A 288,358-nucleotide genomic window follows, 5' to 3' on the forward strand; every position below is an offset into this window, starting at 1 on the left:
TGTAACCAGCGGTGTGCCTCAGGGATCAATGCTGGGTCCACCGATATTTGTCACTTATATTCATGATTTGGATGAGAATATAGGAGGCATGGTTAGTAAGTTTGCAGATGACACCAAGACTGGTGGCATAGTGGACAGTGAAGAAAGTTATTCCGATTGCAACGGGATCTTGATCAATTATACCAGTGGGCTGACAAATGGCAGATGGCGTTTAATTTAGATAAATGCGAAGGGATGCATTTTGGTAGATTAAACCAGGGCAGGACTTAATTAATGATAGGGCACTGGGGAGAATTACAGAACAAAAAGATCTAGGGTTACTTGTTCATAGCTCCTTGAAAGGGAATCACAGGTGGACAGAGTGGTGAAGAAGGCATTCTTACTGTAGAATCAGATAAAAGATTTGGCTTCAGAGCAACTATCTGAAGAAATCCTAACACTAGCTTTCTTTTCTATTACCACTGAGATCCTTGTAGCAAAAATGCCCAATGCTGATAATGAACTTTCAAGCAAGTCCGCAGACCAGAGTACTACACTGGGATCACATCCTTAATTAAGTGAGTGGACAAAACACTGACAAGTGGATTTCAATCTCGGCAAATATGGGCTTATCCACTTTCAAGCTAAAAAAGAATAGAACAGAGCATGTTTAATTAGTGAAAGGTTAGTGACAATGGAGATCTAAAAGAGGTTGTAGGTCCAGGTATTTAGTTCATTAAATGTCATGAATAGGCAGGTACAGAAAACAATCAAAAACGTCTTTGGAATGCTGACCTTTCTATATGCGAGGATTAGAATAGCAGGAGGTAAAAGTTATACTGCAGCCATACAAAGCCCTGATTAGACTACACCTGGAATACTGCCTGCAATTCTGGGCACCACTTCCTGGGAAGGATATATGCGCTTTGGAGAGAGCACAGCATGTAATTACAATGCAAATTACTGTTACAATGAGGCATTGCATAAACTAGGATGATCTTCCTGAGAATTTAGCAGAATAAAGGAAAATTTGATCAAAGTTTATAAGACATTGGAACAGATAAGGTAAATAGAGCGGAACTGTTTCTGTTAGTTGGGAAGTCTAGGACTAGACATCATTGTTTAAAAATTAGAGGCAGACCATTCCGAGTGAAATTAGCGATTGCCAAATCTTGAGCTCACAAAGGAATGTACAAAGGTTTCAGCAGGCAGATGAGTTGAGAATGGGGTAGGGTTGGACAATGTTACTGAGCTCAAAATCGGTGGTCTTACTGGCAGTGAAAATATACGGACAGAAGCTAATCTTGCTGTCAATTCTGGCACTAAGGTTGCAAACAGTCTAGTTTATTTTGGACAATAGCCAGGGTGATTGCACCTGGAACTGGTGGCTAGGGTATTGAGATCAAAGACAATGAGATAAATGTTCTGGTCCTGCCCACCTCAGGAATCATAATGGGTAGGAGGGACAATTTGGCGGACCATTTGAAGTTCATTGACCTCAAATGGAAATTCTGGTCTCTGGGTGGGCGTGAATGGAAAACCACAAAATTATCGAATCCCTACTGTGCAGAAGAGGCCATTCAGCCCATTGAGTCTGCACCGACTACCTGACAAAGTATCTCATCCAGGCCCTCTCCCACATCCTATCCCCTTAACCCCGTACATTTACCATGACTAATTCATCTAACCTACACACCTTTGGACACTAAGGGACAATTTAACACAGCCAATCCACCTAACCCGCACATCTTTGGACTGTGGGAGGAAACCAGAGCCCCTGGAGGAAACCCACACAGACATGGGGAGAATATGCAAGCTCCACACAGACAGTGACCCAAGACCAGAATCGAACCGGGTCCCTGGAACTGTGAGGCAGCAGTGCTATCTACTGTGCCACCACGCCACCCAATGGTTTGATTTTCCCAATATCAAGACGGAGGAAATTTTTGCTCAGCCAGTCTGCCAATTTAGAGCTGGTGAGGAGATCAGGATGGTGCTGATGCTGTCATCAGCGTTAAGGTGGAAAATGACACTATGTTAAATAATAAACATGTTAGACGCGGCAACTGTCCTTTTAAGTTGCTAATGGTAGTGTAGGAAGTATGATACCAGATAAGTTATCTAAAGGTCAGGAATTTACATCCTACCAGGGAAAATCATGCAACTAAATTCATTAAATCTAGCAATTTGTTGGCTAGAACTAAGATAGCAATGACCATGATAGCTACTGATTGCCAACAAAAAAACCTCACCTGCTCCATTCATATCCTTAAGCGAGAATGTCATAGTAACACACAACTCCAGTTCCTCAATCTGTGCTTGACACTTAATGCCCTCTGATACTGAAGAAATCTCAAAAGCGACTGTACAGATCAATCATTTCTCACTAATGTCGACAGCTAGCTCAGGATTCACTCACCTTTGCTTTAAACTTAGGAGATCAGATTACATTCCTTTATCTGCCTTTACACAGTCACTACCCCAGGTATCTTCACAGCATTAGCAAGATGGAGCAACGCCGCACAGCTTTTGGCTGCTAAGATTGTTAAATGCCTCTCATAAGCTATAATGGTCAGGAATCCAGACCTATGTAGTGACATATTCTTGGTAAGGTAGTGGGATGATTATAATGGCAATCCAAAAGTCTTGAGGTCAAATTGCATCATGGCGCATCAAATTGAATTCACAAGAATTCTGAGGTGGCACCAGTTAATGATCATGGCAGTTACTGAGTTTTTGTGAAAAGTTGACGTGGTTCACGAACGTTCTTCAAGAAAGCAAACCTAAAATCCCCTTCATTGCTCTCTGGCCTACGTTTGATCGCAGAATCATGGAATCTCTACAGTGCAGAAAGAGGCCATTCGGCCCATTGAGCCTGCACTGACAACAATCTCACCTATCCCCGTAACCCCACTAACTTACCCTGCCAATCACCCTGCCACTAAGGTGCAATTTAGCATGGCCAATCAACCTAATCTGCATATCTTTGGACTGTAGGAGGAAACCGGAGCACCTGGAATTGAACTCGGGTCCCCGGTGCTGTGAGGCAGCAGTGCTAACCACTATGCCACCGTGCCACCCTGATTCCAAACATCTTATATTATGATTGACTCTTGAGGCCTTGGTAAGTCATTCATGTTCAAGAAGGCAGCCCACCACCACTAATGTGGTGCAACCAGAGGTGGGTGTGTGTGTGTGGGAGAGAGGGGGTGGTGGTGCCCCCCTCTTCAGGCACGCTGTGACCTGTAGAAAGACGATAGCGCACTGCCTGACTGGCCCCGGTGCCCCCAGATCCCACTTGCCTGGCTGTGATGACACCGTCCGCACGTTCTATTCTCTTCTCCAGGGTATGATCCGAGCAGTAATCCCCATCCCCCGCTGGCACTGCCAAGGTTGTTGGGGGCTGATAATCTGGCAGCTTTAGGGGCAGCCCTAATCAGGTACAGCCGTTCTGCTGGAATTGGCTGCTGATGGGAAAACTTGACCCCGAATCTCACAGATCTCTAAAGTGGGGTAAACCCTCCCCACCCCGCACTTTTGACCCTGTCTGTAGAACCCTCACCACAATGAATAAATCAAGCTCACATTATCTGTTGCCTGGGTTTCTCCAATAAAGTTCATTGTGATATTTAATTCAGGTTTCCTGATATATTAATTGAGAAATTTATCATTTGGTATTAAATTTCTCACTGCATTCTTTGTTTTCTCCCCTTATCTTCTAATTATTTCATTCAAAAGAGAATCTGTGGTTTCCAAAATGTGCTAAATATCAGGAGAGGCAATTATCCCACGTCTTACAGCGTTTCTTTAAAGCTGGTTTAAATGAGGGTAGAGCTCCCCTTGGTGCCAGTATAGAAGGCAGCACGGCAGTGGTTAGAATAGGTTTGAGTTGGAAGTTTGCCACCCTGTTAATAAAGGTCCAGCAAGCAGTACCCCAGGCAATGATTGGGTAAATGATTGGCTGGGAAGAAAGAATTTCTCTGAAACCTTCCACAACCCCAGAGCGTTCCAAAGTGCCAATGAGGTGAGCCACCATTGTTGAGTAGGCCAGTGCAAATAGCCAAATTGCAAGTAGGGCGACACGGTGACACATTGGTTTGCAGTGCTGCCTTACAGCGCCAGGGAGCCATGTTCAATTCCCGGCTTGGGTCACTGTCTGTGCAGAATCTCCACATTCTTCCTGCGTCTGTGTGCGTTTCCTCTGGATGCTCCGGTTTCTTCCCACAGTACAAAAGATGTGCTGGTTAGGTGCATTGGCCATGCTAAATTCTCCCTCAGTGTACCCGACCAGACGACGGAGTGTGGTGACTCAGGGGATTTTCACAGTAACTTCATTGCAGTATTAATGTAAGTTTACTTGTGACACTAATAAATAAACTTTAAAAAGCTGTGTTTTTTTTGATTAAATCCATAACCAGGCCAGGCCAGCGCTCGACATCTCAATATGCCTCTCATGTCTTCTAATTGCAAGTCATCAATTCGGCCTTAATCAAACACAATAATGTTTGATGGTTGATGGTTAGAAAATCCATGCTATCCCAGCTACTGAGATAATTTGAGTCCATAGTGTGGTTACTGATTCTTGTATAACCTTGTCTCCACAATCTCAAAGGTTTTGACACACCAGCATAGGACAAGAATCAACATATTCCTTACCACATACACTTCCGCTACGTTTAAGATTTCTGACACTCCCACCCTTCACAGCCTCTAACCGTAATACTTACGTCAAGCACAATGTCATCTATGTACTTAGCCTCTTTCACCATTCTGCAGTAACACAGATGGCGAATTCCTCTTGTACTGATCTCAGTTTTATGGAGTTTAGTTCATTAAGAACATGACCTACATAATAACTAAGATTCTACATTATCACAATGTAGCTTTTCAGCCAAGTTCAGGCTCCAAGTTAATGTGGGCCAGACTCCTGAGTCCAGGTTCAGGTAGCACAGTTCACACTCAGGGATCCTCTATCTGTTTCATTTTACTGGTCTTAACCAAGTTATGTAGTCAGTTAAGGGGAGGATAGATTGTTCCAGCATTTCTTTCCACAGACCAACTGAAGGATGCCAAAAATTGCTCTGGCTGCCAACCAAGGAGATTACTAACCAGCACACCTGGTTGGCTTGGAGAGAGAGAAAGAAAATGTGGAAAGGGAAATGTTGAAAATCTCTCATCTTATATGAATTTAATTGCTTTGTTCTCCTTCTTCTGGCATGCAGCATGGCTAAAAGGCTGAGCAAAAGAGCTTTCTTTCAAGCTGCCCCTGGCTGCTGGGAGATCTCTGACAATGTTCTGAGATGATCCAGAGGAATTATGTGTTCTGCTCTTCCCTGTGTGTGGCCAACGTCCATCAGTTAATGCACCTTGCAGCCCAAAAACAGTTCAGTCAAGTTTGCTAACTAGTTACATGGTGAAGGAAAAGCATGGTTGCTGGCTGCTAGCCCCCAACTGTCATGTTTGATGGCCCAGCACGCTGAAGTTATAATGTGAGCGCCACATACTTTATAAAGAAAAAAAGCAAAGTACTGCAGATGCTGGAATCTGAAACAAAAACAGAAAATGCTGGAAAACCTCAGCAGGTCTGACGGCCTCTATGGAGAGAGAGTAGAGCCAATGTTTCGAGTCTGGGTGGCCTGTCGTCACAGCAGGTTTGTACTGATATAGCACCTGGCACATCCTCAGCACACCCCAAATTGCATCACAGACAGTTGCTTTGGAAGAGTAGCTCCTGTTATAACACAGGCAATCAGGCAGCCAATTTACACGCCACAATTTCCCACACACTGCAAATAAGCAAATGACCTATCATCTGCTTTTGGTCATGGCTGGAGGACAAATATTGGCCAAGACGGTGGGGATAATTCCCCTGCTCTTCCTAATTATATCATGGATCTTTTATGAACAGATTCTCAATTTAACATTTCCTCTGAAGGGGTAGGTCATTATTTGGTGACTGAATCAGAACTTAGTAACATAAGAAGTGACTTCATAGAATTATGCAGCACAGAAGAGGCCCTTCAGCCCATCGAATCTGCACCAACACATTAGAAACACCTGAACTCCCACCTACGCCCAGCACTTGGCCCATAGCCTTGAATGTTATAACGTGCCAGGTGTTCATCCAGGTAACTGTTAAAGGATGTGAAGCAACCCGCCTCCACCATCCTCCCAGCCAGTGCATTCCAGACCGTCACCACCCTCTGGGTAAAAAATCATTTCCCCCACATCCCCTCCTCAACCACCTGCCCCTCACCTTGAACATGTCTCCTCCCATGACTGACCCTTGAACCAAGGGGAACAGCTGCTCCTTATCCACTCTGTCCATGCTGCTCACAATCTTCTAACATCTCAGTCAGGTCACCTCCTCAGTCTTCTCTGCCCCAGCGAAAACAACCCAAGACTATCCAACTTCTTTTCAGAACTTAAATGTTCCACCCCAGGCAGCATCCAGGTGGATCTCCACCTCACCCCCCTCCAGTGCACTTCTCTTCAGTACAATCTGCACAGATTACAGATGAGAACAAAAAGGTTATCTAAGGAATGACAAGAGCCAGCGCAGTTCTATACGTGGCAATATAATTGGTCATTTTAACGGGTTTGTGTTGCAAAACCTGTTCTTTACATTGCCCTGTGATACTACAGCAGCCCCTAGTGGTTGAAGGATCACAATGACTCTGAACTTGTGACAGAGCGATATTAATTTAATAAGGATTTAATTGCTTAGATCTGGCACAACATAGGATTCTAGATTCTTCCAGCAACGTCATGCTGAAACATTAAAGGCACTGAGGGGTGAAGGGGAGAGAAATATTGGGCAGGGGCTCCAGCTGTGGGGTTACCTGGGGTGAATTACGTGCAGCTTTCCCTGAGATCTCCTGCCAAGGTAAAGTTTATTTATTAATGCCACAGGTAGGCTTACATTAACTCTGCAATGAAGTTACTGTGAAAACCCCCTAGTTGCCCACACCCTGGCACCTGTTCGGGTGCACTGAGGGAAAATTTAGCATGACCCAACCAGCACGTCTTTCGGAACACCCGGAGGAAACTGGAACACCCGGAGGAAACCGGAACACCCGGAGGAAACCCACACAGACACGTGGGAGAAAGTGCAGATTCCGCATGGACAGTGACCCAAGCCGGGAATTGAACTCAGGACCCTGGCCCTGTGAGGCAGCAGCGCTAACCACTGTGCTGCCCTAAGGAGCTACTTGTTCAAGAATATAGAGTGTACCATGTAACAGCCCTCATTAACTAAGTGCCAGGTACTTGTTCTCCAATTCAGATTTGCTCTATCAGCTTACCTACTTGACTTTAAGTCAAAACTTTCTCCAATCCAACTTCGAGACAGATGATGCCATTTACTCAGCTCCTGCTTAATAATCTTGCCCCTTTCTCCTGAGTTTGACCTTACCTGGCTGCTAAGTCAGGCCAAACCAAACACTGTGCCCCCAGCTTAATCTATAGCTAAGCTAAAGAAACAGATATCCATTAATCCCTGATACTGCACCTCCACCTCACACAACTCCACCCAACCTCTGACAGAAACCATCATCCATGATTTTGCTACATAAGAACATAAGAAATAGGAGCAGGACCAGAATCTCTGGAGTCCCCTTGGCTGCCAGCAAAATTTGGCCCTAGGAAGATTTGTCCAAAATTTCACCACATGCAGCTCTGGAAGAACAAGGGCGATGGGTTTAACAGTTGATGGACTTGGTTTTCCTTGTCTCAAGAAACATATCATGAAGGGAAGAAAAGACAGCTTAGGGGAGAGGGACCTGGGCTCGATTCCCGGCTTGGGTCCCTGTCTGTGTGGAGTCTGCACTTTCTCCCACGTGTCTGCATGGGTTTCCTCCGGGTGATCCGGTTTCCTCCCACAATCTGAAAGACGTGCTGGTTAAGTGCATTGGCCATGCTAAATTCTCCCTCAGTGTACCTGGACATGTGCCAGAGTGTGGTCACTAGGGAGTTTACACTGCAGTGTTAATGTAAGCCTACTTGTGGCATTAACAAATGAACTTTACCTTGGTGGGAGATCTCAGGGAAAGCTGTGCATAATTCACCCCGGGTAACCCCACAGCTGGAGTTCCTGTTTCTCTCCCCTTCACCCCTCAGTGCATTTAATGTTTCAGTATGACATTGCTGGAAAAATCTGGAATCCTATATTGTACCAGATCTAACTAACTAAATCCTTATTAAATTAATATTGCTCTGTCACAAGCTCAGCACTGCTTGTGGACCAAGAGGAGAAGGTGTATAGCCCCCTCTATCTCCCTGCACCCCGTCCCTGCAAAGATTTATTAATCAGACAATCCCACACGTGGGATTGGAATCCCACCCTGTTCCCTCACAGCAGAGATCAGAACCCTCCCTCCATAACCACGGGATGAGTCCTGGGTAAAGTCAAGCACTGCAATTTCCTGCTCTGTGATCTGCTCCAGAGTGTTCCTTTTAGGAGAAGGGTCTGGTCCATAATGGGTTAATGTGGGAGTGAGCACAGTACCATTCGCAAGGTAATGCAAGAAGGTAAATGAGTTAGTCTAGAGATGGACAGAGATGGGTAAAAACATAGACTGGACTAAGCTCCGTATCTGTACCTTCCTCTCCTCTAAATATGTACAGTCTTTTGTGGGACATGGGCCTTGCATTTGACCAGCATTTATTGCCCATCCCTAGTTGCCCTCGGAGGGCAGTTGAAAGTCATTCACATTGCTGTGTCTCTGGATTCACATGTAGGCCAGATCAGGTAAGGACAGCAGGTTTCCTCCCCTAAATGATATTAGTGAACCAGACGGATTTTTCTGACAATCGACAATGGTTTCATGGTCATCAGTACATTCTTAATTCCAGATATATTTTATTGAATCCAAATTCCACCACCTGCCATGGTGGGATTCGAACTCAGTTCCCGAGAACGTTAGCTAAGTTTCTGGATTAATAGGCTAACGATAATACCACTAGGCCATCGCTGCCCCCCCCACCGCCCCCTCCATGAGATAGTTATGAGTCATTTAGAAAGACTTGGTCTTATATATTCGAGACTATGAAGCCTACTTTGTGGTTTCTGAAGCAGGAATCTTCACTCCCTAGCTGCTCTGTCAACCAGGCTAACTCCTGCAAGAGAAAAGATGAATGGTGTGGACTAAAACTGTAGCGTGTTGGGGGAAACCCAGTTTCACATCCAGATCTGCATCCTTCCCCACACCTCCTGACACCTCCACCTCTGTTAAAATCCACGCTATTGAGAGAACCGGAGATAAAGGCCAAAATCTAACCCCTGTCATGTGAAGCAGCTTATTGACTCGGTAATTGTAAAACCAACCTTGAAAAGCTGTAAAGAGGTGAAAAAGTACTAAATCAAAAAAATACAATTAGTGCCTTTCAAAACCTTGGGAAACACCAACGAACTTTACAACCAATGTACTTTTTGAAGTGTAGTCACTGTTGAAAGGCATCAGTCTATTTCGACACAGCAAGCTCCCATAAACAGCAATAAGATAAATGATGAGATTGACTTACTGATGTTGGTTGAGTAATAAACATCGGCCACAGCATTGGGGAGAACTGTCTTGCTCTTCTTTGAACAGAGCCCTGAGATCCTTTGCATTGACCTGAGAAGGAAGACAGAGCCTTACTTTAATGCATCATTGAAAGACAGCACCTCGTACAGTGCAGCACGTCCTCAGTATTAACCATCCACCAGGATCATCGCAGTAAAGCAAGTGACGGAAGGAGCTAAATTTTAGCTCCCAAAAATGGAGGCGAGTATCATGTACAATTATAATGGCCATGCATGTGGAAAATTGTCATTTCACGAACAACAAAGTTCATGACCCTGATATTTACTTAGAAAAGTCAACAAAACCCCAGGAGTTGTCTCTGAGCCAGGAGCAGGCTTTCACTCGTAAACCCAAAGTCAACATCCCATCCTTGACCGTGCCACACGCCGCGTTTAACACACATTGCAAAATTATTTCAAACTGTTCAAACATGCTTCTGTAGTATCGGATAACAATGTCACTTCTGAGTCAGAAGGTCAGGTAGTCAAGCCCCACTTCAAAGATGTAAGTCCATAGCTTTGGCTGAGGATTCAGTGCGGATGGGGGAGTGCAGCACTGTTGGGAGGTAAACACCTTGTTTCAGATGCCTGCTTTCTGAAGTGGATGTGGAAGGTCCCTTCCATACGCAAGCAGTACGCTATGATGAATAAGTGAGTTATCCCGCTGGACTGGCCAAAGTTTATCCCACAACACAGATCATATGACCTGGTCACTAACTTAATTGCTGGACATAAAAATTTTGCTGTAAGCAAAATGGCTGACCCTCTCAGGAGGATCCTCACAGTCATGAATGAAAAGAATGATGGAATAGACTCGAGTGCTTGAATGGCCAACCTCTGTTCCCAATGTGCCATCTTGGAGATACAGTCTTGCCACACACACATTGGCTGTTGTATGTGCCTGCAAATCGGAAGCATCGGCACTTGGAAGAAAACTTATCAGCCGCAAAGGGTTTTGGGATCCCCTGAGAGAAGGTTCACTCAGACGATCCCCTGTATGGAGGGACTGTCTTATGAGGAAAGGTTAAACAGGTTGGGACTCAGTCATAGAGTTTACAGCATGGAAACAGGCCCTTCCTGTCCATGCCACCCTTTTTTTAAACCCCTAAGCTAATCCCAATTGCCTGCATTTGCCCCATATCCCTCTATACCCATCTTACCCACATAACTGTCGAAATGCTTTTTAAAAGACAAAATTGTACCTGCCTCTACTACTACCTCTGGCAGCTTATTCCAAACACTCACCACACTCTGTGTGAAAAATTGCCCCTCTGCACACTTTTGTATCTCGCTCCTCTCACTTTAAACCTATGCCCTCTAGTTTCAGACTCCCCTATTTTTGGGACATATCTACCTTATCTATTCCGCTCATTATTTTATAGACCTCTATAAGGTCACCCTTCAGCCTCCCATGCTCCAGACAAAAAAGTCCCAGTCTATCCAGCCTCCTCCTCATAATTCAAGCCATCAAGTCCTGGTAGCATCCTAGTAAATCTTTTCTGCACTCTTTCTAGTTTAGTAATACCCTTTCTATATTAGGGTGACCAGAACTGCATACAATATTCCAAGTGTGGCCTTACCAATGTCTTGTACAACTTCAACAAGACGTCCACTCTGTCTACACTCCCCGCGCTTGGAAAAGCAGCCAGCCTAATCAAGAACCCTACGCACTCAGGATATTCTCTCTTCCACCTTCTTCCATCAGGAAAAAGATACAAAAGTCTGAGATCACATACCAACCAATTTTGAGGGGCACGTTTAAAGGAGACGTATGAGACACGCTTTTTACACAGAGGATGGTGGGTGCCTGCAACTCACTACTCGGGGAGGTAGTGGGAGCAGATACGATAGCGACTTTTAAGGGGCATCTTGACAAATACATGAATGGGATGGGAATAGAGGGGTATGGTCCCCGGAAGGGTAAGTGGTTTTAGTTCAGTCAGGCATCACAGTCGGTGCAGGCTTGGAAGGCCAAAGGGCTGTTCCTGTGCTATAATTTTCTTTGTTCTTTAAGAGCAACTTCTTTCCTGCTGCCATCAGATTTTTGAATGGAAGTACCTAATATTAAGTTGATCTTTCTCTACACCCTAGCTGTGACTCTAACACTACATTCTGCACTCTCTCCTTTCCTTCTCTGTGAACGATATGCCTTGTCTGGATAGCACGCAAGAAACAATACTTTTCACTGTAATACATGCAACAATAATAAATCAAATTAAAGGATATGAAAGGTGCTAAAGAAATGCAAGTTCTTTCTTCTAAGTGAAAGAAATGGGGCTATGTTAATGCGTCCAAGGCTCTGAATTATTTAAGCTAATTAAGAGCTAATTAGCACTCTCATTCGTTTTGTTTCAAAGTAACAAGGATGACCCTAGATAACTGATTTTACATCTATGATATTTAATTTCAATATGCAATCCTTGCTTTCATAGTAATTAATAAGTCATGATAATCGATAAAACGTAATAAGTCTTTCTAAATAACAATTGATATTTGAACAATGATCCCAACTGTTGAAAGCCATGACCCACCGCATTACATTACTCAGAGATAAACTTGTTTTTTGTTCCAATTGATGACACATTCAGCAATAATCCCCCATTCCATAGTGCCTACTAACATTCCACGCTTGCAGAATAGGTCTTAACATGCTCAGGAATGCTTGGCACACGTCCTCATGGGAAGGGCCAGGCCAGACCCACAGAGCACATTAGCCCATTCTGGAATGCAATTCCCACAAAAGCACCAATTGGCGGGAATCTGAGTCACGGCTGCACCCTCAAGGTGTGTGTAGGAGGTCAGCGGGTCTGTGCAGAAGCTGTCCATCACTTAGCCCATCAAAAGGAATTTAATTAGCTACCCGTGAGTGAATCAATGTGCAATTAATAATGAATAACCTGGGGGTGGAGCGTGCGGTTTTGATGTTAAGTGGAGGCGTGCTCTTGAGAAAGTGAGTGAAATGGACTGTGACTGCAATCATTTAGTTCCTGAGCGCGGGTTAGGCAATCTTAAGTAATCCAACTTTTAAGATACATGCAACATTTACCATTAGTTTTCAAAGTGCATTTTAAACATGCAGCGCTGCTAATTCTTTTCAATGTATTAAAACTTCTGCTCCCCCACGCTCACGTAGCTGGCTAACTGTTTGCAGGGTCACGGCTAATTTTGTCCTGTCAGTCACAGAACCTGCGTTTAAATGGCACCTTTCATGACCAAAGGGTGTCCCAAAACGTTCCACAGCCAATCAATTGCTTTATGAGCTGGGGCCTCTGTTGCAAAGTAGAAAACATTGCAGCAAAAAGTCCCACAAATTGCAATGTGATCACGACTGGATGATCTGCTTTCTCCTGATAGTGGTTGACAGATGAATATTGGCAAGGACATCAGGGTCTACTTTGAGTATAGGAGTAGGGAAGTCTTCCTGCAACTGTAACAAGGTACTGGTGAGACCACATCTGGAACACTGTGAGCAGTTTTGGTTTTCTTATTTAAGGAAAGGTATTATTTCACTGGAGGCAGTTCAGAGAAGGTTCACCAGGATGACGCCCAGTATGGAGGGATTGTCTTATGCGGAAAGGCTGAACAAGTCACCAGATCGTTGGAATTTCACAGAATGAGAGGTGATCATATTGAAACATATAGAATCCTTAAGGGGCTTGACAGGGTAAATGCTGAGAGGATGCTTCCCCTCATGGGAGAGTCTAGGACCAGAGGGCATAGTCTCAGAATAAAGGTGCACGAATTTAAAACAGAGATGAGGAGGAATTTTTTCTCTCAGAGGGTTGTGGGTCTTTGGAACTCCTTGTCACAGGGAGCTGTGGGGGCAGAGTCCTTGTGTGCTGAGGTAGATAGACCTTAGATCAGTAAGGCAATCTACGGTTATGGAGAAAGGCAGGAAAGTGAACTTGAGGAATGTCAGATCAGCCATGATCCTATTGAATGCTGGAGGGACTTGAGGGGCTGTATGGCCTATTCCTGTTCTGATTTATTAAGGTCTTATAGTCTTCCAGTAATGAGGTTCAATTCTTCTCCTTTGTGGGGAGGGCCTACGTGGGGTAGCTGGGGCTTGTGTTTCTGCATTTCCTCTCCTTCCGTTGATTACAAAGGGTTTGAACCTTGAAGTGTGAAATCTCGGAAACTAAGAATTATTTTTTCTTGAAATTGCTGGCGACAACTTCTAAACAGAGGAGCAACCCTGTGATCAGGTGACTTGTAGCAGCCATTTTAATTTCCTTTGCTCAGCAACAAGGATAATGTTTTTAAATATATACCACCTAGATATAGCACCTGAGGTGAACAGGATCAAGGTTATAGGGAAAAAGCAGGATTGGCTTTTGAATTGGATGATCAGCCATGATCTTGATGAATGGCGGAGCATGCTCAAAGGGCCAAATGGCCTCCTCCTCTTCTATCTTCTATGTTTCTATGTCCCCAGGCTTTGGTTCACAAGCTATCAACGTATGAACAAAGGAATGACACATGCTGCAGACTATTTAGCAAAACTAGCCTAAACATATTGAATGTTGTCTCATTGGCGGAAGAGTGTTTTTTAATAAGCAATGGTGACAAGCACTCCACAGGAAAATTGCAATTCTTTGGTCTGTGACTCAACTGTGTAAAATGACAAGAGGCAAACAGCTCTTGATCTAATTTGCATCTTTGTTATTCAAAACTTCTTCAGCTTTATTACCCATCGCATTTGGGGATAGTTTGGTTTTATCAGTTGATTCCCATTGCCAAGAAAATGGATTCTCTCCAAGGTTTCAATGAAGTAGTGTCTTCAAATTAAAAGACATTTTACGCATACATTACCTCAAATTATTTATTTTATGTTGATTAGCAAAAATAACTGTCAGTCTCACTGCTTTTTTTTTGATGACAATCCTGTATTCAATCGGATATACAATTAAAAACTTACCACAAACTTTGATTGCATCTTTTACTGGATGAGTATCATTGAACCCCTCTTCAGTTGTAACCAGAATTGGAACCTGTCAGAAAATGGTGCTAAAAGAACCCCTTATTGTGTCAGGTTCCTTCTAATTCCAGTAATTCCAAGAAGGGCTTAGAAGGGGCAAGAACCTTTAACCCCACCACTTACACGTCAGCAATGCTATGGGAAGACATGTGATGGAGCGGAGGTCTTTGCACCAAGGCTTCACTCATTCACCAGGGGCTTGCCATAGTAGCAGAGGCAGAAATTGGCATGTCAATTTCAAGTTGAAATGAATACTGGGGATTATTGTCGAAGCGTCCAGATATCTCATTGTTGAAGTAGCACAAAGTGAAAGAGGGCCTGCCGTGGAGATCCAGCTGACCTCGGAGTTAGACAGTTTATAACCAATGATAACAACTCGTCCTGGAACATCTACTGGACAGAGGTCGTGATGAACTGGCTTTCCAGCGTTCAGGTAAGTTAAAGTGTGCGGGCGACATGGTCGCACAGTGGTTGGCACTGCTGCCTCACAACGCCAGGGACCTGGGTTTGATTCCCGGCTTGGATCACTGCCTGAGTGGAGTTTGCACATTCACCCTGTGTCTGCATGAGTTTCCTCCCAGTGCTCCGGTTTCCTCCCACAGTCCAAAAATGTGCAAAGTTCAGTGCATTGGCCATGTTAAATTCTCCCTCAGTGTACCCAAACAGGTGCCAGTGCGTGGCAACTAGGGGATTTTCACAGTAGCTTCATTATAGTGTGAATGCAAGCCTACTTGTGACTAAGAAATAAACTTTAATTTCTTTCTTTCTTACTTACTTGTGACAAGTGAAGCTTACATTAACACTGCAATGAAGTTATTGTGAAATTCCCCTGGCCACCACATTCCAATGCCTGGTCGGATCAATGCACCTAATCAGCACATCGTTCAGATGGTCAAACCTCCTGTAGCCTGTTCAATGGCACCAATCATTGACAATGCACCATATAGGCAGTGTTTACATGCGTGAAGCTCTCGGAAGCTGCAGGCCTCCCAAGACTGTCGGTTGCAGGTTGTTGTTTGAAAGCATGCCTTGCTGCAGTGTAATAAACAAACCAAGTGCCAGTAGGGCTATGTGACTATAGTTATTTCCTTTTGTCTTCATACATTCTGCTCTAAGGTGAAAATATATTTGTAGTTTTTGCTAGTGCTGGATATAGCCCTTTACTTTCAAGTGTCCTCTGCCATTTGAAGGACTAATGACTGCAGCTTTTTTGCCCATACTGGGTGGCACAGTGGCACACTGCTGCCTCACAGCGCCAGGGATGTGGACTCAATTCCTGGCTTGGGTCATTGTCTGTGTGGATTTTGCACATTCTCCCTGGGTGCTCCGGTTTCCTCCCATAGTCCAAAGATGTGCGGGTTAGGTTGATTGGCCACGATGAACTGCCCCTTAGTGTCAGGGGAACTAGTTCGGGTAAATGCATGTGGGGGTGGGGATGGGGCTGGGTGGGATCGTGGTTGGTGCAGACTTGATGGGCTGAATGGCCTCCTTTTGCACTGTAGGGTGCCATGGGACGGCACGGTGACAGAGTGGTTAACACTGCTGCCTCACACCGCCAGGGACCCAGGTTTAATTCCAACTTGGGTCACTGTCTGTACGGAGTCTGCATGTTCTCCCTGTGGCTGCATGGGTTTCCTCTGGGTGCTCCGGTTTCTTCCCACAGTCCAAAAGGTGTGCTGGTTAGGTGCATTGGCCATGCTAAATTCTCCCTCAGTGTACCGGAACAGATGCTGGAGTGTGGCGACTAGGGGATTTTCACAGTAACTTCATTGCAGTGTTAATGTAAGCCTACTTGTGACTAATAAATAAACTTACTTACTTAGGGATTCTATCATTCTATGATACAACAGCATGCCCGATATGTGTTGGGAATTCACTCTTAATTGTAAAGACTGCCCATTGCAGGACATCCAACAAGGGCGATCCACTGGGACATCAGCACTGGACCTTGAAAATTTATCCTCTGATCCTTTGTTTCTGCTGGGGAAGTCCCTGGAGGGGGTTTGGACAGTAACATGCTGGGATCAACTCGAGATTAATTGCTGTCGGTTAGGAAAATTGATTAGTGAAAAATCTGATTTTTCTTTATAAAAATGTTAATTGCCCAGTGACCAGTTTCTACCTGTCCTCCTGTGACTTGCTGTTATGTGCATAACATTTGGCACCATTCTTGGGCATGTTAGGGATGGGCAATAAATGCTGACCCAGCCAACAACACCCACATCCCATGAATGAATAGAAAAATATGTAAGCTCGTTCACACAATGTACACCCGCGCACTTGTACGCTTTGTGTGCATTTGTTAACGAAATAGTAAAACAGAAAGCACAGACCGTGAATGTTTCTTGGCCATTTGCTTCTATGGTTACCAAATAGTGGCAGATGTTTCTTAAGAAAATATGCATATGTGAAGTATAGTTACCTGTGTTGTACACTTACAGGTGAGGGGTCCCGAATAAAATTAGTGCACGTGGCTAAAACAGGATCATGATATCCACATTTGCAGTTAGTCAGCAATTTCTACTCGGCAAAGCTGATCTGGGCTCACACAACAGTGCAAAGATGTGTGTGGATTAAGTTGATTGGCCATAAGTTGCCCCTTAGTGTCAGGGGGATTAGGACTGTAAGTATGTGGGATGAGACCTGGGTGGGATTGTGGTCGGTGCAGGCTCGATGGGCCAAATGGTCTCCTTCAGCACTGTCGATTCTGTGATTCTATCACAGTGCAGTACTGTGGGAGTGCTGCTTTGTTGAAGATGCTATCCTACAAACAAGAAGCAACTCGAGACAAGAACAGAGGATGCCAGAAGAACTCAGCAAGTTTGCCAGCATCTATCAGGAAAGACACAGAGTTAATGTTTTTAGTCATAGACTCTTTGTCAGAGGTGAATAAAGGGAGAATGTAGGAACTGCAACCAAAAGTAGCAACTTGAAGAAGATGGTCTGGTGTCAGAGGGGGAGCAGTTGATTTTCATTGAGGCAATACACGTATGGCATGTTTGAAAAATGGCAGGGGGAGGTTTCAGTTGGGGGACAAAGGTCCAAATCTAAATTTGCCCAGCTCAACGTTGAGTCCCGAGGGCTGTAATGGGCCTAATCGGAAGGTGAGATGCTGCTTCTCCAGTGTGTGTCAGGCTTCCCTGAAGCAGGAGAGCAGTGATGTGGAGATGCACATGTGAACAGAACTCCCACTCACCTGATGAAGGGGCAGCACTCCGACAGCTGGTGGCTTTCGCTACCAAATAAACCTGTTAGACTTTAACCTGGTGTTGTGAGACTTCTTACTGTGTGCACTACAGTAGGCCAAGGTCAGAATGTGGGCACATGGGGGAGGCAATGGTCTAGTGGTATCATTGCTAGGCTATTAATTCAGAAATCCAGCTAATGTCCTGGGGACCTGGGTTCGAATCCCATCGCAGCAGATGGTGGAATTTGAATACAATAAAAATGTCTGAAATTAAGAATCTACTGATGACCATGAAACCATTGTTGATTATCGGAAAATCCCACCTGGTTCACTAATGTCCTTTAGGGAAGGAAATCTGCCATCCTTCCCTGGACTGGCCTCCATGTGACATCTATGGGCAAAAGGCTGCTGTCATTAGTCCTTTAAATGGCAGAAGGGCACTTGAAGGCTATACCAAGAACTACAAATATATTTTAGACTCCAGAGCCACAACAATGTGGTGACTCTCATCTACTCTCCAAGGGCACTAGGGATGGGTAATAAATGCTGGTCAGCCAGCGACGTCCATGTCCCACAAATTAATTTTCAGTAAATGCGATCCTGTCTGCCATCTCAGATGGATTAAAAAAAAAATACCCACACCATTATTTTAGGAAGGGCAGGGAGTTTCCCCGGTAGCCCAGCTGACAACTATTTCTTGAGCACCAATACTAAAGGCGATATGTGGCACAGTGGTTAGCACTGCTGCTTCACAGAGGCAGGGACACAGGTTTGATTCTCGGCTTGGGTTACTGTCTGTGTGGAGTTTGCACATTCTCCTGGTGTCTGCATGGGTTTCCTCCGGGTGCTCCAGTTTCCTCTCACAGTCCAAGGATGTGTGGGTTAGGTAGATTGACCTTGCTAAATCGCCCCTTAGTGTCAGGCGGACTAGCTAGGATAAACGCATGGGGTTATATGGATGGGGCCTGGGTGGGATTGTGGTCAGTATGGACTTGATGGGCCGAATGGCCTCCTTCTGCACAGTAGGATTCTAAGATTGTATGAAAATAGATTACCTGGTCATTGTTCTCATTGCTGCTTGTGGGACCTTGCTAAGTTCAAATCGGTTGCAGATGTTATCTGCATTAGAAGAGCGGCTACACTTTAAAAGTATAGTTTCTTTGGCAGAGAAATGCTGTGAAAGGCATGGTACAAATGCTTTGAGAACAGTAAACACATTTTGCCTTTCAAGCAGCAATGTTTTGGGAACGTGTGGGGTATCTGATTTCTGATACCTGTTCTATAGTCACCAAAGAACTTATTCACAGCCAGCTGCATAGTCGAAAACAAGACCACAAACAAAATAGCTGTTGTGTTAACTCAAAGCAGAATTGACAAGCTGGTATGTTAGAATGGAGATGGCGAATGAAGGACAGTTAAGTAACATTCCTAAATTCCGTCAAACTGCGCAGACATTTATATTGTAGCCTCTTCATGTCACACTTTCCTTATCAATACTTCAGTTTCATGCACTGAATTTTTGGGAACTCTGGGCGAAACATTATGGGCATACATTATTACTTCCATTCTGGGCTACACTTCACTACTGTTTGGCTTAAGCAGCCCACACACCAAGGAAAAGAAGGAAGAAAACAACATCTGTGCTCTTGATTAAGTTTCCCTGAATTGTGGGATTGTGTTTGCGAATGGTTGCCTAAAGGATTATTCCAAATCTTGTGCACACACCTACACAGGGAAAATACATATTTTTTAATTGAGAGATTACTGGCTGAGATGGAGTTTTGAATGGAACGCCATGATTTGATTTGATTTTTTTTGTCATTCTATTAGAGAAGTGTTTTAGTTGGTTTGTTAATAGTTAACTGCTCACAGTTAAATAAATAGTGTTACTTGTTGATTTTACAGAGAGTCTCAGGTAGTTATTTTGATTTAATCACTAAAAGTTGTTGAAGACGAGATCGTACTATTTCTCACACTCACTTTAACAGATTATAAAGTGAGGTACTCCTCCTTGAGTGGGTAGGTGTTCGCTCTCAAAGAAGGGATCAACCTCCCCTTTATAACACTTTCTTTGTACTCTTGTGCCCCTATGTTTAAATGCAGGATCCCATATAATTTATTAACTTCTTTCTCAACTTGCCATGCCATCTTCAGATTTACATATAGGTGCAACCAGCTCCCTCTGCTCTTGCATTTCTCTCAGTTTATGTCACCTGTCCTTGTTCTTCTGACCAAAACTGTATCATTTTGCACTTCTCTACATTAAATTTTATCTCCCGTGTGTGCCCATCCCACCAGAGTCATAGAAGTTTACAGCATGGAAACAGGCCCTTCAGCCCAGCTTGTTCATGCTGCCCTTTTTTTTTTAAACCCTTAAGATAATCCCAATTGCTCCCTCTACTGCGGCTACATTCACAGCTAAGTATCCCCGGAGAGGGAGCCTGAGGTGTCCGCGGGCGCAGTTGGGCACCGCAGGGGATGGGGTGCATTATTAACCCGAATAATCACATTTTAATTTGATGTTTCTTAAGTTTCCTTTGTACTTTGTTTTTGTTTGGGCTGTTCCCCTTCCTTTTGGGGAGCTGCCCTTTTTACTTTTTCCTAATTTAGTTTGAGTTTGCTTACTTGGTTTGACCTTAAAAGAGGGCGCATATCCCTCTATGACCATCGTACCTATGTAACTATCTAAATGCTTTTTAAAAGACAAAATTATACCTGTCTCTACTACTTACTCTGGCAGTTTATTATAGATTCTCACCACCCTGTGTGAAGAAATTGCCCTCTGGACACTTTTGTATCTCTCCCCTCTCACCTTAAACCTATCTCCTCTAGTTTGGGAAAAAATACTGACTATCTAGCTGATTTATGCCCCTCATTATTTTTTAGACCTCTATAAGATCACCTCTCAGCCTCCTATGCTCCAGAGAAAAAAGTTCCAGTCTATTCAGCCTCTCCTTACAACTCAATCCATCAAGTCCCAGTAGCACCCTAGTAAATCTCTTCTGCACTCTTTTTAGTTTAATTCAGGTCATCCTTTCTATAACAGGATGACCAGAATTGCACACAGTATTCCAAGTGTGGCCTTACCAATGTCTTTACAATTTCAACAAGACGTCCCAACTCCAGTATTCAATGTTCTGACAATGAAACCAAGAATGCCAAATGCCTTCTTCACCACTCTATCCACCTAAGACTCCACTTTCAAGGAGCTATGAACATGTATCCTTAGATCTCTTTGTTCTATAACCCTCCCCAGCTCCCTACCATTAACTGAGTAAGAACTGCCCTGGTTCAGTCTACCAAAATGCATCACTTCGCATTTGTCTAAATTAAACTCCATCTGCCTTTATATCCTCCTGAACTCTACCACTATCCTCTTCACAGTTCACAATACTACCAAGTCTTGCATTGAGAGATCCAATGCTTGCTTAGTCCTGTTTACTTCATCTATGCAAAGATTTCATTTTAAGATATTTCTGCCTAATTACATTTAAATGCTAGACTGTAGGGGTTAACTAACGCTGCTAATTTGACCACATTTTCAAACTCAGAAGACATGCTGGGTTAGCTAGAAATTGACTGCATTTCTAAAGAGTAAGCAATGCAAGCAAAATAAGCTTTTGATAATGGCAGCTGCAAGGCTTGTTTCTGCAGGCAGAGACAGCATGTGAAAAACAGTTATAATAACAAGGGTTCAGATATGTTGTGGATTTTTTTCGTGTGTTTGTGCAGTTTGTTTTCAATATCCAGCTGAGTGTGCTCAGTACAGAGGCTGACAGAAAAGGCCAGTCTCTCCAAGTTCACTTTGCTTTTATTTTTGCTCCTGTAATCATTCAATTTTAAGTTCTGCTCAATAAATGAAATTCATTTTAAAAACCGTACCATCGCCTGTTCAGAGGAATGAAGGGACCCAGCATGCATCATCTTCAAATTCTGAAATAGGGTCCTGTACACCCAGGTTTGGTTACAAATATAAATCAGGAGAAACAGTGATCCTTCTGTATGCCATTCTCCTAGTCAGAAGACTTCTGTAATTCGAGTTTTTAATAGAATTGTATTAAATAATTAAACTGTTGCATAATGAAATTCTAGCTATGCCAAAGACTAATGTTTCAAAATACCACATGGTTTAAAATAAAGTGTCTTCTGGCATGAACAGTTTTCACTTAGAAAGCATTGTTTTACTGATGTTTGGGGTTTGACGTGATTAATATGTAGGAAAATAACATATTTAGGAATGATATGCCCAACACATTTTCTTAGAGCTCCCGCACCTCAAACTTTCCCACTGCAACACTGGGAACTAAAAGAACCAACAGTGAGATGAAGTGAAATCTTATTAGGCTGCAAAAGCAGAATCAGTAACATACATGAAAGGAATTGAATGAATACTTGCCTAATTGACCTTGAGAAGGCAGTAGTGAGCTGCATTCATGAACTGCTGCAGTCCCTGAGATGTAGGTACACTCCACAATACTGTTAGGGACGCAGATCCAGAATTTTAGATGGCACAGTGGTTAGCACTGCTGTCTTATAGCCAGGGACCTGGTTTCGATTCCCAGCTTGAGTAACTGTCTGTGCAGAGTCTGCGCGTTCTCCCCACGCCCGTATGGGTTTCTTTCGGTTGCTTCAGTTTCCTCCCACAGTCCAAAGATGTGCAGGTTGGACTGGCTATGCAAAATTGCCCCTTAGTGTCAAGGGGGCTAGCTAGGGTAAATGCATAGGGTTATTGGGCTAACACTGGGTTGGATTGTGATTGGTGCAGGCTCAATGGACCAAATGGCCTCCTCCTGCACTGTAGGATTTTATGATTTATGGTTCAACAACGAAGGGACAGCAACATCTTTCCAATCCAGGATGATGTGTGTCTTGGAGGGAAACATCCAGATGACGTGCCCCCATGCATCTGCTACCCTTGCGTTTCTAGATGGTAAAACTTGGGTTTTGAAAGGCACTGTGTAAGGAGCCTTGGTCTGTTCCTGCAGTGCAAATTGCAGATGGTGTACTCCTCTGCCACGGTGTGCCTGTGGTGGAGGGAGTGAATGTTTGTCCTGGAAGGTGTCGAGCTTCTTGGGTGCTGTTGGAGCGATACTTGAGCAGAAAAACAGAGTGTATTCCAATACACTCTTGACTTGTGTCTTGCAGATGGTGGACAGGTTTTGGATGGTCATGGATGAACTAGTCAGCACAGCATTCCTAGCCTCTGACCTTTACTTGCAGTCACAGTATTTTGTCACAGTAAGTGACTTGTCCAGTTCAGTTTCTGGTGAATGGTAACCTCCAGAATGTTGGCGATGGGGGATTAAAAAAGATGCTATTAAATGTCATGGGGCAATGGGTAAATTATCTCATGTTGGAGATGGTCATTGCCTGGTATGCGTGTGTGTTGTGAACGTGGATATCGCCCAGGTCTTGCTGCATTTGGACATGGACATGTATTGTTCAAGGAGTCACAGATGGTGCTTGATGTTATGTAATCAGTGTAAGCTGTAACAGCATTTTCACAATTCCAGGCCTTCACATGATCAAGCATCATGAACTTCCAAAATTGATCTGGACCCAATAAGCTTGAGTCAAACTCTGTAGCACTAGTGATGGATAGAAAATGATTTATTACCAAGTCATTTTATTTAACAAGACACTGACTTGTTCCAAAATATACAAACAGAAGGTCATATCATATATACTCAGTCTTCTGCCATGCAGAAATACTAAGTGCTGACATTTATCTTCTGTTGGGTTTCATGTTTACGAGTGGGCATTTTGCCCCATTTTAATAAAGGTGCCAAAACTCTTTGAAGCTTATTGGTTCTGTATGATTTCAAAGAATCAACCTACATTCAGTCCAAAAACATAGTAATGGAAAATTGTGCCCGTCTATATAATTTAGCTGCGTGTGGACTTAAAACAGCCCATCTTTAGAAATATTCTGCAAATAACATCTCTCCTGTCTGCATTGACAGATCCCCCCCGCCTCATCATTCACTGGAGACCCAAATGCCTTGGGACAACAAAAAAAAGTGAGCAGTTGACCAATTCTAAAGAAGTTGCAGCTGAAGAGTACTTCACAGCAACCTAAGGTCACCACGTCCAGATTTCCCCCTCACACGAGCAAGGCACTTGAGCACTGTTCAACATTGTCCTGGATTGCCCGAATGAAACTGGGAAATTTTCCACAGGGGAAAGCAAAAGGCACAAATGCACAGGTTCTAACATTTGCTGGCAAAGGTGATCATGAGGTGGAGCTGCCAGCGTTGGACTGGGGTGGGCTCAGTAAGAAGTCTCACACCAGGTTAAAATCCAACAGGTTTATTTGGAATTATGAGCTTTCGGAGCGTTGCTCCTTCACTCACCTAATAAAGGGCCAGCGCTTCAAAAGCTTATGATTACAAATAAACCTGTTAGACTTTAACCTGGTGTTGTGAGGCTTCATTCTGTGCCCACAAGGTGATGCCACTTTTGTAAATCTCACAAAAGTGAGAAAAAAGGCACAAATTAATAATATCCGATGAACAGAATCAATGTCTTTGTGTGAGGGGAAAAGTCATTCTGCTCATAAGAACTTAAATTTCCACAGCTGACTTCCAGTTAAATAAAAACTTCATCAAAAAAAAAAGTATTTTGCACGAAGACATCGGTGAGTTCTGATCTTTTCAAAATTTTGTTTAAAAAACTTTAGTACACCAAAATTATCGTGCTATTTTCTGCTACTTTTCTCCTGCCCAGCTGAATGTTCCTAACTGAGATGTGACAGACTATGTGCAAAACGTGTGCAAACCTTTCCCGACTGGCTTGCTTCTTGCCTTTCCACGACGGGTGGTGTAGTGATGAAAGGTTCGGGATAGTGAAATAAGATTCAGTTGAAAAGCCCGTTCCCTTTCTTCACATTTTTCTTGGTAGTACAGGAGATTTTCTGCGGATTTGAAGAGTTAAACCAACCTGGGAGCTTCCTTTTCATAGACTGACTGCAGCTCTGAAAGAGAACAAAAATATGCAATTGACGCTTGGCCATAAATTCAAATGGTACAGCTTTGATGTTCCAGGATCCAATCTGAATCAAATCTGGACTATAGGCATCAGCATAACATAGCCACCCGCTCAGCGCACCTAAACACATTCTGGGCCTAATCAAGATTTGCTGCAGTTCAATCTAATTATCTTCTATTTACATTATCCACCGTTATGTTCTTTATCAGGCACTTCATCCATTAATTAATTACATTCTCTTTGATCTTTCTCTGCACCCCTTAGTAACACTAAATTCTGCACCTTCTCCTTTCCTTCTCCCCATGTACTCTATGAATGGTATGCTTTGTATCACGTGCAAGAAACAATACTTTTTGCTGTATCCCAATACATGTGACAATAATAAATTAAATCCTTTAGTTATGCCATCTGGAACTCTCACAGTGGAAATGCTTTAGGGATCTTCAAAACTTCCCTGAAGAGATCAAACATCCCCACCAACTCTTGGGAGACCCTGGCTTAGGGCCGATCAGAGTGTCATTCAGGGAGGCACGAAACACATTAAGACTTCATTGGGAACGCACAGGGGTGAAGTCGAGGCGGTAGAGGGAGGCACACAAGCCACCCAGCTGCCCAGTCCTTCTCTGGCAGAGCCCGCAGATCGCACACTGGACATCTCAGAACCCATCGAACCGGAGTGGAAGCAAGTCAGTCTCCGTCCCAAGGGACTGCCTTAGAAGAATATATAACAATCAACTATCAAGGGCCTCTGTGATTCAGAGATGCCAGTTCAGTTCAAAGACAAAAGTACCTTCATGATAGCCGGTGGCAATCAGAAATTATCAAAATTAGAGCCACAGTGCTATCAATTAGGGGACATACTTTAGCAGAGTCGTAAGCTAGTGGCTGGATATATATAGATATAATATATAGTTAAAACTTCAATGCACAGGGTTGATGCTGACAAGTTAATTTTGCAAAATATAGTGCACTGCAAATTTGCAAAATGACCCATACTTTTCACTCAAACTGCCTGGGAAGTACATCTCTGGAGTCCCATGGAGCAAGCTCAATTACTCCATTCTGAGGCTGTGCTACAAGAAATACACACTCAGCACAAGTTTCACGGGTTTAAGAGTTGTGCACAGTCCCTCATCAATCGTCACGATCAGCCCACATTTCCACTCAATTATCGAATTTGCAGGCAGGGCGACTGTGACAGATGTAGCTCACTTCTCATGAAGATGTGCATCTCAAAAAGTATGGACAACAGAAGGAAAGTGGAGGGTTAATACACTGAACAGTCTTCAGTGCAATATTACCTTGAAGGTAGCTGACCTACAAGCATAAACCTATCAACCAGTAATGTTTAATACAGCAAGGAAAGTAAGTGCCTCGTCAGCCAGCTCATCAAGATATACTATCATGCTTCTTCAAAGTAATGTCCTCAATGAATTATTTATTCATACCAGTCTTGCAATTTTAGCACTTTGTGTTTTTTAACCAAATCAGCATCTTGTGCCTTCAGTTTGGAAGTGATAAGTTTTGCGACACATTATTTGTTTTAATACTTCTGCAATTAGCTTATTTGTTGTTCGTATGTTTATTGTGCGTCAAGTTAATGAGCCCCTTGTTGGAAGGTTATGGAAAGGATCGGAGGGTGATTTTCCATGACTGTTCTCACCTAATAGGCGTTGAGGTTTTTCACCTCTCCCAGAAGATTACTCTGGTGGGTGGGGAGTGTTTTCATTGTGGTACAGCGAGCATCAAAACTATACGTGAGAGGCTGGATGACCCTTTCTGTGGCTCAGTGGAGTGTGAGTCAAGAGGTTGTGGGTTAAGGCCCGCCCCAAAGACTTGAGCAGAAAAAGCAGGCTGATGCTTCAGTCATGCACTGTCAGAAGAGCCCACCTTTTGGATGAGACATTAAGTCTGGATTTGCCTCTTGGCTGAACATAAACAAATGTACACAGAAACATACATAGAAACTAGCAGCGTAGATCATTTGGCCCTTCGAGCCTGCTCTGCCATTCATTTTGATCATGGCTGATCTTCAAATTCAATATCCTGCTCCCACCTTTTCCCTATACCCCTTGATCCATTCCGTTCCAAGAGCTATATCTAATTCTTTCTTGAAATCACAACAATATTTTGGCCTCAACTACTTTGTGGTAGTGAATTCCACATGTTCACCACTCCAGTGAAGAAACCTCTGTCTTAAAAATATCCTCAAACTATGTTCTGGACTCCCCCACCATTGGGAACATTCTTTCTGAATCTACCCTGTCTAATCCTGTTAGAATTTCATAAGTTGCTATGAGATCACCTCTCACTCTTCCGAGCTCCAGTGAGTATAATCCTAACCGACTTTCTCCTCGCGTGACAGACCTACCATCCCAGGAATCAGTCTGGTAAACCTTCACTGTACCCACTCTATAGCAAGGACATCCTTCCTCAGATAAGGACACCAAAACTGCACACAATACTCCAGGTGTGGCCTCACCAATGCAATATAACTGCAGTAAAAAGACCCATTTATTCCAACTCTTTGTCTTCTGTCTGTAAACCAGCTTTCGACCTCATGACACTATTTAAAGAGGAGCAGGGAGCCCTCAGTGTCCTGACATTCTTGGTGGCGGGAAGGGGCACACCGTTGCCTGGAACTTCTGGTCCCCTTGCTTGTTAACGGGGCTTCCCACTGATTCCACCCCATGACAGCAGGAAACATGCAGCAGGGGGTGCACCGTCAGTGGGGCCAGACCCCGCTGACATGAAGAGCCTGAAATTCATGCCCATAACATAATTGGGAGCTTTTTTCTTATAAATTAATTACACCTCAGACCAGCAACTTTAAAATTGCAGTAACAAAGTACTATTATCCTTAACCAACACAGAGTATACTGCTGCCTGCCCCTGCAGCATGGACAAGTTGGGCTGAAGGCCCTGTTTCCATGCTGTAGACCTCTATGACTCTTCTCACATATATATCTTTCCCTTTCTCAGAATGCAGAATGACACAATCATATCAGATATGAACAGGGAAGTATAGAATGATTACCTTTTGTTCTAAGTACTTTCCTAATTGTAAGCTGCAAAGTCAAAAGTATTGGATTAACTTTTTTTTAAAATATCAGGTTATTTAACCCAGTGAGGTGTGGATTCACAGAATTCACATTTAGCCCATCGAATCTGCACCGACCACAGTCCCATCCAGTCCCTATCCCCATAACCCTAACTAGTCCCCCTAACATTAAGCGGCAATTTATCATGGCCAATCCACCTAATCCACACATCTCTGGAGTGTGGGAAGAAACCGGAGCACTTGGAGGAAATCCACGCAGACACAGGGAGAATGTGCAAACTCCACACAATGACCCAAGCCAGGAATTGAACCCAGGTCCCTGGTGCTGTGAGGCAGTGCTAACCATGGTGCCCTTGTGCCACCCAATGCATACCTTGGTCAAGGTCATGCTGTAAATGTTGAAGTCATTTACAAGTTAATTGTTGGTGTTGAAAGCTGGAGAATTGTACTTGTCTGCTGGGCAAACAACAGGGAGATTTGATTGCTCAAGTTGCAAACAAGATAAAAAATTAGTTTTTTTTTCCTGTCAAAAAAATTGCTATTTTTTTCCTTCCTAATTCAGTCTCGGGATTCTCATGCCTTACTATGGTATTTTTCTGTCCCCAGGTCGGAAATCCCCCATATTTTAAAAATTACCATCTCTTTAAAAATGATTGCAAGAAACGTGCCAGAGATGTGTCTAAAATCCTTTCAGAATAACCTCAAACCAGGTCCGTACTACAGCCATTTCAAATGGTTTTATCCTTGCTGAAAGGGGTTGAGTACAGAGTCACCTGTGAGTGGGTGATTAATTTGGTCTGTTACATCAGGAATCGGATTTTTCTCTCTGAAGACATTGAATTTGATGGGAGGGTACACAAGAATCAATCTAAAGCCTAGCTACAATTAAGTCCAATCTTGTTTGACCAGGCATTGTTCGAATCAACTTCACTTCTCGACTCACCATTAGGTCTCTTGTCTTCCTTTATGCTACAATGGATGTCAAAGCAGAGATGCCTACATTCTTTACTCTGTGCTACCATATATGAGTCAGTAATAATAATAATCAATTGAGGTTTGTTGCCCACGTAAAGCTTTTCCCTTGTGGATTTCGGCTCAAAAGTTATTGAAGAAACCAGTTTCAGGATATCTTATTTTAGTAACAGATAAAATACAGGCAAATACAATATTTATCTGCCAATTGATTCTTGTTTCTGTACAATTCTATCGATCTGTGATCTGCCAGCACATTGTTCTGTGGAACCTCAGAGAAGTCCAGAGGTGAGCATAGAGAGGCTGAGGAAGAAATCATTACTGGTAGCTCGTATTTATTAATCAATAGGAATGGTTGGCAGTCCAACGGATGCAATAAGTTTGTATGCATCGGATATAATGCAACCATGTAACAGTCCAGTTTTGTAGCATCGCACTATTGTCTTTCACTCTAACCTGCTCCAACATTCAGCAGATCCAGTACTGTTTATCCAAAACCCTTGGGGCACCTGCATTTCAGATCATTTTGGTTTTTGGATACTGCGTTTAACCAATCATTACAATAGCCTGCACCTGGATGAATGTAAACTAAGGTGCATTACTGAATAACAAAGACAGGAACCTGCATTAAGTTTCATACAATCATAGTATAGAATCATAAAATCCTACAAAGGAGGCCATTCAGCCCATCGAGTATGCACCGACCACAATTCCACCCAAGTCCTATCCCCATAACCCCAATGCATTTACCCTAATTACTGCCTCTGACACTAAGGAGCAACTTAACATGGCCAATCCACCGAACCCGCACATCTTTGGACCGTGGGACCACACAAACATGGGGAGAATGTGCAAACTCCACACAGACAGTGACCCAGGCCAGGAATCGAACCCAGGTCCCTGGCATTGAGGCAACAGTGCTCACCACTGTGCCACCCCTTTTTGATATGTTCACCACAAAAGTCGTAAGGTAAACAGTATGGACAAACATCCAGGCTCCCAATGCTGAAGATCAATGAAGTTTAAAAAGTGAGGTTTTCAATTTACGAATAAAGGCTACTGGGCCAGTATAAGATTTCTTCTTCAATCTCCATCTGTTTACCTCTGGAGTTACCTGAGGTTCCATCCTTACTAGTCTCTTTCAGGAAGTCTTTCAGTAAAGTTATCTGTAGGCATGGGATCAGCTGCCATGCAATGCCAACATCCAGCTCAACCTCTTCAGACCAACCACAATAACCACTCTGCTGCCTGATTCTTTGTTCAGGTCATTAACAGGCAACTTAGCAGCAAAATGATGTTACCCCAATCAGCTTCTACAAAAATTCCGGAATTCCTCATTCTACACCTTGGAACGTTATCCACAAATCCTTCAACCAAAAAGACCTGATGCCCATGTGATGAAGATCATGGCTTGTGGGGTTCTACCAGAGTAGCAGTGGTGGCTTGCCGTTGTGCACCTTGTACACTCTGCATGCACTGCAAGCAGTGGCAGAGACGGCATTAATAAAACAGACTTCATCACCCTGAATGGTGCCAAACTATTTGAACGTTGCTGACACCAGTGATCCCTCTAAGCTGTATACATGGCCAGGCACTCGCAAACACAACACAAGCCACTCCGAACTGATGTCCCCCTTAATTTACTACAGAGGCCAGGCATGACAAAATGTTCAGAGCGATCATTGGTTGTTAGCATGCACTAGCTTTAAAATTACTCTGCTAAAAAAAAATTCCCTGACCACAAAGCAAACAATAGCCATCAATCTGGAAATAAAATGATAGCTACGAAGGGCCTTGACGCATTAAAATTTGAAGAACAGTAAAGAACCTACAAGGCAGTTATTCTTATCTTCTTGCTTAATCAAGCATTCCTTTCATAACTTAGAAGCTAAACAACAGTTTGATAGTTTTAATATAGGAGGATATCGCCAACCCTTGCTGCCAAAACAGATTAAAAAACATTACTGTAGGTTTTGGCCAAATTTAGACAATAAATCTAGAGGTAAAAGTAGGAGGATATTCCACAAAGCTGCATTCCAGACAGTGTCACTGGAAGTAGAAACCTATGAGGAGAGTTGAAAAGGTCTGGAGAATATATTTGCTGATCACTTTACCAAGGACTTCTTTTCACTTGAAATAAACTGTTGGGACTTCCCAAAGTCCAGGTTTGACAAACACAATCTACATAGCAACACCTACGTTACGCATCTGATTGTGGTATCTATTGCTCCAAACAAGCACTGACCAAAGTGAAACTGTGGGAGGAATCTCGGTGATTCCAAGCACTTTCATGCCAAAAGATTCTGCACTACAGCCTGCAGATCACGAATCGGACAGCTGAAACTAACAGTACCTCTGCCGTCTTTCTAACCAGAAATTTGGATAGTTTCAAACAATGCATTCACCAGCACATTCATGGTTATGTGACATTTCCCAGTTAGGAACAAGAGGCTGGATACAACATCCCTACCATTCACCTGAAGCAATACATAAGGAAACATGAAACCATCAAGGATCACAATTGGCCTGCAGCTCTTCAACTGGAATGAGCTTTAAACTTACTTTGAGTGACAAGTGCAGATACCGTAGAAGAGAATGAACCTTCACCATGCATGAGGAAGGTAGACTTAACCACAGCAATACTAATCCACAAGTTCCATCACTTGACATTATAAGCCTGCCTCATGAAAGTTTCCCTTTAACTTATCAAGGCCACAACTTCAGACAACAGAAGAACTGGGATTAGAAATCAAAGGATGCAATAATCATGCCATCATTTGAAAACAGTTCAATTCTGGATACAAATTATGATTTTGTGTCCCATCTGTGAAATAGAAGAAGACTGGCTTAGCTTATAGCCAAGGTCAGGAAGAACTGTGTTTAATTGAGCCAGTGCAGGGCAATCACCTATCCCACATGGGCCTTTTGTAACGAGCCCTGCATCAGTGGAAAAAAAGGGAAATGTGTTCAGTCACTGCACCAGTGATTCTCCTGATGGTTCACACTGAGAACGCAGAAACAAGCGCAGATCATCAATGCATGAGCCATGAACTAACATGTCATTTAAAAGCCATTAAAAATTCCCCATTTGTGGCAAATAAAAATAACATTTATCCCCTCTGTGTTTTCCTCTCTCTCCAATGGCAAATTGTATTTTGCTTTTATTCTCCTCCAAGAAATACCTAACACAGTAGTCGCAAATTGGAAAATGTTACAGATGGAGACTGGGAGAACGCCATTTGCTTTATGCAGAATCTCGGTCGTGGGTTTTGAATCACCTGCAGCTCAGAGGAAATTTCAACCAAGCTTTTTCCATCAATTTGTCACAAGCAGAAGGACAACACTCCTCACATGGTTCAATAATTTTTTCCAGACGATGCTATAATTTTCCAAGTTTGTCGCATTATTAATCAAGATTATAATTACATAATATTATAGATGTACAATAATGAGGAATCATATAAACTGTCTTTTCGTGTTCTTTCAATTCTGCAGCTTATTGCCACAAGAGGCCACATGACAAATAGGTGCTATTGTCACATGCTTTCATTCATTAGCAACCTATTCTAACAAATTTGCATGCTGGAAGATCAATTACTACGGGGCACAGGTTGAAGGTGCGAGAGGCAAGGTTTAAAGGAGGTGTACGAGGCAGATTTTTTACACAGGGGGTGATGGGTGCCTGGAATTCATTGCTGGGGGAGGTAGTGGAAGCAGATACTATGGTGACTTTTAAGGGACATCTTGACAAATGCATGAAAAGGATGGGAATAGAGGGATACGATCCCCGGAAGGGTAGGGGGTTTTAGTTAAGTTGGGTAGCATGGGCGGTGCAGGCTTGGAGGACTGAAGGGCCTGTTCCTGCGCTGTAATTTTCCTTGTTCTTTATATCTACATAAAGTAATAGCAGTCCAACGCTGGAGTTCAAAATAATTCCATAAACTGTGCACAGTGGTTAGCACTGCTGCCTCACAGCGCCAGAGACTTGGGTTCAAATCCAGCCTCCACACTGTCCGTATGGAGCTTGCACATTCTCTCCGTGTCTTTGTGGGTTTTGTCCAGGTGCTCCAGTTTCCTCCCACACTCCAAAAATGTGCAGATTAGGTTGACTGGCCATGTTAAATTGCCCGTCAGTGTCCGGGGGGCTAGGAGGGTAAATATACGGAGTTACGGGGACAGGACCTGGGTGGGATTGACCAAATGGTCGTCTTCTGCCCTGTAGATTCCATGATGGTTTGAACACACAACTAAAGGTTCGATAAAGTTGAAAACTGTTTTAAGTACTCTAAATTGTAAGCCTGTTTAGTTATATTTTCCAACTCCATTTCTATTGTTAATCTACGGAGCTTGTTGCGAAAACAAAATGGATAGTTCCAAACAAAATGCCTGCCTGTTACAAAATGCAGGGAATCTGTAGAGATGGATGAATTTCATGAGACTCCCGGTAGCTGCCGCTATATGTACTAACCTTGGACTGACTCCTCAGGAGCTGGCCCTTTTGTCAAAGTGACTGACTGCTCTGTGCCTCTTCCAATCACTCAGTGTCACAGCTGATGGCTTTGGCTGGTGACTGAATGTTGATTAATGTTACCAGCTCCATTGTGGCTGTCACTGGGCCTGCTGAACATTTTGAGGTTCTTGAAATAGTAAAGCGACACTGTGATAAATTATTCCGAAAATGTACTAAACTGGCTTTCTCCAGCTTTTGCATAAATTCAATGCAAATACTGACAGTGGGCTATATAATCCCCTTACATTCATCTCCAATCTGTCATACTAATTTGCTCCGTAGTTTTGGATCATTTCCTGATGGAAATTGATGGAGTTCATACTCATTTTGGTTTTTTTTGCTTCATTCATTCATTCTGCTCGTTAGTATTTGGAGCAACATCATCTACCACGTTACAATGGACACGAATATTTAACTATTGGCAATAGCTAATGCAATGAAGATACCCAATATCACACAATACAGAGTACACAAACTCAGAACGCATGACACTCTGACGAGTTGTGAATTTGAATTCCATGAAACGTGGTCACTTTTGGACAGAAACCAGAAAAAAATGTCTGTGAAACCTGAACTGTGATTAAAAGCCAAAGTGGGTCGCGTGTCATTTCGGGAGAGGAACCATACTACTCACTGCTATTTCTCTCCAGATCTGAAACAACACCTTATATTTATGTAGCACAATTAAATGTAATGAAATGTCCAAAGGTAATTCACAGGACATTTTAAAATAAAGTACGTGTGACACCCACCCACATAAATCTTAATGAAAGGGGTAAGTTTGAAGGAGTGTTCTAAAGGAGCAATGTGAGGAACAGAGGTGAAGAGCTGTCATAGAAATCAGAGATTATCTCTATAATGCAGAGGCAGGCCATTCAGCCCATCGAGTCTGCACCGACTCTCCGACAGAGCATCCCACCCAGTCTCTCTACCCGTAACCCCATGTAGTTATCCCACTAATCCCCCCTAACCTGCACATCTTTGGACACTAAGGGAAAATTTAGCACGGACAATCCACCAAAACCTGCACATTTTTGGACTGTGGGATGGAATTCCAGAGATTGGGGCTGAGACAGCTGAAGGCTCAGCCACCAACAGTACAGCAATTATGATTGGAAATGCACATAAAGGCTAGAATTAGAGAAACACCAATATCTCAGAGGGTTGTGGGGATTGGAGGATATTACAAGGCTATGGAGAGATCTTAAGACAAAGATGAGAGACAAAGACAAAAAGGATGCTGTTTGACTGGAACATATCTTCTGAAGGTTATATGGGGCGACACAGTGGTAACAGTGGTTAGCACAGCTGCCTCACAGTGCTAGGGACCCGGGTTTGAATCCCAGCTTAGGTCACTGAGCGGAGTTTGCACATTCACCCCACGTCTGCGTGGGCTTCCTCCGGTTTCCTCCTACATGTGTTTGGCCATGCTAAATTTTCCCTCAGCTTACCCGATCAGGCACTGGAATGTGGTGACTAGGGGATTTTCACAGTAACTTCATTACAATGTTAATGTAAGCCTACCTGAGACACTAATAAATAAATTTTAAAAGCTCATGATGTCATGAAGCCATTTTAATGTCATTGCCCTCGGATGTAGTGGATTTTGTAGACACAATGGCTGGAAATCTACCAACTCAGCTGGAATCGGAGCAGGCGAGGGTCCATCAACGGAAATCCCTGTTGACCTCGGGCAGGAATTTCCAGTCTCGCCCAAGCAAGGCCATAAAATCCACCCTCTGCTATTGTACGCAGGGTTAAGAACTGCAGTCACAATCAAACAAAAGATTTGTAAACGCGTGGAAGAATTGCATGGGCCTGAATCAAATCAGCACAGCTTAAGACCATAAGACATAGGAGCTAAATTAGGCCACTCGGCCCATCGAGTCTGCTCCGCTTGACCCATAGGTCAGGATTTTATGGCCTTGCTCGAGCGAGAGCAGAAATTCCCGCCCAGGGTCAATGAACGTCTCGGTTGTCAGCCTCTCACTCGCTCCTACTCCGTGGTGGCAAGGCAGTAGAGTTCCGGCGATAAAGTCTCACACAAACGGTCATCAAATAAACTGTGTCACTTTGCCTCACCTCTGCCTGCGAATCATCAAACAAATCATCTACAGATGCATCAATCGACGGCTGGTTCCACGATGCTAAGCTAAGAGAGGATGTGCTTCTGTGACTGCTCTGCTGACTGGAAGATGCTGCTGCAGGTTTTTCTGCATCTGCATCCTGCCCCTGGAGAGAACAAAGTGCAAATCTTTAGTTGGAGCAATTTTTACAATTGTATTCCAACTGTATCTTGTGAAAATAACATTATTTTACAGTCGATTGACCAAGCCATGTATTTCCATGGCTCACTTGAGGGCAATGGTAAGAAACAGAAATTTCCCACCCCAAATATATATTCTATTCATTACAATATTTAAACGAACATTCCGAAACATCTCAAAATGGCCATTACGTAAAGTGTAATAATGTTCAACTTTTTTCCACAGAGCATGATACATGTTGAGGAACCAACCAGTTTTGGTCTCCTTACCTAAGGAAGGATATACTGGTCATAGAGGGAGTGCAACGACATTTCAGCAGTCTTAGACCTGGGATGCCAGGATTGTCCTCCTAGGAGACTGGGCTTGCATTCTCCAGGGTTCGTAAAAATGAGATGCGATCTCATTGAAGTCTACAAAATTCTTACAGGCCTCAACGATAGACGGAGGAAAAATGTTTATCCTGACTGGGGTTTGTGGGGGCGGGGGGGGGGGATCTAGATCAGGGGACACAAGGCTACAGACCAAGTGCCGAAAAATGGGATTAGAATACATAGGTGCTTGATGGTCAGTGCAGGCGTGACGGGCTGAAGGGCCTCCTTCTGTGCTGTAATACTCTATGACTCTAAGAGAATCTCAGGATAAGAGTTGGCCATTTACAGCTGCTATGAGGAGGAATTTCTTCAGTCAGAGGGTGGTGAATCTTTGGAATTCTCTAACCCAGAGTGGTGTGGAGGCTCAGTCACTGAGTCTGATCAAGGCAGAACTGATAGATACCAATGACATTAAGGGATACAGGGCTAGTGCGGAAAATTGACACTGAGGCAGAAGATCAGCCATGTTGAGTTAAATGGAGGAGTGGGCTCGAGGAACAGATTGGCCCACTCTGGCTCCTGTTTCCAAATGAATACAAAACGAGAGGGAAAGAAAGTGAGAGGGAAAGAGAGATAAAGTGGGAGAGAGAGGAGTCAGAAATAAAAAGTGAAAAGGATGAGACAGAAAGAGGAAAGGGCAAAAAGAGCAAGTGAGATAGAGAGAAAAACATATTTTACAATACGCATTTGCCAAAATCCGATCTGATTTACAGATCATTGGGACTCCGTAAATTTTATGAGACTATCCAATCAGTGCATCTTTCATTGCTTCTCTGTGGAAATGTCAATTGTCCACTGGACAATCAGTTACAACAAAAAATTGAATTAATATAACACCTTTAACACAGAAAAACAACCCTGAAATCTTGTCAGAAATAAACAGATTCAGAGAAGAAGGAGATATCTGTACATCCTGATATCCCCTTCATCTCTGAATCTGTTCATTTCTGAGCAACAGCTTGGTCAAGGAGGTGGGCTTTGTGGAGGTGGACAAGCTTAGGTGGGCCACTCTTATAGCATGCTGCCTAACTGGTTGAAGGCACAACCACCAACAGTGAGCCAAGTGGAGACAGAACGCATGAGGGGCCAGAGGGGGTAGGGAGAGGATTGTCGCGTTGAATAAAGGACAGTACAGAGGCATAGTGGTTAGCACTGCTGCCTCACAGCAACAGATTCCCAGGTTTGATTCCAGCCTTGGGTGCCTGTGTGGAATTTGCACATTCCCCCCATGTCTGCGTGGGTTTCCTCCAGGCACTCCAGTTTCCTCCCACATTCCAAAGATTTGGGGGTGGTGGTGGTGGTGTCTGAAGAAGTAGATGTGATAGATTCAACAGTCTAACAAATTCAGTCTGGAGTCCAAATGGAATCACTCAAGCGTTTGCTGCACCATTTAAATAGATTAAAAGACAGCGTCTGCAGTTTAGGAATATTACGCTTGACTTGGATTATTTACCAGAGAGAAATCTCCTGAAAGTCATTCTTTAACTACTTTAAATAAAGGCAAGCGTCAAGTTGTACAAATCATCCATTTTTTTGCTGTTCCGTTGCTATTCTCATACAAACTAATTATTGTGTAAGTAGTGTGTGGGATGGGGTGACACTTTGAAAGGTTATACAAGCATTAAAGAACTGCACGAGGCTGAATCCATTAGCAGAAGCTCATTACTCCCAAAAAAAATAGCTTCAGTGGAACTGACTCACCTGTGTGTGTGAATCATCGAATAAATCTTCTTTGTTTGGCCACTTCTGTGGTGCCAAACTAAGAGAGGGTACACTGGACTGAACGTTTTGACAGCTGCCTTTGTGTTTTCCCTGAAGGGAGGAACGTGAGCAGTTGCAGTTTGAATAAATTCACAAATCTTGGAAACAGTGCTTTAGACAAGAGAGCAAGTTTGCATTAACAAGGGCATTCAAGAAGGTTCATATCTGCAGTGCATAATTCATGTCCTCAGGACGTCCCCAAGAGCAGGGATTACTTTTGAAGTGCAGTTACTGGTATTACGTAGGCAAATGTGGCAATCAATTGACACACAGCAAGCTCTCACAAACATCAGTTGATCCACTTTTGCTGGGGTGAATGGAGAGCATCGTTTCTACATTATGGGCCATAAAATCAATCAGAAAATTTATTTACTGGATCTGAAGCTTCAGATAAGCATCACTGATATGCATCAAAATATATATTCCATCACAGAATCTTTTTACAAAGGTATACTAAGGTATAAATAGTCTTCCTTAAAAATATGTATAATTCTAAGCATTAATTTGTATTGTGTTAGTATTTTTGTGTTAGTGTTTATATTTTGTTACATTGATAAAAATAATAGAATAGAAACCCTACAATGCAGAATGGAGGCCATTTAGCCCATCGAGTCTGCGCTGACTCTCGAACACAGTATTTCACCCAGGCCCTCTCCCCTGCCCTATCCCCATAACCCCTCAATTTACCATGGCTAATCCATCTAACCTACACATCTTGGGACACTAATGAGCAATTTAGCACAGCCAATCCACCTAACCTGCACATCTTTTCAACTGTGGGAGGAAATGGGAGAACCTGGAGGAAACCCACACAGACATGGGGAGAATGTGCAAACTCCACAAAGATATCGGACCCTGGGTCCCTGGCACTATGAAGCAGCAGTGCTAACCACTGTGCCACCCTGATCTTAAAAAAATTCCATCATTAAAACCCAGAACCAATTTGCTAAGGGATTAGATGAAATGCTGTCCTGTCCCTTCTGGGTCTTTGGATGAATCTAGCCCAAACTAAAAGAATGATAAACATTTTCACGCCACTGCTTATTTAACTCCAATGTGACAAGGTGACCACTTTCAATCTTGATAAATTTGTGTACAGAATGGATCATAATGGAAATCACACCATAAAGATGGCAGGGTGTAAAGTGGAAAATGAACACTGGTACAAATCAGGGTGTTTTCTATGGAGATTGGCAATAAGACAAGTTGTTGCGGCAGTTGGAGGAACTGTAAGCTTCCAGATACCCATGCTGTGTCCGGCCTGCAACTGTTTGCTGCTGACTCAAGGGGCCCCAGAAGGAAAGAAACTGTTTTGCTTCCCCTTGCTCACCTTGTCGAGTGCAAGACCAAATATGAAATGTACTAGTCTAGTGTGAGGGGCTGACATAAAATCATCTAATTTATTTGCATATAAATTACAGCAAACGGTGATTTCTCTGCCTCCTACTAATTAAAGAAAACACTTTTGCCTATTTGCTCCCTTATTAAAACCCAAAAATACATAGCAAATTTCCTGGATAAATAAGAAATAGAATTATGGTAAAATAAATCAACCTCTGGGATTCTACTGCCATCTACTGGCACAACATCATACAAACAGGCACTATCCCAAACAAACATAACTCGACACAAAAATCTCAAACGGGAAAACCTAAAATGGAATTGTGTCACAAATAAACAAAGAACAATTGCACTTTATACTGTTAAGAAGCAATTATTATTTCCTAACGGTTACTTCTGCCTGAACATTACTGCTGAGGTTGGGATGGCACAGTGGTTAGTACTGCTGCCTCTCAGCGTCAAGGACCCAGGTTCGATTCCCAGCTTGGGTCACTGTGTGGAGTTTGCACGTTCCCCACATGTCTGTATGGGTTGCCTCCTACGCTCCAAAGATGTGCTGGTTAGGTGTATTGGCCATGCTAAATTGCCACTCAGTGTCAGGGGATTAGTAGGATAAATGCATAGGGTTACAGGACATGGGTGAAACTGTGGTTGGTGCAGACTCGATGGGCTGAATGGCCTCCTTTGCACTGTAAGGATTCTATGGAAATGTTTCTCTGGCTATTGTGGTATTGATAACCAACATCTCAAGCATCCCCACTGACACCTGCAGCCAAACCTCCCCCACCGCAATTGCAGATGTGACCTGGTCAATACAATGATGACCCAATCTTTATAAATTTAGCTTGTTTTTTAATTCATTTGTGGGATATGGATGTCACTGGCTGGCCAGCATTTATTGCCCATCCCTAGATGCCCAAGGGCAGTTGAGAGTCAACCACATTGCAGAGCAGGTTCACGAGGCTGATACCGGAGTTGAGGGGGTTGAGCTGAGGAGGGGCTGAATAGACTGGGCTTGTACTCGTTAGAGTTCAGAAGGATGAGGGGGGATCTTATTGAGACGTATAAGATGATGAAAGGGATGGATAGGGTAGAGGTGGAGAGGTTCTTCCCGCTCAGAAAGGACAGCAGGACTAGAGGGCACAGCCTCAAGATAAGGGGGGAGGGCAGTTTAGAACAGAGTTGAGGAGGAACTTCTTCACTCAAAGGATGGTGAATCTCTGGAATTCTCTGCCCGTTGAAGTGGTTGAGGCTACCTCACTAAATATATTTAAGACGCGGGTAGATAGGTTTTTGGTAGGCAAGGGGATTAAGGGTTATGGGGAGAAAGCGGGAAAGTGGGACTGAGCCACTTCAGATCAGCCATGATCTTGTTGAATGGCGGGGCAGGCTCGAAGGGCTGGATGGCCTACTCCTGCTCCTATTTCTTATGTTCTTATGGTTCTGGAGTCAAATATAGGCCAGACCAGGTAAGAACGGCAGATTTCCTTCCCTGAAGAACATTAGTGAACCAGATGAGTTTTTCCAACAATCAACAACAGTTTTCGTGTTCGTCAGTAGATTCTTAATTCCAGATTTTTTTATTGAATTCAAATTCCACCATCTGCCATGGCGGGATTCGAACCCAAGTTCCCAGAACATCAGCTGAGTTTCTGAATTAATAGTCAGGCGATAATACCACCAAACCATCTCCTCCCCTTCTGCCGGTTTAATTTGTGTTCGTACACTGTGAAACAGTGTTACAATGTAAAATCAGAACGCACTTCATAATTAAGATGCGAAGATTACTATATAGTTTCTTTCAATTAATTCTTGATATCTCGTCAATAATAATGATTATGATGGTTGAGGCATTCCATTCAGTTGAATGAACAAGAAAAAGTAGGGTCGTAAGTAAAATACTCACTGCTGTTTCAATCCATGTTAGCTCTTCATCTTTGAGACAAGGCCCAGTAGTTTTGGCAGCTGGAGATTTTATTTCAGTGCAGCTTTGTGACTGTCCCACGTGCTGACTATCCTTCTGTGTCTCAACAGATTCCAGGTCTACAGGCACAGGGGGAGTTTGGGGCACATTTGTAAGTATGCAGTAATTCAGGAACAACATTAGGAAAAAAAAAGTAGGACTGGTACTTTCGCCTGTTTTAGAATCACAAAACCCCTACAGTGCAGAAGGAGGCCATTCAGCCCATTGAACCTGCACTGACAACAATCCCGACCCTGGCCCTATTCCCGTAATGTCACATATTTACCCTGCTAATCCTCCTGACGCTAAGAAGCAATTTTGCACGGCCGATCAACTTAACCTGCGCATCTTTGGGCTGTGGGAGGAAACCGGAGCACCGGGAGGAAACCCATACAGACACGGGGAGAATGTGCAAACTCCACACAGACAATGATCCAAGCCAGGAATCAAACCCGAGTCCCTGGTGCTGTGAGGCAACAGTGTTAACCACTGTGCCACCATGCTGCCTTTTATTCACTTACTCTTTCTCTAGAATGTATCTAGTCCAAAGAATGGATCACTTACCTTGCCACCCTCACCCCACAAGCTTTTGACAATATCCTTCTTGTTGGCACCTAGATTAGCCCCCGTCCAGTTGTCCTTCATCTCTGTCAAAAAGCTTCCACTCTGCAACACTGTGAGCATCACAGCCGAGGTCAGAATTTGGGGAATTGTGGTCTTAAATTCCAAGCATACCACTCAGCAGCGCCAGTAACACCACTATCAGTGGCAGCACGGTGGCACAGTGGTTAGCACTGCTGCCCCTCAGCGCCAGGGACCTGGGTTCAATTCCCAGTTTGGGTCACCGTCTGTGCGGAGTTTGCACTTTTCTCCCTGTGTCTGCCTGTGTTTCCGCCGGGTGCTCCGGTTTCCTTCCACAGTCCGAAAGATTTGCTGGCTGGGTGCACTGACCAGGCTAAATTCTCCCTCAGTGTACCCAAACAGGCATCGGAGTGCGGCGATTAGGAGATTTTCACAGTAACTTCATTGCAGCTTTCATTACATTTCAGTGTAAATCTATTTGTGACACTAACAAATAAACTTTAATTTGTACTGCACAAATTTGCTTGAGATTTTAAATTTCTGGTTTCTCAGATCTAAAAGTATATTCAAATTAGAGGGATTACATTAAATTTGTTATCAAAGAGGGCTTAAAAATTGCTTTTCATTCAATGCTTGACAGTATGGTGTGGTAAGCTTCCACATGCAGGTCTAATTGGTCAGCGCTTGGCTGCAAAATCATGTTGCCTGTGTGTGTAAATATTTAGAAGTTTGTGTTGGAGTATCCTGTTCAATTTTGGTCACCTTCTTTGAGGAAGGGTGTGATGGTACTGGAAGCGGTTCAGCAGAGGCTCACTAGATTGATTCCAGGTTTGAAGGGGCTGGCATATGAGGAGTGGTAGAGTAGCCCTGGGCTTGTACTCGCTGGAGGACAGAAGAATTTGGGGGGGGGGGGGGATTTGATTGAGGAATGTAAAATACTCAGCAGGATTGATAAAATAAATGTCGACCAAATGTTTCCACTTCTTGAACAGTCTAGGACAAGAGTCATAGTTACAGAGTAAGAGGGGTGAGGGTTCAAGACAGAGGTAAGGAGAAGCTGCTTTTCACAGAGGATTGTGAATCTATGGAACTCACTGCCCCAGATGCAGCATCACAATGGATTCAAGAAAGAGGTAGATAAATATTTGATCAAAAGCAGGATAAAGGACTATGGGGAAAAGGCTGGGAAGTGGAGTTAGGGTGGGATGGAGATCAGCCATGATCAGATAGAATGGCTGAGTGGGCTCAAAGGGATGAACTGTCTATTCTTAATGGCAATTTTCCGATTTCAACAATATTAGTCGTTTCAAGGCAAGAGAGTCATGTTGCAGTAAAACTCGAGACACAGGGTGCAAACAAGGATAATAATGTGGAAATAGTCCAGAGGCCTGGTCTAATAAACGAGAGAACGAGAGTTCAGATGCCACCACAGCTGGTTGAAGATTTGAATTAAGCTCACAAAATGTCGATGGAAATCAAGAGGTTGTATCGGTGAAAGCCACCGCCAAGCTGCCGGATAGTTGGAAAAACCCTCAGGGGTTCACTCCTGTCATTTCGAAATGGAAATGGAAATGGAAATGGATCCTCCTTATTTGGTCAGGCCTACATGTGACTCCAGCCCCACGCTAGCTGCCCTCTGGAGCGTCCGAGCAAACTGTTTAATTTATCAAACTTAGGGCAACGAGATTTATGCAACAAGTGCCAGTCTTGCTAAAGACCACCCACCTCCCATCCCAATGACTTTTAAAAAACACAGGCAGAAAAATATCAAAGCACAGATACATACCCAAGCAGAAGACAAGTAGAGTCATAAGGGGTAGATACAGAGAATCTGAAGAAAATGTGGGGTGGCACAGTGGTTAGCACTGCTGTCTCATAGCACCAGGGACCTGAGTTCAATTCCTGACTTGGGTCACTGTCTGTGTGGAGTTTGCAAGTTCTCCCCGTGTCTGCGAGGGTTTCCTCCGGGTAGTCTGGTTTCCTCCCACATTCCAAAGACATGCGGGTTATGTGCACTGACAATGCTATATTGTCCCTTCGTGCCCCGGGATGCATAGGTTGGAGGGATGAGTGGGGTAAAAATGAGGAGTTATGGGGATAGGACCTAGGTGGGATTGTTATCAGTGGAGATTCGATGGGTTGAATGGCCTCCTTCTGCACTGCTGGGATTCTATGAAAAAGCCAGCCAGACATTATCCAAAAGCAATCTTATTTGATTTTGATTTGATTAATTATTGTCACAATTTTTATTATACAGTGAAAAGTATTGTTTCTATCCGAACAAAGCATACCATTCTTAAGTACATGGGGGAGAAGGAAAGAAGACAGTGCAGAATATAGTGCTACAGTCATAACTAGGATGTAGAGGAAGATCAGCTTAATATAAGGCAGGTCCATTCAAAAGTCTGATGGCAACAGGAAAGAAGCTGTTCTCGAGTCGGTTGGTACGTGATCCCGACGGAAGATGGAAGAGACTATGAACGGGGTGCATGGGTCCTTAATTATGCTGGCTCCTCTGCCAAGGCAGTGGAAAGTGTAGATGGAGTCAACGGATGGGAGGTTGGTTTGCCTGATGGATCATTCACAACCCTTTATAGAAGACACCTCTGGCAGAAAGGGAGGCGTGGAGACAACAATAGACTCCTGTGTGGCACATTTAAGTTATAATTTTCATGCCTGCACTGTAACTTTGTTATGCTCCATCATGCTTTATGGATATGCACTGATTCAGAAAGAACATTTGTTTTTATTCAAGGCATTTACGCGCTCCAATGGTGTGTGTGTGCGCACATTGTAAATTTGCATTCTTCCTGGCCGCTTGTTTCTGGTTCTGAGATGACAGATGGGGAATTTATTTCTCGACATTTGACAACTGCTCAGCAGCTGGGCTTTCAGTGATAATGCCTCGTGAATCATCAACATCAGTCCCACCCAAATCCCCTTCTCACTGCTGCAAGCTTTCGTAGTCAAATAAAAAGACCACTTTTGTTCAGCCTAACATTTTATTCTTCTTAATTTTGAGTCGCTTGCTGCAAAGCATAATTCTCCAATCTTAACTAAAGCAAATTCTAAAGATAACCAGGTATGATTATCCAATTTTCCAGCTCTTGGTCCATAACCTTTGAACATACAGCACTTCAAGAACTTATCCAAGTACTTTTGTTAGGTGTGATCAAGATCCTTTCCTCTAATGAAGTCCCTTATATCTTTACAAAAACCTGGTGGGACTGAGAGCTCACAACTGGAAATCTACAATTTAAAATCTGTGGCACCACGTGAATATTTTTTCTTTATATTTTGTATGCTTTTCATTTCTTTATTCTACAGGTGGCAGCTACTCTCCAATAACTTATCCATGTGTATGGACAAACTGACAACTGGACTGATCATGATGTATACGCACCTGCTATAGACATGACTGGACATTGATGGGAACTTGGAACTGGCAAATATTTTCTCTTCCCTAGTCTGTGGGCTCAATGCCAAGCCCAGTGTCTCCAATTCCACACCAGATGAGATAAGCTAACTTGGCAAGGACTAAGGGTAGAAGCTGAGACTTCTTTCTGGACTCAGTGCCCAAACAAAAACAATACATTCATCAACTGAAGAACACTTTCAATTACTAAGATCTGTATCTATAAGACATGGATAACAAAGGCACTTATATCAGACTCCTATACATTGACTACAGCTCAGCCTTCAACAGCACAGAGGTTACCATTGCAGATGTCAAAGCAGCCTTCTCGAGGGTCAATCCATGGGTTGGCCCGGATGGGGTACCCGGACAAACACTCAAATCCTGCTGGCAGGGGTATTCGCACACGTCTTCAACCTCTCTTTACAACAGTGAGATCCTTATCTGCTTCACGAAAACGACATCATTCCGGTACCAAAGAAAAACCAGGCAGCGTGCCTCAATAGTATCGTCTAGTGGCTCTGACATCCATCATTATGAAGTGCTTTGAAAGGTTAGTCATGCCACAAATCAATTCTGGCCTTCCAGATTGCCTGGATCCACTACAGTTTGTCTACTGCCACAAAAAGTCCACAGCAGACGCCATCTCCCTGGCCCTACACTCAACCCTGGAACACCTAAATAACAAAGACACCTATGTCAGATTCCTATTTATCGACTACAGCTCAGCCTTAAAACACCATTATTCCTACAAAACCCATCTCCAAACTCTGTGGCCTGGGGCTCCCCACTCTGTGACTGGATCCTGAACTTCCTAACTCACAGCCCACAATCAGTAAGGATAGGCAACAACACCTCCTCCATGATCATCCTCAACACCAGTGCCCCACAAGGCTGTATTCTCAGCCCTCTCTACTATACTCCTTGTACACCTATGACTGTGTGGCCAAATTCCTCCCCAATTCAATTTTCAAGTTTGCTAATGACATCACCGCAGTGGGACAGATCTCAAACAATGATGAGAATGTGTACAGGACTGAGATAGAGAATCTGGTGAACTGGTGCGGCGACAATAATCTCTCCTTCAATGTCAACAAAATGAAGGAGATTGTCATCAACTTCAGGAAGCGTAAAGGAGGACATGCCCCTGTCTACATCAATGGGGATGAAGTAGAAAGGGTCGAGAGCTTCAAGTTTTTAAGTGTCTTGATCACCAACAACTCGTCCTGATCCTGCCATGCCAAAACTATAGTTAAGAAAGCCCACCAATGCCTCTATTTTCTCAGAAGACAAAGAAATTTGGTATGTCCACAACAACTCTCGACAACTTTTACAGACACATCATAGAAAGCATTCTTTCTGGCTGTATCACAACTTGATATGGTTCCTGCTCTTTTCAAGACCGCAACCAGCCTCCCATCCATCAACTCTGTCCACACTTCCCGCTGCCTTGGCAAAGCAGCCAGCATAATCAAGGATCCCATGCACTCCGGACATTCTCCCTTCCACCTACTTCCATTGGAAAAAAGGCACAGGAGATCACGTACTAACCGACTCAAGAACAGCTTCTTCCCTGCTGCCATCAGACCTTTGAATGGATCTACGTTAAGTTGATCTTCCTCTACACCCTAGCTATGACTGTAATACTACATTCTGTACCCTCTCCTTTCCTTCTCCTCTATGTACTCTATGGAAAGTATGCTTTGTCTGTATAGCGCACAAGAAAAATACGTTTCACTGTCTGCCGATACATGTGACAATAATAAATCAGTAAGTAGTCTCACAACACCAGGTTCAAGTCCAACAGGTTTACTTGGAATCACGAGCTTTTGAAGTGCTGTTCCTTCAGTAGGTGAGCACCCAGCCCAGTCTAACGCCGGCATCTCCACATCAGCGATAAATCAAATCTTTATGGTTCTATTCCGAAATTTCAAGCAGGGTCTTTCTACTTATTTAGTTGGTCTTGCAGATTGGTTAAAGTAGCATAACATTTCTTAGAAAAAGTTTGAATCATTGAACAAAACTAAATTATTTTCACCTGAGGTAACTGGAGGATTCGGAGCAGTGCCCATGTTCAATTCCTGAACTGGTTGACGAATTCCAACTTGATTAACATCCCGAGAGTAACTGGATTTCAGTGTATCGGCCAGATGGCAGCGAACCACCGAAAGAGCAAGGCTGCTGCAACCTCCAATTCTTGTGTGAAACTAATAGGACGGCGAAGAAAATCACCAGATTATAGCATACAAAATCACCACAGCCATTTTCAAAATCAAATCCATGATATGTTATCAGTAACCTCTCAATAACAACTTACATATTAGTATGTACACATATGCACATTTTATATTTTGTGCACTTGCACATATAACAACATAATCTGATTACGAGATGCACAGTGGCACAGTGGTTAGCACTGCCTCACAGCTCCAGGAACTCGGGTTTGATTCCCGGCTTGGATCACTGTCTGTGTGGAGTTTGCACCTTCTCCCCGTGCCTGCATGGGTTTTCTCCAGGTGCTCCCATTTCTTCTCACGCTCCAAAGATGTGCGGGTTAGGTGGATTGGCCATGCTAAATTGTCCCTTAGTGTCGGAGGACTAGCTTGGGTAAATGCATGGGGTTATGGAGATAGGGATGGGATTGTGGTTGGTGCAGACTCGATAGGCTCAACAGGCCAAAAGGACTCCTCCTGCACTGTATGATTCTATAATACAAATCGTCCTGCTGCAAGGTTTTTTTATTTAAGTATTTCTCACTAGCAAGTACTTCCAATCCTTTCACCTCAAACATATAGTTAACATTTCACTATCAATATTAATATATCATTATACTTCAGCTAACTTTCAAGTACATACAGATTTTGTGACATAGTAGAGTACCAACATGTGAATCCATATAGAGACACAGAAAATGTACAGCAGGGGAAGCAGTCAGTTGGTCCATCATGTTTGTTTTGGCTGCAAAAGTGCTATTCAACTTTCCAGCTCTCAGTCCATAACCTCTGGAGTTACGGCACTCCAAGTGCATATCCAAGCCCTTTTTTCAATGCAATCAACATCTCTGCCTCAACCAGGCAGTGAGTTCCAGACCCCCAGCACCCTTTAGGTGAAAAGTATTTTCTCAACTGTCTTTTAATCCTTCTGCAAACTGCTTTAAATCTATGACTCCTGACTGTTAACCGCTCTGCTAAGGGGAACAGGTACTTCTATCCACTCTATCCGGCCCCCTCACCTCAATTAAATCCATCAGCTTCCTGTGTTCCAAAGAAAGCAATTCCAACTTATCAAATCTTTCCTCTTAGCTAAAGTTTATTCTGCTTCTGGCAACATCTTCAGGTACCTCCTTTGTAGCATCTCTAGTGTGATCACATGCTTCTTGTGATGTGGTGACACCAACACTCTAGCTGTGGGCTTAGGGGTGGCACGGCGACACAGTGGTTAGCACTGCTGCCTCACAGCGCCAGGAACCCAGGATCGATTCCCGGCTTGGATCACTGTGTGTGTGGAGTTTGCATGTTCTCCATGTCTGCATGGGTTTCCCCTGAAAGACATGCTGGTTAGGTATATTAACCCTAACAGGTGCCAGAGTGTGGCAGCTAGGGCAATTCCACAGTAACTTCATTGCAGTGTTAATGTGAGCCTTACTTGTGACTGATAAACTTTAATTAATGTTTTATCCAGTCCCACATAACTTGCTTGCTATTACTCAAATAATAGAGGAAAAGTAACCCATTATGCTTTTTAACCACCTTATCAATCTGTCCTGCAATTTTCAGGATCTGTGGGCATACACCCCCAAGGTCCAGCTGTTCCCCTGCATTTCTCAATAGCCCATCCTTCATTATGTATTCCCTTGCCTTGTTTGCACTTTCCAAATGTATTACTTCTCAGGATTTAATTATTTTTGCCACACAACTGACCAGTCCACCAATACCTTGTTGCTGTTAATAGCTTTCTTACTCAATATCAACCACAATTTTTATATCATTTGCAAACTTCTTACTCAAACACACACTATTAAGAAACTGATGTAAGATGTGCTGCTTAGGGGTGGAGGCTGTTGGAAGCCAAGCAGTTTCGACAAGGGAGCTAAGGATAAAATGACATTTTCAGAATAATTTCTTACCAATGTTGGACGTGCAACATCCGACATGGGATCAAGGGCAGAACTCAATTGGGCCATTGGTTGCTGTACACCACGACTCGAAAGAGAAAACTTGTCCATCTGGTGAAAAGCATAGATTATTGTTTCTGATAGCTATGAACTTGGAATAAATGTGCTTTAAGCGAATTCAGCGAATCTAATTTCCCAAAATTTGTTCATAAATTAATTCTTGAAATAAGTTTGATGAAATTAGATTCAATATGAAAAACTTACTTAAGGCTGATTAGTAATGTTAGATGATGTTTTAATTAAATGAGGTAGTTTTTACTAGCTTAGTCTGATAAGTACCGAAAAGCTACCTTATTGTGAAAAGAGTGGAGTATTAAAAAAAACAGAAAAGTCAGCTTAAAACAGCCACCTGTCGGTCTACCTAACTATGCAATTAGCTGTGATTAGCTGATCTCCACAAGACGCTGCAGTACTGTAATAAAACCTGAAAGTAATGAGTGAGCAAAATAGACATGTCTTTTTGAAACATACCTCCAATTCATTAACTTGGCAGAACTCCTTGATCGTATTCAGGAGGGGAGCCAACACAGCAGATTTAGCATCAGAAACACCATCAATTCTTTTCATATTGTCAGAAGTAGTTGGCCTGTGAGAAGAAGAGGAAATAACCCAGATAGATATTTGTATTTTAACACACAGCTTATGGCAAATCTTATCAACAGGGCAGATATGATAGCAACAGTTCTAAGACATCCAGCCAAAGGTTAGAGCATTAAGTCTGGTGCAGTCATTCCAACATTTCTGAGTAGGACCTCAGTTAGATTTAATTCAGTTAGATCCCTGCAGAACCAGGATCCAGCTTAAATTGCTCGTCACATAAGCCACAAAGGCCTGTGTCAAACATGGCGCTAACTACATTAAAATTTGCCAACTGGTATAAACCAATTTATAAATCAAATTGACAAGTATAGGACAGTAGGACTTCAGTGTACCCTGAAACATATCCCACATACTTTGGCATGAACCCGATTTTTCCCCTCTTGCGTGATCTTACCAGCCGCTGCATCCATCAACTGGCAGGACGAGAAGTTGGATCAACCCAAGGGCTGCAAGGCTAATGGGTGCACTTGGAGCACATCGTATTATTAGATCCATTTGCTAGCCACTCACAATCTCCCCCATCCCATCTCGATTATGCAGTCCATTCACAATCCTCAAGGAAATGTACATCCTGCTCTCTGAGGTGCACTTCAAATAATGGTAGCAATTAAAGCCAAGTGTTGACAAAAAAAAAGTTACAGATGTCAAGTGTAAATGGAGAACTAGCAAAACTAGCCAACACATGAAGTAAAATGCAAGAGAAATATGAAAAGCAGACTGCTTGGGACCCAGGAAACACCATACGGTCATCTTCTTGTAAGGACAAGGCTCCCCAGGCCTGTGATTCAGAGTGGAACCGGTCTAATGTATTAATGATACTTCTGCCTGGCAACAGCCCAGGCTCTTCCCAGCTCCAAAAAACTGAGTGCTGCAAAATGTGGCAGGCATTACATTGGACACGTTGTTAAAGTATATTTATTAATCACAAGTAGGCTTACATTCACACAGCAATGAGAAACCCCTTTGTCGCCACATTCCAGCACCTGTTTGCATACACTGAGGGAGAATTTAGCATGGCCAATGCACCTAACCAGCACACCTTTGGACTGAGAGGGGAAACCAGAGCACCCAGAGGAAACCCACACAGACACAGTGGAGAATGTGCAAACTCCGCACAGACAGTGGCCCAAGCCCGGAATCGAACCCAAGTCCCTGGTGCTGTGAGGCATAATTTTGAAAGATTTAAAACTGGTTTTCGCTATCCAGATGCGACACAACAGGAGACTGAATCAGGATGACCCTCATCCAGACTCAAAACATTGGCTCTATTCTCTCTCCACGGATGCTGCCAGACTTGCTGAGATTTTCCAGCATCCTCTGTTTTTGTTTCAGATTCCAGCATCCGGTGTATTTTGCCTTTACAACAGGGGATTGACGATTCTACTGAATTATTCAATTACTTGGATTGACAGAACTGTTCTAATCCTATGACACTGTTTTACCTCATGTCAGAATTTTCAATGTGCTGTCATGGTTTTTCTTCCTTTTTACTTGGCAGGCCCATTATGCTGTGATTAAGCTTTCAAATCCCACAGATCTCAAGACACCTTAACAGGGGATTTTAAATGGGACTGCAATTATAAATTACCAACTCAAAAACAAACAAGCCCATAAGCATCTGTCACATTTCAGACAGATAAAGTTTCAAATATGTATCACTTGTGTTTAAAAGTCAATGGACTGAAAAGAAAAGGTATTATTAGCCGATTGATGAGTTGCACTCAGTTCTCCAGGCTAGATTCAGTACATTTTGTTTACCTTATCTTGGCAAACTCCAGCAGAATCTTATTTGTAGCCAAAATAGCTGGAGGGACATCCTTCTCAATGGCAATTTTCTGCCTTGCTGTCAACATTTTGCTATATAACTTCCCCTGTTGACAAAATAAGAACACAACATACAGGACACATATAAAATCTGAATGCTTAATACCTTTTTTAAAAACTCTTCATGAGATAGTTAATATCATATTCACAAAGGGCTTATGAAAAGCCAGACAAATTACAATGAAAACCCTGAATAAAAATGTTGGGGGTGGACACTGGAATTAACAACGATCTGCAAGGAATAAAACAAAATGAACCAAAAACAATGGACAAAAGAAGATACCAGGATGGGTGACCAAAACATTATATCAAGTAGCAAGCCACGAAGAGTGGTCAAAGGAGGCGCAGACATTGGGTGGGGTTTTCCGGACAAGCTCACCCCAAAAATAGAGCTTTGCAAGGTCACCCACCCACCCACCCCTCTCCCCGCTACAATTCCCATGACAGGCAGGACAGGAAAACTCCTCCCCCCATAGGGGATTTAAGGACTAAGGCAGCTAAAGACATTATTACGAGTAATCCGCCACAGGAGGAGAGGCAGAGGAATGTACAGTTCAGGGTGAAGGAAGGTTAGAGGATAAAGGATAAGCGAGGAACAGAGGGGTCAAACATAAAGGTAGAAATTTTACATGCGAGGCAGTGCGAAACCAGGAACCTATGTCAGTCAACGTGAGGATGGGATGATGTGCAAGTGGGACCTGATGCAGTAAAGGATAAAGACAGCAATGTTTTGGATGAGTGTACAGACGATGATGGATGAGTGGCCAGCTCTGATACAAGTGTAAGAATAACTAAGCCACACTGCCCAAAGTGAAAATGTATTTCTGCCACAATATTATTTATTTCTACACCTGACATATTATACATTAATGAAGTATGCAAAGCTAGGCTATTTTTAAAGACATTTGTTTGCATCATGACACTGCTGAGGAGAGGGAAGGTCCCGACAAACAAACTTAGGATCTTATACAAATTCTTATCATTTGTCTAAAAAAAACCTGACACTTCAATTAGTGAAGTGATGCTGCAGTAATATGTTATTGTCGCAAGTCCAGCATGTCAACTTTCGTAAACTAAAATGATACACTGTACAAGTGAAAATATACACGGCAAAGTACCCCAGTACAATGGATCAGCACAGCTTTGCACCATATTATCTACAAGAATCTCAGACCTTTATTAAAATTTCTACAAAATTATGAGGTCCGTAGATAGGGTGGATAGTCAGAGGCTTTCTCCCAAGGTGGAAGGGTCAACTACAAGAGGGCCCAGGTTTAAGTTGAGAAGGAGTAAGTGTAGGGGAGGCGTGCGGGGGAAGTTTTTCACACAGGAGTGAAACGGTGGGTGCCCGGAATGCACTGCCAATGGGAGTGGTGGAAGCAGGCACTTTAGCAACGTTCAAGGTGTATCTTGATGGGCAAAGGGATGGGAGATGAACAGAAAGATAGAAACTGTATTGCGTAATAAGTCTTGGGTCTAAATAAGGATTATGAATTGGCACAGGGTTGGTGGGCCAAAAGGGGTTGTTTCTGTGCTGCATTGTTCTTTGTTAAAATGTAGGATTTTAAATTTTTAACTTTTATATGAACATCCACAGAGTATCAATATAAATGGTATATCACATATGTCCAAGGGTTTGGGATTCACTTCAGCCTGGCCAGTTTATATCTGAAAGTTTTCTTCAATGTAAAATCATTGATATTCTTTGCCGATTCCAAAATTGCATTATAGTTAAAATCGACGTGACAGCTGTAAACATAGAAAACACACGTACGGGTTACTGCCCACAGGTGTTTTGCAGATGTTTAGTGATGCAGCTCTTCCCAGGAATGCTCTCCAATGATGCTGGGAGAAAACCGTGTTCAGATTCCAAGTAGGAATTTTGTTTCTTTTTGTGCTGAGGGTTGTTTTCAAGACCTATTCCAAAATCTGAAAGTTCATGAATATGTTCCAAATTTAAAGAATCTCCACAGTTGCAGGTGGCAGCCATTCAGTCCATCAAGTCTGCACCAACCACAATCCCACCCAGGCCCTATCCCCATAACCCAATGCATTTACCCTAGTTAGCCCCCCGACACTAAAGGGCAATTTAGCATGACCAATCCACCTAACCCGCATATCTTTGGACTGTGGGAGGAAACCGGAGCACCCGGAGGAAAACCACGCTAATACGGGAGAACGTGCAAACTCTACAAAGACAGTAACCGAAGCCGAGATTTGAACCCAGGACCCTGGCGCTGAGAGTCAGCAGTGCCAACCACTGTATCAACACGCAGCCCTTATAAAGTGGAAATATTTGTTGTATGCACATGAATGAAAACCTGATTGCCAAAATCGCCACACCAGCTGATAGAAATATAAAGGGATAAATGAATTAAATTGCTTGGCAAAATCATGATTAATTTTGCGGTTTTTCACTGCACTAGCTGGGCAGCAATTACCAGCAAGGGAGTTGGGGAAAAGTCCTCTGAACACACGCCAATGGCTCACTAAAAGGACATAGTCTGCACTGCAGCACTCCTGAGGAACAGACCATAAAATTCAGTCTCGATTATTCATTTAAATTTGGAGTTGGAATTAACATTGCTGAGTCAGATGAGTGAGTGTGACCACGGAGCCAAGCAGGCGGACAATATTAACTACTACTGCATAAGCTGAGAATTTAGACTCTTTTCCAATTGGTTTAATAGTACGTCTGGTAATACCTCTACTGAGGCATAGAAGAACCTCCTGGAAATATCCTCATTACTTCAGATGGTTAACTCCTAAGTTGTTATTGATCCAGAGATCATTTCAATATTTAAGAATAGTTTAGAAGGGTGGTTAAAGGAAAGGAGCATAAAAGGGGTAAATGGACAAGACAGGCATGGGTAATTAAGGCTAAGGGGATAAATACCAACACAGATTGGATGTGCTTTCCATGGTATCCTATATAGAAAGCACTCAGAGATAAATGTACACTTGTTGGAACCTCAAGGCAGAATCTCAATAAGACAAGAATGCAAGAGATTTCTCAACTCTGCATCCCTAGAACAAAAGCACCTGGTAAAATACTACTTCGAGTCATTGCTGAATTTCAAATATGCTTCTTCAAAATTTAGAAAGCTATTCTCCCTGACTTGGGTACCTCGGTTACATTTTGCCCAAATGGAGAATGCCGGAGCCTGCCTTTTATGCAGCCTCAACATCAATGCATTGACATGTCAGACTATGTTGGTGGACATCTATCATGTTAAGTGAAAAAGACTGTTGGGACTATTTGAGCGCACCAATTCTTCAAAATATATTTGATCTATGAACATACAAATTAGGAGTAGGCCACTCAAACCTGCTCCACGATTCAATGGCTGATTTGATTGTAACCCCAATTCTATATTCCCATCTACTCCCAATAACTTTTCACCCTCTTCCTCATCAAGAGTCTATCTAGTTCTGCCTTAAAAATATATAAAGGCTCTGTTTCTATTGCCTTTTGAGGAAGAAAGTTCCAAAGACTCACAACCCTTAGAGAAAAAAATTCTGCTCATCCTCATCTTAAACGGTGACCACTTATTTTTAAACAGTGACCCCCAATTCTAGGTTCTCCCACAAGAGAAAATAAATATCCTTTCCACATCCATCTTGTGATAGAGCCATCAGGATCTTGCATGTTTCAATCAAGTTGCCTCTTACTCTTCCAAACTCCAGCAGATACAAGCCTAGCCTGTCCAAACTTTCCTCACAAGACAGCCCTCCCACTCCAGGTACTAGTCTAGTAAAACTTCTACTAGCTTAATTTTCTGTTCTATATTCTGAGTCAATAAATCGCTGACTCCAGGCTAGGATATGGTTCCTTAAATCTAGCACTTTATCCAACTGGCCATGTTTGACCCTTCAAACATTGAATATTGGTAGAACACCAAAGCCCAGCCCAGCCCAGCTCAGCTCAATTTGACTTCCATGTGATACATGCATTTCTGACTTCCATTTATCACAAAAACACTAAAAACAACTTTAGTAGCAGGTTTTGGTACGGTCCTTCCACTGTGTACAGTTCTGGTCACCCTATTGTAGAAAGGATATTATTAAATTAGAAAGAATGCAGAAGAGATTTCCTAGGATGCTACCAGGACTTGATAGTTTGAGTTATAAGCAGTGGCTGGATAGGCTGGGACCTTTTTTCTCTTGAGCATAGAAGGCTGAGCAGTCTATAAAATAGTGAGGGGCATAGATCAGCTAGATAGTCAATATCTTTTCCTAAAGGTAAGGGAGTCTAAAACTAGATGGCATAGGTTTAAGGTGAGAGGGGACTGATACAAAAGAGTCCAGAGGGGCAACTTTTTCATACACAGATCGGTGAGTGTCTGGAACAAACTGCCAGAGGTAATAGTAGAGGCAGGTATAATTTTGTTTTTTAAAAAGCATTTAGATAATTACATGGGTACAATGGGTATAGAGGGATACAGGCCAAATGCGGGCAATTGGGGCTAGCTTAGGGGTTTAAAAAAAAAGGGGGCACGGACAAGTTGGACCAAAGGGCCTGTTTCCATGCTGTAAACAGTTATGACTCTATGTTTGTGCTTGGCCTCTACCTATGCTTGTCAGACACTGGAAATAGCTAGCACCTCCAGGGATGCTTCTTCACCAGTTTGAGCATTTCAACCCATCGTGTCCACTCCAGCTCTCTGCAAACAATCAGTTCAGTCCCATTCTCACGCTCTAGTCCCTTAGCCTTGAAAGCTCATTTCCCGTAAGTGCCTATCCAATTCATTTTGAAAGCTTTTGGTGTCCCCACTTCCTTTGATTTGATTTATTATTGTCACATGTATTAGTATACAGTGAAAAGCATTGTTTCTTGCAAGTGATAAAGGCAGAGCATGCCATTCATAGGGAAGGAAACAAGAGCGTGCAGAATGTAGTGTTACACTCATATCTAGGGTGTAGAGAAAGATCAACTTAATGCAAGCTGAGTCCATTCAAAAGTCTAATGGCAGTAGAGAAGGAACTGTTTTTGAGTCCATTGGTATGTGATTTCAGACTTTTGTATCTTTTTCCCACCGGAAGAAGGTAGGAGGGAATGTCCGGGGTGCATGGGGTCCTTAATTGTGCTGGCTGCTTTTCCGAGGCAGCGGGAAGTATAGACAGTGTCAATGGGTGGGAGGCTGGTTTGAGTAATGGAATGGGCTTCATTCACGACCCTTTGTAGTTTCCACCACTCTCCTCAGTAGTGAGTTCTAGATCATTACTATGCACAGTGTAAGTTGCATTCAAGCTTTTCACTGAGTTGTCAAGGAAGAACCAAGTGAGGTTTAGATGTTTCCCACCCCTCGTTTCCACCCCCCTCCAAAGTAAACAGACAAGTACAAAGACAAATTATTCCAGTCCTCTGGTAGTCTGAACATCAATTAATGCCATCATGATAATCTATTTCAACCTCAGTAACATTGCCCAAATTTGTTCTTACCCATCTGTGCTAAAACCTCATGCATGCTTTCATTACCTCTAGAAATTATCATTCCAACAAACTTATGGCTGCTCATCACATTTTAACCTCTGTAAACTTGAGGTCATCCAAAACTCAGCTGCCCATATCCCAACTGCGAGGCACCCCTTTAAAGGACAGTAAGCCAGCACTCTTGTAAAGGATATATTGCGCAATATCAGAGGATTATGAAAAATATTATTTGGTGTACTCTGCAGTTATTCTATTGATAGCATGAAAGTAAACAGATGAAAAAATGTCTTGGGGGTTTTCCCCTTATGCCTACAGAAATATCATTACTAGAAAGCACACAGTGGTTTTGAGATGATAAGCAAAAATTAACAATCTGCTAAATTACTCACCTGCATCTCCAATTCCCTGGGCGATATGACTTGTTCGGCGGGAACAAGCTTTACTGGGGAGCCAGGTAAAGGTGGAACAAAAAAGTGGCTGAGGAAAAAAAACATAGCGATGTTACGATTTTGTATTCAAAAAAGGATTTACAAAGCACCTCTCAAATCCACAGGATAGCTCAAAGCACTTTACAGTCAATGAAGTTCCTTCATTGAACAGTGGCAAATGGAATTTAACCATGTAAAGTGTGAGGTGATTTTGGGAGAACTAACAAGGCAAGGGAATACACAACGAACGACAGGACAATAGGAAATGTAGATTCCCTCACACAGTACTTGAGAGAGCACACAAGCCTTATGTGCTGCAATGCTCTCCCATAACACTATCAAGAACATGAGGGTTTAAAAGCACATGCAACAAATATGCTGATGTATCAATGCAAGTTATACTGGCAAGATAAATTTGTATTCACAAACAAAAGAGCAGCACCACAATATTTTTAAAAAAATTGTATTCTTGCTTTTTTTTTTACACTGGAAGTGTAACTCTCATATACACGCTTAAATAATGATAAACCTTCAAAACCAGTGCGCTGTAAGTTAATGCCTGCCACACAGGAGACGTCGTCATGACTTAAGTAACTGCTGATCTGCTTTCGTAGCATAGGATTCTCTTTATGGTTTAAACCTTACAGAAGAGTAGCCCTCGTTGAGCTGGGTCATCACTCTGCAGCATGTTTATAAATCTCACTGTTGTGTACCAACACTTTACGATGCAGTGATTTTCCCATTCATAGCCATCAAATGCTACAGATCCTTCAGCATGTCCACATTATTTTTGGGATTTATTATTCCAAATCCAACTGGAACAGGAGTGTCCTTTAATAAGCTACAAACAAAACTGCCAACAGCCTAACACACAAAGGGCATTCCAACATCTTCATGTGAAAGATTTGTACAGATACGCAAGACCAGATGATACTGCAGTTACATTAGCTTACGGCCAAAATATGAATTAATCAAGTCTGAAATAAGTGGTTTTCCAACATGTCAGTCTATTGAACACAAATTTAAAATTTCTCACTACTGACTCCACTCCCCAAAAGGAGACAACTTGTTTCTTTCGTTAGGAATTCAACTCTTATGGTGTAATGCCTGAACTTTTCCAAAGCTACCAGCTCTGCAATTTGCCAGTTTGTGAATCATGGTAATGGCAAATGGAGTCTTGTCACACATTCCAGGTTATGATTGAATCTTTCCATTCGCAATAAAGTCAGCTGCTCATCTCAAGCCTGCTGGCTAAAATAACAAGGGTCAGACATCCCGCCAATTATAAATGGGTAGAACACCGAGCCTCGTAACTCAACATTACATACTCATTTGAAAAACTAACTAAAAGGTACCTTTTAACTGCAACTGTAGAAATCAGCTTTTCATTCTCTTTTGCCTTCTCGAGTCCAAATCGGTCATGCAGTGATTTTTTCTAAAAATGTAAAAATTGCACAATTGGTCCAGTGGAAAAAAAAGTGGCAAATTAAGGTGGTCAACAATAATGCACACTTTTCAAATTGACCATCCCGTGTCATTGTCCAGAATACAAACTGATGAAGTTTTGAAGTTTATTTATTAGTGTCACAAATAGGCTTATATTAACACAGTAATGAAGTTACTGTGAAATTTCCCCATCGCCATACTCTGGCACCTCTACACGGAAGGAGAATTTAGCATGGCCAATGCACCTAACCAGGAGTGTGGGAGGAAACTGGAGCTCCCAGAGGAAATGCACGCAGACACAGGGAGAACAGGAAGACTCCGCACAGATAGTGACCCAAGCGGGGAATCAAACCGTGCTGTGAGGCAGTAGTGCTAACCACTGTGCCACTGTACAATAAGGAGGGATGGGGAGAGCCAAGCTGAGCAATGAAATGATGAAAATGTTATTTAAATTGGGCTGACTGAGAGATGAACACAGCAGAAATTGAATGAATCTTAACTATGTCAAGAAAACAATAGCCCCCCCCCGCCCTCCCCTAACACCCAATTCAACATTCAGCAACACGTTGATTTTTTAATGCCACCAAATCTGCGTTCAGCTATTCAACTCTGCTCCACAGTCTAGGAGAAAATTCCTGATTTAATTTTGTCTTTATGGGATAAGGAACTCATACACAAAGCATGAAGCTGACTAGCGACAAGTGAAGCAGAAGTGAGAGCAGGTCTCTGATTGAATTGATGAGTGGTGATATAAAAACAATATTCATCATTTTTGATGCCCTGGGCCTTATAACAATTTTAAGCATTCCAGCACAGTGGGTAACACTGCTGCCTCATCGCACTAGGGACACAGGTTGGATTCCAGCTTTGGGTGACTGTTTGCATAGGGTTTGCACGTTTTCCCCCTGTCTGCATGGGTTTCCTCCGGGTTCTCCAGTTTCCTCCCACAGTGCAAAGATATGGATTAGTCATGGTAAAGCACAGGGATAAGGCGGAAGGGCGGGCCTGAGTGGGATGCTCTTTTGGAGAGATAGCGCAGGTGCAATGGGCGGATGGCTTCTTTCTGCGCTGTAGGGATTCTACAATTGGTTTTGACAATTTGCACTGATCAATGTTAGTAACGAACTGTTTCAATGCATTGCTTCTAGTAATGCGCAGCGCTATTTTACCCACTTTTATTTACTTAAGAAATCTAGCCCACACCCCCACATCAACATTTTTGGTCAGTGGATTTCCCATAATAATAATTGAGTATCCTAGTGCATACTATGTTCTAAAAGAAAAACCATTTTCATATTGTTAAAAGAACTTTTTTTCTATATCATGAGTCATATCTCCCAAGGAATATTCACTCGTTCTGTGGAGTGTGCAGGTGACTTATTTAAGTATGCAGCCTGTTGGTAAGTTATTTTTGTATTGCTGTGCGCACATGGTAACTTCTGAGTAATCTTGTAGGGACAGAGAATACTGCTCCTGGAATATGCATCACTGTCTTAGCGATGTAAGTTCTTTATAACCTGAACGCTAGTTTGGTTTTTCAGCACTATTTACTTTTGAATAAACTTAGCAGTTAAAATTTAAAGTTTATTTATTAGTGTCACAAGTAGGATTACACTAACACTGCAATGAAGTTACTGCGAAAATCCCCTAGTCGCTATGCTCCAGCACCTGTTTGGGTACACAGAGAATTTTGCTTTGGCCAGTGCACCTAACCAGCACGTCTTTCAGGCTGTGAGGGGAAACTGAAGTTAAAAAAATTTATAGAGGAATTTCTGCTACAAGATCCTTTTAAGGCCAACAGTTATAAAGATAATCTTTAAAGGTTTTTTTTTGTCTGCTCTGCAGTACCTATAAGAGCAGAAATATTTCTCATCCACGTTTTCCTTGCTTAAAGCACAAACGGATTTGTTGCACAAACAGGATTAACCCACAATTACTGCGTCGCAAGTGTCAATGAATCACAATGCAGAACTGCTGATGCAAATCTGCCCTTCACTGTCTTAACAAAGATTATTAAAAAGGTAAGTAATGAGGTGGCATTGAAGGTCAAAGCACCATCTGGGTGAGGATTCAAACCAAACTAGATTAAGTCTCTTTAACCCCGAAATTAAATTCCTTTGGCACGTCAACATCATTGTTAGTACGACTAGTATAAGCACAGCATAAATAACACATATTTGTAATTCATTTTCATTTTGAGTCAAAAGAGAAATTAGCATGGCAAATGTGAACAATTGAAGTCACACTGGCAGTGATCGACCACAAAATAGTCCACACAATTTAACCTAGTCAATACAACTTCATGATTCCATTAAATTCTAACTGTGATAGGTTGCTTATGTTGCCTAGTTCAAATTACTGAAAAGGTCTAATTCTTTTAAAATATTCCAGGTCTTTAAAAAAAACTGTTGTGTTGCATCTGGTTCACTCTACACCTGGAGTGCTCGAGGTTAATAATTAAATGTTTTAATCTCCACCATGGATACCATTCACTTTGATGAACGCTACTGTAGGAAAATGGGACTTCCTGGCTTAAATTGAATCACAAAATGGTTTGGTTGCTTCATGGAAGTAGAAGGCTTATACCTTCCACCAAAATGAACTGACCTCGTTTACTTTATATTTTGTATGATTGGGTAATATCCCCCAAGCAAGATTCATTCGCAGGTGATTTACTACATATGTAGCCCGTAAATTATTTTTGCATTGCCGTATGCACAGAGTAACCTCTGCGCAATCTACTGGGGACAGAGGATACTGCTCCCGGAACACGCATCACTATCTTTGCAATGTAAGTATATTTTTAAAATTGTACACAAGTTTGGCTTCTAATCACTATTTACTTATGAATAAAGTTAGCCGTTAAAGTTTATTTATTAGTGTCACAAGTAGGCTTACATTAACACTGCAATGGAGTTACTGTGAAAATTCCTTAGTCGCCACACTCTGGCGCTTGCTCGGGGACACAGAGGGAGAATTTAGCATTATCAATGCACCTAACCAGTACGTCTTTCAGATTATTGGAGGAAACCGGAGCACCCGGAGGAAGCCCACGCAGACATGGAGAGAACGTGCAGCCTCTGCACAGACTATGACTCAAGTTGGGAATCAAACCCGGGTTCCTGGTGCTATGAGACAGCAGTGATAACCATTGTGCCATTATGCCACTCCTGTTTGTATACCTCGGACATCTGGTAATTGTTAACATTTCAGGTGTGCAGGTTTCTGCAGACAAAGTTATAAAAAAAGGAAATAAATTGCTGATTCTAAGAGATGAGATCAGTTCTCAAAAGGCACGTTGGTAGATAATCTGAAATAAAATAAGAAAATATTTACCTGAACGGAAAACATCTTTGCAAAGTTTGAAACTGGATGTAATTCTTTGTTGGAATATATTTGCAATGTGTTCAATAAATAACGGAAAACCTGGGTTTACTGTCAATTATCCTCAATAGCGCTGATGAAGTGATCATTTGTTTGTAATTTCGTAAGTAGCTAATAGCTATTGAAATGTAACCTCTACAGGACTAGAAAAAAGCAGAATTAATCTACAGAATGTAAAGATTTGAACCAGCAGGCAGTACGGGGCACAGTGGTTAGCACTGCTGCTTCACAGGGCCAGGGATCCAGGTTTGATTCCCAATTTGAGTCACTATCTGCGCACAGTCTGCATGTTCTCCTTGTGTCTGCGTGATTCCTTCAGGTTTCCTCCCACTGTCTGAAAGACGCACTGGTCAGGCGCATTGGCCGTGCTAAATTCTCCCTCAGTATACCTGAACAGGCGCCAGAGTGTGACGACTTGGGGATTTTCACAGTAACTTCATTGCAGTGTTAATGTAAGCCTACTTGGGACACTAATAAATAAACTAATAAACTTAAACAGATGCAATAACATAAAATGTAAAAATCCCACTGACAAGACTTCAAATAATAACTGTAAACATTCTCAGGTAATGCAAATTCCTAAGACAACTTCAGGTGACTACCTCCCTAGAAGCAAATTCAATGGAAAGTAAATAACAGAGACCTGAAGCTCCAACTGGCTGGCCAACGGGGAGGACTGTTGAGAGGATTTCGAAGGTGAGATTGGAGACTGAACCTGACTGTGAAGAAATAAAGTACATGTAAAACCAAAGATATCTGTGCAATTTAAGAATGAAGTAGGTACTCAAGAAGGTACTGCTAAATGCAATAAGCACACAATACATACGCTTCCGGCGGAACAGATGGACACAGCTCTTCAGTAGCCTGAAGTAAAAGAGTGCGGCAGGACTCAGCATTGGCTTTGTTCAACCATGTTCTTCCCTATGTAAATAAGAATTTTCATGCCATAATTGAACTTAGAACGTAGATTTCAGTTACTGTCTTAATGGGACCCGAAGCATTTGTATGCAGTTGGTTTAATACATTGTTCAAAATCTTTTACAGCAACTTTGAACATAATGGCTTTGCATATTTCATATTAAATTATTCTTCTGCCTCGTCTCCCCTTTGGCATATACTTAGATTTCCATAATTGTACTTGAAAGATATTTCCATGCAACATATACTAAAAACCGTATTCAAAGTTTTTGTGAAAACTGCTTACAGCATTCCCTGAATTACAACAGTGCCTACATTTCAAGAATACATTATTGCCTGTAGAGCACTTTGGGGCATTCCAAGATCATGGAAGTTGCTATATAAATGCAGTTCTTCCATTTTTGTGTTTTGCTCAGCAAAATCTGTGAACTTTAACTTGAAAATGAAAAAGAAATTGTTTTGGGAACATACTTTTGGTATTAAAGAGAAGAGCAGTAATAAAACATACAAAAATGAGCAAATAGTTGATATGGTCAACTTAAAAATTGCTACTGATATCTTAAACTAAACGCTTGCATTTGGAGAAAAAATGGACAGTTCTCTTTGGAAAAGAGAGCAGAGTTCCCTCACGTCATCTACTTGGAGTGGAGAAAAGGGGAAGAGGATTATTCAACACCCAAAGGAGAAGAAATACAAGAGTCCTTTTTGGAAAAAAGTACTTTGATAGAGATTGAGAGCTGAAGTACAGACTTCAGTTGCCAGGAAACTAAATACAAACATTTGCAAGTACAAACGTTGGCTCATCTCTCTAGAATGGACATAGTTAATCAATTTGGCTTCAGCATATGCTGTCAAATCCACGTCTTCCATACAAATCAGCTCTGTGAATTTTACATGACCTCATTCTGAAAGTACTGCAGTTCCCTTTGTCACCACCTAGAACATTATACAGAACGTCTCCAAAGAACTTTTAATAATCCAGCTTCCTTTGCGGTATCCTAGTACAAACGTGAAATAAATCATGCTGACCTTAACAGTCAAAGAGTTTATGACAGCATATTTGTCAAAGCTGGAACTTTCCTTCAGGAAGCCCTCAGTGATGAGCTGCCGACCCAAGGCCTTCCACCAGTTTTGAGGACGGTTCTTTCCACTGCCAAACAGATGGTGACTGCGATGCCTTTCTTGCACACGTTGAGAGTACTGCAAACATAAGGAAAGTATGTTCATTGTTTGACAAAGAAAGTCAAACACTCAATATCCCAATTACTCCTACACACATGGCACATCGCTATCAGGATCTTCAGCTTTCTAAATAGATACACCAAGTACAAAATCAAATGTTCAAGGCTTTGTAAATCACTAGTTGGGCCTCAACTGGAGTACTGTGCCCAATTCTGGGCATCCCAACTTATAAAAGGAAGTCAAAACTTTGGCAACAGCGAAGGTGAGATTTGCGATAATGGAACCAGGGATGAAGGGCCTCAGTTATGTGATGTTAAGGGGAGAATTAATAGATATGTTTAAAAACAATGATGGGTTTTAATAGATTAAAGAGAAACCTCTTCCACTGGCAGGATGCTCGATAACCACAAGGTACATACAACTCGCAAAAGAAACAGAAAGAGTATTAGGAGCTTTTCAAAGCAATGAATTGTGATATGGAATGTACTGTTGAGAAGGGCAGTGCAAGCATTTTCAATAATCACTTTCCAAAAGGAATTGAATACACACTTGAAAAGGAAACAGGGCTTCAGGGAAAGAGCAGCGGAGTGGGACTTTGGATAACTCCGGATCTGAAGCAACAGTGCCACAGATTGGGAAACAAGTTAAAGTTCACTCTCTGGATTTGACATCCAGAAACCAGTTTTTTTATTTTTGCAAGTATTTGATTTTAACGGCAATGGACTTACAGATCCTCGCAAGAATAAAACAGGCACCCCAATGCCAAATTTTTCACCCAGAACACGGACTGCAGAGAGCAACTGGTACGCTTCTTTGCCAAAATCTTGCATCTCATTTTCCAGATCATCTGCAGAAACGCAGCGACCAATTCTGTAGCAGAAAACAAGCAAAATAATAAATTCCTATAGAATGTAATGTAAACCCAGAAAATGTCAACAATGCAATTATTTTGCCTCTGTTTGAGGGAGGGGTTGCTTGATCCCAGCTGCCCTTACATTCATATACGTACTTTGCTAAAAGAAAAAGCACATCTACGTAGCACCTAGCATGTTCTTGAGCTGTCCTAAATACTCCAAACTAATTGATCACTTTTGAAGTGCAGTTACCATTATGCCAAAAAAATGCATCAGTCAACCTAAGGATCAAGCAAGTGTGAAGATGAGTAACTCACTGTTTGGTTTTTGGTGGAGTGAAACGGAGGATGAACACTTGTCAAACCATCAGGAGAAATTCTCACTCTTCTCTGAATGGTGCCTTGAAAGCTCTCAGTACCAGGGTCCACTGTTTGAAGTCTAGTTATGATGTGCTCTAGTTATGATCTGGCTTGTGCTACCAAATAAACCTGTTGGACTTTAACCTGGTGTTGTGAGACTTCTTGCTGTGCTTACGCCAGTCCAACGCCAGCATCTCCACATCATGGCTACCACTGACACCGCAAACTGCCGGCTCCAATTGGAGAGGGGATCTCCAAGAAGAAGTGGCTTGTGCGACCAAATAAACCTGCTGCAGTTTAACCTGGTGTTGTGAGACTTCTTACTGAAATCTAATTCACAGGACCTTTGTTTAAAAATAAGAGGTCGTCCATTTAGTACAGTGATGAGGGGCAATTTTTTTTTCTCTGAGGGTTGAGAATCTTTGGAATGCTCTTCCTCAAAAGGCAGTGGCAGTCCAGTCTTTGAATGTTTTTAAGGCAGATAGATTCTTGGTGAGCAAGGGGGAGGGGGTGAAATGTTATCGGGAGTTAGGGAGGAATGTCAAATCGAGATTGCACTCGAGATCGTCATTGAATGGTAGGGCAGGCTCAAAGGGCTGGGTGCCTATTCCTGCTCTCTCCATTCACCTCAATTAACTTTAGATACATCTAAACTCATGAATCACTGCTCAAAATTCAGACAGACATCAAATATGAAGTTAGAATATCAGATCACAGATCCTTTTTCTAAAAGATACTCCCATTGCTGTACTTTCTGTTTTTACATTGTTTTTGGCACAAGTCTGTAAAGTATGAGTGCAGCAGCTGCTGTATAGCATTATAATAGATTTACTTTGGGGAACGAATTGCACATTGTATTGTATGTTATATATTGCAGCTTAGCTCTTCCCTCATCTCCCAGTTAAATCTTTTCAAAACATTGCAGAAATTGCACATTAACTATAAATGGTCCCTAAGGATCACAAATCACATCAGTGAATATCTTCTTGTTAATATTAGTGATAAAGGAGGGAGTTATTAATAAAAAAAAGAACAAGCATTATTTTTAAACAGATGCATAGAATTTCATAAGCCATTTATCTGCACAAGGGACCCAAAGGATGGATTAAAAACATGACTGCAATGGGAAACATATTTTTTGATCTCAGGGAAGCCTGACAGCTCATAAATCATATTGATTCCCAAAATGACATCTCAATCATTATCGAACTTGTCTGTGATCCCCCAGCTGCATCACTTACCTTAATCTACAATTGTCACAACATCTATCAGTCCCAATGATCCCAAAGGTAGCCTTCCTCAGCTGTTCATCTTCAAAATGGGACAAGATAATACTGTAGGAATGGAAAAACACTTAGCATCAGATGAGCATATTTAGGTTGCGGTTTTGTCTCTAAATGCTAAGATGGCAAGTATTTTTCAATTCAAAGCTGGATATAGGTTATGAAAGGGGAGAAATTGGCTTTCTCAATGTGCAAGAGAGAATGAATGAGTATTATCATGTTCATCAACAAAGCGATTGAAAGAGCCATCAACAGTGCTGTCGAGTGGCATTTAATCAAAAACAACCTGTTCACTGATGCTCAATGTGGCTTCAGTCAGGGCCCCACAGCTCCTGATCTCATTACAGCTCTGGTCCAAAAATGGACAAAAGAGCAGAACTCAAGAAGTGAGGCGAGAATGACCGCCGTTGACATCAAGACTACATTTGACCGAGTGTGGCACTAAGAAGCCCTAACAACATTGGAGTCAATGGGAGTCAGAGGGAAATCTCCCTACTGGGTTGGAGTCATATCTAGCACAAAGGAAGATGGCTGTGGAAGGTGGAGGTCAACCATCTCAGTCCCAGGACATCACGGCAGAAGTTCCTCAGGATATTGTCCTAAGCCCAACAATAAATAAATATATTTTCAATGACCTTCCTTCCATCATAAAGTCAGAAATGGGGATGTTCACTAATGATTGCATATGCTCAGCATTGTTCATGACTCCTCAGATCTAAATCAGCCTGTACCTATATGCAGCAAGACCTGGATAACATTCAGACTTGGCAAGTAATGTTCATGCCACACAAGTGCCAGGCAATGACTATCTCCAACAGTCAATGTCATTACCATCAGTGAATCATCCAATATCAACATCTCGGGATTACCACTGACCAGAAACTCAACTGGACCTGCCATATAACTACTGGGTCAGAGGCTGGGAATCCAGCAGAGAACTCACTGCCTGACTCACCAAGACCTGTCCACCAAGAAAATAGAATTTAAGCAGCATACTAAAGGAGACTGAAGTGGTGATGCAGAGGGGTTTGTGGGGGGAATCCAAAGTTTAGGATCTATATGGCTGGAGATTTGGCTGCTCACAGTGGGATGACAGAACTGGGGAAGCACAGGAACACATTGGAGGATTAAATGGTGAACGATTACATAGCTAGGAAACTTTAAAATAGAGGTGTTAGTGGACTGTAGCCAATGTATGTCAGCAAGCTGAAGGTCAATGGATGAAAAGACCCTGGTGCAAATTAGTGTTTAGGCAGCAAAGTTTTCAATTAGCGTAGGTTTAAGGACAGTTAATTAGAACATTAAACTGGTTAAATTTAGAGATAGCAAAAGCAGGAATAGTAAGCAGCAGACAAACTCAGACAGGAGCAGAATCAATGTTACAGTGGTAAAAATAGGCAGTGTTTGTGGTGACAAAGAGTGGTCAAAAGCTCAACCAAGGGTCAAATAGGAATCAGACTGCGAAAGTCATGTTCAGGCGGAGACTCTGAGCACAGAACTGAATGGGATTAATTATGAGGGAACAGAGTTTGTGGCATGATCAGAAAACAATGGCTTTGGTTTTCAAAATGTTAATTGGCAGAAATTTCAGCTCAACCATTTTGGAAAGGTAGTCTGACAACAAATAGGCAGCAAGACAAACGGTTTTTTTTAAAATCGATTCATGAGACTTGAGTATTGTTGGTTGGCGAGCATTTATTGCTCATTTCTAGCTGCCCAAGGGCAATGGAGGAGAAGGGCTGAAGGGAGATCATGGGGGTGGGGTGTGTGTGTGTGTGTGTGTGTGTGTGTGTGTGTGTGTGTGTGTGTCAGAGGATGAGGAGGAATTGTATTCATTGTATACCAAAGTCACACAGTTGCAGCAGATGTAATTTCTGACTTTGAGTAGGGTTGGTTCAATGCTGCATCAAGGGCAGAAATGAAACTGGGGAGATTCCAGCATGGAGTTGAGGGAAAATTGGGCATGAACAAACAGACACAAACAAAATCGAGATGAATGACCAGTCAGTTGTGGGTGTTGAGAGAAGAATGACTATTGACCAGGAGAATTCCCTGCTTTTCTTCTTAGTTCATCATCTTGACAAAGGATAGCATTTTGAATAATACAGCCACTGCCTTCATTACTACACTGAAGTCGCAGCTTTTATTGTGTTCAAGTCCTGACACGGAACTTAGACTCATGACACTGACTCAGAGATGACAGTGCCATCAACTGAGCCAAGCTGGCACTAACTGGCATGGAAAATGGATAAAACGGTGAATAACCGGAACTAAGTACTTACTTTCTTCTGCACTTCGATGACGTGAGGTACTTCTTTATTTTTTCCATCATCCTAATTTTGTAGGCTCGAAAAGTTGGACTTTTAATCTCACTGAGCAGCCGCCTGAAGAGGAAATAATGACTGCATCAATTACACATTTGCGGCTTTCTCAACAGACACGCATGCTTTTGACCAAATTCTGATAAATTATCTCAGATCCTTCATCCCACTTTGACCCTCTCTGGGCTGCACGCCACTCCCTGAGTGAACTATGCCAGCATGCTAGCAATGCCAACCACTAGATGGTATGCAACTGTGCACGTAATATGACTTACATTCTGAATTTGTCTTCCTCCTTATAGATAGGCTCTTGCAGTTTTTTTGTAAGTTTATTTATTAATATCACAAGTAGGCTTACATTAACATCGTAATGAAGTCACCGTAAAAATCCTCCAGGTTGCTACACTCCGGCACCTGTTCAGGCACACTGAGGGGGAATTTAGCATGATCAATGCACCTAACCAGCACGTCTTTTGGACTGTGGGAGGAAACTGGAACACCCGGAAGAAACCCACGCAGACATAGGGAGAATGTGCAGATTCCACATAGAAAGTGACCCAAGTTGGGAATCAAACCGGGCTCCCTAGCACTGTGAGATAGCAATACTCACCACTGTGCCATCGTGCCGCTCTTGGCCTCGGCTTGATCAATACATCCCAACAGTGCAGATAAGAATGGAAACTTAATCACAGCACATTGCTCCAAAGCACAGTACTTTAGGCTCTAGTATGCTATACTACCTTGCTGTCCACACACACAGGTAAGTTTTTGATCGAACAGAAAGCCTTTTCTGTTCTCTTGTACATAATGCTTCACATATAATGTGCACGGATTTCTAAAAATAACTGTTATGATAGGTTCACATTAGATTTGCATCAGTAAAAATATTAACCTTAATATCTAAAAATCCTTCAAGTTACAGTGCCAAGCAAAATAGACCAGAAGGTCACGACCTCACCAATCTTTATTAAGTTTACTAATCTTAGTTAGTGTAGCAAAGCAAAAAGGGTGGGGGTGATTGAGAGTTCCAAATTTTGATGCTAACCCGTACTGGAGAAGAGTGTGTGGATAGGTGAGGTAAATTTGAATTTAGCTGTGATGCCTTCCAATGTCAAATGACCTCACAATATTCCCTGTCTAGATTCACTGATAATGACCTCATGGTACTAGAAGGTTGCTGGTGCCTTTGGAGTCATACACAGAACAACAGTCAACACCTTCAGAATTACAAGTGACTTATTCTTGCAAGAAAATAACAAAATGTAAAACCATATAATCCTTACAATACAGAAGGAGGCCATTCGGTTCATCGTGTCTGCACCAACTCTTACCGAGGCCTCACCCCACTGACTTATCCCAGTAACCCCTGCACTTCTATCTAATCTATGCATCTTTTGCACACTAAGGAGCAACTTAGCATGGCCAATCCACCTAACCTGCACATCTTTGGGCTTGGGAGGAAACCTGAGCACTCGGAGGAAACCCAAGTAGACATGGGAACAACATGCAAACTCCACACAGCCATCTGAGGCCAGAGTTGAACCCGAGTGCTAACTTCTGTGCCACCATGCCATGTACAAGATTTACGGTTTAAATAACAAATTTAAGAATTGCATCTCAAGTCCTGTTTATAGACATGAATGTTAGCTAATTTTCTACTGGTAAGAATAATGCGATTTTTCAAGTAACAATTTGGAGTAAAGCCTATGTCACAAAATCACATATGACAGAGGTAATAAATGAGAACACCATTCTGAGGCTAGAATTTAAAATGCGCTGCTACAGCAACAAGTGTGAAGAAGGTTTGTGGGCAGGGGGTGGTGAGTGGAGGGGGGAAATATTGATTAGAATTCCATATTGCAACCATTCCATGAGTAAAGAAAGTCAAAGCAAAGTGCTTGGGATTAGAAGCTACTTACTTTTGCTGGGATTCAAGTCCTCAAATAACTTCTTATGCCATGAGAAAAGTGGGAAAGCACAAACTACTTTATACCATTAATAATGGCCTCATTAAGCAAAAATACAATTAAACTAAATATATACCCCTTTAACATGTACAGTGAAGATACCGTTCGGCCAATCGATTGATCCGGATATACAGGAGTGACAGTAAACATCAGTACCTGTTCAACATCATGTCAGCAGGAGACCACAGGACGTGACAAGCACTGGGCAAACCATCTCGTCCAGCCCTCCCAATTTCCTGATAGTATGATTCCATTTCTTTAGGTGCTCCGTAATGAATGACTTTACGAATATCAGGCTTGTTGATCCCCATGCCAAAAGCAATGGTCGCGACCACGCACTGGCAGGAAAAATGGTTGAAAATGTGAACCACTTAATTAGAGCTATGTGTAGCCTATATATAAACTCGTTGCGCAGATTAACTAGAAAATACCACATATTCTAACAATAATGGCCCATACATTGCTGCCCTCAGTGACATTTACATCCAAATTCTGCAGGAACTTGAGGCAAGGACAGATGCAGAAGTTGCTGTCCAAGATGTGTCACTGTCTGGTTCACCATTGAAATGCATCGGATGATGTCAAACTGCCTCATAGGCGTCTGCTAAATTAACACTAAATTAGCACCCTCCATCCACTCCCAGCCTGACAGATAGCCAGTCTGTGAAACTTACTTGGTGTTGGGTGGGAAACCCTATACTGGATAAGTTAATACCGGACCAGCCATTAAATCTGGCAGGGCCTTCAAGAAAAATTTACTTTCAAGGATTTTGTTCTGCCAATCTTCCCTCCTTCCGCCACCTCCCCCCATGCTCTCTGAATCATAATCAGAACAATTTTAACATTAAATGACAAAAGAGATTAGAAAGAGGAAATGCTGGAAATACTCAGGAAGTCAGGTTGCATCCGTACAGAGCAGGAGAGAGAGGAATTAATGTTTCAGTTCACAAACCCAAAACTTTGGGTCAGGTCTTCAGCTGTTTCGAGAAAGGTGAGTCAAGCCATTTCCCCGACTTTGGGATCCCAAATCCACAACTCCTTCCCACTCCCACAGAATTTTTGCCTCTGATGCGCAAGTGGACAAGATTCAGGGCTGTCGTCTCTCTAGGCACATCCGAGGCAGCAAACAGATGACCAGGTGCTGGGGTAGGCTGGTTAGAAAGCCAGGTTTCAGCGTGCCAGGACATCTGTCCTGTACTGTAATGGTTCTTAGGACCCAAAGCCCTCATCCAAACCCTCACCTACACTCTTTATAACCTCATAGCCCCGTGTTCCCTCCATGCCCCCCCCATTCCCATGTCCCTCCGATCTGCCATACTCCCTCACATCCCCTCTATTCCTCCTTTCCCCTCTCACCCCCTGCATGCTTTATTCAGCTCCCAAATGCATCCTCCATACGCAGTTTGTCAGTAACATTAGGTACAGAACAAATGAGTCATAGACGAGTGTTTGAAATTCTCCTGAAACTGATAAGTACAGAGGCTTTGAACTGCACCCAAAGAAGCGTTAGAATAGATAGCCAGCCATTTGTTTTGCCAGATGGCCTCATTATGATGGAAGGCTGGACTCCAAAGATGACTAATGCACTCAGCTCACCAGGGCTCAGCTTACAGACTTTGTTTGAACAACACCTTTATTACCGTGTGATATCCTTTGACATGGTGTTTCAATACATGTGCATTTATTTACACAATATTAAAGGGTGTGGTGTGGATGAAAGCTTTTGACACCGATACTACGAATGGTTATGGTTCAGTCACACCTCTATGAGGTTGTTCGCTGAGCAGTCTTGTTTCGAAGTAGATTCTGAATCCATTCTTTTGTTTATCCTGTCGGTTTTAGGAGAAACTCTGGCCGGGATTCTCCGGCCACGCTCGCCTGGAATCTGAAGATTCCCGCTTGACTTCAGTGGACTGCCCCTTGCCCGCTAGAATTCCAGTAACGGGCAGGATGGGAGGATTCCAACCTCTTTCTCTCTCCATTGATGGAGCCTGGCTTGTTGAGTATTTTAAGCATTTTCTGCTGATATTCTGGAGTTCCAGCTTTGGAGTGTTTTGCTGTTGTAAAGGCAAAGGAAAATTCCTCACAGCACTGAAGCTGCAAAGCATTCGGGGTCAGTATTTAGAGCATCGCTAAAGACTGATCATTAGTGGTGGTACTCCTCCAAGCTTTGGCAAAAAAAATCCTCTTAAAGGAAACACGGAGCATCCACGTAAATGGAATCTTCTCATAACAAGCAGGGAAGTGCTTTAAGAACAAAGACTAGCCAACCATATTGAGATCTTCAGAGTCATAGAATCACAGAACAGAATCATAGAACAAAGAAAATTACAGCACAAGAACAGGCCCTTCGGCCCTCCAATCCTGCACCGACTATGCTGCCCCACTGAACTAAAGCCCCCTACAGTGCAGAATGAGGCCATTCAGCCCATCAAATCTGCACCGACCACAATCCCACCCCAACCCCTATCCCCATAACCCTATTTGTTTACCCTATTAATCCTCTGACACTAGGAGCAACTTAGCAAGGCCAATCAATCTAAACCGCATTTCTTTGGACTATGGGAAGAAACCAGAGCATCCACAGGAAACCCATGCAGACACAGGGAGAACGTGCAAACTCCACAAGGACAGTGACCCAAGCAGGAATTGAACCCAGCTCGCTGGCACTGTGAGGCAGCAGTGCTAACCACTGTGCCGCCGTGCTGTCCGTCATTGAAAGGCAGAATTAATCGCTGGTTTGTATTGTACTAACTGATCTCAGGTACGGTGCAGAGGTAGAATTTACAACTGTTTGTTGGCTCCTATTGGTTTTGAAGAGGATAGGAAACAATCAACTAGAGTTCCTGTCCTGACTGCAAGCCGGTGGTGACCATGTGTCTGTGGATGCTGGTTGGGGTCATTGTTGGACAAGGTTGCAATGGCCTCCACAACTGAACAATCAAACCACATCGATACATGAAGAATGATCACTTGGTGAAAGCAGAAAGCCACTGCTGACGTCGGAAATTGCTACCTTGCAAGGAGTGAAGAGAAAAAAATTGGGGAAAAAAAAAGAGTGGTCTCTGCTGAAACTGCTTTCATTCAGGGTGATGCAGAATATTCAATTCCATGCAAAAAGGTGGAATAGCTGAGAAATTTTTGCTGATGTCAATAAGATGTTGATAGCTTCTGGACAGCACTTTCACTTTGGAAACTCAAGAATAAGCATCAAGTACAGCAAGAAATAAGGCTCTCCAGGCTTCCTCTGACCAGCAATCCCTCTAATTTGCTTCAATGTGCCTTAACCTGATCCTCAGCTCATCATTCGCAACACAATCTTGTTACTTTCAGCAATTCCACTCTTTTTTAATTTAACTTTAGCGCTCAAAAAACAGTAAATGCATAAAGTTAAAGTTTTATTTATTAATAACTAGTAAGGCTTACATTAACACTGCAATGGAGTTACTGTGAAATTCCCCGAGTCACCACACTCCTGTTTGGGTCAATGCACTGAACCAGTGTGTCTTTTGGACTGTGGGAGGAAACCGGAACACCTGGAGGAAACCCACACAGACACGGGGAGAACATGCAAACTCCACACAGGCAGTGACCCAAGCCGGGAATTGAGTATGGCTCCCTGGCGCTGTGAGGCAACAGTGCTAATTACTGTGCCACCCCAAACAGTATATCGTCAAGACTGATAAATTGAAAATATTGACGAATATTCAACTTTGCACTCTCAGTATAATCCAGTGTGACACCAACCCTGATAAATTAAATAGAAAGTGATTAAGTTGCTTCAGACCTGAATTTCATCTCTCATGAACCTATGTTGGATGTCTCTCCTGGCTTTGATGCCCATGCCTGCGTGGTATGTGCCGCAAACAATATTCATCCGTAGCAACTCTGCAGCCACTTGTTCTGTGGCTTTTCTGGAGGGGCAGTAGATTATAGTGGGACCTTCAAACTCAAAGGTGAGCCTACCATTCAAAGCAAAACACACACATTCAGAATGTGAGAAACCATATCGCTTGTGAAATAGAATAGATTGTGCAATTTTCCACATATCTGATCAACTCAAGTCAATACGTACTTGTCTCTTTCAATTAGGAATGGCTTTAAGTCTCGCTGGATGTCTGCAGATTTGCAGCCAACTTCTAAATACAAATTTGGTCGATCAAATGTAGTGCAGACAACTTGAGGATTCTTCAGCATCAGACTCTCAATGATATCACTTCTAATTGAAGGGCTGGCAGTGGCAGTCAAGGCAACAACTGGAGTCTGGTACCAATAAATGACCATGTTAACAGTTTAAAAAAAAAGTTCCATTTAAACAATTAACATTTATTTTCATTCTTCAGATGTGGGTGACCTGGTTCAGACAGCATTCATTGTTAATTCCTTGTGGCCCTAAGTTTCAGAGGTAACCACACAAATTAAAATCCAATTATAAAATGTAACGTTATTCCTTTCAAATTAAAAAGTAATTTGAAATTTACAAATTGTTTTTTAAAAAATCAGCTAAAAACTTTCCTTAATGCACTTCAAACATCCAGTCTACTCTGCTTGTGACTAACAACTCATTGTGCATACAGTAAACACAGTGGAATTGAAATATAAAACTGATAATTTAACACATTTTAAAATTATATTTTTTCACTTACTGATGCTTGATGTACACAAGGCAAGACAAAAAAAGGGAAAGAATGTTTTAATCAGTAAAGTACAGTTGAGAGGGAATTGGTCTACACAGCAACATGAAACAGGTTTGTAGCAAACAGTCAAGTGATTTATTTTCACCACACCTGATCTTCTTTCCAATGAAGTTCACACAAAACTCATTTTCTAGTTTCACTGTCAGCTCCACTTGCTTGCAAGATTAAAAACCTTGTCAATATTTTCCAAGTCAAATGGAAATTTCCAAGTTAAATGGAAAATAAAACCTAGCGCAGCATATGACAGGCTGTCAATCTGCTACAAGGTTTTTTTGTGCTGTAGACATAAGACCAATTTCACCCGGTTGAATCATAGTGAGTGAAGGTGGTAACGTCTTCCCCAATACTGCCTCTGCAAATCTCAATACACACTCACATTCCTGGGTTCTTCCAACCCTAAGACAGTGAGTGGAAGTTTAAATATAAGCTCCTTAATTTCATAAGCATTTCCAAGTCTGGTGTAATGATGTATCAGCTTTGTCAAAATATTAAATTAGTTCTTACTTAATCAATAGTTTGTGTTACTATTTACTTATTATAACTTCTTAAGGGGCAAATGCTTTGATTACTCTTTTGACAAAGGTATTTTATCAGTTCACCTGAGGCAGAAAGCATTTCAAAGCTCCCAGTTTTCTGTATGAGTTTCTGAAATCATGTCCCCACTCAGAAATACAGTGAGCCTCATCCACAGCAATAACGGTGATACCTGCAATAAATCAAAAAGACAAATATTTCAACTCGTGCAATATTTAATTATTGACTCTCACCAGTGGGCAACTCTGTTACTGCTCAAAAGCACAAATTACTTCTGTTTCCACCCTATGATTCTTTCCTGATTGAAAGGACAGATAGATAAATGCTCTCAGACCATTAGTAATTCCACTGTTTGGAGTATCAATGGAAAATTCATGATGTTGGATTTAATTAATCCTCTTTGCATGCCCATGAGGGAGCTTCTCAATGGCTCTCTACAGTAATGTCATCAAAGATCAGCATCTATCTCTTGGAAAACATCATCTGACCCAAAGTTCTAATATTCTGTAGATATTGGAACCTTGATTTGATTTGATTTATTGTCACATGCATTGGTATTCAGTGAAAAGTAGTGTTTCTTGCACGCTATACAGACAAAGCATATCATTCACAGAGAAAAGATGAGGGTGAAGAATGTATCATTACAGTCATAGCTAGGGTGTGGAGAAAGATCAACTTAATGCGAGGTAGGTTCATTCAACAGTCAGATGGCAGCAAGGAAGAAGCTGTTCTTGAGTCAGTTGGTATGCGTCCTCAGAGTTTTGTATCTTTTTCCCGACAGAAGGTGGAGGAAGAGAGTACGTCTGGGGAGCATGGGGTTCTTAATTATGCCGGCTGCTTTTTTGAGGCAGCAGGAAGTGTCAAGTGTCAATGGATGGGAGGCTGGTTTGCGTGATGGACTGGGCTTCGTTCATGACCCTTTGTAGTTTCTTGCGGTCTTGCATACAGCAGGGGCCATACCAAGCTGTGATACAACTAGAAAGAATGCTTTCTATGCTCCATCTGTGAAAGTTGATGAGAGTTTGAGTGGACATACCAAATTTCCTTAGTCTTCTGAGAAAGTAGAGGTGTTGGTGGGCTTTCTTAACTAAAGTGTCAGCATGCACCCAAGTATCACCCTGGATTCCTCATCTATCTGCCCTTAGATATTGGTTAATTTTTTTTTACATTAACTGCATCAAGGAAATCTAAAATTGTGTTGATTTCAATATTTAGTCTTCTTACCCAGTAACTAATGTAGCATACCATCTTTCACATACATAGTCAACACATGCTGCAGAAACAAATGCCACACTGAAAAGAAGCATTTCAGAACACTCAAAGCATTCTCATATCAGTTGCAATGGACAGTCCAAGAATTTTTTGGGAAAAACATACTTTTTGCTCTCAGTATTGACCTTTAGCTTGGTGAAAAGGCAAGCATTTATTTCTAAGCATTGTGAATGAACGAGTGACGACACATCATTGTTGTAAGGGTTAAAACATTGACAATCCAGAGAAGAGTCAGTCAGAAAACAATTACTACAGACTAATATCTCTATTGATAGCCAACAAACACAGTGAAAATTATTCTGAATAAAAATCTGGTGTACAGTCTTGATCATAAAAACCTGTTCTCTGGTTGTCAATATAGAACAAATGCAACCCAACTGATTTTAATGCCCTCACTTGTACCCTCCAGAGATGAACTGATTCTGTTGATCCACCGAATTATCAATGGAGTAATCCTTGACATTTCTAGGATCAGCTGAATATAGACATCCCAAGATCAAAAAGAAGTTGGCGTCTACAACTGAAGCTGATAAGCTACTGAAATAATCCCCCAAAATACCTAAACTGTGAGTCATCATAAACTGGCATCCATTCATGGACATATACTTTGAAAAGGAACATTTTGCAGGACTATGGAGGAAAAATTCGAGAGTCACTAATGGGATATCTGTCTCAAAAAGCCAGTGCACACAATCTCATGATCCCATCACAGCAACTTCACTTGGGTGCAGCACATCATTTTTTTGTCCCCATTCGCTATGGTTGGGTGGTATAGGGCTACCTCTAACACAGTAAAAATCATATATCTGCATGCAATTTCAGCTGCCGTGTTTTTGTCATGCATGTTCCATGAATTATTTGGTCACCATTCGTGGAAAGTTCCAATATAAACTTACAGTTACACATTTGTTATTGGTGAGATTTCATGATGCATGTTTTGAATTGCCCATCGCTCAGCCAGTACTACAGATAGGCCCCTACAATACAGCCAACTCTCTGCTTTCCAAACTGCCATAAGTTTTTCTATCTAACTGTAAATAGTAATAACATACTACCAAAGCACATAAAAATAAGAGCGTGAAGTACAACTTCTAAATGGGAACATTATGTTGGGGCAACCTGGTCCAGTCATTCTCCATTTTGATTTGATTTATTATTGCTACATATATTAGTATGCAGTGAAAAGTTTCTATACAGACTATACAGACAAAGCATACTGTACATAAAGAAGGAAACAAGAGTGTGCAGAATGTAGTGTTGCAGTCGTAGCTAGGGTGTAGAGAAAGATCAGCTTAATGCAAGGAAGGTCCATTCAAAAGTCTGATGGCAGTAGGAAAGAAGCTGTTCTTGAATGGCTTGGTATATGACCTCAGACTTTTGTATACCTTTTGCACATTTGGGATGGCACAGTGGTTAGCACTGCTGTCTCTCAGTTCCAGCAACCTGGGTTCAATTCCTGGCTTGGGTTACTGTCTGTGTGGAGTTTGCACATTCTCCCTGTATCTGCACAGGTTTCCTTTGGGTGCTCCAGTTTCCTCCCACAGTCCTAGGATGTGCAGGCTAGGTGGATTGATTATGCTAAATTGTCACTTAGTGTGAGGGGGATTAGCTAGGGTAAATGCATGGGATAACAGGGATAGAGCCTGGGCGGGATTGTGGTCGTGCAGATTCGATGGGCCGAATGGCCTCCTCCTGTACTGTAGGGATTCTATGATCTTTCCTGATGGAAGGAGAGGAAAGAGATTTTCCTACCCTTTGCCATTTTGTACTAAGCTACTTCTAAAAAGACTGCTTAAGAAAGGCCCCTCAGAAAATACATGAGATCAGCGCATCCAGGATAGACCCCAAACTTAATAATATTGATTTTCCAACCTATACCCCATTTGCTATAACAAAGTGAAAAAAACTGCAAAGATGGACGCCTGAAATTAAAATTTTAGCTTTAACCCCATAATCCACATGGAGGGAGGCATCAGTCACTCATGACGACAGGTCAATAATAACATCTGAAGCTGAGTCATATAACACCTTGAAGAGATTTGATTGAAGTGTCTGAACCGCAGTGCACGCAATGAAACAACCATCAGATCTCTTAAAACCTTGATTTCTTTTCTGTTTTAGTTGTGCATATTGAAAATTCTCAAAAGGAATTAAGCTGCACCTACCCACGCTGTCATCAAGTTTCTTGAGCAACGAAATAGATCCCGAACAGAATTCAGGAGTCATGTAAATAACTTTGAAATGACCCCTATAGATTAAAACAGAACTTGGAGTCATTTTACAACAATCTTTCTCCGCAACATGAAGCTTAAATACAATTACTATTCGCAAAGTATACTTTAATGAATCCATAACGTTTTCTGTAATTCTGTGGAATTATGTTATTTGATTACAAACTGAAGCAATTTTCATCGTGACTAAGTGCTCTCCCATCTTATCCTACATTCTGATGTATGCAGTAAATGGCAGAATCCTTAAGAGTATTGATAGGCAAAGGGACCTGGGTGTATAGGTACATAGGTCACTGAAAGTGGCAATGCGGGTAGAGAAGATAGTCAAGAAGGCATACGGCATACTTGCCTTCATCGGCCAAGGCATTAAGTTTAAAAACTGGCAAGTCATGTTGCAGCTTTATAGAACCTTAGTTAGGCTGCCCTGGAATACAGTGTTCAATTCTGATCGCCACACTATTAGAAGGACATAGAGGCTTTGGAGAGGGCACAGAAAAGATTTATTAGGATGTTGCCTGGTATGGAGGGCATTAGCTATGAGGAGAGATTGGAGGAACTTGGTTTGTTCTCACTGGAGTGACAGAGGTTGAGGGGAGACCTGATAGAAGTCTACAAGATTATGAGAGGCATGGACAGAGTGGATAGTCAGAAGCTTTTTCCCAGGGTGGAAGAGTCAATTACTAAGGGGGCATAGGTTTAAGGTGTGAGGGACAAGGTTTAAAGGAGATGTACAAGGTTGATGTTTTATACAGAGAGTAGTGGGTGCTTGGAACTTGTTGCCTGGGGAGGTAGTGAAAGCAGATACGGTAGTGACTTTTAAGGGGCGTCTTGACAAGTACATGACTAGGATGGAAATAGAGGGATATGGTCCCCGGAAGAGTAAGGGGTTTTAGTTAAGTCGGGCAACATGGTCGGTGCAGGCTTGAAGGGCCAAAGGGCTTGTCCTGTGCTGTAATTTTCATTGTTCTTTGATGTTCTACATTTGATCACAGAATTTTTATAGTGTTACCAGTGAGTGTAAAAATTTGGGGGATAGAGAGGAGAATTTTGCCTTCTGCAGGGAGTTATGATCCAGGATACAATGACTGGAAGGAAAATTCCAGTCGTAACTTTCAAAAGGACTACGGAGATAGCGCCACAGGACCAGGACTAATTGTTCAGTTCTTCCAAGGAGCCAGCAAACGCACGATGGGACAAATGCTGTGCTGTGGGACATAAGGAAACAGGATCGCCTTTCTTGCAAACATTTGTACAAAAGCTCAGTTCACATTCATCTTGGGAGTTTTGGAACAGTGATCTAGCTTGCAAATAATAAAAATAACAACCAAGAAATGCACATGTCATATAAGCCAGAAGCACTTCAAATCACAGCTGCAAACAGTTTTATTTACCCACTACAGGGAGGCGGCCAGTTTTTATGGATAGCAAGCATGTATCAACAACTTTGTATGAATTGACTGAATGCTCTTCCATGTAGTAAATTCAAAACATGTGGCTCATTAGAACAAGTGTGCAACTCCTAATGCCTTTTCTTTCAGAAGGGAGCCTGGTTATTTGATTCATCTCCAGTCCAACCAAAAGGAACTGATGCAGAACAAATTTTAAAGCAACAAGTAACACACATGCACGTCTTTATTTTAAAGGGAAAACAAGCATTTAAAAAGCCCCAAGATTTGCATACTGCATCAGCTTATCATTCCTTTCTTACTGCTATTATTTACTCAGATGTCATATTCACATCACAAATTTACACAATCGAAGGAGCAATTTTTTGAACACTTTAACATCTCCACAAGTTAGATGGCCAATTTACTAAAAGGCTAAACTTGACTGGAATTTCAATTTCTCATCAATGCAGAGTTCTTGTACAGAATTTAATTTTTCCAAAATTAAATAGCTGAAGAATTTCAGGAGATGTTTTAAACCTTTGTTCTAATCTCCACGTATCTTCCAAGGATGAAAAGAAAAACTAGCTCCTGTTTTTTTCTCTCTCAGTTTAATTTCACAAGAAGCACATTAAAATTCACTGGCAGCATACTTACTTTGTCAGTTCATGGGAAAGATTTTTTGACTGCGAGGAACCAAGGAAGCAAGCTGCTACATTGGACATGCTACAAAAGAATATCAGATACGGGGATAGTGAGCCATTTTGTTGCATTAATGCAGTTTATTTAATGGGCTACAATCATCAAGTGGAAGCAATGACTGTAGATGACAAATGCTGACAACTGGTGGAGTTAATGTCTCTGTCATACTACAGTGTTGCCTCTGATGACAAGCCTGTACCTAAACAACTTGATACGGCTCATCAAACAAGACAGTAAACGCTCCCAGAATTAAAATCAACTCCATTTTTCCTTGTGTGTCTGTGAAACATCTGTTTACAAGTTTAAAAACACACTGTAAAACAAGCTGCTTTTCTTGGTGTGTTAGAGCAAAACTGATGGCTACAGCATCTATATACACAATCTGAACTGGTGGCATTTCTAGTCAGGGTGTCTTTTTGGGTACACAAAGCTATTTTGCACTCATGGGCATTGTGCACCATTATCATGCTTTTATATAACACTGTTGAAGTACTAAAGCATCCCAAGACTCTTCAAAGGAATGTGTAGCTGAAGGCACAGCCATCAATGGTGGAGCAATGAAAATTAGGAATGCCGGAATTGGAGGAGCACGGATATCTTCAAGGAGTGAAGAAGGTTAGAGATAGCGAGGGGGCGAGAGATTTGAAAACAATAATAAGACTATCAAAATCAAGGCACTGCCAGACGAGATGCCAACGAAGGTAACAAGCGAAGAGGGAATGGGTGGAGGGGACTTAATGCAAGTTGGCACAGAAGCAGCAGAGTCCTGAAAGAACAAGTCACTTCTATCGTTTTGGAGCATTTCATAGCTAAGTCTGCCCTGTAGCACATAGGAAAATAGAAAACAGCAGCTGGAGGAAGCCATTCAGCCCTTCAAGCCTTCTCCGCCATTCATTATCATCATGGTTGATCACCCAACTCAGTAATCTGTTCCCGCATTCCCTCCATATCTTTTGATCCCCTTCACCTTAAGTGCTATAGCTAACCACTTCTTGAAAACATACAAAATACAAAGAATGAACAGAAAGAAAGCAAACATTATTACATCAATAATAAAGATGCATTTGGGATTTATTGATATCTCTGTTTAAATTAGAAAGAAGCTGCATTGTCTTGCTAGAGTGAATGATGAAGTGAGAATTTGTGGTAATCACTTGCAACAGCATAGCATCTAAGTTATCATACTTCCCAGAGAGCGTGATAGTCTACCGCATTCCTTTCAACAACATGTTTTTGGAGAGCTAACCTTCATAACATCAGTGCTGAAAAGGCAGCTATTTTGAATACTGCTTAAACTGATATTAGATCTTTGAGGCTTGTACTCGTTAGAGTTTAGAAGAATGAGGGGAGATCTCATTGAGACGTATAAGATGATGAATGGGATGGATAGGATAGAGGTGGAGAGACTCTTCCCGCTCAAAAAAGACAGTAGGACTAGGGGGCACAGCCTCAAGATAAAGGGGAGGCGGTTTAGAACGGAGTTGAGGAGGAACTTCTTCACTCAAAGGGTGGTGAATCTCTGGAATTCTCTGCCCGTTGAAGTGGTGGAGGCTGCCTCGCTGAATATTTTTAAGAGGCGGGTTGATGGGTTCTTGATAAGAGAGGGGATTAAGGGTTATGGGGAGAGGGCGGGAAAGTGGAACTGAGCCACAACAGATCAGCCATGATCTTATTGAATGGCGGGGCAGGCTCGAAGGGCTAGATGGCCTACTCCTGCTCCTATTTCTTATGTTCTTATGTTCTTAAAAGGAATAACAGCTCACATTATCCTAGATTTCTCTATTCAGTCCCCCACCTTTCCCCTTTGCAGAACCCCAAAAGATTGATCTAGCTGTAACTCCCTCATCTTATCCATTATCAAACTGTTCTCTGGGTACATGATCCACTTCCATCGATATGCTGACACATATAGCCCAATCTCTGCACCTCTGTAGGACCCATGACAATATCCATGCTGGCAATCTGCATACCTGACATCAAGTCATGGCCCATTCTCAATTTCCTCCTCAACATTGAAGCTACATGAACTGAAGTCATTGCTTTTCAGCCCTGCCAACTGCTCCCTTGCTGTTGGCTACACATCCTTCCCCATCTACTCAGTCAATGAACCAAGTGGGCGTGAAACTTTGGAGTCTAGTTCTGGAGGTTCAAAGCCCAAATTCCATCTGTCACGGATAATACTTACTTTATTCTCTGTCATTGCCTCCTTGCAACATTACCTCGGTCCCTCTGCCACTTAAACGTTTCTCCAGGTTTCGGTTACCTCAAGGCTTAATTATTCTCATTGCCTCCTTGCCAGTCTTCAGCTCTCCACAAACTCTTTCAAAACTTGGCTATGAATTGACTCACACCAGTCCTCACATCCATCTTAACTTGTTTTGGCTCCTTACCCACACTTCAATTCTTTCTCTGAACTCACCCATTCCTTAACTCAAACTTAACTCACTTGAACTTCCCACTCCTCTGATTCTAACCTTTTGTGCATCTCCCTCCCTTTGGCTCACCATTGTAATTATACTTTGAATGGAAGTCAGCTCAGCGACATAAAAGAGGAACGTGGCGTAGGGATGCGGATCCAGAGACGTTGAAGGCAGCTTCACAATTTGAGATGCGGTAAAGACTATCAGAGAATCCCTACAGTGCAGAAGGTGGCCATTTGGCTATCGAGCCTGCACTGACCACAATCCCATCCAGGCCCTATTCCCATAACACCTTCTAATCCCCCTGACACTAGGGTCAATTTAGCATGGCCAATCAACCTAACCCGCACATCTTTAGACTGTGGGAGGAAACCAAAACACCCAGAGGAAACCCACGTAGACACAGGGAGAACATGCAGTCTCTGCACAGCAGTGGCCCGAGGCCGGAATTGAACCCAGGTCCCCAGCACTATGGGTCAGTAGCGCTAACTGCTGTGCCACTGTGCCGCCCAATTATGAACCGAGACTATGAAAGCAAAGAGGTAACAACAAGCCTATATAAAACCTTAACAAGATCTCAGTTACAGCACTGCAAACAGTACTGAACACCGAAAAACGAGAGGAATATTAAGGCTTTCGAGCACTACAGCGAAGATTCACTAGATGCTACCTGATGTGGAGAAATACAAACCGAAAGACAGACTAGAGAAACTGGACTTTCTTCATTAAACAATGTGGATGATGAGATGATGCGTTTAAAATTGAGAGAGATGGAAGCAAAGCTTTCTAGGTGTTGGGAAGTCCAAGTCGTCAGAAGACATGATTAAAGATTTAGGCCAGGTAGCAAGAGAAACTTCTTGACACACAGTTGAGAGGCTGTGCAATTCATTTTCAGGGCTTGTGATTGAGGAAGCAACACTGCCAACAAGTGAAATGAAATTGGATAGCTGGTAGGAGGAAAAGGGGGTATAAAAGGGATATGGGAACGGAATGGATAAATGTATTCAGTCCTAATTTGCTTACATGGACATAAACACAGGCAGACAGTCTGTTAGGTCTGGTTCCCTGTTTCAGCTGCTAAGTATTTACGTGCATAAGTTTTTAGAGCAGAGTTGAAACAACAACCATCTTCATCAGAAATGGGATTGCTCTTCCTGAATGAACATCTGCAAAGTCAAGATAGAAGTTGCTGAATCATACAGGCTGCTATTATAAGAACCATTTGTTGGACCATATCTGCAATATGACATTCATTTTTGGTCCCCTCACATGACATACTAACCTTAGAAGGGCTTCAGGAGAGCTACAAGAATAATTCCTGAATTAAACAGCTTTAGTTACCCAGACAGGCTTACAGAAGTGTATCTAATCACTCTAGAGCAGTGTAGACTTAGAGGTGACCTGATAGAGATTAACAAAATAGTGACAGGGCTGCGTATCGTATGTGGATTGATAGCTTATTCCAGTTTTGACAGATCAGAGTTGGCTAAAGGACACATAAGGGCTGGGTAAGACACTCTTTTGGAGAGTTGGTGCACACTCGGATCAAATGGCCTCCTTCTGCAACGTAGGGATTCAAAGTGCCTGGAACACATCGGGTGTGCGCTGAATCTGCACCGTCTTCAAAGAAAACAGGACCATTTTTTGATGGAGGCAGATTGCATTGTACAATAGGTAAGTGCCTTAGTCCTGGTCTATGTAAATTGTTGAACTAGTTTTTAAAAAGAAAGATTAGGAACATTCCAGAGGATTTTCCCCTTATTTGTCCTGGACGTTTTCTATATTATTTTGCCTTTCCCAGGGGATTACTGCTATGAGGGCTGGATGTGGAAGCAATGATACCTCCAGCCATCAGGAATATGGAGCAGGATTGATGGGCTGACTGGTCTTTTCTTGTCCACTGTTTTTATATGTGGTAATCTCCTTTGTTTGAGCCTCATTTTGTAATGATAGCTGATCTGGACTGAGGCACTACAATGGGGGTGTCAGCAACATGAGCAATTTCACAGTAACTTCATTGCAGTGTTAGTGTAAGGCTTACTTGTGACGAGTAAATAAACTTTTAAAACTTTACTTTGTGTGTGTGGGAGGGTGTGTGTGTGTGTTAAAACTAAGCATAATCAGTGATCTTTGTAGAAATGCACCTATGTGGGTGAAAGCAGGAACAGGCTTGGTAGTGACTTTTCATTTAGTCAAGGAACCTACTAATATTTGTTGTCTCAGAAGAACGAGGCAGATGACAACTGAAGTTATGAAATTTTACTCTGCAAGAAATCCTTCAGTAGAGGAGAAAGGAAAAAAAAACAAAGGAGGGAATATAGTTAAATAAACTTACGTCAGTTGTAAAACTTGGTCTTCCATCAAAGAGATGAGAGGAGAAATCACTACGGCAACCCCTCCTGTATAAATAGCTGGGAACTGGTAGCATAAACTCTTACCATAACCTGTTAAGTGAAAAAAAGGAATTTGTTTTTCAAACTGCACCATGTAAGAAAAGTTGTAAGTGATCCGTATCAAACATTGTACTGAGTTCTTTCTTCCCCTTTAGTTGTTAATTACATTGTGGTGCAGTTCCACAAGAAGAAAGGGGCATTGCGTGTCTTCTCAACTGCCTACATTCATCAACAGTGAAGGCAGGAGCCCTGCCTTGTGGCATTCAACTGCAGGGGGTGGGAGATGGAGGGGGATGGGGGGGAGAGAAGTACATGGGGTAAAATCACAGATGAACTCGATTCTATTCTTGCTCAATGTCTACACAGATGCCCTTTCCAGCATCGATCACTGACTAACACCAAACTGTAGGAATCCACGGTCTTCACTCACTTTATGACAATCTCAAATATTGCTCAGTGGCTCATACCATTTTTAGGGCTGTTAAAATTGAAATAAGTAAATCAGCACTTTAGTTTTAGCATTGCATGTCATGTAAGGAGGGGTAGAGGGAGAAAGCAACTCAAAGAGTTTAATTCTATTCTATTCGTAACTACCAAAGCCTGCCACCACCAGACAATGTAATTAAAAGACTCTTCCCCCTGTATCATGGGTGGCAAGATGGCACAGTGGTCAGCACTGCTGCCTCACAGCGCCAGGGGCCCAGGTTCAATTCCTGGCTTGGGACTCTGTCTGTGGGGAGTTTGCACATTCTCCCTATGTCTGCATGGGTTTCCTCCGGGTGCTCAAGTTTTCTTCCCCAGTCCAAAGTTGTGCCGGTTAGGTGCATTGGCCATGATAAATTGCCCCTTAGCGTCAGAGGTACTAGCTAGGGTAAATATGTGGTGTTATGGGGATAGAGCCAGGGTGGGATTGTGATCAAGGCAGATTCGATGGTCCGAATGGCCTCCTTCTGCACTGTAGGGTTCTATGTGACAATAAATCAAATTAAATCATTCAGAAGGTGTCATTTGGAAAACCATTCCTACAGCAAAATATAGCTCCTATCTGTGATAGTGGCTTCATTCTTTGTATATCAAAGGGTTTGAAACTTGCAGGTGGTATTTAAACTGCCTCTCTTCCCCAGCAGGTCATAGACTGGGTAATGTGCAGTAAGTGGTCCACCTTTTGACTCTTGCAAGCCTCCCCACCAGTTATAAGGCAGAGATTGGACTATTCTCCACGAATTCAGCTGTGAGAACACATGTAGGGTAAAGCAGTCTGCTTGACTGGCACACCATTCACTGGCTTAAGCATCCACTCCCTCCACCACTGGAATACCACTGCTACACTGAGTACTATTTGTAGGTGCACTGTACAAGTCGCCAAGGCTTCCGCAGCACCTCTTTAACTCAGACCCTTCAGATTCTGGAAGAGCGACAGAAGCAGGTGCACAGATACACCATGACCTCCAAGTTTACATCATAGTCACATCCCAGCAGATATCAATGATCCTTTCTTATGACTGGGTCAAAATCCTGAATTCTGTGCAGATGAGTAATTTGGGAGCAGCCTCCCCACACAGACTATTGGGACTCAAGGATGTAGCTCACCACCTTGTTAAGGGAAACAACCATTGGTCTTGCCAGTGAAGCCCATATTCAGAATAATAATTAAAATCCTTCTTACCAGTTGCCATAACAACAAGATTATCTCTTCTCTCCTGAAGTACTGAATAGATAACCTTCCACTGGACCCTGTAATGCAAGAACAGAGGTCAGTTCAGCTGGCTTTTAAAAAATGTTATTTACAACCTTATGGTTGATCCACTAAGAGGTTTCACCCTTTCAAATACAATAACAAGTTGCATTCATCTAACATTTTTATGTCTCTGTGAATTGCCTTGTACATTAATCAAAAGAACATGAACATTAAGCCAAAAAAAATCAGGATAACCAAAAGCTCAGTCAAAACAATAGGTTTTAAGGAAAATCTTAAAGACAAGGAAAGTGAAGATGTGGAGAGGCTTAGAATGAATTTCAGAATCTAATCCAAGGCAGCTCAACACACACTGTAAGTGGAAGGCAAATGTCGTGTGCTTGAGAGGAGATGTAGGGTTGGAAAAGGATAGAATATTAGAAAGATCAAAGCATGAAGAGATGGTAACATAAGGATGAGAATTTTAATTTTGAGGAGCTTTAGGATTGGTAGCCAATGTAGAGTAACAAGGCCAAGGTTGATGAGTGAGCAGCAAATGATAGGGCAGCACAACACTATGATAACAGGAACATACATACAGTGGAGAAGGCAGCCGGGAGACCAGAGGAGTGACAGACAATTTCAGCAGAGGGTCTGTGGTGGAAGAGTGGTGAGTGCTACCGAAGTGAATAGAGGTAGTCTTTGTGATGAAGAGGATATGGGGAACAGAGTCAAGATCAATGATAAGGGTTGTAGTTTATGGCAGGGATGGAAAATAACTTCAGTCCTCCAAAGGAACAACTGAAGATGCAGTTCATTGAAGACTGGATATCAAACAAGCAGTCTGACAACACAATAGCATTGGTAAATTCGAAGGGTGGTAGTGGAGAGGTACAGCTATGTGTTATTAATGTATATTTGCAAGCTGACCCCATACCTGAGGTGATGCAGTGAAGGGGGCAACATGAAGTTGAGGAACAAGGAGGCCAAATAGATCCTGAGTGGTCTCTTGAAGTAACACTCCAGGGACAGGAGATAAGCTCTTGCTGGAGATGTTCTGGTAATGATCAGAGAGGTAAGGCTGAAAGTGAGGGCAGTCCCAGTAAGCTAGACAATGCAGCAATGCATTCTCAATGACAACCATTCAAAGCTCACAGAGAAGTGGAGAAAACAGAGGAAGGATAATCCACCATGATCACAGTGGATGTTACATAAGAACATAAGAACGTAAGAAATAGGAGCAGGAGTAGGCCATCTAGCCCTTCGAGCCTGCCCCGCCATTCAATAAGATCATGGCTGATCTGTCGTGGCTCAGTTCCACATTCCCGCCCTCTCCCCATAACCCTTAATCCCCTCTCTTATCAAAAACCCATCAACCCGCGTCTTAAGAATATTTAGCGAGGTAGCCTCCACCACTTCAACGGGCAGAGAATTCCAGAGATTCACCACCCTTTGAGTGAAGAAGTTCCTCCTCAACTCCGTTCTAAACCGCCCCCCCCTTTATCTTGAGGCTGTGCCCCCTAGTCCTACTGTCCTTTCTGAGCGGGAAGAGTCTCTCCACCTCTATCCTATCCATCCCATTCATCATCTTATACGTCTCAATGCGATCTCCCCTCAGTCTTCTAAACTCTAACGAGTACAAGCCTAGTTTATTCAGCCTCTCCTCATAGCTCAACCCCCTCAACTCCGGCATCAGCCTAGTAAACCTCCTCTGCACTCCCTCCAAGGCCAAAATATCCTTGCGTAAGTACGGCGCCCAAAACTGCACACAGTACTCCAGCTGCGGCCTCACCAATGCCCTATACAGCCGCAGCAAGACCTCCCTACTTTTATATTCAATCCCCCTCGCTATGAAGGCCAGCATCCCATTTGCCTTCCTGACCACCTGCTGCACCTGCAAGTTGGGTTTTTGCGACTCATGCACAAGGACCCCGAGGTCCCTCTGCACTGTCACCTGCTGCAGTTTTTCGCCATGTAATTAATAATCCTTCCTACCATTATTCCTACCAAAGTGGACCACCTCGCACTTGCCAACATTAAATTCCATTTGCCAGTTCCTGGCCCATTTGCCCAGCCTATCTAGATCCTTCTGTAGACTCTCCACACCCTCCGCACAATTTGCCGTTCCACCAATCTTGGTGTCATCAGCAAATTTCGACACCATACACTCAGTTCCCTCCTCCAGATCATCTATATAAATGGTAAATAGCTGAGGCCCCAGCACCGACCCCTGGGGCACTCCACTAGTCACCAACCGTTATTTGGTTAAGAGTGTTTCAACGCTGTGGCAAGGATGGAAACCCAATTGGAATGATTCAGCCATGGAGTTCCAGGAAAGGTGAGCACCTATCTGAGCAGCAACAATGTGTTCAACTACTGGAAAGGTAGGTTGAAGATAGAATGACAATTTACAAGGATAATTTCTCAGAGGAGAAGTGTGTGATGACAGATTTGCAAAGGACAGGAACAGTATCTGAGAAGTGGAAACCAATCTCATAGTCAACCAACCCAGATAAATAGTGTGGTCAGTAAATTAGTGGGAATGGGGTCAAGGGAGAGGGGGAAGTAGGACTTGAAAGTAAAATAAGCTTGGGATAGCAGGAGAGGAACTGAAAGAGTACACGTGTTCAAAACCAGGGCAACAGGAAAGGAAGCAGCGAAGGCAGATGAATGGTGGTATCACTCTTAATCGTTATGACAACTTCTGCTTGAAGTGAGGGTGCAGAAAGAAACGAGAAGGCTTTACAGAGACGGTTGGTAATGCAGAAAAAACGCTGGATGGCATTTACAGAGGAGAAAACTGAAAGGCTGAAGTGTGTAATTTATATGTGGCTTCAACTATTAATTCACATCAACTGACCCAAATGCTTTGTAAAAATGAAACCTACGGTTTAAAATTAGAATGTCCAAAATAAGTCTTCAGGCACTTGATCTGTTTTGCATTTGGTTCAGGTATTGAAGCATCTAGATCAAAAATAACAAAACACACAAAGTATACAGCAGCAATGTGCCCTGAATATTTTGATTACAGAAGAATTCACATTTATTATATAAATACAAATAATAGAAATTACTTAATTGGACTGATTCTAGGATGAGGGGTCAAAGTTTTGGGGACAGTTGTGGGACAGAAATGCACCATGCAAAACTAATTATACAAAAGAATGTTACATAATGGATATTTAAATACAAAAGCCTTGCCTTACAAATCATAAGTTCCAATCATCTTTTTAAGGCAATTTACCCCACTTGTCCTCCTCTTCCTGGATGCTTTCATCTTCTTCATCCTTCACTTCACAAAATTCCTCTGATGCATTAAGTTTGTCAGATAAATTTTTCAGAGATTCTTCAGACTCCATTTCAGAACAGCATTCCAGATCCTGCAATACCTGAAGGAGGGCGAGTGGGCCAGAGGTCAAATAAATTAAGTTATTTACTTTGTTTTCATGCAATGTGATGTCCTGGTTGATATTCTTCCCTCAAATGTCTCCATCAAAATAGATTAACTGGTAATTTCCTCACTGCTACTTGTGATCACTTCTTTGAGTAAGCATTTGCAGGTTTTTCTTTTAAAGGGATCTTCTCATCAATTAACATATTTTGAAGGTCCCAGGGCAAGAAAGAAAAGTAACTGGAGTCAAGACATTGTATAATCCCATTAAGCAAGTATTTTTGCATTGGAAAAATGTCTAATCTAAAATCATAGAAACATAGAAGATACGAGCAGGAGGAGGCCACTTGGCCCTTCAAGCCTGCTCCGCCATTCGTTACGATCATGGCTGATCATCCAATTCAATAGCCAATCCTGCTTTCTCCCCATAACCTTTGATCCCATTTGCCCCAAGTGCTATATCCAGCTGCCTCTTGAACACATTCAATATTTTGGCATCAACTACTTCCTGTGGTAACGATTTCCACAGGCTTGCCACTCTTTGGGTGAAGAAATGTCTCCTCACCGCCATCCTAAATGTTCTACCTCGAATCCGCAGACTGTGATCCCTAGTTCTGGACTCCCCCACTTAGAAACAAGTGGACGTATTAGCGAGAGGCAACATGGTTTTGTGAAGGGGAAGTCGTGCCTCAATAACTTGATCATACAGTCTAGGGGCAGTGCCAAAGGACTGCCTTTTTGAGTCAGAGCTACATTAGCACCTCGGCATCATATTCCTCCCATGGGGGTATTTGCACCTGCAACTCACCAACATTATTTATCATGCTATGTGCATTTACTTACATGCACTGTAAAGCTGAATTAGATCTTACTGTGTTTCCTCTTCATTTGAATCTACCTAATATCTTACTATTTCTTACTCTCGCGCCACCTGCCTCTCCAATCCTTTCTGCACCTTATTGGCCCTTCAAAATGCTACAACCTGGTTCCTAAATCCCTGCCAAGTTATTTGAAACTCTCCCTGACAGCAGTAGCAAACCACCCCTTGAAGACATTGTTCCCCACTCTGCAGAGATGCAAGCCACCTGGTCCACACAGCTCCTACCTCCAGCAAAGATATAGGGTGCGATCTTACCAGCCATTCATGCTACACGCCCGCTGCAGCAAAATCAGGGAGTTTGGTGGCCAGCCAAACCTCTGTTCACTGCAGCAGAATGGGAAAATCCCACTGGCGTAAACGGTGATATCATTCCAGCCATGCTCCAGAAGTACACTATGGGCTGATGGTCACCCTTCTGTGCTGGATGTTTCCATTGCTCTTTTCAGGAGCTGAGCTGCCACCACACCCCGTTCTCCAGTTAGCTGTGTATAGCTGATTAGCACAATTAAAATTCTGACTCAATGGCAATTTGTTTTCCTTGCCTGGGTTCAGCTGGGAAGTGTGGGAGGCAACAGTATACTCTGCAGGGAGATTGTAGTTGACACCCAGCCTTGAACAGCAATTCTCGATATGGCCTTCCAGTGGGCCATCTGTGGCAGAAGCCAAGTGAAGCAGGCTAATTCATGTTTCCACATTCTGGTGGGACTCCCTCATCATGTCCAGAAACGCAGTACATGGGAAAACCTGGCTGCCAGTACACTGCATGAACACCCATGGGAAAATCACTTCTGCATTGCAGTTCTGCCCCTGCATATAACTTCTACTTGGGTGCCATCTAGTGGGTATCTGCAAATGAGCTCTTTGTAAATTTAGCTCCGAATTGCAGACCGAAAACACCCTGTGTGCTGAAAATACCTAGCAATCCTAAACCACAACCTCCAATTACTGGGTTACCCAAGTCATAAACCCTTGATCGTATAAGCACACCCATTCCGTTTGTTCAATAATTTGGCATGGAAAAGCTTCACAGACCCCATCAATACTGCAAAACTGAGCAACACAGCAAAGCTGCGTCAGCTTTGTGAATTCATTTAAACTTGACAGCACCCTTAATATACTGGTGTGAGCAGAGATTGCATGAGTTATACTGCTGATCTAAATTGTAAAGCCTTGAAACATAGAAGCACAGTCAGCATTCTGCTACACCAGTGTTCTCTGGACAGTCAGCTCTTTTGACTGACTGGGGAATAATAATGGCGCCTCATATAAGCCAAATTTTAAGAATTCATATTAAAAAGTTTGGCTTCACTACAAAGTAAAACTATAAAAAGTGATTGGAAACGACTTTTGTAACTCCTGATACAGTCACAGCATCAAATTGGTGGCACAGTGGTTAGCACTACTGCCTCACAGCGCCAGGATCCAAGGTTCAATTCCAGTCTTGGGGTTACTGTCTGTGTGGAGTTTGCACATTCTCCCCCTATGTCTGCGTGGATTTCAACCAGATACTCCGGTTTCCTCCCACAATCCAAAGATATACAGGTTAGGTGGACTGCAAAGTTGCCCCCTAGTGTACTACGTTGCATTGGTTAAGGAGATTAACGGGGTAAATACATGAGCCCATGGGGATAGGGTCTGGGTAAGATGCTCTGTCAGACAGTCAGTGCAGACTCTATGGGTCGAATGGTCTTCTTCTGTACAGTGGGGATTCTAAAGCCTTAGAAAGCATTGGATACAAACTAAATGACTAAATTTTACTGCCTCTCAAAACAGAAGAAAAACATGCTAATATCTTTGTTGATGATTATCTTTATTTGCTAGTAACAGCCAAACCGGATATTTTAAAGAATGACTTTCATGGATAATAAGAAGATTTTAATTGAATAACTCTTTCAAGGTGAAGAGGCATTTTTAAAAAATTAATTCACGGGACGTGGGCTTCGCTGACCAGACCAACACTTATTGCCCATCCCTAATTGCCCTTGAAAGGCAGTGGTGAGCTGCCTTCTTGAGACATTGAACAATTCTATAATTTTCTTTAGTGTTAAAATCCGGCATGCTTTTGCAAATTTCAACATAACAAAGTAAAGTATGGAAATGTAACAATAGGTTCCAAACGATGGTCAGGCACACAGACCGTCTAGTATTGTTAACGACATTACTACTGACCATTAAATGAATGGTTTAGTTGAGGTAAGTTGGAGCCTGTTGAGCAGACACAAGAATTCTCCATTACCTGAGCCTGAAGGGATTAAAGTTTGATTAAAGTTTCCACTTTTATTTCCCCTTAATAAAAACACCTCACTTTCTCACAGTGTTTCCATGAGAATTCCAATAAGGAACTGATTTTGGTCAAATGATGTGGAGATGCCGGCATTGAACTGAGGTGGGCACACTAATAAGTCCCACAACACCAGGTTAAAGTCCAACAGGTTTACTTGGTCAAATAAGACAAGGAAGTTTAGCTGACAGGTGGCTACTGAGGTTTCAATGACCTGAGCTACTGGGCTATCTTTGCCTAAATCAAGAGACTGTAGTTGAGCAAGCCCCACCAGTTATATTTTGCTGTTACCGTTGCCAGGCGTTCATTCAACATTTGAACATAATCTGATGCAATTTTCCACTTTTTGGCCTTACCTTGAGCATCTCGCTCTCCAGTTCCTCGTCACTTTCAATCACACAAGAGAGATCTGCTTCTTCATCAGCATTAGGTGCCTGCAGAATTACAAAACATGAAATGAAAGTAAAGTGATGCCTTATCCCCCCACCATCAAGGTCTGCTCCCGCCTCAACATGCTTCAGAATGGAGCAGATCACACAACCCACCAGGTTGCGCTAGAGGTACTTCTTACTGTAGTGACAAAAAGATGATCGTTATTGCTGACATTAACAAGCAAATAAATTGGGAGAAAATTATATAATTAGCCTGTTCCTAAAGCTTTTCCATCGCCCACAAAGCCCAAGTCAGAAAAGGGATGGAATGCTCACTGCTCATAAGAAGTTCAGCACCACCAAGACAAAACAGCTTTCTTGACTGAGGATGGACAGAATATACATACAGAAATAGACAATTCAGTGCAACTGGCCCATCCAAGTAAGTCTCCTCAACCCTACATCATCTCACACCATCAAGCTATCCTTCTATTCCTTATGCATTTATCCAGTTTCCCTTGAAATACATCCGTGCTATCACCTCAGCCACTTCCTTGTGGTGGCAAGTTCCATTTTCAACCACTCACTGGGTAAAGAAGTTTCACCTGAATTCCTACTGCTGACTATCTCTGAATTCCTGGTCCTCAGTTCTGGTCTTCCCCAGAGGTGGAAATACTTTCTCCATGTATACCCAACCAAACCCTTCCATATTTTCAAAGCCCTCATCATGTCACCCTCAATCTTCTCGAGAGAATAAAAAGCCCCAAGCAGTTCAATCTTTTCTGATAGCTACATCACCTCAATTCTGATATGATTCTGACAGTCATAGAACAACACAGCATGGAAACAAGCCTTTCTGCTCAAGTGGTCCATGCCAACCACGATGCCCTCCCAGTTAGTCCCAATTACATGCGTTTAGCCCATAACCCTCTAATCCTTTCCCATCATGTACTAATGCAAATGCTTTTTATATGTTGCTATTGTACCTGCCTCAACCACTTTCTCTGGCAGCTCATTCCACATACACAGCACTCTCTGAGTGAAGAAGTTGCCCCTAAGGTCCCTTTTAAATCTTTCCCCACTCCGTTTAATCCTACGCCCTCTAGTTTTCAATTCCCCTTCCCTAGGGCAAAGACTACATGTGTTCATCCTATCTATGACCCTCATGATTTTATACACCTCAATAAGGTGATCCCTCATTTTCCTACATTCCAAGGAATAAAGTTCTAACCTGGCCAATGTGTCCCTATAACTCAGGCCCACTAGTCCTGACAACATTGTCATAAATCTTCTTTGCACACTTTTTAGTTTATCAATATCTTTTCCATAACAGGGTGACCAACACTGAATACAACATTCCAAGTACGGCCTCACCAACGATTTTATATAACTGTAACATAATGTCCCAACTCCTATACTCAATGCCCTGACTGATGAAGGCCAGTACGCTAAACGTTTTCTTTAGCACTCTGTCTATTCTTGTTAATCTTTTCTGCACTTTCTCCAGTACCTCTATATCCTTATAGCATGGAGACCAAACCTGCACAGTACTCCAAGTGTGGCCTAACAAGGATTCTACTTAGACATACCGTCCACTGCAGAACATTTTGGGGGCAAAAGGCCAAGTTGAATCAGTACCGCAGTATTTCTCGCTGTTTGGTTAACCTCTTCCATCTGTCAAACCATTGGTCAGTGCCACTAATATTGGTGTGACAGACCCACCCAGAATTCTCACTTTCGCTACAGAGCACAAGTTTTTCTGGGTTCACGCTTTCTAACCTTTCCCTTCTTGGCCCTCAGGTCAGCCATCAATCCTTCCTCTTCCACTGCCTGTTCCCAATCTGCAATGGAGGTGACTACCCTCTCAAACTTTCACTCCATAAAATGTCCTCCTACCCTAATGTATCTAATTGTCTCCATTTCAAGTCCTGAGCTTGAGCAAAGCAAGTTGGTGGTTCTTCCCACAGATGTTCTTGCTCCCAGATCTTGCAGGAATTCCGCTATCAACTTACCTGGCAGTGTGTTCAGTGAGAACTCTTATAATTCTCTCTCTTTCAGGCACAAACGCATTCCAGCAGGTCAGACAGCCCCCTCAACTATATAATATCTAATTAAAAATTGGCTGGGCATCTTGCTACAGTTAACTGGCAGAAAACTGCCAACTTGACTTACAGTTACACAAGTTGAGAATTTTAATCATGAATTTCAGATCCATAAAGGCACAATTTGTATTCCATGTGCACAGTGTATCACACTGTCACCAAATTTCCATCTTCAGAAGTCCTTATTTCCACACTGTTCCCAAATTACCAGCTCAATATGATGTATTCCCAGTTTGAATAGGCTTTTTCTTTTTGCTTCATTCTAAATCAAGAGAATTTTATTGGACTAAAGGCAGTGCAATTAACGTTCAAAGATTTTATTGCTGCATGATATTTTACCTTGGTTGGCAGAGAGGAAGTAGCATTTTCCATTGCATCTTGCGCTTCCGCTTGGTGCTCTAACATCTGAAGATCATATTCAGTAATGGGTAAAGACATCAGGTAATCCCCGTGCTCCTGATTGTGTCCTGCACAAACATCACCCTCACTTTTGTCAATCTCCTGGCATTCTGATTGTGGCACATAAGATAGTCCACCGTTAGTTGGATCTAACGGTGTGTCAATCAAATTACTCTCCTGCTCGACTTGCTCTTGGTATCTCCCTCTTGTATTTTGGATACCTCCAAAACTATTTTCAGAATGATCATTTGAAGCTCGGTTGTCTGTATGTAATTCAGATGTTGTTCCTTTCTCCATCTCTGCACCAGTTCTGGATGTGGATTCGAGCAAAACATTCCTCAGAGCAGAAACATTTTCAGAAATGACACTCAAGATATCTGTAGCTCTGATTTTAAAAAGAAAACAAATATCAGTACATGGCACGCTAAAGTCAAATGTAAACGCTACCACATAAACTCCACACCAACATACTGACATATGAAAAATGCCTTGAACTGTGGATAATGTTCACTCAAATGGACTGATCTTTGCTTCTCTAATCTTCTAATGGGATTGATTATCCAGAAGTAAAACACTAAATAAACACGTTCAGAGATTTTAAACTCTGAAATTGTTTTCTGTCTCACCAAAATTATGCATGCACTGTTTAAAAACCACTGCTTTCTGATGACAGACCTCCACAAATGCCAGCGTGGAGGCACAGTGGTCAACACTGCTGCGTCAGCGCTAGGGACCCAGGTTCGATTCCTGACTTGGGTCACTGTCTGTGTGGAGTCTGCATGTTCTCCCCGCGTCTGCATCAGTTTCCTCCGGATGCTCTGGTTTCCTCCCACAGTCCAGAAGAAGTGCTGATTAGGTGCACTGGCCATGCTAAATTCTCCCTCAGCGTATCCGAGCAGGCACCGGTGTGTGGCGACTAGAGGATCTTCACAGTAACGTCATTGCAGTGTTAATGTAAGCCTATTTGTGACACTAATGAATAAACATTAAACCATTCATGTGTGAGCCTACAGCGAGTAAGAGGAATTTGCGTGGGAAACAAAATATCTGTGAATAGCCAGAAAATATTGACTTTCAACATTGTTGGAGCTAAAAGCAGCAGTTTCAGAGAGCTAAAGGATTTTAATCAGTCGTCTCAAAAATGACTGGGGATAAGTGGAATTTGACAGCATTCTGTCAACCAGAGAGCAACATTTGAACTATCTGAAAGCATTTTCACTCTAGATAATTAATCTAATACATTTTTTTCATATTACATTAAATATACATTGTAATTTGAATACTTCCTGTTGGTTATGCTTGATGCTCCTCTTCGTCTTTAAGCAAACTCATTACTACTGACTCCTGTCTGTGGACCTGGTAGCAATTTTTATCACTTATCGTGCGAGTAAGACATAGCTCAGTTGGTAGCACACCTGACTCTGAATCACAAGGTTCTGGGTTCAAGTCTTGAACACAAAAATCAAAGCTGAGACTCCCGTGCAGCACACAGTTGCTGCACCATGGATTAGACATTAAACCAAGCCCCCCCCTTCAGGTGGATGTACAAGATCCCATGCGCTATTTTGAAGGGGAGTAAGGGAGTCATTATCAGTGTCCTGGTCAATACTTAACCGTCAACCAGCAACATTAAGACAAGATTATCTGGCCACATTCATATTGCTGTTTATGGGATCTTGCTGTGTGCAGACTGGCTACCGTGTGCTCTACATTAATACAGTGATGATACTTCAAAAGTACATCACTGGCTGTAAAGTGCTTTGAGACATCCTGCGGTGATAAAAAGCACTATGCAAATTCAAGCTATTTAAAAATAGATAACAAAACTACATGAAATCTACTAAGCTTACTTTCAGTAGGATTTTTTTTAATTCATTCATGGGACATTGGGCTGTTTAGCCTCCCAGTTGCAGTCTAGCTTCTTCACAAACTCACTTTATTCTCTTTTACAACTCCACGTACACACAGTCAACGCCCAGTGTCACCTATAACTCATTTATATATCTCGGTGAGTACTATTAAACAATTAATAAAAAATTAGATAAAGTGGAAGGTTGCAGTTAACCCATTCCTATCAGAGGTATCAGTGGCTGGCCAACATTTATTGCCCATCCCTAGTTGCCCGAGGGGAGTTTCGAATCAACCACATTGCTGTGGCTCTGGAGTCACATTTAAGCCAGACTAGGTAAAGATGGGAGATTTCCTTCCCTAATGGACATTAGTGGACCAGGTGGATTTTTCTGACAATCGACTATGGTCTCGTGGTCATCAGTAGATTCTTAATTCCAGATATTTTTATTAAGTCCAAATTCCATTATCTACCGTGGCAGAATTCGAACCTCCCCAAAACATTAATTGAGGTTTTGGATTAATAGTCTAGCGATAAAATGACCAGGCCATCACCTCCCCCCACAGACATATGTGCTTCAGCGTATAAATGGTAGAGCTTCCAGAAATTAGTGGTATTTGTTAGAAAAATAGTGAGGGCCAATTGGGACGTTGAAAAATTTTCATCGGACCACATGAGAAAGACAGGTGATGAAATGGGGGTGGTGGGTGTGGAGATGTGGGGGAAGGGCGAGTTGAGAGGCAGGCGAGGGAGGAAAGAAGGAAAGCAGAAAGTATGGAGGAGGGAATAATGTTTTTCTTTCTCCACCATCACTTTGCAGTCTCTGATAAAGGCAGGGATACAGATTTGGAGTGCATTTCCTTCAGACGCACCCTCCAAACCAATCAAAAAGAAAATGTGGGCTTGTGGGCACGTGCCAAGCCTAAGTCTGCCCTCCAGAGTCTCCGCTCTACAGACAGTATACCAGCCTCGGAGGAGGGGGAGGAACTCACAACACAAATCATAATATGGTCCAAAACAAACTGGGTCAGGGACACATAAACACGGTTGCAGTAGAGACACAGCCTGCAGGACTCAAAGTGAACATTCCCGCTCCACAATATTAAAACCAAATGTTTACTTGCAGGACAATCATTGAAAAGATGAAAAGTAAAGAGAAGCCAAAGTTCAATATGAAAGGCTGACTAAAGCAGGCATTTGTTTTTGCTTAGATGCAAAGGGAACACTATAAATAGCAGATCAACATATGCCATATCCCATTAAGTGCTCATCACTAACCTCTGCACACCATTAACGAAGGAATCAGGAAGCAACTCCGCTAGTTTCTGCATCTCACAGGCAACAGAGGTCAAGTTAGACCTTAAATCAAGGGCAGGGAGCAGTTTCTCGTCTGAAAATACAAAATGTAGAAAATTTTCAGATGGCAGATATTAAACCCATATGGACAGCTTATTTTGTCTGTCAACATAAGACACGATGATCATTCTAATCTGATACCTTTATTCTTGGTGAAGGAAGTGGTAACATCAAGGAACAAAAATTAATTGCTATGATCCTTCACATGGCACTGTGGGTAGGTGTCTGTTTCAGACACTAAAATATCTGTACAGGACTGAGTGTATTATCTGAACAAAACTGCTGTTAATTTGGGAATCCCACAGCACTAAAAATATCATTGATTCATAAAAAAAAATTTTCCACTGGGAACCTCACTTCAGATGGAGGAATACACTTGCTGCTGAGTGCCAGTGGATGGGGAGCAGATGAAGAAAAATTGATGAATCAACTTATTGCACATGCATTGTGGGCCTAATTCTTACATGGTATGTTAAGGCTTTCCTTTCTCATTTCCAATTACCTCCTGCGCTAAACGTTATCCTTGCCTTTGCAAATGGCACTCAGAAGCAATCTGTAAAAAGGTGCGCAAGACCAGTCTTCTTGATGCTGATCACGGTCTCGTTTTCCAAGGGGAATGCAAAAACTCCATTTGATGACTCCCATGAGAATTGAGTAGTCATACAGCAATACAGTACAGAAACAGGCCTTTTGGTCCAACTGGTCCATGCTGACTATGGTGCCCTCCCAGCCAGTTCCAATTGCCTGCAATTGGCCCATATCCCTCCAATCTTTTCCCATCCATGTACTTATCCAAATGCTTTTTAAATGCTGTTATTGTACCTCCCTCAACCACTTTCTCTGGGAGCTCATTCCATATATGCATCACCCTCTACGTGAAGAAGCTGCCCCTCAGCTCCCTTTTAAATCTTTCCTCTCTCACCTGAAACCTATGCCCTCTAGTTTTCAATTCTCCTTCCCTGGGAAAAAAACTACGTGCGTTCATCCTACCTATGACCCTCATTTTATACAACTCAATAAGTTTACCTCCTCATTCTCCTACATTCCAAGGAATAAAGTCCTAGCCTGGCCAACTTCTCTCTATAACTCAGGTCCACTGGTCCTGTAACATCCTCATAGATCTTCTTTGCACTCTTTTTAGTTTATCAATGTCTTTCCTGTAACAGGGTAACCAAAACTGTACACAATACTTTAAGTGAGCAGTATTAACACAAACCCAAACTACTCTATACTACAGTAGTTGGGTCCCCACATGACTTTCCCATGGTGTTTAATGGGTAAGTACCCTACTTGGGACAGAACATAATCAATCACTGGCATTCCATAACACTGCTGACTTAATGCACACCTAGGGAATTCTTCAGATAAACAGCACCAACTCGGGAGTGGTGTCTCCTCATGTGCAGCATCCTAGAAATGGTTTCTAACGAAACAGATAATCATAATCAAGTTGGCAAATTCAGCCCTTCAAGCCTGCTCCACCATTCAATCAGATCATGGCTGATCTCTGCCTCGTCTCAAATCCACCTCCCCACCAGTTCCCCATATTCCCTTATATCTTTTTGATTAGTAATATATCTATCTCTTTTGTTGCTCTCTCTCACTTACTATCAGCCACAGAAATAGTGGCACTTAGCGTGTGGGAACCAGTCTTTTAAATGCATTATAACACAAACATAATTACAGATTCATTCCGAGAATATTCCCAATTCTATTAAGATAACACATGTTCATAAACAGCCTAAATTAATTACCACATGGCAGCCTGGCAGGGCAGGCTTGGTTACATACAAGGCTGCTTTCAAATGGAGCAGCAAGTTCACACAGCCCACCAAACTCACATCATCACATGCACTCAAGGCACTTCTCATTGTAGTGATGGAAAGATAGTGATTATTATTGTTGTTGGTATTAACAAGTAAATAGGAAAAAAAATGAAGCAATTAAAAAAATTAAGAGTTTTTATCAAACGTTAGCCTTTTTCACTGAGGAGGAACTACTTGCAGAGGGTGGAGAGTTTGTGGAACTTGCTGCCCCATAGCTCGGTGGAGTCTGAATCATTGTATGGTTTCAAGAAGGAAATAGCTATGTTTCTAATAACAAAGGCACAAGGGGATATTGGTAACAGTGGGGAGATGGATTGGAGATCAGGGAGAGATCAGCCATGATCTGATTGAATGGCGGAGCAGGCTCAAAGGGCTGAATTTGCCTACTTGAATTTGCTCCTTGTTCCTTCATGTTTGCATTGCACAAAGACGATGGCATACTGACATAAACTTCCAACAGATAAGGTGAGAAAAGAGGTCTGGGTCCTTCAAACCTCACTGGAGTGTGCAACTGCAGCTGCTAGCACTGATAATTAGCAAGGGAGCCAAAAAAAACAGTGGGAAAAAAACCTGTGCCAATTTCGAGAAATTCCTTCCCAATGTTATAATGGAACTGAACCAGTTTAAGGGGATTTCAGTTACCAAGCTACGCATCTTTTGGGGAACTTGTCCAACCCAAACACAACCTACCATTTTTATTAAGAAACAGTTTTCCTCGGCTAACATCCAGGCTGTTTAACATTTTGTATATTAGAAAACCAGCCTGGTGAAAGAAAAAGAAACACAAGTAAGTGCCACCTTCATCAATATAAAATATTGCCACAGCAGCCCCTCTGATAACTCAGTCTTATTTTACTTTTGTGACAAGCAATAATGTCCTGTTTGGAGTCCTCAAGACAACAAAACTTTTCACAGTAACTTCATTACAGTGTTAATGTAAGCCTACTTGTGACACTAATAAATAAACTTAAACATACCAATGGGAAGGTCCCGAATGCAAAAGCATTATGCAACAAGAAATGTATATTTTTTAAAAATACAATGCATTTATTTGCTGGCGTGTATAATGCTTGTTACAAGGCTCCAAAAAATGCCTCATGAAATCAGATAATGTTTTAATTAAATCTTCTGAATTTCCCGATTGATATTTGAACAATAGCACTGTGTTATGAATATACTACTGTGGCCAAGATGGCACTTACTCAATTAGGGACCAACTCTCCACAGTGCTGCTCTAAAACCAGCTGTTTGAAGGCATGCAAGGGCAGCCTGGACCAATTCCCTGCTCTCTGTTCTCAATTTTCTTCCCCTCACTCTGTTGATGTTCATGCTTTTGTTATCTGGCCCACAATACAACCAGCCTTAAAACCTCATCACATGGACAATCATGGCCATAACTCCGCAACTTAACAAACGTGCTGTAAGACAACAGGGTCATTGCCTTTAACTTAAGGCACAATGTAGCGTTTTTAAAAACATGTTGCTTCCCTCCCCCCAACCCCCAACCTTCTTTTCCAAAACCCCAACACCAATCCCTGTAAATAGGGCACTTGGCTAAACCAGCCTCTGCTAACGACCTGCTTTAGCCCACACCATGAAGGTGTAACTGATAATTCATACTCCAATCTCACCGTACCAGAAGGCAGTGCCCATCTTGGACACAGTGCCTTCCAACTAGGCACCAGAAATCAGAAGCAAGTCAGGTGTGTGCAAAGTAAAGTTCTACAGATCTCCCAAATGGCTGCTGAGGCTGAGAATCAACTGAACATTTTGAAACTGAGATTGATAGATTTTTGTTAGTAAAGGATTGAGAGACAGAACCAAGGCGAATAGATGGAGTTACAATGCAGATCAGCCATGATTTAACTGAAGAGCAGAAGAGGTGACAAGAGCTGAATGCCTCATTTCTGTTCCTATGGACCACTAAGCAGCAAAGTGTTACCATTAAGCTTCATATACTCCATTTACCTCTTTATTATTTTAGTTTTTTAAAAAGGAAATTAAAATCCAATTAAAAACTTTATAAAACAGTACATAAAAGACATATGAATTAACTAATTATTCGTGCAAACCTTACTGATTTTAAAAAGAGCACTGAAGTCAAACAGCTTTGCAATTAACCGATAAAAAAACTGAAATGACAGCATTATAGGACTGGATATTGAGGGCTGAAGTTGACATATACATACATAGGCATCAGTTGCTGCATATTGCAGCTGCTGATCACTGAGTGGAAATGTATCCCAGTCACTGCAGCGGACAGATGCATCCTTCCACAGCTGTTTTCCACAGAGATGTTTCACCAACCCATTCAGGCTCCACTGCTCTGCACATTTCAACTGCGACGTACCACAGGAGAACAGATTTCAGTACAGGAACAAATATTTCAATGGGCTTTGCATCACAATATCTATCTCAGGTTATAACCTCATGAAGAGAAACCTGAGCACCCAACTTTAAAAATGTCGCACACGCTTCTAGGAAGGAAGAATACCATTAGGTTTCTAAAGGTAACTAGAGTTTGACGTGATAGGTTACGGTAACAATGCTGATCACCTCTCAGCTGCTTTACAGGAACACAGGAATTGGAAGGAGAGGGCCATTCGGTCCTTTGAGCCTGCTCAGCCACTCACAACTGATTTGACTGGGGCCTTAAGTGCTTTTATGCCTTTTTCCCATAACTCCTGGGTGCCTTGTTTATCAAAATTCAGTCGACTACCTTGAATAAATTCAACGACCCAGTCTCTAAGGTCTCTGGGGAACAGCATTGCACAGGCTAATGATCCTCGGAGAGAAAAGATTTCTGTTAAAAGGGAGAACTCTTATTCTTAAACCGTGTCCCTTAGTTCTAGTCTCTCCCAGAAGTGGAAACGTCTTTCCTGAATCTACTCTGTCAAAAGGTGCTACATAAATGTCAACATCGGCTTGTGTGACACTTTCCCTTCTAAATCAGGTTGTTATACATGTTTGAGTCTTCGAGGTAGGGCTGTAACCTAAGCCAACACCTCAGTGAGGATGGAGGCCTTGTGGCACAATGGGCAGTATCCCTCTTGAAGAGCACGGCCAAACAGATTGATTATCAACCTGCAAAACCTTCCAACATACACCAATAGCAGGCAAAAACAGCGGGAGTGATTTCTAGTCAATCATGTGATGGAAAGAAAGTTGGAGACTCTCCCATTGCTATCAAGACTATTCAGACATATGCATGTAAAAGTACCCATTGCCATAGTAACCTCAACTCCAAGTGACGTGTAACATATCAGAGCACTGAGGATGTTATATTGGCAAGGTTCAAGTTAAATGTTAAACCTTCTGCCTACAAAAGATCCTTACACACAATTACAATAAGAGCAATAGAGTTTTTCTGGAGTCCTGGTGGCAGAATGGTTAGCACTAATACATATATAAAGAGCAAGAGGGTTGCCAGGAAGAGGGTTGGCCCATTCAAGGACAGGGGAGGGAATCTATGCATGGAGCCAGAGGAAATGGGTGAGGTATTAAATGAGAACTTTGCGTCAGTATTCACCAAAGAGAAGGACTTAATGGATGATGAATCTGGGAAAGGGCATGTAGATAGTTTGAGTCATGTTGAGATCAAAAAGGCGGTGGTATTGGGGTTCTTGAGAAACATTAAGGTGGACAAGTCCCCACGGCCTGATGGGATATATTCAAAAATATTGAGAGAGGCAAGGGAGGAAATTGCTGGGGCCTTGAGAGAAATCTTTGTATCCTCACTGGCTACAGGGGAGGTCCAGAAAGAAGTTGTTGGAACTTGATGTTTGTGTCAACATGTGCGATCTTCTTGGAGATCCTCTCCACTTGGAGCCGGCAGTTTGCGGTGTCGATAGTAGCCATGATGTGGAGATGCTGGACTCCAGTCCAATGCCAGCTGGACTCCAGTCCAATGCCAGCATCTCCACATACACAGGAGGTCCCAAAGCATTGGAGAATAGCCAATGTTGTTCCTTCGTTTAAGAAGGATAGCAAGAATAATCCAGATAATTACAGGTCAGTGGGCCTTACATCAGTGGTAGGGAAATTATCGGAGAGGATTCTTAGAGATAGGATTTACCCCCACTTGGAAATAAGTGGACTTATGGTCCACGGTTTTGTGGAGGGGAGGTCATGTCTCACTAACTTGATCAAGTTTTTTGCGGAAGTGACAAAGATGATTGATGAGGGTAGAGCAGTGGAGTGGATATTGTCTATATGGACTTCAGTAAAGCCTTTGACAAGGTCCCTAATGGCAGACTGGTGCAGAAGGTGAAGTCGCATGGGATCAGAGGTGAGCTGGCAAGGTGGATACATAACTGGCTCAGTCATAGAAGACAGATGGTAACAGTGGAAAGGTGTGTTTCTCAATGGAGGGCTGTGACGTTCCTGTGGTATTCCTGAGGGATCAGTGCTGGGACCTTTGTTGTTCGTAACATATATAAATGATTTGGAAGAAAATGTAACTGGTTTGATTAGTAAATTTGCGGATGACACAAAGGTTGGTGGATTTGCAGATAGCAATGAGGACTGTCAGAAGATACAGCAGGATATTGATCAGTTGGAGACTTCGATTGACAGATGGCAGATGGAGTTTAATCTGGACAAATATGACGTAATGCATTTTGGAAGGTCTAATAAAGATAGGAAATATACAGTAAATGGCAGAACCCTTAAAAGTATTGATAGACAGAAGGATCTGGGTGTACAGGTACACAGGTCGCTGAACGTGGCAACACAGGTGGAGAAGATAGTCAAGAAGGCATATGGCATACTTGCCTTCATCGGCCAGGGCACTGAGTTTAAAAATTAGCAAGTCACGTTACAGCTTTATAGAACCTTAGTTCGACCTCACTTGAAACGTAGTGTTCAATTCTGGTCGCCAAACTACCAGAAGGATGTGGAGGCTTTGGAGAGGGTACAGAAACGATTTACCAGGATGTTGCATGGCATGTACGGCATCAGCAACGAGGAAAGGTTGGGGAATCTTGGTTTGCTCTCATTGGAACGACAGAGGTTGAGGGGCAACTTGATAGAAGTCTACAAGATTATGAGGGGCATGGACAGAGTGGATAGTCAGAAGCTTTTCCCAGGGTGGAAGAGTCAATTACTAGGGGGCATAGGTTTAAGGTGCAAGGGGCAAGGTTTAAAGGAGATATATGAGGCAAGTTTTTTTTTTACACAGAGGGTGGTGTGTGCCTGGAACTCGCTGCAGGGGAAGGTAGTGGAAGCAGGTACATTAGTGAATTTTAAAGGGGCGTCTGGACAAATACATGAATAGGATGGGATATGGTCCCCGGAAGGGTAGGGGGTTTTAGTTCAGTTGGGCAACATAGTCAATGCAGGCTTGGAGGGCCGAAGGGCCTGTTTCTACGCTGTAAATTTCTTTGTTCTTTTGTTCACTGTTGCCACACAGTGCCAGGGGCCCAGATTTGGTTCCAGCCTTGGGTGACCGTCTGTGTGGAGTCTGCACGTTCTCCCCATGTCTGCTTGGATTTCCTCCAGGTGCTCCGGTTTCCCCCCACAATCCAAAGGTATACGGGTTAGGTGGATTGGCCATGCTAAACTGCCCCTGACGGTAAGGGGAATCAACAGGGTAAAAATGTGAGGTTATGGGGATAGGGCCCATGAGATTGTTGACAGTGCAGGCTCAAGAGGCTGAATGCCCTCCTTCTGCACTGTAGGGGTTCTAGTCTAAGATATATTCCTCAATCCCAACATCAAACAAAAAAATATGATTTATCTCACTGCAATTTATAGAGTCATTACTGTGTGCAAAAATTGGCTTCCTACCTAACAGTGACTGCACTTGAAAAATAATCCATTGACTTTGCAGCACTTCAGAATGTCCTGAAGATGTGAAAGTCAGAACATAATTGCAAGATCTTTCTTTTCAAAGTTTGATCTTTGCCTTGATAGCACAACTGAAAGGAAGCCGTTTAGCTGACTTCACCACAGGAAGCAGTGACTTGCTATTAAGTCTTTACAGTGGAAGATACAAATAACATGCCAAAAATTGATGACAGGAAGGCTATATCAAGTGAGGACCTAGAACTTATCACATCACGAAAGAGGTAGTGTTAGGCACTCTAATGGGGCTAAAGGTACACAAGTCTCCTGGCCCTGATGGAGTGCATCCCAGGGTACTAAAAGAGATGGCGGGGAAATAGCAAATGCACTAGTGGTAATTTATCAAAATACACTGGACTCTGGGATGGTTCCCGCAGATCAGAAAACAGCAAATGTGACACCGCTGTTTTAAAAAGGTAGACAAAAGGCGGGTAACTATAGGCTGGTTAGATTAACTTCTGAGTAGGGAAAATGCTCGAATCCATCATCAAGGAAGAAATAGCAAGACATCTGGATATAAATTGTCCCATTGGTAAGATGCAGCATGGGTTCATGAAGGGAAGGTCATGTTTGACAAATTTGGTGGAATTCTTTGAGAACATTACATGCGCCATGGACAATGGCAAATCTGTGGATGTGGTGTATCTGGATTTCCAGAAGGCATTTGACACCAAAGATAAGATAAAGGTGCACAGTGTTGTAGGTAATGTGTTAGCACAGATAGAGGATTGGTTGACTAACAGAAAGCAAAGAGTCGGGGTAAATGACTGTTTTTCTAGCTAGCGATCAGTGATTAGTGATGTGTCTTAGGGATCAGTGTTAGGACCACAATTGTTTACGATTTGCACAGATGATTTGGAGTTGGGGACCAAGTGTAGTGTCAAAATTCGCAGATGACACTAAGATGAGTGGCAGAGCAAAGTGTGCAGAAGATGCTGGAAGTCTGCAAAGGGATATAGATAGTCTAAGTGAGTGGGTGAGGGTCTAGCAGATGGTGTACAACGTTGGTAAATGTGAGGTCATCTATTTTGGCAGGAATAACAGCAAAATGGATTATTTAAATGGTAAAAAATTGCAGCATGCTGCTTTGCAGAGGGACGTGGGTGTCCTTGTGCAGGAATCTCAAGGAGTTGGTTTGCAGATGCAGCAGGTAATTAAGAAGGCAAATAGAATTTTGTCCTTCATTGATAGAGGAATGGAGTTTAAAAACAGCAAGGTTATGTTGCAGATGTTTAAGGTGCTGGCGAGGCCACACGTGGAGTACTGTGTACAGTTTTAGTCTCCTTACTTGAGAAAGGATACACTGGCACTGGAGGGGCTGCAGAGGAGATTCACTAGATTGATTCCAGAGTTGAGAGGGTTGGCTTATGAAGAGAGACTGAGTAGACTGGAGCTATACTCATTGGAATTCAGAAGAACGAGGGGAGATCTTATAGAAACATATAAGATTATGAAGGGAATAGATAAGATAGAAGCAGGGAAGTTGTTTCCACTGGCAGATGAAACTAGAAATAAGAGGGAGCAGACTTAAGACTGAGTTGAGGAGGAACGTCTTCACACAAAGTGTTGTGAATCTGTGGAATTCCCTGCCCAGTGAAGCAGTTGAGGCTACCTCATTGAATGTTTTTAAGGCAAGGATAAATACATTTTTGAACAGTAAAGGAATTAAGGGTTATGGTGCACGGATAGTTAAGTGGAGCCGAGTTCACAAGAAGATCAGCCATGGGGCTGACGGCCTCAAGGCTCAAGCGTCAAGGGGCCAGATGGCCTACTCCCGCTCCTACTTCTTATGTCCTTATTAAGTCAGCAAAAGAAGTGAAACTTGGAAACAGTTAATTTAGAAGGATCAGGACTTTATGGCGAGAGGTGAGGCTGGAGTGCTTAACAGTGGTCCAAGTGAATGCACGTGCAAAGTGCCTATTTGGTAATCGGGATCTGTTTTTGCTAATTAAACATCATTGGTTTCCACAATAAAATCTGAAAAAAAACTTAAATATCTTTCTTAAAAAGGAGCGCCTGGCTTACAATTGATTCAATTAACCATCTTTGTTCTCAGAAAGCTTCAGGTTTCCAGATCTCGGATCATTGACATTTTAATCCACAGTAAAATACAAAATGAGTAAGGTTTTATTCACCTTTTGATTAGCCATGTCAGTTAGTTCCACAAAACCTTTGAGTTTAATGTCATAGTCTCTCATCAGTTTCCAATGGTCTCCTTCAATTCCGACGCCAACTTTTTTAACTGCCTCATCTTCCAATAACCTTTTGAGTCCATTTGGAAATCCTGAAACCAAATTTAAGGTTTTTTTTTAACGTTTATTTATTATTGCTGCAAGTAGGCTTACATTAACACTGCAATGAAGTTACTGTGAAAATCCCCTAGTCGCCACACTTCAGCACCTGTTCGCGTACACTGAGGGAGAATTTAGCATGGCCAATGTATCTAGCCAGCATGTCTTTCAGACTGTGGGAGGAAACCAAAGCTCCCAGAGGAAACTCATGCAGACACGGGGGAGAATATGCAGACTCCGCACAGGCAGTTACCCAAGCTAGGAATCAAACCCAAGTCCCTGGTGCTGTGAGGCAGCAGTGCTAACCACTGTGCCACCTTGCCATCCTAAATTTGCAAGGTCAATAGAGATTCAACTCCTCTGGTAAATGGCAAAGTATCACCTAGAGCAGGGCTGCTCAGTCGGGGGTCTGTGATCCTCTTGGGCCCACGAGGTTTTCAAGAGTTTCAGGAACAAAATCTTTTAAAAGTTCCATTCTGCAATCAGGGTCAACAAGCTAAAATGAACGAGAATGATTGCTACTGTCAGTGATGCCCTGTTTATTACTAAAAATGAAAATTCAAAATCAGCCCACTCCTCAGCACGGAGTTGAACCATCTTAGACTGAAGTTGCAGACGATTTGCTCAGCCTCACCTCGGCCCCCTTTGTTTTCATTTTATTTTATTTAATTTTTTACTGTTCTCTACCTTTTATTTCTTTATGGTCTTTCTTCGCTTTTCTTTCCCCCCTACTCTTTCCTTCCCCCACCTTTTCTCCCCCCCACTTCCCCTTTTCTACATTCCACCTCTGTTCCATTCCTCCCGTCCCCCAACATCTCCATCTGTCACAGCTTACAGCTTCTCTTTGACAAAGGGTCATCTGGCTCCAAAGATCAGCTCTTTTCTCTCCTTGCAGATGCTGCCGGACCTGCTAAGATTTTCCAGCATTTTCTCTTTTGATTTCAGATTGCAGCATCCGCAGTAATTTTCTTTTATATATGTTTCTTTTACCCATCACCAAAGAAAAGGTTTGACATGATTTATTATTGTCTAATGTATTGATATACTGTATGTCTTGTGCACCATACAAAGCATACCATTCATACAGTACATAGAAGAGAAGGAAAAGAGAGGGTGCAGAATGCAGTGTTACAATCATACAAGAGTTAGGGTACAGTTTTAAAAGCATAGAATGAGTGTAAATATAGAATTAGAGTGTACGCTGGAGACAGCTTGCAAAAAGTCATCACACTCCAGCGCCATCTTTGAATTACACTAAACACAGAATTACAAAATCAGTACAGCACAGAGTGCGCCATTTGGTCCACGTGATACCACTTGCTGATTGTTCGGAGAGGTATGAGACCTGCCCCCTCTCCTCCCCCAATCTATTAGTGAGAATTGATACCAGGTTATTTTCTCAGTCAGCCATGTGGTACACCCTCTGCTGCCACCATGTTTCAATTTGGGAAGGAAAACAACAGATGGAATTTTTTTTTATATATATAATGCTGGGAACACTCAGCAGGTCTAGCAGCATCTTTGGAGGCACGGAGTTAATGTTTCGTGTCAATGATCTCTCAACAAAACTGGGAACAGTGAGAAATATATTGTTTTGTAAAGTCAGAGAGTCATAGAGGTATACAGCACTGGAAAAGGCCCTTTGGCCTATCGCGTCTGCACCAGTCAAAGGCAAACCACCGAACAATTCTAATCTCAATTTCCAGCACTTGGCCCAGCACATAGCCTCCATGCTCTGGCATCGCAAATTTACATCTAAATACTTCTTGCATGTTACGACAATCTATGCCTTCACCACCCTTTCAGACAGTGAGTTACAGGCTTCCTTGGGATGAAAAAGATTTTCCTCACATCCCCTTTAAACCTTCTGCCCCTAAAATTAAATCTATACCCAGTAGACATTGATCCCAGCACCAGAGGAAAGTTTCTCTCTATCTACTCTAACGATGCTCCTCATAGTTTTATAGATCTCAATCACGTCCCCCTTCAGTCTCCTCTGCTCCAAGGAAAACAACCTAGTCTATCCAATCTCACCTCATAGCTAAAAATCTCCAGCCTGGGCAACACCCCTGGTAAATCTCCTCTGCACCCTGTCCAGTGCTATCTATACCTCCTGTACCGTGGATTCCAGATTTGCACATAATAATCTAACTGTGATCTAACCAATGTTTTATACAGTTCAGCAAAACCTCCCTGCTCTTAAACTCTATACCTCAGCTAATAAAGGCAAGAGTAACATATACCTTCTTAGCCACCTTATACACCCGTCCTGCCACTTTAAGAGACCAGGGTACATTCACACCTAGCTCCATGGATCCTCAGTCGCCCAGGGTCCTGCTGGTCATCATGTATTCCCTTGCCTTGTTTGTCCTGCCAAAGAGCATTGCCTCATATTTAGCTGGATTGAATTCTATTTGCCACTGATCAGCCCATTGATATCCTCCTGTAATCTGAGGCTATCCTCCTCATTATTTATCACCCCACCAATTTTCCTATCGTAGGTATGTTGGTGGTGTGGGGCCAAAGGGAACAGTAATAGGACAACAACCATAGGATTCATCTGGAGGTAGAAAAGTAATTGGCTGCTTTCCAAAAGCAAAGGAAAAACAAAAGTAAAATCAAACACCTGCAGAGAAAAGTGAAACAAAGGGGAAGCAGAGGTTACAGTCTAAGGTGGTTCAACTCAATGCTGAGTTACTCACATGAGGAGTGGGCAGCATGGTGGCACAGTAGTTATATCTGCTACCTCACAGCACTAGGGACCCGAGTTCGAGTCCTGGCTTGGGTCACTGTCTGTGTGGAGTTTGCATATTCTCCTCATGTCTGCATGGGTTTCCTCTGGGTGCTCCAGTTTCTTCCCACAATCCAAAGGTGTGCAGGTTAGGTGAATTGGCCATGCTAAAATTGCCCCATAGTGTCAGGGTGAATAGCTAGGGTAAATGCATGGAGTTATGGGGATAGGGCCTGGATGGGATTGTGGTTAGTGCGAACTTGATGGGCCGAATGGCCTCCTTCTGCACTGAAGCGATTGTATGATTCTTTGAAATGGACCAAAATGTATTTTGTTACATTTTGTGTTTTTAAATAAAGGTTGTTTTGATAAAAGCTTCCTAGTAGGTCACTAGCATCATACCTGGAGTGAACCACCTTATGCTCACTCTAATGTCAAAATCAAATGTAAAAGTTAGAGTCTAGGCTAACTTCAGCCTTGGAGTTTCTGATCATTTATTACCATTGAATTTGCTGCTGCAACGTTTACTGTCTCTAACAATTAGAAGAGGGAGAATGTTGTATCTGGACATAGATCGAGATTGGTACAATCTGGCTGCTAATCAAACAACAACTTACATTTATACAGCAGTTTTAACCTTCTGAATTACAGAGGTCAGCCAGGGAGTATTGGAATAGTCATGTTGGAGTGTAGAAGTGGTGAGGGCTGCTGGATGAGGGGGCTGAGTGTAGGGTAACAAAATTTGCTGATGACACAAAGATGAGTGGAAAAGCAAATTGTGCAGAGGGTGTGGAAAGTCTGCAGAGGGATCTGGATAGGCTGAGCGAGTGGGCGAGGACCTGGCAGATGGAGTACAATGTTAGCAAGTGTGAGGTTATCCACTTTGGCAGGAATAATAGTAGGAGGGATTACTATTTAAAGGGCGAAAAGCTGCAGCATGCTACGGTGCAGAGGGACCTGGGGGTCCTTGTGCATGAGTCGCAAAAACCCAGTCTGCAGGTGCAGCAGGTGATCAGGAAGGCGAATGGGATGCTGGCCTTTATAGCGAGGGGGATAGAATATAAAAGCAGGGAGGTCTTGCTGCAACTGTACAGGGCACTGGTGAGGCCGCAGCTGGAGTACTGTGTGCAGTTCTGGTCGCCGCACTTGTGCAAGGATATATTGGCCTTGGAGGGAGTGCAGAGGAGGTTCACTAGGCTGATACCGGAGATGAGGGGGTTAGACTATGAAGAGAGACTAAATAGACTGGGTCTGTACTCGGAGTTTAAAAGGATGAGGGGGGATCTTATAGAGACATATAAGATAATGAAAGGGGTGGATAGGGTAGAGGTAGAGAGATTCTTCCCGCTCAGAAGGGACAGCACGACTAGAGGGCACAGCCTCAAGATAGCGGGGGGGCAGTTTAGAACAGAGTTGAGGAGGAACTTCTTCACTCAAAGGGTGGTGAATCTCTGGAATTCTCTGCCCGTTGAAGTGGTGGAGGCTACCTCGCTAAATATATTTAAGTCACGGGTAGATAGGTTTTTTGTAGGCAAGGGGATTAAGGGTTATGGGGAGAAAGCAGGAAAGTGGAACTGACCTACTTCAGATCAGCCATGATCTTATTGAATGGCAGGGCAGGCTCAAAGGGCTAGAAGGTCTACTCCTGCTCCTATTTCTTATGTTCTTATGACTGTATAAGAATAGATGGATTAGGTTTGATGAGCTTAAAGACCTTTTGTTACACTGAAATTTATGAACGTCTTTCATAAGCCATTGCTAGAATTTTCAAGTGTGTGGATGTTAGATGAAGATGGGATTGGACTCAGCTGTTAAACAATTTGGTCGCACTCTTTGTCCAGTTAACAAACTAAAAGCAAAATACTGCGGATGCCGGAATCTGAAACAAAGACAGAACAACGGAGCTGTTCTGACAAAGGATCATCCAGACTCGAAAAGTTGGCTCTATTTTCTCTCTCTCCACATGTTGTCAGACCTGCTGAGATTTTCCAGCATTTTCTGTTTTTGCATACAGGAAGAACAATTACTCCTGTGAGATACCAGAAGGTTACCAGCACCCACTCGCCTGCCTTTGTGAGGGAAAGGGAAATAAATAAATAATAAAAACTTATCAAGCCCCAACCTGACATGGAAGAGATGTGAAACAGGTAGCATTTGTTCTCAGAGGCACACAGCTGAATAAGTGCGGCTTTTCCAACCTTTCCTTTTATATACATTGGAGGCCACTCTATGTCAAACCCAATGGCTGATTCCTTTGCAATAGAATACCTAAAACAAAACAGAAATGATATTTCATTCAAAAAATTGCTGGCATTTATAATCTGTAAATACTAAAAATCCACAACTAAAATTTACAGTTCTGCAAGAGAGAAACTGATCTCTAAGGACCACCTCTTTGAAGATTAAAACTGTTTAGAGAAATAACTAACCTTCACGTACACGTCATTTAACTTTTATTACAATTCCAACAGTGTAAGAAATGTGAATTATTAACACCCAGGACTTCTCCTATAGAAGGAAGAGCTGTCCACTTGTGAAGAGAGAGAGAGAGAGAGAACGAAACAGCATGTTGCACAACCTAATCTGCACACTTTTGGGCACTAAGGGGCAATTTAGCATGGCAATTCACCTAACTGGTACATCTTTGGACTGTGGCAGGAAAATGGCGCGTCTAGAGGAAACCCACGCAGACATGTGGGGAGAACGTGCAGGCTCCTCACAGACAGTCACCCAAGGCCAGAATTGAACCTGGCTCCCTGGTGCCATGAGACAGCAATCCTTATCTCTGTGCCACCGTGCCTTCCACCAATCTTTTATTTGTCCTTTTCTGGTCTCCACCAGATGTTTCCCAAAAAACCTGCTTCCATTCATGCATCAGTGCCACTCACCTCAGACAACAATTACAAATAATAGTAGCACATATGATTTTCTTAAATGCTCTGGGAGAAAACAATCCACTTTTGATTGATAAAAGCAAATTACTGCAGATGCTGAAATCTGAAACCAAAAGAGAAAATGCTGGAAAATCTCAGCAGGTCTGGCAGCATCTGTAAGGAGAGAAAAGAGCTGATGTTTCAAGTCCAGACAACCCTTCAACAAAGCTTTGACAAAGGGTCGCTTGGACTCAAAATGTCAGCTCTTTTCTCTCCTTACAGACGCTGCCAGACCTGCTGAGATTTTCCAGCATCTTCTCTTTTGGTTCCATTTTTGAATGATAAGTCTCTGCAGGGTAGAGATTGATTGATATCACCAGTGTGTGAGAATGACCAACTCTTCATGAACCAAGCCTTGAAAACAACAACTAAGCGACAATTTAGCACCAATGTGCTTTATCCAAATCACATACAAGAAATATAGAGGTATTCAGTTTAGTCAGAGACAAAATATAGCTCACTTTCGTAAATCTTACCTTAAATCTTCCGCTAGGAAAGAACAGTCATTGGCTTCATAACTGCAGATAATAGACCCAGGAAAATTCAAGAAGGGAAGTCTATCCTCCAGAGCATTTTTCTTGATACAAGAAACCTTGAAAACAAGACGACAACTTTTTTCCCTTCTAGCAGGCTAACACAATGTTATTATTTATTACAAAGAGAACTGAATACAAAAATAGAAAGGTTATGCTTCATTTATATCAAGAGCTATTGAGACCACATCTGGAGTACTGTGTACAGTATTGGTCACCCTACTTTAAGGAAGCACGTAAATGAGTTGGAAGCAGGTCAAAGAAGGTTTACCAGACTAACACCTGGAATGGGTGGGTGGTCTTATGAGAAAGGTTGGACGGGCTAAGCTTATATCCGTTGGAGTTTAGAAGAGTAAGAGGTGACTTGATTAAAACATAAAATCCTGAGTGGCCTTAACAGGATGGATGTAAAGAGGATGTTTCCTCTTGTGGGAGATACTAGAACTAGGAGTCACTGTTTAAAAATAAGGGGTTGCTCGTTTAAATTGGAGATGAGGTGAAATGTTTTTATTCAGAGAATTGTGGGTCTTTGGAGCTCTCTTCCGAAAGAGCTGATGGAAACAGAATCTTTGAATATTTTTTAAGGCAGAGATGGATAGATTCTTGGTAAGCAAGGAGGTTGTGAGTTATCAGGGATAGGCAGGATGCAGATTTAAGATTCATGTCAGATCAGTCTTGATTTTTAAGTGGCAGTGTAAGCTCAAAGGCTAAATGACCTACTCCCATCCCTTGTTCGTACGCTCATGTGTTTAAATAGACATCTACTTTGCATGCCCTCCAATGAAACGGTACCTTGTACTGTGGAGTTATACTAATCCACTGTCTCAGACAGCATGTTCCATATCGTGATTCCCTACACAGTAAATTCAACTCTCAGCCATAACTGGGTAGCAAATTACCAAAAGGAAAGAGAGAGAGTTGAATTTACACTTACAGGTTGTTAACTCATACAAACTTCTCTTCTCCCAGACTGCAACTCAAATAAACAACAGTAGCAAATGGCTGGGAAAAGGGTGTCTGCTTCGTCAACAGTAGAGTAACTCATGGTTGCAAAGGGATGTGGCCCAGCATAAGACTCCAAAAATGACACTGAAGTTGTTGGGGAACTGGTTAAGTCACAGGCAGTTGCAGAAACTGTTCTCGTTCAGGAGCATCAAGTTTCTCCCCATCAACAACACCTCAGTTTTCACCAGCTGCTGCTTTCAAGTTGAGGGAGTCTGTTTCTTTCAACCGCCTAATGCTGAAGGGAATTTCTATCATTCCTAGACAAGATAACTAGATTCGAGGAGAAGGATTTGAACTAAATTGAATAGGTAAAGATAATAATTTGCAGGGCCACTGAAGATAGACAGACTGGACCGCTCTGCAGAGAGCCGGTATGGATTCAATGAATCGAGTGGCTCCTTCTGTGTCTGGCTCCACGTTAAGGAGTATAACAAACACAACTGGTGAACTAGAATCCTTGATTCATTTGGTTGCAACTAGGTCAGAAACACCACAAAGATTCTCAGGGACAATATGTTAAGACAGGGTAGGAAAGGAAGGAAACTAGTAGTAGCAAAGGTAATTTGGAGCAATATCATAGCAATAAATTGTAAGGAACTAAACAGGCATGTGGACCATGCAAATTTCCTATGCACTGAGCTGAAGAGTGAATAAGAGTTGAATCACATCCCTGGGAGCTCATTACTAACTATTGTACATCAAGCCGATCAAAAGTTCAATTATGATGATAGTAGGCGGATGCTATAAATTATCATAGAATCCCTTCAGTGCAGAAGGAGGCCATTCAACCCATCAAGCCTGCTCTGACAACAATCCTACCCAGATCCTATCCCTGTAATCTCATGTATTTACCCTATTAATCCCCCTGACACTGAGGGGCAATTTACCATGGTCAATCAACCTAACCCACACATCTTTGGACTGTGGGAGGAAACTGGAGCATCCAGGAGAAAACCCAGTAGACAAGGGGAGAATGTGCAAACTCCACTCAGACAGTGACCCAAGGCTGGAATTGAACCCAGGTCCCTGGTGCTGTGAGGCAGCAATGCTAACCACCGTGCCACCCTTTGCTGAATAGGAAAAGTGGTTGGAGTCTGGTCTGGCTTTCGAATATAACCTGGGGTTCTGGTCCAGTACCCTAACACAGTCAACACAATGGGTTTTTTATAGAGTTCAGAAGTTAAAACTCCACCAGTGCCAAGCTGTGAAACTTAATTTCTGGCTGGCTCCAGAACAGAAAACTTCCAGATTAGCATTTAAAATCCAAATAGTTCACTAACACCTTTCAGAGATGGAAACCTGCTCGTAACTAACCCACTCTAACCTTCGTGTGGCTACAGTTCCACACCATTGACTGTTCATACTTAAAGTTATACAAACAAGCTAGGGACAGGCAATTAGTATTACCTGGTCAACTTCCCAAAAACATTTTTTTTAAATAACAACAAAACAGATTTTGTTTTACATTTTTACTCCATTCTTCAAGTTACAAAGCCAATGTGCAGAGAGGACCTGACAAATCCAAATCCATCTCCTTGCTTGCTCCAAAAACCAAATTCAATTTCAATCCAATTCATAATCCCTACAAGAGAGACAAACAAGATCCAAGCTGACAAGATGAGGCATTGTACCACATCTTGGGCTTGATTTAATGCTTGATCTTAGCCAAAGGGCCAAGAGTCGATAAGATGTTAACTTCAAGAGTCATAGGAAGAAATTTTAATTGTACAAAGAGTCTCGAATTGAGAAAATATCCATGAGAAAGCTGAGTTTCTGTTTTAAAACAAAACACAAACATGTTCAGACTGCTTGGTCAATCAAAGTTGCCCCTCCAGGAAAAATTGACTCTGGGTAATGAAACAGAGCATGTCGAACATCAAATGGTTGAGGGACATTTGAGAAACAGGTCAAAACAGAATTAAATGTAGTGTAAGGAACTCTTTTCTTTCCCAACCAAATAAACTAAATCAAATTAACTTAGGGGCAGCTCCCTAAAAGGAGGGGAACCGCCTGAAACAAAAGACAAAGCGGAAAGGAAACTTAAAACATCAAATTAAAATGTGAGATGTGGTGTAGGGATAGCAAGGAAAAGTGTCCTGGACAAGGACACTTAAATGGATAAAGTGAATTTGTAAACGACATTAATTAGACTGCAATTGGAGTGTTGTGCTTAGCTGTGAGGGACTCCATTAAAGGATGGATATATACAGCCAAAGGAAAAGATATAGAATAAATTCGCTGAGTTGATTATAGTTGTGGGCAGGGACTTAAGAAGTCAGTGCCATAATTAGGGAGACTTCAGGCAGGGTTAATTCCTGGAGCAAGTAAGGCCTGACTCTTTTACAATGCTGTATTATTTTCTGTGCAGGCGTATGTATGTGTGCTGCAGCAGAAATGTTTTCAGTGTTGTTCCTATTAAAGATGAGATAAAGGCAAATATTAGTATCAGTAAATGAAATTGTATATTTTTCTTACTGATTAGGCACATGGTAAAGCTTCACACCCTCTATTTCCAGCTTTTACATGTTACTATCAAAGTTTAAAAAACACACCCATTTATTTAGAAAGTAAAATACAATAACTCAATTTTTGCACGAAACAAATTAAAAATACTTGAATCATATCTTTCAAACAACGCAGTCATGCAAGAACTGGTAGAGCGATTGGCAGTTTTTCCTCTATACCTTCTGTTCCTTTTCAGTTTCTTTTATTTCCTCAAACTCCATCCATTCTGGTAGTTCGCGTTGCTCTTCAGTCATCTTTTCACCATCTAATGCATCCTTCTCAAGGTTTTCTACCAAGGTACAAAAAAAAGTTGTTTTTAATTGCTAACATTCTGATACACACCAGAATGGAAGTAGAACGTAAGAGAAAGGTTCTGTTCATCAAACACAGAATGCTTAATAACCTCACATCCTGATTAATTTCTGCCCTTCACTGATCATGGGGAAATGGATTTCAAATTTCCAGACATGTAAGAAGTCAAATTTTTGCTTGCTCAGAACGTAATGATTTTGCCATTTTGACTGCATATTTTTCAAAATCTACCTCACAAACATGACCCAGAGACAAATGAGTATTTGGTCCAAAATATTTTGACACTCTTGAAAAGGTGGCTGTTTCTAATTGTGGCCAGTGTTAAATGCTGATATCTTTAGTGGATTATTGGTCTTTTCGTCCTACAACACGAAAATGACTATGTTCATCATCGCAGCTGTATGGTAGGCTTCCGCTTAGTATGTAGGTAGCTGCTAAGGCCCATCTGCTCCAGAAGGTTCTACTGCAAATAGGACACAGACTGATGTTCAAAGTGCGCCAAAGACTCCATTTGCTTTTACAATTCTTGCATTTCTCATCCTCTAAATATAGGGAGTTCAATACAGTGAGCTACCAAGATAATTGAACTTCTCCACTGCTGACAGGTTCTGATCATGAACCTTGGTTTCAAGGTCGGACTTTCCTGAAGCAAGCCGTTACATTACGCTGGTTTTCTTTGTCCTCAGAAGATCAAAGTGACTGTATGTATTAGAGAACAAGTCTGTGCTACACTGAATGTCCAGCTCTGAATGGCAGTTCGTGCATAGTTATCAAAAAACAGGAAATCACAAAGAATGTCCATGGAGGCCTTGGTCTTTACCTGAAGTTGTCTCAGACTGAGCAGCTTCTCATCCATGTGATACCTATTTTGATGCCACGATCACTGTCATGGGAAGCATCAAAGAGCACGATGGAGTGGGTTAGGGTTAGCACACACCCTGTGAATGGGAACATGCTAGAAGACTCAACATAATCCATGACATGCAGAAACATGCTGTTATGCAACTACTGAACAACTGTGATGATGTTCTTAGGGCAGTGAAATTTCTCCATTACCTTCAAAAGGCTCTCAATGCTGACTGCGTCAAAGGCCTTGGTCAGGTGAACGAATGTGTGTAGAAGCCCATGTTGACAAGCAGAAGGACACTCGCCAGTTTCACAACTTTCCATCACCGACTTTCCATTCCTTCACCAGAATCCTTACGACCTGCTTGGTGTAATATCTCAAGCAGGATCTGCTGCCAGAGAGTCAGCACAGTTTTTGAAGGTTAAGAAACCACCAATATGGTGTTTGCAGTTAAACAGTTCCAGAAGAAATGCTGACATAAGGACATGGACCTCTACATCACATTTGTCGAGAACATGAGCATGGATTATTGGTACTAATCCACCAACACACTCATTTACCAAACAAGGGAAGATAACAATTGCTCAGCAAAACCCTTAACAGTCCATATCATACAACAATAGATATTAATCTAACAATCAATCTGTCTATAACAGACCCAGACATGAGAGAAGAAAAATCCCAGTGATGTAGAAATTTGTGAACCATAAGTCCAAAGTCCCCTTTTCCTCCCAAGCAATCTGCATGTGATAGAAAGTTCCATTCTGGGGACAAGTGTGCATGATGTAGGTTGACACTTTGGTGCTGCACTCTTAATAATGTTATCTTTCAGATGGAACAGTTAATCTGGACTTTGTCAGATCTGCATTAAAGATTCCAAGGCATGAGAAGAGGGGAAGAATTCTCCCAGTGTTTTGGTCAATGGCTGTGCTACAGTCTTTTGAATCTTACCCAAGGATAAGACCTCAGTGCGACATCTGTCTGAAAGATGGCACTGCCAATGGTGCAATGCTCTCACAAAGCAATGAAGTAACATGCTGACTAAAGCCCTTAATTAATTCTCTAGAGTCAGACTTGAACCCCCAAACTTCTGACTAAGAAATGTGTTATCACTGATCTTAAAGACAACAGAGTTGATGATTCATCCTATCTTTGGCACACAAATTGTTGCTGTGTCCAGCACTCTTCAGAATCAACTGTGCAGTGACCAATTTTACCACTGCCTACTGCAGCCAGTGAAAAGAAATCATAATGTCTTTCACACCTTCAGGAGAGTGATTCACAACCAGTGAAGTGTCACAGAACTGTTACAGGGCAGGAGGCCATTTGGCCTGCACCAGTTCTCCAAATGAGCAATTCACCTGGTGCCATTCCCCCACCCACCCACCCAGTAATCCTGCTCATTCTTCCTTTTCCGATAAGTCTAATTTCCTTGTGAACGCCGATTGAACCTGCCTCCACCACACTCTCAGGCAGTGCACTCCAGACACTAATGACTTTCCGACTTAGATGAGAGTACTGCCCCAGACTTATTATCAATGGTTTGGGGCTTTTAAATCACATAAGAAACAGAGTCATAAAAAATAATTAGAAGCAAGCCATTCGGCCTATCAAATGTGCTCAACTACTCAATAGGAGAATAGGCTGATCTAATTTTGGCCTTCTCGGCGTTTCTTGCCTGTGCCCCATAACCCTTGACTCACTTGTCAATCAAAAGTCTGTCTAACTCAGCCTTGAATACGTTCAATGGCCCAGCTGCCATTGCTTTCTGCGGAATTTCAAAAGCTAATGATCTTCAGAGAAGGCAATACCCATCTCTGTATTAAATGGGAAACTCCTTATTTTGAAAGTGCACATTGCCCTCCCCACCATTCTAGATTCATTCACAAAGGGAAAGGTGCTCTCAGCATTTACCCGACAACGGTGACCAACTCACGTGCAGGGAGAAATAAGGGACCTGGGGATCACAGCGATGTTAGGAGTGTGCGCGCGTGGGTGGGTGGGGGAACGATTGTGCTGCAAGTGGCTGAGAGGACAGCCACTACCACAAGTTTAATGGCCCAAATTACATGAAAATCCCATGTCCATGTACTCAGGACAAGGAATGATTGGCTCAATTACAGGACAACCCTACAAAACAAAAGACCGTGGGTCATCCTGACCTAACCCGTCAAACCTCTTCAAAAGCAGGTTTCAACAACATCACCTCTCGTTCTTCTGAATTCCAATGAGCCAATAGTCCCAATCTTTCCATATAAGCCAGCACCTTCATTCTAGGTATCAGCCTAGTGACTCCAATGCAAATATATCCTTAGAGACCAAAACTCCAAGTGGGATCTCAACAACGCCCTTGTAAATGCAAGGTTTTCCTACTTTTATAATCCATCCCCATTGTCATTAAGGCCAAACGTGCATATAAATCAATGCAGATGTATGGGGAGGTGGGCTGACCAACAGTCTGCAGAAAGAGCTCTGCAGGGAGCAATTTTAACTCGGTCCAGTTCCGAAGGACATTGGACTCGAAAGCTTTACTGTTTCTCTCTCCACACGACACTACCAGTTTTTCCAACACTTTCTGTTTTTATTTCTTTAACTGTAAATGCTGCAACATAAAGAGCCCTAGGGAATTTACCCTCAGAGACTGGGACAAGGCTGCACAGTTACCGGGGCCGAAAGCAGGCAGCAGACCAGACCCGGGCACTCACTCTGACACCCACACAGCCGCCATCTTCACCCTTCTGCCAGCCTCCGTCAGCGGACCGCGCACGCACGCAACCATGCTCGACTTCCCAGCGCTCGATTGGACACACCCCATACTCCTTTGCAGCTCAGAGAGGAGCCAATGGCCGGCGGAAACCGCCTCAGAACACTCTCCAGAGGCAGTGAAGAAACCATCCGCGGGGTTTCCGTCCGCGCCAAGTGAAAAGTGCATTCGCATCGACTTCTCGGCACTCGTTTAACCGAGTCTGCTATCCTTATTTCCCGAAGACGAACGAATCCCACCCAAAGCCCCGCCCCAAATTCAAAACCCCGCCCCCTCGCATGTCTCCGCCCCCACCTTCCTAGGTTCCGCCCCAGAAACAAAACACCGCCCACTTCCATTGTCTCGGCCGCCCTGCTCCCAAGTGTCCACAATACTTTTCATTGCATACTAAGAAATGTGACAATAATAAATCAAATCCAATCCAATCAAACAAGCAGGACCCCGCTCCTTTACAGTTTTTTAATGCCTAAAGCCCCGCCCCATTACCAAAACCCCGCCCCTTACCTAAAGCCCCGCCCCCTGTTTGTAGCCCCGCCCCTCCGAGTGTCTCCCAGACTGACTCAAAACCCCGCCCCTTACCCAAGCCCCGCCCCCACATCAATACCCTGCCCCTCCTCATGTCAGTAAAAAGTCTGACAACACCAGGTTTTAGACCTGGTGTTGTCAGACTTTTTACTGTGTTTACACCAGTCCAACGCCGGCATACCCACATCATGACTACTATCGCCTCCTCATGTCTCCAGCCTGGCTCAAAACCCCGCCCCTTACCCAAGTCCCGCCCCCATATCTGTACCCTGCCCCTTCACCATGCCTACCCTCCTGTGCCCGTTTCTTCCCCCTTCCCAAGACCCCGCCCTCTGGATCTGGCTCCACCTCCTCCCTCCCGCTCTCCGCCCCCCCGAATGTGGTGGCGCCCCGTTGCCATGGTGATGCCGGCGACCCCGCCCCTCCTGTCAGTGGCAGCCGAGTTTGCGCGCTGGGGCTGTGTGTGTGTGTGTGTGTGTGTGCTCGCGCGGCGGCCGTTGGGCGAACAGAGGCCTGGGCCGAGGCCCCTCAATGGCGACCAGTGAGGCCGGTAGAGGAGGATTGAGCGCCGCCGAGGCCGACATTCAGCCGGCGGTGGCAGCGGCAGCCGCCATCATCGCGCCTCCGCCTGAGGAGGAGGAGGGCGAGGAAGAGGAGGAGGAAGAAGGAACAGTCGTGGAGGAGGAGGTGGTAGTGGCCCGGGCAGCCGAGGTGAGGGAACGGATCCCGGCCGCAGGCCCACCGCCCCTGCCGTCCCAGCCGCCGCCGCCGCTGCTGTTGGAGACCCAGGAGCTGGCCTCCAAGCGGGTGGACATCCAGAACAAGCGCTTCTACCTGGACGTCAAGCAGAACGCCAAGGGCCGCTTCCTGAAGATCGCCGAGGTGGTGGGAGCGGGAGGCCGCAAGAGCCGCCTGACCGTCTCCATGCCAGTGGCGGCCGAGATGCGCGACTCCCTGGGGGACTTCATCGAGCACTACGCGCAGCTGGGGCTGCCGGGCGGCGGCCTGAGGCGGCGGCGGCGGGACGAGGAGGAGGAGGTGTCGGCAGTAGCGGCGCCACAGCCACCGCCGCCTCAGCAGCAGCCAAGCCCGGCCCCTGGCCAGGCCGAGGCCCAGGCCCAGCGGGTGTTGAAAAGCGAGTACCTGGTGCGGGAGAACCGCAAGTACTACCTGGACCTGAAGGAGAATCAGCGGGGCCGCTTCCTGCGCATCCGCCAGACCGTGAGCCGAGGCCCCGGCTGGGGCTACGCGGGCCAAGGGCCGGGCCAGAGCCAGAGCCAGGGACAGACCATCGCCCTCCCGGCTCAGGGCCTCATCGAGTTCCGGGACGCCCTGGCCCGACTCATCGAGGATTACGGAGCCGCGCCGGCCTCGGCGCCGGGCGGAGGGGGAGCTGGCGGCTCGGGCTCCCCGCGGGACGAGGCCGGTCCGCCCGAGCTGCCCGCCGGCATCTCGGTGCCCGTCGACAACAAGCGCTTTTTCTTCGACCCCGGCTCCAACCGCTACGGTGTCTTCCTGCGGCTCAGCGAGGTGAAGCCCTCGTACCGGCACTCCATCACCGTGCCCTACAAGGCCTGGGCCCGTTTCGGCGACAACTTCCTCCGGTACGCCGAGGAGATGAGGGCCATCCAGGAAAGGCGCAGGGACAGGCGGGCCGAGCTCAGCCGGGAAATCACCGCCGCAGACAGTGCAGAGGATGAAGAGGAGGAGGATTGACATCCCATATCAGTGGTCCCTTCGATATCGGCACATCTCCCAACCCCATCATCCCAGTCTTAAGTTACACCAATGTATATTTACATTTTACATGGGGCCTCTAATACAACAAGGCCCATTCCTGGTCATCATTAGTGTCTCCCATTTCCTCTCCATCAGTCTCCCCATGAATCCCCACCATCATCTCTGTCTCCCCACAAATCCACCCCATTGTCCCTCTCTACTCATGAATTTCCACCATCATCTCTCTCCCATTGAATCCATCCCTTTGTGTCTATCCCCACCATCATGTCTCTCCCCACGAATCACCACCATCGTCTCTCTCTCTCTCTCCACGAATCCCCACCATCATCTCTCTTTCTCTCCCCACGAATCCCCACCAGTGTCTGTCTCTCTCCTCACGAATCCGCACCATTGTCTGTCTCTTTCTCCCCACGAATCTACACCATTGTCTCTCTCTCTGCCACGAATCCCCACCATTGCCTGTCTCTCTCTCTCTCCCCACGAGTCCCCACCATTGTCTCTCTCTCTCTCCCCACGAGTCCCCACCATTGTCTCTCTCTCCCCACGAAGCCCCAGCTATCGTGTCTCTCTCTCCCCCCATGAATCCCCACCATCGTCTCTCTCTTCACAAATCCATCCCATCATCTCTCCCCACAAATCCCCATTATTATCTCTCTATCCCGTGAATCCACATCCACATGAATCCCCATCATCCACTCAACGTGAATCCCTCTCATCTGTTTCCCACAGTTCCCTATTATCATGTCATCCTCTCTCTCCACATCAGTCCCCATCATTGTCTTGTACCTTCCCTACGAATCCCCAGCATCTTCGCTCTTCCCTGCACATCCCCAGCATCGAATCTCTCCTTGTGAGTCCCGATCATTGTCTCGCTTCCTCGTGAATCCCAAGTATCATCTCTTTCCCTTGCGAATGCCCATCGTTGTCTCTCTCCCCTGTAAATCCCAATCATTATCTCTCTTCCTTGTGAATCCCAAGTATCATCTTTCTCCCCTGCAAATGTACATCGTTGTCTGTCTCCCTCATAATTTTCAATCATTGTCTTTCTCTCCCCCGTAAATCCCAATCATTGCCTTTCTCTCCTCTGCGAGAGTCCCTGTCGTTGCCTCTCCCCCACACAAGTCCCCATCTTTGTCTCTCCCCACAGATGCCCCTCATTGTCCATCTTTCTGTTTTGGAATCCCCTTTATTGTCTCTACCTCCTCTGAAATTATTCCCCATCATTTTACTCTCCCATAACTCCCGTCAAATCTGCATAAAACACAAGCAATAGGAGCAAAAGTAGGCCATCCAGTTCGTGAGCCTGCTCTGCCATTCAACACGATAGTGGCCAGTCTGCCTCCACTACACTTTCCTGCCCACTCATATCTCTTGGTATCCTGAGAAATCAAAAGTCTATCTCAGCCTTAAAAATATTCAACAACGGAGCATCTAAATCCTTCTGAGATAGAGAATTCCAAAGATGCACAATCCTCTTGAGTGGAAAAAATTCTCTATCTCAGTCCCTAATAATTCTCCATGTTCTAGATTCCCCAGCCAAGGGAACAGCCTTTAGTGTCTACCCTGTCAAGCTTCTTCACAATCTTGTCTGTTTCAAAAAGATCACCCTTTATTATTCTAAACTCCAGAGAATATAGACCCAATTCACTCAGTCGTCAAAAGACAACCTCCTACCAGGGAGCACTCTGTTGAATGTTCACTACGCTACCTCCATGGCAAATATTTATATATATATTTATAATATTTAGATAAATGAAAAACTATATACATCCACACCAACTTCACTCCTTCCCTCATCATCATTGTCTCCCTCCTCTTCCTTGACCGACAACCATCATCGTAGTCACTCCTCCCCATCCCAGATCATCATTTTGTCTCCCTGCCCAAATCATTTTTCTGTCCCAGCCCTAATTCGTCTTCATTTTGCTTCTGCTCTCCCCATGCAGATCATTATCTCATCACCTGGCCTCTTCCTCCCCCAGATCATTGTCTTATTTTCTTGCCCCCTCCTCGATTATCATTATCCCATCTTCCCTACCCAGCCCCACCATCATTGTCGTTTTTCCCTTCATCCCCAAATTATCATCATAGTATTTTCTCACCCCCACCCTGCCTTTAGCACCAAACCACGCCAACTGATTGCATGTATAATGCAAAAAAAATCTGATTCTATTTCATTCCATTCGTTCATCCCTCAAAAGTAAATTTGTGGAGAAAGATTTATTTGCTTGTTTCAGCCTCATTAAGAGGAGCTAAAGTTTGCTGTGGTTAACATTGCATTTTTTTAAAAAACTCTCCAGTCAAACTTTCAGAATTTTTTTAATTGTACAAACAAGAAGCACTTTCAATTTAAAAATGCAGTTGCTTTATCTTTTTCATACAAACAGAAATAGACTGGCATCTCGAGTTGTAAAATTGTCCATGGGGAAAAATGCGCATCTATTCTCTACATGAACAGTTACAGCCTGCCTGCTGTAAGTAAAGTTATAGCAACTTATTTCACTTGATTCACGGTATTTGAGCTGCATACCCATTCTCTTCCTGAACGAATCAAGCTTATTTTTTTACAGCTTTTAAGCTATCAAAGCTTTTGTAATTGTCATTTATGGCAATTTAAAAAGCCAAGTCTTCTAAAAATTCAATCAGCACAAAATGTAATGTACGTTTTGCATGTACTATATATTTGTGGTTTTTAGTTTACCAAAAATTGATCAGTACTTCCTAGACCATTCAGTACTGACTCTACAATGTGTGTCACATGCAGTGCACGTTTTTTTCTCCCCATGAAAAAAGGGGTTCAAAAGCAGGCAATAACTTGCTAGGTAGCTCAGTTTAGCTTGTCTGATGCACTTTAAACAATTTGTAACCAACATGACTAAGTGCATTATAGATATGTTGTTCCATACTTCTGTTTAATTACCATGAGAAGTAAGTCACAGACCAGTGTGCCATAGGATTATTCCCAGACAAGGAAAACTGTCCACTCTGAATTGTAAGAATGTGTAAAATTCTTCCTTTTTATTTGGACTTTGTTAGGGGAGCAGGGCAGAGAAAGTATCTGACAGCAAAACAATTGTGACGGGTATTTAATAGCATTTTCAAAGAATTGAAGTTGGATGCTGCTCTACTTTCCTTATACTAACTGGGGACTACCTTCACCAATATTTTGTTATGCACAAAGGCAGACCAGCGCAGTGCCTGTCACCAATCTAAACAAATGGCAAACTGTAGCAATCAGTTCAGTACCAAACATGATTAACAATATACCATGGTACAATCAACCACCATAATTGTTACAACCCGTATGGAATAGCTATGTTAATTCATGCTGTGGTTACTTTTATAATGTAGACAATGGATTAAGAACTATGCCTGCAATACTGGGTGCAAGGCATTAATCCTCTGCCTCATCAAAAAATGTAGGAATTTGTTAACATACTTGCTGGCATAACTGGGGATACTCCCACACAGGTTATTCTGTAGTGTTATGACAGCTTTTTGCACTGTGACCTAATATCAAAGCCCCATGATGTAAGTTCAGAACATCAGTTGAAATGAATTCAACTTTGTGTATTTTCAAAGTTCCATTACTGTGTTCTATAAAACTAAATGCACTGCAAGGCATTAGCAATCATTTCTGTAACATGCAGAAAGGACCTGAGGATATTTGAGAGATGGGTACCTCTAACTAGCAGGTTAGCTCTCATATTGTTGTCATCCCTTGCAATTCAAACTTTGCATGAGACAATCGAGTAGAAATTCAGACAAACCCCCGTGACTGTTGTAAAATGTCATGTAAATTCAAAGGCTGACAATCAAAATCATTGTGTTCTAAGTTATAGTTGTACTCAACTTGATGTGTTCTTTCCTTGTCGGAGAGGGAGAGAATATATTTTAGGGCATATCACTTTCAAGTCTTGTTAGGTTCAATTAAACTGATGTTATTAAGTTATATATTTATTGGCATGGAATGGAGCAGTGGGGGGGGGGAAGAGTTGTTTAATGTGTTTACATTTTGAAAAGTGTCCTGCCACTTCCCATAGGGACATGTGTAGTGTGTTTCATTACCCATGCATATGTATTTGTCAAGCTTGAGTTCAGTCTCTTTTGATTTAGAGTGGTGTAATGATTTATAATCCATAGTAATGCTACAGGAAAACCCTCCTTGAAATAAGGGATGCTACCCTTATCTGCTGGCATCATGTAGAATGTATTGCACATGGCACTGTGCAGATACACAAATGCTTATTTGTGCCTTCAGCAATGTGCATATTTATGATGCAATCAAAAACTGCCTGAAAGGGGACCATCACAATATTTAAGAAGCATTTAGATGTACACTTGAAACACCCAAGCATATAAGGCCAATGGAAAATGGAATTAGGATAGATTAGTGCTTGGCGGCTGATGCAGATATGATGTACCGAAGGGCGCCTTTCTGCGCTTAAAACTCAGACCATGACTCAAAATAAGCAAACTATCTAGGTTAAAGACGGTCAAAAGTTTTTGTGTGCTTGGTTTATAAAATAACCCATACAAAGATTCTGTACAATGAAGGTTATTGCAAGTGATGGAACTGCAATCATATGAGTAGACTAGAAATATGTATAAATTGTATGAAGCGTTTTTGCATATATTATGAAATTTATGAAAGGTCATTAGCAATAGATCTTGAGAGGGCAAGTCCTTTTTAGTAATTATAGTTATTGTTAAACTGATTCCCTGTAATTTAGTTAACTAATGATTGACCAGCGTGAGATCAATGGATCATAATTGGGTGGTTTTCATGGTACAACTCAACCACCATTCCATTTTCCTGTATTACCAGCTGTATAGTAATTTTCCATTTATGGCTGGCTAGCTGCATTTAAGATTGTCATATCTGTGTTACACATTTTTCTTCCAAGGCTATATTCATCTTTCTTATTCACTGGGATATTTTAAAGTATGACACTAAGCATCACCAAACTGTTGCAATTAAGACTTAGTAACCATTCCAAAAGTGCAATGATTATGTTTTTAAAGATTTATTTTAATCTAATTTTCTCTTTTTTCCCCTCATAAGTCCTGTTCTATTTCAGTTTGGTAGATGGGTATTTTGGATTTGTCTACTGCTCCATAGCTTTCATTAACGCCAATGTCAGTAAGTAAATTAGGTAACTTTGTAGGAAAGGGTTTTATGTTATCTAGTGGTTTTTTTGAGTTAGATGAAGATGCTTCATATAACAAGTCAACCCAATTCGGTCAATAAAGGACAGTTAAGTTCATAACACTCAGTAGCAATTGGATCACAGAGGAGTTCTCTGACCGGTGTTTGAAGATATCCAAGATTAGTAAAATGAAAGTCCCCATTGTGCTGGCTGTAAAGATTCAATATAAAATTAGTTTAACTTGATATAATACCTACTTAATGCATTGACAGTATAAAACTGGCAGCTTCCTTTTGAAAAGAATGATTTGGAGATATAATATTTCGTGATAGATGTTGCTAATCTGAGGTTGGTTAAGACTGACACAAGGCAAATGTTGAAGCAGAGCAAAACGTTTGCTCTGCATTTAATCTGTGCCATATCTGAGAAGTATTTTATGCTGACACTCGGCAACAGAATTGCAAGACAAATCTATTCCCCAGAATTTGTATTCCTAGTCTTCATGCAAAAGCACTTGTTTTGCTGACTCACTCCTCAAAAAAAAATTATGGGTAGGATCTGGTAATGGTCCAGCACTGTATTGCTAGAGCTACGCTGTTCTCCAGCTGCTTCCAATTTGTTTTGATTGTGAAGCACAGAGCACCACTCAGTTTGTGTATCGTTTATTACTATTCGCTCTCCAGACTTTCTTTCAAATTGTATTTTCTTAAACTTAATAGTAAGTTTTAAGATATAATCAGGTTCTTAATTGACGTACACTGTGCTAACATCATAGCAGACGATGGCATGTAAGGGATTTGCAGTGCAGATTGATTTATCATGTCTATTATGTGTACTGGCAAATTATAATTGTTGTGAACCTTGAATACAAATGTCTACTCTACTGACTGCTTGTATTCTTACCACTGTCATAATACAAATATCTCTGTCTTGTTATTTTTAAAGTCATTCCAAACATGGAGATTTTTGCACGTTCTGAATCTGAAGCATCGTTAGTGCAGAGGCAAATGGGGAACCATGTCAAGAGTTCTGTTTGCAAATTATACAACAGTACTTCGGTGTGTGTATGATCAAGCTACTATTGTATGAAGTGCAATAGAATTTGTAAACATGTTACAATTTAGAAACAATCTAATTTTTGTTTCCCTTTTGGGCTAGTCTATCTTTGACTTTCAAAATCTTGATCCTTTTTGATAGTACAGTTTCCCAGATAATAACTAAGTATTTCAAGAAAATATGCTTCAATTTATTATGCACGTGCTTTGAGGAAGAAATAGGTTAATCTGTGTGCGCATGCTTTGTAGACATATTAGATCAAGATTATACAATCAAAATTCCAGCACCATTTAAGACTGAAAAGGATGTTCAGTAGTAAGAGCAGCCACTATGATCAAAATGAAGGATTGGAGTGTAGTGCAAAGATCTAAATCGCACAACAGTTACTCTGTTCAATTATAAACAATTATAAGCATAGCCACCGAATACTCTAGTAAATAATCCTGTAAATGCTGCAGAATTTTACTGTTAAAGATCTTTGATATGAATAGAATTTGGTTATAGAGGAGGATGGAAAAATGGAATCTGGATGATTTTAAGGTGATCTATCGAAAGATTGAATCTTCTGGCAGAATAGAAATAGGATCGAAAATGGCAAGTTGTACAAATGCTATATTTCAATATACATAGTGAAATGATGTGGGACATGATGGTTCCTGTGCTATTGGTGAAAGCAATGATTAAGCAGTGGCGTTTACATGGTTAGACTCTATTCCAGAGTTAATTAACTTTTAAGTCCTGAAGAAGTTTTGCTTCATCTTCCTGGAAGTTTTACCTTTTGCATCCCACAGTTGGGCTGGATTTGTTAAATAGAGAAAAAGAAAAGGTTAATTGTTTGTACGTAGTCTGTGGAGGGAATGGATTTGATGGATGTAATAGACCATCCTTATTTTCTTAAATTTTAGTTTGCCCCAAGAGCAGCAATATTGTGAGACACTTCCAAATTACACACCCAATCTAAGTGAGAATTATTGTTGCTTCATCTTCTTTTAGTCAGTATCCTGGATTTCCCTTAACGCCATAATAGGAATGCCATCACCACAAAGACTGCAACTGTTCAAAGAGAAGGTCCATCACCACTTTCTCAGTGCACATGGGTAATAATCAATAAATGCAACCATATTATCCTCCATGTTCCCAGGGCAACAAAAGAATTCCATACAAAATTGCAACATTACAATTTAAAGCCCAAAGACAAATCTGTCGAGCGAGAATTTTATGTTTTTTAAATTTAAATACAAACGTTTGCAGTACTTGCTAGAAGTAGTATATGCAGGAAGGAATATTTGAATCCTGTTAGTCCAGCATTCATGTTGAGTAATTTGAATTCTGTTGGCTAACCTGGAAAAAAAAGACAACTGATTTTTTAAAAATTGTATGGTGACCACTTTGTTAAATGATTGCAATCATGTTGCAAAGCAGAATCAATCATGATCTATTCCAACCGAAACTAATGTGTGGAATGTAAACAAATCATTGTATATTTAGTTTTAAACATCCCCATTTCCAACCCAACCAAATATAATGCCATATTCTATATTTCAAAATACTGCAGATGCTGGAACTCTGAAATAAAAATGGAAAATTCTGGCAATACTCAACAGGCCTGATACCATCTGTGAAAGTAGATCAAGTTAATAAATAATAAAAAAAAGTTACTGAACGGTTAAACAAGACAACATTAAGGTGCACATTAAGTTACATTATCTGCATTCTCACTGTTCATAAAATACATGACAATCTATCAACAGTGAAAAAGTGTAATAACAATGTGACATGATCTCGCTTCACTATCTCCCAGGCAGTATTATAACATACCATGGCGGCCAGTTTAGAAGAATGTAAAAACTACGTTGATGGAATTTGTAAAGAAAAAGCAACACTTGTATAGTAACGCATTCATTGCAAACTGCTAGGAACAGCTGAATTTAAAGTAAAAAAATTGTTAACAGAATTTGATGAAAAATTATGATCTGAAATATTAACTTGATCTACTTCCACAGATGGTATCAGGCCTGTTGAGTATTGCCAGAATTTTCCATTTTTATTTGAGTTCCAGCATCTGCAGTATTTTGAAATATAGAGTATGGCATTATATTTGGTTAGGTTGGAAATGGGGATGTTTAAAACTAAATATGCAATGATTTGTTTACATTCCACACATTAGTTTCGGTTGGAATAGATCATGATTGATTCTGCTTTGCAACACAATTGCAATCATTTAACAAAGTGCTCGTCCATACAATTTTTAAAAAATCAGTTGTCTTTTTTTTCCCAGTTTAGCCAACAGAATTCAAATTACTCAACATGAATGCTGGACTAATATTCTTCTGAAATGGCTGAATCAATGTGCAATCTTAAGTGTCTTAAAGTAGAATTAGGGTCATACCAAATAATGCACCACTTTTGTTAGTATTTAAAGGAAAATAACATGATGCAAAAATGTGTTGCAACACAAGACTAAAATTACAATGATGTTTTTCCTAGGTCATCAGTAGGTCTTTACTGAAATGTTAGAAATTTTAAAACTACCTTCTCTATCGTTTCATTCTTAAGATGTTGTCTGAATACTTTAGGGAAGCAGAGGGAGAGACATGCAGTAGGTTGTGGTTGTCTTAAAGCCCTTCTGTGAAATATCCAGATAAATGGTATTGCAGCTTGTTTATTGTAATTTCTGATTCAAATAAAATGTTTGGAAAGAGGCTATGTAAAATTAATGGGGAGGGAAATTGCTAATAGGCCAGTAGATCGGTGTAAAATTGTTGCTAGTGAGTGAAGATTATTTTCAATATTCAAATAGTCCTAATATTTGCCTTCTCTTTGTTACTTTGAAATTTTTGTTTTGCCTCCTGTATGCTGTGCATTATATTTAAATCCACAATACCTTTGGTTGAAATGTCTGTATATTTAGCTGTTAATTTATTTCCGTGGCCAAGGTGTAAAAATTGTCGGTTCCTTTATTTTGTTATTCTGCAGTTAGTTTGCTGAAGTTGATAGGATAATTTTGATTTATATAAGATTGAGAGCGCATCAGTAATGAAACTTCATGTTGTGTGCTTCCCTGGTAATTGATTCCAGCTTTAAATATGGTAATAATTGAAATATTGAATACATTTGTATGGATCAACACAATTTTAAGGTTTAGTACTTTATTTCAATAGGTTGAGATGTATATATGTAGTGGTACCAATTTGATCAAGCATCTGACAAATGTTTGGAAGTGTTGACCATAGCGCTAAGTTTCCTGTAATCATCATAAATGGAATAGCAGTTAATATACTTGGAAAGTGCCATGTGTGGTGAGTCTCCTTTCTTCTTCCCCCCCTCAACTGCCTCCCCAGTGCCAAAACAGCTATACCATCCTCTAAATTGCATTTGAAGAAGTATGATTAGTTTTTAATATATTAGCAATTAGATGCAGTCAATTCCAGGTTGGATCTGTAAATATTGGCAGCTTAGAAAAAACTACGCAGAGAATGAAAAACTGCGTACAAGCACTATTTCAGGCAGTATAGAAAGTTGAGCTTTGTGTTCCAATATTTTGCTATCTTAGCTATATCTGCTGTGCGTGGTTTTGTTTCCCTACCATCCTGACAGTTGCTTACTCTTGGTTGGTAAGTTCATCAGTTGCAATTTTTGATAAAGTAGTTATTTTTCATGGTAAATGTTCATTTAGATTTTTTGCTTTCTGTAACACTGAAAACTTTACTTGAATATTGAGAAATTGTCTTTATCTAAAATCTAATGTCACCTTACAATCACATTGTCCTATATAAATCTCTGTGTAAACTAATACTAATTTTACCCTATTCCTAGTGAAGATGCTGCAGCATCACCAATGGCAAAGGTGTATGATTATAGTGACAATTTTGACAAAGGCATTTATATGTATTATAAATATGAACAAATGATTCAAACTTAAAATGATGGAAACTTAAAAGCCAGAATAGAATATATGAATTGATTGTCTTGCGTCTGTTCAATGACTTCAAATTGAACGCTAGATTTGGTTGTATAGACAACTAGTATAGTTTTTAAAAATGTGATTTATCCATGGAAAGGATTTGAAAAATAATCCAAGTTTAACTTAAGTGCAATAATGAATGTTAATGTTTAAAAACTTATTACTTTTGCCTATTTATTAATCTTAGGTTTCCAGAAAAATATTTCATGTCACTTTGGTCACTCATTAACTAAACAGTGATTGAGTACACCTGGGTTGCTTTTATTTAGATGAGTTATATTCTGAAAGAGATAACTTGCCTTTTATTAAAAGTACAAGTCAATCAAAGTTTCCAACTGTAGTACAAACATAGAATATTTGGTAACCATAAAGTTCAGAACTAAAAGATTAAATCCTGTTTTTAGTTTAAATTAAATTTGTCGTTTTCCTTTTCTCTGATCTCTGCAATCACTTTCCTTTTAAAGAGCAGCAGCTAGTTTGTCAGATTTATTCTAATCTCTTCAACTGAAATCTCAATTTAGCTAACAGAATTCTCATGTATATTCTACCGTAATTTGTGTTAAGTGACTATGTATATTGTCACTTAACACAACAGCATCAACACAAAATACCAAAAGATTCAAATAATGTATCATTGGAATAGTTGAGGTTGCATAACAAGTTAAACTCTGTCATCTTTTGACTAGATTGACGTCATCTGTTTAAATTTAAAAACTGAAGAGAGCTCTTTTTGAGTCAGTCTTGCAACAACTGACAGCACAAATTGTGAAAGATGTCTTGGGAGAAATAATTTTGACTACTTGGTTTTCAATTCATTGTGAAGACAGTCTAACAATAGCCCATCATGATCCGTTGCCAATGCACAATGAATCTGTGATCAATTTACACATTAATATAGACACAATGTCGCTTTTGCTGTAATTAAACCAGTAGGCACTTTATGTATGATTCCTCTTTTATACTGAAAGATGGACCGTACAGGTCTTACAGAATTTATTGTTCAAACATATGTGAAATAATAGCATTTCTGGAAGCAGAGGAATGGGCCTTTTTTCGAAATGAACCAACTTACAGCCTTATATAAGAGATCAAGTAAGAAATTCCATCTTCACATTCTTACATTGCATTTATATGTCACTGAAGGAATTTTACAATGGTGATTGCTCAGAAATTTAAACAAAAACTCAAACCCTGTTTTGGGTTGATGGAAATTAATGCATTTTATATTATTTTTGTATCTGAACTATGCTGCATTGTCTTGCTGCAGTCTGTATCTACCCCTATTGCATGCTACAGATATGATGTAAATTGAAGTTGTAACGCTAAGTAACCATCTCAATTCATTGCCTTCCCTATATTGTACTTGACACAGATTCATCTAAAATGGGAATTAATGAAAATAAACTAATTTAATCAAGGGGCTCTATGTACTGTAGATTTGCTGCCACTGTGATAATAGCCTGACAATTAATGTTGACTTATCATACACTGAGTTGCCCAGCACTTTATGAAATAGCAAAAAATATGTTTGATGTTTAAAATTCCTATTTGGGTATTTCAAAGTAAAACAGTGTTTTGAAAATAAACTTGGAAACCACTCTCTAATTTTTTTAAATGTAATTGTTTTTTGATGGAGGAGAAACAATTTGGTTTTGGAGACTCATTTACAGAACAAGATAGATCTTCATTTTATTAGGGAATAAAATAAAAAGGGAATTTCAGCTATTGACATTTGTAAGCTGATAGAATATAATTTCCCTAAAATATCCATTCTTTGTATGAGTCTGGACATAGCATGCTGGCAGCTAATTAAATGCACAGGAGCACCATCGCCCCATCCCCATCTGCAACCTACTGTCTATGACAAGCACAGCTCGTGGGTTGTGATCAAGAATTACATTTTTTACTATTTTCCACCACATATCCCATCTTTTCCCACCAAATCTATCCTAACAAAATACTCCGGTCAGTTTTATTGGCTCTGTTCTTGCTCCAGCAGCTGAATCCTGCAGATGAAAATACTCCTATGTTTCTCTGTTTATAATCCTTCCCTAAAGAAATACACTTAATCTTGACATTTTTGCCACTTGTGCTATCATAAGGTTATTCTGCCATACTAAATATTTTCAATTGTTTATGCCAAGACATCTGATTAAAATATTATATTCAAATACAACCAAAGATGAAAATCTGTTTTGCAGTTTGCAGATGGACAAAGTTAACTAACTGCCTCCTTCAAGCTGGACCAAGTAAATTAAATTGCTGCAAATGATTATGCTTCAAATGATTTTGGTCCATTTTTTAAATTTTTATATTTATGTGCATTTAATAAGCTTGGATACTGATAATCCAGCCTACATAGTGGAGAAATCTTGCAATAATGCAAGGGGTTGCTGAACCTATCTAAACCTCTTCCAGATCAATAGCTGTGTGTATGTTTTTAAAAAAAATCCTTCAGCCACATATACCTTTTAATAAAGGTTTAAGATAATGCTTGCACTTAAACGTGAGAACTGTCCAATGAATATGACAGTGTGGATATAGACTGTTTGCTTTCACTGAATACATTTTAAGATAAATATCAGTTGATAGAAATCAGGAAAAGTAAATTTCTATAGTGGTTACATTTTCATTTTTACCGCTTGCAAATTTGAGGGTGATACAAATGTGACAACACTAGTTTAGTAATATTAACATCAATAAGCTAACAAACCCTTGTATAAATCAGGCTGTGACAGTAATTGTGGAGCACAGTGAACAGGATGACTGTGCTGCATTATGGCGTATGATATCTGTTTTGCAGACCAAACGAACCAGTGTAATGACTGAGTCAATAGTCATCTCAGTGCAGAATGCTATTTCTGTACTGTTTCCATCCAGAGCATAATCAGCAGAAAACATTGTTTTCTCAGCCATAATAATATAAAAAAAATTTTGAATAACTGTTACGGTAATTATGTAGCAATTTTTTAAAGCTGATTCTGTTAAGTGATGCAAATGGAAAATATTTTTATTACAGTTGAAACATATTACAGTGAGTACACTAAGGTTACATTCCCTTTAATTCAGTTTTTCCTAATGAGTGATTTGTACAAAACGTGGGGAGTTGAATTGGTATGAATAAATGCTATCTTTAAAGAAACGTTCATAAGCACAGCATGCTTAGAACTAGCGTGTTATGAAGTATAAAGCATTTATAGTAATTTTGCTATGGCTAGTTCACAGTAAGTTTACTATTTAAACTGTTGCACTATTAAATTGTTCAGGATCTCTTGGTGCCTAACTGTTTGACCAAAATCCTGCAACTTTGCACATTGAGTAGTACCCTTCAAAGTTTGCACTGATTTATTTGCCTGGCTAAGAGAGGCAATTTATCTTTTTAGTAATCCGTTCAAAGATTATATATTACTAGTTTTCAGTTTCAAATATTTTCTATTTATTTGCAATTTTTAGGCTTTGGTGCTGTAAACATAATATTTAACTGCTTGAAAATATTACACAATATGCAATTTTGTTAGATTCTTGAGTTCTTTATCACTGGAAGACTTACTTAACTATTCAAGTTAATGGGTAAACCAGTAATAATATTTTCATCAATGTTCCCATAAGGCTTAAATATGGTACCAAATCATATTAGAAAAACAATCAGAGTTGAAGCTGATTTGCTTTAATATTGTGCCAATGTGCTGCTTTATGATTTACTGCAGTACTAGGACTAGTCATGGACCTGTAATGAACGATACATCACCCCAGTTTTGTATTGTTGAAAAGGTTCTCCTCAGACATAACACAAGTTTGAGAGGGGTAGCATCATAACTGGAAAGTTTTCCACATGCTTAAACGTGACAAAAATCACCATGACCAAAATTACCCCTTGCAGCAATCCTAGTAATAATACTCCTATACTTCAAATACTGATACCTTGATAGACTGAACTGAAATATTTAAACTAAAAGTTACTTCAAAATGGCCCACTTTTGCCTTGTAAGTGTAATAGTGCAATGAAAACGTCATAAAATGTATATAGCTTTCGAATCACCAAATAGATCTCCTTGAGAGGATAAAGGTTAGAATTAATATTCATAATGGCAGATGTGTGAGAATCATTTTATTTGGGAACAACTTTTTCATACTAAATTACTGAACTTATTTTTGCTTATAGTTTGGCAAATTTCTATTTACTAAACACATTCTCCCCTACTTACTCTCCTTTATTGTATTTGCATTTAATGCAGTGATGTGGCATCCACTTGTACCAAACAAGAAGCATTACTTTTCAAATCTTATATACTTGTTCAATTGCACTATTGGTGTACCGACTCAAAGGTTTGTACACATGAGAAAACTTTTGCTGGTCACTGTGTAAATTAGTTAATTTTTCTGCACGAATATCTGCACAGTATAATAATGGCAGCATGAGTCAGTCACAAAATGAACGAAGCACTTTACTTCAAAACCTTGCTTTGGTAAATTCAAGATTTGCTTAAATAGTTATCGATTTATTCAACAGTAAATGTTTTTTTCCTCAGGTAAACCTTCACTTGTTTAACATTTTTTTAAAAGAACTGTCAATTATTTCAAACGTAATTACATAAAACAAGCTTTGAATCATTGTCTGATGAGCTGAACCATCTGCTTAACCTTTCTTTTACTAACCTGTTAATTTTGATTAGTAATGTGCAACTTTTAACTATGAAGCTGTCAGTAATGTCTTAATTTGTGTGTCTCTCCTGTTCTGTTCACATTAATATTGAAGGTTATTTTATGTGGGGCTGCTGAGCAACACAAAACTTGGTAGCACTGTAACATTTTATGACATTTAATTTGTATTTTATTTGAATGTCTTTTACCACTCTATATAACTAAATACAAAATGTATTCAAAAAAGTGAAAGTTCGGTTCTTTGCAAAATTTACGGTTGGTATTTGAGAGTTCTTAAATCATTTGTTTATGTTCAAAAAAATTCTGTGTTGAAGTTCACAAAAACTGCCTTTTTTATGTTGTGTGTGATGACATGGTATGTCAGAGACAAACAGTTAAGATTGATGCTGATTGTTTGCCTATATGGCTTGAGGGAGTGATTTAAATCCAGCGGAGTAAGACATGCAAGTAGCTAACTCTGCCAATAAAAATACTGGTAATACTGATTAAAAACAATGCGACGTAACTTTAAGCCTTGACTGTTGTACATGATTTTTGTTTGCTACTTAATGTTACCCCTTGATAACTAAACATCAAGTTCTTGTTTAGGAAGAGATCATTTTTCGGGGAGAAACAAATGCTGTAATTGCTATTTGAAATGGTGGTCAGGTAATGGTTACAGAGCATTAATTACTTTAGACCCATAAACGCACAAATATATAAATTATATGTCTACTGTGCATATATATAAATATACACATGTATACACAGAAGTCTGTCCTAGTTTTAAGTGCATTGCAGTTTCAGTTAGGCCCTTTAAAATTATGTTGAAAAACAATAATTTCCTGTGGGAAATGGTTATTTTTCTGCTTCTGAGCAGTCAGAGTTCCCACAGCATTTTCTGCTTCTGCAGGCCTTAACTGTGCATACGTGCTAATAAATCTTGGAAGTTTAAAATTTAAAAATATGCTGCTGTATTTGTACTATAAAATGTTCATAAATTAAATCACATACCTCTTTGAAAATGATCTTTGCCATATGTTCATTTCTAGCAGTCACTGACAATCCATGGAACAAAATTATTTTTATTGAACTTTAAAATATTTTTATATGGAAAATGATCTCTTCCCTGAAGTCTTCAAATTCAAAAGTGGTGTTGCTATGGAATATGTATTTATATATGAAATAAAATTGCTTTACTGTACTTGTAATTTGTGAGGTCTAGTGCAACTGGTATGTTTATAATGCATTTGATACTGTACGTAAAAACCAATAAATATGGCAGTCTTGTGAAATTAGTGATTGCTTATGTTTGATTATTCTGGTTGCGTTAAAACGGGCACATTTGCCAGGAAAAATTGCTATTGTGAATTGGTTTTCTTATTCCCAGTTCACATACTTTAATTCTTAATATAGGCCTACTGACCCATGAATAGCTTATGCAGTTTTCACGGATGTTTCAATACTTGGGATAAAGAGGTGATATTATTTTTGTCAGATGAATGTTGGTAACCAAATTGTTTACTAAATCTCTCCATCTTGGTACGGGGCTGCAGCAGTGTGTATTGTGAAACTGATTGCGGTGCTGATACAGAATGATAAGATGTACTTTTGCTTCTAAGTGATAGTTAGACAATTTATTTTTTGCACATGGTAGCTGAACAATAGAGTTGAAAGTATTAGTATTTAGTGGCACATTAGTGTCACAAGTAGACTTACATTTACATTACAATGAAGTTGCTGTGAAAATCCCCTAGTCGCCACACTCTAGCACCTGTTTGGGTACAATGAGGGAGAATTTTAGCATAGCCAATACAGCTAACCAGCACGTCATTCGGTCTGAGGGAAGAAACGAGCACCGGGAGGAAATCCACGCAGGCATGGGGGAGAATGTTCAGACAGTGACCCAAACCGGGAATTAAACCTGGGTCCCTGGCACTGAAAGACAGCAGTACTACCCACCGTGCCACAAGGCACTGGAGTGTTTTTTTGCAATGAAACAGGAATTTACAACTAAAAATTGTAATGGTCAAGATGAAAGGTGCTGGGAAATTATTATTTCTGCTGTTGTCTCCCACTATACGCACCAAGCACGTTCAGGTCAGCAGTATCATTGCTGGAGAAGGAGAATGCCTCCCTCCAGCTCTGCAATTTGGTTTAAAATTCAGCAAAAGTGATCCAAGATTGAAAAGAAAAAGTAGGTTATGAGTGCTAACTAGCAAGGAATAGAATAGCAAACTGTAAACATAGAATCATAGAAACCTTAGTGCAGAAAGAGGCCATTTGGCCCAGCGACCACAGTCCCACCCAGGCCCTATACCCATATCCTTACATATTTTATCTGCTAATCCCTCTAATCTATGCATCTCAGGACACTAAGGGGCAATTTTAGCATAGCCAGTCAACCTAACCTGCACATCTTTGGACTGTGGGAGGAAACTGGTAGAGGTAGATTCTTCCCGCTCAGAAAGGACAGCAGGACTAGAGGGCACAGCCTCAAGATAAGTGGGGGGGTGGCAGTTTAGAACAGAGTTGAGGAGGAACTTCTTCACTCAAAGGGTAGCGAATCTCTGGAATTCTCTGCCCGTTGAAGTGGTGGAGGCTACCTCGCCAAATATATTTAAGTCACGGGTAGATAGATTTTTGACAGACAAGGGAATTAAGGGTTATGGGGAGAAAGCGGGAAAGTGGAACTGATCCACTTCAGATCAGCCATGATCTTATTGAATGGCGGGGCAGGCTCGAAGGGCTAGATGGCCTACTCCTCCTATTTCTTAAGTACCAGAGGAAACCCATGCAGACGCAAGGAGAATGTGCAAATTCCACGCAGACAGTGATCCAGCTCAGGAATTGAACCCAGGTCCCTGGAGTTGTGGAGCAGGAGTGCTAACCACTGTGCTGCCCTAAACATTTCTGTAAGCGTGTAAAAAAAAGTTAGAGAAGGCAACTATAGGGTCGCTTACAGGTTGAAGCGTGAGAATTTATAATCAAGAACAAGGAAATGGTGGAACAGTTAAATAACTGCTTTAGTTTTGTCTTCATGGACAAAGACACAAATAACTTCCTAGAAATGGTAGGGAACCAAGAGTGTAGTGAGAAGGAATTGAGAGGATTTAATGTTGGTTTCAAAAAAAAAACTGGGGAAATTAATGGGATTGAAAGCTGATAAATCCCTAGGGCTTGATAATCTACATTCCAGAATACTGAAAAATGTGGCCATGGAAATGGTGGATGTGTCGGTTGTCATCTTCCAAAATTCTAGAGATTCTTGAACAGTCTCAGCAGATTGGAGGGTGGCAATTGTAACCCCACTATTAAAAAAGAAGAGAAGGGCAAAACAGTTACAGATCAGTTAACCTAATATAAGTCGTAGGGAAAATGCTAGAGTATTACAAACGGCACTTCTGACAGCTGGACAGCTGGACAGCTGGATGCAGGAATGATGTTTCCTCTCGCCAGGTGTTCAGTGTTAGGATACAAGATAGGCAATGCAGGACTGAGATAAGAAACTTCAGAAAGTGGTGAACCTGTGGAACTCTGCCACAGAAGACTGGAGCCAAGTCATTGAATATATCAAAGGGAATAGTATGGCACTGAGAGAGTGCATCAGCCATAATCACATTGAATGGCAGAGCAGGCTCAAAATGCTGAATTACCTCCTGTTTTCAATGTTTGTGTGCCATTAACTTCAACCTCTACATAGCACTCCTTGTCACATCAGTATGATATTAGCAACACCAGCCTTTCCATGGCCTCTTATTTACAGTCTTAAAACATCCTGGTGGTTACATTTGGCCAGAAACTAAACTACACTATCTGCATAAATAATGTTACTACAAAAGCAGTCAGAGGTAACTTGCCTGACCCCAAAGCTGTCCACCAGCTGCAAGACCCAAGCCCAGGAGTGTGATGGAATAATTTCCAGTTCCCTGGATGAGTGCAACTCCAACATCACCCAAGAAACCCAACACCACCCAGGACAAAGCAGCCCCTTCCACAAACACATACTCCACCACCAACAAACAGTGGCAGCAGTGTGTACCATCTACAAGATGCACTGCAGAAACTCACCAAGGCTCCCTAGACAGCACCTTCCAAAACTGTAACCATTACTATCTTGTTTCTAGAAGGAAAGGACAGCAGGGAACACCACTATCTGGAAATTTCCCTCCAACTCACTAATCATCCTGACTTGGTAATATATTGCTATTCCTTAACTGTTGCTGGGTCAAAATCTTGGAATTCCCTCCCTAAGAACAACTGTGGGTGTACCTACACCACTGGGATTGCAGTAATTCAAGGCAACTCTTGAGGGCCTTTAGGGATGGCAATGTTGGCGCAGCGAGTGACACACATATGCTGAAAACAATTTTTCTTTAATTTGCGACATTATTTAATGTTGGTTTGTGAAGTGAATAAACATCGCAAGCAAAAACCATGCCTAATTTCCTTTTCCCTGTCAATCACTGCCTAACCTGATCCCAGAGGTACCAAGGTCAATCGTAGTGGCCCCATCTTCACAGTAAATTAGATAAGCTAATTTTGCACTGACCTTGTATTTGACCTGGATCCCCTGTGGTCTATAAACATCAGATAAGGCTACAGTTGAAATGTACAACTGCTTTAGTTTTTCCTTTCCTAATAGCTCGATAAGTGCTATGACTTTGCCCAATGATGTGTTCAATTATATACATCTCAATAATTGAGCAGTATAATATCATTTAAGTACCTATGGAATGATTTTGTGAGCCAATTTATTGAAGGTCTTTTGCCCCTTACAAATACAAATAAGTTGTTTCCATGTCAAAATACCAGTTATAGTATTTTTAGATTGAATAAGTGTACCCGTTATCAGTGTTATTTCTAGGCTCCCATCACTTTCACGTTTATATTGAGACCTGGATCTTTACCAGATGAAACCACCTGGGGAGTACAAAAAGAAAACAAATGGGAATATCTGAAATCCCTCCCGCAATTTCTCTTTCTCTCAGTATCAATCTTGACCTCTGTTCTTCATGTTTTGATGTTATGAATGTGGTATCGCTGACCATCGTCAGTGAGGTGTAGCTACACTGGGGAGCCACTGGATGTCACTGTTTTGAATCAGAGACTCGAGCTAAAACAGTCTCAGAGCAGGCGGGCTGACTGTACCAATTGCATGTTAATATAGCCCCATTTAAAAACCTATAATATATATAATAATCCTTTTTGGGCTGAATTTTCTGCTTGGGTTACCCATTCAGACAGCCCAGGAATCAAGGATGATACTTCAGCAGTGTGAGGTGTTACCTTTCACATGATCCATTGAGTCAAAGGCCTGTTGACGTTAAAATATTAGGCCCCATGACCATGTTCTTTTGAAGAAGTGCATAAGGGCTTGCCCCTTTAAGTTTATTTATTAGTGTCACAAGTAGGCTTGCATTAACACTGCAGCGAAGTTACTGGTGAGGCACTCACTGGGTGAAGGAGCAGCGCTCTGAAAGCTCGTGCTACCAAATAAACCTGTTGGACTTTAACCTGGTGCTGTGAGACTACTTACTATGCTTACCCCAGTCCAATGCCAGCAAGTCCACATCAATACACCTAACCAGCACACCTTTCAGACTGGAGGGAGTACAGAGGTTGATTCTGGAGTTGAGAGGGTTGGCTTATGAGGAGAGACTGAGTAGACTGGGACTATATTCATTGGAATTCTGAAGAATGAGGGGAGATCTTATAGAAACATATAAAATTATGAAGGGAATGGATAAGATAGAAGAAGGGAGATAAGAAGGGAGGTTGTTTCCATTGGCAGGTGAAACTAGAACTAGGGGGCATAACCTCAAAATAAGGTGGAGCAGATTTAGGATTGAGTTAAGGAGGAACTTCTTCACCAAAAGGGTTGTGAATCTGTGGAATTCCCTGCCCGGTGAAGCAGTTAAGGCTACCTCATTGAATGTTTTTAAAGCAAGGATAGATAAATTTTAGAACAGTAAAGGAATTAAGGGTTATGATGAGCAGGTGGGTAAGTGAAGCTGAGTCCACAAAAAAATCAGCTATGATCTTATTGAATGGTGGAGCAGGCTCGAAGGGCCAGATGGCCTACTCCTGCTCCGAGTTATGACTGTGTGAGGAAACTGGAGCACCCAGAACAAACCCATGCAGACACAAACAGTGACCCAAGCTGGGAATCGAACCCAGGTCCCTGGCTGTGAGGCAACAGTGCTAACTACTGTGCTCCTGTGCCGCCCGTTGTGTTCTGGCCAACATTATCCTTTGGGATAATGGGATGCTGGCCTTCATAGCGAGGGGGATTGAATATAAAAGCAGGGAGGTCTTGCTGTGGCTGTACAGGGCATTGGTGAGGCCGCAGCTGGAGTACTGTGTGCAGTTTTGGGTGCCGTACTTACACAAGGATATTTTGGCCTTGGAGGGAGTGCAGAGGAGGTTTACTAGGCTGATACCGGAGTTGAGGGGGTTGAGCTATGAGGAGAGGCTGAATAAACTAGGCTTGTACTCGTTAGAGTTTAGAAGAATGAGGGGAGATCTCATTGAGACATATAAGATGATGAATGGGATGGATAGGATAGAGGCGGAGAGACTCTTCCTGCTCAGAAAGGACAGTAGGACTAGGGGGCACAGCGTCAAGATAAAGGGGGGGGGGGTGGTTTAGAACGGAGTTGAGGAAGAACTTCTTCACTCAAAGGGTGGTGAATCTCTGGAATTCTCTGCCCGTTGAAGTAGTGGAGGCTACCTCGCTAAATATTTTTAAGACGCGGGTTGATGGGTTTTTGATAAGCGAGGGGATTAAGGGTTATGGGGAGAGGGCGGGAATGTGGAACTGAGCCACGACAGATCAGCCATGATCTTATTGAATGGCGGGGCAGGCTCGAAGGGCTAGATGGCCTACTCCTGCTCCTATTTCTTATGTTCTAACATGTAACAATGAACACACGAGATTGGTGTTTAAGGACTCTTGTAGGCAAATTAGTTGAACGTTTTCCTCCAAAATGTTTTCTGCCTTACTCAAAGATCAGAGGCCAAATGCCTGTGACCGGTGAAGTGTTCCCCAACAGGAAGAGAACACGCTTGCCTGTTGAGTAAGCGTTCTCCAAGGTGGTCTTCACAACACACCACAGCGCAGAGTCGCTGAGCAGAGACTGATAGCCAAGTTCCGCACACATGAGGTTTGCTTCAAACAGGATCTTGGGTTCATGTCACACTATCTGTAGCCCCCCATGACTTGCCTGGGCTTGCAAAATCTCACTAACTGTGAGACAAAGCGCATCTCTTTAACCTGTGCTTAACACTCTCTCCACTCACATTGTCTGTACCTTTAAGACTTGATTACCTGTAAAGATTCGCATTCCAACCATTATTTTGTAAATTGAGTTTGTGACTTTATATGACCTGTTTGTGAATAGAACTCCCACTTACCTGTTGAAGGAGCAGTGCTCCGAAAGCTAGTGGATTTTGCTACCAAATAAACGTGTTGAACTTTAATGTGGTGTTGTGAGACTTCTTACTGCGTTCACAGGGGAATGCCATTGGAGTCTGTGGCACCACAAGTGCTGGACAGGAGGTGGCTGGAGGGTTGGGGGGAGGGGAGAGTGGTGGTTGCTGGGTTCAATTTCTCAGGTCACTATCAGTGCAGACTCTGCATGTTCTCCCCGTGTCTGTGTAGATTTCCTCTGGGTGCTCCGGTTTCGTCCCTCAGTCAGAAAGATGTGCTGGTTAGGTCCATTGGCCATGCTAAATTCTCCCTCAGTGTACCCAGACAGGCGCTGGAGTGTGGCAACTAGGGGATTTTCACAGTAACTTCATTGCAGTGTTAATATAAGCCTACCTGTGACACTAATAAGTAAACTTTCAAACTTTAAATGTGAATTGAATGGTTCAAACCGAAACTTTTTTACAGGTCTAATAGTTTGGTTACATCTGGATTACCAGGGTTTATCCCTGCCTGAGTTTTCTTGCTAATTCTCTCCGTAATGTCTGAATGTGCTAATTCTCCCCATAATGTCTGAATGCTCTGTCTTCTTTAGAGTAGACTCTCCTCCCTTCCTGTCTTGTTATAGGAGATGACTTCCCCTCATTGGTCCCATACACTTGGGGACAGTACTGTCTTCAAGTAGAGGTTCAGCCATCCCCAGTGTCTTTGGCTTGTTTGTAGATTTTTAGAAACGCATGTCTTATTTAGAAGTCCCAATACGTCCAGAGGTAGTTCGAGGATTTTCTCCATCATTACTCTACGAATGTGCAGCTTATTTGCAATCATCACCAGGTTATCCAGCTCAATGCATACTTCTTACCCAGTGGGTAGCACAGTGACAGCGTGGCCTGATGGCACAGTGGTTAAAATCACTGCCTCATAGCGCCAGGAACCCGGATTCGATTCGTGGCTTGGGTCAATGTCTGTGTATAGTCTGCATGTTCTCCCATACCTGCATGGGTTTCCTCTGGGTGCTCCGGTTTCCTTCCACATTCCAAAGATATGCGTGTTAGGTTGATTGGCCGTGCTAAATTGCCTCTTGGAGTCAGGGGGAATTTGGAGGGTAATTATGTGGGGTTCCAGGGATAGGATCTGGGTGGGATTGTTGTCGGTGCATGTCCAGTGGGGCAAATGGTCTCCTTCTGCACTGTAGGATTCTGTGATTGTGACAGTATTCACAGTCTGACAAGTGACAGAAGAAATCCTGGACACCAGAGCTAAAGTGGAACAAAAACTCTCCGAAAAGATCCGGGACACTCTTACACAGGTTCACAGAAGAGAAAAGATGTCAGATCAGGATTAGTGTTCACCTCTGTCCAAGGTGCTCCAGAGATTAAAGACCTTGTGAAGTATTGCTTTATCAACTATAAATTCTCTTAATTTGTTACACAGAAACTGTCTGCCAAGTGTTTGACTTGTTAAGAATCTGAATAATGTACAGAACCCTAAAACCAACCTGTGTAAGACATTTATAATTTAATTTAAGAGTTCTGACCTGAGAATCATGAGCAACAATGAGATCTCATACATAAGCTTCTATTGAACGCTGAAATCTTTATACTGCCTTTTGCAATTCAAGACTCTTAGTCAAGCAGTAAACTGCACAGGTATCTGGAGTTATGAGGAAGTATATCTACAAACACCCACAAAATGATCATCTGTCGTCTTCAGAGACTCAACCCACCACCCCGCTCTCCACAATTTCAGCCTTGGGTCACTATCTGTGTGGAGTCTGCAAGTTCTCCATATGACTGCATGGGTTTCCTCTGGGCGCTCCAATTTCCTCCCAAAATCCAAAAGACATACCAGTTAGGTACATTGGTCATGCTAAATTCTCCCTCAGTGTACCTGAACAGGCACTGGAGTGTGGCGACTGGGGGATTTTCACAGTAATTTCATTGCAGTGTTAATGTAATCCTTTTGTGACACTAATAATTAAATACATTTATACATCCCACATTTTTGAATAGCCTTTGAAAGTCTAAAGCATCTGTTATGATTCTTTTCTAGAGTTTCCATGTCTTACATAATTAAAAAAAATGTTGTTCCATTCTTCAAGTTACAAAATCAATGTGCAGAGTGGGCAGGGCAAGTCCTTAATCCTTCTCCCTGCTCCAAAAACTAAATAAATTGTCAAATTGAACCCAATTCTTGATCCCCACAAGAGAGAGACACGAGATCCAAGCTGACAAATGGCACCCTTTCTTGGGCTTGATCTGACGCTTGATCTTAGCCAAAAGGCCTACTGGAAGTGACTAATCTGCTGTACTGAACAGATTTCAGTGATTCAGAGAGAAGGCCTGCCATTAAAATGAAAGATGGACAAGAAATCTGGTCTGGCCAGCAATGCCTATGCCACAAAAAATAAATGAAGGGACAAAATGCTCCAAGTTCTGATAAATTTCAGGCCAGCAATGTCCTTGGAAATAAAACAGCCCGACTAGTGCAGAGGTAGAAACTGGAAATGATAAACCAGAATCCCAAAGACTTGGCTCTGAGCCTGGGGGTGTTTCTTTTCAAATTAAGACAGCAGAAGATTTCCCTTTGTAGCACTATCTTCTTGGGTTCATAGCCTTCATTTAACTTGTCAAAATGATCCAAGCACAACATCAGTGCAAATCTCATATTTACATGAAGACACTATGAACTGTTATTTTATTGAAAAATAAACACGTAACAAGAATTGTGCATTTTATGTATGGAATGACTGCAGCATTCTTAGTGTTTTGTTTGCCATTGCACTTTCTGCTTGATTTTTCATTCATTTGTTACGCTAGATAAGAAGAGATTTTTTGTCCAGTAAAAGCAAAGCCACGAGATCGAGGTAAAAACAAAATACTGCAGATGCTGGAATCTGAAAAAAATCAGAAAATGCTGGAAAATCTCAACTGTGGAGAGAGAGCGTTTTGAGTCTGGGTGATGCCTTGGCGGAACTTGGTGGAGGTGGTACGGTGTGGCCTAGCAGTCATGTGGGTGCTGCATCGTTAGCAAAGAGATTGGCCATGTGTACTCTTATCAGTAACAACGGTGTCTGTTAACAGGGAATTGAAAATATCCCTGATTATCAAAAGAGTAGATCTCCCCAAATGCAGTCACAATGTCGCCGTATAGAATCAAAGACTCGATAGTGCAGAAGGAGGCCATTTGGTCCATTGAGCCTGCGCCAACAACAATCCCACCCAGGCACTATCCCTATTACCCCATGTATTTACCCTACTGGCGGCATGGTGGCACGGTGGTCAGCACTGCTGCCTCACAGCGCCAGGAACCCAGGTTCAATTCCGGCCTCGGGTGACTGTCTGTGTAGAGTTTGTATGTTCTCTCCGTGTCTGTGTGGGTTTCTTCTGGCTGCTCCAGTTTCCTCCCACGGTCCAAAGATGTGCGGGTTAGGTTGCTTGACCGTGCTAAATTGCCCCTTAGTGTCCCGAGATATGTAGGTTAGGGAGATTATTGGGGTGAATACTTGGGGTTACAGGGAACAGGTCTGGGTGGGATTGCCCTTAGAGACAGGGAGATTATGTGGAACTACAAGGATAGGACCTGTATGGGATTGTTGTGGGTGCAGAATCAATGGGCTGAATGGCCTCCTTCTGCACTGTAGGAATTCTATCGATACTAATCTCCCTTATACTAGGATCAATTTAGCATGGTCAATCCACCAGATCTACACATCTTTGGAGTGTAGGAAGAAACCAGAGTACCCAGGGGAAACCCATGCAGACATGGGGAGAACATGCAGACTCCATGCAAACAGTCACCCAAGGCTGGAATTGAACCTGTGTCCCTGGCACTGTGAGGCAGCAGTGCTAACCACTGTGCCACCGTACTTCATTGAATTTTGCCTGCATCGCATGAAAGATTGAAAATAATTTTAAGTTAATTCCCTTGACCTCTCCCTGCCATGCTGAAACTTGCACTTCTAAAATGGGAAAGGTATTTTGGGAAGGATTGGCCAACTTGCGGCTGATTACCTCTCTTGAAAAAGAGAAGACAGAGAGTATTGTAGTAGTGTTTGAAATTCTGAAAAGTTTGGATAGATTAGATCCAAGTAAGGTCTTCTGTCGTTTACAGATCTTCAACGCAATATTTTAAAATCAAGGGCAACTGTGGAAATTCTATGGATAATGACCTCCCTTATACTAAGGATCAATTTAGCATGGTCAATCCACCAGATCTGCACATCTTTGGAGTGTAGGAAGAAACCAGAGCACCCAGAGGAAACCCACGCAGACACGGGGAGAACATGCAGACTGCACAATAATAAGTGCAGAATGCGGGGTGATAACTGAACAAATTATCAGCAGATGTGGTCGAGAATAAAGCCTTAATAGATTTTAAGATGGCGTTAGACAAATTTTAGTCAACAAATAGGATTCGGTATTGCTAGAAACGGATTGAGGGAATTCTGTGGAAAGATGACAGCATCCTTTCCTGCCTGAACCTGCGAATGTTATGTTTTAAAGTTCCACCATTTGCTTTGAAACACACTGTGGGCCAATACAGAACACAACAGGTCAAACATTCAGTGAATGATTGCCAGATAAGGAATGCCTTATATTGGTACAGCCTATTTCTTGATTTAAAGGAACACTGTATCCACCTTAGTCACTCCTCCCCTGCCACTGTGAATAGGATGTGCAGATGCTGGCATGGGACGGGGGTAAACACAGTAAGAAGTCTCACAACACCAGGTTAAAGTCCAACAGGTTTATTTGTAGCAAATGCCACTAGCTTTCAGAACTGGCTGTTCCCCCACCTACCTGATGAAGGAACGGCTAGTTCCGAAACCTAGTGGTGTTTTCTACAAATGAACCTGTTGGACTTTAACCTGGTGTTGTGAGACTTATTACTGTAACCAGGCACAGTCCTACAGCCCAGAGACCAGACATTTCAGCTGCTTTCTCTAAGAGTGCAAGCTCCACCTTCTCATCAACAAGGCACGGTGACACAGGGGTGGCACGATGGCATAGTGGTCAGCACTGCTGCCTCATGGCGCCAGGGACCTGGGTTCGATTCCTAACTTGGATCACTGTCTTTGTGGAGTTTTCACGTTCTCCCCGTGTCTGCATGGGTTTCCTCTGGGTGCTCCGGTTTCCTCCCACATTCCATAGAAGTGCGGGTTAGGTGGATTGGCCATGCTAAATTGCCGCTTAGTGTAAGGGGGGACTAGCTAGGGTAAATGCATGGGGTTACATGGATAGGACTGGGGTAGGATTGCGGTCGGTGGAGTTGCAGACTCAATGGGCTGAATGGTCTCCTTCTGCACTTTAGGACTCTATGATTCTAACACTATTCTCCTTCCTTAGGAAGAACCGGCTAGACTCCACTTAGCTCAATATATTTGAATTATCAGTCATTTCTGACCTGCCTGTCCAGTGGTGACACTGAAAGCCATATCTTTTAAAGTCTAGTTGTTTATCATTATATAATCATCCAGAATATCAAAATTTATATTATTTGGTGAGGTAACTTGGGTTATTAGGCAGTTGAATTAGAGTTTTTAAATTTTGCATCAGAATTTAAGTGTAGTGGTATTCAATTAAACCTGACTTTTTTTTCCCTCCCTGTTGTTGTTTTTAGATCATTTTGCATTTGAGAGAGTAAACAGGTAAGTAAGTGTTCCCTAATGCAACTCAATAGATGCTGTTACTCATTCATGGAATATGGGCATTACTGGAAGGACAGCATTCATTGCCCAATCTTCCTTGCCCTTGAGAAGGTAGAGTTGAGCCACCTTCTTGAACCACTACAGTTCTTGTGGGGCAGGTACATCTACAGAGAAGGAGCTCTAGGATCTTGACCAGGAGACAGCGCTGGTGCCTGGATGTTGTGGGAATTGGAGGGGAACCTGCAGTGGTTGAACACCTGCTGCTTTGTTTTCTACACGGTAGATGTTGTGAGTTTGGAAGATGCTGTTGAAGGAACTTTGGTGACTTGTTGCAGTGCATCTTGCAGATGGTGCACAGTGCTGCCAATGTACACCTGTGGTCGAGGAAGTGAATGTTTAAGTGAATGGATCGGATGCCGATTCGGCAGACTGCTTTACCCTAGGTGGCATCAAGATTCCCTGAGTTCTGTTGGAGATAGCTGGAGTGCTGTATTCCATCTCATGCCTGGCTTGAGTCTCATAAATGATGGACAAACTTCAGGTTGAGTTTCTTGTGGCAGAATTCCCAGCCTCTGACCTGCTCTTGTGGCCTGGTCTTTGTGTTTGGCCAGGTTAAGTCTGTAGTTAATGGTAACTCCCAAGATGTTGATGTTTAGGGCAGCACGATGACACAGTGGTTAGCACTGTTGATTCATAGCGCCAGGGGACCCGGGTTCAAACTCTGGCTTGGGTCACTGTCTGTGTGGAGTTTGCACATTAATCCCGTGTCTGTTTGGGTTTCCACTGGGTGCTCCGGTTTCCTCCCACAGTCCAAAGATGTGCGGGTTAGGTAGATTGGCTAAATTTCCCCTTAGTGTCGGGGGCAATCTAGGGGAAATGCAAGGGGTATGGGGATCGCGATTGTGGTTGGTGTAGATTCGAAGATGGTGGGGTATTCAGCGATGGTAATCCACTCGCTGTCAAGAGGAGATGGTTGAATTCTCACTTATTGGAAAGTTAATTGCTTGGTGCTTTTGTGATGCAAATGTGACCTGCCACTTACCAGCCCAAGATAAATGGTTGTTCAGGTCTTGTATGTAGGCATAGACTGTTGCTTCATCATTTGAATGGGGCTGAACGTTGTGCGATCACTGGTAATAAGGTACTGCACTGGCATAACCTGAGTTGATTTGAACTTTAATTTTTCTTTTATTCTTCTCCCTCTGTGGAATTTGAGATTTGAAAATATAATCCCTTTTCTGGTCATCATTAGTGCCTGTCAATTCAACAGTGCAAAGCCTCAGGACAGTTTAATGTTCTCCAGAGTCATAAATCTCCCTCTCTGAGGTGCAAACCTATTGACACACACCTGCATTAGTTTTACCCTGGCCAAGAAGCTGATGAGAGATTTAACTTGTGTTTATTGCAAATTTAGGTGTGCGATTGATCAGAATGGTAAAGTCAACACCTCTACTAGAATGGTACCAGCAATGCAGGGCTTTAGTTGTGCAAAGAGATTAGGAAGCTAATAGAATAGAATCATAGATTCCCTACATTGCAGAAGGAGACCATTCAGCCCATCAAGTCTGCACCAACCACAATCCCACCCAGCCCCAGCCCCACAAACCCACGTATTCACCCTGCTAGTACCCGCTGACACTAAGGGGCAATTTAGCATGGTCAATCAACCTAACCCGCACATCTTTGGACTGTGGGAAGAAACCAGAGCATGGGGAAAACGTGCAAACTCCACACAGAGACTGATCCAAGCCGAGAATTGAATCTGGCACAATGAGGCAGCAGTGCTAACCACTATACCACCGTGGCACTCCCAAAAGGGAGATTTAATAGAGGTGTTCAAAATCACAAAGGGTTTGAACAGAATACAAGGGAAGAAACTGACTGGATGCTCAGCGACCAACAATGTGGTTGACTCTCAACTGCCCTCCAAGAGCAACTAGGGAAGGGCAAAAATGCTGGACAGTCAGCAATGCCCATGTCCCATCAATGAATAAAAAAAAAACGCAAATTTATGTGATTGGCAGATGAAACAGAGCTGAGAAGAGGATTTTTATGGTGTTGTTGTAATCTCGAAAGCATTGTCTGAAAGGGTGGTGGAAATGATTCAATAATTTTCAAAAGGGAATTGTATAAATACCTGAAGGGTAAGAATTTACAAGGCTGTAGGGGAAGAGCAAGTTGAAAAATTGGATTGCTGTTTTCAAGAGATGGCAGGGGCCCAATGAGCAGTATGGTCTTCTCTTATAAAATATAATTCCAAAACTGGGAGAAGAGATTACAGCAATCTTAATTTTATATTAACATTGCAAATCAACAAGCACCATTTAGAATGATGATGTTTTCAAAGCAAATTGGGCAATCATAGAATCCCTACAGTGTAGAGATAGACCATTTGGCCCATCGAGTCTGCACTGACCTACCTTTTTAAAATCTTATCGAGGTCCTATCTTCATAATCCTACATATTTATCCTACTAATCCCCTTAACCAATACATCTTGGGTCTCTAAGGAGCTATTTAGCATGGCCAATCCATCTAACCTGCACAACTTTGGATTGTGTGAGGAAGCCAGAGCACCCGGAAGAAACCCATGTAGACATGGGGGGAGTCTGCAAACTCCACACAGTCACCCAAGGCCGGAATTGAACCTGAGTCCCTAACAGTGCTAGCCACTGTGTCAATGTGCTGCCCATGTCAACTGGTATCACCCAGCATTTCCCGAGTTCCATATTTAATTCCAGCAGTGAGGCAGCCTTGGCCTACATCCTAACTTCCAATCTTAACTCTTGATCAACTCTTAGACACTGAGGAATGGCACCAATGAAGATTCCTCCAATACTTTTCCTCCTTGTGATGAAGAACTTGACCCAGTATGGTGCGAAACACAACAGGTTGGGTAAAAGAGTGAGATAAGTAATAGACTAAGATCTGATTGCTAATATTAGTCCCATTCGTTTCTCTAGTATGTTTTCTCTAGTGATAGTTATAATTATTTCCTCTCCCCTACTTCTGACCCTTGATTATTTCATATTTTTGGAATGTTATTAATGTCTTCCACTGAGAAGACTGATGCAAAGTATTTGTTTCATTCCTTTGTCATTTCCTGGTTCCCCATTATTATTTCCCTAGTCTCATTTTCCAATCTTCACTTTGGCCTCTCTCTTCCTCTTTATATATTTAAAGAAGCTCTTGCTGTCATTTTTATAGAAACTGCCAGTTTAACTTCATTGTTTACCTTCTTGCTCTTTATTATTTTTTGGTCACCTTGTTTGAGCTGTAATGTATTGTTGTGACATATTGCGCTGACCAATGCTCTGTACTCGCACCTGACGTAGGATGTAGCTAATATAACTGCTACTGTTTCCAATCGCACTGTTCTGGCCAATACTCTGATGTTACTCACAAATTAAAATTCTGATCATCAGGGTGAGATGTGATTAAATGTAGGACTCAGAAAAATTCTAACCTCCTTCAAAAGAATTGAAAAATATTAAGATGTGCACATTTGATGGGGAATTTAATATTTCAGGTGTTAATCCCAGGCTAATAGTGCAAAGTTTAAAGTTTATTGATTAGTGTCACAAGTAGACATACATTAATACTGCAATGAAGTTACTGTGAAAATCCTCTAGTTGCCACAATCTGGCGCCTGTTTGGGTACGCTGAGGGAGAATTTAACACCTAACCAGTACGTCTTTCAGACTGTGGGAGGAAACCGGAGCACTTGGAGGAAACCCATACTGATACAGGGAGAACATGCAAATTCCACACAGACAATGACCCAAGCCAGGAACCGTACCTGCGTCTCTGGTGCTGTGATGCAGTAGTGCTAACATTGTGCCCAAAATGACAGCATTGACATAAAAGCCACTAGATATGACATTGGCTGCTAATTTGAACCAATGCCAATCTATGTTAAATAAACAAGGTCTTCAGGCTATGAGAAATTGGAATCTCCAGGAGTATGTCTGGACTCTAACATCTTCATGAATTGGAACTTTATAAACCAAGGTCACTTTGAGAGATAAGATTTGGTTTTCACCAACAAAAATAAACAAAGAAAAATTAAAGGCAGTGAGAAATACAGCTCAAACACAGTTTATTAAAAATATTGACACCTCGCAAGACAGATTCAGTCCTACAATTTTATATTGCTAAAGGAGTTGAAGTCCCCTCAGGCAAAACAGAGATATTATTCCAACTAACTACATTAGAATTTATGAGTATCATTTTTTTTTCATATATTAGTTTCAGTATCTCTCAATAAGCTTTGCTTTTTTTTAGCTTACAGGATGTGGGTGTCATTGGCTAGGCCAGCACCTATTGTCCATTCCTATTTGCCCTCGAGAACATGGTGGTGAGCTGCTTTCTTGAACTAAAACTGGAATTAAAGTTTATATTATTAATGCCACAAGTAGGTTTACATTAACACTGCAGTGAGGTTATTGTAAAAATCCTTGAGTCACCACAGTCCAGTGCCTGTCCGGGTACACTGAGGGAGAATTTAACATGGCCAATGCACCTAATCGGCACATCTTTCGGACTGGGGAGGATACCAGAGCACATGGAGGAAACCACGCAGACGCGGGAGAACATGCAAACTCCACACAAGCATTGACCCAAGCTGGCAATCGAACCCGAGACCCTGACACTGTGAGGCAGCAGTGCGAACCATTGTGCCCAAAGTGGCAGCATTGGCATAAAAGCTACTGGACATGACAATGACTGTTAATTTGAACCAATGCCAATCTATGTTAAATAAACAAGGTCTTCAGGCTATGAGAAATTGAAATGTTGCCAGAATCTCCAGGAGTATGTCTGGACTCTAACGTCTCCATGAATTGGAACTCTATCAACCAAGGTCGCTTTGAGAGATAAGATTTGGTTTTCATCAACAGAAAAAGCAAAGAACAATTAAAGACAGTAAGAAATTCAGCTCAAAGACATTTTATTAAAATACTGACACCTCGCAAGACAGATTCAATCCAACAATTTTATATCGCTAAAGGAGTCAAAACTCTCTCAGGCACAACAGAGATACTATTCTAACTAACTACATTGGAATTTGTGAGTATCAATTTTCTTTCATGTAGTTATTTGAGTATCTCTCAATAATCTTTGCTGTTTTTTAGCTGACAGGATATGGGAGTTGTTGGCTGGGCCAGCATTTATTGCCCATTCTTAATTGCCCTTAAGAAGGTGGTGGGATTAAAGCTTATTTTATTATTAGTGTCACAAGTAGGCTTACACTAACACTGCATTGAAGTTACTGTGAAAATCCCCTAGTCGCCACATTCCAGTGCCTGTTTGGGTACACTGAGGCGGAATTTAGCACAGCCAATACACTGAACCTGCACCCTTTTCGGACTGAGGAAGGAAACCAAAGCACCTGGAAGAAACCCACACAGACACAGGAAGAATGTGCAGACTCCGCACAGGCAGTTACCCAAGCTGGGATTCAAACGCAGGTCCCTTCTCTGTGAGACAGCAGTGCTAACCACTGTGCCACTCTACCACCCAAAAGTTCCATGAATTAAGACAATTTTATTGACATGTTACAATTAGCTTTAGTTACTATTTATAACCTCATGTCTCAACTGTAACCTATAAGTCGCTTCAGTAAAACACATGTGTTTTTAAAGCAGGTGATGTAGACTTAAGTAAATACATACTTTAAATACATCAACACTTTACTCTGGAAATTTTGCTAAGATCTCCAAGGGCCGATATTTGAGAATTCCACAATAATTCAGGCTGACATAACATACCAACATATGTGCTCTGTGCTAAGACAATTTTGTTAACTCAGGCATTCCTGGTACAGATGCCCTTGTATTTTGGGTCTCAGTCCAGGGCTGAACTGGATGCCATTCTCCTTCAATACTTTGGTGGGGGGTGGGGGTGGATGGGGGGAGGCCTGTCAATGAGACTCTAATCTAGCAATAAGCTCAAATCAACAGGTTTACCTGGTTGGGGGGAGAGGGGGAGAGAGGGTAATGGGAGGTGGTGGGAGGGGGGAGGGGGATAGACTGGTAAAGATGGTAGGACCATTAACAAAAGGATAGACATTTAAGGAGGACCAAAACAAGGGAGAGAGGAAAGATAACTTCCACGCATACACACATAAAAGAACACATGCAAAGTACATTTCTTGGTCAATTGGCTAAGGTGCAGTGCTGGGTCAAGGCCAAGATGCAATGTCTTATCTTGTCAGCTTGGATCTAGTTTGTCTCTCTTGTGGGGGACCATGGATTGGATTCAATTTGAATTTTGGATTTGGTTTTTGGAGCAAGGAATGGATTTGGGTTTACCTGGTCCATTCTGAGCAATGGCTTCTAAGGATGGAGCAAAAAAAATTGAAAACTCAAAATTGTTTAAAAGGAGAATGTTAATGACTGGAGAAGTGTTAGTATGAGGCAATGGGAAGGGACAAAATGCAAGAAAGTGGGAAAGGAAATAAAGAGTGTGTGAACAGCAGAGGCATTGGGGAAACAGCAAATAGAAAGAGGAGCAAAAAATAGAAAAATGCTGGAAAATTTTAACAGGTCTGACAGCATCTGTGGAGAGAGACTAAAGCCAATGTTTTGAGTCTAGATCACCCTTAGTGGAAGGGTCATTCAGACTCGAAACGTTGGCTCTATTCTCTCTCAGTAAGAAGTCTCACAACAACAGGTTAAAATCCAACAGGTTTAAAGTCAAATCTGTTGGACTTTAACCTCGTGCTGTGAAATTCCTTACTGTGTTTACCCCAGTCCAACACCGGCATCTCCACATCTATTCTCTCTTCACAGATGCTGTCTGATGTGCTGAGATTTTCCAGCATTCTTCTGTTTTTGTTTCAGATTCCAGCAAGCGCAGTATTTTGCTTTAATTTTAATGGAAAGAGGCGAATCTGGACAGTTGAGAGAGAAACCAACAACCAGAAGGGGGTGAAAACAGCAGCAGGAAGGAATAGAAGAGTGAAGAATTCTCCAAATAGTTTCAGTCTGGTGAAGGGCAGCTTTCGAACTTCCATATTTACAAACACGTGGTCAATGTTGCTTTAAGATATAATCTTCAAAAGGAAATGTGTTTGGGCAGAATGTTATCTTTCATTTCTTTGCAAATGTCCTGATGCGGTCAGGTCAACGTGGGCCACGTTCTCATGTGCCCATCTCCGGCAGAAACGATGCATGCGATTCTGAACCTCCAAGTTAGTCAAGGTTGGACTAACACCTTTCACTGAGACTGTGTCTCAATTGGGAAACAGCTCTCGCCCTATTACATTGCATTAACCCATGCGCCGATGAAGTAAGTGTACAGTCCCATGATAGTTTGTGGTTACATGGGATGCAAAGCGTCGCAGAATGAGTGCAGGCGCAGCTCCCAAGCTAAGATTACAGTGGCGAACAGACCCGTGAGTATTTTACTGTGTGAGGTTATATTCGTGTAGATTTGGCTGAATTCGTGGCTGAAATTCGGTTGCCTCACTGAGAGCTGCTGTGCAGGAGTGTAACTGTGTGAATAAACAGACTGGGGGAAAAAGATGGGGGAAGACCAGAATGGTGAGATAAGCTTGCTAAAAGACCATAGCTCAATCATTAACCCCTTTTTAAAAAATGTCCAATTGTCCAGGGTGATTTTTGTAGTTTTCCCGTCAAAATGCAACCCTGTTAATTAGCATTACTGATGAGAATTACAAGGAGAGTTGTCTTTATTTTCTTAACCATTTACTTTTCACCTGTCCGTCTATATTTTATTCAGTGCTTGCTCCGTTATGTTGTGTATCTACTTAAGAGTCGATACTGCAACATTTGTCTGACGGGCGGTACGATTTTTTTTAACCACAAAAGTGCTAACTAACTCGTTATTTTTTCATGTAAGCGCATTGTTTGCAATGAGAAATTCAACGTGTGACTTTTCAGTGGTTATAGTAACACGAAATGTACATTGCAGTGGCACCAGATACCCATTTACATTAAAATAGAGAATTTCCTATCAACTGGTAAATGCAACCAAATGTCTCTACCTGGTTTTGAACCAGGCACCTATTTGCGTGTAAAGCAAACGTGATAACTACTACACTACAGAAACGCGGCATAATTTGATAAAGGCACATACGCAATTTAATGAGCCTTGTTCAGAGTTCCTCGTCACTGGGCAGAGTCACTTGGTTATTCGTAATGAGATTATTCAGTCGTGGGACGCTGGCTGCCCAGCATTTATTGCCCTTCCTGAGTTGCCCTTGGGGGACAGTTGAGAGTGAAACACATTGCTGTGGCCCTGGAGTCACAAGTAGGCCACATCAGATAAAGACAGCAGATTTCCTTCCCTAAAGGATATTTGTGCTAAGTTATTTTCGAGGTATGGGCTGCTGGGTTTGCTTTGGTACTAGAGGCTAACCTCACATTTCAACCATTTTAACTACGACAAGGGAGCTTTATTTCAATTGTTTTAATTTTTTTGCAAAAATATACTTTTTGTTCATAAAACATCTAAATCATTACAAAACATTTTGAAATGGTCATCATAGTGCAATGACATTAAATTTTCTACATGGACCAGATTAGACTGAGGTGCTTCAGTATAATTCTGTACTGTATACAATCACATCATTTTTTCTTATTTTTCAAGTTATTGTATTAAAGTCATAGAGGTTTACAGCATGGAAACAGGCCCTTCGGCACAACTTGCCCATGCCACTCTTTTTTAAAAACCCTTAAGCTAATCCCAATTGCCCGCATTTGGCCCATATCCCATATATCCATCTTACCCATGTAACTGTCTAAACGCTTCTTAAAATACAAAATTGTACCCGCCTCTTCTACTGCCTCTGGCAGCTTGTTCCAGACACTCACCCCACCCTTTGTGTGAAAAAATTGTCCCTCTAGACACTTTTGTATCTCTCCCCTCTCACCTTAAATGTGTATTCCATTGCATATTTCCAACTATATTTCTGCTCACAACTTTGCCTTTTGTCCTGGGGCCCAATTAAATGGAAGTAGTGTGTGTGCATGTGTGCAAGAAATCTGTTTGCTATAGATTGAGTGAGCTTCTAAGAGGAGACTGGCTAAATGAGATGATTTGAAATTCCTAACCCCCCCCCCCCCCCCCCGTGCCCCCCGTGGATTCTCCCCTGGAGAGAAGTCTAGACAGGAAGGCTGGTATTATTCTGCCTGTTCGAATGTGGCTGCAGAGTTCACATCGACTTATGCTCCCATTCTCATTATGATACGTCTTTAACCCAATCCGCACAGAATCATTCTTCCCTTGTATGGTTTTGACAAGAAAGTAAAAGTGTGAATTCTGGCAATACTGGAGAGGGGGAGACATTCATTAATGTCCCAGCTGTCAATCCTTCGTTAGAGATCCGACAAGAGAGTCCACCAATTTCTCCATTTAAGGTGCTGGCTGATCAATTGTGTAGTTACAACATTGCCTGTTTCCACGATTGAATCATTCTGGCCTTTTTCTATCTGTGATACAAATGATTCTTTGCACAAACAGATTAAACTCCTTAGAAATGAGTTAACTCCATGTGATGTCTTCCAAATCCTCTGTTTAAATATATAAACCTGTCATTAAGATTAAGATAATTGACAAAAATAACAGGGGGGGCGGAAATGGGGAAGAGTCTTTTTATGATGACTTGGATTCATAGAATCCTTTCAGTGCAGAAGGAGGCCATTCAGCCCATCGAGTCTGCACCAACCACAATCCCACCCAGGCTCTGAGCTTTGACAGGAGATTGACTATTGACTGAAATGAAAGCAATGGTTGATGTCAATTAAGGAATTGCACAGTGCAGAATGAGGCCATTCAGCCCTTTGCACTTGTTCTTTTTTAAATTTATTTATTAGTCACAAGTAAGGCTAGCATTAACACTGCCATGAAGTTACTGTGAAATTCCCCTAGTCGACATAGTCTGGCACCTGTTCGGGTCAATGCACCTAACCAGCACATCTTTCAGAATGTGGGAGGAAACCCACACAGACACGAGGAGAACATGCAAACTCCACACAGACAGTGACCCTAGCTGGGAATCAAACCAGGGTATCTGGTGCTGTGAAGCAGCAGTGCTAACCACTGTGCTATCGTGCTGTCCTGACACTTGTGTGCGGCTCTTTGTCAGAGCTACCCAATCAGTCCAACTCCCCAACTCTTTCTCCACCAGCCTACATTATTTTCCTTCTGAAGTATGTATCCAATTCCCTTTTGAAAGTTACTACTGAATCTTTCACAGCTGATTGGCACAGTTGCCTCACGGCATCAGGGACCCAGATTCAATTCTGGCCTTGGGTCACTGTGTGGAGTTTGCACGTTCTCCTCGTGTCTGCATGGGTTTCCTCCGGGTGCTCTAGTCACTTCCCACAGTCCAAAGATGTATGGGTTAGATGGGTTGGCCATGCTAAATTGACACTTAATGTCAGGGGGATTAGCAGGGTAAATACTTAGGGTTATGGGAATAGGGACTGAGTGGGATTGTCTTGGTGTGGGCTCGATGGGCCGAATGGCCTCCTTCTGCACTGTAGGGATTCAGTGAGATCATCATAACTCACTGAAAAAGACTCTAGCCCATTTTTCCTGTTATTTCTGTCAGTTATCTCAAATCTTGCTCTTTGTTTACTGACCCTCCTGCCAGTGGGGAAAGAAATATGTCGAGTTTCTCTCAATCCCCTGCTAAATTTAAAGCAAAGCAGCACCTAATGTTAAATGTATCAAAGACTTTAATACCCATTCCCTACATTACATCAGCGGCTGCACTTAATTGGCTATGAAGCACCTAGAGACAACTGGTGATTATATATTGTGGCCAACATGTCTTTCTTCTCTTTCCATTGAAACTCCCCAGGCTCTCACTATCTCTCAGCATAGCTCCAGTGAGGGACTAAATATAGACCTAATCAAAAACCCCAGGTGGAGTGTGTGGGCATATGCATGGCAGATTAAGTACAATGTGGATACGTGTTAGTTTATCCACTTTGGTAACAATGATGGGTAGACCGATTTTTCATAGAATCCTACAGTGCAGAAGGAGGCCATTCAGCCCATTGAGTTGGCACTGACCACAATCTCACCCAGACCCTATTCCCAAAACCCCATGCTAGTCCCCCTGACATTAAGGGACAATTTGGCATGGCCAATCCACCTAACCTGCACAACTTTGGACTGTGGGAGGAAACTGGAGGAAACCCAGACAGACACAGGGAGAATGTACAGACAGTGACCCAAGCCACGAATTGAACCTGGGTCATAAGAACGTAAGAAATAGGAACAGGAGTAGGCCATCTAGCCCTTCGAGCCTGCCCCGCCATTCAATAAGATCATGGCTGATCTGAAGTGGATCAGTTCCACTTTCCCGCTTTCTCCCCATAACCCTTAACTCCCCTGTCTATCAAAAACCTATCTACCCGTGACTTAAATATATTTAGTGAGGTAGCCTCCACCACTTCAACGGGCAGAGAATTCCAGAGATTCATCACCCTTTGAGTGAAGAAGTTCCTCCTCAACTCTGATCTAAACTGCACCCCCCTTATCTTGAGGCTGTGCCCTGCTATCCTTTCTAAGCGGGAAGAATCTCTCTACCTCTACCCTATCCATCCCTTTCATTATCTTATACGTCTCTATAAGATCCCCCCTCATCCTTCTAAACTCCAATGAGTACAGACTCAGTCTATTTAGTCTCTCTTCATAGTCCAACCCCCTCATCTCTGATATCAGCCTAGTGAACCTCCTCTGCACTCCCTCCAAGGCCAATATATCCTTGCGCAAGTGCAGCGACCAAAACTGCACACAGTACTCCAGCTGCGGCCTCAACAGTACCCTGTACAGTTGCAGCAAGACCCCTCTACTTTTATATTCTATCCCCCTCGCTATAAAGGCTAGCATTCCATTTGCCTTCTTGATCACCTGCTGCACCTGCAGACTGGGTTTTTGCGACTCGTGCACAAGGACCCCTAGGTCCCTCTGCACTGTAGCATGCTGCAGCTTTTCGCCCTTTAAATAGTAATCCCTCCTACTATTATTTCTGCCAAAGTGGATAACCTCACACTTGCTAACATTATACTCCATCTACCAGGTCTTCGCTCACTCGCTCAGCCTATCCAGATCCTTCTGCAGACTTTCCACACCCTCCACGCAATTTGCTTTTCCACTCATCTTCGTGTCATCAGCAAATTTCATCACCCTACACTCAGCCCCCTCCTCCAGATCATCTATATAAATGGTAAATAGCTGAGGCCCCAGCACCGATCCCTGTGGCACTCCTCTAGTCACCAACCACCAATCAGAATAGCACCCATTGATACCAACTCTCTGCTTCCTATTAGACAACCAATCCTTTATCCATGCTAACACCTTACCCCCAACTCCATGCACCCTAACCTTCTGTAGCAACCCTTTATGAGGCACCCTATCAAACGCCTTTTGAAAATCTAAAAACACCACATCCACCGGTTCCCCTCTGTCTACTGCACTAGTCACGTCCTCATAGAAATCCAATAAATTCGTCAAACACGACTTCCCCTTAACGAATCCGTGCTGCGTCTGCTCAATCAAACCATTCTTTTCTAGGTGCCTCGCTATTTCTTTTTTGATGACGGATTTAAGCATTTTTCCAACTACAGACGTTAAACTAACCGGCCTATAATTCCCTGCCTTTTGTCTGCTACCTTTTTTAAACAGCAGCGTAACATTAGCCGTTTTCCAATCTTCCGGCACTTCCCCGGAATCCAGCAAATTTTGGTAAATAATTACTAAGGCATCCACTATCACCTCTGCCATTTCTTTCAGAACCCTGGGATGTATTCCATCCGGTCCTGGGGACTTGTCCACCTTCAGTCCCATTAGTCTATCAAGCACTACCTCTCTAGTGACAGTAATCGCATTCAGGCCCTCAACTCCTACCATCCTTCTATCTTTAAGGTCCAGCAAACTATTCGTGTTGTCCTCGGTGAAGACTGAGGCAAAAAACTTATTTAAAGCCTCAGCCATTTCCTCATCACCCACCGCTAAATCCCCCCTCTCATCCTCTAAGGGTCCAACATTCACTCTAGTCAGCCTCCTCCTCTTTATATATTTGTAAAAACTTTTACTATCCTTTTTTATATTTAGTGCTAGTTTAGCTTCATAGTCTATCTTTCCTTTCTTTATCACCTTCTTAGTCATTCTTTGTTGAGTTTTAAATTTTTCCCAATCTTCTAATCACCCACTACTTTTAGCCACTCTGAATGCATCAGCTTTTAATACTCTCCTTTATTTCCTTCGATAACCACGGCTGGTTATCCCTTCTCCTACAGTCCTTCTTTACCATGGGAATATATTTCTGCTGAGTACCAAAAAAGATCTCTTTAAAAATCCTCCACTGTTCCTCAGCCGTCCTACCAACCAATCTGTGCCCCCAATCTACATTCGCCAATTCCTCTCTCATCCTATCGTACTCCTCTCTGTTCAAACAGAGGACACAGATTCGGGACCCTATTTTCTCATCCTCCATCTGCATCAAAAATCCAACCATACAATGATCACTCGTCCCAAGAGGATCCCTCACAATAAGATCGCTAATCCTACCTGCCTCGTTACATAACACCAGATCTAAGAAAGCTCGCTCCCTCATAGGTTCCGTCACATACTGTTCAAGGAAACTATCCCGACAACATTCCAAGAACTCTTCCTCAAGCCCACCACGTCCGACTTGGGTCAACCAATCAATATGCAGATTAAAATCCCCCGTAATTAGCGCCGTTCCATTTCTGCACGCATCATTTATTTGCTTGTTTATAGCCTGCCCCACCTCTTAAGTTATTATTTGGGGGCCTATAGACCACACCCACCAGCGTCTTCCTCCCCTTACTATTCCTTATCTCCACCCACAACGATTCCACGTTCTGCTCTTTGGAGCCTATATCTTCCCTTACTACTGCCCTGATATTATCCTTAATCAACAGAGCTACCCTACCCCCTTTTCCCTCCCGTCTATCCTTCCTAAACGCTTGATACTCCTGGACATTCAGCTCCCAGTCCCTGTCACCCTGCAACCACGTTTCTGTAATCTGTGCTGTGCTGTGAGGCAGCAGTGCTAACCACTGTGCCATCGTGCCACCCCTATGTCAGTGAGACTTTGGTCTCTTCGTGTATTAGTCACTGACTAACCACCCCTTTCAATTTACACCTATTCAAGTAATAATCTCAAAAGTAAGTGTGCGGGTACAGCAGCAGTAAAAAGGCAAATGGTACGTTGGCCTGCATAGTGAGAAGATTTGAGTATAAGAATGGGGATGTTTGACTGCAATTATAAAGGGCATTGGTGAGGCCAGACCTGGAGTATTGTGTGCAGTTTTGGTGTCCTTATCTGAGAAAGGATGTCCTTGATACAAAGGGAGTACAATGAAGGTTCACCAGGCTGATTCCTGGGATGGCAGGTCTGTCGTGTGTGAGGAAAGACTAAATTGGTTAGGATTATATGTACTGGAGGTTAGAAGAGTGAGAGGGGATCTCATAGGAACTTATAAAATTCTAACAAGGTTAGACAGAGTAGATGCAGAAAGAACGTTCCTGATGGTGGGGGAGTCCAAAGCTAGGGGTCATAGTTTGAGGATAAGGGCTAAACCTTTTTGGGCTGAGGTGAGGAGGAATTTCTTTACCCAGAGGGTGGTGAATTTGTGGAATTCACCACCAGAGAAAGTAGATGAGGTCAAAATGTTGTGTGATTTCAAGAAGAAATCAGATATAGTTCTAGAGGTTAAAGGGATCAAGGGATATGGGAGGAAGGGGGTTCAGGATATTGAATTTGATGATCAGCCTGATCAAGTTGAATGGCAGAGCAGGCTCAAAGGGCCAAATGGCCTCCTTCTGCTTCTGGTTTCTGTGTTTCTATGTTTAATTATAGAGACCCAGGGTGACCTGATTTGGAAATGTGTTTAGGCCAGATCCTGGGAGGCCTCAGATAAGAAGTCTGGCAATTGCGTATCAAATGTTTTATTTCAATGAGATATTGTCAGGATCATGGGGACAGTCTTTCCAAGTGGACCATCGACTGGACATTGCTCAGGGGATACGTTGTTAGCATCCCGCCCGAACAAAGGTGAGAAGATAATGAAGCAGGGATGAGGGAGATTGTTCTATTTTCATTTAACCATCCAGGCACACACTTTGAACTCCACATTTCAGCATCAATGATTTTCTTCTTCTGTATTGAATTCATTCTCAAGATGTGGACTGTGCTGGCAAGTCTGCTCATCCCCAACTGCCCTGAGAATGTGGTGCAGTCTGTGATGGATACCACACTGTCCCAGAATTTGGTTGAGAATAAGGACATGTATGAGCAGCAAAGATTAATACATCAAGTGTTTTCATTCAAAGTGGAATAAAACCATTTCGGCAGACAGGTCATTCAAAGGTCAGCATCAACTTAAGAAACTTTAATTGACCCAGGATGAAATCACTAAAAGACAACAGGAGGGTATGAAGATCCTTGGGAATTGACAGCTCATAAATTTTTCTAATTACCTTCCTGCAATTATAACTACTAACTAGAGTGCAAAACAGAAAATCTACAGATAACAAGTAAAGAATAAAACAAGCAAACTTCTTAATCTTTGACGTTTAAGATATCACCTTTTGGAATAGTAGCTATTTGGACATCTATATATTTAAGAATCTTGACCCATTAAAAACACACAAGAGATGTGTCTCTAACAAACTCCCTGTCTGACAATATATCTTAGGCACCTGACATTCAAGCAGACTCTAAGAACATTAAATCACTTGCTTGGTGATAAAACACATTTTGCCATAGACCATTACTCAGTGCAAGAGATAAACGCATGAAAGGATTCATAGTACCAAATGAATAAGAAATGTGTATATAAACAGGCAGAATCTACAGGCTCCAACTCTTATGAAGAGTGTAGTCAAAAGAATTCTGTGTTGCCAACCTGCTTCATCAACAAAGACCTCGTTGATTTTGTAAGTATGATTCTATTAAACTTCTTGGAAATGTGTCAGAGATTGATATGAGATTTTCCATGTTTAGATGTATCCTTCTCTTAGAGAAGTTAGTTTGTTAATAGATAACAAAGGACTGTTAGTCTATTTATACTTTTAACTCTACAGTTCTGCATGTGTCAATGGAGAGTATTTTATGATAAAACACTATTAGAAATAAACTGTGTAGTCTTAATCTCACAAGTCTTAGATCCTTAGCACTCATTTAGCAAGTCTTAAAATGACAGGGATTCACGACCAACAGAGGTAGGAGGTTTACTCATGAGTGACGAATCCAAATATCGCCCATTAGAAAGTAATTGAAATCCTGTTTAACTGTTTGAGACACAGAAGAGTAATCTCCCCTCGGAGAGCTGTTCTAAGTCTTAGCAGAGGAACAGATTTCCCTCTTTTGGTGGCTTAGCCTGATATAGGCTTGTAAGACAGTTCCTTCGGATCCAGACTACCTAAACCCCTCACAGGGCTATTTATTTCTTAAACTGCTGCAGCCCATGCGGTGAAGGTATTCCCACAATCTTTAGCTTGGCGGGGAGTTCCAGAATTTTGACTCAAGGAATGGCGTGTGATTTGGTCGGGAATTTGGAGGTGAGGGTGTTCCCATGCACTTCCTGCTATTGTTTTAAAGCGGTGAAGGTTGTAGTTTGGCAGGCATCTCCCAGGAAGCCTTGTCGTAGTGCTTTCTCTGGAAAACATAGGAACTGACTTCTCTTGGAAAAATTCCCAACTCATTTGCTCATTGCTCAGAAATAATTATTTATATTCACGTATTTACCCAACATGTTTTCTTTAACAGACAACAAAGTAATCTTGCAGGATAAGACCAATCCACTCACCAGTTGGTGAATAAATATCACAATATTTGACAAATATACAATTTGACAAAAAGATTACCATTTTTAAAGCATCAGAGTTGATCTCAAATTAAATGTACTGCATGATAAAATGAATTAAGGAGACAGCACCACAATTCATATTTTTAGAATGTACCTTATCTTGAATTTTAGTATTGGTTTTCCAGTTGATATTTTAGGAGGAATTGGTATTTTGTCCCAGTTCAGTTTATTTTTTTTTCCCCATTGTGATGGATGTCATTGTAACATTGGGTGATAAGGCAGGATGGTGAATTGTACGCCCTTGTAATGTTTGTTTGTCAGAGCAGCGGGTCTCCAGGGAGAGGGATTATAAAGATGTGTCTTTTAGAGCTCGGATGGGGCACATCTTGAGCAAGTTGTCCTCTGGGACGCAGAATCCCCAGTGGAATAAAGAGGAGGCAACCCTTCATGAAATAAAGCTAAATTACCACCTTGTAGATCCGTTGCTTGGCTTCTGATTCAACCACCGATGACTGATTCTTTCTGGCTGTACAACTCCGAGAACAATGCCGAGCCTGAGGAGTGGAGAATGGAGGGGGGGGCAAAAGGAGAAAGAAAATAACTTACTGATTTCAGTGCACACGTTTTATGACTCAATTCCGTGCTGGGCAACAAAAGTCATTTAGCCGTAGTTGTAAAGCAGAGTAATATTCTAGTCAGGCTGCATAATGTGAACAGGTCAGATTTATCACACAAAATAAAAAGGACTGCAACAAACAGAATCATCTCAGGTGAAACATAACGACCAGCACGGAGTTTATCAGCAAGTTAATCTGCACAGCTGCTACGTTCTAACCGGTTGACAGACTCTTTGTGACTTCTCTTGAACCCTGCGGATCGCATCGTTGCATCCAGCCCTGTTTGGTAATCAGCTTTGTAATAGTCGGTGAGCAAACAAAAATTATGTGGCATTTGCCAATTTCCAGTAAAATAGGTCAAAAGAATTGTGGGGGCCGAAATAAGTTTAGCCTATTTATTGTTGTCACAAGTGGTTCACGTTAACACTGCAATGAAGCTACAGTGAAAATCCCCTTGTTCCCTCACTCCAACACCTGTTCGGGTACACTGGGAGAGAATTTAGCACGGCTAACCAGCACGGATTTTTTAGACAGTGGGGGTACATGCAGACTCCGCACAGATAGTGACCCCCAAGTCAAGAATCCAAGCCGGGTCTCTGGCGCTGTGAGAACATAAGAACATAAGAAATAGGAGCAGGAGTAGGCTAACTAGCCCTTCGAGCCTGCCCCGCCATTCAATAAGATCATGGCTGATCTGTCTTGGCTCAGCTCCACATTCCTGCCCTCTCCCCATAACCCTTAATCCCCTCGCTTATCAAAAACGCATCAACCCGCGTCTTAAAAATATTTAGCGAGGTAGCCTCCACCACTTCAACGGGCAGAGAATTCCAGAGATTCACCACCCTTTGAATGAAGAAGTTCCTCCTCAACTCCGTTCTAAACCGCCCCCCCTTTATCTTGAGGATGTGCCCCCTAGTCCTACTATCCTTTCTGAGCGGGAAGAGACTCTCCACCTCTATCCTATCCATCCCATTCATCATCTTATACGTCTCAATAAGATCTCCCCTCATTCTTCTAAACTCTAACGAGTACAAGCCTAATTTATTCAGCCTCTCCTCATAGCTCAACCCCCTCAACTCCGGCATCAGCCTAGTAAACCTCCTCTGCACTCCCTCCAAGGCCAAAATATCCTTGCGTAAGTACGGCGCCCAAAACTGCACACAGTACTCCAGCTGCGGCCTCACCAATGCCCTATACAGCCGCAGCAAGACCTCCCTACTTTTATATTCAATCCCCCTCGCGATGAAGGCCAGCATCCCATTCGCCTTCCTGACCACCTGCTGCACCTGCAAGCTGGGTTTTTGCGACTCATGCACAAGGACCCCGAGGTCCCTCTGCACCGTCGCCTGCTGCAGTTTTTCTCCACGTAAGTAATAATCCTTCCTACCATTGTTCCTACCAAAGTGGACCACCTCGCACTTGCCAACATTAAATTCCATTTGCCATTTCCTGGCCCATTCGCCCAGCCTATCTAGATCCTTCTGTAGACTCTCACCACCCTCCGCACAATTTGCCTTTCCACCAATTTTGGTGTCATCAGCAAATTTCGACACCCTACACTCGGTTCCCTCCTCCAGATCATCTATATAAATGGTAAATAGCTGAGGCCCCAGCACCGACCCCTGGGGCACTCCACTAGTTACCATCCGCCAATCCGAATAGCACCCATTGACCCCCACTCTCTGCCTCCTATTTGACAACCAGTCCTCTATCCACGCTAACACCCTACCCCCAACTCCATGCCCCCTGACCTTCTGCAATAACCTCTTGTGAGGTACCTTGTCAAACACCTTCTGAAAATCCAGAAAGACCACATCCACCGGCTCTCGTCTATCCACCGCCCTAGACACATCCTCATAGAACTCCAGTAAATTTGTCAGACACGACTTCCCTTTAAGGAAACCGTGCTGCGTCTGCTCTATCAAGCAGTTCCCCTCAAGATGCCTCGCTATTTCCTCCTTGATGACGGATTCTAACATTTTACCTACAACAGACGTTAAACTAACCGGCCTATAATTCCCTGCCTTTTGCCTGGCACCCTTCTTAAACAACGGCGTAACATTAGCCGATTTCCAATCTTCCGGCACTTCCCCAGAATCCAGCGACATCTGGAAAATAACCACCAAGGCATCCACTATCACCTCCGCCATTTCTTTCAGGACCCTCGGATGCATTCCATCCGGTCCTGGGGACTTGTCCACAATCAGCCCCTCCAGTCTGTCGAGCACCACCTCTCTAGTAACAGTAATGTCATCGAGACCCTCCAGTCCTACCACCTTTCCATCTCTAACACCTGGCAAATTATTCACGTCCTCCTCCGTGAAGACCGAAACAAAAAAGTTATTCAAGACCTCAGCCATTTCCCCATCCCCTACCACTAAGTCCCCCTTCTCATCCTCTAAGGGACCAACGTTCACCCTAGCCAGCCTCTTCCTTTTTATATATTTATAAAAACTCTTGCTATCCTTTTTTATATTAAGCGCTAGCCCAGCTTCATAGTTTCTCCTACCCTTCTTTATCAACTTCTTTGTCAATCTTTGTTGACATTTAAACCTCTGCCAATCCTCTTCTCACCCACTACTCTTAGCTACTCTAAACGCCTCCGCTTTTAATTTAACACTTTCCTTCACCTCCTTCGTTATCCACGGCTTATTACCTCTCCTCCTATGGTCCTTTTTGACCATCGGAATAAATTTCCACTGAGCACCAAGAAAGATATCCTTAAAGATCCTCCACTGCTGCTCTGTGCCGCCCAGGCCAGATATGCAGTGTTATTTATAAGATGGGATATGAATCGCAGGTGAGAGTGAGGTGTGGGCAGGAGTGCAAGTAGAGACAAAGGTTTAAGCGGAGGATTACAATCAGCTATGGGGCAGGTTTGATTGAGGTGTCATGAAAAGTATGGGTGTTTGAGGCCAGTGTGTATGGGTGAGATTTGAGTGTGGCAAGTAAAGACCCTCCACTTGGCTACCATTCCAGCGTCAGCCTGTCTTTCACCATGATTTTACCATTGAATCCAAATCTTTTCCCCAGTGGCTTAACTGGCAAACTGGTGATGGTGATATTGTAATGGGGAATAGAATACAAGGGCTACTTGGTGTCAGTTGATGGATATATGAACATGCAGCTGGTGAACATGGAAGGACACACTGAATTATACAACAGAACCATAGAATCACTACAGTGCAGAAGGAGGCCATTCAGCCCATTGAGTCTGCGCCAACAACAATCCAACCTGTGTTTACCCCCAACACTAAGGGGCAATTTACCATGGCCAATCAACCTAACCCACACATCTTTTTTTTTAAAGTTTAGTTATTAATCACAAGTAGACTTACATTAACACTGCAATGATGTTACTGTGAAATTCCGCTAATTGCCACACTCTGGCATTTGTTTGGGTACACTGAGGGAGAATTTAGCATGGCCAATGCACCTAACCTGTACATCTTTCGGACTGTGGGAGGAAACCTACGCAGACACGGGGAGAATGTGCAAACTCCGCACTGACAGTTAGTGAAGGCCGGAATTGAACCTGGGACCTTGGCGATGTGATCGTGCTTTAGTGGGTTACCTTGGCGAATTCCAAATAAAATGTAACAATAGTTCTCTGGCATCAGAGGAGTTGAGGAAGAAGATGGAGAAATGAGAGCAACTTCCCTTTTATTTTGAACAATAAACAGGTGCATAATTTTTAATTTTTTATGCTGAGCAGTTTAGATATGCTGTACCTGGGCTTGCACTGAACATGCATGACAAACTGTAATTTAATTGTGGACACAACTGTTCCAGTTTGACTCTCAGCACATGTTCAAAGGTGAACTCGGGTCTAGGTTGAACTAGTAAAATTTTTTTCTTTTTGTGTATAAGGAGCTTAGATTCTTCTGAGCCTCATGGGGGAAGAGGTTGGGAGGAGCCCTTTGTGGAGAGACCACTGGGGAAAGGGAATATTTAATCGGTGAGGTGGAGCTGGAAGAGCAGCCAACGAATGTCGGAGGCGACGGACAAACAGCGGGATTAATGAGCGCCTAACGTGGACAGTTCAGGGAGGAAGCACTCTGCCCACCCAACAGAAAGGATTGTACTTCTGTTGACTTCAAAGTAGGAGTTGAGATGGGTTGAAGACTTTGAAATGTAACTTCTGTACTTCAAAAGCATTGAAAGTCATTGCCGCAAATTTTCCTTGTTAACTGGACTTATGGGGCTAGGGGCTGTTGCTTCACACCACAATAATTTAGTAATCTGGGTTGTGATTCAGACTCTGGGTGGAAATATACCGGCACATCCGCCCGAGTTTCGTACAATCCTGCCTGAGGCCAATGAAGAATGCTGTTCTCCGGGGGGTGGGCGTGCCTGTAAAATTCCGGCCTCTGTTTCTGATTTCCACTCAATCCAGGAGCTTAAGCGAATTTATGTTGTTCGTCATCCTAAGCTTCCTAAACAGTGCCTGCACTGTGGTACAGTGGTTAGCACTGCTGCCTTGCAGCACCAGGGACGTGGATTCGATTCCTGGCTTGGGTCACTGTCTGTGTAGGGTTTGCATTTTCTCCCCGTGTCTGCGTGGGTTTCCTCCCACAGTCCAAAGATGTGCGGGTTAGGTTGATTGGCCCGGCTAAATTGTCTCTTAGTGTCAGGGGGATTAGCAGGGTTAATGTGTGGGTTATGGGAATAAGGCCTGGGTGGCATTTGGATGGGGCAAATGGCCTCTTTCTGTACTGCAGTGATTATATAATTCTAAGCGAACTCGAGAAACAAAGGTAGGCTGATTTAGAAATGACAAAAGCACAAAATCTCTTGCGATTTTCCAGCATTTTCTGTTTTTGATTCCGATTCCAGCATCCACAGTCTTTTGTTTTTATGATTTGAAAGAATATTTTGTTTGTTCTTAAAGAAAATGAAAACTTCCAGTGATTTGAATTAAGCGATGCAAACAATATGGCAAAATGGGAACTTAGTACTTCACAATGAAGAATCCAGTAATCTTTAACTTACTATTCTATAATTGAGAGTAATATCAAGTTTTTTCTGTATATTTGATCTAGAAATTCTATAGCACACAAGTCTACTGACCAAGTTGCAGGAAAATGGGATTAGAATCGGTAGTATTTGATGGCTGGTGCAGACACGATGGGCTGAAGGGCCTCTTCCTGTGCTGTGAAATTCTATGGCCGAGATTTTCCGGCTGCACTCGCCCCACAACCGGAAAATCCTGCCTGAGATCAATGGACCTTTGCATGGTCCACTGCCTGCCCGCTATGGTTCCTTTGGTGTTTGGGATGGCAACATTGCCCCATGACTCTATGAATAATATGAGATGTTGGTGAGAGTATTTCTTTGCAGTGTACACCTATAGGTTGTGCTGTGCACTACCATCTCTGCAAGTATCTAATATTCTCTCACCATGGAGGACTGTGATTGCAAATGTCCTTTGTGGAAAGGAATCTACTTCCCTTATCTGGTCTGGTCTATATGTCACTCCAGAACCATAGCAATGTGGTTGATGCTTTGCTGTGCTCTGAAATTGCCTAGTGAGCCACTCAGGCATACCAAGTTACTACAGAAAAGTCAAAAATGAATAAAACTACATGGACCACCCAGTATCGACCTAGGCACTGGAAACTTCTATAGCACCCTTCCCTTTGACCCTCCAATGTCTGCCTTATTAACACCTGGAGGCTTGTGCTAAAATTGGGTGAGCTGCCCTATAGACAAGGCAAGCAACAGTCTGACATAGTTGTGCTCATGGAATCATAACATACAATGAACGTTGTAGACACCACCATTCCTGGGTCCGTCCTGTCCCACTGGCTGCACCAAAGCAGGGGAGGTGATGGCCTGGGGATACAGAGTCAGGAGGAAGTTGATCGAGGAACACTCAATGTTGACTCTGGACCCAATGAAGTCTCATGGCATCATGTCGGACATGAGCTAGGAAACCACTTGGTGATTACTTGGTGATGTGACAACGACTGGCCTCGATATCAAGGTGGAATTTGACCAAGCATGGCATAAATGACACCCTGGGATTATGGGGATAGGCCTGGGTGGGATTGTATTGGTGCAGACTTGATGGGCCGCACGGCCTTCTTCAGCACTGTAGTGATTCTATGAGTGCAAATGTTCAGCACCATTTGCAACTCTTCAGATACTGAAGCAGTCTGTATGTCGAAAAAGTTCTCCCCGTGCTTGCGTGGGTTTTCTCTGTGTGCTCCGGTTTCACCCCAAAGATGTGCTCTTAGGCTGATTGGTGTAACAAATTGTCCCTAAATTAGTCTCCCCTCAATCTGGATTCCAATGTGGAGTGTCATAGGCGTAGACAAGGGTCATGGGTGGAAGAGGGGACTCACAATGTTGAAATGGCGGCGCAGGCTCGTTGGGCCGAAGGGCCTGTTTCCCGTGCTGTGTTGTTCTTTGTTCAGGTTTGAACTGATAATGGCATGTGACATTTGTGCCACTCGAGTGCCAGGCAATGACCATGCCTAAGAAGAAGAAATTGAATCATCTCCTCTTGGCATTCAATGGCATTGCCATCGCTGAATGCCCCCACTGCCTTACAGTTCAGCTTTATCATCTTAAATTACCCATACCTTGACTTTATTATTTGCTTTTCCCCTTTGTTTGAATATGTGTCTTGTTAGATTTGTTTTCAAATGAATATCAGCACACATAGGGAGGATGTTGTGAGTGCAGGAATTACTTTCTTTGGCACAAGATTCAGTGATGGGTTCCCGTTCAAGTCTGCTTGACTTCACTGGCACACTTCCAAGTGAGAAGGACAGCGCCAGTGTTGGGGAATTATACAGGTGAGATTTTAATGAGCCAACACCATTGTTCAAAGCCAAGCCAAGTGGGTGGAACCAACACCATCACCAATCCTGCTATTCTTTAACTTGCATTGGCACACTTTTGAGCCAATTCAAATGTAAATAAGCAGCAAGGTTACCAGCATCTTGTGACAATTGCATCAGATGGCCACAATATTCACAAGCGCTCTGGAGTTTTTCTCTTATAACGCTATATTTTTAAAATTATAAGTCTCTTGAAGTTTGTGGGCAAAATAGGGACTTGAATGACAATTGGGTGGCACAGTGGTTAGCACTGCTGCCTTGAGGACTCAGGTGCAATTCTGGCCTCAGGTCACTGTCTGTGTGGAGTTTGCACATTCTCCCCGTGTCTGCGTGGGTCTCCTCCAGGCGCTCTGGTTTCCTCCCATAGTCCAAAGATGTGTCGGTTAGGTAGATTGGCCACGTTAAATGATACGGCAGGGGAGAGGCCCAGAGTTAGATAATCTGTCAGAGAGATGGTGCAGACTCGATGGGCCAAGTGGCCACTTCTGCACTGTAGGGATTCTATGATTCTTTATCAGCGACATGAGTGTGAATTTGACTTCAGATCCAGCATGGCTGTGTCACTGAAGTGTGGAAAGTGAACTGCACTACAACATCACACCCATTCTTCAATGTTTCTTGCATTCTAATTTCTGAAACAAAACAGGATTCCAAACGGTTTGAAGAACAAAACATTCTATCTCACAGTTGCAGACCACATTCTGTGCATTGTTTCCCTCTTGTTCTGCATTCCATAAAAATCAGCATAAGTAAACACAGGACCAACAGGCAAACGGAGACCAATCGGCCCATTGATCCAGGCCTATCCCATCGCACTGCGCAATCCAACAGGCCATCTGATAACAACATTACTTGTATTTGAAGTCTGTTCCCAGTTGATTACTGCTTCTGTGAAGAATTCTCTCTGACAGCAGTCCTGAATTTGCTCTTCAACAGCTTGAGCCCACATTGCTGTGTCCCCGAGCTCATAGTCCTAACGCTCCAGACTTAACTCCACACCACTTAACATCTTGCTAGCAGATCTTCTGTGGCACTGCTCATGGTGAGTCATAGGGTTATCAGTAAGGTGTCACGGGGTTGTGTTATGTTGACATTAGCTGTGTCAATTGGGGACAAATGCAAATGTAGAGGAAGACTTCTGACATAGCAGCATTAAGTGGCAATGTTCGTAGTGGGTTGGATGCATTTTTACAATATAGATATTGCGAACAAACTGTCACTGGGAAAGTGTGACAAAACTTTGTATGCTTTATAAACTTTTAATATTTTGTAGCAAGTCTGCATTTTTTTTTGTTTATATCCAATTCAATCCAATCAAAGTCCAATTCAAAGTCTCAGCAAGTGAGACATTCCTGATCCAAACTGATGAGGCAGGGCTCTCACCTCCCGTCTTGGGTTTGATCTACATGATCTAAGCTGATTGGAGTAGGCATTGCACCTCCTTGCAATGCTTGATCTTATTTACATCTTAGCCAAAAGACTGAGATGCCGCTTTTAAAAATTGCTTCAAATGAAGCCACATGACTTCATGTGTCTTATGACTTCAGCCAAGTACAGCATGTCGGTACTACACTTGATCTTAGCCAAAAGACACCCACAATTCTTTTTGCTCCACCATTGGCAGCCATACATTCAGCTGCTTGGCTCCTAAGCTCTAGCATTTCCTCTGCGTACCTCTCTACCTCTCTCCTTTAAGATGCTCCTGACAACATACTTCTTTCACACTCCTGCCAGTTATCTGCTTGATCCTGCCAGTACTGTATGCTTGTTTCAAAGATTAAGCCATGCATGTCTAAGTACACACGGCCGGTACAGTGAAACTGCAAATGGCTCATTAAATCAGTCATGGGTGGCACGATGGCACATGGTTAGCACTGCTGCCTCATCGCGCCAGGGTCCCAGGTTCAATTCTGGCCTCGGGTCACTGTCTGTGTGGAGTTTGTACATTCTCTCCATGTCTGTGTGAGTTTCCTCCCACAGTCCAAAGATAGGTTGATTGGCCATGCTTAATTGCCCCCTAGTATCAGGGGGCTTAGCAAGGTAAATGCATTTGGTTATGGAAATATGGCCTGGGTGGGATTGTGGTTGGTACAGACTTGATGGGCCAAATGGCCTCCTTCTGTACTGTGGGGATTCTATGTGGGTCACTGCATTCCAGTGCAATCCTTCAGATTGTTTTACTTCTTTGAAAGGTGCGATGATAAATGCAAGTTGTTGTAGCCGTGTATATCCTCCAACATTGTGGACAGAAAGTTGGAATTCATGGTGTCTCCTTGTAGTCCTGTGTCCACCTTGTTTCCAACATCTCCCAGACGCTTCTCTCCTTTTGTTTGCCCAAGCACTTGTCTTAATTTGTGCTTTGTTGCTTCTTTCACTCTTGCTCCGTCCTTTCTCCATAGAGTAGGCCAAACCGTTAGTTTCCCACAATGGGTAGGTTAGGTGGGTTGGCCATGCTAAATTGCCCGTCAGTGTCTCCAGGTGTATAAATTAGGGGGTTACGGGGATGGAGGGGTCTGAGTGATATGTTCTTTTGGGGAGTCAGTGCAGACTCAGTGGGCTGAATGGCCTCCTTCTGCTCCGTAGGGATTCTATGATAGGAGTTCCCAAACTGCAGCATTCTCTAGCCAAGGAAGAACTGAACTCTGATAGGTCTGGGTCAGAAAGGTTCTGTCAGACCCCATTTTGTTTTGCCAGCCTATCAACTGCACTTAAGTTTATAAAAATACAATTTGTAACATAAACATTTTGCAAACTTATTTCAACTTTCTAAGTAAAGTTTATTTATTTATTAGTCATAAGTAGGCTTATATTAAAACTGCAATGAAGTTACAATGAAAATCCCTCAGTCACCACACTCCAGCTCCTGTTCAGGTACGCTGAGGGAGAATTTAGCATAGCCAGTGCAGCTAGCCAGCACATCTTTGGACTGTGGGAGGAAACTGGAGCACCTGGAAGAAACCCAAGCAGACACAGGGAGAACATACAAACTCCACACAATGACCCAAGCCAGGAATCGAACCCAGGTCCCTGCCGCTGCGAGGCAGCAGTGCTAACCACTGTGCCACCATGCTGCCCCTTGTTCTTGCCCAACTCCAGATGGAAATGCACCTGTAGATGTATCTCCCTTCCCACCTGGAGCCGAGGGCTTGAGTTTGGTGACAGTGGTGTTGTGTCTTCTCTGTGAGCGTTGTCAGAGGCAGTTGTGCCATATTGCATTGTTTATCCGAAGCTTCCTCAGCCTGACCTGCCATATGCCCATGTCTCACTTCCATCCCATAGCGACACTGACCTCCCAGTCTCAGGCCGTGTGAATTGCTGGCCAAGGCCACATTTGCAACCATTCCATGTTGCCTGGAAAAGATGGTGGGTGCCCTTCTTGTGCAGTCCACGTGGTGAAGGCCGTGTTAACAGTGTCGCTCGAGAGGAAGTTAGTGGTTTAAAGTTTGCTATCTCCCAGGACTCAAGGTGAGAGAGGGAAAATTCAAAGGAGATGTGAGGGGCAAGTTTATTACATAGAGAGTGGTAGGTGTCTGGAATGCACTACCAGGGGTGATGGTGGAGACAGCTACGACAGGGGCGTTCACAGGGCTTTTAGATAAGCAAGGACCAGAGAGATAGGGACTAAGGACAGGCAGAAAGGATTAGTTTAATTTGTTGTCATATTCGGCACAACATTGTGGGCTAAGGGGCCTATTCATGTGCTGTACCGTCCTGTGTTCTAGGAGAGGGATGTTGAATCAATCAGATGTCGTGGAACTAGAGTTATGTGTATATTATTATTATATAGACTAGACCCAATAACATGATGTGGAGATGTTGGCGTTGGACTGGGGTAAACACAGTAAGAAGTCTCACAACACCAAGTTAAAGTCCAACAGGTCTATTTGGTAGCAAACGCCACTAGCTTTCGGAGTGCTGCTCCTTTGACAGGTGAGTGGGGATTTCTGATCACAAACAGGGCATATAAAGACACACACTCGGTTTACAGAATACTGATTAGTTGTAAAGTCTTTACAACTAATCAAGTCTTAAAGGTGCAGACAACGTGAGTGGAGATAGCATTAAGCATAGGTTAAAGAGGTGCGTATTGTCTCCAAACAGGACAGTAAGTGAGATGTTGTAAACCCTGCCAAAGTCATGGGGGTTACAGATAGTGTGACATGAACCCAAGATCCCGGTTGAGGCCATCCTCATGTGTGCGGAACTTGGCTGTCAGTCTCTGCTCAGCGATTCTGCGCTGTCTTGTGTCGTGAAGGCCGCCTTGGATAACATTTACCTGAAGATCAGAGACCGAATGCCCGTGACCACTTAAGTGTTCACTAACAGGAAGAGAACAGTCTTGCCTGATGATTGTTGAGCGGTGTTCGTTCATCCGTTGTCGTAGCATCTGAATGTTCTCCCTAATTTTCCATGCCTCGGGATATCCTTTCCTGCATCATGTAGACAACATTGACTGAGTTGTACCGTGTGCCAACACACGACAGTGCAGAGTCGCTGAGCAGAGACTGATAGCCAAGTTCTGCACACATGAGGACGGCCTCAACCGGGATCTTGGGTTCATGTCACACCATTTGTAACTGCCATGACTTGCCTGGGCTTGCAACATCTCACTTACTATCCTGTCTGGAGACAATACATGTCTCTTTAACCTGTGCTTAATGCTATCTCCACTCACATTGTCTGCACCTTTAAGACTTGATTAGCTGTAAAGACTCACATTCTAATCAGTATTCTGTAAACTGAGTGTGTGCCTTTATATGCTCTGTTTGTAATCAGAACTCCCCACTCACCTGACGAAGGAGCAGCGCTCCGAAAGCTAGTGGCGTTTGCTACCAAATAAACCTGTTGGACTTGTACCCAATAACATTGACAGGTTTCCATCCCCAAAGGACATTAAAAAAAACAACTGATTCACTCATGAAAGTTGAACTGCTTCATGGTCAACGTTCATGACATCAAATGGTGTGATTTGCAATGGGACTGAAACTGAAAAATAGACACTTCAAGTGGAGCGGAAATGTAAATCTCTGCCAATGTTAGAAAGTTAAAGACACACTACATTCAAGTCACTGCTAATTTCAAATAATGATTCCAGGCACCAAGTGACACCATTCACACTCAGAAACCTTCCCCTTATTGCATCAGTCAAAAAGCAAACTTGCACATTATAGAATTGTCGGGCAGGATTTTACGGCCTGGCTCGTCCTAAAACCATAAAATCACACCCAAGGTCAACGGACCTTTCCATGGTCCCACCCCTCGCCCACTCCGATTCCCGCTCCAGGCGGAACAGGAAAGTTCTGGTTATAGAATCCCTAACAGTGAAGAAAGAAATCATTTGGCCCATCACGTCGGCACCAACTCTCTGACAGAATGTTTTACCTGTCCCCTGTCCTATCCCCGTAACCCTGTACATTCACCATGGCTAATCCCTCTAACCTGCACAGTCTGGGACACGAAGGGTGCAAATTGGCATGGCCAATCCACCTAAACTGTTGTCATATTAGTGAATGAGTGAACTGCTGTTTTAGTGCACTTTTATCCTATTTATTGACCCCTGGTGGGGAGGGTGGACCCTTAACAGCCGCTTTTCCAACTGGAATATGGCGAGTTAGGAATCTAAATGTGGCTAACTGCATTTTTGATTAGTGATTGAGCAACTTGCACTGTTGACGGATGTTTGATAAAGCGGAACGTGCAACTGCTTATTTTTAATCGTCAAGTGCTTTACTTCCTGGGTTATGGAATGGTGGTGCATATGTAAATGTATACATGTGAAATCCATCTGTCTGTGTTACTTAAGGTCCTTTCCACAAGAATAGATTCACGTGGTTAAAATAATTATCGCTGTAACCTCTCTTGTTGCCAGTCGGCCACTTCTTTTGGAAGGTATTGTTCGAGTGGCAGAGCCTACCCTAACCTGTGAAAAACAAATGGGCTGAAGCCTGCAGTAACGACAATCTCAACTTGTATTTTAGTAACACCCTTAATACAGCAAAACTTCCCTAAGTGTCTCACAAGAGCGTAATCGGACTTAAATTGACACTGAGCCAAAGAAGGAGAAACTCAGTTGGGTGATTTGAAAAACAACAAAGCACTGTGGATGTCAGAAATCTGAAATTAAAAACAGTGTGTGGGTAAAACTCAGCAGATCCAGCAACATCTGTGCAGAGAGGAACAATCATAGTTCGGGTGTAGAGGAAGATCAACTTAATATAAGATCGGTCCATTCAAAAGTCTGATGGCAGCACGTTTACAGACTTCACTTTATGATAATTAATGACTGTAAGCCAGTTTTAGGTTTGTGTTTTGATTTGATTTATTATTGTCACATGCGTTAGTATACAGTGAAAAGTATTGTTTCTTGTGCGTTCTGTTCATAGGTAAGGAAAGGAGATAGTGCAGAATGTAGTGTTACAGTCATAGCTAGGGGTGTAGAAAAAGATCAACTTAGTGTGAGGTAGGTCCATTCAAAAGTCTGACAGCAGCAGGGAAGAAGCTACTTTTGAGTCGGTGGATATGTGATCTCAGACCTTTGTATCTTTTTCCCGACAGAAGAAGGTGGAAGAGAGAGATTGTCCAGGGTGCACGGGGTCCTTAATTATGCTGGCTGCTCTTCTGAAGCAGCCGGAAGTGTAGACAGTGTCGTCTTCAGATTCCAAAGAAGAGACACATACAACTTGAAATATTCTTGCTCCACAGATGCTGCCAGGTCTGCTGAGTTTATGCAGCCTACCTTTGAGCAAGCTGAAGTTTGGTTAAAGGGATAGATTTTAAAAATGGGCCTTTTCAGTGAGGCAGTGATGTTTATGGAGGGAATAGGGCCAAGGTGGCTGAAGGCATGGTTATCATTAATGGGGTGAAAGATCAGCGGACACAGAAGAGGTTAGTATCTGGAGAAACACAGAGTTCAGATAGACTGGTATTATGTTGTTGTTAGAATTTGAGTTTTTCAAAACTGTTTGCGGCACAGTGGTTAGCACTGCTGCCTTACAGCACCAGGAACCCAGGTTCGATTCCTGGCTTGGGTGACTGTCTATATGGAGTCTGCACATTCTCCCCGTATCTGTGTGGGTTTCCTCTGAGTGCTCTGGTTTCCTCCCACAGTTCGAAAGACATGCTGGTTAGGTGCATTGGCCATGCTAAATTCTCCCTCAGTGTACTCAAATAGGCGCTGGAGTGTGGCAACTAGGAGATTTTCACAGTAACTTCATTGCAGTGTTAATGTGAACCTACTTGTGACATTAATAAATAAACTTTAAAACCTGTTTACTCACTTTAATTAAATCTTGTCCTTTAAAATCCAGAAATTGTATTTTCATTGATGCGAGTCCTTTGTGGATTACAGGATCTGACAGTTAACACTGCCTTATTTTCCTACACTGTCCGTCATTTTGGGATTGCAGAGGGTGGGATTTTCTGGCCTCGCTTGCCTCAAAACTGGAAAATCCTGCCCAAGGTCAACAGACCTTTCCATGGTCCGCCCCTCGCCCACGTCGATTCCTGTGGCAGGCGGGATGGTAAAGTTCACCCCAGAGTGTAAGACATTGATCAGATTTCACACTGAAATATCGAGCCAAGCGATCCACACACCAGGGACAATGTGAAGGGGAATGGATTTGACAAATGCTTACAAAGTTAGCCTGGGAGAAGGTGAAGGAATTACGGGTGAGGATGGAAATGGTCCTCCCTCCCTGCCATTGGCAGTACCATCCCTGTGACACAGGCAAGAGGAAGGTCTCTTGCCAGCAGGTGGCTGAGTGAAGTTCAAACAACTTACAGAAGGAATTCTGCATTATAAGGGAGAGATGATTTGATTTGATTTGATTTATTATTGTCACACGTATTGGTACACAGTGAAAATTATTGTTTCTTGCAGGCCATATTGACAAAGCATTCTGTTGATAGAATACATAGGGGAGAAGGAAAAGAATGGCGGTTATGATGGCGTAATGTCACTGGATTAGCAACCCAGAGGCCCAGACTAATGTTCTGAGGATATGAGTTCAAATCCAGCCATGGCAGCTGGTAGAATTTAAATTCAATTCATAAAATAATTTGGAATTGAAAGCTTGGCTCAGCCATGAAACTATCATCGATTGTCAAAAGAACCCATCTGATTCACTGATGTGCTTTAGGCAAAGAAACCTAACGTCCTTACCTAGTCTGGCCTACATATGGCTTCAGAGCCACAGCAGTGTGGTAACTGCCCTCTGAAATGGCCTGGGCAAGTTCCCTTGTAGGACATTTAGGGATGGGCCACAAAGACTGGCCTTGCCATCATCCCATAAAAGAATACATTTTTTTAATAAAACCTGCCAGTTGTACCTGGGCTTGTAGATAATAATGAGTGGCCTAACAGCTCTGAAACTAACTGGTTTTCCAGAAATGTCTTCTTTGCGCTTCTTCACCCACTGGTGTTCAAAATTACAGTGGGGAACTTCAGAAGGATTGGATTGACACCACACTGTGTCTACAAGAGTTGCTTTCCCAGCAGTGAATGAATTTATAGAGTAGACTCATAGAACAGAGAGAGGGCATTTGTTCTATCATATCTGTGTCTGCTCTTTGGAAGTGCTATCCCATTGGTTTTGCTCCCCTTCGCTTTTTCCAATAACTCTACAATTTTCTTTTCCTTGTCTAGAATAATTCTAATTCTCTTTTGGAATTGACTGTTCAATCTGCTCTTACTAACCTCCCAAGCTATGCATTCAGATCACAGTAATTCTAAACTTAAAAAATTCTTCCCCATCCCCACCCCTGGTTACTGAATCTTCTGCCAGTGAGAACAGTTTCTCCTCATTTTATCAAAAAAAACACACAATTTTGAACACCTCTCCTACTCTCTGCTTCTCTCATGTCTTTGCGTTTAAGTTTTAAGTTTATTTATTAGTGTCACAAGTAGGCTAACATTAACACTACAATGAAGTTACTGTGAAAATCCCCTAGTCGTCACACTCCGGCGTTTGTTAGGGTACACTCAGGGAGACTTTAGCACGGCCAATGCACCCTAACCAGCACGTCTTTTGGACTGTGGGAGGAAACCAGAGCACCGGGAGGAAACCCGTGTGGACGCGGAGAGGATGTGCAGACTCCGCACAGACAGTGATCCAAGCCGGGAACTGAACCTGGGTCCCTGGCACTGCGAGGCAGCAGTGCGAACCACTGTGCCACCTTGACCATTTTGGCTTTTCAATGCCCGATTTCTAATGGATGGCATTGTCGCTGAGAGGCAATGGGGCAGAGCAACAGTAAAATCATGTGCTGTCTCATCATTTGAATTGAATTTGGGTACCACATGAGACATGGTCAGCGGGCTGGGTGGCAGCGAGAGCCACCAGTCTCGTGCGTTTGAATAGGGTCAGTGTTGCGTCTGCACACCTTCAGATCTTTCACCCCTTGTGTCTCTTAAGCACCCAGAACAATCGTGGGGCCTGAAGTTACCCTATGATAATGCCACATTGTGGTAAAATACAACACTCACTGCTGTCAAATATTCAAATCCTAGCAAGGTAAACAGTGAAAACGTTATATATTTTTAAAAAACTGTGGCTTCTTCTCTGCCTTGTTTTCTTTCACTTTTGTGACTTTTTCCTGTGAGCATAAATCTGTTGCCTTCTGTGTTTTGAATGTGACAGTGTTTTGAGTCTTGACACAGATGTGGAAAATGCTGATTTGTTGAGGTAGGCTGAGAATGTTCCGGTACCTGTCCCTTTTAAGGAAAGCTGTGGTTTTGGCGTTCTGGGCTAACAGTTAGAGAAACCACTAGCTTTTCTACAGCTGTTAAAGAGACAGATCCAATTGCAGTTGGGCAGTCGAGGAATCTGCACAGTTTAGGTTTGTGTGGTGTGCAGATGTTTGATGTTTTTTTGCTTACACTTCGGACCCATCTGTATTGTAAAATGTTTAGAGTTCAGTAAAGAAGCTCGCAATGCGTCCCTCTCCGGTGAGTGCTAAGTTAATCATGAGTAGATTCAGTTGTTGTTACATGTATCTTGAAATGTTAAGGGAGCTAACACAGTGATACATTGAAAAAGCCCCACTGTAATCTTTAGATTACAGCTGACATAAAGAAGACAAAAAAAAGTGTTTTTAAAAACAACTCAAAACAGTCAAAATACATATCGAATTGCAAATGTAGCTGAGAGAGGAGGAAAAGAAAAGAGGAGAGCTATGAGTAATGTAAATAAGGGATAATAAAACTTGGGGGAAAGTGAGGGAAAACTGAAAATAAGCATGAACGTACAGAGATTTTGTTGACTTTAGTTGTTGCTTCTTTTTCAGAACTGAGGGATTATGAATATGGGGTGGGACTGAACAAGCTGGGTCTTAAACCAGTTTGCTTATTTAAAAAAAAGTTGAGGGAGTGAATATGAAGACATTTGATAGAGTAGACTTAGCAAAGGCTTTTCCACATGTGCTGAGTTCAAAGCTAGGGAGTTATAAATATAAGACAATCACTAATAAACACAAGAAGCAATTCAGGTATTTATCCAGAGAATAGTTAGAATAGGGAACTAGTTACCAGGTACGTTGTTGAGGTGATTGGTATTTATGGGAAAAGCAGATAAGACCGTAAGACATAGAAGCAGAATTAGGCCACTCGGCCCATCGAGTCTGCTCCACCATTCAATCATGGCTGATTATTTTTTCCCATCCCCGTTCTCCTGCCTTTTCCCCATAACCCCTGATCCCCTTATTAATCAAGAACCTATCTAACTCCCTATTTATCTACCTAAGAACCTGCTAGAGAAAGGCATAGAAGGTTATGCTGATCAGTTGAGATGAGGCAGCGAGTGTAGAGCATAAACACCATATGTAAGACCAATTTAGTCAGTTGGCCTGTTGCTATATAGAAGCACAGAATAGTACATCACAGAAGGAAGTTGCTCAACCCATCTGCTCTGTAGTAGCTCTTTCAAAGAACAATCCAATTAGCCCCAATCTACCCATTTCCCTGCGATTGTTACTCCATTGAGATTTTTTCCAGTTCTGTGAATTGCATCAGTTTTCACTTTTCACTGGCATCATGATTGTGCATTCAGTCAGGGCTGTGCCTTTAGCTGATGGGCACAAAGCTAGGAATTCCTACCCTGATCTTTCTGCCTCTCTCAAGCTCTCTCCTTTTAAGACGCTCCTTCAAAACCTATCTCTTTGACAATTACTTTGGTCACCTGTCTTCATACGTCCTCAAGTGGTTTGGTGTCAAATTTTGTTTGATAAGCTCCCGTGAAGTGCCTTGGGTTGCTTAACTTTTCTTAAAGATGCTACATGAATGTAGCCTCTTGCTGCAAGGTTAGCACAATTGGGATTGTCCCACTTGGAGCAGAGCAAGTTAAAGGAAGATTTAATGGAGGTGTTAGAAATTCTGCAGGGTTTTGATGAAGCGAATAAGGAGAAAACGTTTCCACTGGCAGAAGGATCGATAACTTGAGGACTCAGATTTGAGGTAATTGGCAAAATGAAGTATTGGAGTTGGTGGGATCTAATGGGGTGGGCTGCACTGAAAATGTGCTTTGGCACAGAATTGCTGTTTTCTGGAATGCACATGAAAGGTGAAGCAGCCACCAGCATAACTTTCAAGGGGAATTTGTTGTCTACTTACAGAAATGCTACAGTGCCGAAAGAGGTCATTCAGTCCACTGGGTCTGCACTGACTCTTACCCATGCTCAGCCAATAACTCCACATATTCAGCCTATTAATCGTCCTAACCTACACATCTTAGGACATTATGGAGCAATTTAGTATGGCTAATCCACCTAACCTACACATCTTTGGACTGTGGGAGGAAACTAGAGCGCCCGGAGGAAACCCATACAGAGACAGGGAGAACGTGTAAACTCCACACAGACATCACTTGGAATTGAATCCGGGTCCCTGGTGGTGTGAGGCAGCAGTGCTAACCACTGCACCACCATGCCACCCAACTATATTATTGTTGAATGTGCTTATAGAATTCATAGAACCGTGGAATCTCTACAGTGCAGAAAGAGGCCATTCGGCCAACTGAGTCTGCATCCATTTACCCAGAACCTTTACAAAGTTAGCTTTTTAAAAATTAATTTATGGGATGCAGATGTTGCTGGCTAGGCCAACACTTATTGCCAACACGAGTTATCCTTGAGGTGGGTAATGGTGAGCTGCATTCTTGAAATGCTGCAGTCCAAATGGCATAGGTACACCCACAGTGCTGTTCAGGAGGGAGTTCCAGCATTTTGACCCAGCAGTGAAGGAATGGCAATATATTTCCAAGTCAGGATGGTGAATGACTTGGAGGGGAACATCCAGGAGGTGGTGTTCCCAGGTATCTGCTGCTCTTGTACTTCATGGGTTTGGAAGGTGCTGTCTGAGGAAGCTTGGTGAATTCCTGCAGTGCGTCTTGTAGATGGTGCATTCAGCTGCCACTGTTCATCGCTGGTGGAGGGATTGGATGTTTATGGAAGGGGCAGCAATCAGGTGGGTTGCTTTGTCCTGGGTAGTGTTGAGCTTCTTGAGTGTTGTTGTAGCTGCATCCGTCCAGGCAAGTGGGGAGTATTCCCTTACACTCCTGACTTGTGCCTTGTAGATGGTAAACTGGCTTTGGGGAATCAGGAGGTGAGTTACTCACCGCAGTTTTCGCAGCCTTTGACCTGTTCTTATAGCCACAGCATTTATGTAGGTGGCCCAGTTCAGTTTCTGGTCAATGGTAACCACTAGAACATTGATACTGGGACATTCACTGATGGTGGTGCCATTGAATGACAAAGGGGCGATGATCCTCTCTTGTTGGAGATGTCATTGCCTTGCACTTCATCATGAAGGGTCATCTAGACTCGAAACGTTGGCTCTATTCTCTCCCCACAGACGCTGTCAGACCTGCTGATCTTTTCCAGCATTTTCTGTTTCCATTCCTTGCTGGCTCCAAAAGCCAAATCTAAAATCCAATCGGATCCAATTCTAGGCCCCTATAAGAGAGACAAAATAAGATCCAAGCTGGCAAGATGAGGCATTGCACCCCGTCATGGGCTTGATCCGATGCTTGATCATGGCCAAAAGGCCGAAAGACTTGAGGCATTGTTTGCACATTATCATAATCAATAACTGTGAACAAGAGGAGAATGTTGCTTTGTAATAACCAGTGAGTTTTATGCAGATCAAGACTGAAGTGGAATTGGCTTTTGAAGGGTTAAGTGTGTGCGCCTTTACTGAAGCTGCCTGAATTCAATGCTTTGTAGTTGGTGTGAAAGTTGAGATTCTCTGCACTTTGCAGTTCACAGCCACTTGTCAGAATTTTGTTAATGTGGTAAAAGTCTTGTGGCATTTGTTTTTGCCCATGTGTTTGAACTGCTGTGTGCCCTGCTGACTTTCTGCACTTGCATTTATTTCTGTTCAGCGAGTCAGCAGCTTCAGTGAGTCGCCAGTGAGTGTGGAACAACATAATTGGGTAGCGACAGCAGTGTGACAGCCTGATTGGTTGGCTTCCTTTCAAGGACTGTTTATGTTGCATTTTTAACATTCCTTTCTTAAACATTGATGTCTTCCTTCTGATTTAAGGGATAAATCTTCATAGCCACGTCCAAAATGTACGATTCTGAAATTGGAGTCTAACCCCTCAAAAAAGCTGGAGGTACCAATATCAAACGGTCTTCTCTGAAATCTGATTCCACTGTAAAAAACAGCCTTGTAGCATTTCCCTGCACTCCCACACAGCATGTGGCAGAGATGCTCTTCAGCAGGGTAAACAATTCCATCCTTTCTCCTCTCTCTCTTGAGAGAGGAAAGCAAGCAACAGAAATCAGTGTAGTCTCTCTGGAGGTTGAATTTCTGCTCTATGTAGCTTCACTCGCGTGTGAAGCCCCACGGCTTTTGTGAGTTTGCAGTTTACATTTTCCAGCACCTGTCACAAGATCTCGCTAAAAGAAATCGCTTCCACGGAGAACAGGAAGTTGCTGGAAACGCTGAGCAGCATCTGTAGAGAAAAGTCACATTGGACTTGAAATGTTGGGCAGAATTCTCCCGCTGGTGGGATGCGTGGCAGGGGCTGGGGGGGGGGCGGACATGGGAGAATTTGGCTGGAGGCCTAAAAATTGGTTTCACGCCTGTGTGAATTTGCCGCAGGGTCTTCCACTGGTGCCCGCCATGGCAGATCGGGCACCCTGCTGAGGGGCTGACATGAAATCGATTTGCATCCCACCATTGGGAACTGGAATTCCACCACCCCACCCCACCCGCCCTCCCACTCACTCCCACCCCGATCAGATTCTCCTTGACGTCAGCAGGAAAACACAACACTTGTGGAAACCGCCCCCCCCCAACCCCCAACCCCCCAAGCCTGTCCACCATCGACAAGGGATAAGTCAGGAATGTAATGGAATACTGTCCACTTAACCAGAGAAGGTTAAGAACATAAGAACATAAGAAATAGGAGCAGGAGTAGGCCATCTAGCCCTTCGAGCCTGCCCCGCCATTCAATAAGATCATGGCTGATCTGTCGCGGCTCAGTTCCACATTCCCGCCCTCTCCCCATAACCCTTAATCCCCTCTCTTATCAAAAACCCATCAACCCGCGTCTTAAAAATATTTAGCGAGGTAGCCTCCACCACTTCAACGGGCAGAGAATTCCAGAGATTCACCACCCTTTGAGCGAAGAAGTTCCTCCTCAACTCCGTTCTAAACCGCCCCCCCCCTTTATCTTGAGGCTGTGCCCCCTAGTCCTACTATCATTTCTGAGCGGGAAGAGTCTCTCCACCTCTATCCTATCCATCCCATTCATCATCTTATACGTCTCAATGAGATCTCCCCTCATTCTTCTAAACTCTAACAAGTACAAGCCTAGTTTATTCAGCCTCTCCTCATAGCTCAACCCCCTCAACTCCGGCATCAGCGTGGTAAACTATTTTCTCTCTGTGGACTGTCATTAACAGCCTTTTCCCTTGTTTTTGTAGCTATGACTCATCTTTCATTCCCTCACCCCTACAGTATAAATATCTCCCACTTCCTGTGCCTTTTAGCTTTGACAGAAGGTCATCTGGACTCGAAACGTCAGCTCTTTTCCCTCCTCACAGATGTTGCCAGACCTGTAGAGATTTTCCAGCATTTTCTCTTTTGGTAACCAGAGAAGGCCTTGGGCTGCCTCTGCGGTTTGAGATGGAGGCCGCCAGCCTGGACCCTGGAGAGCCACAGCAGTAGGTGGCGGCGGCTGGGGGGATGGAGGTAAGCATCTATCAGGTGAACCACCCAGCTTCAGTATCTTCGAGGAAGCCCATCTTCCAGCCTCAGTGTGTTCCTGGAGATCACCCTTCTTTCTTCAATGATGGGTCAGTGATATCGAGGGCTTTCTAAATGTGGCACCCAGACAGGATGGCGGGAAGTGCACCATCAAGCCTGCCCCATCATTGAAGACAGCACAAAACTCCCAGACACATAGCTAATTACGTTGGAGAGGGAAGGTGTGGCGTGGTTTCCCATCGGGAAGTAGTGCGTGTTCCTGCCCTCAGGTTAGAGGTTTCGCCAATTAGCTTTTTGTTTCTTTGTCCACAGGTGCTGCCAAACCTGTTTGGTTTTTTTCAGCACTTTCTGCTTTTATCTCAGATTTTCAGCACCCGCACAGTATTTTGCTTTTAATTTTACGAAAAGATGGGTTAGCTCCGAATACCTTCTGCGGGTTACAATTTTTTTTATCAATCTGCGTGGATTTCTCTACTCATGCTCTCGGTTTTGCAGTTGGTTTGTGGTAGGGTTGCTATGGTAACAGTGCTCCACAGGCCCCCTGTATGCCTTCATGACAATCTGGAGGTTGTGGGGATTAGGTATGATTCTGGCTTATTTTTGTAAGTGGGAATTTTCTCCAGGTCCCACAATGTCCCACCTATTGCAGCTAAAGTGGTGGTCGATCAGTTAGCTTGCAGGATTTCCCCACTGCTGCTGTTCAACTGGTTCACAGGCTATCTGATTAAGATAACACAGTGGTTATGCAATTGCCCTAGTCACCCAGAAGACCAGGACCTGGTTTTGATTTGATTTGATTTGATTTCATTTATTATTATCACATGTATTAGTATACAGTGAAAACTATTGTTTCTTGCGCGCTACATAGACAAAGCATACCATTCATAGAGAAGGAAAGGAGAGAGTGCAGAACGTAGTATTACAGTCATAGCTGGGGTGTAGAGAAAGATCAACTGAATGCAAGGTAGGTCCATTCAAAAGTCTGCTGGTAGCAGGGAAGAAGCTGTTCTTGAGTCAGTTGGGACTGTTCTTGTATTTTTAAGGTGGAAGAGAGCATGTCTGGGGTGCGTGGTGTCCTTAATTATGGTGGCTGCTTTTCCAAGGCAGCGGGAAGTGGAGACAGAGTTGATGGGTGGGAAGCTGATTTGAGTGATGGATTGGGCTTTGTTCACGACCCTTTGTAGTTCCTTGCAGTCTTGGGCAGAGCAGGAGCAATACCAAGCTGTGATACAACCAGAAAGAATGCTTTCTGTGGTGCATCTGTAAAAGTTGGTGAGAGCCGCAGTGGACATACCAAATTTCCTTAGTCTCCTGAGAAAGTAGAGCGTTGATGGGGCTTTCTTAACTATATTGTTGGCATGGGGGGCACCAGGACAGGTTGTTGGTGATCTGGACACCTAAAACCTTGAAGCTCTTGATCATTTCTACTTTGTCCCCATTGATGTTCTCCTCTATGCTTCCTGAAGTCAAGCCATTGAACAGAAGCTGAAATCTCTGGGCAGATTGAAAAATTGAAATTCAATTTTCCTTTAAAGTCTGGAAATGAAATGCTGGTATCAGTAAAACTGACTGTGTGGCTATCAAGGTGTGATTCAAACCCATCACTTCCCCTTTCCAGAGAGATACCTGTCATCGTTAACCGTGTGACTGCAGTGGTTCTCCAGGATGATAAACATTTCCTGATGTGTCATCTAGATCTTTGCTCAAGACCATTATATTCTTGTCTCATTTTTCTATCAACCCCATGCATCTCACATACCCACTAAATGCAGACTAAACTTTCACTCCTGGATTTGGGGCACAGAGATGGGACAATTTCCTGCTCCATAAACCCAGCCTGGGATAAGTTGGACAGTTGGATTTTCATTCTGAAAGTGAGGGTTGGAACGGGAGTCCGGCTTGCCAATGCGGGCACTGTCGGGCACAGAAGCAGACTGGGCAAAAGGGCCCACCTCAGTGCTCCGGAACTATTGTGGGAAGGGTAGTAGGGAGTGGGGGAATGAAACTAAAGATAGCCTCTTCTGTTCCAACGTATGCTCCTCTTCTGGCCATTGCGCGCTAGTGTCAGCTGGGATGCATCCCCCACCAACTCTTCAGAATGTGGGGGCCGCGCTCCTGACATCATTAAAATTCACGCCCCAGTAACGCAGGAGTAAGCCATTCAGCCCATCAACCTGCCCCACCATTAGATTGCTCTGACTGTGGTCCCCACCCCGCCCTCCCCATCCACGTTACCTTGGCTGTCAAAAATCAGTCTAATTTTGCTTTGAATAAATTCAATGACCCTGCCTTCATTGTATTCTGGGAAGAGAATTCTGCATACTAATAACCCTCAAAGACAAAAAACTCTCCTCGTCTTCATCTTAAAAAGGAGGCCTCTTATTCTTAAACAGTGTCGCCTAGTTCTAGTCTCTCCCACAAGTGGAGACATTCTCCCAGTGTCCACCATATCAGGTACCTTCAGGATCTTACATGTTTCAATATTTCACCAGTCATTCATTTAAACTCCTTTGGGTATAAGCCCTGCCCCCAGCTTTTTTAAGTGATTCACGCTAGTGCACAGAGTGTGAGACAGTCATTTTTAAACTCACGCTGAAAAGACCAGATTTAGAACAAAGAAGAAAGAAAATTACAGCTCAGGAACAGGCCCTTTGGCCCTCCAAGCCTGCACCGACCATGCTGCCCAACTGAACTAAAACCCCCTACCCTTCCGGGGACCGTATCCCTCCATTCCCATCCTTTTCATGTATTTGTCCAGATGTCCCTTAAAAGTCACTATCGTACCTGCTTCCACTGCCTCCCCCACAGCGAGTTCCAGGCACTCACTCCCCTCTGTGTAAAAAAACACTTGCCTCGTACATCTCCTTTAAACCTTGCCCCTCGAACCTTAAACCAGTGCCCCCTAGTAATTGATTCTTCCACCTTGGGAGAAAGCTTCTGACTATCCATTCTGTCCCTGCCCAATTATTCCAGTTTATTCTTGTCCATTTATTCCAGTTTTCACGCAAATTCGACACTTAGAAATTTTTTGGGAGAATTGCCCCCCCATTTTTTGTAATGATCTAACTCTTTTTCTCCTGCCAGTGTCATTATACGCTTGAATAAAATATAACTGCATACATTCACATTGCAAGTGTTCTAATTGGAACCTCTGCTGGTACATGCGTGTGGAGAGTTTGTTATCGATGCAGCACAGAACAACATTAGGCTTAAAGAAACCACCTGCTCCATTGCTACTGTTTGGAAATGCCAGCTTGGCTCATTGTGATATTCAATTCACTCCACAGACCCCCGTGTACATGATCCACACGGGCTGGGGTCACACATTGGTGACACAGAAACATCAGTAAACAATTCCTCAGCAGAATTGAGAAAATGCAGTCAAGAGATACCATCCTTCAGATAAACCATGTCCCACTCCTGTCCTGGCGCATGTAAAAGGTCTACTTGGAGCAAAACAGGAGAGTTGAACCTGATCGACATTTATTGCTTAAACAATTTAACTCTCAGTGTATATCTCACCGTGTTTGAGAAGCAGTGATTCCATAACGATGACGGCACCTCATCACGGGTATGATTGGGTGTGAAGCACTTTTGAATGTCTTGAGGGCCTGAAAGGGACAATCAAAGATACATTTTTTTCTCTCTCCAATCATGCACATCTACTGCTCAATTGGAGAAAAACTCTCCCCTGACACATTGATTGTTGTAAGAAGTCTCACACCAGTCCAACGCCAGCACCTCTACATCATGACACATTGATTGTTATGATGTGGATGTGCCAGCGTTGGACTGGGATAAACACAGTAAAAAGTCTGACAACACCAGGTTTTAGTCCAGCCGATTTATTTGATAGTAAACTCACAAGCTTTCGAGGGGACTCCCTCTTTGTCAGGTGAATGACGAAGAGGGAGTCCCCTCGAAAGCTTGTGAGTTTACTATCAAATAAATCGGTTGGACTAAAACCTGGTGTTGTCAGACTTTTTACATTGATTGTTGACAGTGGAGGTAATGACTGCTCATATGACATTACAACTTCTGTGTCAAAAGACTATTATTTAAAAGCATAAGGTCCTTCAGCATGTTGGATAAGTTGGTCGGGACACCAGGAAAACTACTCCAGCTCTTCTTCAAGTAGTGCCGTGGGATTTTTTTCCGACAATAATCATTCAAAGAGGTGCAGGATAATGAAGAAAAAACAACTTAGAGGGAAAATTAAAGGGAAAATTATGTTTAACTAGCTTGGTGGAGGTTTTGAGGAGGTAACAGGAGGTGGAAAAGATGCAAGGTGAGGTAAATCCACCTTTTGATAGACATCAATACAATATATGGAATCTGTGGGTGGCACAGTAGCACGGTGGTTAGCACTGCTATCTCACAGCGCCAGGGACCTGGGATTCGATTCCTGGCTCACTGACTGTGTGGAGTTTGCACATTCTCCCTGTGTCTGCATGGGTTTCCTCCGGGTGCTCCAGTTTCCTCCCGCATTCTAAATGACGTATTGGTTAGGGTGCATTGACCCGAGCAGGTGCCGGACTGTGGCGACTAGGGGAATTTCACAGTAACTTCATTGCAGTGTTAATGTAAGCCTTACTTGTGACTAATAACTTTAATGTGGGCAAAACTGGCTGAAATACGGACAGACTTAAAACTCTGTGTTTCAAAACACATGGACTTAAAATGGCTGCAAACAAGACAGTGACGGATGGAGAGATACACAGCCTTATCAAATCCATCTGGAAGTTGCTTAAGCTACAAAGACAATGATTTAATGATTCAAGTTAGCCTGCTCATTATACATAAACAGGCGAGGCTCGCAGAATGGCATTATCCGTTGGCCTGAGGTAGGATCTATGAGCCTCGGGCGAGCGAGGCGGTAAAATTGCAGCCCAGATCTCTGATGGCCACTTTAACTGTCCTGCTACTTTCTCAAAAGTAGCAAAAAAAATGACTCCACTTAACTGTCTTCACATTTGGGAATGAATTTCATATTCTTGAGGGCCTCAGTGAATGGTTCCAGGTTAGAGGGATAAGGGATGACACTGAGTAGCGAGAGCTTTTCCCTTGCCACTTCTAACTGTCTGGTCTCTCTCTGCCTTAGAGCTGCTAGGTCCATTCCCAATTTTCGGAGCTCTTTCCCTTTCCTGTGCTTCCTTCTCTCGTTCTCCCGCTCCTGAAATTCTAGCTGTAATCTGAGCTTTTCCAGCTCAAAATTGGCTAGGGGAGGGGATTGGGGTAGTTCGGTGGCACAGTGGTTAGCACTGCTGCCTCATAGTGCCAGGATCCCAGGTTCAATTCCAGCCTTGGGCACTGTCTGTGTGGAGTCTGTATGTTCTCCCTGTGTCTGCTTGGGTTTCCTCCAGTTTCATCCCACAGTCCAGAGATGTGTGGATTAGGTTGATTGGCCAGGCTAAATTGATCCTCATGTCAGGGGGATTAGCAGAGTAAATATATAGGGTTATGGGAATAGGGCCCGGGTGGAATTCTGATCGGTACAGACTCGATGGGTCAAATGGCCTCTGTACTGTAGGGATTCTGTGATTCTATGAATCAGAATTAAATTCTACATCCAACTGTTCTACTGACCGTGTGTGAGATCTAAATGTTCTACACACCACTGATCAGTCCACTTTGTTTGATTTTGCCAGACGATTTAGACGCAGCTTTAATTGTTCTGTGCTAAAGGCTGCCAGAATTTCCCTATTTAAAATCCCTTGCCAAACAAACATCTGGGAATCAAAGATTGGTATTTTCTTAGTGTTTTGGAAAAGGAATTTGCTGTGGTAAGTTATTTGTGTTTAAAAATTAGTTCCAGCCGCTGTGTTTTCCTCTTAGCTTCAGATGTCACTCATCTTTTAACTTGGACTCTGGTCAAGTTCAACCTGAGCTCTTCCCAGACTTGAGTTCCCAGTTTCTGTTCTGATCGTGATGTGGAGATGCCGGCGTTGGACTGGGGTGGGCACAATAAGAAGTCTCACAACACCCGGTTAAAGTCCAACAGGATTATTTGGAATCACGAGCTCTTGGAGCGCTGCCCCTTCATCAGGTGAGTGGAGAAGGAGACATTGTGGTCCAGGATGAAGCAGATGAGTTGTTGAATTGCGTCTGCAGATTGGCAGTTGTTGGTGTTGAGTACTGAGGCTGTTGCAGCAATGCTGTCGTCGTGGTTTCCGCTCATCTGATGAAGGGGCAGCGCTTCGAAAGCTTGTGATTCCAAATAAACCTGTTGGACTTTAACCTGGTGTTGTGAGACGACTTACTCTGTTCTGGACAGGAGGGGGGTTAATTTCCAACAACTCTGATTTCTCCACTCGCTACCCATCCACAAACAGAAAGGCATTTTTTGATTTGCCCCTTTTTAAATGATGGCATAATTTCCCCAACTCTTCAGTTTTGGAGTGGTCCAATTCTCTATTAATAACCTGACAGCAAACTCAAGAAAGTGTTAGTTTATTTTACACACATTGTAAATGTGGGAAGAGGGTTCGCAATGCCTCCACCATTCTTTGCATTCTGGCAATAAAAATGGGATAAGGGGAAGAAAGTTGATGAAGGAGCAGTGCTCCGAATGCTCATGCTACCAAATAAACTGGTTGGACTTTAATCTGGTGTTGTGAGACTTCTTCCTGGGGAAGAAAGAGATACAGGGGAAAGACCATGGGTAAAATGAGAATTATTGTTTCACATCAGTCTAGGGCCCAGAATCAAAAATCCAATGGTGGATTGCTTCAAAGAGGTTAGCAGGCTGAAGCTGATGTGGGGGAGTCCATGCTTTTAATAGAATTGACTCCCGCGATGGCCAAAGCAAGAGAGATGAATTAGTCTTGTAGTAGGCATTGGTACAGAAGTTCAGATGTTCCAGTAGGAACAGCGTGGATGAGGGCCTGGTAATTTAAGCCTGGACAGATCTTCAGTTCTGCTGTTGAATGTTGATGGACAACTGCCTCCATTAGCTTCACAAAGCATTTCTAACAGATTTCACAAGATTTCTAACAGATTGGTTGGGGGTGGGGGGTGAGGAGGGGCTGTAGGACGGTTCATGTGACATATCCCCCACTTCTTCCCTTCAGTTTGGACAAATGATGTATATTCCTGATCCAGGTTCCTGAGATGGTTTTAATAACAAATTGTAAGTTATTATTTATTACGTTTACCATAGGTTTCAGGGGCTTTTGTCCTCACAGATTGTCTCCATTGGCCAGGGTTTTGCCTCAGAAATGTAAAGGAGTCTTTGTGCATTTCCTTGGAATTTGATTTCTTTAGTTATAGAGCAAATTAACATCTCTTTTGAGATAATGAGACAACCTGGATTTCTGAAGACAAGAAATTCCTTATGTGTGAGTTCTAGCCAACCACGGTTTCAGTCAGTGCAGTCTTTGTATGTGTATATATATTATACATATATATATATATTTGATTTGATTTATTATTGTCACATGTATTCGTATACAGTGAAAAGTATTATTTCTTGCATGCTGTACAAAGCATACTGTTCATAGAGAAGGAAAAGAGAGTGCAGAATAAAGTGTTACAGTTGTAATTAGGGTGCAGAGAAAGATCAACTTAATGCAAGGCAAGTCCATTCAAAAGCCTGACAACAGCAGGGAAGAAGCTGTTCTTGAGTCAGTTGCAACATGACCTCAGACTTTTGTATATTTTTCCCGGTGGAAAAGAGAATGTCCGGGGTGAGTGGAGTCCTTAATTATGCTGGCTGTTTTTCTGAGGCAGTGGGAAGCATAGACAGAGTCAATAAATGGGAGGGTGGTTTGCATGATGGATTGGGTTACTTTTATGACTCTTTATAGTTTATTGCGGTCTTGGACAGAGTAGGAGCCATACCAAGATGTAATACAATCAGAAAGAATGTTTCCTATGGTGCATCTGTGAAAGTGGCTGACAGTCCAAGCTGACAAACCAAATTTCTTTAGTCTTCTGAGAAAGTGGAGGCTTTGTTGGGCTTTCTTAACTATAGTGTTAGCATGGGGGTTGGGGGGGCGGGGGGTCCAGGACACGTTGTTGGTGATCTGGACACCTAAAAACTTGAAGCTCTCAACCATATATGCATTTTATGTATTATTTTATAAAGTAGCCAGGTAATATCGGTATATATATTTTCTTTCATGTCTTGTGACAATTAGTTCACAGAATTTAAGTTTCCCCAGCCTGCATGGTGGAATTTGAAAGCAGGTCTCTGGGCTTTGGGATTGCTGTGGACAAGTTGGACCGATAAATAATTTGAAATCAGCATTGATTGTCACTCAACTCTGGTTTCCTTTATTGAATTCCTGTTTTTAGTGCAGCATAAAAACCATGAGGAATGGAGCGAAACAACAAGAATGAAATCTCGTATATCAACCCAAACTTAGACAGTTTGAAAAAGTTCACAATTCCCAGGAAGAAGAGCACTGATAGGGGTAAGTGGCTGAAAGGACATTTGTGGCAAAAGTGAATCTTTAATGATTGTTATTTGATAATGAATTTATTGCCCATTCATAGTTGTTCTGGCAATTGAATAGATTGGTCCCAATACAATGTGTCAACACTCATGCACATGCCGTGAGTCGTATGCCGTCCAAACTAAGGGGAAATGGAACTCTCTCGTCCCTGAAGAACATTGATGGCTTCCATTGTGATTTTGAAAATGACTGAAATTATGAATTCTTTTTTGCAACAACTAGCAAAAATCAACTGAAAGGAATCAAGCATACCTGTAGGGTGAAAAACAGGGAACTGGCAAAGAATAATCCTTATGCCTGTTGGAGATATGTACTTGGTTGGGATGGTGTGTAATTCAGAGATGGTGCTATTCCCATGCATCCACTGTACAGGGTCTTATAGGCTGTGAAGAGCAAGGGTGTAAGAAACCTTGGCAAGTTGCTAAAGTGTATCTTGTAGAAGGTTTACACTCCAGCCATGATGCACCAGAAGTGAAGGGAGTGGATGTTTAAGCTGGTGGCTGGAATGGCAAATACTAAGCCAAAGCCTCACACTATCTGTTACTGTGCATCTAGCACAAAGGAAGATGGTTGGCTTATTGGAGGCCCACCACCTCAGTCCCGGGACCTTGCTGCAGGCGTTCCTCAGGATAGTGTCCTAGGCCCAACCATGACCTTCAGCCGCTTCATTAATGACCTTCCCTCCATCATAGTGGTCATAGAGGCTTACAGCATGGAAACAGGCCTTCGGCACAACTTGTCCATGCCTCCCTTTTTTATTAAAACCCCTAAGCTAATCCCAATTGCCTGCATCTGGCCCACAGATGGGGATGTATACAGATAATTGCACAATGTTCAGCATTATGTGTGAAGACTCAGTGACTGGAGCAATCCATGTCCATACGCAGCAAGATCTGGCCAATATTTAGGCTTGTGATAATAAGTGGCGAGTAACATTTGTGTCACATAAGTGCCAGGCAATGATTATCTCCAACAAGAGAAAATCTAACCATCTTGCTTTGATAGTCAATGACATTACCATTGCTGAATCCCCCACTCTCGACATCCTGGGGGTCACTGTTAATCAGAAACTGAACTAGACCAGCCATATAAATACCATAGCTATAGGAGCAGGGTAAGGCTGGGAATTCTGCAGAGAATAACTCACCTCCTGACTCCCCAAAGCCTTTCCACCATCTACAAGGCACGAGTCAGGAGTATGATGGAATTCTCTCTTCTTGCCTGGATGAGTGTAGCTCCAACAACACTCAGGAAGCTTGACAACACCCAGGACAAAGCAGCCGCTTGATTGGCACCACATCCATAACCTCCAACTTCCACTTACTCCCCAACCGACATACAGTAGCAACTGTGTGTACCATCTACAAGATGCACTGCAGGAACTAACCAAGGATCTTTCAACAGCACCTTCCAAACCCGCAACCTCTACCACTGGTCGAGGGCTGCAGTTGCATGGGAATATTGCCACCTGCAAGTCCTCTCCAGCCACACAAAGCTCCTAACCTGGAAATATATTGCTGTTCCTTCACTTGTTGGGGCAAAATCCTGGATTCCCCCTCCCTAACAGCACTGAAGGTATACCAACATTATCTGAACTGCAGAAGTTCACGAAGGCAGCTCACCACCATCTTCCCAAGGGCAGTTAGATATGGGCAATAAATGCTGGCCAACATCCACATCTTATGAATGAATAGATGGTTGTAAAAATCTAAGGCTTGTCCTGTTTGCATTATTGCCCTAATATTCATCACTTTATGTTTCCAAGCTTACTTAGAAATTTGCCACACGGATTGGCGCGAATACAGTTTCATACAGTCAACTTTAGATGGGTCCAAGCTTGACAGCAGTTACAATCTGAACTCTCTGTGGAAGCTTGGTGATATGAAGCTTATACACAATGTGAAACTTGAGCAGCGATTTGCAGAGAAGAGGTATGTATAGGACAAAAACTCTGGTATAAAATACATGGGCATTCTGAAATTTTGGAACAAACCTGCGGCATGACTCTGGTAGAATACGTATATAGTTTGAGATATCGTTTGGGGCAATTGGTTTCCTGCTAAAGCTGTCCACAAATTTATACGTTGTGGCAGGTGGTGGTGGTTTGCTGGAGATGATGGGGGGAGGAGAGGAAACTGGATGGGGTGCTACCAGGCGAATGATGCCCAGCATGACGTGGTTAAACCCAGCAACGTCCATGCCATTGAGAGCAGACAGGTACCGACGAAAAATCAGGACAGGTTCCCCAGGAATGGAAAAAAAATTGTCAATGTAATGTTACCCAAATGGGAGTTTCAAGTGTTTTCTGGCCAGTTGTCTTTGGCTTGTTAGGAATCAGATCAGAAACTTCAAGGTATGTCATGAAGTTAGCCCAGACCCCCAACTATTTTTGACTTTGGCATTAGCGCAAGTGTAAGGTATTTTGCTCCAGGTGTTGTCCTGTTGACCCACTAGGAAACTTTTACTAAAACAAACTTTATTTAATCACGCAGTTAAAATATACCGAAAAAGAATCAGCATAACTTTTACCAATTGAAATACTTAAACATGACAAGATATAATTCTTAACAGCTAGCTATGTTTCAATAAGATCAACTTTTATTCTTCTAAACTCCAATGGTTGGAAGTCCAACCTGCTTAATCTTGCCTCTGAAGACCACCTCTTCATCCCAGGAATCAGCCTAGTGAACCTTCTCTGAAGCACTTCCAATGGAAGTATATCCTTTCTTAAATAAAGTGACCAAAACTGTACGAGGTAATACACAGGTCAAAGCTTAGCATTCCTCTTTCAGCAAGATTGAGTAACTTGTCTGCCTTTTTGCATGACGGACAATCTGCTGTTGCAATTGAGAGAGTATTGTAATTTCAAACTGTGCAAATGCTGACCAATTCTCGTCAGGTTGTTACGTAAATGGAGAATTGGGAATCTTTGATGTTTTTCATCAAAAACGGGACTTCCTCTTGGGTGTGAACATGATAAGGCTTGTCTGCGATGCCCACGCACTTGACTATCCTGCAAACATTCAATGACTTGTTTTACACGTGAAGAAAAGCTGCCAGAACGATTGGCCTTAAGGTTGCCATTGCCCATTGAAATGGGTCTCGGCAACCCTTGAAGAGGGGGGGAGGAGATTAGAAAAAGGGCTTCTAAGTGCAGAGGCTCTTTACCATTTGACTTTACCTCTTAGTCCTGTAGCAGTTGTGCTATATTTCAGACAACTTTATTTTCAAATGTAATCATTTTTAACACCAGGGCTAAGATGCGCAAAGATGGCAGACGGGGGAAAGAACTTGAAGAAAACACATTGTTTTTGGTGACATCCCACTGTTCAGCTTTAAAAGTGTATCAGGAAGGGTTGAAAATCAAGTTTTCTGCCATAAGGGCACTGGGAAATCCAGCCTGTGGTGTTTATCTTCATCGACACATTGATGTTCTTCTGAGATACCATCAGCAAAACAACCTCCTCACAGAAACAATTGTGTTTTTTAAGGTATGGCTATTTGACTTACAACGAATTTCTACTTTTGTACAATTTAGTTGCAGTGTGATATAAAGGTTCACGGCCTCTGGCCTTTATTTATTTATTTGGAAGACGACTTCCTCACTCCTTCAAAGACCCTTACTTTCGGTGATCATCATTTGGCACAGCTCTCCAGGTGAACTCTGTACCTGTTCTGTTCCTGACCACTTACGAGCAGTGATTCTGTTGATAGTTTTCTGTCAAGCTGATCTCATTCCAACAGCCAACTTCTACACTCAATCCAAAGCCAACTTCTTTGGACATGCTTCTATCCCAATGAACCCAGTACATTTTTCAATAACACTGGGCCTCAGAGCAAACAGGTCAGCCAGTGCATCTATTAAGTCCAAAAGTGTTGGTCATAAATACAAGAGAGTCAGCAATTAAATCCAAGAAAGAATTCCGGAGAAACCTCATTACTCAAGAGTGGTGAGGATGTGGAACTTGCTTCCACGTGGGATAGTTGAGACAAATAGCACAGATGCATTCAAGGGTAAGCTATATAACCACCTGAGGGAGGAATTATGACATGTTGATAGGGTGAGAATGTTTGCTGCTATAACTGTACATGTAGAATGTGCAAAGGAAGGAGCTCTGGTAACAGTGTATGAAGTCCTGTGTATCCCACATTTGGAGCATTGTGTATTGTTCTGGGTACCATACTCCAATGAATGGGTAAAATGCAGACTCCTCAGAATGGTATCAATGCTCCAAGTGTTAAGGTGAGGAGAAGAGCCTGATTTTGTATTCCCTGAAGTATAGAAGGTTAAGGGGTAGTTTGGTTTTTGTTGGAATTTTGAAAGATAGATAGGGAGAAACCCTTTCTACTGGTAGAACAGTCCAGGAGAAGAGACATAGGGCTCGATTTTACCATTGCATTTTACCATCGCATGAAGGGTTCCCCATTTTACCAAGGCCCGAAAATGGCTGCGATCGGGACCACACCCGAAACAGGCGCGACGGCCATTCAAATGCATTTGTATGCATTTAAACTGACTCGATGGGCTGCAAGCCCAACTTTACTGGCATTCCCCCCCTTACCACCGCATTCATCCAACCAGAATCAGCACGAAACAGGCAAGCTCCATATAAGTCCCGTTCAAGTGCTCCAGCTAGTGAGGAGACAAGTGCTGAGAGCCCGACAGCTCTCTGCTTGAGATCGTTTGGGGGGGAGAGGGGGAGGAGGAAGAGGGGAAGGCGGTTCCGCTGCCACTCTGCCTGAGATCAGTGGGGGGAAGGATGTTCCGCTACCACTTTGCTTGAGATCGGTGAGGGGAGAGGGGGGAAGAGGGTACGCTGCTACTCTGCCTGAGATCAGTGGGGGTCTGCTGCCCGTCTGCCTGAGATCAGTCGGGGGGGGGGGAGGGGGTCTATTGCCAGTCTGCCTGAGATCGATGGGGAGAAGGTGGATCATTCTGCCTGAAATTGTGGAGAGGGTGGGGAAGAGAGGAGGGAGGGGCCTGTGATTGGTCTGGGTTGCAGTGGTGTGGGGGGGAGTTAAGGGGGTAAGAAATGTTGTGGAGGTGGGGCAATGTCTGTGGGGGCCAGGAGGAGCATTTTCTGGCCTGGGAGGGATATGGCAGGGGAGCTGCGTTCTATCTTTTTTTTCTGCACACGCGCATTTGTAGGCTCCGATCGGAGCTGCAGGGTTTTGGGTGTGTTAAGCCCTGCCCACAGGCTTGTGCAGCGCGATCTGGACTCGCTGATGTCTTTGCAAGGAGAGTGTGTATGAGGGCGCCTCAGAACGGGTTTAAAAGTCAGATCTGAAACACTCCCATTTTCAAGTCCGCTCAGCACTTAGAATCAAAATGGTAAACTAGGGTCCACAGTGTGGCATCTGGGAGAGGCCATGTGGGTTTCAGATAGACAAGGGGGTCAAGTGTGATAGGGTGGCAGACAGGAAAGTGGAGTTAAGACTACAATCAGATCAGCCATGATCTTATGGAAAGGTGGTGCAGGTTAGAAAGGCCAAATGGCCTAAGTCCTATGTTCCTGTAACTCATAACCTCTGGGTTGTTAGACCAGTACCACAACCTGTAGCCTACTGCATCCAGTTTTTTGATCACCTCTTCAGCTTTTTGGCTTGGGCTGAAGAGACTGGGAAGTACTTGCATTTATATTGTACATTTCTCAACCTGAGGACATCGCAAAGAGCTTCACAACCTATGAGCTATTTTGTCAATATTGCAATGTAAATAGACAACAATATAACAACCCGTTTCAGTTGAGAGATTGACATTTACCAGGAAATCATACGAGTTCCCCTGTTTTTCTTAAGATGGATCCCTTGAATCCATCTGTGAGGGCAGATGAGTCATCATTTAACATCACACTTGATAGTCAACGCCTCTGACAATTTAGCACGCGCACAGTCCTGCACTGAAGCACCAGCCTGGATTTTTCTCAAGATTCTGAAGAAGGACCTGAGCCCACAACCAAATGCATAAAAGCCATGGCTGGCTTCAGGGGTAAAGCACAATATTCACGATGCAGAATGGCAATCCAGGGCTCTCGATTATCTGCCAATGTCCATGAGAAAGTAGTCTCCATGTTGTCACGGATACGTTTTTATTTAATTAAAAACCATTTCCAGTCTGGACGAGCTTGGGAAGCTACTATTATGGCTGCCATGGACCAGATAAACATCTCGAGAGGGGAATTTTGTGTGCTGTTCCGGGATGTGTCAATGATAGAAATTGACGCGTACAGTAAACGTCGCTGTTATCCGGCATGCACGAGGGATGAGTGGTACCAGTTAAGCGCCAGTTACCTATGTGTTCTCCATTCACAACTAATCAGAAAGCTTCAGGTTGATCTTGTGGCATGCTCTATTTTTGCATGAGCTGATGTTTTGAACTTTTCTCCCACTTTTAAAGGTGTTATTAGGAAAAGTGAGGATAATTCCACCATGTATGCAAAAGAAAAAGACCAACGTGGACCCTACTGCAAAATTTGATTGCCACATGTCTCAAAGTCCACCCAACCTCAAGGATCCAATTGAAATGCAGATGATTAATTCTGCGGTGAGTTTGCATTTTGAATCCGATTGACTCGATCAGTGAATAATGTCGGCTTGTTTAAACTGCACTCTCCGAACTGCATTCATATGTAGAGTTTGGCATCAGTACCAGAATTCCACATTATCATTATCACCAAATGCATTCCAAGTTGTATCTCACCATTTACCAGTTGGCACCGCTGGGTTACTCCAGTTGACACCTCAGTAGTTCAGGTTAGGTTGATCTGCTTCAGACTTATTGCAAATCAATCTAGTTTTGACTAAGCAATTACAGTAGCTAATTTAAAGTTTAAAGATTTTTTTTTCAGAGTCACAGGTAGGCTTACATTAACACTGCACACTGAAAATCCCCTAGTTGCCACACTCCTAATCGGGTATACTGGGGGAGAATTTAGCATGGCCAATGCACCTAATCAGCACGTCTTCTAGACTGTGGGAGGAAACCGGAGCACTGAGGAAACCCACGCTGACACGGGGTGAATGTGCAAACTCCACACAGACAGTGACCTTAGCCATCCCTAGTTGCTCTTGAGAAGGTGGCGGTTAGCTGCCATCTTGAATCGCTGCACTCATGTATTGTAGGTACACCTACAGTGCTGCACGTAGATGTATAGAGAATCGCTACAGTGCAGAAGAAGGCCATTTGGCCTGCTGAGTCTGTACAGACTCTCCAACAGAGCACTTTACCCCAGACCCTATAACCGTAACCCCACGTATTTATCCCGCTAGTCCCCCTAACCTACACATCTTAAGAACATAAGAACATAAGAAATAGGAGCAGGAGTAGGCCATCTAGCCCTTCGAGCCTGCCCCGCCATTCAATAAGATCATGGCTGATCTGTCGTGGCTCAGTTCCACTTTCCCGCCCTCTCCCCATAACCCTTAATCCCCTCTCTTATCAAGAACCCATCAACCCGCTTCTTAAAAATATTTAGCGAGGCAGCCTCCACCACTTCAACGGGCAGAGAATTCCAGAGATTCACCACCCTTTGAGTGAAGAAGTTCCTCCTCAACTCCGTTCTAAACCGCCTCCCCTTTATCTTGAGGCTGTGCCCCCTAGTCCTACTGTCTTTTTTGAGCGGGAAGAGTCTCTCCACCTCTATCCTATCCATCCCATTCATCATCTTATACGTCTCAATGAGATCTCCCCTCATTCTTCTAAACTCTAACGAGTACAAGCCTAGTTTATTCAGCCTCTCCTCATAGCTCAACCCCCTCAACTCCGGTATCAGCCTAGTAAACCTCCTCTGCACTCCCTCCAGGGCCAAAATATCCTTGCGCAGGTGCGGCGCCCAAAACTGCACACAGTACTCCAGCTGCGGCCTCACCAATGCCCTATACAGCTGCAGCAAGACCTCCCTACTTTTATATTCAATCCCCCTCGCTATGAAGGCCAGCATCCCATTCGCCTTCCTGACCACCTGCTGCACCTGCAAGGGACACTAAGGGCAATTTAGCATGGTCAATCCACCTAACCCACACATCTTTGGACTGTGGAAGGAAACACAGAGGAAATCCATGCAGACTTCTGGAGGATGCGAAAACTCCATGCAGTCAGTCAAGGCTGAAATTGAACCTGAGTCCCTGACGCTGTGAGGCAGCAGTGCTAACCACTATGCCATCGTGCCACCATTGTTAGGAAGGAAGTTCTGGCATTTTGACCCAGTGACAGTGAAGAAAGAGCGATGTATTTCCAAGCCAGGATGGTAATTGGCTTGGTAGAGAGTTTACAGATGGTAGTGTTTTCATGCATCTGCTGCCCTTGTCCTTCTAGATGGTACGAATCTCTGAGCAACAAGGCTTGTTACATCCTGCCCATAAGATAATGTTCCCTGCATCCCGACATTGTGTCTCCAAGCTCCTAAACAATTGCCAACCTATATGATAAGGTTACCGTCAGTTGCATTTTTGATAATTCCTTATGCAGAACATTACTAAATGACTTCTGGAAGCTCATGCAGGACAGAGACATGGACAGTTCTATATTCACCATGCCAGTTCCTTTGCAGAAAAATTTAATTAGGCATGACCAGCCCAATGTAAAGCCCATGCTGATTCCCCAGGGTTAGTCTTTCATGGAACACAACAGCTCTGTAGATTCAGAGTTCCTCCCTCCCTTCCCAAGTAATGGTGACATGTGAAATCTTCCAAGTCATAGGCACAATTCCTGTATTTGCAGAGATTTGTTATTGATGCATTTGCTTTAATGACATTCTTGTTATTGTATGCATTGTGTTTAGGTGTACTTGTATGAGTTTGATGCATTGTGTGAAACGATGGAATGCCCGAGGCAGTGCCTGCCGTATGCGCTTGTTACAGTGAGGTTCGTAGGTCAAGAGGTGAAAACCGCTTTGGCGCCTTTCAGGTTTGGTTCGGCTACAACAAACACCTCACTGCGTGGTAAGGAAATACATTGAGCCCAAAAAGCCCTCCACCTTGCTGTGCTGGCTTAATCCTGCTCCATCACTGATCCTGATGCCTTTTGGACCATCCAGTATCATCTTGACAAGCTAGTTTTGGCAGCTTAACCATGTGGGCACTTGTGAAATGGGGGTGGTGGAAGTGAGACTGGCCAGCCAAACAGAATACCAGCCCATCCCACTGGCTCCAGTTTCTTGTGGGACCGATTTACCCAAATGATATCAGGACTTAGGAGAGGTGAAATGTACTTGTCCCATGTCCCCTTGTATTTAGAAGGGGGGGAGTTGATCTAATCAGATGGTGAAGTGATTTGATTGGGTTGATTTGACAAAGAAACTACTTCCTCTAGTTGAGGAATCCAAAACAAGGAGACATAGCCTTGAAATCAGGGCCAGATCATTCAAGAGTGAACTGCAAAAGCACTTATATAAAAAAAAACCTTGCATTTACCAGGAACTGTCTCCTCTAAAAGACAGATTTCTGGAACAGTTGGAACTTCCAAGGTTGAGATCAATAGGTCTTTGTTGTGTAAGGATATCAAGGGATATGGCTCATAAGCAGGTAAATGGAATTCGTCCCACCTCATGATCAAATTGAATTCTAGTATAGGCTTGAGGGGCTGAATGGCCTGCTCCTGTACCTTTTGATCTGATCTTCCCTCTTTATAGATGGGCTCAGGATTGTCTGAAAGAGCTGGATATTTTCAGGGAACCTGGCCAGAACTCCAAGCCTGCGCATCGTGGACTTTGGTGGGTCAGTCATGCAGTTAACCTGAGGGCATGATGCAAGATCTAACTCACAGGCTGGCATATTGGTCTTTCATTTTTCTCTCCATCAGTCTCCCCCGACTGAGGCCATTGAATCTGGGTCTTCAGGTAGTCAAAGGCAGCTTGCCCAAGGCGACTCAATATGTCAGCTAAACAGTGGGTTGACAGGCTTTCTGGCCAGCTGGTCTACCTCAAGCAGCTCATATCCCATTGTCCCCCAGCATCCCCATACCTATGCATATTAAGCAAGCATCATTGAAGAATTATCAATGGTAGGAAGGCCAGCAGATCTTGCCTTCCTCAAAGCAGTGGCTCTAAGCCAACTGCAGGACCATTTTCACCCATTCACCATATTGAGATGACTGCCAGAACAGGTAAATAGTAAAGTTAGAATATAAAGGCCAGCAGAATGGAATTTCTGTACCTGCATCATAGTATATATTTTTTAAATGGGTATCCCAGTGGTATAGAGATCTGTCTGGATCTGCTTTCCAGTGGTCAATGCTTTAATGCTTACATCCTGCATTGCTTGTGTTCTGATCTTGACATGTGCACCAACTGAGTTTGTGCCCTCTGGTACCAACCTCAATGAGATAGGTGGGGTTCATTGAACGTGGTCACCAATGTCACCTTGCTATGGGTATCTGCCTTTCCCTGAAAGTCTGGTGGCTACAACACACCTGGGGTCGGGTATAAGAGGTGTTAGAGTTCCCCTGCAAAAGAAAGATTTTGCCTCCTTTGGAAGAGGTCTGCATTAAATAAATGCATTTTACAACGTACTGAATGAAGTAAATGACTCCCAAGGTGGTCCCCATTACTCTCTATGTCTCAGGCTTCTCTCTTCTGGTTGTATTGAATTTTTTGAATTTTGAAGATCAGTCCAATCTCTGAGAGGCAGAAGATTGGAGGTGGAGCGGATCCCAGCTCCCACCCCTAAGTGTTTTTTATTTGGTGGGGAGAGTAGCTGAGGCTTCTTCCACACTATTGCCCTCCCATCCCCATCCAAGTCAAAGGAAATCTGTCAGAATCACCAAGATAAGGCTGGGAAGCAACAATCCAGCTTATTTTCCAGCTCTTTCACTGCACTTCCAGCAGGATTGAAATGAGAATTATTCCAAAGGGCCAAGATACGTGGTGGTCCTGGTAATGTATATGTTGTTGAATAGGATGGCATGTTCGTAACTGAAAGATTCAAACTAATATCAACTTCATTTCTTCTATTTTAACAGATGTGCCCACACTGACAAGCTGCACGGTTGCTCAGAGACTTGGCCGAGGAAAGAATGCCAAAGTTGTGTACCAGCATTTTGGGAAAAAGGAAGAGGCTTCTGCTCCGCCCATTCCAACCTCCCCTGTTAATGCCCTTGGCAAAATGGTAACGTCCAGGACCAACCAGGATCCAAGGCTACTGAAGCGTTCCAGCGGTGCGGAGGATGGAAATGACTGCTCCATTCCCAAGCCTGTTCCTCTGCCTGTCGAACCCCTCTACAGTATTGAGAGCCTGATGAAGACGCTGTGCTTCCTGCAGTCTTGTTCCGCCGCACCTGCACAGCAGCTGTGTGCGAGTGACGCCGGCTCCCAAACTGCGGACACAACCGCAACCGCACAGGAGCAAGCACGCTTACAGAATGCGGCAGCGGAAAAGCAGGGGGGCTTGGCACCGGTGGTTATCGCTGGGCCGGAGGGCAGATCGTGGAGCACCCCAGCCATCTGTACAGTTGTTTCTCCAGCTGCCAATCACCAGGAGCAAAAGAAAACAAACCAAGACAGCGACCTGACTGCGCTAACCGGGTTAGATGTGGACTCAGGTGCACAGATAAGCAAGGTCCCATCCACGTCCAGCACGGACGAACATTCAAACGAACCCTTTTTTGAAGACATAAAGCTATACGAAAGTGAGGTGAAAAAAAAGTTGCAAAAGTACTCATCATACTTGGTGCTGTGTGACAAGGAGAGAATCTCAAAGATTCAGTCACTGAAAAGGTTAAGCAGCACAGATAGAAAGGCCTTCTTCTGCAGACTCAAGAAATACGATAAATATTATGAAAGATACCAGCACGAGCTTGGCCTTGGCAAGTGCTGCAGTGCCATCGTGTCCCGATCTCGTGATGTTTCTCACCCATACACCTCACCTGGTTCTGCAGGGGGAGCCACACAGCCCTGCTCCTGTGTCCTCACGCACGGAGGTGGTTCCGCTGGCTGCAGCACAGAGCCAGCCTTCAGCGCCGCTGCTGTCTGCCTCCCAGAGTCTAAGGGACATGGACAAATTGAAACCCCTCTCTCTAATTCCAAAGGGATGAATGATAAATGTGTGGGAGGTGCGCAGAGCTTCACTGCAGCGCCAGACAACAAATTCTGTGATTTGAGTTGTGCTGCCAGTGAGATTTTGCACAGCGCAGAGGGCGTAACCACCAAGAGATTTGACCCGGCTGAAGAACTTGCCCCTGAAATTGGGAGTGCGGGTGGAGAATGGAACAGGGAGCTGCAAAGCTCTCTTGATAATAAAGAAGTGAGCATGGTTGAAGCTACGCCATTGGCCACCCAGTCCCAGAGGCAAGTAAACTCTCCATCTAGTGTCTCCAACCACCACATTCGGGTAAGCGATGAGTCGACACAGATCAACTTCCTCAGCCCTGTTGACCTCCAGAATGTGGAGATTACTTACGGGCATGAGGTGCCAACACCAATGGAGATCTCCGAGGGGAGCAGAATCATTGGGCTAAATGAAGAAGTCGTGGCTTCGGAAGACACGGAGAGCTGGTTGGAAAATGGAGAGTTCGGTGAAGACAGATTGTTTTCCAACTTCCAGCTGGAGGAAGTCACCTCCAGTGAATACACGGATGAAGCTCACGACGAACCACCCAATGTCGACCCTTTGCTCGATTTCTTAGCGGCGCGGATTGAATGGGAAAATCTGTTTGAAAGGACAAAAGAGAATGGGCTGGGAGCAGGTCCGGAACTGGCCACAATTCCCCAAAACTTTGATCGGCAAATTCCACCCCCAGCAGAAACTAAATCCGGTCAACTGACTTGGACCCCACAGGGTTCAATATCAATCCGTGCAAAGTTACCAACCCCAGGCAGCCACACAGTGATTCCCAATCTGCAGGTGACTTTAAGCAGTGATTTTATTGCAGCATACAATCAGCATTCCTCACTGACAGAACTGTTGGTTCAGAATGGTGACTGTTTGGGGTACTCTGGAAAATATCGCGCAAAGTTGAGAAACAGCGCTGAAACTGAAACAGTACGAACTTTACAGACAATGGGGAAAGATCAGGAGGAAGTTTTGGTGACAGAAACTAATAAGCTTGCACCAACAGCAGAACATCTTGAATCTGCTTTGCAGAGAGGCAGCAAAGAGCTAAGCCAAGGTACAAATAATGATGCATGTGGACTGATATCTAAAAATCATACGTTGAATAAAGTATCGAGCAATCCACATCCCCAGCCCACCGTAAACTGTACGCGGGAAGATCGGTTCTGTGCATTGCCATTGAATAAACAGCCGCCAGGGGGTGAACAAAGTGGGGTACTTCAGAGTCCAAAGAGTCACACTCACAAAGCAGAAGCAACACATGACTTGCTTTTGACAAGTATCCAATCCAACAAGAAGATCATGGCATCCGACAATACAGAGGTGGGGCTTCTAAATGAATCGCATGGTACCCCAGGCATTCACACAGGTAAGCTGATGAGTCACACTAAATCCAAAGGTGAACATCTTAGTGCATTAAGTGATGACTTGTGTGACAAAACAGTGTTGAAGAACGAGAGCAGGAAGAAATCAGCATTGAAACAAAATAAGGATACGAAGTCCCATTATAAAGAAATCAGTGGTTCAAAGGAGAATACCTCAAACCGCAGTGTACGGCACAAGGACAGTGACCCCGACAGAAACAAAGTCAACAAACCTGAAGACAATAATGACAAATTCTTCAGAAATTGGCAGCACAATGTCACTAAAAAGGGCAGCTCAGTTCGGCTTGCTGGTGAACACAGAGACGCATTAGGTCCTCATAATAATGTAAGGGCATTATTACGGGCACAAAGATTCCCAAACCACAAAGCCCTGGCACTGGTTCACACGGGAAGACCTGCAAAGCATGTCCTATATGCAGGAACACGTACAACAGAAGGCGTTAAAGGGAAAGTCCAAGCCAGCGATCTTGCTTCACCCTATGAAAGATGTATCGGTGCCTTTATCAATTGCAAAAGACAGATTGCTCAAGTGGCGAGTGTTCTGTCGAGTGAAGCCTCCTTGAGCAAGAGCAGCCGACTGTCTAAGCTGCTGACCAAAGCAGTGGCGAACTTAAACAAGGCTTACAAGAGAGTGGGCAAGTCTTCGGAAATTGTGAAAAGAACGGGTGTGAGGGTGAGCCAGAGTTCACTGCCAAAGCTCCACCAAAGTAACTGCAGCACTTCTTGGGAAAGCTGCGATGTCCATGCCCATAAAAGACGCCGGCATCGCTCAGGTAGAGAAACAACCCCAAAGGGCAGCAAATTCAACATGCAGATGTTGGCAGTTCCACACCAGCATTGTGAACGGCTCTGGCAAGGTGTGCCAAGTACAGGGTACAAGAGGGAGTCCAACAAAAAGAAGAAAGCGACGTGTGTCCAGCGCTCCCCCAGAACGGCCAAAGAACCAACCTCTATAATGAGCTCAGCAGAAGCATCAACAAATTCAGTAAGCGCCGTGACAAAATTCCACCCCCGCTGTGTCATCTTGCGAAGAGACTGCACACAAATCCCGCGTTCAAACCCAAACTCTTCCCAAGAATTTGGATCTGGAGAAGCCAACCCTCCGGTTCAAAGATCTGAATGGATGGAGCTCCCTGCTGTCGCCTCTCAAACTGGCTCCACACCAGTTCAACACTATTTGGTGAATGCTGAAGAAACGGAGCCCCCGGCAGAACCAAGACCATGGGAATCCCCAACCAACTCCAGACTGGAGGAATACCAAATGCATGTCGACTCCCAGGAGGGTGGATTGCTTCTTGGGGAAGAACCAGGGTTGGAAATGACACTAGAATCTGGCTTTGATTCTCAGATGGCAGACAAGCCCCAAAAAGTGAAACTTACCCTGGCTTCCCAGAGAGTGGGTTGTCCTGGCATGAGGCTGGAACCCTCCTCTGAACCGCAGAGCCAGTTGGAGAATAGGCTGCCTCAATCCTGGGGTGAATCCAGAGCAGGGCAGTGGTGGGTCAAAGACAGAAACTGTGCCAAATTAGGAGTGCTGTCTCCTGGCCAGATCCAGCAGTTGGATCCCCCAACCCCTCTCAAGGTCACAGAACCGTTTCTCAAGCCCAGGGGGCTTCACCCCCCACTGCCGAGGAGGCCCTCGGAGGAAACATCAAGCCTTGACACCAGACTGGAAGCTCTTTACCAAAATGTCAAAATGGAATGTCCCATCCAAACATTCCCTGCAGGGCCTCAAACAGGAGAATGGACCAATTTGGACCACCGAACGGATGCTGCTGTTACTTTGCAGACTCTGCCAACTGGACCCACTGTTGGGTTCACAATAACTGAATTCCAAGTCAACAACCCGAAGCACAATTCTCAAACGGAGTCCAGTGCAGATTCTGGGACTGGAAGCCAAATTGCAAGCAGGGGAAGTGTTGGAACCAAGCTGGGAAGTGCCGACTCCCTCGGGGTTGCAGCATGCCCTGTACCGCCCGGGAGAGCCCAGCATGTGGCGGATCCAGGTACCCGCCTGCAATCTCTGCCCGGGGGTGCCCAGCACCGAACCAGCACCGTCAAATGCCTGAGAGGGGGAGGTTCCACGACGGAATCTGAAAAGAAGGACTCTCCTTCAGTGGAGAGGGAGGAAGGAGAAGTATTTTCCAACCACAAGTCCACAATGCTGGGAAGGAGGCAGGGACTTAGACAGGAGGCAGTGAGGCTGGAAGGTGTTTGCCTGGCGAGGATAGCCAGAGAAACCTGTCCAGCACAAAGTAAGAAAGCTACCCAATCACCCGGGGGCCAAGTGGCTAAGATATCTGAGATTTTATATCAAGCTGACAGCACATCTTCACTGGACAGCTTGCAAAAGCTGAAACTGAGCTGTGAGAAAATGCTGCCCCTGTTCATCTCCAACTTTGAGCTGTGGCAGGGCGACTCCTTTGCTGAGAGCTTGCTTTGCCGGGACTGGTTTGTGCGGAATAGCAACGGGCAGAGCGGCCTCCGGCCGGCGAGCTTGAAACCAGAGGCTCTCCACTCGTATGTGGAGCTGCAGATGGTGATGGAAGCGGCGCAGTTCTTGGACAACAAGATCAGCTTTCTGAGAGGCTTGCCAACGTCTCGGAGCTTGCTGTGGTATGACGAGACTTTGTACGGCGACTTGCTGCGTGAGAAAGCAGGCTACCAGCAGCAGTCTGTGTTATACCCTTCCTTCCAGGAGAGAGTCCAGAATAACTGCTTGGAAGCGCTGAGTGACTACCGGGCTCAGGTGCTAAAATCCTGCCAAACGGAGAGGCAAGGGGGAAATGCCTACTATGTCTACCTCAAACACAGGCGAGAGTTAGAGGAATGCTCAGCAGTAATGAGGAGCATCTCTGACTGCTGCTACTTTTGCCTTTCTGTCCCCCTGACGTCCAGTGTTAACTATGGAGATGACGTGGAGAGTTTGGAAGCCCTGCGCAAACATGTCTGGGCACTGATAAACGACCACAGCAACCTTCCCGACAGCCAGAGGGATGCGGCCAAGCTGCTCCACCTATGGATCATCGCCGATTTTGTAAACGCCAAGACCCGCACCATCCACAGCTGCCCAGGGGTGAATGGCGGACAGCTCTGGTGGTTTGGGCTGGAGCACCTGCAGTTCAGCGCTGCCAAGGCGCTGGCGTGGGAGAAAAGAGTAGAACACAAAGAGCTGAGCAAGAGCTGGACCCCAGCGGGAGAGGACAACAGTCAGCAGCAGAAGACCAGAGAGCTGATGGTGGAACTGAACAAGGAGGCTTTGTGCCTGATGTTCAACGGACACAGCAGCCTGGTCCCCGGGGAGATGACTCCTTGCATCGAGGAGCAGCCAGACCAGGCGCACCACCACGACCAGCTTCTGGGCACCGGTGGCACGGCTGCACTGCGGACAGCAGACGGTCAGCTCCTGGGGCAGCCAACTGCTGAGCTTGGCGACCCGGACAGGAAATGCCCCTGCCTCCTTTCGGACCAGTTTGGATTTGTTGGGAAGATCCTGGAGCGTTCGCGGGCGGCGCAGAGGAAAGAGTTGGAGCAACTCTTGGTCAGGTGTGAAGACCAGCTGGGTTCGCTGATGAAGCTGTTCCAGGTGCTGCAGGAGGTTGAAGCAGACAAAGTCCTGTTGACTGAAGCCAGTTTTCCAGCCCAGTTTAGTGCCCGCGATACCAGCCCAGTCCTCTTAAACCCTGATGCTGTGGAGATCTACATCGAGCTAGTCATGGTGTATGAAACTATCCACTACCTGAGGAACCTCATGGCACACCAGCTACATGAGGCCACGTACAGAGGGATGCTGTGGTTTGACCCGGCCTTACTCCCTGAGCTTCTGCACAACCAACAAGACATGTCCATCTTCTCAATATTCCGGGAGAAATATCTCCACGATCCCACTGAAGCAGTGGAACGTGCAATCTCAACACTGCAGCAAGAGCTGGATTTGATCTTCGAATACAGACAGAGCACCAACTACACCTACGCAGTCCAGCTGCTGTCAAGGGAGCTGTCGGAGATTATGGCCGTTAAGAAATACATGCAGCAACATAACGTTGGGGTGAAGACGTACGTAAATGCTGTCCCCTATGCAGCGTCCATTAACTATGGCTACACCGAGTCGGACCTGACCCACAACTACAGGCAGCTAGTGCAGGTTCTGGAGAAGCTGGTCAAGGCGCCCATGAAGGACCTGGGGAAGATGGCACATATCATGGAGGCGATGAAGAGCATTATGGACATGAGGCAGGTGGCTGCCGAGAGCAGCTACTCCACCCTCCACGTCCTCACCTACCAGATGCGACAAAACAGTAAGAAGAGGAAGCAGCTGAAGGAGTCCAAGTCAGTGCAGACTTCACCCAAGGTGGGGAATAGCCCGGAGTGCGCCCGGCTTGAGTGGAGTATTCCGGTGGATGTCATTGCAGATTACAAGACTCACGCTAACTTGAGAAAAAGGCGGCTTTGTGACCCCCCATTGTTTCAAAACCCAGAAGATGATGAGGCTGACCACCCTCCTGCCAATAAGCTAAAGATGGTAAGCTCAAAGTCTTCTGACTTTAGTTCCTGTGGGAAGTGAGTTGGTAATACTTCAGTGAAATACTTCCTGTAGAATTACACAAAAATTATAGTATATACACTAGCCATTCAGCCCTTCAAGTCTATGTTGGTGTTTATCTTCCCCTCACAATATCTGGTCCTAGCCCCATGTGCTCATCCTCTTTCCAAATCCCCTTAATTAAGGCAGAGATGGGAAGGGAGAGGCAGGGGGTCCAATAAAGGGTGAAATGATCGTGGCGTCATTGAACAGGTAGGCATGTCAGACTTTAACAAGGATGTTTCAATATCAGTTTACGGACTTCTTCATTGCAAGTGATCATGGCATGGACTTTCGTGATGTGATTTCCCCTCAACCGTTTAGAGGCCCAGTTCAGAGATGAATCATAGAACCCCTACAGTGCAGAAGGAGGCGTTTGGCCCATCGGGTCTCCACTGACTCTCTGACAGAGTGTCTTACCCAAGCCCACCCCCACCCCCACCCTGTAGCTCTTCTAATTCCCCTAATATGCCCATCTTGGGATACAAAGTAGGCAGTCCACCTTACCTGCATGTCTGTGGACTGTGGGAGGAAACCAGAGCACCCAGAGTAAACCCACGCAGACACGGGGAGAATGTGCAAATTCCACACAGACAGCAGAGATAGATTTTTGCTGTACAAGAACAACCAGGTCTAATTGCTGAGGAAAGTTTGTGCCGAGATACTTGGATGCATCTCTGGGATGTGCTATTGGTAAGAGTATGAAGCACGACAGAAATCCTGTTTGCGGCCAGTGAGACAAAAGTACTGGCTGCCAGACATCCAGAAAGGCTTGGCTGGAAATGACAGCGGAGATCAGCAAATAGAGATCAGAGCTGCAAATGATTTGATGATCTGATCAGGTCAGGAAAGGTAAGCAAGTGGTTATATTTTCCCCAGGTCCTCCACTGCATCTCCTTTCACTTTGTCTTTCTAGTTCCATTTGCACCAGTCTCCACCCAAATATTAGTGTCATCACCACAAATCAGAGTATATCAAAGCACAGCCTATTGCCCTCACTCCCTTATTATGTCATTCCCACAATCTACTTCAACGAGCACAATCCTCATCTTATTACGTGCTGCCCCAGTCACCTCCATCCACTCTCGTTACATCCTGAAATGGCAAATTAGCACAACTCTCAGAGGTAATCCATACCCAGTCCTGATGCATGGTTGTGATTTTCATCTGTAACCATTTGCACTGCATCCGTTGGATGTGCGCATTCTTCAGCTCCACTCAAGAAGTATATTGCAGGGGAAGAGAGTGCAAAATGCCAGGGAGAGAGCAAGAAGGTTTGATGATCTACAAGATACAGCAGAAATTTTCCAGGCAGAGAAGAGAATCGAGACCAGCAGGATGTCAACTCCCTCAGTGCAGGCGACGGCGAGGCCAACAGTCCAGAGGAGAAAGGTGACAACATTAACTTTTCACATCTGCATCTTCCACAAAGTAGTTGCACCTTTAGAAAGCCTCAAAACCTTTGACCTGTCTCCTGTACAGCCCAACGCTCTCAAAGTGCCATTGCTGAATGTTACCTCTTCTCTCCTACAGCGCTACAAGGTAAAGATTATGCCTCTAGTTGGGGGGGGTGGTTGAAGATGCCTCTGAACCATTGAAACTTGCAGAAGTTGCACTGTTAAATGAAGCAAGTGTTCCAGACAACAGGCACCAGCACTGAAATCGACACTTCAGTCAGGTCTTCATTAGGTTGATGAGTCAGTACTTGCTCACTCTCAGTGCAGGCGAAGAAGAGCAGAGAGAGAATGGGGGAACCTGACAGCTAATGGGATTGTGCATCAATGGAGTCTTGTCCTTTACAAACTCTGCTGATCAGGACCAGCACTGATGAGGAGAAATGGCAGAGACGCTGTAGCAACGGTCTGAGGTATTGGCAGACCTGCCAGGCATATGGTCTGCAATGACAACAAAGATGGAGGTATGAGGCATGATGTTCCAGGGCTTCTCTACTCTTCAATCCACATAAAGCATGTGGTGACCTCAACGGACACTTACATAAGTCAGTATTGACAGCTGTTCTTTACTACGTGGTGGCACTAAACACTGGCTATGAGACAAATCTTGACAGAAGTGTGAACTCACTAGATTGAGGCTATCCAGGTGTCGCTGGTCTTCTGCATTCAGTTGTCCTGTAGACATCTAGAACAGGCAAGGCAAGCCAACACCTTCTTACAACATCTGCACGTCTCATCTACCAAAATCCAACGTGGAGTCCCCAGTCCAGCAAGCCCACATCACAATAATAGGGTGGGATTTTCCAGTCATTCCTGCATGTGGCTCCCCCCCCCACCCCTCCCCCAGCATGTTCCCTGGTGACAGAGAATGCAAGCAACAGGGGACAGGACTAGAAGATCCGGCCTACTGGCCAAATGTGGAACATCTCCAGTGCTCCGGTTTCCGCCACAAGATCTGCTGGTTAGGTGTATTAGCCATGCTAAATTCTCCTCAGAGTACCTGAACAGGTGCTGGAGTGTGGGGATTTTCACAGTAATTTCATTGCGGTGTTAATGTAAGTCTACTCGTGACACTATTAAATAAATCTTAAACTTATATTCCCTGTGAGTTGTGTCTGCGTGGGTTTCCTCCAGGTGCTCTGCTTTCCTCCCACAGTCTGAAAGACGTGCTGGTTAGGTGCATTGGCCATGCTAAATTATCCCTCAGTGTACGCGAATAGACGCCTAGTGTGGAGACTAGGAGATTTTCACAGTAACTTCATTACAGTGTTAATGTAAGCCTACTTGTGACTAATAAATAAATTAACTCTTAAGTAACTTCCTTTAGAGAAGGAAATCTGTCACATGTGACTCCAGATCCACAGTGATGTAGTTGACTCTAAAATGCCCTCAGGGTTGAGCAATAAACACTGGTCCAACCAGTGACACCAACCTCCCATGAATTAAGGCTTTATGGAAAAGGCACATTGTCACAGAAAAAAAGTTGCAAAATAATATAAAAATTTGAGATTAACTAATCTGTATTATCCACAGGACATAATGGTAAGGCAATGCAAGCTCTTTTGAACTTGATCCTTTAATGGGGACATGTGGTAATTAATTCAGAGGCCTAGACTAATGCTCTGGGGACATCAGTCCTGATCCCACCACAGCAGCTGGTGGAATGTAAATTCAATTAATAAACCTAGTTACCGTTAGTGATGATGAGCACGGCAACTATCTTGTTAAAAACACATCTGGGTCACTAATCTTCTTGAGGGAAGGAAATCTGCTAACCTTATCCAGTCTGGCCCCAGTGATTCCACATCCACAGCAATGTGATAGACTCTTAAGTGCCTTCTGAAGTGCCCTAGTATGTCACTCAGGTCAATGGAAACATTTAGGGATGGACAACAAATAGTGGCTTTGCCAGTGACGCCCACATCTGACAAAAGAATAAATATCCTGGAGACCACATTAGAAAGTGACAAGTCACAATCTGTGACCATCTGCTGAAGTGACAATGCTTTTGCCACCTTTTACAACACCATATCCGATAATGCTGTGGGGAATTGCTGTTCTTAATGGCTTGGAAAAATGTTTAATAAAATAACCCAAATGTCAAAACATCATAATAATCAAAGATATGGGACATGTGCAGGAAAATGGAATTAGTACGACTTTACTGGTAGTTGTGTCACATCAGACTCAATGGGCTGAAGGGCCTTTTCTGCGCTGTACGACTCCGTGGCTGGAATTTTACTGGCACACCTGCCCCGACTTTGGGGCGGGCAAGACTCGCAGAGCAGGCTTCTCCATTGGCCTCGGGCAGGATTTTATGAGCCTCGCCCAAGTGAGGTCGTGAACTCCCAGCCTATGACTCTAATTGCTAGCTGTAATGGTATGATTCACCAGTTATCAACGCTCCACTCAATCATGTAAATGTAACACAGATTGAAGGTATTTGACCACAGGAAGGTTGGGAAACACAAGAGTGTATCATATCGAGGAGAATGATGCAAGGGAACTTAGAATTAGCAGAGTGTAGGTCATTTAAGGGGAAGCTAGACAGGCAGATGAGGGAGAGAGATGATAGATTTTGATGCAGAAAGATTGGGGAGAGGTGGAAGTCATGATTGGGATATTGACTGATTGGGCCGAAGGGCTTGTTTCTATACCGTATACCCCATGCTTATATCCTATACAATTCTATGTAATATATGTGCCAGGTAGCAATTCCCTCTTTCAGCTAACAGGTTCAGAAACATGTAAAATGCATTGGGATAAATTTTCACTTTGTGAGTGTTGAGCACCGCCTGAGCAGAGCAGAGAGGATTATTGATGGGGGTGTGGTGATTGGGTGTGGGGCGGTTGCACTGGGGAATTGTTTTGTGTCCCTTCCAATTAAGTTAATGAAAGCCAGAAATCCTGGGGCACCACCACGTAAGAGGCAGCGAGCCACATCTTGGGTTTTCATCTCTATTCCTGTGCTTAGTGCCCCGAGAGTAGGCACAGGGAAATACTTCGTTCATTGTCAAGGAAATAAATTCCCTATAAATTGTATTGCAAAATAAAATATTTGACTTTAAAAGAGCGTTCACAAGAGTGAACTTTATGAAATGGTTAGCACTGCTGCCTACAGCACCACGAACCCAGGTTCAATTCCAGCTTTTAGTGACTGTCTGTGTGGAGTCTGCACATTCTTCCTGTGTCTGCGTGAGTTTCATCCGGGTGCACCAGTTTCCTCCCGTACTCCAAAGATGTGCAGCTTAGCTGGATTGGCCATGCTAAATTGCCGCTTAGCGTCCAAAGATGTATAGGTTAGGGGGATTACGGGGTTAAATATATGGGGTTACAGGGAACTAGTCTGAGTGAGATACTTGGTGCAGATTTGAATGGTCTCCTTCTGCACTGTAGGGATTCTATGATGAAATGATCCAAGTAATAGCTTCATCTGCTGGAGACAGGTATCTACTGTATCACCAACAATGCCTTGTTGATGAGTCCCTTACATCACTCCAAACCATACTGCACATCTGTAATAAAAACATCTCAGTGATAATAAACCTGACTTCCAGCATACTGTTTTGAGGTCCTATGCCTCTCATTTAATACCTGCTGTTGTATATTTTATATATCGGACCAGGGAGAGATGACAGTAGTTTTTAAATGTCTAGGAATTGTATTTATGTCGTTTAATGCAATGCTTTAAAATGTCTACTCTATGCTTCAACTCTCAGCTTCTATACATTTACTCTGAGTCAACATCCAGACTTAACCAATCAGGTACAGTGAGCATAGACTCACAGACTCACATAATCAAACACAGAACAATTGAACATTATACCTGCTCGTGTACGTTCTCTCAATCCTGCCTTCTTCCTTCAGCTGCATTAACATGAGTTTATGAACTGACTGACTGATGTTTGCCAGCAGAACCCTACGTTGACTTGGGTGGTGTTCCACTGATTTTCCTTTTTTCTCACATCTGGTCCCTCCGCCCTCTTTCAGGCGTACACCTTGCTGGGGTGGCCGGTTTTCTTGGGCAGCAGCACAGCCTGGATGTTGGGCAGGACGCCGCTCTGAGCGATGGTGACACCCCTCCCAGCAGTTTGTTGAGCTCTTCGTTGTTACGGATGGTGAGCTGCAGATGGCGGGGGATGATGCGAGTCTTGTTGACCCAGGCCGCACTGCCAGCTAGCTCAAGGATCTTGGTGGTCAGGTACTCGAGCACAGCGGCCAAGTAAGCGGGTGTCCCAGCGCCCACCCACTCAGCATAGTGGCCCTTCCACAGCAGTTGGTGGATGTGACCCACCGGGAACTGGAGACTGGCTCTGGAGGAGCGAGTTTTGGCCTTAGTGTGCCCTTTGCCTCTGGTTTTACAGCGACCTGACATGTTGGTATCTTCGAAACTACCTCTCCGACTAACCGCCGGAGAATTTGAGGTTCATGAAGAAAGTAGAGAAAATTAGGCTACTCTTTGGCTCTCTTGTGGAATGGCACACAACTTTCAAAGGACGTTCCTCAATGGGTTGTGAACTTCCTACCAGCTGATTGAGGAGATGAGTTGCCAAGGTCTGGGAAGAGGCCCATTCCTCTCTCCTTTTGAAGCTGCAGCATCCAGTCAATATGTAAATAAATAGGTAAAGGGCATGCAGGCTTGTTAACAGGCTTATTGATCTGAATGATATGCTGCCCACACCATATCACAGTTGAGGCAGGAGTTGGGGGAACTGTTTGTATAGGTCAGCATGAAAGACAGAAGAAGGGGTTTTTGAACAGATTGAAATAACCAAGATGGTTTACAAACTTTCTCTCTTTGAAATAAGTATATATTACCCCAGTTGCCTCTACAAGAATTTGGGGATCCAGCTTTTAATGAAAACATTAAGTAAGCAAAGTCCAGCTCATTGAGTTCCTAATAATCAGTCACACTCTGAGTCTCGCAGCTCTGGAGCTCGAGAGACTAGGCTACTGCGAAGGAATCTATCTTGCGGGCTGCCCCTGTGGGTTTTGAATGACTTCAAACAGCATAAAGTGAAATATAAAGACAGATGCAAACTGAGGAGATGGCGGTGTAGTGGTGCAATCATTCGACCAGTAACTCAGAGGCTCAGTCTAATGCTTTGGGAACATAGGCTCCAATTTCATCATGGCAGCTGGTGGAATGTAAATTCAATAAGTAAATCTGGAATATAAAACCAGACTCAGTAATGGCAATGATTATTGATTGTAAACCCATCTGGTTCACTAATGTCTTTTAGGAAAGGAAATCTGCCATCCTTACCTGGTCTGGCCTACATGTGACTGCAGACCCACAGCAATCTGGTTGACTCTTAACTGCCCTCTGAGCTGGCCGGGCTGGGCAACAAATGCTGGCCTTGCAGGTGATACTCATACCAATAAAGAAAAATAACTCAGCATGCTTTTTCTTTTCTTCCTCTCTTTGATGCCTCAAAATGCTTAGAATGCAACTCCCACTGTCAAGGCATGTAATTGTATTTCAGAATATATTGTGAGAATGAGCCAAGGTGGCTAACCCTCTAATATCATGGGCACTATCTACCATATTCCCTGGTGGGTTGTTGATTTGAATGGGACCTGTGTTTGGTCTCTCGCTTAATGGAAGTGAAGCATTGCGGCGTGGGGAAGGACATAATGCTCCCACCATCCGTCCTGGGGGCACATCAATACAGAGGGTGATGGCAGCATAGTGGTACTGTCACCAGATTAATAATCTAATCATTCAGAGGCCTTGGCTAATGCCGTAAGGAGATGGGTTTGAATCCCACCATAGCCTTGAATTTGAATTCAATGAATAAAATGTGGAATTATAAACCTATTCTCAGCAATTGTACCATGAAACTATCATTGATTGTAATTGTAAATCTGAAATATAAAGCTTAGTAATGGCAACAAACATCAATTGTAAAAACCCATCTGGTTCACTAATGCTCTTCAGGGAAGGAAATCTGCCATCCTTGCCTGGTCTGGCCTACATGTAAGTCCAGATCCACAATACATGGTTGCTTTTAACTGCTCTCTGCAATGGTCAAGCAAGTCACTCAATTCAAGGGCAATTAAGAATGGGCAAAAAAGGCTAGCCTTGCTATTGATGTCCACATCCCATGAAAGATAAAAAGTCCTCCTCTGGGTCTACCTCTGACGGCTGAAATCAAGTGTGGTCCTATCTAGAATGGAATATCTGGGTCTCATATTCTGGGCAATGTGGAGGACAGTATATCCGGGGTGTGTGGGCTCTTTGATTATACTGGCTGCTTTCCCGAGGCAGCGGGAAGTGTAGACGGAGTCAGTGGACAGAAGGCTGGTTTGCATAATGGACTGGGCTATGTTCACAATCCTGTGTAGTTTCTTGCAATCTTGGTCAAAGCAGAGGCCATAATTTAAAATAACTGGAAAAATTGGGGTAGTGGGATTAATTGGATAACTCTTTCAAAGATCTGGCACCAGGACATAAGAATCTATGAATAGATGAAAAGTGCAGAATGTTAGCCAACTCCATCTCGACCCTAATTAACCTCTAAATGTCCCATTTTTGGAAGATTATCATGGGGTAGCTGTGAGCTGTAGTTAACCTGATTGAGCCCTATGAATTCTTTGATCTGTTTTTACCATCATTAATTTTTTAATTGTTTCTTTTATTTTGCAGGTCACTGGCAACAACCTGAAGAGCCCAAACTGTTGAACATCGTCCCACACACGTCAAGGTCCAGTGTGCACTTTCTGCTCAGTATTTAAGTTGGAATGACAAGAAGCATGACAAAACCAAATAGCAGGATGGACATTTTCACAATATGTTAATAAACCTACAAACAAATATGATCTTGGAAAAATGGACTGATACTTGAAGTAGGATTACATGTGTTTACTTGCTTCTCACAATGAGTAACTAGGAGGTAATTACAAGCAGGTCTGTACTTGTTAAACATAGAAAATAGGAGCAGGAGTAGGCCATTTGGCCCTTTGGGTCTGCACCACCATTCAATATGATCATGGCTGTACAGGTAGATGAACAGGTTGTATAGTGGGGTACTCTGTAAATTAGTTCATACTTGCTTGTAAATGCAAAGGTCATAGCACATAAAAATGGACAGAGAAAGCCCTAGTGTCAGGACAAAATAATTTTATGTCTGACCAATGGAATCACAACTTGAAATGATGCTAATAGGTCTTACAACAGGTAAGGGTGGAACAAAGCTCAGCAAATGTGAATTTTCCACGAGTTTTACTGGGAGTACATTTACAATGTTCTAAATTGGTTTTAATTTATTTTAAAAGGAACGTATTTTATTTTGTCTCTTTGAAGAATAACAGTACTCTCAGGATTGGTAGCAGGCAGGGTATTTGGTACACGACAACAAGAAATAATCTCAACTTCTCAAACACAATAGAAGCTTTAAGTACCTGGGAAATTGACATTTCTCTTTGCTAATGGACTGTTTTGGTGTTCTAATTTAAAAATTTATTTTTCCATGTTGGGAGTTTAATTGTGCAACACTTTGTTTTTGAAGAAAATCCAAAAATGGGACAAAAGTGTAATCCCAAAAATAGTTATTTTGACGTGAATTTTCTAAAGCGGTATTTTCCAGGATGCTGGAATTTGCAAATAGCCTGGGGGCTTGCTTTCAGCAGACCGGTCTCACCGCTGTTCTGGGGTATCAAGTTCTTGACGTGGCAATGTTTTCTTTACAGAAGTACATTAGACTAGAGCATTTGGAGACAATTATAAATCGGTCGTTTCCACTTGAGTTTCCTTTAATTTATTAAAGGCCAAAAAAATAAACATGTTGTCAGACTTTTTTTAAAAAATGTGTATACTAGCTACGGAAAATTCTAATTCCTGATGTACTCGTCATGACCGTTTGCATTGTTGAGTGTTCATTATTTTTTTCTGTCTCTATTTGCGAGATGAATATGAAGGTGTTGCAATGATGCATGACGTTTTCATCCCATTGTCGCTGTTAATGATTCTAGTGATGCATATCAGTGTGATGTGCCATCTATTAAGAAATGCAGATTAGTGTGTATTTTTATACCTTACTAAGTTTTTGCATTTGATGGAAATAGACATTTGATATGGTGCCTCTGTTAAGTGCTTTATTAAACAAGCTTTGAAAAGCAAAGTTACTTTGAGGCCTTTACTTCATTGGGCCCAGGTTGAGAAAGACTATTATCAACCTATAAAACACCAATTTATGCAACATCTGCAGAAATTACTTGATTCATTGACTAATGAACCAAAGCAAATTACATGACTGAGGAACACTGCACTATTCTTGGAATATCTGTGTTATAACATACTAGGTGAAGTCACCAAATCTTGGAACTATGAACGAGAAAGAACTTTCATTTATATAGCACCTTTCATAATTTCAGGATGTTGCAAAGCACTGCCTATCCAATGAAATATATTTTTTGTGATGTCATTGCTGCAATATCAGAAAAGCAGCAGCCCACACACTGGGAATTAGTTCGGTAATTGTACCATGAAACTATCATCAATTGTAATCGTAAATCTGGAATATAAATCTAGACTTAGAAATGGCAACAATCATCAATTGTAAAAACTTATCTGGTTCACTGATGCTCTTCAGGGAAGGAAATCTACCATCCTTTTCCAGCCTGGCGTACATGTGAATCCAGACCCACGATATCTTATAGACTTTTAACTGCTCTCTGCAATGGTCAAGCAAGCCACTCAGTTCAAGGGCCATTAAGAATGGGCATACCCTCATCCCAATAAAGAAAAATAACTTGTTTCTCCTTTTCTTCCTCTCTTTGAAGCCTCAAAATGCTTAGATTACGACTACCTGTCATAGAGGTTTACAGCATGGAAACAGGCCCTTCGGCCCAACTTGTCCATGCCACCTTTTTTTAAAACCCCTAAACTAATCCCAGTTGCCCACATTTGGCCCATATCCCTCTATGCCCAGTTTATCCATGAAACTATCTAAATGCTTTCTAATAGATAAAATTGTACCCGCCTCTACTACTACCTCTGGCAGCTTGTGCCAAACATTCACCACCTCTGTGTGAAAAAATTGTAACTATGACAAGGACAGCCCTATTCAGGGCTGTGGATTCAAGCGCCATGCCAAACACTCGAGCAGATAATCTAGGCCAGCCATTCAGCACTGCATAAGATGTAAACTGAAGCCCTTTCAGATTAAAGTGAATTATCTCATTGCACTGCTTCAAAGGGCAGAGGTTTCTGCCCACTGCCCTCACTAATATTTATCATCAACCAATACCATGTTAAAAATAACAATACGTAGTAATTATTTTGTTGGTGTTTGCGAGACCTTGTTGTGCACATACTGAATCACAGAATTGTTACAGCACACAAGGAGGCCATTTTGGCCCATTGTGTCTGCACCAGCTCTCCAAATAAGCATTATGACTTTGTGCCATTCTCTTGCCTTTTCTCCATATCCCTGCATATTGTTTCTATTCAAATAATCATCAAATGCTCTCTCGATTGAAGCACAGTACTCCAGCTGAAGTCTAACTGGTGTCATCTGTAAGTTCAGCATGACCTCTTTGCTCTTGTACTCTATGCCCCTATTAATGAAGCTCAAAATATTGTATGCTTTATTAACCGTTCTCTCCACCTGGCTTGCTACTTTCAATGATTACGTTGTCAATACTGACCCCTGGAAAACACATACGCTACAAGCTTTCCCCCGGTCCGAAAAATATCCATTGACCATTACTCTCCATTTCCTATTACTTAGCCAGTTTTGTATCCACATTGCTATTGCCATATTTTCTGCAAAGCCTTTATTGGTTGAAAAGCATCTGGTACATCCTGAGATCCTGAACAGATATAAATTCAAGTCTTTTTTTGTTTAATGTGCAGATAAATTAACCTGACCTATATTTCTGACAAATTGAGATTTAAGGACCTCTATGGTCGCTGGCTTTCATGAACAGCCTATTTATTACCTTCACACTGCAAACAGAGCTGCACATTCACAAGTGAGATAGACTGGGATATGATGAAGAGAACATTTTTGCTACATCATTAACTTAGCAACTCAGGTTTATACATTCAAATGTATCCAATTGGTACGTTACTGTCCTTAAGTTCTGCTAATAGAAGTGTGATCGTAGAATGAAGCAATGGGGCAGCTACATAAGAACTAGGAGCAGATGAAGGCCATCTGGCCCCTTGAGCCTGCTCCGCCATTCAATAAGATCATGGCTGATGTTTCATGGACTCAGCTCCACTTACCCGCCCACTCACCATAACCCTTAATTACTGTTCACAAACGTATCTATCCTTGCCTTAAAAACATTCAATGAGGTAGCCTCAACTGCTTCACTGGGCAGGGAATTCCACAGATGCACAACCCTTTGTGTGAAGACCTTCCTCTTCAACTCAGTCCTAAATCTGCTCTCCCTTATTTTGAGGCTATGTCCTCTAGTTGTAGTTTCACCTGCCAGTGGAAACAACTCCCCTGCTTCGATCTTATCTATTCCCTTCATAAGCCTATATGTTTCTATAAGATCTCCCCTCATTCTTCCAAATTCCAATGAGTATAGCCCCAGTCCACTCAGTTCCTCCTCATAAGCCAACTCTCTCAACTCCAGTAAGACTACCAATAACTAATAAGGTGCACCATGGTTTACAAGATTCTCTGGCTAATTATTAAATCATGACTCAGTTGTGACAAAATAAATCGATAAAAAGGTTGGTCTTGCATACAAAGCTCTCCAGCTTTATTAGGTAGGCAATATTTGTTCAATGCTGAGTTGACATATTTTATACATTGTAATTGATCTCTCATTACAGAGTCATAACCGTGTGATATCTTTTGTGAGGAAGTTACTAGTTTCTCTTCTTAGGGCAACATGATTTGAACAAATATGAGCTATAAAGAAAGCCAGCATAGATCTGTAAAGGGTAAGTCAATGACTAAACAACCACATGGAAATTTTTTTGACAAAGCCATTTGCATGCTATATAAGGGAAAATCAAAGGATGCTATTTGAGTTTCTGGAAGGTACTCAATTTTTTTTGTCTTTTGGGGGATGGTGGTGGAAGAATTCTCGACCTGATTATCAGCCCATTGAACGGCGCTATGAACGCTCCTTCCGTGGCCAATAAGTCCTGGCATTGGACTCGAACCAAGAGCTTTTGGTCCAGAGATAGAGATGCTAGCCTCTGTACATCAAGACCTCTGGGCACTCAGTAAGGTTCCATGGAAGAGACTGAAATTGGAGGCAATCTTTTGATATGGGTAAGGAATTGGCTGGGAGGTAGGACACAGAGCCTAGGGATAGTGGGCATGTATTCCATTGGCAAGATATGTCAAATGGTGTCTCCCAAGAATCTGCACTGGGGCCTCAGCTCTTCAACATACTTACAAATGACTTAAATGAAGGAACAGAGAGGCATGTGTCCAAGTTTGCTGATAATACTAGGTTGGCTGATACAGTAAATAAGATAAATGGGTTCTTCACCCAAAGTCACTTTCATGGGATTTAATTAGCATCCCACAAACCCGCCTTCTTTAGCCTGTGAAAATTTCACAATGGTATTGTATTCGAGAAAGGCTGAATTGTTTGTAAACAGAACAGGCTTGAGGGGCCGAATGGCTTACTCCTAAATCATATGTTAACCTACATTGAAAAGTTAATATAAAGACTAAGTAATCAAGTTAAAAAGCAGGCAAAAAGAATTATTAACAATCAAAACAAGTCAGTAAATAGGAAATGCCATCAGTAGTGAGTGTGTGTCTGATGATGTTGCATCTTCAGTTGATTCATCCCACATAGAGTGAATGTCAAGGGAATGCATGTGACTTGACTGCAGGGAGTGTTTTCATTTGTACAGACGAGGAAAACTATATGTCGCGAAGAAATCAAATAGAGATTCAGAAAAAAAACTTATTTACCCAGAGGGGGGTGAGAACACGGCACTGGCTAACACAGGGAGCAGATGAAGCAAATGGTATAGATGCATTTAAGGAGAAGCTAGTCAGGTACATAAGGGAGAAAACGCAGGATTATGCTGATGGAGGTAAGTGAGGAAGGCTGGGAGGAACCTCAAATGGAGCAATGTTAGACCAAGTAGCCTGTTTCTGCACTAAAGCAGATTACTGGGAATTTATCTCATTGTGAGAACTTGCAGCATGCAAGTTGGCTTCATCACAAACATGATGATACCTTTATAAGTTACTTACAATTAATATTTAAAATTACTTACGTGATTCCGAAATGCTTTTGAGACATTCTGAGATCATCAAAGATGCTATATTAACTATACTAAGTAGAGCACCGTGGTACAGTGGATTAGCACTGCCACCTCACAGTGCCAGGGACCTGGGTTCGAGTCCCGGCTTAGGACTCTGTCTGTGTGAAGTTTGCATGTTCTCCCCATGTTTGCGTGGGATCTGCCGGGTGCTCCGGTTTCCTCCCACGTGTAGGTTAGGTGCATTGACCTAAACAGGCGCCTCACTGTGGCGACTAGGGGAATTTCACAGTAACTTAATTGGAGTGTTAACGTAAGCCTTATTTGTGACTGATAAATAAACTTTACTAACTGTGCACTCATTCGATTTTTCACTTGTTACACGCATTCCACATCATCCAAAAATCAGGTGAATATGATAGAGTAAACAGGGAGAAACTTTTTTTCCTGGTGGGAGACTCATAAACGAAGTGTCCCAGCTTTAAGTGGCAAAAGAACCAGAGGGACGATGAGAATGATTTCAATGCGGTGAGATGCTATAATCAAAAATGCACTGCCTGACAAGATGGTGGAAGCAAATTCAATTGTAACTTCCAACAATGAACTGGATATAACGTGATGCAACACAGAGGAGTCCATTCAGTCATCTTGCCTGTGGTGGCTTTTGAAAGAGATTGGTTCCACCCCACTACTTTCCCCAAAGCCCAGCAACTTCTTTTTTTCTTTTTCAAGTGATTTATCCAATTTCACTTTGAAATTTATTGTCCAATTTATTCCATCAACCTTTCCGGCAGTGCACTCTGGAACATTACAACTTGAGACTTATTTTTTTCTTAATAAGAACATAAGAACATAAGAAATAGGAGCAGGAGTAGGCCATCTAGCCCCTCGAGCCTGCCCCGCCATTCAATAAGATCATGGCTGATCTGTTGTGGCTCAGTTCCACTTTCCCGCCCTCTCCCCATAACCCTTAATCCCCTCTCTTATCAAGAACCCATCAACCCGCTTCTTAAAAATATTTAGCGAGGCAGCCTCCACCACTTCAACGGGCAGAGAATTCCAGAGATTCACCACCCTTTGAGTGAAGAAGTTCCTCCTCAACTCCGTTCTAAACCGCCTCCCCTTTATCTTGAGGCTGTGCCCCCTAGTCCTACTGTCTTTTTTGAGCGGGAAGAGTCTCTCCACCTCTATCCTATCCATCCCATTCATCATCTTATACGTCTCAATGAGATCTCCCCTCATTCTTCTAAACTCTAACGAGTACAAGCCTAGTTTATTCAGCCTCTCCTCATAGCTCAATCCCCTCAACTCCGGTATCAGCCTAGTAAACCTCCTCTGCACTCCCTCCAGGGCCAAAATATCCTTGCGCAGGTGCGGCGCCCAAAACTGCACACAGTACTCCAGCTGCGGCCTCACCAATGCCCTATACAGCTGCAGCAAGACCTCCCTACTTTTATATTCAATCCCCCTTGCTATGAAGGCCAGCATCCCATTCGCCTTCCTGACCACCTGCTGCACCTGCAAGCTGGGTTTTTGCGACTCATGCACAAGGACCCCGAGGTCCCTCTGCACCGTCGCCTAATGAATTGGCTTCATTGTAAAAGTGTCATCACGTTTGTAGTGAAGCCAATTTGCATACTGCAAACTCCCACAAATGGCAATGACCTGTAATCTGCTTTAGTGCTTTAGAAACAGATGACTTGGTCTAACTATTGCTCCATTTGAAGTTCCTCCCATCCTTCCTCACTTACTTCTTTCTTTTCATGCCTCTGACTTCTTTTGCAATTATATGTCCGCTGGTTAATGGCTGAACATGTAAGATCCTGAAGGGTCTGGACAAAGTGGATATGGAGAGGATGCTTCCACTGGTGGGAGAGTTTTTAACAAAGGGGTCGCCCATTTAGAAAGGATATGAGGCAAAATATTTTCACTCAAAGGATTGAGAGTCTTTGGAACTCTTCCTGAAAAGGTAATGGAAGCAGAGTCTTTGAATATTTAAGGCCGAGATGGTTGGATTCTTGGTGAGGATTATTTGGGTGTAGGTGGGATGCAGATATGAGCTTCTATCAGAGCAGCCAGGATTTTATTAAATGGCAAAGCATGCTCCAGGGACCAAAAGGATCCTTGTTCATATGAAAGTTTATTTGTATTTACTCGCTCTACAAATAACTTCAATAACCTTTTTTCTAAAGGAAACAAGCCCAGTTTTTTCATAGAATCCCTACTGTGCAGGAGGCCGTTCAACCCAAAATGGCATCTTATGCAGGTCCACCTCTGTGCTCTTTTCTAGTAACCCCACACATTTACCTTGTTACACCCCCTAACCTACACATCTTTGTACAGTGAGGGACAATTTAGCATGACCAATCCTCCTAACCTCCACAACTTTGGACTGCGGGAAGAAATCGGAGAACCCAGAGAAAACGCACACAGATACAGCGATAATGTTCACATGGCAACAGGAATCAAACTTGGTCACAGCAGCAGTGCTAGTCACTGTGCCACCTTTTTCCCTCTCTCTATATATACATAATATATATATATATAAAGAACTGAAATCTTATACTTGGAAGCCAAAAATGCAAGGACTGGGGAAAGAGCAGAGACGTGGGACAGTTCTTTCCAATAGACCAAACAGCGATAATGCAAAGCAGCTAGCATCAAGGAGTGCACACACCCTGGACATCCTTCTTCCATTGTAAAAAAGATATAAAAGCCTGCAATCACACAGCAACTGACTCAAAAACAGCTGCTTCCCTGTTAACTTCAGACCTTTGAATGGACCTACCTTATATCAAATTGATAAAAGCAAAATACTGCAGATACTGGGAATCTGAAACAAAAACAGAAAATGCTGGAAAATCTCAGCAAGTCTGACAGCACCTGTAGGGAGCGAATGTTTCGAGTCTGGATGGCCCTTTGCTCTGATGAAGGGTCATCCAGTCTCAAAACGTTGGTTCTATTCTCTCTCCACAGATGCTGTCACTCCTGCTGAGATTTTCCAGCATTATATATTGTTAGCTTTATCCACACCCTAGCTATAACTGTAACATTACATTCTGCACCCTCTCCTTTCCTTCCCCCCTCTGTACTCTACGAACGGTATGTTTTGTTGGTGTAGCGTGCAAGAAACAATACTGTTCACTGTATCCCAGTACATTTGGCAATAATAAATCAATCAAAATGTCTTCTTCAGTGCTACACTACTGGAAAAGGTTGGTGGAGGTGATGATGCTGCAGTTCCTGAGTCAGTCCTCCCGACCTGCAGGTGGCGCAGGAAGGCGAGGGCGGGCGCCAGGGAGTATGAGAAAGGGAACGGGGGGGAAACGCAGCAATAGGGTGTCACATGTCAGAGATGCCAATATGGTGACGTCAGACGCGGGAGGGGTGAAAGAGGGCATCACGTGCCAGAGTAGGCGACGGGTGCGCTAGATGCCAATGTGGTGACGTCAGAGGCGGGGGGGCCAGAGAAAGAGGGCGTCATTTGTCAGAGGCGGGTCCCGCGCTGCTCGAGAGATGCCGATGTGGTGACGCCGGCCGCGAGCGGGGTAAACGGCCGGCGCTCGCGCCCGTTCAAATCGGCCGCCAACCGCCACCCAGCGCGTGAGTGCGCGCCGCGAGCACGCGGGGGGTTTACGTCGGTGCGTGCGCGCACCCGTTTTCCCTCTGGCTCGCGCTCCCTCTCTTTCCCCCTCTCTCTTACACACACTCACAACCAGAGGGACGGCGCCGAGCTGCTGAGGCGGCCCGAATCCATGTAACTTATTTATGATTCTATTTTAACCCCACTCCCTCATCATTCTCTCTCTCACCCATCCCCCCGCCCCAGCCCTGCCTCTGGTAATCTGAAGATAAGCGGCGGCGCAATTATGGACAATAAGGCGTTCACCAAGGAGCTGGACGATTGGATCGAGCAGCTGAACGAGTGCAAGCAACTCAACGAGAACCAAGTGCGGACCCTGTGCGAGAAGGTCAGTGGGATGTGGGGGTGGAGGGAAGGGAAACGGACAGGGCCTCTTACCCAGAGCCGCCGACCCCGGCAGTGTGTGTGTGGGACGGCTGTGAGCGGACAGGTCGCGGTTACCCTGCCAGATAGTGTACCTTGGCTAGGGGCTGGCCGGTTCCGGCTGCCAAATAGTGGGATAGCAGCAGCAACGCCGCCCCCCCCCATGGCCACGCCCCCGCCTCGCGGGGTGGGCGACTTCCGGTTTGCCACTGCTTCCGGCCAGAGGGGAAGGGAGACTGATACGCAAAACCACATCTAGCACCATACCTGACTTTTCCATCGCATTCTCTTGCTACGTATAAATCTTCTATGTTTTTCTTAAATCTTTATTAGCCTTTCAGACAGGCTATTCGGCCCATCGAATCCGTGCCAGTTCTCTTGAACAAGCTGGTCAATGCCATTCTGTTCCTCTGCTCATGTCAAAGTCTTGAAGACCTACTTGACTTTCCAATTATGTTTATCTTTTCCTTGGAATCATAGGATAGTGTACTAGAGAAGCGGAGTTCTGTACGAAAGGCCATCCAGAGTCAACGTTGGTTCTATTCTCTCCCCGTAGATACTGTCAGATGTGCTGAAATTTACCAGTATGTTATGTGTTTTCAGATTTCAAAATCCACAATATTTTACTTTCATCTTAGTACAGCAACCGGCCTTTTGAACCATAGTGCTGACTCATTGAGCGATCTATCCCATTGCCCTGAAAAAAATATAGATCTATCTCCTCGTTGTTACTATTTATACTTGCGATGCCCACTAAAATTGAAGCATTCTAAATTATTACTTGCTGCATATATTTCTACTCATTTTGCTTCTGTATCTTTTGGCAAGCGAAATATCTCAATTCAGTCTCCCTTTAACTTTTTGTTCAGAGAAGAATAATTCCAATTTCTCTGCTCTTTTTTGTTAAATGAGTGTACTTTTTCAATCCTAATATTGTTCTGGTAAACGTCCTCTGTACCTTCTCCCAGGCCTTGGCATTCTTAAAGTGTGGTGCCCGGAATTGGACAAAATGCTGGATCTGAAGCTGAACCAGCGACTTAACAGTTTAAAGGTTTACACTAAAACAAAATACTTTAAATGCTGGCATTCTGAAATGAAAATTGGAACCGTTAGTAAAACGGATGTCAGGTGGCATCTCTGGAGAGAAAACAAGAGTTAACTTTTCAGGTTGATGACTTTTGAGCCATAATTTCTTCAAAATAAAGTGCACAATATTTGCTCAATTCTTAGAGAAATATGCTTAACACAAATTGTTGGTATAAAGTCAATTTGTTGATCTAATAATTGATTTACGTTTTGTAGCAAAAAGCTATAATTGAGAATTTTAATTTTGTTATATTTAATATGAATCAATGCCCTTTCATCTTGGGATTGAAATTCTAATAATGGAATGGAATTGTTACATCTTAAAAGCTCAAATTACTCTAGCTTTTCTAGTTTCTATTAAGCTCAATGGATTTTTTTAGAGGTCATTTGCTTCTGAAGCCACTTTTTTTTTGTTTTTAATTTCTTATTTTCTATCCATCGAATCATTCATCCATTCACAGGTGAAAATTCTTTGTAACCATAAACCTGACTATAAGCTACAACTATGAAGAGAGAGATGGAGGACCAAAATGTTAGTTGGATTCTGATGATAATTTGTCAAATATGTGTAGCTTTGTGCTGTAGGTGCACATTAGTGAGGACTAAGTTGTGATATCCCATACCAAATGCTTGACTCCATCCAGTTAATCTGGGCTGGAATCAGATCCAGGGGTGAAAGTTCAGACGTTTTAGCCAGATTGCATATTCTCAAAAACCTGTTGTCCAAGTGCTGTCTGTTAGAAACAGAAGTAGATTTCCCACTTAATAGGAAATGCAAGTATTCACGCAAATGTTGAAGAGAATATGTTTTAACAATGGACAGTAGGATGTTTTTGGGATTCTACTAGATAGTTATTTATGTTGGAAATATTTGCTTTATTCTGTTTGCTTTCCTGGCTATGCACTTATGCAAACCCATCTTCGTACCTTCAATTATAGGCAGCGCAGAGACTAGAGATTAGCCATTTGAATAAGCCTCTGCTCTATTGTTCTGTTTTTATCTTTTAATGCACTGATTCAATAACTTAATGTGCTTTGGTCAAGACACATTGTATTGCTGTTCAGCAATGTGCAAAACTCTCTTCTTACTATGTCAAATGTTTAAAGTATTTTGGTGTTCTGGCTAAACTGTTTACTGCCCATAGCCAAGTCAATGGCAATACAATGATCCAACCCTTTGCAGTACTGTATTAGGAGTTCTGTTGGTGATCTTGTTCTGAAATCCCTATCATCTGAGAAGGCATCAGATGGTACAGTTGTGCTTGATCATAGATGATGAGCAGAAAAATGTATCGTTATCTCTTGGCCTCTGAGATGAGTCTTTTCTTGTTGAAAAATTACAGGTGCAAATTATCACTCCATGGTGTAGTGACATATAGTAATGTCTGTTTTTGGTCTGAGAAAGGACTATACAATTTGAAGTAAAGGGCCTGGTGACGTCACTGCCAGATAGACTTTTTTATGTCACAGATGCTTAATCTTAATCCGTATTTCTGCAGACATTTATTTTGGCGTGTCTTTTCTCACTTATTGTCCCATATTTTGATATTTATCCAAATAATCTGCAGTCTAAAAACGGTTCAAAAGTAGAATTCATGTAGTGGGCACACTAAGTTCTCATTGCACTTGTCAATTATCCAGGATGTGTATTATAGGACTACAGGACATGGTTGCCTGTTTTTGATCTTTAGAGAATATGTTTAGAACCAATATCAGAAGTAACCAGTGAAAAGCCAATATTCATGAAGAAAAAGACTTATTTGTGATCTTTTAGTATGAAAATACTTAATCCATTCAGAAGATTATAACTAACTATAACTTACCAGTTTAGTACCAGAAAAGAAAACTCACTAAGTGCAATGCAACACAGTCTAATAGCATTACATTATATCGGATATTTCTAGATGTTGAAATTTGCTTTGTTGACTGACCTAGATAACTGTTAAGCCAGAAGGCACTGTTTCTTGCTGTGTTCTTGATATGGGGGAGGAGAGAAACTGTATAACCGAATAAAGAATATGAGAAGGGATGATGATACAGGCACTGGAGCAGATCACAATTATTAGTGTCTCCCTGTTTCTTTAACTCCTTACTACAGCTGCTGCTTCAACATGCCACTCAGTAAAATCTAGCTTGAGATTTATACATCCAGCAGAACCATGCTGATTTGAAGAATGTATCAATTTGTGTCAGCACAAAAATTTGAATATTTTGCTTTGAACCTTTTTGATTTGATTATATTTTAGAATTGCTGCATTCCATTCCAAGCAAAAAACAAGTTTAGGCAACTCTAGAGCTTTGCCATCCATAATAATGAGTTGCTGCAAAACCTACAATTTTATCAGTCGTTTTTAAACAGCTATTTAAAGCCGAACACAAAGTGAAGTAGCAATTTTAGATTTGGTAATTACAGGGCTGGTAAGTCATTGCATTGCCAACCACTATGTGGTCCTTTTTATTTGATCCATTCAGGACACAGTTTGAAATCGTCCCTCACTTCTTTCCTGAAACCTGGACAAACAGCCTTTCTTAAAAACAAGTCATGGCCAGCTGGAAGCCTTTAGAGTAACCTGGTTTCGTTAAATTCTGAGTAAAATCAGTTAGCCAAATGGACTGTTAATTTGTTTACACTTCTCAGGAAACATGGTTTGCTTGTGTCATTAATTGACAGAACTGTTCGGTTTATTCTGTGGAGCTGAATGTCTTTTATAGCTGAAAGTTGAGTTCACATGACCCATGAACATCTAGAGTGGAATGTCCTACCTGGCAGGAAGAGCTAGAAAGATGATACTAGGTGGTGACCAACCGTTTTATCTAAAAGCAATGGAAGGTGAACAGGCCATGCAGACTGAATGGTGACCCCCAATTCTGACAGCTGATCCTGAAATATCCTTAAATAAAGTTGTTTATTCTAAAACTGGAATGAATAAACATTTGAGATTTAGCACAGTCTAGTTAAACACTCTTGCCTGGTGCTGTTGCTGTGGTGATACCAGTATTTTTATATTTCAACATGTTATGCAAGCATATGTTCAAAGCAAACTAAGATACTGAATACGTCACTTGAGGCAATGGTAGAATTATAGATTCATGTCATATGTGGTTATATATATCACAAAGACTAGGCTATGTTTTCTACAGAGTTTCTAGTCTTATTTCCTCTTCATCTCTGGTGCGATAGCTTGGTTGGAATGACTCAAAGCCATTTTAACATTTAAGTTGCTTAGGAATGAATCCAGAGTTGTGCATGGAGTTTTGAGAATTAAGGGGGTTGGTGAAAATAGAGGCCAATAGTGCAATATATCTATTTGGCTATACTCAAACTGATCCTCAACTATTTGTAGTTTAATTCATGTTGATAGAGAAGAACCTAAGAAAATGTACTCCCTGTGAAAAATTCTCATTCAATCTGGGATACACTCTGGCTCAGAAGGATGACATCTTGCCTATCCCTAAAAAGTAGTTTCCAAAAATGAGAGCACAGCTTGATGGACCTTTCATAGAATTGGTGAACATTTTGAGGTCTGTAGAATTGTTTGTTTAAAAGTTGGGGGTTAAAATGACGACTTGACTTCCATGCCTCTGGGATAGTAACTGGAAAGGTTGGCCAGCGCTCGGTTCTGATACACTCCAGCGATTCCTGGATAGCTATGTCTGAGGATTTGGGTGAGGGCTGGATCGTAGACTAGACTAAATTCAGAGTTCAAGTGGACTGCCAGTGCTCATTGTATAAGCTCTTACATGAAAAACGATCACCAGCTAGTGGCTAACCTGTGTATCGTGCCCCAAGAAAGTAAGAATTGGATTGTCCAGGAGGGGCTAAAATTATTATTAGGTACATTTACTGTTTCTGTCTTCAGGAGTGGAGGTTGGGGAGTTAGCTATTGGTGTCCTACCCCATCGTTGATTGTTGCCCAGGGTGAGAATGTATTTTCTACATTGTCAATATCTTTTATCATCTTGTATACTTCAATTTGGTCTTTCATTGTTCTAAACTCCAGAAAGTATAGGCCTACATAACATGAGAACAGAAGAAATAGGAGCCGGAGTAGGCCATCTAGCCTTTCGAGCCTGCCCCACCATTCAATAAGATCATGGCTGATCTGTCGTGGCTCAGTTCCACATTCCCGCCCTCTCCCCATAACCCTTAATCCCCTCGCTTATCAAAAACCCATCAACTCGCGTCTTAAAAATATTTAGCGAGGCAGCCTCCACCACTTCAACGGGCAGAGAATTCCAGAGATTCACCACCCTTTGAGTGAAGAAGTTCCTCCTCAACTCCGTTCTAAACCGCCCCCCCTTTATCTTGAGGCTGTGCCCCCTAGTCCCACTGTCCTTTCTGAGCGGGAAGAGTCTCTCCACCTCTATCCTATCCATCCCATTCATCATCTTATACGTCTCAATGAGATCTCCCCTCATTCTTCTAAACTCTAACGAGTACAAGCCTAGTTTATTCAGCCTCTCCTCAGCTCAACCCCCTCAACTCCGGTATCAGCCTAGTAAACCTCCTCTGCACTCCCTCCAAGGCCAAAATATCCTTGCGTAAGTGCGGCGACCAAAACTGCACACAGTACTCCAGCTGCGGCCTCACCAATGCCCTATACAGCTGCAGCAAGACCTCCCTACTTTTATATTCAATCCCCCTCACTATGAAGGCCAGCATCCCATTAGCCTTCCTGACCACCTGCTGCACCTGCAGGCTGGGTTTTTGCAACTCATGCACAAGGACCCCGAGGTCCCTCTGCACCGTCGCCTGCTGCAGTTTTTCGCCACGTAAGTAATAGTCCTTCCTACCAAAGTGGACCACCTCGCACTTGCCAACATTAAATTCCATTTGCCATTTCCTGGCCCATTTGCCCAGCCTATCTAGATCCTTCTGCAGACTCTCCACACCCTCCGTGCAATTTGCCGTTCCACCAATCTTGGTGTCATCAGCAAATTTCGACACCATACACTCGGTTCCCTCCTCCAGATCATCTATATAAATGGTAAATAGCTGAGGCCCCAGCACCGACCCCTGGGGCACTCCACTAGTCACCAACCGCCAATCCGAATAGTCTAAACTGTTAAATCTCAGTCAGAGGTTTTTAAATTAAAAACCATGTAAATTAATGTAATTCGAGGGCCGAGGTTGCAGTTGAGTGGAAGATGATATGAGCAGTAGGATTTTTGATAGTTCAAAGATGTGCATGTTAGATGAATTAGTATCAGGGATCTAGCTCGGGTAAATGCATGGGGTTGTGGGGATGGGGCCAGGGTGGGATTGTGGTTGGTGCAGACTTGATGGGCTGAATGGTCTCCTTTTGCATTGTAGGATTCTGATTCTGTAGCCTTAAGCTTACTAAGGGTGGATAATGGGGAACCTGCTAACAGAACATTAGAATAATCTAAGGTGGTAAATGAGGGTTTTAGCAACAGATGTGGATGATGTTATGGAGGTGGTCTTTGTAACAAAATGGATTTGGGAATGGACACTCAGCCCAAGGACAAACAAGAAGTGTCAGTTACAAACAATTTTGTTAAGCCTATAACATTGTAATCAGTGGTGGGCTAGAATTGGGAGCATGGGTATGAATTTTGTTTGGAACAAAGAACAATGGTTTGGTTTAATTGCTTAGCTGAAGGCTATTGTACCTCATCTGAAATTGGATGTCAGGCAAATACTCTACTGTGCTGTCAATGCTTTATTCAGCTGATCCATTAAGAGTGCAGTGTTCTTAGTTCATGACCTCAAAATGCCTCTGTCCCTGTGAATACCAGCAAGAGGTTACATGTAATCTAAATGCAGTTAATTGATGTCATTCAGGGGCAAATGGCCTCTGTTTGCCTGTATTTTACTCTATGGGTGTAGCACAAAATTTCAGGCCCCGATGCTTCACTGAAATCTGAGTTACATATGGGTAATATAAAGGTCATTATGTTTGTAAATAATAGTAGTGTATTTATGTAGTACAGTGGTTAGGACAATAGCCTTTCAGCTCTGGATGTTGGTTTGAAATCCAATTTTGGATGTTGGGCTGGAATCTCTTTGGTCTGCTAATACCTTGAGTTCAACAATTGTGCTAAGATTGGCATAACTTGGACTCCTTTAGCCCATCGAGTCTTCTCTGCCATCTTGTTCATGACAGCCTTTTAATTCCAGTTCCCTGTCATTTCGGCCTTGAGTGGTGACCTTGGTGTAAATGATAACCAGTATAGAAAACTAACTCCAGGACATTTTAAATTAACTGAGATAGCAGGACTAGGACTAGTTCACTAGTAAACTTCTAATTTAAGACTAATGTAAAGAATATTTTGTAGCTGAATGATCAGCATATGTATTGGATGTACAAAAGAACATTAGTCTGCATTATTTAATAGTTGTACGTTGTCTTTTTATGGATGAGTCAGCTTAGTGCCACTCATCTATATCTGTCTCAAGAAATGAGTTAGAGCACCCATCAGCCTAAACCACCAATCATTGAATCCCTACAATGCAGGTGAAGGCTATTCAATCCATTGTTTCTCCTAGAAGCAATTTCTGTTTTTGAAAATGGGAAAATGCAACCATTTTCCCAAGGCAACACAACAGATGAGAAGTTCACTAGCCAGCCCTTGCATACCTCTTAATTGCACCCTAGCAGAATGCTATCATAAAAGCAGTCATAACATTCTATATTCCCAAATTGTTTTTAAAATCCAGTGCAGGTTTCAGAATGGCTATTTGTTGTCCACTGCTGATTTGAGGCAGTTAAACGGGATTGTAGTTATTTCATCCAGCTAATTTATTGGAAAAATTACAGCATTGAATCATCAAACTATTGTCTTTGTAACTATAGCTTATATTGAATGACAAGATGCTGTTTTTGACGTTGCTACCAGCTGTACTCCTGAGTGCTAAAAAGTGAATGTGCCACCAGTAATTTTTTGTTTTTAAAAAGGCTACTTGTTTACTAGACTTCAAAAAGGGTGAAATATGAGCGTACAAATTAGGAATAGACCACCTAGCTCCTCGAACCTGCTCTGCCATTCAGTAAGATCATGGCTGATCTGATGGTGATCTCAACTCCATATTACCATCTTCCCCCAATAACCTTTCACCCCCTTGCTAGTCATGTGTCCATTTACTTCTTCTTAAAAATATTCAAAGACTCTGTTTACTTGGCCTTTTGAAGGAAGAACCTTTCAAATCTTGTGGCCTTGAGAGAAGAAAATTCTCCTTGTTTCTGTATTAAATGGGCAACCTCTTATTTTTAAACAGTGACCCCTTTAGAATCTCCCACAGGAGGAAACACCCTCTCCACATCCACCCTGTCAAAACCCCTCAGGATCAAAGTCACCCCTTTATTCTCCTAAACTACAGCAGACACAAGCGCTACCTGTCTAACCTTTCTTCATAAGATGATCCTCCATTCTGGAATTAGTCTTGTAAACCTTCACTGAATTGGTAAGGAGACTAATACCTTCCACAGTAACCCAGATGTAGTCTCACCAGTGCCATGTATAATTAAAACATAACCTCTTTTGTATTTAATTCCACTTGCAATAAATGATGGCATCCATACAAATGTTTTGTGACACGTGCAGTAGGACACAGATTCCTCTGCATCGCAGTCATGTAATCTCTCACCATTTAGGTAATAAGGTTTTTTTATTTTTTCTGCCAGAATGAACAATTTTACATTTTCCCACATTGTACTCCATTGCCAGATTTTTGCCCACTCACTCAACCCATCTATACCCCTTTTAGTCTCCTTATGTCCTCTTCACAACTTAATTTCCAATTTACTGTTATGGTATCATCAGCAAATTTAGCAACTTTGGTCCCTTCTTCCAAGTCATTTATATAAACCGAGAAGTTGAGGCCCCAGCACTGATCCCTGTGGCACATAATTTGTTATATCTTGTTGGCCAAAAATGACGCATGAATGGCTATTTTCTGTTTCCTGTCAGCTAGCCAATCTTGTATTCATGTCTATATGTTACTCCCTATACCACAATTTTTTCTGCAATAATCTTTGATATGGAGCACCTTATCAAATACCTTCTGGGAATCTAAGTACAATGCGTCCACTGGTTCCCAAAGAATGACATTTAGTTAGTTTGAGAGTGGGAAATCATGTTTAACTATGTTGACTTTGTCTGATTTAATATTGTTTCTAACATTTTCTCTATGACAGATGTGAAGGTAATTGACCCGTAGTTTCCTGCTTCCTGTCTTACTTTCTGAATGAAGGACTTGTATTTGCTATTTTCTAATCCAGTGGCACCCTCCCCAAATTGAGGAAATTTTGGAAAATTAAAATGAATGCATCAACCATTTCACTATTCACTTCTTTTAAGACCCTAGGCTAAAATCCATCAGCAGCTGAGGACTTGTCAACCCCCAGCTTTAACAATTTACTCAGTACTTGGTGATTTCTAATTTTCTTGAGCTTCTCCCTTCCACAGCTACTTCTGAGATGTTATTGGTATCCTTTAAAATGAAGCCTAATGCAAAATACTTATTCAATTCATTTGCCAACTCTTTATTTCCATTACTAATTACCCAGACTCACTTTCTATGGGACTCATTTTAACTCACTCTAACTTTTTTAAGAAATCTTAGAAACTTTTGCTATCTTTCTATATTTCCAGCTAGATTTCTCCTCTACTCTTTTTTTTCCTCTTTTAGTCATTCATGGCTTTTTTTTTATATTAAGTTTGATACTATCTAACACTTTCAGTTAACCACGGATAGTGGGTTCTCTCTTAGAATTTTTCTTTCTCATTGGAATGTATCTGTGTCCCTCTAAATGCATTGTGTGGTTTTTCTAAGCTGTGATTGGAATAATAAGTTTGTGGTTCTATAAGAAATGCTGGAAGAATTATTTGTTGGTAAAATAATTATCTTTAACATAAGACTTTGACAACTCATAATAAAATTCCTTCTCTCCACTTCCATAGGCTAAAGAAATTCTTACAAAAGAGTCGAATGTACAGGAGGTGCGATGTCCTGTCACAGTGTGTGGTGATGTCCATGGACAGTTTCATGACCTCATGGAACTGTTCAGAATTGGGGGCAAATCTCCAGATACCAATTACCTTTTCATGGGAGATTACGTTGACAGAGGTTATTACTCTGTTGAAACTGTCACACTACTCGTAGCATTAAAGGTATGATATTTCTTTTTCATACTGGAGTAGGTTGACTTATGTTACACATTTTGCACTTGGTGATATTTCCTAGTCAAAGCTTACCTGTCAAAGTCTCTCAGATTTGTGTGAACTGTGAATAAAACGTGCTCAGATTCAGTTTTACCTTGTTCTAACATATAGCTACTGGAAATAAGGCTGAAAATTAATTTATTTTCTTTAAACGCAGGTTCGTTATCGGGAACGTATCACAATATTGCGAGGGAACCATGAAAGCAGACAGATCACACAAGTATATGGGTTTTACGATGAATGCCTAAGGAAATATGGAAATGCCAGTGTTTGGAAGTACTTCACAGATCTGTTCGATTATCTCCCTTTGACAGCCTTAGTGGATGGTCAAGTAAGTAAAATATGATCTCATTTATTTCATGAAGTAGGCTTCCTGTATTCGAAGTCTACTCAATGGTCTGACTTGAGGCTTTTATCATGAGTGCTGTGATTATCTGATGTGTTTTTGTCGTACAGTCAATATCATGTCAAATATAAAAGTCTCTGTCTGCATAATTTCAATGGCATACATTTACAAGGGAGTCTGGAAATCTGCACAAAGGTTAAGTGCTTTCTGTCTTGTTAATTAACCATTGGAGCCAGTTTGGTACACGTGTCTGGTTTACTGGTCTCTTAAAATGCTTCTTAAACATTAAATGCTATATTTTATTCTCAACATTGTTAATAGAATAAATGGTTATTGACTGTTCTGTTGTATCTAGTGACTTAACAATACAAACACGCATACAAACATATGAGATAGGAAGAGGTCATTTGGCCCCTTTGAGTCAGCTCCATCATTCAGCAGGATCATGACTGATCTGACTATTACCTCAGCTTCACATTTCACCTACTCTGGATACCCTTTGACTTGCTCATAACTGTGTAACTAATTCCTAGAAATGGAATTAGTTATGTGAGCAACAGGTAAAGATGCTGTTAACACATATATCTGTACACCATAGAAAAATAGCCTAAAGTCAGGTAGACTGGGTATAGTCAGGCACATTGATAACCCACATTATTGGAACAACTGTGATTTTAGTCACAAACACAGGACATAAAATTCGCTGATGCTGAACAGAGTAATAGTCAGGGACAATAAAGAGACTACCTGTGGTGTAAGAATAACACCAGATATGCTGTGTGCAGTGAGGCACATACACCACATTCTGTAGGAATGTATAAGGTCCAGGTTGTAACAACAAATGGTATGCAAGATGTGTTGTTTCTACAACTGAGCATACTCCCTAAAGGGGAAAAAGGTCGCTGAGATAGTCGGGACAGCAGTGATTAAGTTGGCAAAAGATTGATTACCGCCGATCTGAACTGGACATGTAACAGTGTTAGATAAGACGGATAAGTTTACTAATGCACTCTTGTGATAACAGGAGACATTGTTAGATGGGGAGTAGAGGGGATGGGAACTTGGGGCACCTTGAGCCAATAGGGGAATGACAACACATAGATGGGACAGGGACCACCAATTAGGGGAGAACAACACATTGCAAAGCCATTACAACGCTTGTAGAAAAAGTATAAAAACGTGCTGCAAATCAATGTAAGGTGTGCCTATTTTTTTGGACACCCGGTCTTGCAAGAACGTTAAATAAAATACCTTGCTCCTTCGGAACTTGACTCAACTAAAATTGTTTGACTGTGAGCTGCGTTTCCCACAGTTACACAAATGTTGTAAGCCATTTTATTTACTTTTCATGCAAGTGAATTTGCCTTGGATTTCTTATCATTTTAGATTTGTGTAGAACATTTAACATAATCTCTTCAAGACATTTTTTGTAGAAGCTTAATCAGACAAAAAGGTGTGCAGCCAAAGGAGATACTGGAAAGGATGGATTTTAAGAACTCTACTTTCTGATGAAGAAAGTTGTTGTTTAAGGAGAGAATTCCAGAGCATGGGCCTGGACAGCTGAAGATGTGACCACTAATGTAGAGGTTACACGGGAGACCAGCATCTCTCGAGTGGGGAGGGAAGGGAGCATGGTCATTGGTTGTTCCAGAGCAGGGAAAGCCCATAAAGCCTGCGATCTGAATTTTAAATTAAGGCAATGTAGGTTGCAAGGTGATGGATGAGTCAGCAGGATTTGGTGTTAGCTAGGATATGGACAGCAAAGTCTTTATCTTGCAGAGTTCAAAAATTGGAAGGTGGATAATGAAGCATTGGAATATTTGAATCAAGGTGATTGTTTCAGTAGAATATGAGCAGAAGAAAGATGGAGGTAGATGCCCTAACTGGGAGGCATTTAAACATGGTGTGGTGACAAAGATTTGGGAGGTGACATTGAAGTAGTGGGCAACAAAATAACCAGTGCTGTGTCCTGAGTTGGTGGGTTTATGTGCACAGGTGTATTTAACTAGAGGTTCTCATGAATGTCATCTAGGCATAGAGCTATCCCTGGAGATAGACAGTGCCTAACTCCCTTTTTCATTTTAGTGAATAAATCAGCCCATAAGCTGGACTTTTCCTGGAACTTGCTTACACATGTTTTCTTTTGTGTTCTTATAAGTGCTTTAAATCGAGGAAGGATTTTAAAAAATTAATTTTAAAGACAAGCTGTTGATTTTCAAAATGTATTTCAAACTTTCAACCAGAGTGAATGAAGTGGGTAGAGTTTGGGAGGAGCAATCTATTCCACAATCTTCAAAGGAAATTATGGCTGTGTGTAGTATATTTGTATTTTGAAAGTTTTTATGTTATAGCTTTGGAATTTTTCAGTGTACCCATTTCACATAAATACAATGCTGTGATCACCTATTGATGATTTGGTGTCCACAGATTTTCTGTCTGCATGGTGGCCTCTCTCCATCCATAGATACATTGGATCATATTCGAGCCTTGGATCGTCTACAGGAGGTGCCTCACGAGGTGAGTTCCCTGATGTATGTTCCCTAATGTGCTGTTTGGGTGCATTGATGCTATAGGTTTGCTTTCAAAGTGGCTTTATTTTTGATTTGATTTATTGTTACATGTATCGGGATACAGTTAAGAAGTATTGTTTCTTGTGCACTATACAGACAAAACATTCCATTCATAGGGTGTGTAGGGGAGAAGGGAAGGAGAAAGTGCAGAATATTAGGTTGTAGTCATGGATAGGGTGTAGAGCAAGTCAACTTAATATGTGAAAGATTCATCCAAAAGTCTGATGGTAGCAGGGAGGAAGCTGTTCTTGAGACAGCTGGTATGTGTTCTCAGACTTTTGTATCTTTTTCCTGATGGAAGAAGCTGGAAGTGTGTGTGGGGTCCTTGATTATGCTGGCTGATTTTCCGAGGCAGCAGAAAGTGTAGGCAGACTCCATGGATGGGAGGTTAGTTTGAGTGATTTACTGGGCTAAGTTCACAACGCTTTGTAGTTTCTTGTGGTCTTGGTCAGAGCAGGAGCCATACCAAGCTGTGATACTTCCAGAAAGGAGATTAAAAATTAGTGAGAGTCATAGAGTCGAATTTCTTTAGCCTCCTGAGAAAATAGAGGCATTGATGGGCTTTCTTTGTAGCGTCGTTGCGGACGGACCAGAACTGATTGGTGATCTGAACATGAGAAACTTGAAGCTCTTTGCCATTTTCACTTCATCCCCATCGATGTAGACAGGGGCATGTCCTCCACTACACTTCCTGAAGTCAATTATTATCTCCGTTTTACTGACATTGAGAGAGAGATTGTCAGTGGGGGAAGAAATTGAAACGTCAGATCCCTTTGGGTTGAGGAGTGGTTAATAAATTATTTGCCCTCATTGCTTTTGGCCCAACAGCATCCAGTTGTAATAGATGGCAACATTCACTTTTATAGTCAGTGCAGACAAGAATGCTGCAGAGTGTGTCAGCTGCTGTACAATACTCTATTTCCTTTTGTTCTGTCTGAGAAGGTAAATTTTAAAAGCTTATATTTGTTTCACTTTCAGCGGTTAAGTGAATTAAACAGTGTTCAGTTTTTCTGCTATTTAAAGTCCTGTGAGCTATTTGTTTGGATGAATTTCCAGTTCTCGTCATAACTTTGACATTAGTTGACAACCTCGAGACCTGTGACTTCTTAACGAAAACAAGCCAATTTTCCTTACCTTTTCTCATAATGTAATTTCCTGGTATTTAGATCATTCTTGTAACTTGCCTCTACACTTTCAAAGGCAATCATCTTCTTCCTTGGAAGTTTGGCCAATATTTTGCCCAGCAGCACCAAGACTGCTTTTTTTTTGATGTAAAAATAACTAGGTACTTTATTGACCTTGTTTTGATACAGGTAAGCATAGAGATAAGTGCATTAATGCCTACACTATCTTTGACACGTTCACCATAATTCTTGACGAGTAAACTGCAACTATTTCATGTTTGATTCCTTGTTGTGATTACCTAAATTTATTTGTATTGAATTATGTCTGCATTTATGAGCTCAGTCATCTTAAAAAAAAGTTGGATTGCAATGTCCAAACATATAAATTAGGAGCTGGAGTGGCCATTTGGTCCCTCAAGCCTGCTCTGCCATTTGATAAGAATATGATTGCTGATCTGATTATGGCCTCTTTCCTGACAATTGTTTTGGCTCCCTTATCAATAAAGAATCAATTTAACTCAGATTGAAAAATATTCAATGACCCTACCTCCATGGCTGTCTGGAGAGGAGAATTCCACAGAATAACAACCCTCTGAATGAACAAGTTCTCTGTCTTCATCTTAAGTGAGAGACCCTTTATTTTTTAAACTGTCCTCTTGTCTAGCCTCTCTCATAAGGGGGAACATCCTTTCAGCACCCACCCAATAAAATCACCTCTTGTTCTTCTAAATCCCAGTAAATATGGGCCCAACCTGTCCCATCTTTACTCATAAGAAAATCCTTGCTTCCTCAGAATCAGTCAAGTGAATCTTCTCTGAACTGCTAATGCAGTTGTATCCTTTCTTGTGAAAGGAGACCAAAACTGTTCAGTACTCCACATGTGATCTCACCAACTCCCTGTATAGCTGTAACAAAATTTCCCACCTTTAATATTCCAACCCCCTTACAATAAACAGCAATCCACTTATCTTAATTACTTTCTGTGCCTGCATACTAACTTTTTGTGATTCATGTACCAAAACACCCTATTCCCTCTATACCTGTGAAGCATTTGCAACAAGCTTAAGCCAGAGGTGCCGAGTGGATGATCCATCTCAACCTTATCAGGAAATCTTCAGCCAATTCAATTGGTGATAAACAGTGGAAGGCACACGATACTGTAAAGGCTATGGGCCCTAACAATATTCCATCAATAGTACTGAAGACTTGTGCTCTTGAGGTTGCCACACCCCTAGTCAAGCTGTTCCAGTTGAGCTACTACACTGGCATTTACCTGGCAATGTGGAAAATTGTCCAGGTATGATCTGAACACACAAAGCAGGACAAATCCAACTCGGCCAATTCCTGCCTCATTAGTCCATTCTCGATCGTCAGTTAAGTGTTGGGAGGAGTCAGCTACAATTCTATTAAGCAGTATTTGCAGAGCAATAACCTGCTCAGTGACACTCAGCTTCTGACCTCATTACAGCCTTGGTTCAAACATGGGCAAATGAGCTCAACTCTAGAGGTGAGGCAAGAGTGACTGCCCTTGATATCAAGGCAGTATTTGACTGCATGTGACATCAAGGAGCTCTAGAAAAACTGGTGTCAGTGGGAATCAGTGAAAACTCTCCACTTGTTGAGAGTCATATCTAGCACAAAGGAAGATGGTTGTGGTTGTTGGAGGTTAATCATCTCAGTTCCAGGACATCAGTGACCTTCCTTTCATTATAAGGTCAGAAGCGGGGATGTTTGCTGATTGTTCATCATTTGCAATTCCAAAGATTTTGAAGCAGTCCATGTCCAAATGCAACAAGGCTTGGACGTTACCCAGGCATGAGCAGAGAAGTGGCAAATAACACTTGTATCATACGAGGGAATCTAACCATCGCACCTTGACATTCGATGGCATTACTATTGTTGAATCCCCACTATCAACGTCCTGGGGATTACTATTGGTCAGAAACTGAACTGGACTAGCCATATAAATACTGTGGCTTCCAGAGAAGGTCAGAGGCTAGGAATCCTGTGGCAAGTAACTCACCTCCTGACCACATTCCCCTTGCCTGGATGAGTAAAGCTCCAACAACACTGAAGAAGCTTGACAGCATCCAGGACAATGCAACCGCTTGATTAGCATTCCCTCCATCACTGACGCACAGTGGCAGCAGTGCATACCATCTATAAGAACTCACCATGACTCGTCAGCGAGCACTTTCCAAATCTACAACCACCACCATCTTAAAAAGACAAGGGCAGCAGACACATGGAAGATCACTATCTGCAAGTTCTCCTCCAAGCCACACTATACAGACTTGGAATTATATTGCTGTTCCTTTGCTGTCAGTGGGTCAAACTTCTGGACCTCCCTTCCCAATAGCATTGTGGGTGTACCTGGACCAGATGCATTGCAGCAGTTTAAGAAGGCAGCTCATCACCACCACCTTGAGAGCAATTAGGGATAGGTAATAAATGTTGACCTCGCTAGCAACACCCACATGCCACAAATGAATATTGTTTTAAACGCTCGTAATTCTGCAGTGTTCTCCACTGAAATAATGTACTGCTTTCCTATTCTTCCAAAGTAGGCAAGTGCACATTGCCCCACACCCCATTTGCCAATTTTTTTTGTCCATTCACTTAACCTATCTAAAATCTTTTGTGGACACTCTATCCTCCTCAACTTATTTTCCTGCCTACTTTAGTGCTATCAGCAAATTTAGCAACTATACCTTTGGTTCATTCATCCAAGTCATTGATTGTAAATAGGTCAGGCCCCAGCACTGATCCTGTGGCACACCACTTGTCATATCTTACCCACCTGTTTTTTTTTATTTAACAAGCCTTATTAACCTTCATCAAACACCTTTTGGAAATCCATGTATACTACATCTACAGGTTGTCCTTGACCTGTGTTATTTCATCAAATAACTATCAAGTTACTGAAACATGATTTCCCTTTTGCAAACCTGACCTGAATGTCCTGCTAGGTTCAACATTCGATTCTAGCGTTAAACAGGTATTAGGTTCACTTTGCTTTTATTCTTGTATTTGCTGGCTAGGCCAGTATTCATACTGCTCTTCCCTAATTCTTCTTGAGAAGGTGTGGTGAGCTGCATTCTCAAACTCTTGCAGTCCATATGGTGTAAGTATATCCACAGAATGGACTCCCTCTCTAACCAAAGTCTACTATTTAGAAAAGGTGGCTCTCATCTCTTTAGTAGTGCTGGTACTTCTGTTCCTAATGTTTTTGCTAAGTTTTTGTTTTGTTTTTAACTTTTCATTATATTCCATTCCTCTCTCCTTTCCTGAAAGCATTGACTCATGTTATCATGAACTTGTGTATGTACTGTGCAATACTTCCCCAAATGGCCATTATACACGTGATTGATCTAGCTTTTCACTGTAACACCACACCAGCCAAAGCAGGTAACTTGTGTTCAATGTCCATGTATGATGCCCATATTCTTCCAGCGGCTTATTGTATAGATGTCACTAGATGTAAGAGTGGCAGTCTCACTAACTCGAGAGACAATATGAGGATCGCTACCTGATGCCTTTACCAACTGAGCAGTCAAAGAACTTTAAAATTAATTGTTTTCAGTTTGTCATCGGCGATGTGAAAATTGTTTTGAGTGTTTTACGTGAAATGTAATCTGTCTTGCATTTAACTTCAGCTGCATTTAACTTTATCTTACTTACTGTTTAAAGATACAGGCTTAAAATTTAGTTTATTAGCAGCTTGCTCAGTGAAGAACAAATATGTGTATTGTGATAAGGATTTGATTTATTATTGTTTAATGTATTAGTATACAATGAAAAATATTGTTGCATGCTATATAAACAAAGCATACCATTTATAGAGATGGAAACGAGAGAGTGCAGAATGTAGTAGTACAGCCGTAGCTGGGGTGTAGAGAAAGATCAACTTAACTAATGTAAGGTAGGTGCATTCAAAAGTCTGACAGCTCCAGGGAAGAAACTGTTGAGTCGGTTGGTACGTGACTTCAGACTTTTGTATCTTTCTCCCAACGGGAAAAGGTGGAAGAATGTCCAGAGTGCATGGGATCCCTAATTATGCTGGCTACTTTGAGGCAGCAGGAAATGTAGACAGAGTCAATGGATGGGAGATGGGAGGTTGGTTTGCGTGATGGATTGGGCTACATTCATGACCTTTTGTAGTTTCTTGCAGTCTTGGGCAGAGCAGGAGCCATACCAAGCTGTGATAAAGCCAGAAAGAATGCTTTCTATGGTGCATCTGTAAAAGTTGGTGAGAGTTGCAGCTGACTTTGCCACATTTCCTTAGTCTTCTGAGAAAGTAGAGGTGTTGATGGGCTTTTTAAACTACGGTGTCTGCATGGAGGGGCCAGGGTATCTTGGTGATGTGGACACCTACATGTATTGTGTTCAAGAATTTATTAAGACTATAGCTGTATGAATCCTGTAACTTTCTGTTCAATCAGGGTCCAATGTGTGATCTGTTGTGGTCAGATCCTGATGATCGTGGCGGTTGGGGGATTTCTCCACGAGGTGCTGGCTACACATTTGGACAAGATATTTCTGAAACATTTAACCATGCAAATGGACTCACTCTGGTGTCTCGAGCTCATCAGCTTGTAATGGAGGTAAGGGAAAATATATTTAAACTACAATTGCACCCATTTAAATAGGGTATGTAATGACTCAATCTGTAGCTCCAAGACTTAAGTAGGTTAATGTTATGTTTATACAGTTTTCCCCTCCAACCTCTGGTTTGAAAAATGCTTTCCAGGACAGGACTATTTCAGTTTGGCCTAACACAGTTTCTAAAACTGTGTAAAGTGGAAACTGATAATTGCCCTGGTAATTTAACTATAGCTAATCTAGCTTTATATCAAAACTGAAATTATTGGAATTGTGTCAACGAGGGGCTTCATAGCGAGGGGGATTGAATATAAAAATAGGGAGGTCTTGCTGCAGCTGTATAGGGCATTGGTGAGGCCGCAGCTGGAGTACTGTGTGCAGTTTTGGGCGCCGCACCTGCGCAAGGATATTTTGGCCCTGGAGGGAGTGCAGAGGAGGTTTACTAGGCTGATACCGGAGTTGAGGGGATTGAGCTATGAGGAGAGGCTGAATAAACTAGGCTTGTACTCGTTAGAGTTTAGAAGAATGAGGGGAGATCTCATTGAGACGTATAAGATGATGAATGGGATGGATAGGATAGAGGTGGAGAGACTCTTCCCGCTCAGAAAGGATAGTAGGACTAGGGGGCACAGCCTCAAGATAAGGGGGAAGCGGTTTAGAACGGAGTTGAGGAGGAACTTCTTCACTCAAAGGGTGGTGAATCTTTGGAATTCTCTGCCCGTTGAAGTGGTGGAGGCTGCCTCGCTAAATATTTTTAAGAAGCGGGTTGATGGGTTCTTGATAAGAGAGGGGATTAAGGGTTATGGGGAGAGGGCGGGAATGTGGAACTGAGCCACGACAGATCAGCCATGATCTTATTGAATGGCGGGGCAGGCTCGAAGGGCTAGATGGCCTACTCCTCCTATTTCTTATGTTCTTATGTTCTTATGCATCAAACCATTATTTTTAAAAACAGCACAGTTATATTTGGCTGATAAAGATAAGTATGTTCAATAGTTTCCTTTTTATCCTGGCCTTCCGAATGTTATGATTTAGAATTAACTTGTGTTTATCTACTACTTATGTGAGCTCACAATAGATACATAGTTCTGTACAAGCTGCTGAAAAATCATTAAAGCAGAAAAAATAACTTGATGGTGTGGTCATATCACCAACCAGAGAGCCCATGATGTATAAAATTACAACCACCTGTATGCTAAAGTTTATGGATTCTGTATAACATGTAATCATCCCCATGTCAGTCTGGGTTTCCTGTGGTTTCCTCCCACAATCTAAAGATGTGTGGGTTAGGTTGATCGGCCATGGTAAATTGTCCTTTAGTGTCAAGGGGACTAGCGGGGTAAATGCATGGGTTTATGGGGATAGGACCTGGGTGAGATTGTGGTTGTTGCAGACTCGATGGCCCAAGTGGCCTCCTGCACTGTAGGGGTTCTATCATCCCTTAATCCAGACTGCCCATGAAATGCAAGAATATGAAGATGTACATTTTTAAAAAGTTAAAATAGTTGGTGGTTTCAATAGTCCTAACTCAGGATTAGATTAAGTTAATTTGGTTAGTATTGATTTTGGGCAGATGATAATGATCTTTGTAGAGACTGGTAATTTTAAAAAACAAATACCAATTCCCAGTTCTTAACTGAATAAGGCCACCTAACAAAGGAAAAGGAAGCATCTTTTACTGATTAAAAACAAGTGCTATTAACTTAATACATATTCTGTAAGAAATTATACTTGAAACCAAAATTCCAAACAGAACTCTCTCCGTCCTACTTTTAATTTCAACTGAAAATCCCTTTCAATGTTGCAGTTTCTTGAGTGTATTCAGATCTTCTTGAATCCAACTCATGTATGTCTCCGCTCCCAAGAATTTACTGTGGGTTTTTCCTCCTGTTTCCAGTTATCTTCTGAAGTGAGGGGTCCTTTGTGGATTCTGTCACTATTGTTCAGCTAGGTGAATCCTCCAGCCCTACTTTGACACTGCACAAATCTGAATTTCCCCAATCTGAGCATGGGGCTCACTGGCATTCTTGCATAGTGACTCCAAATCAGAAACATCCTTGGTTACTGATGGCCCTCTGCCCCTTGTTCTGTCAATTGCTACATCCTCAAAACAACAATAAAACTTCCTAACCCCTACAGCCTATTTCCATAGTAAGCGACACAGCCCTCTGTTCCCGGGTAGAAATGGAAATTATCTTTAAATATTTCCTTTGATATGAAACATATAAAAGGATACTTGAAAACCTTCCTTTGTTCAGCAGGTGCTTTCAAATCTATTTCTGATCTGGGGAAATTACATTAATGTTTTAAATCTCTTGGTTTGCACCTTAACTTCAAACTTTTCCCTAAAATATCTACGCATAGCCTGTGCCCTCAAAGGATATTCCACCAGAGAGGCCATTATAGTCCAAGGTGTGAACGTCCCTCTGTACCATATCTGTTCATAAGGTATATAGGAGCTGAATTAGGCTGTTTGGCCCATCCAGTCTGCTACACCACTTGATCATAGCTGATATGCTCTTCATCCTCAGTTTGCTGCCTTTTCCCCGCAACCCTTTAACCTATCACCAATTAAAAATCTCTTAACTTCCCCTTAAATTTACTCACTGTCCCAACATCCACCGCACTTTGAGATAGCGAATTCCACAGATGCATAGATAGAATGCCCCACAAGAAGAAGCACGTGCTCCACGTCTACTTTATCCCTACCTTTTATCATCTTGGATACCTCAATTTGATTTCCCCTCATTCTTCTAAATTTCAGAGAGTATAGGCCTAAACTGTTCAATCTCTCTTCATACGACAAACCCCTCATTTCCAGAATCAATTTGGTGAACCTCCTCTGAACTGCCTCCAATGTCTCTACATCCTTTGTCAAATAAGGAGACCAAAATGGTGCACAATACCCCAGGTGCGGTCTGACCAACACAATAAACCTTCCCTTTTGATCTGTAACTCCAGGCCTATTTGATTAACCATCCAGTCCAAGGTTTTTACCCTACATTTAAACATGACAATTTCCAAAGTAAAAAGTAATCCTATAATGTATTGTAACACAGGAAATGACTTCTTTCATTAGACAACAGAACCAGATGGCATTATTGAATCATATGGATTCTTCATGGACTGTATAACCTGTGTTGATACTGTTGATCAATTGTCAAATCTAAATGTGAACTTGTTCAATGATTTAAACATGGAGTAAAGCAGTTGAGTTTTAGGAGAGAAAAATATGCTTTCTTTAGATTTTTTTTAAAGGTCTTTTAATAAACTCCTTTCTTGTGCTAGGTGCATAATGCAAAACATTGGTTAAGACCCAGAAATCCATCTATGTACTGCTATTATAGTGCCTATGTATGGGAAAAGTAAGCTGCATCTGTCCGGTAATAGCAAACTGTTTTCAATATAGGGAGCTCCTTCTTCTAACCATGAGGCAATTACAAATGTTCTCAAATGCATTTAGATAAATTAGATGGCTTATTTAGGTTCAGTACCATTTAAAACTGGTATCCTATCTGAAACTGGTATTTTATGGAAAGTTAGCCAAATCGTTGTGAAAAAAATCTTAGAGTCCCTCTATCATACTTTTATGTACATAACCTAGTTTGGTAAACATACAAAGAGTTATCATGGGACTCTTAAGGATCTGCTTAACTCCCAATATTGTAACTGAAGAGCTTTGGTGAGATAGTGCTTAATGGGGGATATTATTGCATCAATTTCTATGAAGAGTAATGATCTTATTTTGCAAGATGTTTTAAGATCTTCCAATTGTCTGATCCCAGGGATACAACTGGTGCCATGATCGAAATGTGGTAACGATATTCAGTGCTCCAAATTATTGTTATCGCTGTGGTAACCAAGCTGCTATAATGGAGCTAGATGACACACTGAAGTATTCCTTGTAAGTATAATAGAATGCAAGTTTATGATTTGCTATTTCAAACAGCAATCACGTTTTTGTATAGAACTTGTCCAGTTTCAACTAAAGGCTAAAAATTGTTTGTGTTGAAGGTGGGAAATTTAAGTTCTCTTTTAGCGCTAGATTTAACATGTTGATAGGATAAAAGAAATCCCACTTTTCTACCTGATAACTGGAACAACCCCATGAGCTGTGTAGATAGTGCAAAATATCAAGTAAAGATGGGCACAGTGGTCCAAGAATGTGGCCCAGTCATGGGAAAGTAACTTCTTCAGTGTGATACAGGTTCAAAATGTTCAGGTCAATACCAGACAAGCTCAGGGCTTAACCTGAGGGGGAGGGACAGAATGTATTGTATCATCTTTTAGTTCTGTGAACATAAGAACATAAGAAATAGGAGCAGGAGTAGGCCAACTAGCCCTTCGAGCCTGCCCCGCCATTCAATAAGATCATGGCTGATCTGTCGTGGCTCAGTTCCACATTCCCGCCCTGTCCCCATAACCCTTAATTCCCTCTCTTATCAAAAACCCATCAATCAGCGTCTTAAAAATATTTAGCGAGGTAGCCTCCACCACTTCAACGGGCAGAGAATTCCAGAGATTCACCACCCTTTGAGTGAAGAAGTTCCTCCTCAACTCCGTTCTAAACCGCCCCCCCTTTATCTTGAGGCTGTGCCCCCTAGTCCTACTATCCTTTCTGAGCGGGAAGAGTCTCTCCACCTCTATCCTATCCATCCCATTCATCATCTTATACGTCTCAATGAGATCTCCCCTCATTCTTCTAAACTCTAACGAGTACAAGCCTAATTTATTCAGCCTCTCCTCATAGCTCAACCCCCTCAACTCCGGCATCAGCCTAGTAAACCTCCTCTGCACTCCCTCCAAGGCCAAAATATCCTTGCGTAAGTACGGCACCCAAAACTGCACACAGTACTCCAGCTGCAGCCTCACCAATTCCCTATACAGCCGCAGCAAGACCTCCCTACTTTTATATTCAATCCCCCTCGTGATGAAGGCCAGCATCCCATTCACCTTCCTGACCACCTGCTGCACCTGCAAGCTGGGTTTTTGCGACTCATGCACAAGGACCCCGAGGTCCCTCTGCACCGTCGCCTGCTGCAGTTTTTCTCCACGTAAGTAATAATCCTTCCTACCATTCTTCCTACCAAAGTGGACCACCTCGCACTTGCCAACATTAAATTCCATTTGCCATTTCCTGGCCCATTCGCCCAGCCTATCTAGATCCTTCTGTAGACTCTCACCACCCTCCGCACAATTTGCCTTTCCACCAATTTTGGTGTCATCAGCAAATTTCGACACCCTACACTCGGTTCCCTCCTCCAGATCATCTATATAAATGGTAAATAGCTGAGGCCCCAGCACCGACCCCTGGGGCACTCCACTAGTCACCATCCGCCAATCCGAATAGCACCCATTGACCCCCACTCTCTGCCTCCTATTTGACAACCAGTCCTCTATCCGTGCTAACACCCTACCCCCAACTCCATGCCCCCTGACCTTCTGCAATAACCTCTTGTGAGGTACCTTGTCAAATGCCTTCTGAAAATCAAGAAAGACCACATCCACCGGCTCTCCTCTATCCACTGCCCTAGACACATCCTCATAGAACTCCAATAAATTTGTCAGACACGACTTCCCTTTAACGAAATCGTGCTGCGTCTGCTCTATCAAGCAGTTCCCCTCAAGATGCCTCGCTATTTCCACTAAGCAAGTAATGACAGAGTAATTTAAAAGGAATGTTGAAGTAATTTGCCTCTTGTGCTTTTGACTAGAGAGCCTGTAGTGAAATGATGTGCATAAATGCTGAATACAAATCTTTCCTTCCCTCTTTCCCACCCCCCACCCCTCTCTCTCTCTTCCATCACTTTTCTACTCTCCAAAAGATTCATTAATCCAATGCTAACCATTTTTTAACAAAGTCCTGATGGCTGACTTCCTCTAGATTGCAGTTCCCCAGATGTTGGTTGCTTGCTGTACCTTGCCCAAGAGTTTGTTAGAGTGCTCTGGCTAATCTCTGACTACTGAAGCCAAATGGTTCATCCATCCTGCTGTTCCAGCACAAATCAGCAACTTGGTACTTTTTAGATCAGATGACCAGTCTGTGTCTTCATTTCTTTAATGGCAATTTTTGAATAACTCTACTATTTCAAATGTTTGTCTTTGTCTCATGACTTGAAATCTTGTGAAGTGAATTCCACCCATTGGCCTAATTTAGGGCTAACGACACTTGCAGTTTGTAAATATTAAATCTTATTTGATAATGAGTCATAGTGGTATAGCATTGAAAAAGGTCCTTTGGCCCATTGTGTCTGTGCTGATCAAAGACAAGCTACACAACTATTGTAATCCCATTTACCAGCGCTTGACCCAATAAAGGTTCTTGGAACCTTAATTAATAACACATTATAATTTCATAATTAAATTAAAGTGCTCTGACTGACTTCTCTATCCTCATACTTAAAATTTCTTGAAGCTGCTGAGCTTCTGACCAGAAGGTCTAGTCTATAGGGTGCTGTTGTGCTCAGAAGTGAAATAATTAATAGTGTCTTTACTAATTCCCAGCTATTTAAACCTCAATGTTTTAACATAGTTAGGATTGACTTCTAGAATGTTGCTACAACATGATATATAACTTAAACTAGACCACTTGGTTGTTTGATTTTCTTTTCAGTACACCACCTTTCTTGCTGGCCCTGAAATATTTTAGAAATCCTCCTTGTTTTATTAACATCATATATTTGTGACTTTAGTTATAGAATTGCTTTCTTTTCTTGTAAAATGATCTTCTTTTTATTATTTTGGGAAGTTGAATGTTGCAGATTGACCCAAGTCAGGACTTCATTGCAGAACTTTCTTGACTGGAGAATTGAATGTAAAATAGTCGTCTAATTTTCAACTTGTATTGAAACTAATGAGTGAAGCATGTGCAACATTAAGTAACTTTTCAGGACCGGCAAAAGCATGTTAGAACAGAAGCAGATGTTTGCTGATGTGGCTTTTTTTAAGTGGCTCCATCATCATTATTATTATTAGTAGTATGCCCTGTATGATAGTAAATTTGTACCTTGATGTCTTTTTGGTGTTTTTTTGTTCATGTATTAAGTGCAACTCCTTTTCCCCCCCCTCAGCCTTCAGTTTGATCCAGCACCTCGCCGTGGGGAGCCTCATGTCACTCGCCGTACTCCAGACTATTTCCTGTAAAGAGTTCTTAATTGTACACTACAACCACGCCAGCAGGTCAACTGCTACAGAAAAAGCAACAATAATTTAAATGTTTTTCTAAAATTACTTCTGTCACAACTTAATAGCATTAACATGGACCAAATGTGCCATACTGAAGGCAGTCCTATGGCTGGAGCATTGAGCACAATTTAATAGTGATTATTATCATTGTTTTGTTTCAATATGGAAAATATGGTATTCAATCCGAACAGTCAGATTTTGCCTGCTGTTATTTGTCATTTTATTTTGCCCAGAGACTGTGAAATATTGATGTACAAATACTATAATAAACAGGTCCAAATGCAACAGTCATTACATTTTTAGTTAATGTTTTAACAGGCATGTATTCCTTTCCAGTCCTTTTGTTTCATTTTCAGTAAGAGGCACTCAACACCTGATCTGAATGTATGCTATGAACAATTGAAGGGGACTCGCAACGCCCCTTCTGGAGTGTTCAAGAAAATGTCCCTTTTCAATGTTTGAATCACTGTTCTGTGTTACTGTACTTTTTTCTGTATATATTTGACATAAAAGTGCTTGCAACTTAACTTGGTGTATTTGAACAATAAACTACTTCAAATAATCAGTCACTGGGTTTCCATAAGATAATTTAGGTAATTAAATGAAAAGTTGTAGTTTATCTCCAATTGAACTTAAATCACAGTTGTTATGAGCAAATATGCGCAAACATTTTGAAGTCTTGTTTAATTTTTTCACTTAGATTTTCTTCTTCCTCTAATAAAATACAAAACTTGAACCTTGGACTGGTTAGTGTGGTCTCATCCATTCTTTCCCAGACGTTTTACATCTTGATATCTGCAATCAATTTTTTTAAATCATGGATTGCTTCCAGAACTTCTCCGATTGTTTCAATTTCTGCCCCTTTCAAACTTGAGGATTTCTGAATTGGGAATCAATGTTAGGCGGTAGTCTGTTATGAAATTTATCACTTTCTAACCTGTATATTTATTTTACTAAAACACTTCAACTTTATTAATTGAAGCAAACGTAGTATAAAACACGATTTTGCAGTTATCTCCTAGCTGGTTAATAGTCTGCATCAACAGTCAAATCAATTAATCAGCTTGAAATACCAGAAGAAACACTTTTTTTCTTATTTAAAGATTATCCAAAGTTAAAGTTACATGTGGCACACTTTGAATGTTTATTGTCATTCAGGTTAATCATTAAAATATTTGTCTCAATTATAAAGTACACAATGTTAGAGATGCTATAAAAGGTTAAATTATGAGGCATCAGCTTGAGGGATAATTGAGTTGTTTAAAATGGTAAACTCAACAGGGTTGATACAGAAAAACTCAAGTCCGCAATAAGAAAGTACAATTTTTAAAAAAAAATCTTGATAGCACCAATGTATTCCTACTACCAAAAGAGAAAATGTTGAAAAGGTCTGGCAGCATCTATAAGGAGAGAAAAGAGCTGACGTTGAGCCCAGATGACGCTTTGACAAAGCTGAGATTCAGCTCTTTTTTTTTCTCTCCTTACAGATGCTGTCAGACCGTCTGAGATTTTCCAGTGTTTTCTCTTTTGGTTTATTTCCAGCAGCTGCAGTAATTTGTTTTTATCCAGTGAATTTCTACTACTACAAAAACAAAAATTGGAAAAACTCAGCATCTATCAAGAGAGAAAAATAGTTAACATTGAGTCATGGAGCTTTTTCAGTTTCAGTGAAGAGTGCATGACTCAGAACGTTAACTGTGTTTCCGTCCTGATGGCCGCAGGTCTTACGTTAATGCATTTCTACAGCCTGGTTTCGGTGAGGCTAGGTAGTGAGGAGCTTTCAAATTTTTAGAAATCTGCTAGACTCATAAGCAATCAAATCCAGGATAGATGATTGCATAGATGGGGAGAGGGGTTACAAAACATGTTTTTTATTGTGACACACTTATTACATTCCAATTTGCAAGAGGTTGAGGAGGAATTGTTTTACACAGAGGATCGGTAGAACTTGGATCACTTTGCTACAGAGAGTAGTGTCAAATTGAGAGAAAATTGAAGCAGAGGAAGATGGAGAAGTATAGGGAAAGCATGAAGCAATGAGGTTAGTTTTGGATCAGCTCTAATAATTGGCCATCACTGCTGCCTATTCAGTGCAGTAACTTTGTGGCCCAGGAGCAGATACTGGAATTTAAGAAAGGTTCCTCTACTGGGAGATCCTGGCCTTGATGTTTAGGTGTACTGAAGAAAATGGCCATTCCTTCAGGTACAATCAGGTCATTAGCAGCCAAAGAATCACCATGATGGCAAAAAGGGAAAGTTATTTAAAATGCTTTCAGATAAAGAATAAGGCATGGCAGCCCCTGCCATGCTTCTGTCTGTTAGATTTCAACTCATTTGTCAATCAATAAATTCCCAACAGTGTGCAGGGCCAGAAAATCATCAACGTCTGGTGTGTGTGTGCACTCAACCTTGAAGCCAATTACACCATTACAAAATTGGAAGCAAATCTTGACTAGGTCTGTTAAGCGTTCCTAGCCAGAACGTGCAAGATGTGAACACAATCACAAATGAGGCTTGAACAGCAATGAATTGAATATGATTAAAGCATTGAAGAATGTAGTCTCAAAGGCCCATGCGCCTCCAGCCCACTGTAGCTCAATCAACGTTTGATTTGTGTTGGGTGGAATTTTTCCAACCCTTTATCTTCCCCTTCTGTCAATAATCCACGTTTTAACTTGAGGGATCCAGTTACAACCTGAAAAGGAACAGTTGGTGACTATACTTAAAATGGGACCTTATGTTGGCTTTGAGCGTGAATGTAAAATAAAGTCCATAGATAACAGCTCTTCATTTTCTTCAACTCACAAAACTCAACCTGCCACAAAAGGCTCACAGGTACTCTTGGTCATAAACAGGAAAATATTGCCATTGCTTGCAAGGGTCCCTTCCTGTTTACATCATGCTCAAATAGCCTCTCTTGCCCCACCCCAACCTTCATCCACCCCCTGCACAGGAAACCTATACCATTTAATTACTGAGGTGTCAATCAGATCAGATGAAGCCCTTCAGTTACTGTTGTAAAGGAAACCAAACTTTAAAATGTGTTACGTTGGCTGTAAAGTGTTTGGAGTATCCTGAAGTTGTGAAATGATCTATATAAGGAAATTTGACATGTCCACTACAACGCTCACCAACTGGTACAGGTACACCATAGAAAGCATTCTTTCCAGCTTGTGTGGTTTCTACTCTATGCAAGACCACAAAGGGTTGTAAATGAAGCCTAGTCCATCACTCAAATCAGCCTCCCATCCATTGACACTGTCTACTCTTCCCACTGCCTCAGAAAAGCAGCCAGCATAATTAAGGACCCCACGCACCTCGGACATACTCTCTTCCACCTTCTTCCCTGAGGAAAAAGATACAAAAGTCTGAGATCACATACCAACCGACGCAAGAACAGCTTCTTTCATACTGTCATCAGACTTCTGAATGGACCTACCTCACATTAATCTTTCTCTACAGTCTAGCTATGACTATAACACTATATTCTACACTTCTTTCTCATGTGCGGTATGCTTTGTCCGTATAGTATGCAAGAAATATTATGTTTCACTATACTAATACATATGACAAAAATCAAAAATAAAAGTTTTTTATAAGTACCATTAAATATTTCATAAACCACTAAAGGATTTCCTATGAGATCTGATGTGAAACTGGGACTCTTACTGCTTTATAAATTCATAAGTGCAAACCAAAATCAAGAACCCAACCAATACTGTGTGGATTTCTGATCTTCATAGTAAAGGGTATAAAAGCACTGGGAAGACGCAAACAAGATTGACAAGGCTGTTAACTGAACTGAGAGGTAAAAACTAGGGAAAGACTGAACAGGCTGGGTCACTTTTACTGGAAGATAGGACAGTAAGAAGTCTCACAACACCAGGTTAAAGTCCAACAGGTTTATTTGGTAGCACAAACTTTTGGAGCACTGCTCCTTCATCAGGTGAGGAGCAGCACTCCGAAAGCTTGTGCTATCAAATAAACCTATTTGACTTTTACCTGGTGTTGTGAGATTTCTTACTGTGCTTGTCCCAGTCCAAGGCCAGCAGCTCTACATCATAAAAACTAGAAGACTGTGTCTTGGGTAGGGAGTGGGGCGGTGGTGGTGGGCAGTGCGGAGTTAACATAAGTCTTCAAAATTATGAAGGACACAGATAATATAGAAAATTACACTCAGGAGTATAATTGTGGGGATGGTAAACATAAAATGGTAAATAATAAATCCGAAAAGGAATTCATGAAAAACTTATTTGCCTAGAGAGCAGTTAGAATATGTACCTCTTTACCCCATGAAGTTATTACAGCTATTATCATAGCTACATTTACCGGACATTATGAAGAAGAAAGGAATAGGAGAATATGCTGATAGTTTTAAATGAAATATGTTGGGAGAGGGTTGGTGTGGAACAAAAATATTGACATAGACTGGTTGAGCCAAATTGCCTCTTTCTGTGTTGTACTATCTATATAATTTTGTGTATATACATGATGCATTGCAGCAACCCGCCAAAGCTTCTTCAACTGTTCTCAACTCTGCAACCACCACGCCATCTGAAAGTATAAAGGCTGGTGTCAGGGGGATTAGCAGGGTAAATATGTGGGGTTATGGGAATAGGACCTGGGTGGGATGGTGGTCGGTGCAGAATCAATGGGCCAAATGGCCTCCTGCACTGTAGGGATTCTACAACTCTATGAAGGTGCCTAAGAATAGTAACACCTACCAAGTTTCCCTTCAAGTCACACACCATCTTCTTCATTTTTTTTCCTGTGTTGTGGGGAGACATTTACCACACAATTTGCAGTGGTACAAGAAGAATGCCCACCAACACCATCTCAGGTAAATAGAAGCAAAAACCACTTTGGGGCGGCACGGTAGCACAGTGGTTAGCACTGCTGCTTCACAGCTCCAGGGCTCTGGGCTCGATTCACAGTTCGGGTCACTGTCTGTGTGGAGTTTGCACATTCTCCTCGTGTCTGCGTGGGTTTCCTCCGGGTGCTCCGGTTTCCTCCCACAGTCCAAAGATGTGCGGGTTAGGTTGATTGGCCATCAATTGGAAATTGGAAATTGGAAATTGCCCCTTAGTGTCCAGGGATGTGTAAATTAGAGGGATTAGTGTAGGGGATTAATGTAGGGATATGGGGGTCGGGTCTGGGTGGGATTGTGTACAGTGCAGACTCAATGGGCCAAAGGGCCTCTTTCTGCACTGTGGGGTTCTATGATTCAAAATATTGCTGGTGACCTTAAATAAAACAGGAAGTGCTGGAAAAATTCAGCCAGTCCAGCAGCATCTGTGGCGAAAGAAACAGAGTTAACATATCGAGTCCAGTATGACTCCTCTTCAGAATGATCTTCCCGGGGATAGTTAGGGGTGGGTAATTAACACCAGCCATATCCTGAGAGTCAATTTTTAAAAATATTCTCATTGCTTTTTATGAAACCTTACTGTGTGGAAACACACATACAGGACAGGGTTGTCTACACAGCATGAATGCGTTTTCCACCTATCTAAATAGAGATTTCAGATCCAGTAAAGTAAAAGTTTATTTATTAGTCACAAGTAAGGCTTACGTTAACACTGCATTGAAGTTAGTGTGAAATTTCCCTAATTGCTATAGTCTGGCACCTGTTTGGGTCAATGCACCTAACCAGCAAATTTTTCAGAATGTGGGAGGAAACTGGAGCATCTGGAGAAAACCCACACAGACACAGGGAGAATGTGCAAACTCCACACAGACAGTGACCCAAGCCAGGAATTGAACCCAAGTCCCTGGTGCTGGGAAGCAGCAGTGCTAAGCACTGTGCAGCCTCACTCTGGAGACTGTTTTTATGTGTTTTGTGCAAATTTTTTGAAATGTAGCTGATAAACAATTTGGACACCCTTGTGACATTTTAATTGATTGCAACCAGGCGCAGAAAGACCCTTAGAGTGGTGTCACATAAGTGGACAGGTCTAAGACCATTAATACATCTGTGCACACAGAGCTGGTAAGTAAGCAGTACAGCAGCAATTAACGGAGAGGCTGAACATTGCTATTTAAAGATCAAAAGCTCCAAAGCCAGTTTTATGATTCAAAAACATTTACGTCACAGACTAGGGCAGAGGCATGATGCCTTGGTGGTCATTGATTTAGAAATGCGACTTGACATTAAAGTGCAAATCCATATTATTCACTGCATTCACTGTAAATCATTAACCTTTTGACTAAAAAGCCATGCAGCCTTCATGTTTTTTTGCAATGCAATTGCTGTTGCATGGTACAGAATATACTTAACGACTATATTTAATGGGCTTCAGGATTCCTCAAAAGGGGGAAAGATTTTTTTCTAATTTATCTCTGAATCTGAATTCAGGTTAAGTGAAGCTTTGTGGGATGTTTGCCGCTCGCTGGGGCAGGCACAGTAAGAAGTCTCACAACACCAGGTTATAGTCCAACAGGTTTATTTGGATTCACGAGCTTTCGGAGTGCTGCTCCTTCATCAGGTGAGTATGAGGCTGAGGTAGAGTCAACTCTCAAGGAATGAAAGTGGAAATGCTGGAAACACTCAGCAGTCCAGGTGCTATACATATGGAGAGAAGGATTTAGATTTAATGCCTCAAAAATTGTCAAGTATCAGTTTGATCGCAAGAATGTGCTCAGCCTTGTGTGGGCGGCACAGTGGTTAGAATTGCTGCCTCACAGTGCTAGGGACCCAGATTTGATTCCCAGCTTGGGTCACTGTCTGTGTGGAGTCTGCATGTTCTTGTCGTGTCTGCATGGGTTTCCTCCAGGTGCTCTGGTTTCTTCCCACAGTCCAAAAGATGTGCTGGTTAAGCGCATTGGCCATGCTAAATTCTCCCTCAGTGTATCTGAACAGGCACCAGAGTGTGATGACTAGGCGATTTTCACAGTAACTTCATTGCAGTGTTCAGGCAAGGATAGATAAATTTTTGAACAGTGAAGGAATTAAGGGTTATGGTGAATGGACGGGTAAGTAGAGCTGAGTCCGTAAAAAAATCAGCCATGATCTTATTGAATGGCGGAGTGGGCTCAAGAGGCCAGATGGACTACTCCTGCTCCTAGTTCTTCTGTTCTTAATATAAGCCTACACTAATAAATAAACTTTAAAAATTTAAAACTTAAGTTTGCTAACCTCATCTGGGGTGGTAGTGGTGGGGCATTAATACACCTCAGTATCCATCAGCTGGGAGGGCAATTTACATCATTCAGATTCCTGCTCCTGATAATAATCCAATGATTCCTGCTGGAAAGGGAAGGTTTGTGGAATAAAGATTCCACAGGATTCTTTCACATCCAAACAGAATTGAAAAATCTCCCATTGACTTTTCCTCTGCATTGTCTGCAGCGATAGCCAAGAGATTAATCATTTAATCTGGGCTCTTCGGGACAACTGGGGGAGGGTAGACAGTGCTGGGATGTTCAAGGAAAGGATCGCAGTCTTAATGCAAGAATGCGCAAGGTTGTCAGGAACGAAATTAAGAAAGACTTCCAACATGCACAATGCAGTCGAACTTTAGAATTCTCTGCAGCCTCAGTTGATGCCGGGTTAATTGTTGATTTTAAATCTGAGATCATTAGGTTTTTGTTAACCGAAACGACTTGGGGCAAAATATATGGAATTAGGTCGCAGATCAGCCATCACTCAGTGAGTGACAGACAGAACAGCCTCAAGGAGCTAAATGACTTTCTCCTGTTCCATGAACTCCGACTAGCATTTCAGAAACTAGTGTTTCTGCTAACAGTTTAACCACTTGACAGTGGTATGTTTATAGTCCAGCATGATTAATCTTGTACCTTTTTTTATACATAAGAGGGTTGTTAGGATATAGAGCGTCTTACCAAAAATAACAGTAAGGCTGAAAAAAAACATGCTCTTGAAGCTTTGCGTCTTGCGCTCACAGGGGCAGATTTGCAAGAATACCAAATCTCAAAGGAACAACAATTTATACTGCATGAGCAGGGAACGTTGTCTGGTTGGCAAGTGGACTCTGATTAGTCTCGGCATTGCCAAGAAGAATGCACCAGGGAACAGTCAACTGCCAAGCCTGTATATAAATTCAAGCCAAGCAAGTTGACTGTGATTTGTCAAAGCATTGCCATGGGAATGAACCAGCGGATGGCTGTCCCCCAAGCTTTTCTTTAGTTGGCAGTTAACTGTTCCCTAGTGCATTCTTGCAAATCTGTCCTAATGAGTGCACGACCGAAAGCTTCAGCTGCACGTCTCTTTTTTTTCAACAATACTCAAGTACTGTAAAAACAATAACAAACGATATTCATGAGGGAACTGTGATGAAGAAATAGTTCAATAAATCTAAGTATGGATCATACACAACTTGGAAGTACTGGGGTCCCCATGATGAAATTTATTTTCTCTGCACAACAATGACCATGTTTCATATATCCTTAATTGACAGATATCCTGAGATCATGAAAGGTGCTGTGTGAATTAAAGTTCTTTATTTATTTTTCTTCTTTTTTTTATAGTTCTCAAGGACAGAATAGTCTGGGCACAGTCAAGGGACAGCAATAACAATTTTCAGTGGGTTGACTGGTTTTTGTCAAATTTCATTAATCGAATCGCCTGCCTAAAGCCAGTGGCAAGGTTGGAAGGTAGCAATGTGGCGAAGTGTCAATTGCAGACAGCAAGGCTTTTCAGTTCCCATTACTTATATGAGAAGCCGTCAATAGAAGGCAAATAGTGGTTACTATTTGACACTACCACAGGAGTCAATTACAAAGGCAACGCCTATGAGATGGCTGTTTTGGGAAGTTCAACAGGTTCCTCAATAAACCTTGTTAATCCTCTGTGTTTGTGAAATCAAGCCTTTGGCTCAGTAACTGGGTTCACCAAAGATAGTAAGAAGTCTCACAACACCAGGTTAAAGTCCAACAGGTTTATTTGGTAGCAAACTCCACTAGCTTTTGGAGCGCTGCTCCTTCGTCAGGTAAATGGGAGCTCTGTTCACGATCAGGGCATATAAAGACACAAACTCAGTTTACAAAATAATGGTTGGAATGCGAGTCTTTACAGGAAATTTAGTCTTAAAGGTACAGACAATGTGAGTGGAGAGAGCGTTAAGCATAGATTAAAGAGATGTGTACTGTCTCCAGACAGGAGAGTTGTGAGATTTTGCAAGCCCTAAAGAAACCTTAGGTAACGGTTTGGACAATAATGTGCAAATGTGCACATTAATGGATGTTGGCTGTTTGCTCAATTACAGAGAATTAGGAAAGAAATGAAGAAGTAGTGTTTACACAACAACAACATGGGGAGGCGATTCTCCCCACCTGTTGTGCTGCTTTGGTAGTGCAATGGGCCAGGAGACTCAAGTGGAGGCCATTTCGTGGGCTTCCCGCTGGGCACCACAGTCTCTGCCAGAATTTGGCAGCCGAATTTCGGTTGCCGTCAGCTCCATACCAGACATCGGTGTGGAGCTGCATGGTATTTGCAAATTAATCTATTTAATATCCCATTAGCTGATCCAGTTATGAAACCTCCAGACCCACTAGCCTCTCCATTATCCCCCTGGGGCAATCAGTGGGGGGGCGTCCCACTATCAATTTGCACTTGGGATTGCAAGCAGAGGGTGGGAGGCCAGCAACTGGGGCTGGGCATCAGGACTGGGAGCAGGGGGGGATCAGCCAGAGGGGTCGGGACTGCGGGGGTAGTATGGGAGGGTCATGGCTGTCGGGGATGGGGGGGCGCAGATCGAGGTTGGCTGGACGGAGTCCAATGATTGTGTTGTGGGAGGTGTTGGTGTGGCAGCATTGTGGGGTCGCGGGCCTGGCCAGTGATCGAGCTGGCCAGTGATCGGGAAGCCGGCAATGTGGAGCCACTGCACATGCGCCAATCTCGGCGCTGACAGATTGGTGCATGTGCAGTGGCCCACTCAGCACTATGCTGTCGGCCTCTCGAGTGGGAAAGGCCCCACCCACTAATTTTTAGCATAATTCACACGAGTGCACTCTGCAGTGCACTGAGTGAAGGAGATTCATTTCAAACTCCTGCTGAAGAAACCAACAAGACTTACTCCACTTTTTACACAAATTCGGCACCTGGAATTTTTTTGGGAGAATCTCACCCCTTATGATTCTAGGACTTCCCTAAGTGTTATACAACTGATGATTTGCTTTTTGAAGTCTGATAACTGTTGTTATGTAGGCAAACGCCGTAGGTAAACAGTACACAACAAGATTCCACAGGTTGGACCCTGAGACAATTTTGGCATCATGGTTGAGAGAAGTATGTTGGTGAGAAGACAGTGGTTAGCACTGCTGCCTCACAGTTCCAGGGATCTCAGGTCACCGTCTGTGTGGCATTTACACATTCTCCCTATGTCTGCATGGGTTCCCTCTGGGTGCTCCGGTTTCCTCCCACAGTCCAAATATGTGCAGGTTCGGTTGATTGGCCATGATAAATTGCCCCTTAATGTCAAGGGATTAGGAGGGTAAATATGTGGGGGTCACAGGAATAGGACAGGACCTAGGTAGGGTTGTTGTCAGTGCAGGCTTGATGGGCCAAATGGCCTCATTCTGCACTGTAGATGCTATGATTCTAGAACGATTTTCACATTGAATGGAAAAACTAGACAGGGCCTCAGTTCAAAGTGTTATCCAAAAGATGGCATCTCTGACAAGTCACTGCATTCAACTAATGTAATTTATTAGTTTTTGAACTGAGTACATTAAATGGGGATATATCCGAAGTCTAAGGCCTTTGAGCCATTGTACACCAAGGGATTGGAAACTGTGTGGACGTCCTGACACTGAATGTACTCTGTGCATACCAGAGTTAGAAATTCTATTGAGCCACCACATAGAGGACTATGCTGTATGAAGGAAAGTTACATTCTATTGCATTTTTTGTAATTTTTGGATTTGAAAGGTTTTTTTCCCCCACGCTGCACGCCTGACATGGAATGTATATTGCAAACACAAAGAAAATTATAATTGTATAGAGGCACGCAAGAGTGGAACTTACTGAGTGGAGTTCAGCTTTATGGCACTGTCTGTAATTTTAAACTTAAAATGTTTTGTAATGTACTTTTACAAATTGAAGAATGAAGTATAATTTTTGGGGGGGAAAGTTGTCAGAGATTGTCCACTTGAAACTAGACCCAGGCGCTGAATTGCCTCGTGGCAGGCGTAGCGTACCAAACAGATACAAATCATGTTATCTTTGATAATAAATACCAACAGAAGCGACTATACTGTGGAAATATTGTGCCCTCAAAATAAATTGTTTGCCTCCTTTCTCTGTCAAAACAAAATGTGTGATGAAGGCTGTGGAGATATCACATGCAGGGCTATAGTGGATTATCAGAACATCATGAAAGATAGCATTCAGCCAATGGGTTATAATGACTCCTTTAAAAGTGAGTATATAATATTCTTGAACATAAGTCTTTCCCTCACACTGTTAGTCTTAGCTGTGTGACTCAGTGTCAAAGTCATGGTATGTTACCCCAGTATTAACGGCTGCACTGCTGCTCTCAGCTTTCAAGTTAGGTCACAAAGGACTCGGAGGATAGAACATTATCCCATTTGGGGTGCAACTCTCCACAAAGCAGTAATGGCTGGGTTTAATCATGTGTACTTGTAAGTTTACAAACGCAAAGGGACCAATTTTAACTCTTTGTAAGTGAATTTTAACTCTTTTTAAGTTAAAATAATGTCTACTGTACTGTCAACTTAATATCCAACTATCCCTTATTAACCAAAAGAGAAAATGCTGGAACATCTTAGCAGGTCTGGCAGCATCTGTAAGGAGTGAGGGAGAGAAAAGAGCTGACATTTCAAGCCCAGACGACCTTTTGTCAAAGCTTCGACAAAGGGTCATCTGGACTCGACACGACAGCTCTTTTCTTTCCTAACAGATGCTGCCAGACATGCTGAGATTTTCTAGCCTTTTCTCTTTTGGTTTCAGATTCCAGCATCCACAGTAAGTTGCTTTTGTCCCTTTTTAACCTTGGAGTAACTTCAGAGGGAGGGAGAAAGACAGAGAAAGGGAAAGAAATAAAGAGAGTGTATATTAACTTTGCCTTCATAAGATTGAGAACTGAAAATATCTCTGTGGAAGCTGGCATTTAAAATGAGGAACAACCAGTTATAAAATAAATATGTGTCCAATGATACCAAAATGACTTATTTTATATCTGACACTTTATGATAGAAAAATCACTTTGTTTACAAGTGCAATAATAATTGCTTGTTCACTCTCTGTTGTCTGGCCTATGAGGATGTTTAGTGGTACAAAATGAATTCACATTTCCTCTCATTGCTCAACACCATTCCTTCAACTAGTGGAGAGAAAAACAAAGTATTAAATACTGAAAATACAGAGAAGACCAGTTAGAACTGGGAAGGGAAGCAGCAGCACAGAACAGCATTTATGTAACATTTTTAACGTCCCCAGATGCTTCACAGGCGTGTAATCAGACAACTTACACAATGAAAGAGACAAATTACAAGTTAAATTGTCATTGGCTGACTCTCAATTTGAGGATGACATCAGCGCAGGGTCACAAGTTCCTGCCAGGGGTCTTCGTGTGACTAAACAGGCTGATTCTCGACCCCCAGAAGTTTGGACACATGGAGTAGGGTGTTCCATGAGGGAGAAGAATCCAGGGTGCAGGATTTGCTTCCTTCTTTCCCTTCTCTGCTCTGCCCCATCATTTGTGACTCAAAGTGTAATGCAGCTGAATGGACAAGTTTCGTTATTTTCAATAATTGTTGGAAAGTTCTTCCAGGTCGTTAATGTCAATGCTGTCGTGATTCAAGGAGAGCTTCAGAGTGTCTTCGAAGCATTTTCTTTGCTCTTGACTGGAATTTTGGCCTGTTGAAAGTTGGGGAAAGGGGATCTGGTGGGGAGATGCTTTTCAGCCATTTACACTGAGTGCCCAGTCCATCGAAGTTGATTTTTCAGAAGCTGGCTTTATGGAGAGGAACATTTGTTCAATGCTATTTAACCCGGAGGATGTGGTGGAGGCATTGCTGGTGGAGTTTGTCTATTGTTCTTACATGTCATTGATACACAGTCCAGGTCTCACTGCAATACAGGTGATGAAAACTATTCGGTATACTAGGCCTTTGTTGACTTGTGGGGGTCCTTGTTGTCATACAGTCACTACAGTAATTTGTAAGTTGAGCTGGAGCAACTGATCCAGTATTAGATCTCTGCATCAATGTGGTCTTTTAAAAGAGGTAGCTGCCAATGTACGGAAAATGCTCAATATATCCCTGTTCAAGTAAAGCATTCCAGATCCCAACAGCTCTGTGAGAGGAAAAGAAACCTCTCCTCTGCAGATCTTTTGCTAATGATTTTAAATCTGGGACCTCTACTTAGTGATCTACTTGCCAGAGGGAATATTTTTTGACTATTTACTCTGTCAGAGCCTCTCATCATCCTGCACCTCTATTACATCACCTTGTAATCTTCTCTGCTCTGAGGAGAAGAATCCTAATTTTGCCCACCTCTCAGAACCAGCCTCCCATCCACTGACTCTGCCTACACTACCTGTTACCTTGGAAAAGCAGCCAGCATAATCAAGGCCCCCATGAACCCCGGATATAGTCTCTTCCACCTTCTTCCATCGGGAAAAAGATATAAAAGTCTGAGATCATGTACCACCTGACTCAAGAACAGCTTCTTCCCTGCTGCCATCTGAAGTACCATATATTAAGCTGATTTTTCTCCACGCCCAAGTTGTGACTGGAACACCATATTCTGCACTCTCTCATTTCCTTCTTCCCTATGTACTCTATGAATGGTACATTTTGTCTGCATAGCACACAAGATACAACACTTTTCATTGTATCCCAATATGTGCGACAACAATAAATCAAATTCAAATTTCCTTCTCAGACCTTTGTATTTTTCCTGAAGTTTGATTAGAATTGTCAGGTAACGCCAGTTGAAGCCTGACCAGAAATTTAGAAATTTCTAGCACAACCTTTTTGTTTATATTATTCTATGCCTCCATTTAAAGAACCAACTTAACCGTAAATGCTTTTTTAACCACCTGATAAATTTGGTCTGCCACGTTTAAGGATTTCTGTATACGCCAAGATCTCTCTGTTCTTTTTTTTATACTTATTTGTTCATGAGGAGTGGGTGCTGCTGGTTAGACTAACATTTATTGCCCTTGATAAGGTGGTGGTTAGCCACCTTCTAGAACCGCTGCAGCCCACACGTTATAGACATACCCACAGTGCCAATAGGAAGGAAGTTTCTGCACCTTCTCCTTTCCTTCTCTATGGACAGTACGCTTTGTCTGTATAGCGCGCAAGAAATAATTCTTTTCACTAATATATGTGACCATAATAAATCAAATCAAATCAAAAATTTGATTGATTTTGACCCAGCTATGATGAAGGAACAGCAATATATTTCCAAATCAGGATGGTCTGACACTTGGAAGGGGAACTTGCATTTCCAATGCAGCTGCTACTCTTGTCCCTCTAGGTGGTAGAGGTTTGGAGGGTGCCTTGGTGAGATGCTGCAGTGTATCTTGTGGATGGTACACAGTGCTGCCACTGTGCATCGATGGTGGAGGGAGACAATGTGGAAGGTGGTGGATGGGGTTCCAATCAAATGAGCTACTTTGTTCTATATGATGGTGAACGTTGCATGTGTTACTGTAGCTGCACTTATCCTGGTAACTTCTCAGATTTATTCAAGACAAACATTTGTGACAAGATTAAAATTGTGACATAGTAATGCAGTTCCTGTTTCCAGACACTAGAGGACTGCCTCTCCCTTTAGCACATGGGAGATGTGCAGTGCCAAGAGAAAAAGCTAAAGAGAAATGCCACTTTGGAAAAATACTGATTTTAGACTTTTGTGGCGCTTGGTTGGAGAATGGTTCAACCACTTAAATTACAGAAAATGCAAACAAAATAGAGGTTGTAAGATCAAGCTTTAAAATGTATCCAGTATGTCTATTCTAATTTGAAATGTGTGCAAAATATTAAATGGTCATTAATCTTATGGAGATTGCATGGGAGGTGATAGTTTCATATAGAACAAGCTACTAGCTTCCTAGCAGTATAACTGCCCTGTATTATCAATATAGTGACACTGACAAGGGTGGCACAGTGGTTAGCACTGCTGCCTCATAGCGCCAGGGACGCGGGTTCAATTCCAGCCTCGAGTTCACTGCCTGTGTAGAGTTTGCACGTTCTCCCCATGTCTGCGTGGGTTTCCTCTAGATGTTCCGATTTCCTCCCACAGTGCGAAAGACGTGCTGGTTAGGTGCATTGGCCATGCTAAATTCTCTTTGATTACTTGTAATTAATAAATAAACTTTACGTGTGTTCATACTATCGTCAAGCTACGCAGGTAACGTTGGCAACTCTGGTTGGATGTATTCCAAGTTGTTCAATTGCATGGCCTTCCACTTTAACCATCTGCCTCCCACACTTTAGCCATTGTCTATCGTGGCAATAATAGTAACAGCGCCAATGAAACCAGTGATGGATAAAAAGAATGAACTCGTATTTTTGTGGCGCCTTTCAAAGTCTCACAATCTGAAAGTGCTTTGCAGCTAATTAACTACTTTGGAAGTGTGGTGATCATTGTAATGTAAGATGCATGGTTGGAAATTTGCAGGATCCCACAAACTACAATTAAATAAATCACCAGACAGTGATTGAGGGATAAATGTTTTCCAGAACACACTGCTCTTCTTCAAGTAATGTTATGAGATCTTCTACATCCACCTTAGATGCAGGGAAAGATCCCTGCACTGGTGTAGGTAGGCTCACAGCCCACTCTATATCCTTCTCATCTTCTCAGAACAGGATATGGCGCTCGACTTATCGATTGACAGTTCCAATGCACCACAGTGAAAACCGCACAAACCTCCTCAGAAGACAAACGCGGGACACAGCGGACAGAGTATCCTTCATCATCCAGTACTTCCCAGGAGCAGAGAAGCTACAGCATTTTCTCCGGAGCCTTCAACATGTCACTGATGAAGACGAACATCTTGCCAAGGCCATTCCCACACCTCTGCTACTTGCCTTCAAACAACCACACAATCTCAAACAGACCATTGTACGCAGCAAACTACCCAGCCTTCAGGAGAACAGTGACCATGACACCACACAACCCTGCCACGGCAACCTCTGCAAGATGTGCCGAATCATCGACATGAATGCCATCATCTCACGTGAGAACACCATCCACCAGGTACACGGTACACACTCTTGTGACTTGACCAACATTGTTTACCTGATAAGCTGCAGGAAAGAATGTCCTGATGCATGGTACTTTGGGGAGATCATGCAGACGCTACAACAATGGGTGAATGGACACTGCTCAACAATCACCAGGCTGGAGCATTCCCTTCCTGTCGGGGAACATTTCAGCAGTCATGGGCATTCAGCCTCTGATCTCTGGGTACGTGTTCTCCAAGGTGGCCTTCACGACACGCAGACTTGCTGAATAGAAACTGCTAGCCAAGTTCTGCACACGAGGACAGCCTCAACAGGGATCTTGGGTTCATGTCACGCTATCTCTAACCCCCACAACTTTCCTGGGCTTGCAAAATCTCACTAACTAACGGATAATCTCACTAACGGATAAATCTCCGGGGCCTGATGGCATCTATCCCAGGCTGCTAAGGGAGGTGAGGGATGAAATTGCTGGGCCTCTGACGCAAATCTTTGTCTCTTCTTTGGACACAGGTGAGGTCCCAGAGGATTGGCGCATTGCAAATGTAGTACCGTTGTTCAAGAAGGGTCAGAGGGATAACCCAGGGAATTATAGGCCGGTGAGCTTGACTTCAGTTATAGGCAAGCTAATGGAGAGGATCCTCAAGGATAGGATGTATGAACATCTGGAGCGCTGCAATCTGATCAGGGATACGCAGCATGGCTTCGTTACAGGGAGGTCGTGCCTTACGAATCTAGTGGAATTTTTTGAAGAGGTGACAAAAACGGTTGACGAAGGACAAGCCGTTGATGTCGTCTATATGGATTTCAGTAAGGCGTTTGACAAGGTCCCTCATGGTAGGCTGATAGAAAAGGTGAAGGCTCATGGGATACAAGGCCAGGTATGTAGATGGGTGGAGAACTGGCTTGGGAGGAGGAGACAGCGAGTAGTAGTGGAAGGCTCCTTTTCCAATTGGAGGCCTGTCACCAGTGGTGTGCCGCAGGGCTCGGTACTTGGACCTCTTCTATTTGTGGTATATATTAATGACTTGGAAGAGGGGGTAGGTGGTGTGATCAGCAAATTTGCTGATGACACTAAGATGGTTGGATTGGCGGGTACTGAGGAGCAGTGCCTGGCAATGCAACAGGACATAGACAGGCTGGTAGATTGGGCAGATAGATGGCAAATGGAATTTAATCCGGAGAAATGCGAGGTGATGCACTTTGGCCGGAATAATGTGGAGGGGAGTTATACGATAAAAGGTAGAACTATCCGGAGTATAGATACGCAGAGAGACCTGGGGGTGCAAGTGCACAAGTCCCTGAAGGTGTCGGTGCAGGTGCAGAATGTGATGAGGAAAGCGTATGGTATGTTAGCCTTCATAGGAAGAGGTATAGAATATAAGAGTAGGAGTCTGATGTTGCAGTTGTATAGAACGTTGGTTAGGTCTCACTTGGAGTACTGCGTCCAGTTCTGGTCGCCGTACTACCGGAAGGATGTAGAGATCCTGGAGAGAGTGCAGAGGAGATTTACCAGGATGTTGCCTGGTATGGAAGGGCTGTCTTACGAGGAAAGATTGAATGAACTTGGGCTGTTTTCCCTTGAGAGACGTCGGCTGAGGGGGGATCTAATAGAGGTTTATAAGATTATGAAGGGGATAGATAGAGTAAATGGTGGTAAGCTTTTTCCGCTATTAGAAATGGATAGAACGAGGGGTCACGGGCTTAGGGTGAGGGGGGCTAGGTATAAGACAAATATTAGAGGGCAGTTTTTCACGCAAAGGGTAGTGGGGGTGTGGAATGCACTGCCGAGTAAGGTGGTGGAAGCAGGCACGCTAGGGTTGTTTAAGAGTCACTTAGACAGCCATATGAGCGGGCTACATATAGGGGGATATAGTAGGCCTTACTAAACATTGTAGGCTTGGGAATACGTTTTGCCTCAGGGATGTTAGTCTTTGCCTGTTTAATAATGAATTTTTTTGTCTCCACAGGCATTTAAGTCCAGCAAGGGGCATGCATGCGGCAGGTTGTAGTGGGCTGCTCTTGGACGTTGCTTCGGGAGTTGCCTATTGCTTCATGTCGTTAGTGTGCTTAAACTGGACCATCTCGAGGGCAACATGACAGCTCAGAGACTATCTCTGTTGCTGTGCGGACACATGGATTTGGGCCTGTGTCTGTGGGAGTTTGCATGTTCTCCCCGTGGTTGCGTGGGTTTCCTCCGGGTGCTCCGGTTTCCTCCCACATCCCCCAAAGATGTGCTTTTAGGCTGATTGATTGGGTACTAAATTGTCCCTAAATTGGACCTCCCTGATCCTCGCACGTTAGGTGTAGACTAAAATCATGAATAGGTCACTGAGACAGTGGGACGGCGGCGCGGGCTCGTTGGGCCGAAGGGCCTGTTTCCCGTGCTGTGTTGTTCTTTGTTCTTTGTTCTAACTATCCTGGCTGAAGACAATGCACACCTCTTTAACCTGTGCTTAACTCTCTCTCCACTCACATTATCTGCACCTGTAAAGACTTGATTACCTGTTAAGACTCGCATTCCAACCATTATCTTGTAATTGAGTTTGTATCTATATATGCCCTGTTTGTGAACCAAATTTTTCACTGATGAAAGGGCAATGCTCCAAAAGCTTGTGCACCAAATAAACCTATTGGACTTTAACCTGGTGTGATGAGACTACTAACTGCACTCTATGTTTGACTTCAAGCTGAATGTAAGTGTGACCAGAGGGCTGAGGGTGTCCGCAGTTTGTCCCTAGCCAGGTCTTTGGTGAAATGGATGTGAATTTCAGATTGCTGCATTGCCTTCAGTTGCCCTCTGGTATTTCCTCGGGAGTTGATTCAGAGAGAGGGGTGATCAGCAGGTGACCTCTTTCATCTATCTCACTGTCACATTTTTCAGTGGAGCTGCAACCAGAAAATGCTGGAAAATCTCCGCAGATCTGATAGCAGGGAGAATAGAGCCAATATTTTGAGTCAAGAGCTCAGACACATACGCTGGAAAACTACCGCCCCCGTTGCCACGGGAATTGGAGCGGGCGAAGGCATACAATGGGAAGGTCCGTTGACATTGGGCAGGATTTTCCAGTCTCGGGGTCGAGTGAGGTTGTAAAATCCCATCCATAATGATGATCGATTACATTCCAAGCCAAGGTCTCGTGCTTTTTAAAATCAAATCTATACAGCAATGGAAACATTTTGTGAAAGTGGGAGGAAAAACTGAGGCATTCTTGACCAAAACCACAAGGCTAGAGCCCAAATTCTTAGCTAGATTGTAGCAATAGCCACATGGAAACCAGGGCTTATATTTCAAGGCTTATCTCAATTAATCAAACCACAAAAAATACGACAGTTGCTGAGAAGGGGAAGATGATCATTTGCGCACCCAACAGAACTGTTCTAATTGTTTAGACATAGCTCACACAAAAGATGTCAGATCTGCAGCAGAAGGCCAGATACCACAATTTCGTCAGAAACTGTCACAGAACCGCAGATGATGCTGAGGAGCATATTTTAGAAAGCACAAAAAAGACTGTGCAAAGTATTTGACCAGATATGGCCATGCTTGCTGAGGGGCCTCACTCTAAGAGCTGAGCTCTGTGCTACATACACAGCTGTTGGAAGCTGGCACTTGTGACAAAGATACAGAGCCAAAGATTCCATCACCTCATGGCACGGTCTGGGAAAGTTGCAGTAGAGAGTTTTATCTCCCATTTCCTGCACTGTCTTGAGTATATCAAGTTCCCCAATTCAAGCCTAACAGAGTTCAGGTGAATTAGAAGCAGAAGTGACAACTTCCGTCAATTGTTGGGGCAAATTTCAATCGAAGGGTGTATGCTTACACTTTCCATGGAAGTATAAGGGTGTAAGTTTGTACTTGGGGAAAGGAGTGAAGCTTAGGACGTTGGATCTGTTGCACATTATACATCTCCCTCGATTTTCTATTCTGGTTGAGGGCATGATAGCAGGCTGATCCAATGTCATACATTTACACTATTGGCCAAAGTTAAAATCAACCTACAATGTGCCTTCAAAAGAGATGGCATAAAGGCCAGCCCTTTAGCTTCATGTCTTCAATGAATTGATACTCTGGATACCTAGGTTTCAGATAAAGAGATAACTTAAGGGTTAATCTTACAAATTTGTGCCATGAGTGTATATTGACAATTTGGGCACAGATATTAGGCAGACATCGGAGTATGCAACTTTTAATGGTTTTGTCCAATAATTGATGGGAACATAGGAGCGAGAGTAGGCCATTCAGCCCATCAAGTCAATTAGGCCATGGCTGATTTATGCCACTTTTCTGTGTTATCCCCATATCCCTTGATGTCATTAATATTCAGAAATCTATTGATTTCTCTCTTGAACATGATCAATGGTTGAGTTCCCATAGCTTTCTGGGGGTAGAAAGTTCAAGAGTGAAGAAATTTCTCCTCATCTCAGTCTTAAGTGGTCTACCCTCATCCTAAGACTGCAATTCCTTGTACAAGACTGGCTAGTCAAGGGAAACATCCTATCTACATCTACACCTCTCATGAAGAATTTTGTAAGTTTCAGTGAGACATTCCATAAGCCTTGGGTTCTTAGTTCATACCTGTCCTGAGCAATGTCAATTACATTTTAATAGCTTGGCATAGACTGGGGCTGCATTGACAATTGCCTTCTGGTCTTTGCAAAGAGCCCCAGAACTTCTTCAAATTCTAGAAGGCTCTAGATGAACTGGGCATGTCTGGAGTGAATACTGTCAACCTTATACAAAACTTATAATTTTATGCTCTTAACTTACAGCAAATACTAATGAATTGAATGCTAGAAAGATTCAAAGTAGATTAAAGAATTGTCCCTTGTGATAACTAACCAAAGAAGCTTGTCAGATACAAGACATATTCATGTCATGGCCAATGAACCATTCAGACTGAACAAAGTGAAGAGGGATAAGAGCTGGGAGTATAGAAAGGAATAAAACAACAGACTCAAATGTCTCTGTATGATGAGTTCAGCAGATACGTTTATTGAGAAGGTGAAATGGTGTAGTAATCTGGTACTTCATCAACAATTACAGGATTAAGAAGTTGGGTGATTCTCCCTCATACTTCTTTGGTGCTGGATCTCTTCTATTGATTACAGGAGCAGGGTGAAGGGATTTGAGGCAGATAGCTTGAACTGTGCTACTAAAGGAGTTGTCCCAGTGGAACTATGGTCCAACAAAGGAAAAAGTTGTATATCAGGGGCTGGGTATGGGAAAAGAAAGGATGGAACAGAGATAGGACCAAGACTGAACTCAAAGTGTCACAATTCCTACCTTTGGCCTCAAAAGCACAGTGAAAATGGTGATACTGTTCATTGGGCAGCATGGTGTCTCACAGTGCCAGAGGCCTGGGTTCAATCCTGGCCTCGAGTCATTGTCTGTGTGGAGTTTGCATATTCTCCCCCTATCTGCGTGGGTTTCCTCCGGGTGCTCTGGTTTCCTCTTACAATCCAAACATATGTGGGTTAGGCGGATAGGCCAGGGTAAATTGACCCTGTTATCAGGGGATTGGCAGGGTAAATATGTGGGTTTATGGGAATAGAGCCTGGATGGGATTGTGGTCAGTGCAGACTTGATGAGTCAAATGGCATCCTTCTGAACTGTAGGATTTTTATGAAACCTGCCATACCATGTTTAATTTCAAAAAGAAAAAGCAATTAAAATCATTAACATTTCTGTACTGATACAAACCTGGGTAAACCTTTATTCTCAAACGTTCCATAAAGAAGAACGCAAAAAAAGGAAAGAAAGGCAAACAGACTAACTTGTATTTATATAGTGGCTTTCACAATCTTAGGATGCAACCAAAGTGCTTTACAGACAATGAAATGCTTTTGAAGTGTAGTTATTGTTGCAAAGTAGGAAACATGTCCATTTGTGCACAGCATGCTCACACAAACAGCAATCGCATAGAAGCCCAGATAACTTTTTCATGGTGCAAGTTGAATGCTAACTTTTCTTATTCATTCATGGGACATAGGCATCACTGGCTGGCCATCCCTAGTTGCCCTTGGAGGGCAGTTGAGAGTCAACCACATTGTGGTTCTGGAGTCACATGTAGGCCAGACTAGGTAAGGACAGGAGATTTGCTTCCCTAAAAGACATTAGTGAACCAGATGCGTTTTTCCAGCAATGGTTTTGTGGTCATCAGTAGATTCTTAATTCCAGATATTTTTTATTGAATTCAAGTTCTACCATTTGTCATGGTGTGATTCAAACCAGGGTCCTCGGAACATTAGCTGGGCTTACGGATTAATTCCACTAGGTCATCGTCTGCCCTTTTGACTGAGGTACTATGTAGTATTCCTCCGTTCTTCTTCAAATTGTGCCATGTGTTATTTTATGTCTTATAAAGGTTTCATATAGACCCTAGGATTAAGGCCTCATCAGATAGGAGTCACCTCCAATAATGCAACAGAGTACACAGGCAGACAATTAAAGCTAGTAACAAAGAAACCACAGAAATCCTACAGTGCAGAAGGAGGCCATTTGATGCATTGAGTCTGCACCGACAACAATCCCATCCCAGGCCCTATCCCTATGAGCCCACACATTTACCCTGCTAATCCCTCTAACCTACACATCCCAGGCCACTATGGGCAATTTAGCATGGCCAATCAACCTAATCTGCACATCCTTGGAGTGTGGGAGGAAACCAGAGCACCCGGAGGAAACCCACGCAAACATGGGGAGAATGTGCAAACTCCGCACAGGCAATGACCCAAGACGGGAATCAAACCCAAGTCTCTGGCGCTGTGAGGCAGCAGCGCTAACCACTGTGCCACCATGCTGCCCTCAATATCAATAAATCAGTAAATAAATCAACAGTAATAAATTAATTAAAGCTAATAATATAAAATACATCTTAAGAGAATGCTGAGCAGGCATTTGGGAAGAAAAACCAGCATGGATGCAGATGCTGAACAGTGTATTCTATTCTTAAATTGTGGAGCTAGTCAGACGGAACAAAATGATCTTATCCGTCCTCTACATTCCTATGTTTGTGTGTGTGCAAATCTTGTTACAGTTGGCAGAATGTTCCTGAAACCATCCTTTCATGTGGTTGTGAGGAACTTTTAATTCCCCCAATTACATGCCTTAATGATTTCATGGCTGAAATCCCAGCAATTCATATAGCTTATTCTTGGATTTAATTCTGGTCGGCGTCTGCAAAAGCTATTCTGGCCCAAAATATTTCCTTTAAAAAATAACTGACATGAACGCAACAACATTTTTAACCAATGCAATGGACCAGCTTGATTTATAGAGAGAAAACATGGATAGATCTTCAAAAAACAAAAGCAAATACTGCAGATACTGGAATCTGAAACCAAAAGAGAAAATGCAAAAAAATCTCAGCAGGTCTGACAACATCTGTAAGGAGAGAAAAGAGCTGACGTTTCACGTCCAGATGATCCTGGACTCAAAATGTCAGCTCTTTTCTCTCCTTACAGATGTTGTCTTTTGGTAATAGATCTTCAAAGCCAGATGAATTTTTTTTGATACAATTAGTATTAATTAGCATTTGCAGCACTGTGTCCGAGCTTTGTGTGACTGGCAGACTCACGGGCAAAGGATTGCAGAGTTTGCCAGAAGAAATCCTAGGCTTCCAAAGCATGATACTTCAGTAAGATTATGAAAAATCATGTTGAGTCAATAA

General features: G+C 42.7%; 3 protein-coding genes across 8 annotated transcripts; 2 read left to right on the forward strand and 1 right to left on the reverse strand.

Moving 5' to 3' along the window:
• Window positions 1-23,298: 23,298 nt before the first annotated feature.
• Window positions 23,299-124,661, reverse strand: wrn (WRN RecQ like helicase). 6 transcript variants are annotated; one of them, XM_080195120.1, is made up of 37 exons: window positions 124,508-124,616; window positions 122,085-122,263; window positions 120,896-121,005; window positions 117,150-117,265; window positions 115,863-116,008; window positions 110,854-111,002; window positions 105,064-105,213; window positions 103,565-103,637; window positions 100,971-101,082; window positions 97,784-98,228; window positions 95,328-95,405; window positions 91,664-91,808; window positions 91,308-91,383; window positions 88,411-88,478; window positions 86,687-86,795; window positions 81,887-81,955; window positions 79,779-79,861; window positions 76,407-76,513; window positions 75,186-75,373; window positions 74,898-75,072; window positions 71,267-71,448; window positions 69,105-69,206; window positions 66,781-66,873; window positions 65,055-65,196; window positions 64,174-64,344; window positions 63,053-63,147; window positions 62,870-62,945; window positions 58,752-58,831; window positions 57,358-57,445; window positions 51,469-51,581; window positions 49,582-49,696; window positions 49,063-49,161; window positions 46,975-47,143; window positions 40,883-41,019; window positions 37,576-37,686; window positions 35,319-35,468; window positions 23,299-24,679 (listed from the first exon to the last, which is right to left on the reverse strand). In XM_080195120.1, exons 3-37 carry the CDS (start codon window positions 120,968-120,970, stop codon window positions 24,563-24,565), a joined length of 4,404 nt encoding a protein of 1,467 aa, XP_080051246.1. In that variant the 5' UTR covers window positions 120,971-121,005; window positions 122,085-122,263; window positions 124,508-124,616; the 3' UTR covers window positions 23,299-24,562. The 6 variants fall into 6 exon arrangements, with proteins under 6 accessions (XP_080051246.1, XP_080051257.1, XP_080051266.1 ...); XM_080195131.1 differs by having other exon boundaries at window positions 122,085-122,266; XM_080195140.1 differs by lacking the exon at window positions 122,085-122,263 and having other exon boundaries at window positions 124,581-124,661.
• Window positions 124,662-125,640: 979 nt separating this feature from the next.
• Window positions 125,641-134,417, forward strand: purg (purine-rich element binding protein G). Its single transcript, XM_080195171.1, has one exon. The coding sequence runs from the start codon at window positions 125,696-125,698 to the stop codon at window positions 126,878-126,880; it is 1,185 nt and encodes a 394-aa protein (XP_080051297.1). The 5' UTR covers window positions 125,641-125,695; the 3' UTR covers window positions 126,881-134,417.
• A 103,619-nt stretch (window positions 134,418-238,036) lies between these two features.
• ppp2cb (protein phosphatase 2, catalytic subunit, beta isozyme) lies at window positions 238,037-265,247 on the forward strand. Its single transcript, XM_080195183.1, has 7 exons — window positions 238,037-238,372; window positions 248,419-248,628; window positions 248,837-249,010; window positions 251,453-251,542; window positions 257,162-257,323; window positions 261,107-261,225; window positions 264,392-265,247. The coding sequence occupies exons 1-7, from the start codon at window positions 238,271-238,273 to the stop codon at window positions 264,462-264,464; spliced, it is 930 nt and encodes a 309-aa protein (XP_080051309.1). The 5' UTR covers window positions 238,037-238,270; the 3' UTR covers window positions 264,465-265,247.
• The last annotated feature ends 23,111 nt before the right edge of the window (window positions 265,248-288,358 follow it).

Source organism: Carcharhinus amblyrhynchos, chromosome 1 (assembly GCF_965287045.1).
Source record: "Carcharhinus amblyrhynchos chromosome 1, sCarAmb.v2.hapA, whole genome shotgun sequence".
Lineage (NCBI taxonomy): Eukaryota > Metazoa > Chordata > Chondrichthyes > Carcharhiniformes > Carcharhinidae > Carcharhinus > Carcharhinus amblyrhynchos.

What these genes read in the sequence shown, in the direction of transcription:
- wrn (XM_080195140.1), bottom strand. Translation starts at nt 120,970, where the DNA reads ATGACTGAAGAGCAACGCGAACTACCAGAATGGATGGAGTTTGAGGAA. An exon ending in AAACTGAAAAGGAACAGAAG is followed by an intron (nt 117,266 to 120,895) that starts GTATAGAGGAAA and finishes CTTGTTTTCAAG; the next exon opens with GTTTCTTGTATCAAGAAAAA. An exon ending in CCAGCCAGTTGGAGCTTCAG is followed by an intron (nt 58,832 to 62,869) that starts GTCTCTGTTATT and finishes TTACATTTTTAG; the next exon opens with AAAAAATCACTGCATGACCG.
- purg (XM_080195171.1), top strand. Translation starts at nt 125,696, where the DNA reads ATGGCGACCAGTGAGGCCGGTAGAGGAGGATTGAGCGCCGCCGAGGCC.
- ppp2cb (XM_080195183.1), top strand. Translation starts at nt 238,271, where the DNA reads ATGGACAATAAGGCGTTCACCAAGGAGCTGGACGATTGGATCGAGCAG. An exon ending in TGCGGACCCTGTGCGAGAAG is followed by an intron (nt 238,373 to 248,418) that starts GTCAGTGGGATG and finishes CCACTTCCATAG; the next exon opens with GCTAAAGAAATTCTTACAAA. An exon ending in TACAGGAGGTGCCTCACGAG is followed by an intron (nt 251,543 to 257,161) that starts GTGAGTTCCCTG and finishes CTGTTCAATCAG; the next exon opens with GGTCCAATGTGTGATCTGTT.